The 244746-nt window shown below is 41.5% G+C and overlaps 1 protein-coding gene across 4 annotated transcripts; it reads left to right on the plus strand.

The window, feature by feature from the left end:
- Positions 1–629: 629 nt before the first annotated feature.
- Positions 630–168505, plus strand: MAPRE2 (microtubule associated protein RP/EB family member 2). Of its 4 annotated transcripts, none has more exons than XM_047794117.1 (8): positions 630–691; positions 27462–27523; positions 96522–96649; positions 125893–126038; positions 129445–129658; positions 155533–155672; positions 158825–158983; positions 166990–168505. In XM_047794117.1, the coding sequence occupies exons 3-8, from the start codon at positions 96529–96531 to the stop codon at positions 167062–167064; spliced, it is 855 nt and encodes a 284-aa protein (XP_047650073.1). In that variant the 5' UTR covers positions 630–691; positions 27462–27523; positions 96522–96528; the 3' UTR covers positions 167065–168505. The 4 variants fall into 4 exon arrangements, with proteins under 4 accessions (XP_047650073.1, XP_047650072.1, XP_047650070.1 ...); XM_047794116.1 differs by lacking the exon at positions 630–691 and adding an exon at positions 2103–2236; XM_047794114.1 differs by lacking the exons at positions 630–691; positions 27462–27523 and adding an exon at positions 61359–61634.
- The last annotated feature ends 76241 nt before the right edge of the window (positions 168506–244746 follow it).

Raw genomic sequence — 244746 nt, forward strand, 5'->3', positions numbered from 1 at the left:
CACATCAATAATCCAGAGTTAGCTTCTCCAGCCTGGATTCCATTTTCCAAATAGAAGCCAAATATCATCGGCACCAACAAGCAGATTTGAAACTTCAATAGAACTTGCTATTATTTATTACCTTGTTTATCATATTGTTCAGCTTAGAATGGCATGGTTTAATTACTAATGTTCATAACAAAACTCGTTTGCTCCTCAGTATCAACTGTTCCCCAGGTCTGAGTACAAACACTTGGTGTCAAAGGCAGTGATGTGCAGGTCCCCAGTTACCGGTACTTAATTCAGGGTATGGGGTTGCCTCCTCAAGCCACCTTTCTAAGCCGAGCCGGCCTCCTCCCTCTCGGGTGGGGCTCAACAACTCAGCTTCTTTCACTGTCTGGCACTTTAGTCCTTGTCACCAACTCACCCTGGCTTCCCAGGGCCCTAACCAGCGTTCCACCTTCCAACTGACCCTTTGGCGAGTCCCCTCGGACCTGCCCGGGCTCTCGTCGGCTGTTCCCACCTACTCCTTGCACCCCCGGGCAGAGGTTACCCGGGCCCCGCGCTCTCCGGTGGCCCCGCGGAGTAGCAGCGGCGACGGCAGACGGCGAGTCACGTGTGGCAGTGGGGGCGGAGCGCAGCAGGCCGGGTGGGTGGAGAAAACAAAGCCCCCAGCTGTCAGTAGTGGAAGGAGGCGGCAGCGCCGGAGCAGGTGAGTCAAGTGCATTTAAAGCGGTACCGCCCTGGCGCACCCCGACCCCCCAGCCCTGGCGCAGTACTTCCCAGGCCCCGCTCTGGCCGCGCCTCCTCCCGCCGCCTGGGGGTGCAGTCCGCCGATGGCGGAGCCCGCGGGATCGGGGGTCTCCGAGCCCCGCAAGAAGTTGTGCAGGGGTTGGCCCCGCGGCCCCCGGGTGTGCACCCGCCGCCCTCCTGCAGGCTGCATCGCCTCTTTGGGGCCTCAGTACTGCGCACCCCAGGAAAAGGGAGGGAATCAGGGCTGCCACGCTGGCAAAGGCAAAGTGGACTGGCTGGGGCCGGGGTGTGTGTGTGTGTGTGTGGCGGGGTGGGGGTGGTGGTGGTCAGGGCTGAGCTGGCCAGGACAGGGACACGGCGCTGGTGAAAGAGGGGGTCTTGAGAGTGGGCGCCCGCAGCGCGCGGACCTGGCGGCGCCAGAGTTGGGGCCCCGGGACTGGGAACTGGGGGCGCTAGCAGGGGCTGCGAGCTTCGGGACGGATCAGGAAGTGCGGCGCGTCGGAGCCCGCCGGCTGGGGATCAAACCTTGGACCTCTGCGGCGCGCCCCGGGCTTCTCCTCCAGCCTCACCTCTACCCACTTGGACTCCGGCTCTGGCTCGTGCTCCCGGCGCCCGGGACGCTGAAGCTGGCTGGGGTGGGAAAGAAAGCAGATTATTCTGAGCTGAAGTGGTTCTTCTTCAGGGAGCACCCTGAGTGCAGGGAGAGGGCTACTTAGCGACTCCCCACTCTTGTTTCCGTAAGAAAATCTTCAACCCCCCCTTAGAAGGGCTGGACAGTGACCAGATATTTCATAAAGGGCATGCAGGAGGGGTGGGCACAGAAAAGACCCTCCCCTCCGAACCAGGAGCTCTCGGTAATGCAGATTTATCAGACCTCGAAAGGGCCAGTAGAGTTGGTCATCCCTTGAATCACTTTGCCAGTTCCGTACCAAGGGCCGCCCAGTCAGGGGGCAGAGCTGTAACCTCGATGGCAGGGGCGCTGCAGCCATTTGATCGGGAGGAGCCTTTGTCTTAACCCCCAGCCCCCTTCTGTTAAGTCCTCGGCCGGGTCAGTAGCGCGTGGAGTAATTAATATTCTGAACATTAGCCGTCCCTTCACGCCAGCACCAGCCAACACTGCTGTCCCCTCCTGCGGGCTTTCTTCAGCACTTGCGCACGTCCTCTCCTTGGCCAAAACCATGGAACGTGGTCCAGAGCCTCCAGGCAAGAGGAGGTCACTAGACGCACTATAGCGCAGTCGCGTAAAATCAAGGGTTAAGTGTTCAAACCTGCACCCGCCCGCTCGCGAGGAGACGGAAGAACTTTCTTGATTAGCATAGTATCTGCCCTGGGGCCGCATCGCCAGGCGGCAGCTTGGTCCCAGCGAGGTGAAGCGTGCAATTCTGTCTCGATTGAGCTTTGACACAGCAGCTTTGACACAGCAGCACCTGCTTCAGTCTGAAGGTCCTGAGCCTTACAGATTTGCCGGAGACACTGTGGAATGAAACAGAACAGAGATCAAAAGGTAACCGGAAGAATAGCAATGTTTGAGACACTTAGTTTAAGCACTAAATTTAGCTAAGTTTTTAGCAAGCAAGGGAGGAGGGGGACGGGGGTCCTTGTCTAGCCAGTGTCCCTTCTGGAAATGTCCCTTGCCTTGCTAGTATTCTGTACTGTCAAATTAATTAAGATATGACTTAGGGTTTGCAGGTAGATCTTCAAGAAAGGAGGTTTGCGAGCACACATGGTGGTCCTAGGTAAGCTTAACTGGCAGATTTCACTTGCATGGGAAGACAATGCTTCTTCAGTGCAAAGGTGCCTAAATTTTGCTGCCTGGCGAACTTCGAAAAATCCTGACATCCATGTCTCATCCCAACTATTTTAAATTACACTGTTTTGAGATGACAGCAAGACAATGGTTGGGGTTTTAGCTGTTAGGGTGGTAGTGCGGGGGAGGGGGGTGTGTGTGTGTGAGAGAGAGTTTCCAGGTGATTCCACTGTGCAGCCAAATTTGAAAACTAGTGAGGCAAGGGCAGAATTCAGTGACCAGCAGCTGCAAGCATTGCAAGACAAAATGCCAGTTTAACTACCTGGGTGGGTAGAGGAAACCACCCTGAAACTGGGGTGCCTCTGACAAATCCCTTTGGTAGTGGGGAGACTGTCCTCAGGCAGCTTGGCAGGCGGTGGTCCCTGCCACATCAGTTTTCATCCTCTCACCCTTCTGGTTCTTATTGGAAAGTTCCCTGTCAGTGCTGGTTTCTGCATGGTCGTTAAGGAGATTGGTAGAAACTTCATTCCAGTGGTGACTCACGTGTAGCAGGCAGTGGGGAAACCCAGTAGAAACTAACTTGGAGCAGCTGGGTGAGTCAGCAGGCTACACTCCAAGGCGGATCCCAGGAATAGGAAGTAATTACATGGAGTAACTTATTGACACGCGTTATTCCACTCCTTTGAAAGGATATTTGAATGTCTGATCAGGATCTGTTTGCTTGTATGAACCACTCTCTTTTCCAACACCCTGTTCTACCTCCTTCCTATAAAGCTCTCTCTTGTTAGAAGAGGAAACAAGCCGACTAGCTAGACGTCTTGCAATTTCCTTGGTGGGAGGCATATAATGCAAACTGTTGGAAAAGAATGAACTGCTTTGGGTTATGTCAGTTATGCCAAGTAGAGGAGATGAATTTGCAGTACGTTAATTTTTTTTGGAGTACATCAATTTTGAATACAAAAAAGCGAAATAACTGATGACACATTCGGGTAGATTAAAGGATTTATTTAAATAGAAATGGTTACAGATAACATTTTAAGAGAAATTTTGTTTGCTTTTAACCAAAGTTTTCTTGCTTTAAAAAAAAAGTCATACTCAAGGCATGATCCCAATAAGATGGCCTGTTTAAAGAGGTGCACAGCTTATGAAGTATTTATTTTTATTACTATTAACATTAATTTTTATACCTCTTTCCTCATTTTTCTTTTTTTTTCTTTTTTTTTTTTTCTTTTTGGTCTTTTTAGGGCCTCACGTGCAGCATATGGAAGTTCCCAGGCTAGGGGTCTAATCAAAGCTATAGCTGCCGTCCTACACCACAGCCACAGCAACGTCTCCAACCTACACCACAGCTCACGGCAAATCCAGATCCTTAACCCACTGAGCAAGATCAGGGATCGAACCCGCAACCTTGTGGTTCCTAGTTGGATTCATTTCCACTGCACCAGTACGGGAACTCCTCATCAGCCGTCGAACTTGATTTGAAACTTTCGTAACACCTATGTACCCTGCTTGGTGTTCTGTTATTGCAAAAGGGCCTTTATGTCTATAGCCCTTCTAACATGTAGTACCGGCCTTTTGTGTTTGTATTGAACATTATCAGAAGGTAGGGGGAATATTTGCAAGCAAAGCATTCTTGTGAAATTCACAAATATGTTCACTCTCTACCCATTATTATGTAAAAAACATATTTAATCATGTGGATGCCAAAAGGAATTAATTAAGCTAGATGAGTTATTACAGAGTAGGACAATTGGCAGGTTAATAACTTTTAGTGTCTGCCTACATTTAAAATAGCACACATACTTTTAAATAGCCAGCATATCTCAAAATGGGAATTTGTATATATTCCTTGCTGGAGACCAGCAAAAATAAATATTAATAAGAATTTCCAAAGGCCAAAATTACATAAATGAACCCATTCTCATTTCTGTGTAGCTGGAAAAAGTCACTGGGAATGCCCTTCTGAAATCTCAGCTCCTTTTGGGGGAGGCATAAGATACTGATAAGCTAAAATACAATCTAGAAAAATGGGACTAATCCAGATTAATCAGAAACTGCTGGAGTTCCTGTCGAGGCTCAGTGGTAACTAACCTGACTAGTATCCAGGAGGACAAGGGTTCCGTCCCTGGCCTCACTCAGTGGGTTAAGGATCCAGCTTTGCCTTGAACTGTGGTGGTGTAGGTTGCAGATATGGCTTGGATCTGGGTTGCTGCTTGGCAAGGCTTTGATACCTGGCCCAGGGACTTCCACCTGCCATGGGTATGGCCAAAAAAAGGAAAACATCTTAGTCTTTTTTCAAAGTTTTCAGAGAAGGGGAAAAAAGAAATGTTTCCAAACAGAGGTCAACTAATCAGTAAAGACAGTTTTGTTTCATGTTCCCCTTTTGTGTGTATTTATTTCCCTATTGAGTATATTTGCAAAAACAGTACATTTTTAATAATAACATGAATTTTAGTGATATGGCCAACTTCTGGGCCCAAACACTGCAATACTTATTTACATTGAGATACATCATAGTTCCCAGAGCTCTAGAAAATGCAAAAACACACCCTGGACCGCAAGCCCATGGTCACACTTGCCTCAACTCATTAGCAGTAGAAAGTTCCTTTTCCTCCACCCTACAGGGGCATTTGTCTGCATATTTGTTTTGATATATGAATGCATAACTTGAGGATCTCTTCAGATCTAGACATTTTCTATTGACTGTCACTTCATAGACTTAAAACATGATGTGGAAATTTGTTACTTTGGGAAATAGCACTCCTCTTCCAAAGTATGCATTTAGGGTAAATTGCTTGCTGTTTACCAAGGCAGCGATGGTTAAATAAGAAGCAGATATACATATTAGTCACTGATATCATTAAAGGCTGACAATATGCCATGGACAATTTAGTTAGAAGTTTTGAATTCAAAAATAGATCAGGAGTTCCCATTGTGGCTCAGCAGTAAAAAACCCAACTAGTATCCATGAGGATGTGGTTTGATCCCTGGCCCTGCTCAGTGGGTTAAGGATCTGGCATTTGCCATGAGCTGTGGTGTAGGTCACAGGTGTGACTCAGATCCTGCATTGCTGGGGCTGTGGCGTAGGCCAGCAGTTTGTAGCTCTGATTCGGTCCCTAGCCTGGGAACTTCGATGTGCTGAGGGTGCAGCCCTAAAAAGAAAAAATAAAATAATAAATAAAAGTAGATCAGATTATGATCCAGAAATTCAAATTATTTGCCTTCTGCCCAAGGCTGAACAGATTACTATTAAGATTCTAGAAAGAGTATTTGAAAGAAGGACAACTACCTTGATAGGAACTTTGTCTTAATTTAGGGTTGCCTCTCAAAGTTTTCTTCAGTTAAGAGAGCTTCCTCTTTTTTGATGACTTGTTAATGCCACAGACCGTTTGCAAATGAGTTCTATTTTGATTCATAGAGCAACTTTAAGGGTTATATATAATTTGTGTCTTCTTCATCCCTGCCAGAATCAGTACACCTGCAATTTAGAGACCATTGCATGAACATTGCACAATAAGTAATGTAAATTTTGAAGTGCCTGGGATCAGCTAAATCATTTCTAAAAACGAAAACAAGCTATTGTATATAGAACGAATAAACAAGGTCCTACTATATTGCACAGGGAACTAAATTCAATATCCCAAGATAAAACATAATGAACAAGAATATAAAAGGAATATATATATATATATATATATATATATATATACACACAACCGAATCACTTTGTCGTACGGTAGAAATTAACACAACATTGTAAATCAACTATAACTTTTTAAATGTAAGTGTATTTAATCTCATCCTAGGACTGTTGGTAGTAATGGCATGTAGATAACTAACTTCCAAGGTAACTTAACCCATGAGTGTTCCTGATGGGGTAATTTGGGAAGGGGAGGAAGGGGACAACTGAAGACAGATTGCATAACTCCTATGTTGACTTGGAACTAGTCCAAGTGAAATTAACTTTCTTCCCTTATCGTAATTTAGATTCCACTAAATTTTTGTTCCTAAATACCTTTTGTTTGATAGAGTGTCTGCAGTACATATATCACTTGTAGTTCTCTCCCAAGTAGTTACTAAAGTTAGGAATTAATTAGATTTACTGTGTATTTAACCAGAATAGGGAATTCATATTTGTCAATTGCTTCGGCAGGGGCAAAACACTCAAAAGCATTTTGCTAACAGACAAACCTTGGTTCTAACTTAGGCTAATTATAAACATCATGTCAGGAATGACTATTGGTATTTGAAGTCAGTATAAGGGAAATTAAGCAAAAAAACAAACAACAAAACAAAAAAAAATGGCTGCTGGGAAATGAGGCAATTCCTGTGTTTTTTTGCTAAATTATCTAAAACTTTTTATTGGCTGTCATATGTAAAAGTGCAATCAGACGACTAGATTCCCCTCTTTAAAAGCTGTAGTGCTGGAGCTCCTACTATCGAGAAATGAGATCTATCATGTCTTGGGAACCCTGGGACACAGGTTTGATCACTGGCCCAGCACAGTGAGTTAAGGATCAGCATTTCTGCAACTTTGGCTTAGGTTGAGACTGCAGCTCTGATCTGACCCCTGGCCCATGAGCAACACACACCTCGGGGTGGAAAAAAAAAAAAAAAAACCTACAGTACTATTTACAATAGCTAAGACATGGAGGCAACCCAAAGGTCTATTGACAGATGAATGGGTAAAGAAGATTTGGTACTTATATACAATGGAATATTACTCAGCTATAAAAAAGAATGACATAATGCCATTTTCAGCAACATGAATGGACCTGGAGATTATCATACTAAGTGAAGTAAGCCAGATAAAGCCAGACACTTATATGTGGAATCTAAAAAAAAATGATACAAATGAACTTATAAAACAGAAATAGGCTCACAGACTTATAAATTTATGGTTACCAAAGGGTGAAGGGGGAGGGATAAATTAGGAGTTTAGGATTAGCATATATACACAACCATATATAAAATAGCCAGAGTTCCCATTGTTATTCAGTAGAAATTAATCTGACTAGCATCCATGAGGATGCAGGTTCTCTATCCCTGGCCTTGCCTGGTGGTTGGGGATCGGGCATTGCCATGATGTATGGTGTAGGTCGTAGACACGGCTTGGATCCTGTATTGCTGTGGCTGTGGTGTAGGCTAGCAGCTACAGCTCCAATTTGTCCCCTAGCCTGGGAACCTCCATATGCTGTGGGTGCGGCCATAAAAAGTCAAAAAAAGACAAAAAATAATAATGATAATAAAATAGATAACCAAAAAGGACCTACTGTATAGCACAAGGAAATACACTTGATATTTTATAGTAACCTATAAAGGAAGAAAATCTGAAATATATATATATATATGTATGACTGAATTGCTTTGCTGTACACTTGAAACTAATACAGCATTGTATATCAGCTATACCTCAATTTAAAAAATTGGAGTTCCCGTCGTGGTTCAGTGGTTAACGAATCCAACTAGGAACCATGAGGTCACGGGTTTGATCCCTGGGCCTTGTTGAGTGGGTTAAGGATCTGGCGTTGCCGTGAGTTGTGGTGTAGGTCACAGACGTAGCTCAGAGCCCACTTTGCTGTGGCTGTGGTGTAGGCTGGCCGCTACAGCTCCGATTAGACCCCTAGCCTGGGAACCTCCATGTGCCACAAGTGTGGCCCTAAAATGGCAAACAATAATAATAATTTTTTTTTCTTTTTAGGGCCACACCCATGGCATATGGAGGTTCCCAAGCTAGCAGTCTAATCAGAGCTATGGCTGCTGGCCTGCACCACAGCCACAGCAATGCCAGATCCAAGCCAAGTCTTCAACCTACACCACAGCTCACAGCAATGCTGGCTCCTTAACCCACTGAACAAGGCCATGGATCCAACCTGCAACCTCATGGTTCCTAGTTGGATTCGTTACTGCCCTGCCATGATGGGAAATCCTAAAAAATATTTTTTTTTTAAGCTGGTAAAGTTGGCTTTCAAAAACTGATAAACAAGAAGGGAGAGAATGCCTGCAACAACCTTAGACTTTCCTTCCTTCCTTCCAAAATAATCTTAAATCCAGTCAACCCGCCAAACTGTGATGTATTAAGAACTTCTCATGAGTCTAACAAAGAAATCACTATCTCCATGCTCCCACTGAGCATCTTCAGTTCTCCAAAAGTGAAAAAGACAGGGAACTAGAAGAAAAACCTTCCTGCTTCAAGCCACCTGGTCCTTCCCCAGAAAGGATGCTATTATACATGACTTCTGGTAGCTTCACTTCCTGCCTGCCCTCTATCATGATTTTCTTTGAGTGCAGTCTTCTGGGTACAAATCTCCCAAAAGGAGTTTCCATGAATCAATAGCAGTAATAGCCAAGTGCTCCGTGTGGTATTGGCAAGTCCAGAAAGCAATTCCATGTGCCATTGGAATGTTTAAACAACACTGACGTTGGGTCTGTTAATTCTCCATGCCAGAATCAACTCTCTTAGGACTTAAATGCAAGTTAGAATCTAGGGAATGTTTTTAACAATGGTTGCCAGATAAAATACAGGATGCCCAGTTAAACGTAAATTTCAGGTAAACAATGATTTTTTTTTTTTTTTTTTAGTTTAAGTATGTCCTATATATTGCCTGGGGTATATCAATACTGAGAAAGTAATCTTTTATCTAAAATTCAAATTTAGCTGGGCACCCCATCTTTTTTGGTGGTGGTCGATTGAAGTTTTATTTTTGTTTTCTCTTTTTGTTTTTGCTGAGTTTCCCAACCTTTTATCCCATAATCTCAACATGACTAGCTTTCCTGGTCTGCAGAATATCTGATCTCAGACTCTATTTATTGGATAATAAAATATCTTAGCTGCCTTTGCCTAATAAAGAGAAAAATCATGCATTATTGGAAGTTTTCTGCACACTTTGCTTAAGAAGGGAAATAAAAAGTAAAGCCAGATCAAGAAAATTAGCAATTTTATTTCGTGAACTCCCTTAAGATACTTCCTATTATTTCACAGGCCTTTTAATAAGATAGATACATCAATAGGTAAATTGCTAGCTCAAGTGATACCAGCCTGAGAGACCCATCAACCTTGTCCACAAGATTTAGTTGATCGAAGTTCAACCTCAGGTGACTCCACTGATGTCTCACTGGTCAAGTGAGGTCCCAGGACCTGTAGCATCAGCATTACCTGGAATGCCTTGATATGTAGAATTTGGGGCTCCACCCAGACCTTCTCAATCAGAATCTTCAGTTTAACAAAATCATAGGTGATTCGTATATACATTAAAGTTTGAGTTGGCCTGAACTAGAGGATCCACTTTTTCACCATAAATTTTTTTTTATGTTTAATACCATGTTGAAATAATCCTTAACAACTGTCTGTTTTAACACATATGAAGTAGTTTCTTCAAGATCTGAAACTATTGTATTCTGTTTTATTCAGATGAAAATTCTGAATGACCATTTCTAATATTCTTTTATAATGAATATATGCAACAAAATAGACAAATGTAAGTTTAAAAATGTCATTGCTAGAACTGATTCAACAGCCTATTATGACTTTCTGGCTTGTCCTTGATTGAGAACCGACAAATATTTCCTGGTCCTCAAATCACCAGCAAATCTTTTTCATGTTTGTGTACTTTCTATATTGTAACTTACAGGATATTTATATGCCAACACCATATGCCCATATGTTTGCATCCCTAGATTCTTTTAAAACTGAACGACAGACATGCAGTTGGGGCCTGTGGCAAATTCCAAACTACTTTTATGAAATTTTAACGTTTTAAAAAGCAATTTAAAAGGCTCCATAGATCCTCATTCCTTTTGAGTTCAAAAACTTTTTTTTTTTTAGGGCCACACCCATGGCATATGGAAGTTGCCAGGCTAGGGGTCGAATTGGAGCTACAGCTGCCAGCCTACTCCACAGCCACAGCAATGTGGGATCAGAGCTGCATCTACGACTTGCACCACAGCTCATGGCAATGCCAGATCCTTAACCCACTGAGCAAGGCCAGGGATCGAACCCACATCCTCATGGATCCTGGTCAGGTTTGTTAACCGCCAAGCCATGAAGGGAACTCCAAAAAGCCCCTTCTTTATGCTTGCCTGCTTGTTTTTTTAAGAGGTTATAGGGTTGTGTTGTAGAAAGGATTCTCGAATTGGGCCAAGAGTATCAGAAGGCCTGACGTTTACAACTAGTTCTGGGTGGTTTTGGGACCTTACTATCCTTCATCAACATGCCTGAAATTGGGTTTTCTCATCTGTCAAATACAGACAGTGGAGTCTGGCATTATCTCACAAGATTCTTGTAAGGATCAAATTAGATAATGTGTGTGTGGGTCTTTGTGATGACTGTGTTGTGTATAGTGATGTGGTCATAAGATTAGTTTAGTGACCTGCTTCAGATAGGGCTGGCAGTTGACTAAACATTCAGTGATGTAGAGTTCCTGCTGTGGTACAGTGGGGGTTAAGAATTTGACTGCAGCGGCTTGGGTCCCTGTGGAGACACGGGTTCCATACCTGGCCCAGCACAGTGGGTTAAAGGCTCTGGCATAGGTTGCAGCTGCGGCTTGGATTCAGTCCCTGGCCTGGGAACTGCCATGTGCTGAGGGTTCAGCCATAAAAAAAAAAAAAAAAAAAATTATATGATGTGGTCTCTTGTAGCACACCTAATTCAGAAGAAAGGTGATGATAATTTTATTTTACTTTGTTTGTTTGTTTGTTTTGATTTTTAAGGCCGCACCTGAGGCATATGGAGGTTCCTAGGCTAGAGGTCTAATCGAAGCTACAGCTGCCAGCCTACACCACAGCCACAGCAACGTGGGCTCTGAGCCATATCTGCGACCTACACCACAGCTCACGGCAACACCGGATCCTTAACCCACTGAGTGAGTCCAGGGATCAAACCAGCAACCTCATGCTTCCTAGTTGGATTTGTTTCTGCTGCACCACGATAGGAACTCCAGGTGATGATAATTTTAACACTTCCATCTATGCACTGGGAATGGAACCATCAAGCATAAATCTAGTAGACCTGCAGCTTGTGGCTCTACGTCCACTGCAGCCACAACTCTGCCTTCTGTTCCTCAGAAATTTAAAGTTCTCCTCCTGGCTTGGGACAGTGGTATGCTCTGGGGCACCAAGCAATGAATTCTTCATCAGGGTACCACTCATGGCTCTATGAAGTCAAAAGGCGCAAGGATTTTTATCCTGCCAGAATTCTATACAATTCCTTCAGCATTTTTTTCCCCAGGAAAAATTGACTAATGGGTTATAAAAAACATGCTTCAATATTTTAAATTAATTTTTAAAATAAAATATTATTCCTTCAAACACGTTTTTATGTCACCATCATAATTAATTGTCATCATCAGTTATTAAGCAGCTTAGTGTCTTCAACATAATCCCAGATTGGAAGATGCTGCATGGTCATTTTGTTAAAAGACACCCCAGTGCAGAATTTAACTCCCAAGCCCATGGAGGAGAAACTCATTTTTTTGTTGTTGTTTTGATAAACACAACATAAAATCATTAGTGAAAAGCCTGGAAAAGATGAGAGGGGCATGAGATGAAGCACTCCTAATTTCACCACCTTCATGCAACTATCACAAATCTATTTTTGTTTTTGTGTGAAATTCTCATTGTCTATGTACACGGTCAACAATATTTCACATAAAAATTTTTGTTAGCATGTTGAATGTTGTCTTCACATTCAACATAGTGTTTTAGCTGTGGTGTCTGCATGTTCTTCTTCCTGGGCTGTCTTTCCTTGGTCATTCATGCTCAAACTTTGATTGATCACAGGTGTTAATCCTTCCAGGGCCTCGCCACTTGGTGCGCTCCGTGGACCACAGAGCATCTTAGGAATGCCCAAACTCAGGCTCCACCCCAGACATTCTTAATCAGAATTTGTCCCTTAATAAGATCCACCATGGGGGTCTGTTGTTATGAGTTAACACTGGAGAAACCTTGTTTTGGAAAGTCTTTCCTAACCTCTTAACCATTGCTTCCCGCCCCTTGCCACCACTCCCCCCCACCCACCGCTGCCCCCAGGATAGGTTAGGTAGTTCATTGTTGTTGCCCTTTAAGTCCCCCCACGTGGGTCTGCCCAGCACATACATTGGTTGGAGATGGTGATGAACTCGTGTAGTCATCTCCACAGTCCCAGGTCCTGGCCTGGCGCTTGACATGTAAGAGGTTTTATATTTGGAATTGTTTCAGCATTTTCCAGCACCACTGCTTTGTAGACAAAGAAATGCAGAAGAAGGGATTTTTTTTCCCACTGGGAAGTGGGGTACTCAGGTAGGGCTCTCCCAGTTGTTGGCCTGCAGTTTCCAGTTCCTTTTGTTGCAGTCTTTATTATAGAAAAGTTGGGGGTGCTTTTCTCTGCAAATTTCTGAAATGGCACTGCTGGAACTTCATTCCTCTTGCTTAAAATATTAATTTTTGGGAGTTCTCTTGTGCAGCGGGTTAAGGATCCCGTTGTCACTGCATTGGCTCAGGTTGCTGCTGTGGCGCCAGTTTTGTCCCTGGCCTGGGAACTTCCGCATGCAGTGGGTGCAACAAAAAAAAATAATATCTATTAAACACCAACACATCAGAGGAATTGCAATCTTCAGTTGGTATAAAGGTAGAGCTGCTGCCAGGGTGTTTAGGAGAAGTAGATAGTGGCTATCTGACAGGAGAAAATACAACTCTAGTAGGTGGTAGAAAAGGTAAATAGGGGAATGCTGCAAAAAGACTTCTAGTTCTGACATGTTATACTATTTTTGTCTTGAATCATTATTGGTCACTTTTCCAGTTTAAAATAAATGACATTTTTCATCTATAAAAACTCAGGATGGGACATTTCTTCCCCATCCTGCATCTCACAAGTTTCATCCACCCCCTACATTCAGAGCAAAACTGATACTCTGGGGATTTTTTTTTTTTCCTGATGTTTATTTTATTTTTTATTTTTTATTTATTTATTTATTTTTGTCTTTTTGCTATTTCTTGGGCCGCTCCCGTGGCATATGGAGGTTCCCAGGCTAGGAGTCCAATTGGAGCTGTAGCCACCGGCCTACACCAGAGCCACAGCAATGCGGGATCCGAGCCACATCTGCAACCTACACCACAGCTCACGGCAATGCCGGATTGTTAACCCACTGGATTGTTAACCCACTGAGCAAGGGCAGGGATCGAACCCGAAACCTCATGGTTCCTAGTCAGATTCGTTTCCACTGCACCATGATGGGAACGCCGAGATGTTTGTTTTTAAATTGTAGACCAAGTGCTGTAACTGATGTTGCTAAATTTGGGTGAGCAGCCCCCGAACCATGGGGAATTTTCACCAGATTCACAAACCACTAAGTCTTTTCATTGTGGAAGGAATGTTTTGTGAACTCAGAGATGGATAATCTGACGAGGAAGGCTCAGCCCTGGAGGCTGCTGTTCTGAAGTAGCAGGAGACTGATTAGGGCTTTGGAATCAAGTTGTACCCAGAAACAAGAAGCATCTCTGTCCCGCAGGGCCATTGTTTTGTCTTCTTTGAAAGGGACAAGAGGCTCCTGGTACTGCTTATCAACAGCTCTCACAATTAGCCACACAGACCACAAGGAGTATATTCAAGAATGTGTAGCTCCCCCCACCCCCACCTTGGAAGTCTATGGCTGTACTTACCCATCACCATGGACACCACCTCCGGTGGAATCATGAATCTGAGTTAGGTTTATCCCTTGTGGAAAAGTGTACAAGGTTGTCTTTCTGCCCTAAACTGCTTATCCAAGTGTCTGTGATGATATTATTCATGGCAGTTTGCCCAGACTGTGCACCTTGGGTGGGGTTTGTAAGTCATTTGACAGCCTCAGAGCGTACCTGTTGAGCAATCTGACTCAGATGAGCCATGCAAGATAGGTAGAACAATTGTGTTCTATACATTGTAACATTCAGCCTAAGTCCATTTGAGTCATATTTTCCCCTGGGGATTGTGGCCCATCCCAATGGAAAGCGATATTTAGCAACATATTCTTGTGGGGCTTAGTGGTGTTTTAAGGGTTGCTCTTGGAATCTGAAAGCTGTATGCATTTTTTTTCATTTGTGTAATTCCATTTATTGATGATGGCTGTATGTGTTTTTGTTTTTCACATGTTGGGGGTTTGTTTTGAAATGTTAAATAACCTTGTTACTAGCATTGGACTGTGTTACTGTGTTAATAATTTTATATGAATTTGGTTGATAGAGTTTTACACCTTGATTTCTCTATTTGAAAAACTTCCCCAATGTTCATTACTAATGTTCATGAGCTCTAGAGATTTAAAAGCAAAAAGAACAAAGTTATCCCAGATATGACGAACTTGAAAGATGGTCAACAAAGAGCAGCCACAACATCTACTAAAATATTCAAGAGAAAAGAAAGACAAAAACGGTTGTCTCTAATTAACCTCTTTATTCAAACGATCATCTCTTAAAAATCTTTGCACTTTAGGCACAATATCATCCTATTGTTTTTATTATTAACTATCATTTTAAGCTGATTGTCAAGGGACTTGGTTCTCTTCCAGTTCTGCTTAAAGACCCATCCCAGCTAACTCACCTGGGGCCCCTATGCTCCTTAGTAAAGAGGGGGATCTTATCTTTAAAGCATCCTTTTCCCACAAGATATCCCAGTGCTCTGAAAGGTGGTTGTTTGTCCAACTTTCTTAGAATAAAATAGAGTAGAAAATGCACTGAGAACTGTATTCCCCCCCACCACCCCCGGAGAGAAATTCGCACGTTTTTCAACAACTGAGGAAAAACGTATAGTTTTGATTGTCCCCTAGCACCTCAAATTTTTTAGTTAAATTGTAATAGAAGCAGTGATAAGATTCAAACTTCCATGTAACATATGGAGAATACCATTGCAGCTCATCAAAATATGAAGGCAGTGGGGTTTCTAGCAGAGTAGACACATTTTTAAAAGCATCCTCTGGGAGAGCCTCCTGTGCTCCCCATTCCCTGTGCATCCTGTGTGTGTGGTGGCGGGCAGTGAGCCTCTCTCCACCAGTCAGCCTGCACTGGGATACAGAGATGTCACATATCACATCCAGTTAAAGGGAAGGAAAATCCGTGATAAAAGCAGACCTACCAACCCAGTCTAGCAGTGAGTTGTATTGTATAGCAGTGAGTTGTATTGTGCTGCGCCCGCAATATAGGCAAAGAAATGAAAGGCTGCATCAAAAAGGCATACAAAGGGCAGTCTCTCTTATAATATTGCAGTTGAATGCTAGAAAATGTGGAAAGGCCAAATGTCAGTAGTTGTGGCCAGAGGTAAGAATCATTCCTGATTTTATCTTATGGCCCTGGGACCATCACTGATGCAGGATGGTGCTTGAGGAAAAAGCCTTCCCCTGACTGGGCTGCAGTGTCACTGTACTCTGGACTCTAGAAATGTGACCCCAAGATGTTCTTGTGTGACCAAATGGTGCAGGTGCGGAGGTCTAGCATAACTGGTGAGTCCCGACAGAGGTGGTCTCACTAAATCGGTACCTAACTCTGTATTCCTGTCATTATGCAAGGTAGGACCATAGTACAGTCGGCCCTTGAACAGCAGGGATTTGAACTGCACGGATCCATTTATGCTCGGACATTTTTCATTAGTAACAACTACGGTACAACATGGTCCCTGGCTTGTTAAATCCTCAGACACAGAGGAACCTTGGATATGAAGGACTTAATGATTCTAGGTTATGCTTGAATTAACCTCCCCCGCTGCTCAAGGGTCAGCTGGATATTTAGAGCCAGAGGGAGCCTTGGAAATCATCTCATTTAATCCATTGTTTTTCTAGATGAAAAACTGAGGCATGGAGACTTTCCCTACCAAAAACTTAGTAATTTCAGAGTCTTAAAGGTGTTCTGGCTTTTTTCTCATTGTTTGCTTTTGACAGTGTTTGATGGATCAGCCAGGCATCCTCCTGGCTCTCAAGCACGTGGTACTCTGCTAACAGCTCAGTGTTGGCTGTCCCCTCAGGGAGCAGAAAGGAAGGAGTTTGTGGGATGGGGAGGAACAAGAAAGCAGAAAAATTAGGCTCTCTGGGGTCCAAAAGATGTGAAAGAAATCAGACTATTAAACACTGCATTAAATGAAGTGATTATCTACAAAGCCTGAAATCCCCACAACAATCTTATAAGTCAGAATTCTACATAAAGCCAACAGGAAAAATTCCACTTGGGGCCACAAGAAAGTTTTTGTGTTTTGCTCTTTGTTCTTGACTGCCAACTTTAGAGGGATGGTGGTCAAAATGTGGGGTTTGCTGAGTCACAGACTGCAGAAAAGGCAGTATCAAAATAGGCTGCCAAAGGGCCAGTGAAGGTCCTACTTAAAGAGTTCCTTGGGGTCCCTTTCATCGAGGCCACATCTACAAGGTCCCTTTAGACAGGCATTCTCTCCCATTCTAAGCTTGTATGTTTCCCTAGAGTCAATTTTATTTTGATATTTCCTGACCATCTAATTAATAGTCAGACAGTTGATGAGAGATATGCGTTCAAATTCAGTTATTTACCAGTGATAATTATAAACATAAGTGTTTTCCACTTACCTAGACATTTACAGTTGTTAAATAATTTTTACACCTAGCAGTGAACTCTAAGTGGCTGTACTTTACAGAAAACCATAAAAATTAGGGCCAAGAGGTTTTCGTGGGGTTTTTAAAAATTTTTTATTGTAGTTGATTTACAATGTTCTGTTAATTTCTGCTGTATAGCAAAATGACCCAGTTATATATATACACACACACACACACACACACTTTTTTTCTCATATTATCTTCTGTCATGTTCTGTCACAAGTGATTGGATATAGTTCCCTGTGTTATACAATAGGGCCTCATTGCTTATCCATTCTAAATGTAATAGTTTGCATCTACTAACCCCAATCTCCTAGTCCATCCCACTCCCTCTCTCTTCCCCTTGATAACCAGAGGTCTGCTCTCCACGTCTGTGAGTCTGTTTCTGTTCTATAGGTTCATCTGTGCCATATTTTGGATTCCACATATAAGTGATATCATATGGTATTTGTCTTTCTCTTTCTGACTTACTTAGTATGAGAATCTCCACTTCCATCCATGTTGCTGCAAATGGTATTATTTTGTTCTTCTTTGTGGCTGAGTAGTATTCCATTGTGTGTATGTACCACATCTTCTTAATCCATTAATCTGTCGATGGACATTTAGGTTGTTTCTATGTCTTGGTTATTGTGAATAGTGCTGCAATGAACACAGGGTGTATGTATTTTTTGAATGAAATTTTTGTCTGGATACATGCCCAGCAGTGGGATTGCTGAATCATACAATAGTTCTTTATTTAGTTTTCTGAGGCACCTCCATACTGTTTTCCGTAGTGGTTGTACCAATTTACATTCCCACCAACAGTGTAGGAGAGTTCTCTTTTCTCACATCCTCTCCAGCATTTGTTATTTGTTGACTTGTTAATCATGGCCATTCTGACAGGTGTGAGGTGGTACCTCATTGTAGTTTTGATTTGCATTTCTCTAATAATTACTGATGTTGAACATTTTTTTCATGTGCCTATTGGCCATTCATATCTCTTCTTTGGAGAAATATCTATTTAGGTCTTCTTAAGTAGACACCTACAGCATATGGAATTTCCCAGGCTACAGGTGAATTGGACCTGCAGCTGCCAACCTATGCCACAGCCACAGCAACGCCAGATCTGAGCCGCATTTGTGTGCGATCCATGCTTATGGCAACGCCAGATCATTAACCCACTGAACAAGTCTAGGGATTGAACCCACATCCTCATGGACACTGTGTCAGGTTCTTAACCCAGTGAGCCACAGCAGGAACTCTGGGGCCCAGAGTTGAAATGCCGTGCCCAAGGCCACATAATTGGGAAAAACCTCAAGCTCGGGGAATGTTACTCCAGGTCCCATGTTCCTTATTCCAGGCATGTTTACAAATGATATTTGGACCCTCTGAGTAGCCCTCAATTGTCCCTTTAACCCTTAAAGATACTGAATTACAACACTATCTTAACATCTAACTAACTTGTATTTCCCGGGGAAAGATGCATAAGGTTTCTTATCGATCACAGATGAGGCTTCTGATCTTCAGCCCTTGATGTTCATTTGTTTTTCCATAGTTTGAAAATGCAAGGGCAGCTTGTGAGGCCATGTTGATGTGTCTAGGAGTATTATTAGAAAGTGATGGCAATCTCAAAAGTCACTTTGAACCTGATGCTTTGAGACAGAATGATGGTCCAAGTATACTATAGTGTATGCAGATTTTAAGTATTTGCAAGGTTAAATTTTTAGCCCCATGTTTGCTTTTGACAGACAGGGTTTGGCGGATCCTCGGAGCACTGTCCTGACTCTCTCTCCAGCACACTAGATGTAGGTGTGGTGGCTTCATCTGAATCAGTTGTCTACAGAAGGGAAAAGTGACTTTATTGGAGGTGTTCATGTAACAAGATTCAGAATCAACCATACAGATTGGCAGAGAAGAAATAAAGATGTATGTTACTATCATACTCTAACATGTTTACATAGATTCATTATTCAGTTAAGCATATATCATTTTGGAAAGGAGAGCACTTTCTCTAAGGACGTAAAACTCTGGATGAGTGCATGACCACTGAGAGGTTAGGGATATAAAGAGAGAGGAGAAGCAAGAGGAAAACGGTGGGGTACTCCAAGGATGGATTTAGCCTCCTTAAATTTGTGGTGACTTAGCCTTGATAATAAGGTCTGAGCTCTAAGTTAGTCTCTTTCAGTTGGGATCATCTGAGTGAGTGGCCCATCTAACTAAGCTGGATGGTTAAGGTTACCATCCAGCAGATCATGGAAAGAGCTCTGATGGGGAGAGACCACCTTACTGGCAACTCAAAAGTGTGGTCCCCAGATCAGCAGCAGAGACATCAACTAGAAGTTTTTATAAAGGGAGACTCTGACCCCACCCCCAATCTATCGAAACATCCTCTGAATTTTAACAAGATTCCCAGGTGACTCTTAAATATGAAATGGCTTTCAAACTTTACCTGCTATCCAAGAGGATAGCAGGCAAAAGTTTTTCCCCTGGGTTCTATTCCCCCTGTCAATATCATTGCATTCACAGCTCCATGATGGAATCATTAATGCATGTGTGTCTGTAAGCTCCTTGGTGGCTGCACAGTGTATTAGAGCTCCAGCACCTAGCATGATGCTTGGGATAAAATACGTGTGTAAGGCAGCACTCAAGAGCTCCAGCTCTTATGTCCAAAAACGTGAGTGTGAATCCCAGCCCTGCCACAAGCCTCAGTTCATGTATCTATAAGATAGGAATTTTTTTAAAAAGACATAGGAATAAAAAGAGCACCCCTCAGAGGGTTATTGGGAGTAAGTGAGCTGATGCATGTAACATACTTAGCCCAGCACCTGCTGCACACTTGCCATGTGTAAATAGTAGCTGTTATGTGCTCGATAAATGTTGAACAAATGAATTGATAGGAACTTCATGTTAAAAAAAAAAGTTACAAAGATCAAAACTTGGTGCCCTATTCCTTCAAATATATGTTCTTATGCTTCTGTTTCTTTTTAGTGCAGCATATGGAAATTTCCAGGCTGGGGATCATATTGGAGCTGCATTTGCTGGCCTACAGCACAGCCACAGCAGCTCGGGACCCCAGCCATATCTGTGACCTATACCACAGTTCACAGCAATGCCAGATCCCTAACCCACTGAGTGAGGCCAGGGATCAAACCCACATCTTCATGGATACTAGTCAGGTTCATAACCACTGAGCCACAATGGGAACTCCCCCTTCTTATGCTTTTAATGTTGCTTCTTTGGGTGGTCAAAGGAATAACCAACTACAGGCAGGACACAGGTAAAGCAAGGTTCTAGTTTCCTCTATGACCTGAGCAACAAATTTGAACCCTGGACTCTAAGACAATCTGATACTGTTTTCTGTGTTGCTTTCCTGCTTCATGAACATGCTGCTACATTTTATTATCAATTACACTTGTGAGCAGAGGAGCTGTTCTATTAAATGACTCTCTTTTCAAGGGTATTAGATTTTCAATGAACAAAAGAAGTGAAAAATTATTATCAAAAATATTTCACAGGAATACAATGCATGTAGCATTTCTCAAAGGTAGTTTGTCTTGTGTCATTTTTTAAATTTATTTTTTACATTAGCACTAGGAATGTTCTAGAATAGAAAGGGCAGTCTAACTACTTCTACAGCTAGGAGCAGATGGATGAAGGAGGAGCCTAGAAGAGGGAGTTAGGCTCATTTTGTAAGAAAAGGACTGAATTTTAATTTAATTATAGTTATCACTTTAGATAGTCTCTCGGGATGATCTTTTATTTTTATAGAAACCCAAATCACACGACCAAAAGACGTTTATAACATCATTACCATTCTTCATAGATCCCACCAAAATCCCTTTATCAGCCAGCTGTCATTTTCCAAAAGCCCTTTAATATACAAGATGGGTCATGTGCAGCCTGCCTTTTCTAAGGAGAGGAATGCCTGGTACCGTATTCCCCACCCAAGATTCAGTGTCGTTTGACCTTTGCTTGCCGGATAACCTCCCTGGTTTGGTTTCCCTGCTGGGTGCTCAGCTCTTTGCTTCCCGGCAGTCATGCCTCTGGTCCCCTGGGGGAGTTGAACTGGGCAGGCTCTTGGCCTTTCTCTGGAGCCCCTTGGAAGAGCCCTGAGGTCAACCAGAGACCACTAATTGGGGCATCTCATGGTGGAGGCAGGGCCTCTCTGGAAGGCTGGTATCGGTCTAAGGATTCATCTTTTGTGACCTTCTGCTCAGGCATCAAGTTGCTTTATTCCTAGAAAGTCATGGACCTCCCACACAAAAAGATGTGGTCTACAACTGCCGTGATTCAGTCCCTCTGAGCAGCTACAGGGAGTTTGGAATTCAACACACTGCTCAATATGAAGATCCAAAGATAGCAGAGTCAACTCCTGGGAGGGAAACTGGGATTCAGGTCCCAGTGGTGTCCTCTTCCCAGAAAAGCTGGGAACAGCTGGGGAGGCAGTGATTCCTGCCTCTTTGCCAGTAGAATGCTTTAACCTTTGGTTGATCAGAAGTCTCATTGGCCAGATACGTAGCAGTCAAAGAAGAGAGAACTCTTCCCTTCCAGGGTGAGGCATGACTGGCAATATTTTCACAACCCTTTTTTTCATTCTATTGTATCTTGTATGCTGGTGCTTTTTTGGCCAGACAAGGAGACAGTCTTTCAGGGGGCTTTTTTTTTTTTTTTTTTGTCTTTTGTCTTTTGTCTTTTCAGGGCTGTACCCACAGCATATGGAGGTTCCTAGGCTAGGGATCTAATCAGAGCTACAGCTGCCAGTCTACACCACAGCCACAGCAACATGGGATCCGAGCCTCGTCTGTGACCTACAACCACAGCTCACGGCAACACCAGATCCTTTACCCCATGAGCAGGGCCAGGGATCAAACCTGTGTTCTCATTGATACTAGTGGGGTTCATTACCCCTGAGCCAGGACAGAACTGCAAGAGTTTGATTCTTATGTTAACAATGATATTTGGTCTTTTCAAGTGAAACATATCCAACAGACAAGCCAGGAGAGGGCAGCTGGCTTTCGGTGCTCATATTTGAGGGGCTGCCTAGGGCTCAAAAAGAAGAGTACAAGTCAACAGCATCTCTCCTAAGGCGGGGCAGGGGCTGGGGAGGAAGTCTGCCAGCTCCTCTTTGTGGGGTGATTATGATTAGGCCCTCAATAGTCTGTGTCCCAGGTTAGAATACAGAATACCTGCCTCGTCATCAATGAACCACATAGGATGACATTCTATTCCTGTGCAAATAAGACATGGGAATTTTGGAAATTTGTGGAAAGCATGAACTCAAAAGTATAAGAGAGTGTTTTCAAAATGCAGTGTGTATCAAACTGCTGTTGAGAAGTCACTTCCAGCTTGGGGTGTGTATATTTGTATCTGTATTTTGAATTTTAAGGCCAGGAAGGTAAATGGAGGAGAGAGAGGGAATAACGGCAGAGAAAATTCCAAGACAGGCAAGATTGGACAGAAAATGCTGGCAGTGAGTTCTGAATGCTAAAATCGTGGGTGAGAGATTATTTTTCTTGGATCTGCCTAAGATGGAGCAAATTCCTGACCCCATCTGGCCCACTGCCTTGGGGCTTTTGTTCTTCTCTGAAAAGGTTAAAAAAGGGGGGGGGGATATCTTGCTCAATTCCGGTTGCTTTCTAATCTGATTTTTTTTTAAATTAACTTTTATTTTGAGACGATTTACATTAACATGTAATTGTAAGAAATACAGAGAGGAGTTCCCTTCGTGGCTCAGTGGTTAACGAATCCGACTAGGAACCAGGAGGTTGCGGGTTTGATCCCTGGCCTTGCTCAGTGGGTTAACGATCCAGCATTGCCGTGAGCTGTGGTGTAGGTTGCAGATGTGGCTCGGATCCCGCATTGCTGTGGCTCTGGTGTAGGCCGGTGGCTACAGCTCCAATTGGACCCCTAGCCTGGGAATCTCCATATGCCACGGGAGCGGCCCAAGAAATGGCAAAAAGACAAAAAGAAAAAAAAAAAGACAAAAAAAAAAGAAAAGAAATACAGAGAGATCACTGTACTCTCCACTCAGTTTCCCCCTTGATGGTAACATCTTGCAAATATATGTACAATGTCACAGTAAATAGGTTGACACTGACACATGTTCAAGGTACAGAACACTTCTCGCACCAAAAGGATACCTCCTGTTGCCCTTTTATAATCATACCCTTTTCCTTCCAGCCCTCACTCTTTCTTCAGCCTCTGGCAGCCACTCATCCATGTGCCCTTCCTGTGGTTTTCTAATTCAAGAACCATAGATAAATGGAACCATACAGTATCTAACCTATGGATTGGCTTTTTTCACTCAGCATAATTCTCTGGAGATTGAGCCAGGATTTTTTTTTTTTTTTTTTTTAGGTATCAATAGTTGTTTCTTTGTTGTTTTTTATTGGTGAGTAACATTCTGTAGGATGGAGGTACCAGTTTGTTTAAGTATTAACCTGTCAAAGGACATCTGAGATATCTCAATTTTGGCTACTGTGAATAAACCTAATAAGGATAAGTTTTAACTTTTATGGGAAAATGCCAGGAGTACAGTTGGTGGGTTACATGGTAGTCATATGTTTCATTCAGGGTTTTGTTTATTTTTTTCAATAGTCAAATGTTTTCTAGAGTAGCTGAACCATTTTACAATTTCATAAGCAATTTATGAATGATCCAGTTTCTTCTCATCCTCATCAGAATTTCAGGTTGTCACTATTTCTTATTTTAGCTGTGCTGACAAGTGTCTAGTGATATCTCATGGGTTGTTTTTTTTTTTTCTTCTCTCCACTTACCTAATGGCTAATGAGGTTGAATGTCATTCCATGCGCTCATCTATCATTTATCCTTCTCAGCTAAATGTCTATCAGTGTCTTCTGACCCTTTTCTAATTGATTTTAACTGAATTTTGAGAGTTCCTAATTTATCCTAGATACCAGTCCTTTGTCAGGTATGTGGACAACAAATATTTCCATCTACTTCACATGGACAGCAGTTCTTAATTTTGAGGAGGTCTGGTTGACCAGTTGTCCCTCATATGGACTGTGTTTTTGGTGTCATGGCTTAGAAACTCTTTGCCAAGCCCTAGATCCTAAAGATTTTTCTCCTGTGTTTTTTTGTTATTGTTTGTTTTGGTTTTGTTTTTTGTCTTTTTAGGGCCACACCCATGGCATATGGAGGTGACCAGGCTAGGAGTCCAATAGGAGCTATGCCTACCGCCCTATGCCACAGCCCCAGCAAATTGGAATCTGAGCTGCATACTGCAGCTCATGGCAACGCTGGATCCTTAACCCACTGAGTGAGGCCAGGGATCAAACCCGAGTCCTCATGGATGCTAGTTGGGTTTGTTAACTGCTGAGCTATGATGGAACTCCTTTCCTGTGTTTTAATTTTTCCTAAAAGTTTCATAGTTCTGCATTTAAATGCATTTAAATAGTGATCCCTTTTGAGTTAATCTTTTTAAAAAGTGTGCAACTCATAGACATTAGACCTCCCCCCTCACCAGGCTGTGCCTTATTGAGCACCCACTATAGCCAAGGAGTGGCCTGAGTGTTCTCCAGGTGTTTGAAATCAATAGCAAAGGCCTGGCTTTTACAGTGGTGCGGTGTGATGGAAGAGCAGAGTCGGACAGACTCAATTAGAACTTGTCACTCAAGCTGCCTGGTATTGGGAAAACTGGTCCACTGCTCTGAGCCTCTATTTTTTCATTTGTAATATGATGGTTTTGAGGGTTCAACTAGATAAAATATGTGAAATGACTTGTGGAGGGATGTTCAATAAATGGTCTTATTCTTCTCCAAACTGATCCATTGCAGCTGTTGAAAAATTACCAAGGCGCTGTTGTCAGAACTGAAAAAGGCCAGTTGTATTCAGGCCAATCCTGACTTTTCTAAGGGCTAATTATTTGGTAGATAGATAAACCAGGAACCTCATGCTCTTTCTTCCTAGCTTGGTAGCCAACACTTTGCCTGGATACGTAGCTACTGGTTACTAGTTAAATAAAGAGCAACTGAAATTTTTATTCTCATTCAGTTAAAATTTCTAGAAGATTGGAGGACTTACGAAAAGAAACAGATGTGGATGGGAACAGCTTTTTTTTTTTGTCTTTTTGCCATTTCTTGGGCCGCTCCCGTGGCATATGGAGATTCCCAGGCTAGGGGTCCAATTGGAGCTGTAGCCACCAGCCTACACCAGAGCCACAGCAACTTGGGATCTGAGCCGCTTCTGCAACCTACACCACAGCTCACGGCAATGCTGGATCCCTAACCCACTGAGCAAGGCCAGGGATCAAACCTGCAACCTCCTGGTTCCTAGTCGGATTCGTTAACCACTGCGCCACGACGGGAACTCCGGAAACAGCTTTTAAAAAAACAGTTTTTTTAACTTTTAACTTTTTTTAACTCATTAAATTATGGGAAAATGTGAAATATTCATCAAATTAAATTCTGAAGAAATTCTACCTGTTGTATCTGAAGAAAAAAAATTATCGGCTTACCTGGGTCCAGTTCTTGAAACCACTCACATTAAATTTTCTGATTTTTTTTTTTTTTTGTCTTTTTGGGGCTACACTTCTGGCATATGGAGGTTCCCAGGCTAGGAGTAGAATTGGAGCTGGAGCTGTGAGCCACAGTCACAACACCACCAGATCCGGGCCGCGTCCATGACCTACACCACAGCTCATAGCAACGAGGGATCCTTAACCCGCTGAGCGAGGCCAGGGATCAAACCTGCGTCCTCATGGATACCAGTCAGATTCGTTTCTGCTGAGCCACAATGGAACTCCTAAATTTTCTGATTTTTTCATAAGCCAGATTCTATTATTTGCTCTCGAACTCCCTTATTGAATGGTGTAACATTGAAAATTCAACTATTACCTTTATTTGCTCTCACAGCATTTTTCGTTTTGTTATTTGCTTTTTTTTTTTCTTATACCATCTCCTCTTTCCTTTATAGAAAAAGCATAAAATACCTCTGTCTTCCCTTTCTAAAAATCCTTTTCCCATGTTCCCATTGGACTTAGTGGATTAAGAATCGAACGTAGTATCCATGAGGATGCGGGTTCAATCCCTGGCCTTGCACAGTGGGTTAAGGATTCTGCATGCCCCAAGCTGCAGCTTAGGTAGAGGATATGGCTCAGATCCTGCATTGCTGTGGCTGTGGCATAGGCCTGCAGCTGCAGCTCCACTTCAACCCCTAGCCTGGGATTTTCCATATATAGCAGGTGCAGCCATAATAAGAAAAAAAAAATATTTCTCCCAGTGACATCTCCAGGACTATGTCTGGGATTAATCATGTGGTTTTGGATATGCCACAAATATTTTATTTTTATACAATTGATTTTAAGCTAAACAGGCACCAAAGGCATTTCTGAAATGGCCATATGGAGCAATATGCAGGGTGGGGCTTAGGTGACTGGTGGGAAGAGGTCATTTCCATCTGTTTCTTGGGTTGTGGGAACCTTAGTAAATGTTCATGCACATCTGCATCTCGGGTCCTTTTTAGCTGCATCCATTGGAGCCACAAGCAGCCTCCCCAGGCTACCGTCCACCCCACCCCAACCTGGGACCCTCAAAACCTGAAGTTCTCACGCATTTCTCAGCCTCTGGAACTGGATCTGACCTTCATCAATTTCCTGTCTTATCGTTTAGTCAGCATGTTTTGAAGATAAATAGCAAATTCATATAAAGTAAATAATTACTTGAGGGTGTATATATTTTGAAGTTTGATCCTGGCATTGTTTATAGTGCTTAGTCAGTTAAAATTAAATACCTCTTTTAACCAGAAAAATAAGCCTGTGTTGATACTAGATATAAAAAATGGAAATTTGATGCTTTGTTTGATGTTGGCATTTGAAACCCACTGAGGAGTTCCCGTTGTGGTGCAGCAGAAACAAATCTGACTAGGAACTATGAGGTTGTGGGTTCGATCCCTGGCCTCGCTCAGTGGGTTAAGGATCCGGCATTGCTTTGAGCAGTGGTGTAGGTTGCAGACGCGGCTCAGATCTGACATTGCCGTGGCTGTGGGGTATGCCAGCAGCTGTAATTCTGATTAGACCCCTAGCCTGGGAACCTCAATTTGCTGAGGGTGCGGCCCTAGAAAGCAAAAAAAAAAAAAAAAAACGAAAAAACCTGAAACCCCTTTGAAGTCACTGCTTCCATCTCATCAGGCTATCAAAGGGAGAAGGGCAACTGTTCTCTTTATAGGACTGGCATTATATAAATATTCACAAACTGTAATTAACCCAAGAATTGATATAATAACAGAGATTAAGACCCTATTGTTTGGCTGACTTACTCTCTCTCAAATGGTAAAATCAACTAAATTTGGATATCACGTGCATTTTAATTATCTCTTCCATTCCTGGCCACAGCCAGAAAACTAAATTATAACTCTTTCACCCCTATGTTTTCATTATATTAAATGGTCTCTCTCTCTTTTTTTTTTTTTTTCATTTTTTGCCATCACAGTATCCCATTTCTCAGAGGAATATTTCATCTCGACAGCCAGGGAGAGAGCCTGGATGCTCGAGGTAAGGTTTCAAAGTAAATTATGTTGCATGACTCCTTATTTACAGATTAAATTGGAGTGTGTATTATTAATGCCTTTGTGACAAATTTATTTTCAAAAATTTGTTACGCAATTAAGGCAAATATTCAAATAAACATGCTTCATTAAAACATTATTTTTTAAAGTAATTCCATTTCCTTTGTGTTCTGAGGGCTAACTACCTGTTATCAGCAATTTCTCTCAAACTGCTCAAGCCAGTGAAAGTTTAATTTTGGAGATCTTATTAGTGACAAGTGAAGTAAGAGAATGTCAACATATAATCAGATGACCTCATGACATTCCTAACTGTGAATCAGTGATTATTCCATCTTGTTAAAAATCAAGGCCACTGCTCTGTTGACTTTGCAATAGAGAATGATGGGCATCTTAAAGGAGACGAAGGTTCAGAAAGCCTCACTCTTTTCAGTTTGGGATTTGTGTTTAAGATACAGTCATTAGAGAGATCCCGTTGTGGCTCAATGGTAATGAACCTGACTAGCATCCATGAGGGTGCAGGTTCAATCCCTGGCCTCACTCAGTGGGTTAAGAATCCAATGTTGTCATGAGCTGTGGTGTAGGGCTTGGATCCCACGTTGCTATAGCTATGGCATAGGCTGACAGCTGCAGCTCCAATTAGACCCCTAGCCTGGGAACTTCCATATGCCACGTGTTAAGCCCTAAAAAGCAAAAATAAAAAAAATATATATATATATACACACATATATATATATATGTAATCATTTGACCTTCTGTTATTTCCCACTGGTGCTCTGAGCCTCTACCTAATATTCCAGGAGCCCACTAGAACAAAGAAACAATTAACTGAAATTCCACCAGGTGGCAATATTCGGAAAGCCATCCAGAGAGGTTTCAAAGCTATGAGCTATTATTGTTCACACAGAGAATAGTCCCACAAACTATAAATTCCTAGATTTCATTAAAGGTATTCTAAACATCTTTTATTTTACTTTTTGACACAGCATTGAAATTTTTACGAGGGGGAAAATAGGGCTGTGTATTGGGGGGTGGGGAGATATATGCTTGCTTTTTTTTTTTTTTTTTTATTCTGGAAGGCTAAAATTAGAAACTTCATTCTTTAGTAATTCTCAAAATGGTGTTGGCGAGTAGTTAAAAGCTCAAATCAGTGGGTAATAGACCATATTTGTCTTAGGGTCTCTTTGTGATAAATGCTATGGTTGATCATTTTTAACCGAATTATTTGAGAAGAGAAACCTAAAATGCTTAGAGAAGAGTAGAATTCTAAGGAGTTGCCTGGGATAATTAAAACAAATGAAATTGACAGGTACAAACCTTATTCATAATGATTTGAAGTAAGTAAGGTTTATTTCAATAGAATGAGTAAACTTTGCCCCTTTTGCTCTCATGAAAGTCGAGATTATATGTGTACCCTGAGTGGTATCCAAACAGCTGGACTCTTCAAGGACCAGAGCTGGCCCCAGGGCGGAGTTGGGATGGAGAGAAGGAAGTAGAAAGGCGTCTGAGGGCAATTGAGATCGGAACAACCAATAAGAGGAGCCGCCGTAGCTTTCCGAGTGCATGTAAAAGCAGCCCTTGAACAGACCCTGTGTGCCCTTGGAAACCTGTTCTTGTGCCAGCAGCCCTTGTGGGAGGGGGTCCCTAGATCTGGTGTCCAGGGCATTCCTACTTAATTTCTATTGTTCTGGAATATTGTCTAATTAATACCCTTTTCACCCTCATCGTAGTGTGAAAACATCATGAACATAAATGAATGGGCTTGGCTGTGTTCCAGTAAAACTTTGCATAGAAAATGGGGTTCCCTTTGTGGGGACAAACCCGACTAGGACCCATGAGGATGCTGGTTTGATCCCTGTCCTCACTCAGAGCTGTGGTGTAGGTCGCAGACAGGGCTCGGATCCCGAGCTGCTGTGGCTGTAGGCCAGTGGCTACAGCTCCAATTTGGACCCCTGGCCTGGGAGCCTCCATATGCTGAGGGTGCGGCCCTAAAAAGCAAAACAAACAAACAAACAAAAACAAAAACCAAAAAAACTTTACGTACAAAAGCAGGCAGCCAGCGCCATTTGGCTGGCAGAGTTAATAGACTTGTTTGAGGTAATAGGTGGTAAGAGAGGACCTCCTCAATATTCTATAATACACTACATGGGAAAAGAATTTGAAAAAAGAGTGGGTATGTGTATATGTGTAACTGAGTCACTTGGCTGTACACCTGAAACTAACAACTATGTAAATCAAAATAAATGTTTTAATTGTAAAATGTAATTAATTTTAATATGAAATGTAAATTATATATAAATATGTTTTATATAAATATATAACTATATTTGCATAAACATTTTATATAAAATATAAAATTAATATAAAATTTAAGACATTGTAAATCAACTATACTCCAATATAAAATTTCAAAAAAATTTTTTAAACTACCTAAAAAAATTGAACAGGGACAGGAGTTGGTGGAGAACCAGGAATACATCCATCCTTCGTTCCTCTCTCTTCTTTGCATAGTGCAGCCTCCTCATTTAACCCTCTCAGAAACTGGTATTAATAGTTTCCTTGAGTGAGTCTCACCATCAATCGTGTAGTCCCTGAGATTCCTTTGCTGGGTCTAACTACTTACTTCTCTTCCAAATCTGTTTCTGCACCTGCACATCGTGCCTGTGCTCTGTAACTCCTGACCCAGAATACCCTCCCTATTCAGGCATCACCTGAATCCTAGAGTTAAATACTGGAGCAATAGCTATGAACGGGCATTTTAATTTATACTTTGGTCCTCACTGAATATCTGTCTATGGGAAATGCAGTCACATTAAGGAAAGATTAATGTTGACTATCCCAAGCTTTTCATTATAAAAAATAATAAATTTTGAAATTCCCTTGTGGTGCAGCAGGTTTAGGATCTGGCATTGTCACTGCAGCAGCTCAAGTCACTGTTGGGGTGTGGATTTGATCCCTGGCCTGGAAACTTCCACATGCCACGGTTGCAGCCAAAAATAATAATAATAATACTAAATTTGAAGGAAACTTTGGGGGAAAAAGAAAATCACCCATAACAACACCATCCCAAAATAACTATTTTTCTTTTTCTTTTTTGGCATATTTGCTGTTCCCATTAAGTATTTCTGTCTTATCATAATGGATAGCATAGTGCATGTGAACTTTGTATTTTATTTAGCATTAATCACAAGCATCTTTCATGAGTCATCAGAACTATGATTAGAATAGTATTATGTTGTATCAGTATGCCATCATATCTTCTAACTTTTCACTTAAAAGTCCTATAGTACATTTTTGTAGACTTTATTATTGTTTGGTTGTTTTGGTTTGGTTTAGTTTGGGTTTTTGGTTTTTGTTTCTTAGGACAAAATCCCAGAAGAGAGATTATTATCCAAAGATATGACCGTTTTTGACTTTTACTCTAGCTTACCATATCTTTTCTTAAAAGTTTTGGAGTATTTTATAAGCATATGCAGTTTGAGGGGACTAGCCTCACCACAACTTTATGAGAAATAGTAATTTACTCAGTAATATTTATTGAATGTCTTCCATATGTAAAGAGCAGTGCTAATTACTGTGCTGTGTGTGTGTGTTTGTAAATATATGTATAAATATACACATGAATGATGTGCTCCTTCCACAAACATTTATTGAATGCCAACTATGAACTATGTATTGTAGGGTTCGGGGTTTTTTTTTTTTTCTTTTTTGGCCACCCTGTTGCATATGGAAGTTCCCAGGCCAGGGGTCAGATCCGTGCTTCATTTGGGACCTGCGCTGCAGGTATGGCAATGCCAGATCCTTAACCCACTGTGCAAGGCTGGGGATCAAACCTGTGTCCCAGCGCTCCAGAGATACCACCAGTGCAGTTGTGCCACAGTGGGAACTCCTGTGTTGCAGGGTTTTAAAGATGAGCAGAACATAGCTTCTGAGTTTTATTTTACTGAGGAGTTAAGATGCATACATAAATAACTAGGATAAAATATACAAAATGAAACACACCATAGGAGATACAGAGTTAAAATATGAAGGGAGTTTGAGTGGGAGAGTAGAAATGGCATCTGAGCCAAACTTTGAAGGTAAATTGGATTGAGATGCTCAGAAGTAGCAAGATTTACCCTTCATTCCATAAACATATCTCTTTTTTTCTATTTTTATGGCTACACCTGCAGCATATGGAAGTTCCCTGGGCCAGGGATTGAATTCAAGCCAAAGCTGCAACCTATACCACAGCTGCATCAATGCTGGATCCTTTAACTCGAACCCATGCCTCCACAGCAGCTAGAGCTGCTGCAGTCAGATTCTTAACCCACTGTGGCATGGTGGGAGCTCCCCATCAACATATCCTAATTGCCAACCACATGCCAGGTCCTCTGCTTCAAGCTAGGGATATAAAGGTGGACAGACAGAGCTCTTAAAACTTTCTCTCTAGTGGAAGAGATAGTCTTTAAAAAAAAAAAAAATTGTAACTGTGATAAATGGAATGGCTCGTCCAGCAGAGGATACATGGAGGTAGGGATGAAACCCAGGTTTTCTTTGAAGAGGAACTTTTTCCTGGCTCCTCTTTTGGCCTCAGATTGTGTCAGAATGTGTGGGAGATCTGCTTTCTGGAAGTTTGATGGTTATTCTAGCAATAGTGATCAGCATTCCAGTTAAAATTGGCCTACGTTAGAGTTTTTGCCATGGCTCAACAGTTAACGAATCTGACTAGGATTCATGAGGATGCAGGTTCGATCCCTGGCCTTGCGCAGTGGGTTAAGGATCTGGCATTACCGTGAGCTGCAGTGTAGGTCCCCAGACCAGCTCAGATCTGGCATTGCTGTGGCTGTGGGCTGTGGCACAGGCTGGCAGCTATAGCTCAGATTCGACTCCTAGCCTGAAAACCTCCACATGCCACAGATGTGGCCCTAAAAAAACAAAAAACAAACAAAAACAAAAACAAAAACAGCCTACATTTGCAGTTGGGCCCTGCAGAAGGCGTGTTTGCGGAGAATACATAGAGCCTGAGTCTGGGAGCAGCAAGACCTGCTTCCTGGCCCTAGCCAGCTGATGATTGAAGCAAACCACTAAGGATTACAGGCTTTCATTTGTGTTTCTGTTACATAACAGCTGGAAGGAACCAGAGTAATAATCTAACCCAACTCGCTCATTTTATAGATGAACATTCTTGGGTAAAGAGAGTTGGGGGACTCTAGTATCAGACGTTTGGTGACAAAGCCACAACACTAGAGCCCTGAAGTTTTCCTTGTGTCTGTAGAGGCAATAATATGAGCTTTACCTATCTCAGAGCACAGGAAAAAAGAATTGTAATTTAAATTTATTTTTAAATTTTAACTTAAATAATAATGAAGAGTAGTAGAAAGAGAGGGAAACTTGGAACAAATTCCTTCATCTGGAGTTCCTGTCATGGCTCAATGGATTAAGAACCTGACTAGTATCCACAAGGATGCAGGTTTGATCCCTGGCCTCACTCAGTGGGTTGAGGATCTGGCTTTGCATGACCTGTGGTGTAGGTCACAGATGCGGCTCAGATCCTGTATTGCTGTGGCTATAGTGTAGGCTGGCAGCTACAGCTCAGATTTGACCCCAAACCTGGGACCTTCCATATGCCACGGTATGTCCATAAAAAAATAATAAAATAAAGCAAATAAAAAATCCTACATCTATAGCATTTACCTCCCTTAGGATCTGGACACATACCTTGACCTCACCGGGGTTTTACATCTTGAGTTTGCTGTGAGAATCATTTGCAGTAACGTAAGTGCTGGACACATCATGGGCATCCGGCAAATGTTTCTCCTTCCCTCCCAGAGCTACAGGTTCTTGACAGTGTTCTGTGTGCTTATTAATGAGATTACTTTGTAAGGCTCATGAGAATTGAATGTTGGAGGGGGAGTACATTTATAAAAGTGTCCGGTGCAAAGCTTTGATGTTCTCATTTCTGAATTTCTAAACTACAGTTAAGAAGAGATTTAATGGCTTTTGTTCTTGGTTCTTTATCATTTTCTTATAGTTTGTTTTATATGGTCTGTGGACATGTCAGCGAGGTTTAAGAATTTATTCATTCTCTCTGTGATTTACTTTAAAATGATTTGTCAGGGAGAGATGATTAGGTGAAGAAAATACAGCTAAATATTACTACAACATGTAGCTAATGGGTATGGAGTGCATTATGCTATTATATAATTTTGTTGTTGTTGTTCTTTTCTGAATGTTTGAAATTTCCCAGGCCAAATTATTTTTTGGAGAATTATGTATTGAATTCTCTTTTTTTTTTTTAGGGCCAAAGTAAGTTCCCAGGCTAGAGGTAGAATCAGAGCTGCAGCTGTAGGCCTACACCATAGCCACAGCAACACTGGATCTGAGCCACATCTGTGACCTACACTGAAGCCTGAGGCACCATCAAATCCTTAACCCACTGAGCAAGGCCAGGGATCAAACCCTTATCCTCAGAGACACTATGTCAGATTCTTAACCCGCTAAGCCACAACAGGAACTCCCTACATATTGAATTCTAAGCCTCTGTTATGGCCCCATCACTGTAAAAAGTGAAGAGGGTATGTTTTGGGCAAGAAAGTCAGGGTCTCAGCCCTAATGGAGCTATGGCCCACTGTTGGGGATGCTAATAAAGCAGGCAATTCTTCTACAGAGTGCTGAGTGCAATGGCGGTAGGGTCACAGAATGCCATGGGAGCTGCCTGCAGGAACAGCAAAGCCACAACTGGTGCAGAGAGGTCAGACAAGGCGCCCAAGGGGCTATGACATCTCAGCTAAGACCGAAGGATGGAGTTCCCATTGTGGCTCAGCAGAAATGAATCTGACAATATCCATGAGGACACAGGTTCGATCCCTGGCCTTGCTCAATGGGTTAAGGATCTGGTGTTGCCATGAGCTGTGGTGTAGGTTGTAGACGTGGCTTGGATCTGGCATTGCTGTGGCTGTGGCGTAGGCTGGCAGCTACAGCTCCAGTTAGACCCCTACCCTGGGAACCACCATTTGCCGCAGATGTGGCCCTTAAAAGACAAAAAAAAAAAAGAAGAATACCTGAAGGAAAAGGAAGAGCTAGCAGGTATTAGGGAGAGGGGTACTGCAGAGAATGAGGAATTGTTTGGGTAGAAAGAGTAGCATCTTCAAAGACCTGGGAAGAAAATAAGAGAGGTATATGGCTTATTAGCAAAATTGAAAGGTCAGTAATGAGTCTCAGCATCTAGGTAGTCGTGAGAGATAGGGCTGGATGGACATGCAGATCAGGAAAGGCTTTGGGTTGTATCTTGAAAGTGATCGTTGATGTTTAAGGAGAGAAGTAAAACTTCTATAGCAAGTGTTAAATCTTGGGATGTTCACTCTGGCAGCTCTGTGGGAAAATGATCAGGAGGCGATAGGTTAGAAGTAGAGAGACAAAGTGAGAGATGCTGATGAGCATCAGGCTGAGGTGATAGCAGCAAGAGAAGTGGGTGGGTTCAAGTACAGTTCGTAAAGGCAAAATTGACAGGATTGGGTAAGAGAGAGGTCAAGGTCTTATTCATTCATTCCATATGTGTATCGAATGCTGGCTGGGTGGTAAGCCTGTCTCAGTGCTGAGAAGAACAGCACAGGTAATGGCTCTAGGGAATACAGGGTAAGTACAGAGAGGACTAATGGAGAGGAGCCTTTCACAGGAACACACATCGATCCTTGAGGACCCCCGTCAGGGATGCCAAAGTAAGAAGTGGTCACCTGGTGATGGAGTTCAATGGACTTTCTTGGGAGCTCTGCCAGTGACAGTGCTGTGGTTGGCAGAGGATGATGTCTGGGTGCCTGATATAAATAAGTGGGAGGTCCAGTGGTATTATTTACTGAGACAGAAAATAGGATTGAGGGAACATTGCAAGTTTGATGGCGAGAATCAGGAGCTCAGTATTGAATATGTTGAACTGAGGATGCCTGTGACATCCAGGAGGGTTGTACGTGCTCTTTGGGATCTGAATCCCCAAAGAGAGAGAGTGAAGCACAAGTATAGTTTTGGGAGTCATTAGCATATAAGCAGTAAGCCATTGAATGTAGGTAAAACTGCCCAAGGGGAATAGAACCTTGAAGATCACCAATTGTTAAGCAGTAGATTAAGAAAAAGAGAGAGGGAGTTTCTGCTATGGTGCAGTGGGTTGCCACAGCAGTAGGTTGCAGCTGTGGCTCAGTTCAGTCCCTGGCCTGGGAACTTCCATATGCCACACGTGCAGCCATAAAAAATAATAGTGATGAAAAATAATAGAGCACACTCATGTTTATAATAGCATTGTTTACAATACCAAGGGCAACCAAAGTGTCCATCAACAGATGAGTGGATAAACAATATAAAGTATAGACATACAATGAAATTTTATTCAGCCTTAAAAAAGGAAGGTATTATTACATGCTACAATATGAATGAACTTTTGAGGACATTATGTTTAGTGAAATGTCAGTCACAAAAGAAAAACAATGGGGTACCTAGAGTAGTCAAATTCATAAAGACAGAAAGTAGCATGGTGGTAATCAGGGCTAGGATAGAAAGATATGGAGACATTGTTTAATAGGTATAGAGTTTTGTGAAATGAAAACAGTTCTGGAGATGGATGCTGATGATGGTTGCACAACAGTGGGAATGTACTTCATACCATTCAACTCTATATTTAAATGGTTCATATGGTAAGCTCTGTCTTATATGTATTTTATTACAATGAGAGAGAGAGAATGATGATGATTAGCCAGAAACATGGCAGAAAGACATGTATATGCTCTCAGTTGTATATGCTCTCATGGAAAAGAAGGGAAAATAGCCTTTTAAGAAGAAGCAAAGAGCAAGAGGTTGACAAGCCCTCATGGTCCACAGGGGTTAAGTAAGACAATGACTAAAAAGTGTCTATTGAGTTAGCAACAAAAAGGTCGTTAGTGATCTTGGTGAGGATAATTTCCATCTCATGGTCACAGAGGAACCCAGTGTGCAAGTTGAGGAGTGACGGAGAAATGGAGGAATGGATAGGGCAGCTTTGTTTTTATTTATTATCTATTAATCAATTGATCAATCAATTGATAGATATATCTATTTAACTTTTTTATGGCCACACCTACGGCATATGAAGTTCCCAGGCTAGGGGTTGAATCAGAGCTGCAGCAGCCAGCCTACGCCATGGTAACACAAGATCTGAGCAGCATCTGTGGCCTACACTGCATCTTGCAGCAAAGCTGGATCCTTAACCCACTGGGCAAGAGCAGGGATCAAACCCATAACCTCAGAGAGACTATGAGTTCTTAACCCCCTGAGCCACAGTGGAAACTCCCAGGGCAGCTTTAGATGAGTTCTGAGGTATTTGGCTCTAAGGATGAAAGAAGAGGGACCTGTAAGGAAGAAGAGTCATAATGTGTCAGTTTGGGGGCAGGACACTTGAATTATTGTCTAACCACTTCAGTTACCCTCTGAAGTCAGGGACAAGGGGTCATCTGCTGAGGGATGGAAGGTGGAAAGGTCAGAAATCTAAAAAACTGAGAAATTATCAAGACAGCTGGTTTTTGGATAATGACAGGTGCTGACTAGGGAAGCAAAGGACGATCTGGAACTGACTCAGATTTGGAGGTCATGAACTTGTAGTTGTGCTGATTTTTTTTTTTTAAGTTTTATTGAAGTATAGTTGATTTACAAGTTTGTGATCATTTCTGCTGTACAACAGTGATTTATTCATACATATACACACATCCATTGTCTTTCAGATTCTTTTCTCCCATAGATTATCACAGCATGTTGGGTAGAGTTCCCTGTGCAATATAGCAGGTCCCTGTTGGCCAATCATTCCATATACCTCAGTGTGCCTATGCCAATCCCAAACTCCCAGTCCCTCCCACCCACTCACTCCCACTTTTCCCCTTTGGTAACCGTAAGTTTTTCCGTCTGTGCGTCTGTTTCTATTCTGCAAATAAGTTCACTTGTATCCCTTTTGTAGATTCCACGTACTAGTGATAGTTGTGCTGATCTTCTAGGTGGGGTGCCTTTTCTTCCCCTAGCAGGGTTCTGCAGTTCAAATGAGGCATCTGTACCTGGTAAATGAGAATTTTATAAGAGCTCCATCTGGGGGAAACATGGAATTTTTAAAATGATTTTTATTTTTTCCATTATAGTTGATTTATAGTGTTCTGTCAATTTCTACTGTACAGGAAACATGAAATTGAGCTCAAGGATAATACATTTACCTTAAAGTGTGCAAAGGCTTTATTCTCTTTTGAAACGTTGCAGGAGCCGAACGATTGGGTTAAGGGCTGTTGCTTGTTTGGTTTATGAGTTTGATATCTGTGCAGGGGGATTGTAACTAACTCATGAGGGCCCCCTGTTGATAGAATAGATTATTGGGGACCAGCTTTTTTTTAAATTTACAATGTTCTGTCAATTTCTGCTGTACAGCAAAATGATCCAGTTATATATAAATACGTATATTCTTTTTTTCTCATTATCCTCCATCATGTTCTATCACAAGTGATTAGATATAGTTCCCTGTGCTATACAGCAGAATCTCATTGCTTATCCATTCCAAATGCAATAATTTGTATCTACTAGCCCCGAAGTCCCAGTTCCTCCCACTCCCTTCCCCTGCCTCTTGGCAACCACAAGTCTGTTCTCCATGTCCATGAGTTTGTTTCTTTTCTGTATATAGGTTTGTCTATGCTGTATATTAGATTCCAGATATAAGTGATATCATATGGTGTTTGTCTTTCTCCTTCTGACTTACTTCATTTAGTATGAGAACCTTGGACCAGCTTTAATTCACAGTTGATTTGATTGACTCAGAGTGACACTTTGAAGAGTTGATGGAGGCGTTTGGTGTCACATCTCCATCCACAAACTCGTGTTGCCTGTCTCAGGTACTTGGGGCACCAGAGGCAACTATTGCTTTCTGTGAAGAAATAAAACTGCCCAACTTCTTGACAAATTTTTAATAAGTCTTATGTCCCTATAGGAGATTGCTGCCTTTTGCCTGGAGTACTGGGATCTGGTTAAGAAAGGGTCATTTTGCCAGCAAAAATGTCCCTCAGATTACTCTGAGGTTGACCTATCTTATCAAAAGTTTTTTTACAAATGGGTTGTGGTATGTGGAAAGAATGCCATTGATGTCTCTTAGGCTGGTGCCCGGAATGCTTGTTTATACTGAGGCCCCTTGAGAAATGTTCCTTCTACCCGGCTTTCACTATCTGAGTTTATTTTCCTGGTCTGAAAGTCACTTAAAAATAAAAATAATTAATGAACAAAGGTGATGGGTACTAAGCCTATGACCTTTCTTATTCCCACTGATACCCCAGAACTTTAGAGCAGAGTTCTAATGTTCTCAGTGATAACATGTTCTATCTGTGCCAGCTAATTGGGTAGGCACTGGCCATACATGCCCACCGAGTATTGGAGATGTGGCTATGTGATTGAGGAACAATTTTATTAGGTGTTTTTAATTTTATTTAATTTTTTTTCCTTTTTATGGCCACACCTGTGGCCTCTGGGAGTTCCTGGGCTAAGGGTCAAATCAGAGCTGCAGCTGCCGGCCTGTACCATAGCCATGGCAATGCTGGATCTGAGCTGAATCTTCAACCTATGCTGCAGTTTGTGGCAACACTGGATCGTTAACCAGGGATGCCAGGGATCAAACCAGCATCCTCGCGGCCACCATGTCGGGTTCTGAACTCACTGAGCCACAATGAGAACTCCAATTTTATTTAATTTTAATTCAGTGTAAATAGCCACATGTGGCCAGTGGCTACTGTATTGGACAGCTAGTTCTACAAACCGGATTAGACAGAACTTAAATTTTAAAAACATCTTAACAAATAGAGTCAACCCAGGAAACTCTTTGACGTCCAATCGAATCTGGCCTGGCCTCATCCTGCCATTAAGTTGGTTATAGCCTGGAGATGTTGGCCCATGTGAGGGTATGTGTTGGGGAGGGAGAAAGGTCTGAAAAAAACTTACAGCTAAGAGGGAGTCACCTTCACTTCTACTTAAATTTTGTCTCTGATACCTGGGTACGGAGGAAAATCTAGGAGAGAGAACAAACTTTATTTAATGTCTATTGTGTTACACATCCTCTGTTAGTAACTTCATATACATTAACATTCTGTGAACCTTTATATGTTTGATGTGAACCTTGTTCATGCTTTTTAGAAATGAGGAAATGAGGAAGTTGAGCTGCAGAGAGATGATTAGCTCATTCAAGGCATAGCACTAGTAAGAGGTAGAGGCAAGATAAGAACCAAAGCAGGTGCGAATCCAGAATTATTTCCACAAACAGGACTCAGAGCCAGAAGCACATGTTTGGAGTTACTCGGGAAGCAGAAAAACTTCGGGTAGGATTGGAGGTAGAGTGGAGGTAATCGGAGGCAAATGACTTTGTGTGTGTGTGTGTCTGTGTGTGTACGTGTGTGCGTTTAATCTAGTTCTCAGAAGTTGTACCTGGATTCTTCTTCTTCCTGCCCTCCATACCTACCCCCCACCACTTCAGTTATGTTGATCGTGGTTTCCCCTCCCTGGAAATACAACTGTTCATGTCACAGGTGTACAAACACTCATTTGGATTCAAATGACTCAAGAGGAGCTCCCATTGTGGCTCAGCTACAGTTCGACCCCTAGCCTGGGAGTATGCTGAAGATGTGGCTGTAAAAAAATAAATAAAAAATAAATAAATAAAAATAAAATTCAAGAAACAAAGACATGTCACAACATCTTAGTTACCATCTAGGCCAAGTCTCAAGCTTCTTGGGACTTAAATATACTTAGGATATATCTTGTGAGAGGTATATTAGATTATCTACAATCAATCTAATCAAACATCTCCCAGAGTTCAGATGTTACCTGCTTTATCATATGTCTCTTAGGTGTATGATATTTTCTTCTACTTCTGTACCATTTCCAAAGTTTCCATTGTCAAAAATAATAGTGCAAGTCATGAAAAGCAAACACCTATAATCCAGCTGTGTTATTTTTTTCCCCTTCTAGCCCTCCTTCATAAAATTTGACACAGTTGTAAGCACATCTTATGCATACTGTAGGATACTGATTTTTATTTTCACGTTTTAGTTTCCATGCTACCACACATATTCATGATTGTACTGTTAATGTCTATAAGATAGTCTTTTGAGTTGACTTGCCACTATCATCCCAACCTTCCACTGTTTAATGTGTTGAGTCTATTTCAAAACGAAGCTTGATAGGTTTTAAACTTATAGATCATAACTGGTTGGTTAAAACCCCTGACTAGAAGTCTCATACCCGTCTGTTTCCATATCCCCTGTTAATAGTTATTATACAATGGAATTCCTGATTGGATATTACCTTGGGCTTTTGTTTTTGGTTTTCTTTTTGCTTTTTAAAGCCACATGTACAGCATATGAAACTTCCCAGGCTAGGGGTCCAATCAGAGCTGCAGTTGCTGGCCTAAGCCACAGCCACATCAGCACCATATCTGAGCCATGTCTGCAGCCTACACCACAGCTCACAACAACACCGGATCCTTAACCCAATGAGCAAAGCCAGGGATCAAACCCACATCCTTGTGGATACTAGTTGGATTCTCAACCTGATGAGCCACTACAGGAATGCCTTACCTTGGGCTTTAAATGAGTTTTTCACACATGCAGTTTTTTCTTTTTCTTTCTTTTTTGGCCGCCCCTCGGCATATGGCATCCCATGCCAGGGATCATATCTGAGGCACAGCTGTGACCTACATGGCAGCTGTGGCAATGCGGGATCCTTAATTCACTGTGCTACACTGGGGATTGAACCTGCATCCCATCACTCCAGAAACACCACCGAGCCCATTGAGCCATAGAGGGAACTGCCACATATGTAATTTTTAACTTCTAAAACAAGGTATTCTCCAGAGCAGTGGATGTTGCATTCTATTTTAATCATCCCCCCCCACACACACACACCCCACCAGATATTAAGCACTTAATGTATGCTTCTTGAATTCTGTATAGTCTACAAAACTGGCTTGCGATCAGGTTACCCAGTGACTTGAGAGATTTCAGCATCTCATACCTCAGGTATCATTCTGCTTAAAATGCATGCACCAATGTGTTTGCCTCTGTTCCAAAGTCATGTCTGAGTTTTCAAGAAAGCCATTCAAATGAATCAGATTATCAGGTTGGTATCAAACTATATTAGGGAACATGAAAAGTCAAGGTTAAGATAAAACTCAGGATGCCTCCCTAGAGGACTGAATTCTAGCCCAAGGGAATTTTTGTTTTCCATACTTCATACTTCTGCTTTGGAATATGGTGTCAAGCCTTTTCTGGACCATGATGTTTCAAAATGCTGATGTGTTGTTCTGTTATTTCTCAAGGCAATGACTAGGCTATATAATATCTGCCTGGTAGAGTTTCTCTCATGAGATTCTTCTGTCTCTATTTTTGCTCTTGAGGGAGATATGTTTCAGATCTGTGTGAGGTAATGCCACTCATGCAATATTACTTTGGCTTCTAAACTGGACTGAACCATTAGTATCTTTTTCTGGTGCCTGGCTTGGAAACTTTGCTTGGTCTGTCAAAAAATAGGAATTGAGTGCTTGGAACATTGTGTGATGACACTGTTGCCTTCAACTAGGAGTAACAATTCTATACAAGTGTCTTTAAAAGAAGAATATCCATCCATTCTTGCCTCTTGATCAAGAAAACAATATATAATAAAAATTGCCTAAAAGTTCCCTTGTGGTACAGCAGGTTAAGGTGAGCCAGTATTGTCACTGCAGTGGCTTGGGTCATTGCTGTGGTGCAGGTTCGATTCCTGACCCAGGAACTTCCACATGCTGCAGGTGTGGCCAAAAAAAAGAAAAAAAATGTCTAGCTTAGGCATATTATTTTTTAAGCTGCATCTCATCAAAATGTTGATAGTATGTATTGCATAGTAAGATATCAAAACATGAAATATTTGCCTTTAAAAATTAATCCCACTCAGGGAAAATGATTTTGGATTTCAGGGCAAGAAATAGATAAAATTTTGGTTGCAAAAATTAACATTGCTGGCTCAAAGACCAGTCATTTACTTGGATAGAACTCAATCAATGTCTTTAAATGATATAGACTTTTAGCTATCTTAAGATACTCATAAAGGCTTCAGAAGAGGCAGACTTTAAGCTGAGCCTTCCTTTGTAAAGTATGGGTAGGTTAAAAAGAGGGAAAAAGACATTGCAGGCACCAGTCAGAAGGTACAGGGAACAAAGCATAACCCCTCTCAGTGGGGTAGGGGGATAACTGATTCTTTACTGTGATAAACAGAGGATTACAAAGAAAGAGAAGCTGGGGTCAAACTTTGCAAGTCCCAAATACCAGACTAAGTTTTTTACGTTTTAAATAGGAAATATTGAACATGATGCAAGTACTCTATAGAAATATCAGTGAGTTTTGGATTTCCCATTGTGGCTCAGCAGTAACCAACCTGACTAATATCCATGATGATGCAGGTTCAATCCCTGGTCCCGCTCAGTGGGTTAATAATCCAGCATTGCCATGAGCTGTGGTGCAGGTCACAGACGAAGCTTGGTCTGACATTGCTGTGGCTGTGGTGTAGGCCAGCAGCTGCAGCTCTGATTCGACTCCTAGCCTAGGAACTTCCATGTGCCACTGATGCAGCCCTAAAAAAAAAAAAAAAAACAGGAATAAGAGGAAAAAATAGTGAGTTTTAAGATGGTAGTAGACATAGTTGTTTTCCTTCTTCAGATCTTCAGTTGAAATAACAACATTTAAAAAGAATAAATGCATGGCAGTTCTGGAAACATGAATAAGGACCAGAAATTGACAAACATCTGGAAGACGGAAAAAAGGGATAGGCTTATATGGCTAGCTATTTTTTTAAAAAATCGAAAGAAAAATGAAAAAAGGAACAGATGAAATAATTCAGAGAATTATAATCCAAATAAAATAATCTTGAGAATAGACGAAAACAAAAAAAATCTAGTCTCCTTAGAAAGCATGAAAAGTATTGCATCCATTAAACTTCATTACCCCCTTTTCAAAAGAAGAGTAGCTATAGATAAGAACCAGTTAGAAAACGCAAGTTCTTGAAAACTGAAATTCAAGAGAAAGACTTGAGTAATTCTACAGTATAAAGCAAAAGAGAGGCCACTGACTGTTGAGTAAAATAAATATTAAAACCCAAAACCCATGTTGGTGAAATTTCAGGATAAAAGAGATTTAGAGGTTCTGGGATGAAAAATCAAACAATGAGAGGATTACCCACAGAAGAGTGATCATCTGAATTGCATATACTTTGATAGGTAACACTGGAGTCTGGGAGAGCATGCAACTGTGCTTTCAGAATTTGAAAGGGATTGATTTTGGAACTATGGTTCTGTATTCCCCCCAACTATGAATAAAGTATGAGAGCAAATATACATTCTGACAGGAAAAAGCTTGAAAACTTCTCTCAGCTTCTCAAAAAACAACTTGAAGATGTAGTTGAGGAAAATGCAAGGGGATAAAATAAATGATAAATTAACATCCAGAAAACTTTGGAAGTAATAGAAGGGTCCAATTATAAGAAATATCAGGATGCCGGCAGTCATATCAAAGTAATTGGTCCAAGTTGAGTGGCAGCTTCCATGATGAATGTCTTGCAGAAGAAAAAAATCATTCTAGGGAGTTCCTACTGTGGTACAGTGGGTTAAGAATTTGGCTACAGAGGCTTGGGTCTCTGTAGAGGCATGGGTTCGATTCCTGGCCTGGTTCAGTGGGTTAAAAGATCTGGCGTTGCTGCACCTGCAGCTCAGATTCAATCCCTGGCCCAGGAACTACTATATGCTGCAGGTGTGGCCATAAAAAATTTTTTTTAATAAAATAAAAAAAATTTTTTAAAGAAAAGTGAATTTTAAAAAAAGAATAAATTAGCATTATTTGGGGGGCAAAACTTTCATGCAAACAACCAAGAATTGATGTTTCAGGCTAACAGTGTATACTGGCTCTATCAGATTTCTTTTAGTGATTTGATTTGCAGCAGAAAGAAAGTGATCGCATTTTATTACATTAGAAGCGTTCAAAGTCCTAGGACTCTGAATATCTACTGAGTTTTCAGTGAGCTTCTAATCCTGCTCTGCTACTATGAGCTGAGATTTTAGCAACTTCTGGTGCTTGATCCTATTTACTAAAAGTTTTTAAACTCTTAAAGCTGGGAAGGCCAGAGATTTTTTTTCAGATTACTTCATAAATTACCAATTATCTGGCTCCCTCTTCCTTTCATTCACACCCTGACCCCATCTCTCACTCATGGAGTATCTGTTGCAATTATTTGCCAAAAGCTTGTGACTATAAATGCCACTTTCTTTTCAGTCTGCAGTAGAACAAAGCATTTTATATAAATAAACATATTTCAGTTCTACTGATGATGTAACTTGCTTTTCTTTAGCAAATGGAAATAAGACTGTGAGATTAAGGAAATTTACTAAGATTTGTGGAACTGGATCCAAAAGTTCACTTAACCTCCATTTCCCGTGTTGGAGAGAATTATAATCATATGTAAAACCATGCAGAAAACTTGGCTCTTACATTTGCCTGACTGACATTAGAAAGGAATCAAGAAAAGGTCTTTTCAGAAGATTTAGTGTCTTTCCTTACACCATGGACAATCCTGTGGACCACAGCATCTCTCATCACTATAAATGAGAGGATGTCTTTTGCCAGATAAAGTCAGTGTGAAGAATCTCAGAGTTTGGACAGATTCTTTTTGGTTTCGGTCGTGGTTGGGTTTTTTCCCCTCCATGTTGTTGTGAGCGGCTAGGGTGATGGATTTAAAGGATGGAAGTAAATGATGCTTTGGCTCGGAGGAGAGGAAGTAGAGAAAATAAAATATAATAGACGTTCACGATACCTTTTAGAACTGCATATTTAGGAAACATTGGAAGTTACTCTTAAGCCTTCTTAGGGAAATCAAGCGTCTTGCTTCAACACTAGCAAAGCCATATTTCTCCTCTTGATCTGAATGTGTCCTTTATATAGTATGTGTACAACGCATGACATAAGCCTGGATTTGCAGCTGTTTCATAACCACTGTGAAGTTTATTGGCTCAGTTCCCTAGCACTGTGTCCAAACTTCAGGAACCCTCCTCAAGTACTGCGAACTTGGGGGGGAGGCCATTTGTGGGATGATTTACTTTACCCAGAGCTGAGGGTTCTGCGTGCAGAATGTGAGGCTGCTGTTCAACAGGTTGTGTCCAAATGAAAGTGACCGGCCGGAGAGACTTTCTTTGGACCTGTCATCCAGCCTCAGAACTTACCCTCTGAGGAGCTTTCAGTGTTCTCAGCAGCATTCGGAAATAGCAAGGCTCTGGTCCTTTATTTCTTTTGAGCAATAATTGCCTTATGAATTTTTAAGCTGACATTTTCATTTGCTGAAAACACAGTGATTCGGGGAATCAGCTTCGTCAGAGCAATTGCGAGGGTGAGATGGCAGTAGCTGAATGTTCCTGGCTCTCTCCCCTTGGCCCTGGACGGACAGGGACTCCAAGAGGACAGTTCAGATACTGTTACATTTTCATCAGAATTAATTTGACCAAGTAGCTCTCCTCTTCCCAGCTTTGTGATGAAGCAAGCCAAGTTATTTTAGAGAGCGAGCATAGATGTCTCACAGTCCCACTGAACCTAATCCAGTCCCATCATCAGATGGAAGAATGTATTTCCACAAGAGCATCTGTAAAGATCCAAAATAGGAGTGTTTATGTGCTTCTCTCTACTAACTACATATGGAGGAAGACTGCTGCTGATACCAGGAGGCAGAACTAGCATTCCAGGTTAAGCGTTAACCAGGTTGAGGTCCTGCTGTATGGCACAGGGAACTATGTCCAATCACTTGTGATAGAACATGATGAAAGATAATATGAGAAAGAGTGTATATAGATGTATCACTGGGTCACTTTGCTGTACAGCAGAAATTGACAGAACGATGTAACTCAACTGTAATAAAAAAGTTTTTTTTTTGTCTTTTTAGGGCCACGCCCTTGGCATTTGGAGGATCCCAGGCTACGGGTTGAATTGGAGCTATGGCTGCCAGCCTACACCACAGCCACAGCAATGAGGGATCCCAGCCAAGTCTATGACCTACACCACAGCTCACATGCAATGCTGGATCCTTAACCCACTTGAGTGAGGCCAGGGATTGAACCCACATCCTCATGAATACTAATCAGGTTTGTAACCCACTGAGCCACAATAGGAACTCCAAAAAAATTTTTTAAAAAGAATTAACCAGGAGTTCCCATTGTGGCTCAGTGGTTAACGAACCCAACTGGTATCCATGAGGATGCGGGTTCTATTCCTGGCCTCATTCAGTGGGTTAAGGATCCAGCATTGCCGTGAGCTGTGGTGTAGTTCACAGACAGTTCGGATGCCGCATTCCTGTGACTGTGGCATAGGCTGGCAGATACAGCTCCAATTCGACCCCTAGCCTGGGAACCTCCAAAGGCTGCAGGTGCAGCCCTAAAAAGACAGAAAAAAAAAGTTAACCAGGTTAAATTCCACTCCTTACTATAGGCAGTGGGGGGACACATTTCTAAAGGTAGTTAGATTGTGTAGAGCTATACATGCCACAAGGAAAACATGGAATTTTCATCCTAAGAGCGATAGGGAGCCATTGAAGACTCTTGAAAAAGAAGGGAGGGCCTGCTGTTTAGCACAGGGAAATCTACTCAATATTCTGTGATAATCTACATGGGAAAAGAGTCTGAAAAAACAATGGATATGTGTATAACTATAACTGAATCACTTGGCCGTATAGCAAAAATTAACACAACATTAGAAATCAACCATACTTCAAAAAAATTTTTAAAAATGGGGAGTTCCGTGAGGATGCGGGTTCAATCCCTGGCCTGTTCAGTGGGTTAAGGATCCGGCATTGCTGCAAGCTGCAGCGTAGGTCACAGATGTGGCTCGGATTCCACTTTGATGTGGCTTTTGCATAGATCAGCAGCTATAGCTCCAATTCCATCCCTAGCCCAGAAACTTCCACATGCCATAGGTGCAGTGGTAAAAAGGAAAAAAAATTTTTTTTAATGAAAAATAAAACGAAGGGAGGAAGGATAGATTTCACAGTGATGATGTCAGAAGCACTGAGAAGAGCATCAGGAGGCAGGAACCCCGCCAGCCTCTGAAGCCAGGCATGATGTCCACACTTGGTGTCCGGGATGGGGTGGGGGGAAGTGCCTACATGTCACAGGGTGAAATGAGCAGGTAGGTGACTGAACCAGAGAGAGGGTGAGGGAAGGTGGGCAGAGATTCTGAGGATTCAGAATGGAGCTCTGGATTTGGGTCCCACTGAAGCAGAAGAAGCAGAAAGAGAGAAACCAAGGAGGAGAGAATCTTCCTCATTCAATGCACTGTGAATTGTCCAAACCAGTGGCGCCAACCTCATTTCTGCTTCTGCCTCTGCTCTGCTCCTTCGGTAAGTGAGAGAATGAGCCGATGACCGTAGACTCTACACCATATTTTTACAAGGTTCTTCTGGAAACCTGAGTGGAGATTTGATTTTTTTCAGTGGCTCTCATGGCAACTCTCCCTCAAGAAAACTGGCTCCTCAGCAGACAGGCCTGTTTTTCTCTGCTGTTTCTGTCCCTGCCACATGGGATCAGGTGTGTTCTCCCCTCCTCCCTAGAAATATCTGGCAGCTCTGCAGAAAAATCAGTGTCACCCGAAACCTGTCACCAGCATCTGCCCCCTCCTGTTCCTGTGCTCTGGTGAGTCGGGGACCTCTGTGTGGCTTTGCCATCCATCCCTCAGCGCTCCAGATACAAAAAAGGATAGGTTTCTACCATTTGCAAATCTCCAGGCCAGCTTGGGGTGTGGCTCAGGATAGGAGAGCTGGCAGGACTCCTCCAGGGCTCCTCAACAGCCTCCACCTCTGCTGTCTCCATCTAGTCCAGAAGTTTTATGGCTCTGAATCATTCAAGGGTCTTAGGCTTTTAATACTTGAAAAGCAGACTTTTGAGGCTCAGAAACTTCTTCAGGTTATCCTCTCTGATTTAAAAAGTGTGATTTAAAAAAAAAATCTGTTTTGAAATTTAGTACTTGAGCTCTGATTCTTTTCTTCTCTTGCATTCCTGCTGTGAGAACCCCATGCTGAGGTTCCCATTGTGGCTCAGTGGGTTAAGGACCTGTCTCTGTGAGGATGTGGGTTTGATCCCTGGCCTTGCTCAGTAGGTTAAGGATCTGGCATTGCTGCAAGCTGCTATGCTGTGGGTGTGGCCTTAAAAAAAAAATAGAACACCGTGCTGAGGAGCAGGATGTGCGTGGCAGGGTGCACCACCCAAAGCTGGCTACCACAATCCAACCACGTGTTTTCATTATGGTGCGATGTAGACATTCTTTCCATCCAGCCCATCAGTGGAGTCACTATCCCTCCCTTTTAAATCTTGATGGACTTTAAGTGGTTGCCTTGATCATCTAAGTATGACAGAAGTGATGGTCTGTGACCTCTGAGACTAGATTTTAAAACTGCCCTTCAGCCCACTCTTTAGGGACCATAGTGCTGGGACCAGCCACCATGCGGTGAGGGAGCCCAGGCCACATGGAGAGGTCTCTGCCAGAGCCCCAGATGAGGTCCCAACCAAGACGCAACATCAACCACCAGTTTTGAGATGAAAGAAGCATTAAAATGACCTCAGAAGTCACCCAGCTTTTAATTGCAACTGTGTGAGAGATAAGTGACAACCACCTATCTCAGCCCAGCCAGCTCTGAAATAAGGAGAGATGATAAAATAATTACTATCGTTTTAACCTTCTGAGTTTCGGGGTGATTCATTGTGCAGAAATAGAGAATCAACAAGGTGATGTTATCCACTACTGCATAACAGACCACCCCCAAAACTCATTAACTTAATCATTTTTGGTATAGCTTATGGTTTTATGACTCAGGAATTCAGATAGGCCTTGGCTGGGCAGTTGGTCTCTGATCCACATGTGGATCACCCTTAGCTGTGGTGGCTGGATCACGAGGATGCTTCTTTAGTCACATGTTTGGAGGCTTGGAATCTACAGGTTAACTACCTCTCTGTCACTCCTCTCTCCCCTCCTCCCTTCCTCTGTGAGGTCTCATCCTCTGGCTTGTACTTCCCACATGGCTTGGGCTTTCCTCAGCCCGGTGGTCCCAGGGTAGCTGAACTTCTTACAGGGCAGCTGGCTTCCAATAGACCAAGAGAAAAGCTGCCAGTCACTGTAAGGTCTAGGCTAGAACTGAGTGGCATAATTTTTACCAAAATCTATTGCTGAAAGCTGCCACAAGGGGCCTGTCCAGATTGAAGGGGAAAAGAAAAAGATGCAACCTCTGGAAGGGAAGAATGTCAAAAATTACAGCCCCAGTGGACAAAATGGGAACCTGGCTCTGTATCTCAAAATATGACCTTGTAAATCTTAGTACTTCTTCATTTTATGGATGATGATGCTGAGGCTAGAAGTAATTGTTCAGGTTTACTCAGTCTGGTTTCAAATCCAAGTCTGTATTAATCCAAACCATGACTTTTCTCCACTTCTCCTCTGAGCAAAATATAGTAAATATACAATTTATATAACCCTTAATTTTTTAAATTGAGATATGGTTGACAAAACATATTGGTTTCAGGTGTATAACATAGTGATTCAATATTTGTATATATTGTGACATGAGCACCACAGTGAGTCTAGTTAACAGCTATCACCACACAGTTCCAATTTTTTTTTTCCTGTAATCAGAACTTTAAAGATTTACTCTTGTAACTACTTTCAAATATACAACACAGTTTTATTAACTGTAGGCACCACGCTGCGTGTTATATCCCCAGGACTTACTTTATAACTGGAAGTTTGTATCTTTTGACTCCCTTCACCAATTTCACCCACCTCTCACCCCCCACCTCTGGCAACTACCAATCTGTTCTCTGTGTCTATGAGTTTGGATTTATTTAGGGTTTTTCTGATTCCATACATAATTGAAAATTTATGGTATTTGTCTTTGCCTATCTGATTTATTTCACAAAGCGTAATGTCCACAAGGTCCATCCCTGTTGTTGCAATTGATAAAGTTTACTTCTTTATGACTGAATAATATTCGTGTGTGTGTGTGTTTACACACCACATTTCTTTATTCACCTTTTGGTGAGCACTACTAGTAGTAGTTGGCTTCTACTTTTTAAAATTAAAAATTTTTTTTTTTTTTGCTTTTTAGGACTGCACTCACGGCATATGGAGGTTCCCAGGCTAGGGATGGAATTGGAGCTGTAGCCGCCAGCCACAGCCACAGCCACAGCCACAACAATGCAGGATCCGAGCCTTGTCTGCAACCTACACCACAGCTCCTGGCAACGCCAGATCCTTAACCCACTGAGCAAGGCCAGGGATTGAACCCACATCCTCATGGATACAGTCGGATTCATTTCTGCTGAGCCACGATGGGAACTCCTGCTTCCATGTTTTGACTATGTAAATAATGCTGATATAAACATGGATGTGCACATATCTTTTTGAGTTCGTGTTTTTGTTTCCTTCAGGTAAATATCCAGAGTGTAATTTCTGGATCATATGGTAGTTCTGTTTTTAATTTTGGGGGGACACTCCATACTGTTTTTCGTAGTAGCTGCACCAATTTTACCTTCCCCGGCAGTGCATGAGAGTTCCCGTCTCTCCAAATTCTCACCAATATTTATTTATTTTTATAACAGCCATTCTAGCAGATGTGAAATTATATCACGTTGTGGTTTTGATTTGCAGTTTCCTGCTGATTAGTGACGTTAAGCATCTTTTCATGTACCTGCTGGTCATCTGTATGTCTTCTTTAGAAAAATGTCTGTTCAGGAGTTACCTTCGTGGCTCAGTGGAAACAAATCCGACTAGTATCCATGAGGACGCAGGTTCGATCCTTGGCCTCACTCAGTGGGTTAAGGATCTGGTGTTGCCATGAGCTGTGGTGTAGGTCGCAGACGCAGCTCAGATATGGTGTTGCTGTGGCTGTGGTGTAGGCCAGCAGCTACAGCTCTAATTCCATCCCTAGCCTGGGAACCTCCATAAGCAGTGCCTGCAGCCCTAAAAAGACAAAAAGAAAAAAAATGTCTATTCAGATCCTCTACCTATTTTTTAAAATCTTATTGCTTGCTTTTTCTGCTATTGGGTTCTAGATAGATAGATAGATAGATAGATAGATAGATAGATAGATAGATATTAACTGCCATCAGATGCATGATTTGCAAGTATTTTCTCCCATTTAGTAGGTTACTCTTCCATTTTGTTGATGGTTTCCCTTCCCGTGTAGGAAGCTTTTTAGTCTGATGCAGTCCCACTTGTTTGTGCTTTTGTTGCCTTTGCTTTTGGAGTCAAATCCAAAAAATCATTGCCAAGACTGATGTCAAAGAGCTTACTGCCTATGTTCCCTTCTAGGAGTTTTATAGTTTCAGGTCTTAGGTCCAAATATTTAATTCATTTTAAATTAAGTTATGTTTATAGCATAAGACAGTGGTCCAGTTTCATTCTTTGGTATGTAGCTATCCAGTTTTCCCACCACCATTTATTGAGAGACTTCCCGTGTTATGCATTCTTGGCTCTTTTGCGTAAAGTTATCGACCATATATGTGTGGGTTTATTTCTGGCCTGTCAATTCTGTTCCATTGATCTTTGAATCTGTTTATATATATATTTTATATTTTTTCCATTATAGCTGGTTTACAGTGTTCTGTCAATTTTCTACTGTACAGCAAGGTTTTTATGACTACTGTTGCTTCATAATATTGTTTGAAATTGGGAAGCATCATGCCTCCAGCTTTGTTCTTCTTTCTTGGTTATTTGGGGTCTTTTGTGGTTCCACACACATTTTAGGATTGTTTGTTTATTTCTGTGAACAATGCCTTGGGATTTTAATAGGAATTGAATTTCATCTATAGATTGCTTTGGATAGTATGGACATTTTAACAATATCAATTCTTCCAATCCAGGAGCATGGAATATCCTTAGGGTTTTCTATGTATCAAGTCATCTTCAGATTGTTTTCTTAATAGTTCATTATTAGTTTATAGAAATGCAACAGGTTTCTGTATGTTGATTTTGTATCCTTCAACTTTGCTGGATATATTCTAAAAATTTTTTGGTAGAATATTCGGATTCAATGCTCTTTGCAAAAGGTGACAGTTTTAATTCTTCCTTTTTGATTTAGATGCCTGTTGTTTATTTTTATTACCTCACAATTTATACTCCATTAATTCTAAAGTGCTATCTTCATTAAGGGAGATACCATCTCCCCAACTCCCATGAAAAAACTCATACATTGCATCTCTAAATTTTAAAAATCCTAGAGATATATTCGATGGCCTGGCTTAGGTCACAGGCCTAACTCTGAACTAATCTTTAAGTCCAGGAAGATGGAATATTATAATTGGCAAGCTCTACCAAAATCACAAGGTTTGAAGGAGTAGTTCCCAGAAGAAGGAGGGGAAGACAAAAATAACTTTTAAAAATCACTAGACATGGTTTTTGTACTACATGCTATTAGTTCTCATTCATACTGATTTCATTGCTGCCTCTCTGAGTGCTAACGGCATCCTCATTGAAGAGACTGGAGATGGAGCTTTGGGGAGAATGTGATAGGCAGGCTGTGTGAGGAGCTAATCCCAAGAATTGGTCTAGCTCTTTCAACTGACTGTTAACTGATTGTGGTTCCCTCTGTATTCTTAAGACTAAGATAACTTTGGCTTTCCAAGGCGTCTGATTCCATCACATAGAAATTAAATGGAAGCTATGTGAAGGTGACACTTTATGTTTTTGTGTGCTATACTCTGTCATTGGATCCCTCATGTTCATGCTCTGTAGTGAATGTAAATTGAGGACATGAAGATACCTGGCATTATAACCTCTTGAGTAAACAAACATTTCTGATGGAAACTTAAGTTTTATTTAATGATTTCCAGTTGCATTTGTTCTCACTCTCTCTTTCTCTAATGAAGTAAGCTTTTTAAATTTTCTTTTTAAAAATTTTATTTGGATGAGATCACAAATTGGGGAATTTCTCTTCCATTACTCACACTGCTTCCCAGCTGCCGGCCTCATGTTCCCTTGACATGCTGTTGAGGAGCCATTCATGAGCCATAGTTCTTCCCCCATGCACGCCAGTCTTGACAGAGAAACCCCGCCCTCCCAGTGTCCCTGGTTGCCATTGGTGGCCTAGGTTCTGAGTGGCTCTGAAACTCCAGAGGGTACTGGCACCTGTGGGAACTACTGTCTTCTCATCCCTCCATTTCGGCTTTGTGTTTCTATTAAAGAGTCTCTTCACTCAGTATGGACTTTTTAATGTTAGAGTCAGAAATAAAGCATTATGGTTGATGGTTTAGTTGACTTTTGAGAGCCCTAAGGAAATCATCTCTTAAAAGCTCGTGAGCCTTCTTGAAGATAGTTTACTAGTTTGATGGCACCTAGAGTCTCTTCCATTCCTTTGTCATTCCACTGAGCCCAAGATGCCTTTTATTCTTTTTCAGTTGTTTTACCCAGTCATTTCAACAAGATGTGTTCTGCTTACACATGGGAATAAAATAGAGGAAGGAAATAAAGGAATTTCATGAACTTGGGCATGGATACATTTCAGTGAGAACATTCAAAAAGGCGTGGCTATAGTTAGATGGTTGAATTACAGTCTTAGCATAGTGAAAATGAAAGCAGATTTTAGCTTTGAAAACAAATACTAAGAAATGCCTGTGATCTCTTCTCCCCTCCAGAAGATATCAAAGAAATGGATATTGATAGATGAGGCTTACTCAGTAAAAGAAAAGAGTTAATTGCTATAAATAAGGCTAAGAAAATTCATTTTCCTCATGAATCACATAGACTGCTAGTCCCCAATCCTGGTATCTCTTCCTCTCCCTCCCTTCTCCTTAGCCATAATTTATAATGCCTATCTCTCCACGTCTCCCATCCCTTACTCCCACAAATACTGCTGTCCTGTCTGGTCCCTCATCGCCTCCTCATTCTCTTGGCCTCCAGCCTTTTCTTGGCTTTACTTCCCTGCTCCCTAGACTGAACTGCCTTCAAGGAAGCAATACACATGCTCTTGTATCTGTATTTTCTGCTGTTTCATGCCTGCTACCTCACAGCCCTAGATTCTGCATTCTTGCACCCAGGTTTTATCAGAACCTAGTGGAAGATAGCCTGAGATAGTGAATGAGAAGGACGACTTTGCCACCTGGCAGGCATGTTCATGCCGAGCTTCACCACTTCCTGGCTGGTGATTTGGGTAAGTTCTTTAACTACTTGCCTCCTCTGACCGTTGGGATTTAAAATCGTTCCTTTCTCACAAGTTTCTGGGAGGATTAAGATACCTACCCAATTCAGACATAGCACTTGGCTCATAAAAAGTACTCAATAGATATTAGGGGTTGTGATTATAGTTGTTATTGTTGGAGAGAATTCCATATCTGGAGCAACAGATACTGAGAACCCTGCTACAAAGCGGTGGCTTCTACCATTGGTTTTAAGCCAAAGTCTTCTTGATGGCCATTCAAAGCTCTACACATTCTGGACCCTCTGTGATCTTTCTGACCTCATCTCCTTCAAATACCCTCCTACCCTGCAACACAAACACTCAGACACTCAAGTGTAAGATTCCTGAGAACAGAGAATTTTTGTCTGTTTTGTTCATTTATGTATCTCCAGGATCTGTTATTCCTAGCACATAGTAGGTTTTCACTAAATATTTGTTGAGTGAATGAATGAGCTCCAACACAAATATCACTGCCTTGGTGAAGTCTTTCCTGTCCCCCCGGCATGGTTACTTTTTTATATTCCTGTGGCACTTCATACATTTTTCAATTATAACATTTATCACATTGTATTTTTATGGAAAACATTTTTAAAATTCTTAAATTTAAGCAGATGGTATAATTCAAAAGCACATTTTTATTTAATAGACTGAAACCTCACATCGCACAAATTTGATTGATTGATTACAGAAATCATAATGTTCTGCAAGTTTGTAAATTACATTCCCATCATGTTCTATGAGTTATTCCACAAAATTAAGTCCAACCTTGAGGAAATCCAAGAAAAAGCAAATTAGAAAACAAATTCCAACACACAGAGGAATCTTCTCTTAAGCAATGGCACGTAATGTGTTTTGACATTACAGAAACCTTGCTATTTTACTAGCAAATAGGAAGGTGGCTTGCAAAATTCATGCTTTGTGCTGGAGTTCTCTTGTGGCTTAGCGGGTGAAGGATCCAGTGTTGTCACTGCAGCAGCTTGGGCCACTGCTGTGGCGCAGCTTCAGTTCCTGGCCTGGGAACTTCTGTATGCCATGAGTGTGGCCATAAAAGAAAAAAAAAATTCCTGCCTTGTGAACCTATCAGCATAGCTATTAAATGTGGCTGATAAATAATATGCAAAGACAAGTAATCTCAAAAGTCAGTCCTGGAGGAGCACACCTGCTCAGGGTGGCTTTGAAGGAGAGCTTTTTTCATATGGGGGAAAACATTCCTTATCTTTCTTAAATTAAACACTATTTCTAAAAGCCAGGAGGCATATACATATTATAGAATTCTCATCAGAGCTAAAGAAAGAACTAATAAAATCTTCTATGCTTCAGGGTTAAAGAGAGCAAAGGACCACTTTCATGTACATTTCTATGCCACCAATGTGATTTCAGGGCCAGCACCACTGGCTAGCCCATCATATGTTTATTTACTGCTACTCCATTTCGGGTGTGGAGCATATTTTAAGCCATTGATTGATAACCGGCCCCTGCCATTCCCCACTGGAAAATATCCTAGAACATACACTTGAGAGAAATTACTTGTCCCAGGGCAGCAATGGTGACTGCTAAGTGGAATCTTCTGTCTGCATTCGGAGGCGATAACAATCGAAATAAGCCCCCATCGAAGGTGGCAAGACAGCTGTGAATGCCTTTGACAGCAGTGATTATCAGCTTCAGTGAACACATTCTTAACCTGGAAAAGGCATCTGTGATGAGTAGGTACTGCTGGGACAGAATCAAGATTAACATCCATTCCTGGCTAATGATTTCCTATCTTCTCTGCTGCTGTAGTTCTGGATTTCTCAAATCCAAGGCAATGCAAAAATCCCTGTTTTAGGTGAGTCTCACATGTTGGAGAAGGAGAGAGGCAATGATTTCTGCCAAGATGCAATTATCAGTGCTTGCTGGCTGAAATCTCAAGAGAAACAGGACTGTGCTATAACCTAGGAACCCTGAAAATTAAAATCTGGGTCAGTGCCCAGTTCCATCTTCCTTGATAGGGCCTGTGTACTGGGATGGTTGCTGGTGTTTGTTTGTTTGCTTTTTGTGTGTGTGGTTTTTGTCTTTTTTTTTTTAAACTTCCTCTGGCTCTGTGTCTGCTGCTTAGTAATCCTGCTCTCCAAACACGCATTTTAAATATTTGTCTGACCTTTTTGGGGGAGGGGGTCTTGACCCCACTAGAATGGGGGCACTAGGCAGGATCTAGAGGTAGGATCAGTTCATCTGGTACCTAACAAATGCTTGTTAATTAACACAGTCACCCCTTCAATATGGCTGAGAGCTTTTCAGTGCAAATACTTGTTTATGCTAGTTCTTGCTGACTCTATATGCATGACCCTTAATTGAATGCGACTTCATTCCTTCAATTTCTCTTTTAGGTCAGAATATTCGTGGTCTTGCTAAGAATTAGAGTTTCCCTACTTGTTGAAGTTTCCTTTATTTTCTTCAGTAATCATTGATGGGTCTGATGGAAAATTCAACCTCCTAGAAAATACCTTTGAGAGCACCTTATCAAATCCAGTCAACATTTCTCCGCCTTTATCTGATTCAAATTTTCTGTGATGTTTGGCCCTAGAGATACCTCTCCTCCTCTCTGATACTTGCTTCTCCCCAGGCCCAGTAAAAGCAGTCCCTATAAGGAGTTGCCGTATCAGGAAAATCCTTTGCAGTTTCTTTGCAGGCTTTTTATTTTGGAGTGGGGAGGGTGCTACACCCACAGCATATGGAAGTTCCCAGGCCAGGGATTGAACCTGTGCCACAGCTGTAACCTGAGCCACAGCAGGGACAATGGGCAGGCTTCTTCTTCTTCTTCTTTTTTTTTGCTTTTTTTTAGGGCCACACCCATAGCACATGGAGGTTCCCAGACTAGGAGTCCTATCAGAGCTACAGCTACCAGCCTATGCCACAGCCACAGCAACCACAGCAGCCACAGCAACAACAGATCGGAGCCACGTCTGCAACCTGCACCACAGCTCATGGCAATGCCGGGTCCCCAGCCCACTGAGCAAGGCCAGGGATTGAACCCACAACCTCATGGTTCCTAGTCAGATTCATTTCTGCTGCACCAGGATGGGAACTCCCTTCTTCTTCTTTTTACACATTTTTTTATATAAAAATAACTCTTCTTTAAAAGAAGAGTTCCATCCTAGGCCTTCTCTTTCAGCTTCAATGAGAGTATGGATCATCCATGAGATAATTCCTCCAAATCATAATCTCCAAATCAAAGATATAGAACTTATTCCCTTATTCAGCAAATACGTAATGAACATCCACTGTCTGGGTAAAGCCTGGTGACCTCTCATGGTCACCACTAGAATATCCTATTAGGTACGTATCTGTGACTATGAGAATCTTTCCTCCAGAAGGACAATTCAATCTGTATTTCCTACCTTGATAAATGATACCATTATCCACTTGGTCACCCAAGCCGTAAACTTAGAATTCAATTGAAATATCTTTCTCCTTCTCTGCCCACCCTTAATCCCCATTGAGTCTGTGCCCACATCCAGTTAGTCCAGCAACTGAATAGTTCAGTTACATCCTCTGAATAGCTCAAATCTGTGCTTTCCTCTGCAACCGCTTGGCATTTGAGTTTTGGCCTTCATCACTGCTTGACTCATTTTCATCTTCTGCAACTTGTCTTACATCTTCCTGACATGCAAGTCTCACCATTAATTTCCCTCCCTAAGGCACTTCCTATTCCAAAATACTTTCCCAAGGAAGGTTGCACTTCTTAGCTTGGCTCCAGCACCTTCCTGCACCTGGTCCTGGCCCCATCCCCTGCCACCGTCTACTCTGTTCTCAGTCCATACTAAACAACTTGCTCTGACACCTTTTCCAACCTCTGTACCTAAGTATCTCCACTTGAGAATCTCTTTGATTCTCCTCCATACTACCATTCCTCTTTTAAAAGATGGATAAGTATGCCAACTTTGGGGGAGACAATGGGTAAGGCCATCTTCGCAGAGTCTCAAATGGGACTTTTGCCTCATTAGGCAAAGGAAAGTCCCTTAGGCTAAGACCAAAGCCAAAACCTCTCTAACACCTCCCTTTAGGGACCTGGAAATGGGAGAGCCTGCTTCTTCCCGCCTTTACCCCCTTCTTCCTACACTCAGCTGGGGTTGGAAAGGGTACTCCCCCCACCCCACCCCCAGCCTGTTCCACACCTTCCCTAGGTCCTAGCATCCTCCTTCCCAAATGGAATTTGCCCCCCTCCCCTTCTTCCTAGTGCTAAACTGGAGAATGGCTGCCAGGTCACCTGACTGATGGGGAGAGGAATGAAAACACATCTGTTTAATATTTTCAAATTATTCCCCCTGTTACCCTTGCATCTTGGAGGGTAATCACAAGTCTCCAGGGGCTGGCTCTCTGGGTCCCTCCTTAGTGGTGTGGTGCAGAGCAGTCCTGGGGGGAGATTTACAAGGGCTCTAAGGTACCTCCTCCACCTGCCTCAATACCCTGCCCCTCCCCTTTCAGCCCATCAACCCTAATTCCTGGTCACAGACCTCTCCTTCATGAACAGCCTAGAAACACTGAGAGCATTCTCTCCACAAAATTAGCTGGTAAAATCAATAAGCTCTGATACATCCAAATTCTGACAAATTTAGTTCCTATGATAATACTAATTATGTCACCTAGTACTTAAGTATGGGGTCACGGAAAAGTAAGTTATATACTACAGAGTCCCAAATGAGAGGGCGTGTGCTGAAAACATTGATTTGTAGACTGTGCCGTTTAACTTCAGACTGTCCTGAGAGAAAGGGGAAGCTTTTGTGAAAGAGAACAAATTAGTAAGGAAACTGACAGAGGCAGGTCAAGTAACAGAAATAGTAAGAGGAACTGTTGATCTTTGCAGCAGTCGGTACACTCTCCTCCCTTTTGTGCAATGTGAGGCGTGCGGTGTATCTCCTGTACTTAGTTATCTGTGTACCTCATTAAGTCTTAGGTCAGAATTGGGTCTTTATTGTATGAAAAAAAAACTTCTCATGTAAGCTGAGCTATGGCTGAAGGAATCAACTTGTGCACTGTGAATCCACTGGAGAAAGGAGAAAATAAAAGTATTAAAATATAGTTCAAGAGGAGAACGTAGATTGGGGGGGGATACCCCCTTATTTGAGATTATCATTACCATCTGGGTTGTAAACCATTTGATTCTAATTCTAGAAGCTTGATGCCAGAAATAGCTTATTACCAGGGAAATTTGCTGGAGAATTGTCAGAAATGACAAAGTTTTTGTTTGTTTTAATATGTGTCACAAAATGATAAAGATGGTAAGCCATACCATGATGTGAAGGCATGAGCCTAGTACTTTCTAATACATATATTTATTCTGTCTTCTACATCCCAATTCTTCCTTTTCCACCCCCACAGAAGGTTGGAGACCACTTTTGATAAGCAGAGAATCCTTCAAACTCTTTTCTTCTCTTGAAGGAAAACACTGAACACATCTGGAATCTATTCAGAATTTATAATCTAATCCATAGATTTTGCACAGTACTAGCAATTCTATTCACAGCTCCTCTTTTCACAGTGGTCATGTTGCGAGTACATAAAGTACTTGATTCTAACCTTGATCTGTAACATTTATGAGTTCACATTAAACACAGATCACTGCTGTCCAATCACATTGATAAAAGCATATCATTTTGAAGTTCCAGTACACCACTTCCTGGCTGTGTGACCTGCAGCATGTTACCTAATCTCACTTGTTTACTCCTCTTTAAAATAGGGATGATAATAATAATAGTACCTGTCTCAAAGCCAATGTATTTGAAAGCTGCCATTGCAGTGATACAGAACAGTCTGAATATTGAGAGCTTCCAGATACTAAATTGGATGTTCACTAGTTTAAAGAAAGTAAAATATACAACAAGGATTTAATTATCTGTAACAGGAGGCAATATAAGAATTTGAATTGGGAGGTTTTGGGTAACCATAATGTTTCTAAAATGGTGGTCATCTTTTTTTAAAAAAGACTCCCTTTGGGGAGTCTTCTGTGCAGCAAATCTCCTAATTTGCAATCTTTGATCTTATTCTTAACGTAAAGGTACACTGATTAGAAGGAAATCCAGCTTCCTCTTAGGTCTTCAGGTTTGGGGCTACTTTGGGGGTGGAGGTTGCTGCTGTTTGGAGAATGGGGAAGGAAGATGGAAATTTTAACCCCTTAGTCTGATATACTTTCTAGAAGCAGGCCACCAGGTCGACTTATATTTTCAGAAACCAGACCGGGTTTAATTTCCATAGCACAAGAACTTGGTATTGAAGGAGTTAAAGGGTCTCCCACACCCCTCTGCCAGAATCCTTCTTTTGTGTACACAGCTGCAGTGGGAGCTCGGGTTGGAAAGGAAATGGTTAGAGGAAGAGCTGGTTTTCAGACCCAGGCGCGTCTGCGAGGGGGGCCGGGGGTGGCCTGGGGTTTTACATGCCAGATGTGGGCCTGCCTGTGTGCCTGCCTGGAGCCGCTGGCGTGGTCACGCCGAGGCCCTGTGCGAATCCAGGCGAGGTGATGAGTTAGCGGGTTGCTATGGGAACGGGCCTGGCCACGTGATCAGAGTGCTGCTGCCTGCGCTTTGACGTCAGCAGCCGGGAGGGCGGGCCGCGAGAGGGCGGGGCGGGAGCCGAGCGGGGAGAAGGGAGCCGCGAGCAGCACGCAGGCGGCAGGCACGGTCTGCGCGAGGAGCAGGCGAGCGGGAAGGCGAGACGCAGCCACCTTCCTCACCAGCCAGCCCACAGAGGTTTGTTCCCATCCTCGGGAGTGCGCCAATGCCCGGGCCGACCCAAACCCTGTCCCCAAATGGCGAGAACAACAACGACATCATCCAGGATAACGGGACCATCATCCCTTTCCGGAAGCACACAGTGCGCGGGGAGCGTTCCTACAGGTAATGGGGCTGGCACGGGAGCGGCGCCAGGCGGGGGACCGCGGCGGGCGCGCGGAAATCCGCCCGTTATATAATGGAGCAGACGCTGCCCCCAGACCGGGCTGCAGACGTGCGTTTGTAAAGGCGGTAGTGATTATTTGCTATCTGTTTCCATGTGTCATGTTGGGTGTGCACGGAGGCTTTCCGATTGCAGATTGAAAGCATTTCATGAATAGGTTTGCCGCCTGCAAGGGGTCTCCCTCCATCGCTTTCCTTCCACATTGATGAAAAATGCAAGCAGTTTTCCCCCTTTCTCCAAAGGGAGATAGCCTGGAGCACTTCCTTTCCTCCTTCCTTTTTAGATTTTAAAGGAACCATGAGGTAGGCTGTGCCTGAAGACAGGGAACCAGGAGGATGGCGAGGAAAAGGTTTGCGCTTGCCCTGGTGTGTGTATGCAGGAAAGATGGAATCCTCTAGATTAAGCTGCAGTCTGTGATGTTGAACCGCCAGATTGATGGAGCTTTGTAAGAATTCTGCTCGCTGATTGGTGCAAGGATTGACAGCAGAGGTCACGGTGTCAGACATTGACCAAAATTTTCTTCATAGAACCCCAGGTTTATTAGAAAGAGACTGGACTGCAATGGACCTGAAAAGAACTGGATGCTGTTAAGCATTTTCTTAGGAGTTTATGGCCTCTGCATGGGTGGGGGCGCCCGCCCTTCTTATTTACAGTAGGAAGGTGATTCCTGGTATTTTGCTGAGATCTGATTTGAGGATGGGACTCATCTTGGTCATTGTATTGTGAGCCTTTTGATTAATGATCAGCCTGTATGTTGGCATCATTTTTACATTAGCATATCTGGCAATATGTTCTAGCAGATAAGCTCATTAAAATTGTTTGCATTGTTTGATAAGGATAACAATGTAATGGAGAATGCAGTTAGAGTCTAATGCAGCTCAAGGCCAGACTTGAAGGGAGACTGATAGCTATGCTCATATTTCCTCTGAAGTTCTTTTGTACTGGGGTAGTTATTTTTAAATGTTACCTTGATAACCGCTAACAATGCTTTTAGTTGGAGGCAGAGCACACAAACCTCTAAAACGCATCCTCTCAGCTAGTGAGCAACAGGAAATCACTCTTTAAAAAAAAAAAAAATGCCTTCAACCAAACATTCAGATGGTAGGATAGGCAGAATAGTCTGTGTCTAAATGTTGCGTAGTCATAAAATATGACCAAGAGTACCCCACTTCCTCCCTCTTTCACCAAAGAAACACTATTAGCTGACTCAAAAAAAAAAATTATAAGCAACCTTTGCCCTGTCATCTCTGGCAGTTACATAAATACTGAGAGTTAATTTTGGCTGTGCCCATGAGGTCACCAAAATCTCATGCCTATGGTTCCAACTAATATGTTGACATGATATCCTTACAGATTCCAAGTGCTTGTTATTCTCTTAATATAAACCAGAATTGGTCCACAGGCTCTGGGACTCTCCTTTTGGAGACCCATGTGATTGGAAAGTTGGGTCCCTTCTCTCCTTTACTCCTCCATCTTTCTCTGTGAACATTCCAAAGCTTAAAATAGAATTTAAAAACAAAAACAAAAACCCCAAGTTGCTTTTAATCCTCACTCACTTAAACTGTTCTTGTAGATAATAAATTTGAAGCCCTTATTTCTTAAATGATTTCATCTCTACCATGTAGGTAGCAGTTGCTTTTAAGACAGAGTGCGAATTTTACCACATGGGCCAAAGGCAGTTGCTTGGTTGGGTTTTATTAGTCATATGAATGAACTTGCAAGGGCAGTGGGAAATTGCTTGATGGAAAGGTTAAATGCTACCTTTGGTTGATGAATTCTTGCTTTCAAATAAAAATTTATTGTACAGAAGAAATTGGCACAGCATTGTAAATCAGGTATGCTTTAATTTAAAAAAAAAAAAGCATTCCACCCACTAAAAAAAAAAAAAATATGTATTTATCTTTTAAATTCAATCGAAGTTGTTATTTTGGTTTCCCGAATTATTTCCAATTTGTTCTGAGTCCTCCTGCTTGGTACCTGAAATTATGTGGAAAAACAAAACCGAATTTGTATAAAGATCTGACTGAGCAAAATCTTAAGTCACTAAGAGCATCATTGCATTTGTATTTTGCTTAATAGGATTATTGGACAGTAGAGTGAGAGATGTCATAGGTTAAAAGAAGAAAGAAGACTCCCCAATTGCATTTGTATTGTATTATACAAAGGGTGCACATGGCGACAGATGCACTTGATGTTTTCCTTGGTCCGCTTTTCTGTCAAAGTGGACAGCCAGAGTAGTGTAACTCCCACTTATTTTTTTGGAGGGGTGGAGGGGAAGGAAAAATATGACACATTTTTCTCTCCAGGAAGTGCTCCATAATTATGTTGGCATCCCGAGGCTGGAATAATATTGCCATTTAATTGCTGAGGAAACTTGGAAGACAATTTGCAATCCAGAGTAGAGATTTGACCATTTAAGTTTTGCTTTGGCTGTAGGTTCAGTATGGCCCCAAACAATGAGGTGTGCTTGACCGTGCCATAGGAATGCCATGGAAGGGTCAGGGTAAACCCAGAGCCTGGGGATGGTCAGAGGGAATCCTCCTTCCTGTTCTTTTCCTGACTTCTTGGTAGCTCCCCAGCAGGTCCTTCATCTTTGGCTTTATTGTGTGCATTTGCTCATTACATATAATCTGTCTCATTGCATTCTTATCAGTTTTTGTGAGGTTAACTTCACACGTTTAAAACAAAACCCATCTTAAAAGAGGTGTGTAAATACAAGAAGGATGCTGACAAGGGACTCTTTCAAGTGCTCCAGGACCAGAACACCCCTCACCTGGCTGGGAGCACAGAGAACAAGACCATTCTTTCCAGCCCCATTGAGGGGCAAGTGGTCACTCTTCCCAGCAGGAGACGTGGCTGTCATAACATTGACACCAGATTGTTTATAAATACGGATTGAATATGGTTCGTCACCCAGATATCTTAATCCAGGTGTCTCTTGCCATAAACAGAGCCTGTTTGTACAGCCTGGATGAGAAGGAGTGGGAAGTCATTATTGAAACAGAGTGCCCCTCAATAAGAAGAGCACGTTTCCTTTAGAAAATTACGCTTCCATTAGTAATTTCAACTGAAAAGAGCAAGTGCAAAAATGGTTCAGCAGAGCCGAGTGGATGTGTTCGCACGGCTCAGGTCCACTACTGAGTGATCGCCTTTTTGGCCCCAGCTTCCTCGTTGCATTCATGAGCACTAGAAATCATGTTTTAAGAGCTGCTTAAAAAATAAATGTGGTGTGGGCCTTGGAGGTGATGCTGTTTAATTCACAGAGCGAACAAATCAGGCTCTGGCTCTCCCGAGAGAGGTGACTCCCTATAGCTCTGTTTCTTGCAGATGCTCGTAGGAAATGAGATTTATTAACTGGCCCTCTGCCCACCGCATCTTTGTTTGCATACTCCAGGCTTTTAAGAGTGAATGTATAAGTCCAGAGGACTGGTTCCACATGGGTGTTTGAACATGCAACTACAGTAGCGTATGTTCTGAATACTTGAAAAAAAAAATACCAACCAGGATCAACTGTATATCAGGGAACTATACTCTGTATTTTGTAATAACCTATAAGGGAAAAGAATCTGAAAAAATACATACGTTCTTTTTTAATATATATACTCTTTTTCAGATTATTTTCCTTTATAGGTTAATGCAAAATATTGAATGTATATATGTGTGTATATATATATATAAGTGTATATATATATATATATATATATATATATATATATATATATATCTGAATCACTTTGCTGTTTACCTGAAGCTAATACAACATTGTAAATCAACTATACTTCAATTGAAAAAAAAAATTATTTGGCCCAGGAAACAGACTATAAAGAAAAGCAAAATGAAAACTTAATCCTAAAATATTGGCTCTGGTACCCAGCTATGCCAGTTTTGAAAAATGAATTTGTGGTCAGGAAAACTAAAAGAAATTGTGTGTCTGTGTGTCTTTGTGTTTGCACGCCAAAGATAGTTGTGAAGGTGTCTTCCATTTAATAGAAGCTGCTGTAACATGCGTTGCTTTAACCAGAATGTTGATTTCAGATCGTAGTCCCCCAAACAGCAGCTGCAGACAGCAGAAGTCTCTTTCATGCATCTCCATTGTGTATATATTAGTATCATCTGGATTTACTACTGTCATAGGAGGTTTTTTAAAGTAGTGATTTTTGTCTTCAATATTTTTCTTAGTTTTTTTAAAGGGTTCCTTGATTATTAGGTGCCCAATTTTGGGACTTCTTTTCAGGGTCCCCTGTCAGAGCATCAGTTAAGGGGATGGTCTTCAGGGTGCCCTTGGTGAGAGGCTCACCCCTGCTCAGCGGTGTTTATCACTGGTCTCATGTGTTTCCAGTGCGTTATCTTAGCAGAACAGTGGTTTGAGATGGTCCTCTGAATTTAGGAGGGCAATTTCCATAGGCATTATCTTTGCTGCATATATAAGAGACTTCTGAAGCTCCAATGAATAACCCCTTAAATTAGTGGGGGAATTTTGGAACTCTTCTAAATATTCCATTCAGTTTGGAGAATTAATTTGGACAAAAACATGAACATCTTACTCTGGCCAAGCTCTTTGCTAGAACCTTGAGTTCTAGCAAAGTCAGATGTGTGAGCAGTTGTTTCGTAACTGGTTGACTGTTGTGAATATTTGGCTTGGTATGATAGCAAAAGTGGTTTGCATTTCCTGAGCCCATAATGACTCAAAGTAGAAAAAGATACCCTCAAAGCTCATATGATGTAGGAAGCTAAAAATCACTGTTCGAGACCTAATGTTTGGGTGAAAAGACTGGAGACTTTAGAATCAGAATTTTCACTGGCCTGGCAGGGTGTGTGTTGGGCAGTAGTGGGGAAAGGAATGTAGGGGCATTGGAAGGCAGGCAGGGTGACCAGAACCTGAAAAGAGAAAGCCACTGAAAGACAGCATGATAAAAACAGAAACGCAGGCTGAAATTGATCTGTTTTTCAGTGAGAGTTGAAAGGAAGATGGAATCTTCCATTGCCCCGCCCTGAAGTGTCCATAATTCTAGAGAATGCTTAATTTGCTCAAAGAGAGAACTCTCCAGCTCTAATGCAGGGCTTAGGACAAGGTTGGTAGGTATTCCTGGCTTTAGTCATCTTTCCCTCAGTAGAAGCAATCAATGCAGCTTCATCCCATAACAGGACTGGTATTTAGGTCAGATGGCATCTCCTGTATTTGCAGATGCTCACTGCATAGCGGTCTTAGAGGACTGGCTGTTGTATAGAGTTTAAACTTTTTTTTTTTTTTTTTTGGCCGTCCCACAGTATGCAGAGTTCCTGGGCCAGGGATTGAACTTGAGCTATAGCAGGGATCTGAGCCACAGCAATGACAATGTGAGATCCTTAACCCGCTAAGCCACCAGGGAACTCCAAGTTTACACTGTTTTGATCCTCCCAAACCCAGAAGCAAGGTATCTGGTATTTTACCCTATGAAGGATCCTTCTGAGTCATTTTACACTAGAAAACATGCAGATGTGACTGATGAAACTTCTCAGAATGCCCCGCATGGCCCTGGGGGCCAGTTCTTCCTACAGCTCGAAGGTGATCACCTTGATGGCAAGCTCTGGAGTGGACTGAGAGTTCAGTCTGGATGGTGTGGATTTGTTTACTTTAGAATTTTGTCAGTTTCTATGGAAAGGAATTGATTTGCCCCTCTCCCTAGAAAAGCATCTTTTTCCACAATAAAATTTGTCAGACTATTCATGTTAGAATAGTTTTATTCCTTGAATTTAGACTGTCTTTCAGCTATTAGCTTTTGTAATACTGAACTGGATGTGTCATGGTCTATTAGTTTCTTTTTTTGATTGAAGTATAGTTGCTGTGCAATCTTATATAAATTATAGGTATACAATATAGTGATTCATAATCTGAGGTTGTACTCCATTTATGGTTATTATAAAATATTGGCTATCTTCCCTGTGTTGTACAGTATATCCTTGCAGCTTATTTTGTACCTAATAGTTTGTGCCTTTCTCCCTTCCCCCTATATTGCCCCCTCTCCTTCCCTCTCCGTACTGGTAACCACCAGTTTCTTCTCTGTGAGTGCTTCTTTTCTGTTATATTCACTAGTTTGTTGTGGGGCTTTTTTTTTTTTTTTGGTCTTTTTGCCTTTTCTAGGGCTGCTCCCTCGGCATATGGAGGTTCCCAGGCTAGGGGTCTAATCAGCGCTGTAGCCGCCGGCTTGCAGCGCAGCCACAGCAAAGCAGGATCCGAGCTGCGTCTGCAACCTACACTGCAACACCGGATCCTGAACCCACTGAGCAAGGCCAGGGATCGAACTCCCAACCTCATGGTTCCCAGTCAGATTCGTTAGCCACCACAGGAACTCCTGTTGTGTTTTATAAGTGGTATCATAGTGTTTGTCTTTCTCTGACTTACTTCACTTAGCATAGTACCTTCAAATTTCATCCATATGCTGCAAATGGCTAAATTTTATTCTTTTTTATGATTGAATAGTGTTCCATTGCATGTATATGTGTGTGCATGTATATATATATATATATAGAGAGAGAGAGAGAGAGAGACATCTGGTTTTATTTATATATATATATGTATGCATGTATGTGTATATATAGACACATTTTTATCCATTCATCTATTGATGAACACTTAGGTTGCTGCCATATATTGCCTATTGTAAATAACGCTGCTATGAACATTAGAGTGCGTGTACCTTTTCAAATTAGTGGTTTTGTTTCACATGTTTACCCAGGAGTGGAATTGCTGACTCCTATGGTAGGTCTCATCCAGTATCTTAAGCACTATTCCAGCAGCCCTTTTCCTTGGAACATTCCACACGTATCCCATTGGGATCACTGGAACCTTGTTTCTTAGCTCATGTAAAAATTCTCATTGTTTGGGAATTCCCAGGTGACGCAGCGGGTTAAGGATCTGGTGTCACTGCTATGGCTCGAGTAGCTGCTATGGCGCAGATTTCAATCCCTGGCCTAGGAACTTTCATATGCCACGGGTGTGGCCAAAAAGAAAAAAAAAAATTCTGATTGTTTTATCTTGGCGTTTTTGACCCTTGGAATTTATATGGTGTTGAGATAATTCTTTCAAAATGGAAACCTACTATTTGCATAGTCAAAAACTAAAATTATGTGACTTTCACCTTGCAGCACAAATCAAAGCCATTTCTCCTAAATATGTTTTTGTTGGATGCCTCCCCAGAGATGATCGTTTATTTTCATGGAAATAAATCATTAGTATGGTAAAGATTAAACAGAGTTTTATAGGCCACTAAGAAATAATTTCTTAGTAGGTTACTAACTAAAAAAAAAAAAAAAACGCTTGTGCATTTTCAGTGTCAAATCTCCCCAGGCTAATTAGGACTTTATTCAGTTGAACCAGGACAAACTCATTTAAAGATGTATGTTGTTTTTTTCTAAAGGAGCAGAAGGTGGTGATAGATTCTTAGGATGGTCAAGTTGATGGCTGATTTTAGTGATGGATGCTTTTGTGTAATTCATCAAGTAAAGGAAATGTAATATGTCATAGAGAGCCCAATCTTTGTTACTTCCAGACCTCATTTGGTTCGGGCAGGTAAAATGTGCCGAAAGAGCAAGATTTGGGCCATGACTTGGAACAGAAGAGGAATAGGGCCAGAGACTTGAGCATGAAGAGTATGTCTTGTAAATATATATTGTGCATTTGTGGAAATCTGTCAAACTCGTGACCTTGTGTAGAGGATTGGCCCCGAGGTTTATGGCCAACGTTTCATCAGCCTTTAAATGACAGTGCCCTTCCTGTGAGGGACACCTTAGATTTTTGTGATCACCTTTTGCTTTTCCTAGAAGTAGTGCTTGTTATTGTTCCATAACACATTAACTCTTTGTTCTTGACAGTCAGCCTACTCTGGCAAAGCCCTGAGAGGTAATTTGTCAAAAAATGCCAGAGGCATTGACATCTCAGGGGGGCTTCTTTGGCTCACAGTTCTTCTTGGGTTACACAGTACTGTCCCCCGATTAAGAGCCCCTTGTGGTTCCCTGCAAGGTTTGCATTGGGTGCTCAGCACATCAGGAGAAAACGAAGCCCCTGAAGTGGGCTCCTCTCCCCTGCCTCAATCTTCTTCCTTTGTCATTTTGGAAGACCAAAAGGTGTTTTCAGATGGCTAATAATAAAATCTTTAAAATTTCCACTCTTGAAATAATTTAACAATTACCATTTTATTAAAATTTAAGGCATAGCAGATGTAACATAACATTGTAAATATCTATCCTTTGATAAAAGTTAAAATGAAATAAAATTTAGAAAACAGTTAAGCCTAGAAACAATGAAAATCTTACCAAAAAAATACAAAATTTAAGAAAAAAAGAAGCATTGCAGACAAACAACTACTGTGAGAAATGAGAAGTGACAGTGGATTTAATTCCTTGCATTGCATTTGTAGACAGAAATCTGCATCTCGGATGAGTAAAAAGTGATGGAATACAAATAATAATAATAATAAAGCCAAAATTCCAACAGTCTTCAGCAACCTTACCAGGATCCTTCTATATGCTCCGCTCTGTGTTGGGCCATCGAATTCAAAGATAAATCATGCACAGCCCCTCCTTGAAAAGCCCCCAGTATTGGGAACAACAGGCAGGGAGGCAGTGCTTGATGGCAGAAATCTCAGGTGAGAGGCACGTCTGACCCCAAGAAAGTAAATCTGTGATTATTGTACTAATACTTGGCAAGGGCAAAATTACCACTGCTGTAACTTTTAAAAGCTTTCCGAAATAGTGCATGGAATTTAAAACTGTGTTAGAGTGCTATGTCCTCTGCTGTGACCTCTGTGAATAAGTTTTAATCTGGCCCTGAGGTATAGGTTTGAGCCCTGTTGAGTGATGGGAGGGTGGGAAGTAGGAAGATGCTGGGAAGGTTACATCTCCCTTATGAAAAGTCACTTGAGGAAGAGTCTAAGGCTTATTACCTCTTTGGATCCCCAAGTGTTTATGAGATTTGTAATGACTATCACTACATTAAAAATAGTTCAGTATATTGGAGTTCCCATCGTGACTCGGCAGAAACAAATCTGACTAACATCCATAAGGACACAGGTTCAATCCCTGGCCTCGATCAGTGGGTTAAGAATCTGGCATTGCCATGAGCCGTGGTGTAGGTCACAGGCACGGCTCATATCTGACGTTGCTGTGGCTGTGGTGTAGGCCAGTGGCTACAGCTCTGATTCGACGCCTAGCCTGGGAACCTCCATATGCCGTGGACCAAAAAAAAAAAAAAATAGTATACTAAATTTTATGTTAAAAATATATATTCATATTTCTTTGATGTGCATGGAGAAACTGAAAGAATATAAGCTAATCACAGTGGAACTGGACATACAGGTCCCTGTGTGCCTTTCCATGTTTGAAAACGAATTGAAACTCTATAAATGCGCTACCTAATCAATCAGTGGTGTTTCACCTGACCCCTTAGTAGCATTTTAAAAATTAAATGAGTTTTGGTTTTTAACAGTTTTACGTGCTGCAGTATTTTGGGAAGCATCTCAAAACGTCCGTGAACTTGGAGTCACAGGGATGATGTTAAAAGATTTGCCTAACCGCAAGTACCACTCTTACCTTGAAACAGCATCACGAATCCCAAATGAGACGTGCTCCTACAGCATCCATCCCTCCGGGTTTGACATGTAGCTTTCACACAGAGTCCATGTTTTGTTTCATTTTCTCTGGAGTCCATGGAAGCTACGGTCAGTGTTGTTTTGTGATTCGGCCAGCCTGCTTAGTATGCTCTGTGAATCTTGCACGAACTGCAGAATAATCCTCAGTGACGATTCTTCGTCGGTACCCTCTTTGGATGTTTGTTTTCTTATTTATTGAGCACCTGGTGTGTGTCAGATATTGTATAGGGGCCCTGAAAATGTGAGATTGCAGGTTATGGCCGTTTTTCAGCCACTCTGCTACTGTCCTCTGCTCCCCCTCACCCCACCCCCCACTCTGAGTCTGACGGCCCTGCTTATGAAAGTTATTGAGCAATATCTGGCCTCGATGTGACCCCCGCGATCGTGCTAGACTCCAGCCAGGAAACAAGCCATCTGCGTTTTCGGCCCTCGCTGTTCCTGCCCCTCACACGCCAGTCGGGGTGCAGGCGGAGTGGACCCCGTGGAGACTGACCAATTACAAATAAACAAAAGGAAAGCTTTGAATCCGTTATCCTAGCTATAGGGCCCTGCTACTCACTGCCAATAAGCGTGAAATAGAAAGCTTGTGGAGCTCGAGAGCCAGTGTCGTGCCAGAGGAAGGGGAGAAGAGAGAGTGATGGGTGGGTGCTGGCCAAGGGGGGCCAGCCCAGTGCAGGTGAGGGCTTCTTGGGGTGGATGTGCCAGCCCCTCCCACCTCCCTGTTTCTGGGGCCTAGTAAATCTGTCCCTCTAAGATGTATTCTCCAGAGAGAAGGAAAAAGAGATGAGCATCATCAGCTGGCTAGGCAGGGGCTTGAGGACAAGAGGGCATAGCGACCTGGTTAGTCTTTCCAGCATCCCTAGAGGGGCTCCAGTAAATGGGAAAGCAGGTTTGGTATTTGGGCAGACAGCTTTTCCCTCCCTGGAATTTCTGACAGGCCGATAGCACTGTCATAAGATTGACTTTAACCTGTCAGCGTGAGTAACAGTGAAGTACCTTCAGCCAGCATGGTGAGTGTCATTGCTACCTCAACTCCAGTTCAAAACTTGGTCTGCCACTGCCCTGCCCCCCAACCCCTTAAGACTAGATGGGTCTCTCAATGTCCCGGATTGCTGATTGCTGCTTCGAGAGGTGGGGGGTGGGGGTGGGGTAGCAGGCAAAGCTTGGGCTCTGGTGAGAGACTTATTTTCTATCCAGATCCACCTGTCTCTGACTCTTTCATCTAGGGCAAATTTTGTAGCCTCTCTAAGCCTTACTTTCTTAATGTGCAAATGGAAATGATAATAGCATCAACCTTACAGAGTTCTTAATGAAGATTTAAATGAGATGTGGAATATAAAATATACCAAGCAGTGAATCATACAAAGTAAATGCCTTTAAAATTGTTAGCTTGTATGGTTGCTTATTATTTCAATGTACTCTTTTACTCTGTCTTTGTAATTAGCTGTGATCTCTGAGTCCTCGGTACCTGCTATAGTACCTGGCACATAGTAGATGTTCATTAAACATCCAAATTGAGTCTGGAAAAATTCAAACAAGTTATACTGTGGTTTCCCTTACCTTGTCAACTTTATCGAGTATCAATTTTATATACAGTAAACTACATCCTTTTAAAGTGTAAGATTCACTGTGTACTGGCAGGCTGCATGCCCTTGAAGCCATTACTCCCAAAAGATTGATGGTACTGTTCGTAGGTCATTTCTCCTCTGTCCACAGCCCCAGGCAACCACTTCTCAGCTATCTATCACCATAGGTTAGACTACATTTTATGTAAATGGAATCCCACAGCTTGTACCCTTTAGTGTCCGACTTCTTTTGTTTGGCATAATGCCTTTGAGATTCACCCATACTGGGCTTGTCAGCAACTTATTCCTCTTTGTGGCCCAGTAGTATTCCATGGTATGGCTCTGCTATGTTGTTATCAGTTACCATCTGGTGAATATTTGGGTTGTTTCCAATTCTCCACAATGATGAATAAAACTTCTATGGTTATTCGTGTACAAGTCTTTATGGAGCAAATGTTTTTTCATTTCTCTGAGGTAAATACCTAGGAATGGAATGGTTGTGTAATGTAATTAGTTTTCAGAAACGTAAGAAACTGCAAATAGTTGCCCAAAGTGGTTATACCATTTTCACATTCCTACCAAAAGAGTAGGAGAGTTCCATTTGCTTCACATCCTTGTCAACACTTGGTATTGTCAGTCTTTTAAATTTGGCCGCCCTTGGAGTTCCTGTCTTGGCTCAGTGGTTAACGAATCTGACCAGCATCCATGAGGATGCAGGTTCGACCCCTGGCCTCACTCAGTGGGTTAAGGATCTGGCATTGCCGTGAGCTGTGGTGTAGGTTGCAGATGTGGCTCGGATCCCACATTGCTGTGGCTCTGGTGTAGGCTGGCAGCTGTAGCTCCAATTAGACCCCTAGCCTGGGAAACTCCATATGCCACGGGTGCAGCCCTGAAAAGACAAAAAGATAAAAAAATAAATAAATTTGGCCACCTTTATGAATGTGTGCAAATATCCTGTCGAGATTTTAATTTGTTTTCTTAATGATTAATGATGTTCAGTGATTTTTTTTTTACATGTTTTTTGGTCGTTTATATATATTTTTTGGTGGTATATATTCTGATCGCTTGCCCTTTAAAAAATATGTGGTTTATTATTACATGAAGATTGTAAACAGTATAATCTGGATAATATGATATAGTATTGACTTAGATTTTAATGGATTTGAGTCTTGTGTTCTTAACCTAACTATAAGCCTCTCAAGAAAAAGAAAAGTTGTTTCTACTTGCTCTGTATCCATAATACCTTTTCTAGAAATTAGGTCCAGCTCTCAGTGAGTACATATTAAATGATCATATTAAAATAGACTGCAAAATAATAACGGGAGCATTATTTTAACTCTGGGAAAAGCCACTAAAAATCCACTTTAAAAGTTTATATGAAAGGGTTAAATTTAGGTGCTGTGTTTTCTCTGGGGCCTTGATGGATACGAGGCACTCTTTTAATTTTGTGGAGAATAACCCTAATTTGGTAGGTATTCTTTTCTTTGTATTGAGGGTCCACTTAACAATGAATCAAACTTACCACTATAGGAGTTCCCTTGTGGCTCGGTGGGTTAAGGATCCAGTGTTGTCACTGCAGTGGCTCTGGTTCAGCTGTGGCGAGGGTTCTATCCCTGGCCCAGGAACTTGTGTGTGCCACAAGTGGGGCTAAAAACAACAAAAAACTTTACACTATAAAATGTAAAAGGAAGAGTTCCCTTCATGGCTTAGTGGTTAACGAGCCTGACTAGCATCCATGAGGATGTGGGTTTGATCCCTGGCCTCTCTCAGTGGGTTAAGGATCTGGCATTGCTGTGCGCTGTGGTGTAGGTTGCAGACGCAGCTCAGATCTGGCGTTGCTGTGGCTCTGGCGTGGGCCAGCAGCTACAGCTCTGATTCGACCGCTAGCCTGGGAACCTCCATATGCCATGGGTGCAGCCCTAAAAAGACAAAAAAAAAAAAAAAAGAAAAAAAATGTAAAAGGAAAACGTGTAGAAATGTTACAACAAGGGACCATTTTCATACCTCGAAATTTGGCCCAGGATAATCAAAGCATTACATGCCTTCTCCCTTCTGCCTTTTTTTTTTTTTAAATTCTAGGGCAAACATCCTCTAACTCTTGCTCACTCCTTCTCATTCTGTCTAATATGGCATTTTTGTTGTTGCCAGTTTGGCTCCTGGCTTCTCAAAACCCCTAAGGAGAAAGTGCCTCAAGTAGACTTTAGAAACTGGGGGAGTTCCCATTGTGGCTCTGTGGTAACGAACCCAACTAGTATCCATGAAGACACAGGTTCAATCCCTGGCCCTGCTCAGTGGGTTAAGGATCCGGTGTTGCTGTGAGCTGTGATGTAGGTCACAGATGCAGCTCAGATCCCGAGTTGCTATGGCTGTGGTGTAGGCTGGCAACTACAGACCCGATTTGACCCCTAGTCTGGGAACTTCCCCATGCTTGCAGGTGCAGCCCTAAAAAGACCAAAAAAAAAAAAAAAAAAGGATTTAGAAACTGGGAAGGAAAAGCTCTTTAAGGACTTAGGTTTACCTAAAAGGATCTGCTGAGGGCCCTTGTGATTTTCGAAAGGGTAGGAATGCTTGGCTTCCAGAATCTTTTCAGCTGAAAACCAAATTTCCTAACCACATGTGTTTCAACATCCAATGATATTATAAAATACAAGATCACTTAGGATTTCACAAATGCCCTAGTCTACTAGTAGATTTTGAGTGAAATTTATTTCATCAATTGCTTAACTCATTTTATTGCAAAACCTTGAGGCCCGCTTTCAGATGTTCCTGCATCCATGATGGCAGTAACCTCTTGCTGTCTCTGTCATAGATGATTATTTTCTGTGTTCTGTTTAGGACAGTGGGTCACAGCCACTTGGGTATCAGTTGAGAGTTGAAAGTGTTCTTTTTGCCTTAATTGAGGTTTTTCCACGAAGGGAAGCCAAACACTACTTGACAGGACATCCGGTGACTCCCTTAGTTTTCGATGGCCAAGGACATAACTTTTTTTTTTTTTTTTTTTTAAGTAAAATGATTGCTTGCTTCCTTTCCTGTTAACAAGGGAGCCTGGAAGTGATGATGGCCCTTTGGCTTTAAGGATTGTAACTAGCAAACAACTAAACCTCGCTTCAAAATCACCTAAAGAATTATAGGACATAGCAGAATGTCCAGGTCTTGGTCTGTGAGCCAGCAGTGGTTTGGTCATTGTTCGTATTTAAGTGACTGCCAGTTCAGTATTTAACTGACTGCCAGTTCTCTTCTCCTGAAATTATACTTAACTGAAAAAGAGAGGAAACAACCAAACTAGAAGCTGTCGGAATTAAATCTGTTAACATAAAATCTGGAATCAAGCATATTAGATTATATCTGAACAATGAATGTAGTGCAGATACTACACGTGGAGAAGATATGGAAAATATAGTATGTTGAGAGAAGCAAGCTGATTAGTACAAAAGTGTACCTGCAGCTGGTTTCCTGCAGCGGCCACAACAAATTGCCACAAGCTAGGTGGCTTAAAATGGATTCACTCACAGTTGTGGAGTCTAGAAGTCTGAAATGAAGGGCTTAGCAGGGCTCTATATATACTCCTTCTGAAGGTCCCAGAGGACATCCTTCTTTGCCTCCTTTCTGCCTGGTGGCCCTGAGAGCTCCTTGGCTTGTAGCCGCATCTCTTCAATTTCTGCCTCTGTTATCACTTGACCTCATTCCCTGTGTGTCTGTGACTCTCTGTCTCCAAACAGCCTTCTCATATAAGGGCACTAGTTGTTGAATCTAGGGCCCTATCATCCTCTTAACTAATTACAGCTTCAAAGGCCCTATTTCCTGCTAAGATCACATTTTGAGGTTTCAAAGGGATGTGAATCCTGGGAAACACTGTCATTCTAGTGTATGTGAATATATGTGTGTATGTATGTGTGTATAGCCATTTCTTAAAATGTATATGCAGAAAGGACAGACTCAGATAAAAGGTCTTTAATTTTATTTTTATCTTTATTTTTTATTTTTTTTCTGTAGTAAAAATGTACTGATTTTTTAATATAAAAATCTTTTTATAAATAAAAAATACTATTTTGACATCCATTTTTTAAAAAGTTTTGTGTTTTATGTATCTATATGCACCAGTGGCATATGGAGGTTCCCAGGCTAGGGGTTGAATCAGAGCTGTAGCCTCTGGCCTACACCACAGCCACAGAATACCAGATCCGAGCCTCGTCTGCAGCCTACACCACAGCTCATGGCAATGCTGGATCCTTAACCCACTGAGCGAGGCCAGGAATCAAACCTGTGTCCTCCTGGGTACTAGTCGAATTTCTTTCCACTGAGCCATGACGGGAACTCCAAAGACAGTAATTTTTTAAACTAGCCTTTTTCCTTAAATTTGTTTTCTTTATCTCATCAACTATTATGAGATCTTGTTAACCTTAAGTTAAAATAAGAATTAATCCTTTGTAGCATATATACACACACAAAATATATAGAATCAATATTTTATGGTGTTGTGTTCACTATGCTTATTATAACAATAGCTGAAACTGAAGTTATGTCAACTAGGTCTTTGAGACATTGGGTCAACCAGTGTGATAGCAGGTCTTTGTTTTAAGTCTGGGGAGCCAAAAAAAAAAAAAAAAGTTACTAGTTCTACTCAGTTGCTGAATTTAAAATATGTTTTCAAATCTCTCAGTTAAATTAATCCTAGGAACCTAGAACCCAGTCATGAGGGTGAGAGGGGGAGGCATTTTGCCAAAGTTCATCTGTTCAAATTGGCTCAAATACTGGGTAACTTTTAACACACAGATTCACTCTTTTTTTTTTTTTTTGGTCTTTTTAGGGCCGCACTTATGGTATATGGAGATTCCCAGGCTAGGGGTCTAATCGGAGCTGTAACTCCCGGCCTACACCAGAGCCACAACAACACCAGATCCAAGCCGAGTCTGCAACCTACACCACAGCTCATGGCAATGCCGGATCCTTAACCCACTGAGCGAGGCCAGGGATTGAACCCACAGCCTCATGGTTCCTAGTCGTATTCGTTTCCGTTGCACCATGATGGAAACGCCCAGATTCACTCTTGAACTAACTTCATTTACTCATCAAATGCCTCTAGACTTTCCCGTCTGTAATAACATCTCTAGTTATTTAGTCAAGTAGTTTATAGGTCTTCTCATAAGTAATTTCCTTTCCCTTCATTTTTTTCTGAATGCTCATTAATCAACTGTTACTTTTTTGTCTTTATCACCAAGTTTAACAAAACATTCTGAATTCAGCAGAGACTACAGCTACCCCCCCCAACACACATACACTTGTTAAATTGCAACAGAGTAAATTTTGTCCTTTGTCCCTGTGAATCCTCATACTGCAGAATCAAAAAGGGGATCTTCAGTGCTAGAAACTTATGTGTCTCCCCTCTTTCCCAAACCCATGTGTCTGCCGCTCTGGTGTTTCTGAACCTGGCTTACTGTGAAATGGCACTGTTCTTACTCATCTTTTACCAAGATTCTCAGTATCTGCCCTTCCTTCCGAGAATTGTAGTGTTCTTACACTGATGCTGGAAATGTTTTACCTTTGACCTGTGTCAAGGCAGCAGATAGAAGAGCCCAGAGGTGCTGCAAGTGTGTGTGTGTATATTTTGATGCAAGTCTATGAGCCTTTTCTTCATTCCAGTAAAGGCACAGAAATGAGTTCATTTGCTTAAAAAAAGTATCTCTTCTCCTTCAGTATACAAGGCAAATAGGACTGGTGTCTGGTTGCCCAAGCAAGAGTAGCAGGAAAGTTGGGAAGAGGAGATAAGGATGGATTCCGACCTGGGATGGAATTGTAGACACATGGGGGAGACCTAGTCTCTGGCCTAAATGAATCATTTCACCTGAGAGAGGAAGTTTCGGGAATGATGGCCTGGGGAACTGGTGATGACATCGTGCTTGTAGTTGTAATAGAATTTCCCTGCTGCTACATGAGTGTGGCTGACTATTACTAATTGTAGCTCAAATGACTGTAGTTTCCATTTCCTGTTCTCCTAACAGGCAGCGGTCTTGTATGTTAATTCACAGGATGTGCTCTGGGGTTGGGAAGTGGGTTTGAGGTAGAGGCTGATCAGTACCTTGTCAACTCAAGATAATATTTAAGAAGCTTAATGTTACCCTGTTTCCCAGTTTGAAATTGGCCCTTTTTTTTTTTTTGCTTTTTTAGGGCCGCACCTGCAGCTTATGGAAGTTCCCAGGCTAGGGGTCGAATTGGAGCTACAGCTGCCAGCCTCCACCACAACCACAGCAAAGCCAGAGCCAAGCTGTGTCTGCAACTTAACACCACAGCTCTCGGCAATACTAGATCCTTAACCCGCTGAGCAAGGCCAGGGATCGAACCCACATCCTCATGGATACTAGTCAGATTTGTTTCCACTGAGTCATGACGGGAACTCCAAAACTGACCATTTTGGTTCTGTGTTGGAGTCTTCTACAGAACGAATTAAGAAGGGTAGATGGTACAAGCAGGGCAGGGGTGAATGTACATCACCCATTTTAGAGTTAAATTCACAGGGATATATTTTTTCCTTTTTTTAGTATTTTTTAAAATTAAGGTATAATTAATTTACAATATTATGCCAATTTCTGCTGTACAGCAAAGTGACCCAGTCATACATATATATATACACATTCCTTTTCTTATTATCTCCCATCATGATCTACCACTGTATTTTTATTTATTTATTTGTCTTTTCTAGGGCTACACCTTGGCTTATGAAGGTTCCCAGGCTAGGGGTTGAGTCAGAGCTGTAGCCACCAGCCTACACCACAGCCACAGCAACACAGGATCCTTAACCCACTGAGCGAGGCCAGAGATCGAACCCGCAACCCATGGCTCCTCGTCAGATTCATTAACCACTGAGCCATGACGGGAACTCCTGTAACTGTATTCTAACACTGGCATGTACTGTCTGCCTTCTTTTAGGCTTAATTTTATCGGTACTTCGCTTTCCGTTTCAGAACGTTCTCATGAGTCAAAAAACGAATTTTGCCGTCACATAAATACAGACCTTTGGATAGGCACCAGTCTCTGAGAGTGAGGTATCAAGAGATCCGTTTTTTATTTTTGTAGAGAAATTTATTTTTCTGAACACATAATCAAGACACCAAGCTGAAGACTTTTATTAGTTGGAAAAAAATTATAAATGGTAATGTACACGGTCTCTGTCCATTTTGACTAAGCTACCACAGAAAGCAAATTGACAGACTTGAGTCCAAGATCTGTGGTAACTGGAAATGTAAAATGTGATCCCTAAGATATTAGCATGGCTTGTGTGTAACAGCTGGCAGGTTTTTGAGCCAAAAATCCTTCCTGGTGTAATGAAATGAATAACTAGTCACTCAGATCTCTCCACTTCAGGCTCTTCTTCGGGGAAACTTATGTTAAAAAAAAATCATCTTCATTAAAGGGAAAATGTACAACGAGGCTTTGGTAGAACTAAAAAAGGAAAAATGGTTTTTATTCAAGACCACGGTTGTGTCCTCATTTGGAGGTCTGTCTTCTTCCCATGTACTCCATGACATAATAAAACCCAAGAGGAGCTCCCTGGTGGCTTGGTGGGTTAAGGGTCTGGCATTGTTACCACTGCAGCTTGGGCTGCAGCTATGGCATGTGTTCCATCCCAGGCCCGGAACTTCTACATGCCGCAGGTGTGGCCAAAAAAACAAAACAAAACAAAGAAACAAACAAAAAAAACTCCGAAGAGCAGAAAAGGACTTGGTTGAGGGCCAGACTCCTAGAATCAGCCCTACATTCAAATCCCAGCTCTTCCATCTCGTTATTATCACTGGGCGAGTCACTAAACTTCCCCAATTCTGTGTACCGTTTCCTGCATAATAGCATAAATGTAGTAGCTGTCACATAGCATTATTGTGAAGACAAAATAAGAAAATGAGTGTTAACTGTTTACTCCTGTGCAGGAATGGAGAGATCCAGAGAGATGAAGCATTTGTGCCCAAGTTCACCTATGTTGGTGGCAGCTCTGGAATTGGAAGCCAGTGCCCTTGACTTCTGGATCAGTGCATATTTCATACCAGTGTTAGAGACATGAAGAATAGCGCATTTCTCTACTCCCTCCTATTAGGGGACACACTCCCTTAATCCACTCAACCCTAGTTTATTCTCTCCCAGCTGTCTTGCATAGCACCAGAGATGCATATTGACAGTTGGCTTACTTGGTATGATTTCAGAAACCCTGTGACTTCCCCTCCCCATGAAATTCTCCCTCACATGCATCCATTTGGCTTTTATTTACTGTGCACCTACTATGTGACAGGCACTGCTCTAGACACAGGAGACACACAGTACAAAATATGTTCTGTAAAGAACCTGCTTTCAGTGGGGTGTATACACACACACACACACTCACACACACACACACAATGGAATACTATGCAGCCATATAAAAAGAGTGAAATAGTGCCATTTGCAGCAGCATACATGAATTTAGAGATTCTCATACTAAATGAAGTCAAAAAGAGAAAAAAATACCATGTGATATCATTTATATGTGGAATCTAAAATATGACACAAATGAACCTATCTACAGAACAGAAACAGACTCACAGACATAGAGAACAGTCATGGTTGCCAAGGAGTGGGGGAAGGGGTGGACTGAGAGTTTGGGGTTAATAGGTGCAAACTATTATATACAGACAGGATAAACAGCAAGGCCCTACTATATAGCACAGGGAACTATATAGATACTCAATATCCTCTGATAAACCATAATGGAAGAGAATATTTAAAAGAATGTATACATGTGTATAACCAAATCTTTTTTCTGCACAGCAGAAACTAATACAACATGGTGAATCAACTATACATCAATTAAAAAAATTAAAAATAAAAAAGAACCTGCCTTCATAGAACTAACATTATGGGGGCAAGAAGTATTAAACAGATAATCAATCAGCAAGATAATTACAGATTGTGTTAGTGTCACAGAGGAAAGAACGGCCTGGTGCAGGAGTATCTGAAGGAGAGGCCATTTCAGAGGTGATCAGGGAAGGCTTGCTAAGGGGGTGACATTTGAGCTGAGCCTGAAGCATGAGATACAACCAGTGGTGCTCATTGCTAGGAATGGCCTCTTCCTTCACGTAAGGCTCTGAGCCCCAGTGTCAAATCACTAAGGATTAACATGGAAGCTGTCATTGCTCATTTTTTTTTTTTTTATCATGAGAAGGTGTAGGGAAGTCAGACAGCTAAGGATGCCCAGTACCTGAGGAGGACCCAGCACAACCAAGAGCACAAAATTGTTTAGAACAAGGAGGTGGGGCACTTCTAACAAAATTTGCCCGCCACCCAGCTTTTCTTATTAGTGGTGGCATGTTCTTGCGGTGGCCACATGCTCTTCCACTGTGTATTATGCACTTGTATGCAGGGGGGGTGTTAACACCTAAGCATGACCACCCACCATGGTGACAGCAGTACCCGGGGCCTTAAGGGTTGACCCAGGGTCTCCTGGATGGGAAGGCTTGGGACCTGGCTGGAAATGACTTAAGATCCTGGGAGAGAGCTACGATCAGGGTGAGAAGGAACTGGGCCAAGTAGGGCTGGGAAAGTAAACAGAAGGCATATGGTCAAGACCGAGTGAATGTACCAAGAGCCAAGTTGAGGGGGAGGGATTGGGCAAAAGTTGGTGCCCCGAGGAGGCCAGCCAAGCTTGTGGCATGGGAATGAGCTCTGGGTCATTGAAATTATTTTCAGAGCATGGACTGAGCCACCCACTGTTTGAAACAGATGGACATTTAGGCAAATGTCATCCGTTATAAGCAGTTGCATTTCTGACCATATGAAGAAATATAGGCCATGTGTGTGGGTGTGTGTGTACGGCCTAGCCTTTTCCTTCCGTTATACGCAGTTGAGTTTTTATTCGTCAGTGGTTGTTATGAATGCCACAAAGAACTTTTTTAGAATTCCCAAATTTCTTCATTCCTTGGTTAAGAGCTGTTCCCAAGTCATTTCAGGGCCGTAGCTATTGGCTGTTTTAACTATGAATTTAAAAAAAATAAAAACCAACCTGTATATGCTGTTTTGAAAGTTGCATTTCTGTTTTATTTCCTTACAATATCAGGGGAAGCCAAGCTAAGGAGTCACCCACAGAATAGTACCTGATGGGACGAATGCAGATGACGAGGAAGCTGTTAAAATGGAGCTTGATTTCCAAGGCTAGTTGGAGAATCTCCTTTTGCAGCCGGTTGGAGAAATTGTGTGTGTTTTAATCCTGTTCTATTTTTTTTTAACAGTACTTGGAATACTTGGTGATATGTCAGGAAGGAGCTTAATCTCTGTTTTAGAAAGAAACAGTTAGGAGTTCCTACTATGGCAGAGTGGGTTGAGGATCCAGCATTGCCTAAGCTGTGGTGTAGACCCCAGCTTGTGGCTCCTATTTGATCCCTGGCCTGGGAACTTCCATAGGGCTCAGGAATGGCTTAAAAAAAAAAAAAAAAAAAAGGCAGGGGTAGGAGGTGGAATTCCCATTGTGGTACAGCAGAAACAAATCTGACCAGGAACCATGAGGTTGCAGGTTCAATCCCTGGCCTCGCTCAGTGGGTTGAGGATCCAGCGTTGCTGTGAGCTGTGGTGTAGGTCAAAGATGTGGCTCGGATCTGGCGTTGCTGCGGCTCTGGCATAGGCCGGCAGCTGTAGCTCCAATTAGACCCCAAGCCTGGGAACCAACATATGCTTCGGGTGCAGCCCTAAAAAGACAAAAAAAAAAAAAAAAAGGAACAATTAATGGTAAGTGGGGTGGACACCCTGAAAAGGAGTTTTATTTTCTGTTCATTCTCTCTGGGAGATGGCAGTTATTAGCTGGATTTAGGAGTTCTGATTATGAGACAAATGTAGCTTTGTGCCCAGGTGAAAAGCAGTGTCGTCAAGCAGTAAATGATAATGACGGACACATTAATAATCACAATGGTAGGCCATCTAGAAGAGCCCAGAATAAAGAGCCGACTACTCTGCCCTCTGATAAAAAACTCGGGTTTTATCCAGTGTTTCTCCAAGCAGCTCAGTATTAAAGTTCTTAACATGGGTTTTCTTCTCTTAGCTCTTAAGTTGTGAATAGCCTGATTTCAAGGGAGGAGACAGATAATATATTTCAGTATCTGTGTATTAATAAGATATATGCAGTGTGTAGTTGCGGGCATGTTTTGATGTTTCTCACTGCCCTTGTCTGAGGTCGGTCCTGCACTCAGGCCTCTGCCCCCCCCCGCCCCCTCCCACCCACCCCCGGCACAAGGAGGCTCTCCAGGGAGGGTGGGTGCTTTGGAGGAGTGAGTCTTGGTTGTCTGTCTAACCCCACAAGAGAGTCCTAGAGCCCCAGAAAAAGAAAACGATGCATATCTGCCCACGGTGGCTGGAATGTGTTGTTATTACCTGAAGACAATAAAGGACCTCTTCAGTTCCCCTCCCAGTGCTTGAATCCACGCAGGCATCTGTGATTCCACAAGTTCCATGGGAGCTTTAATACCCGATTTTCAAGGAAACTCAACACAGTTTCCAGAAGGTCTCTCCAGAGAGATGTCATCTTGTCAAGGTTTGTCTTTCAAAGATCCTCTGTGACTCCAGCCTCCCTCTACCCTGATCTCCCTCCGCAACCAGAGACTGTCGTCCCCCCTACCCCGCCCCACGTTTCAGATCACAAATAAAGAGCAAGGGATGAATTGAGAATTATCTGGAGATAATTCCTTCCTTGGTGAAATGTTTAAATCCTCCCCCTCGGCAGCATTGAATCTGGAGAGTGAATCATGCACAGCTGAAAAGCGGGGACGTTTCTGGTTCAAGGGACACATTTACAAGTCACTCCCGAAGGATGCCCAGTTCATTATTAGGGACAGCCACAGGGATTTCACATCAGCCTTTTGTTAGGAGGGAGCCAGGAAGGAGGCACTCAGGCAGAATCCATTTCTGTTGTTACAAGGCTTTTCAGAGGAGAATTCACACATTTAAGTGAATGTCACTCTCCAAGGCTGATGAACAACTTTTGGAGCTTCCTCCTTTGTCTGAGTATTTAATTGGTGGGTATAAATATACACTTCTTTTCTTCAGAATATTTACAGGTTATTTTGGAAAGATGACACTTGTAAGAGAAGATGCATTTTTATATCAGTGATTGCCTCCCCCACTTTTTAAACTCTTATCATATTTGTTGGGTATGTTGAAGTGTTTGCAAAATGGCCATTTCTCATAGGATCGACACCCCCCCCCCAATTCTTTGTGAGTAAAAAGCCATGTTTATACGTGTATTTGAAATAATTCACCTCACTTTACCTGGTATGTGGGAACCGGCCATCCTTGACAATCCTAAAAGTGTGAACCAAATAGCACCCTGTAAGATAGGAATCAAAGGTGAGGCCCTGACCTGGACCAAGTGTAAGTCCAGTGATGGGTGAAGAGTGTGTTCTTGTGACTCCCAGGTGCTTCTCCCACCTTGGCCTATGTGCAGACTTCAGAGCCATTGAAAGGAGCTCTAACACCTGGTTAGCAGGACATGGCTTCCCATGAAGCATTGATACCACTAGACATTAGTTAAGAAACCACTTGGGTTATAGGTCATTATACGGACCTCAGAAATCCTTATGTGCCCAAGCTCTAGAAATAAGTTTCCCAGGTTAAAAAAATATGTGTGTGTGTCTTTGTACCTCTTTTCCAGCCTGCTTTGTTTCCATTTACGTGGAACTGGTGAAGGGAGGATTGCATGCAGTGGTGGGGGAGGTGGATTTCTCCCAGTGATGGGGGAACATGTTGAAAATACAGATTGTTATGAGAGAGAAGAAAGACGGTCACAAACATGAGTACAGTTGTCAGTTGTCAGTGCTCAATTGTGTGAACAGAGTATATTGCCATGGGTGGGATGGCGAGTGCGGGTGAGTTGACAGAATGTCTTCTATTGAACGTGAAGTTTCCAGTTGTGTATAGACTCCTTTAGGGGGTGAAATAAAGTAACTTGAGTTGGGCCGGGAGGTAGGTGGGGAGTGGCTTTTAAAGGTTCAGCTTCACAATGCATTTGGGATAAATCGCAGCCAAACGGGGCCTCCTTACAGAGCCGCAGACAGTAGTCAAGTGCTTATGGAAGGCAGTTCATCTGCAGATGGTCGTGTCTAAATTTGGGAAGCCTGGCAAACTCGGATGGTAGTTGTGAAAAAAAAAAAAAATCAAAAATCAAAATAGGTTCCACATGTCTCATTCCCAAAATGAATTTCTCAAACTCCTCTTCTTACATCCACATACCCCAAACAGCACCAGAGCCAGGACTTCAAGACACCTGGCCTATTGTGAGACTTGCTGAAAAAACATGGCATTTTCCTCCAGAGGGAGGGAGCTACCACTTTTCCCCCCAGATGTATGCAAGTGTGGCTATGGTCTATTTGTGAGGGTAGGGCAGAGACGAAATGAATTACATAGGAAATAATTCCAGTGAAAGGCCACACATGATGCTCGCTATGACATTTTAGATGTTTGCTGCATTTTGAAAAGATGCGCCTCTGGAATAATTCACAAACCTTGCCCAATTTGTGCTTGGCCAAGATTGTGGATTATCTTGTAATTAGGTTCTCATGATTGGTAAGGTGGTAGGATCCATGCTTTGGTTTCCGCAGCTGGGGGCTTGCCAAGTCTTTATTCAGGCTTTGTTCAATAGGTGAACTCAAGTCTCATTAGTCACATAAAATTCTTTTTGTTTCAGTAAGCAGAAATGCAGTTTCTCATTTCTCTAGATGATTAACTGCTACAGAGCAAACATTGGTGTATGCCACCGCCACCAAATGCTGAATACAGAGTGAAATGGGACAAAATGCACACTCCTGCCCTCAGCCTGAGGCTGGCCTTTTTCTGAGGTCACATGTATCATTTAGTGGTCACTATCTAGGGACAGGCCAGAAATGTAACTCCACCTGCTGGAGGTTTGAAGGGACTCTCATTTTTCTGTGCAGTTTTTTCTCCCATTTGCAAAATATATGTGTATATATAGCGGCGGCCTCTCGGAAATGCATTCAGACATTTACAAAAACAGTGTATAAAATATGCAGTGATTACTTGTTTATTTCTAAGAAAGAGCAATGGATGCAAATTCATTTACAAATACAATTTCCATGCCATAGCAAAGGTTGTGACCCAAAAGCCGTCATGCTAGAGAATTAAACTTAACCTCCTGCTCTCAGCACTGTTGGGCTTGCCAAGTTTTAAACACATAGTGATCTGATCAGAATTCTAACTGGTAGCCACAACTTAGAGGCCAAGGCTTTGACTTCTTTATTTGCTTTTTGCTTTTTAGGGCCACACCCACAGCATATGGAGGTTCCCAGTCTAGGGGTTGAATCGGAGCTACAGCTGCCGGCCTATACCACAGTCACAGCAATGCCAGATCTGAGCCACATCTTCGACCTACCCCACAGCTCATGGCAACGCTGTATCCTTAACCCACTAAATGGGGCCAGGGACCAATCCTGTGTCCTCATGGATACTAGTCAGGTTCGTTACCACTGAGCCATGACAGGAACTACTGACTTCCTTTTTTTTTATAAGGATGGCACAGAAAGAGATGCTTGTCCTGGAGACCAGATGTCAGGTCATTGAAGCGTAAACTGTTATCTCTGTGTAACAGTCATGCTGAAGATCCAAACAGAATAAACCTTGCACAGTGTGTTGGTTCTTTACTCTGTAGCATTCGGTATTAGTTCATTTTTCATAGCTTGGCTGTCTGAGTCTTTGGAAATGACTCCGGAGGTTTTAGAAATTAATATTTTGAATTGTCTTAATTCGTACTTACAAAGGGACTAGGAATCCATGTTTGTCAGGAAAGAATACAGTTCCCGCTCTGTTCCCCTTACAGGATTTTCTCAAGAATCAATATGGGAGCATCAAATCACTTTAACTCTAAAATGATGGCAAAATGCTTTTTGTTATCCATACAGTATTTCTGAAGAATAAGCAGGGAGGTACTTTCACTTTTATATGAAAGTATGGCTTGACATCCAAGAAATTACAATGAAATTGTCTTTTTTTTTTTACTTATTTTCTTAAAAAAAGATTTAATACTTTATGCCTGTCATAAAATTGGTACATTTCATTGTTCAAAAAAAAATTTCCAGGTACAAGAAATCTTCAGATTCTGATGATTATCTACAGAAGAGCTAAGACTATTAAATGAAACTCACCCAGCCCTGAGTTTAACATTGAGAAATAAAAAAATGGAATTCCCGTCATGGCTCAGTGGTTAACAAATCTGGCTAGGAACTATGAGGTTGTGGGTTCCATCCCTGGTCTCGCTCAGTGGGTTGAGGATCCCGTGTTGCCTTGGGCTGTGGTATAGGTTGAAGATGCGGCTCGGATCCCGAGTTGCTGTGGCTCCGGCGTAGGCCCGTGTCTATAGCTCCGATTCAGCCCCTAGCCTGGGAACCTCCATATGCTGTGGGTGCAGCCCTAGAAAAGACAAAAAATAAAATAAATAAATAAAATATCTTCTATAAACTGTTGAATCAGCTGAATAATTTAGGCTTGAATGTATTAAAGTTGCACTTGTAGAAAAAAATGAGAGCCAAAAGAATTAGAGGGAGAAGAGAATGGATGGCAGAATCACCCATATGTGGAATCTGATAAAAAAGATACAAATGAACTTATTTATAAAACATAAATAGACCCACAACATAGGAGGATGGGATTAACATACACACACTACTACTGTATAACACAGGGAGCTATACTCAATATTTTATAATAATATAAGGGAAAATAATCTGAAAAAGGATATATTATATGCATATATGTCTATGTGTAATTGAATCACTGTGCTGTACACCTGAAATTAATACATTGTCAATCAACTATAATTTAAAAAAAAAAAAAGAGTTGATGACAGAGCAGAAGTATAATTCTTTTTCCACTTTTGCTGCCCCCTGACTTACCTGAGGTTGGGAAGAGCACAGAAGGGGACTCTGGACCCAGAGCTCTCCCTCGTAAAATCTGAAGGGGTTGCACATTTGGATGAGCATCATAATAAAGGGAATGAGAGGTACCCACACTGTGAAATGAATTGGAAGTATCGTGGTGAAATTTGGAGGAAGATAGATTAGAAGAATATTCTAATCGACATGGATGGTAAATAGAAATGAACCATGTTGATTCTATTACTATGAATTTGAAGTAAGTATGGAAATCTATTTAGTATGTTGTTACTGTTCTGTTTTAGAAAATGTAAGGAAATATTCCTAACCTTGACTGATACACCCTTACTCTTGGAATTAGTTTTCCCAGGACTCTTAACACGTGGTTGTTCTCGCTGAAAGGGTTCTGGGGACTGCAGCTGTGTTGGATGGAGATGGGGATGGAGATGGGGTTAGAGTGGTCAGCCTGGTAACTAATTAACTAGAAAAAGCACAAGTCAAGTGCTATTCCATTGTTTACCTGGTCATCCTAATGAACTCCTCGAAGACAGATAATGCTTTACTTGCAGTCATGAGCCAAGTATCTTGATATGGAAGATTATTGGCCTTTGGTGAATGTTATCCGTAAACACACAGAAGAGTGTGATTCATTGACAGACTCTCCAGCAAATGACTTGCCTTCCTGTTCATATGAATTTTTAAAAAGCTTTTATAACTCTCCTCCCTGTCCTTTGGTTATACATGTCTTTCTCTTATGTAACCACAGAACATCTTTACTCACTATATATGGATTATCTTTCTAAAAGGCAGATCTGACCATGTCTGTCCCGCTTGGCATTTAGTTGCGTTTTAAAATCATCTGGAGCAAAAATTTCATCCCAATTTGGCTTGATGCCATCTGGCATAACTCTGAGCCTTGGTGCCTCATCTTCCATCAGTACATTGCCTGGTAAAGCTTTCCACTACTGCCTGTAGGCAAAGCCATTAGAAAAGTATGTGAACTGCCAAAAATGATGCTGGTATATGAAAATTATACCAGACAATCCAAAACATTTTAAGTTTCGAATTATCTTGACTGAGAGTTTATGTACTTTACATAGTTGATTTTAAAAATTGACTAGTAATTAAAAGCAAGTGGTTTTGTTTACTAAATGATAAAGAAAACAGTGGATGTTACCAACCAAAAAATGAAAAGGCTTTTAATAATGTTGTGGAAAAGTAGTAACTATGGTCACATTTCCTGGGATGCCAGTGCCATGAGTCTTTTCACATCTTCAGGAGAAGATAATTTAGAGATGAGGGTGCTTCTAGGGATGGATGGATATTTATTTTTATACTTTATTTATAAGTAAATAAAATTTTCATTTAGCACTTTAAGGAGAAAGCAGGTTTTTTTTTTTGTTGTTGTTGTTAGAGTTAATAAGAATTCCAAGCACAACTATTTCATAAATGTATAGATTTTTGTACAAAGCCTGTAAGGCTAGATTTTTCTGTCCTATGTAGTCATGCTTAAAAATATTATCTCTAAATATCACTTGTGACTAAAGGAATAAGGAACTCTTGGAGAAATGACTGGTTTTAAGTCTAAGGCAGCAAATGTACAAGCCTGCAGCATTTTATCATGCCAGAAGGCACGAAAGTCATCAAAGACTACTAGGACCTTGTCAAAAAGACTCAGAAACCAGTTTGAAGAAAGATTTAAACCGCATTGGTTTGGAACATATCAAATATGTTAAATCCATGAGTTCATAATTATACTTCAAAAATAAAAACCTCATTGATCATGTTTGGAGAATATTAGAGAACTCACCTTATTTTTTTTTTTTGAACATCTGTAGATAAAGGGTAAGAATCAGACATCTGTTTTGCCTTTCTTATATGCCCAGTATCTCAGAGGGAAATTTTCTCTTTGTAGAATTATTCTAGCTAATATATCAAGAATGAATAGAAGAAAAGAGAGAGGAACCATATAAAACAAGAAATGAAAGAGGAGAAATAACTAATACCACAGAAATACAAAAAATCATAAGACAGTTCTATGGACAGTTATATGCCAACAAAGTGGACAGCCTAGAAGAAATGGACAAGTTTCTAGAAATAGATAGTTCACCAAAACTGAATCAACAAGAAATAGATAAATTGAATAGACCAGTCAGGTGAAGTGAAATAGAATCTATTAAAAAGAAGAAGAAAAAAAAAAGAAACTCCCTGCAAACAAATGTCCAGAGCTGGATGGCTTCACTGGGGAATTCTACCAAATGTACAAAGAAGACCTCTTCCAAAAGACTGAAGAGGGGAGAAGACTCCCAGAGTCATTCAGTGAAGCTACCATCTCCCTGATAATAAAACCAAAGATGCTACCAAAAAAGAAAATTATAGGCCAGTATCTTTTATGAATATAGATGTAAAAATCCTCAACAAAATATTAGCACACTGGATCCAGCAACACATTAAAAGGATCATACACCATGATCAAGTTGGATTCATCCTGGGGTCACAAATTCAGCTTGCACAAATCAATCAATGTGGTACACTGCATCAACAAAAGAAAAGACAAAACCATATGAGCATCTCAGTAGATGCAGAAAAAGCATTTGATAAAATTCAACATCCATTCATAATGAAAACTCTCATCAAAATGGGTATAAAAGGAACATATCTCAACATAATAAAAGCTATTTATGACAAACCCACAGCCAACATAATACTCAATAATGAAGCTGAAAGCCTTCTTGTCAAATTCAAGGATGCCCATGCTTGAACACTTCTATTCAACACAGTATTAGAAGTCCTGGCCAAGCACTCAGACAAGAAGAAGAAATCAAAGTTATCCAAATCGGAAGGGAAGTGGTGAAATTGTCATTATATGCAAATGACATGATACTCTCTGTAGAAAGCCCTAAATACTCCACACAAAAACTATTAGAACTGATAAATTCAGCAAGGTGGCAGGATACAAGATTAACTGTGTTGATTAAATGTCTGTTGCATTTCTTTACACTAACAAGGAAATATCAGAAAGAGAAAGTTTTAAAGAAAAAATCACTTTTGTAATCAAGTTAAAAAATTATTTAAGAATAAACCAGACTGAGGAGGTAAAAGACTTATATACTGAGAACTATAAAACATTAATAAAATTGAAGATGATTCGAAAGAATAGAAAGTATCTCATGTTTTTGAATTGGAACTACCCAAAGCAGTCTGCATATTTAATGTGATATCTGTCAATTTACCCATGATGTTTTTCACAGAACTAGAACAAATCATAAAACTTACATTGATCCACAGAAGACCCAGAATTACCAGAGCAATCTTGAGGAAAAAAGAACAAAGCTGGAGGCATGCCCCTTGCAGACTTCAGACAGTACAACAAAGCTACAGTAATCAAAATGGCGTGGTATTGTCACAATAAACAGACATATGATCAATGGAACAGACTAGAAAGCCCAGAAATAAACCCACGCACCTATAGTTGATTAATCTTTGGCAAAAGAGGCAAGAATATACAATGGAAAAAGACAGTTTATTTGACAAGTGGTGTTGGGAAAGCTGGACAGCCACATGTAAGTCGGTGAAGTTAGAACACTCTGTCACAGCATACACAAAAATAAACTCAAAATGGCTTAAAGCCTTAAAAATAAGACATGACATCTTAACGCTCATAGAAGAGAATGTAGACAAAACATTCTCTGACATAAATTGTAGTGGTACTTTCTTAGATCGATCTCCGAAGGCAATAGGAATAAAAGCAAGAATAAACAAATGAGACCTAAACAAACATATAAGCTTTTGCACAGCAAAAGGAACCATAAACAAAAACAACCTACAGAATGGGAGAAAACATTTGCAAATGATGCAACCAACATGAGATTAATCTCTAAAATATACAAACAGCTCATACAGCTCAATATGAGAAAAACAAACAACCCAGTTCCTGCTATAGCACATGATGGGTTTGATGATCTGACTTGTCTCTGTGACATTGCTGGTGCGACCCCCAGCCTGGCATAGTAGGTTAAGGATCTGACATTGCCACAACTGTGGTGTAGGTTGCAGATGCAGGTGGATTTGATCTTTGATCCAGTAACTTCCATATGTTGCAGGTGCAGCCAAAAAAGGGAAAAAAAATCTACAAATAATAAATGCTGGAGGGAATGTGGAAGAAAGGGAACCCTCCTGCACTGTTGGTAGAAATGTAAATTGGTGCAGCCACTATGGAAAACAGTATGGAGAGTCCTGAAAAAAACTAAACATTAAGTTACCATATGACCCAGCAAACCCAATCCTGGGCATATATTCAGAAAGGCAAAAACTCTAATTTGAAAAGGTTGCATGCATCCTAATGTTCATAGTAATATTACTCACAGTAGCCGAGATATGGAATCAACCTAACTGTCCATCAGTAGATGAATGGATAAAAAAGGAGTGGTTGATATATATAGATACATATATGTATGTATATGTAGAGATAGACAGATATAATGGAATGTTACTCAGCTATAAAAAGTGAAATATTGCCATTTGAAGCAACATAGATAGACTTAGAAATTATCAAACTAAGTGAAGTTACGTCAGGCAGAGACAGACAGATACCATATGATATCATTTATATATGGAATCTAAAAAAACTGTACAAAATAGAAACAGATTCACAAACATAAAAAACTTATGAAAGGGGAGAAGGAGGAGTAAAGTAGGACTTTGAAATTAATAGATATACACTACTGTATATAAAATAAATAACAAGGACCTGCTGTATAGCACAGGGAAACTATATTCAATATCTTGTAATAACCTATAATGGAAAAAAATCTGAAAAGAATATATGTATGTGTGTGTGTGTGTGTGTGTATAAAACTAAATCACTTTGCTTAAGTCTCCTGATGGAAACTTAAGTAGTCTTGTCTTCCTCCTCTATTAGAACTTGAATCAAATCAAGCTGCAGGGTCAAATTACCAGTTTAGAGGAATACAAGGGACAGAGGAATATTTTAAAAGACACTAATGGGATTCAGTCAGCAACATCCAGATTGTGGAAATTTTACAAGAAAAAGAACCCATTCCTTCAACAGCAGTTGTTTTTTTTCTTCTTTAAATGAAAGAGAAAATACTAGAAATGGAGAAGAAACCTATAGATAAAAGTACATATGGAAGAATCACAGTGTATGTACCTTATTTGAATTCAGAATCAAACAAATTGAAACAGAATTGCAATACGTAGTTGATGATATTAAGAAATTCTTATTTTTAGGTGTGATAATACTATTGTGGTTTTTAAATGTCCTTATCTTTTAGAAATGCATATTAAAACAGAGGCAAGATCATATTATGCTTGGCCTTTACTTCAAAATAACCTGGTTTGAGGGACAAGGGCGGGAGGAAGGAGTGCTGATGGGAGTATAAATGAAACAAAATTGGCCAAGTATAGGTAATTGTTGAAATCAAGAAGTAAACACAGCTGGTTTTTTTCCTCTGTTCTCTCTCCATTTGCATTTATCAAAATTTTCCAGAATAAAAGTTTATACACACATACTTTCTATAAAGTCATATGGGTGACATATTGCACAAAATGAGTAAAATTACAAAATTTCAACCAGGTTTAAATATTAAAAAGATTTTTTTTACCACTTTATTAAGAGGCCCAAAATCCAAAATACAGCACCAAGTGTTGGTGAGGATATGGAGCAATGAATTTCATTCATTGATGTTGGGATGGTACAGCCACTTTGCAAGACAGTTTGGCAGTTTCTTATAAAATTAAACATACTCTTTCCATACCACCCATCCATTGTCCTCTTTGGTATCAACCCAAATGAATGAAAACTTGGAAAACCCACACACAGATATTTATAACAGCCTTACTCCTAATTGCCAACACTTGGAAGCAACCAAGATTTCCCTTCAGTAGGTGAGCAGTATATTCAGACAGTGCGATGTTATTCGGTGCTAAAAAGAGTGAGCTGTCAAGACATGGAGGAACCTTCAGTGTGCATTACCCATTGAAAGAAGTCAATCTGAAAAGGCCACGTACTGTTTGGGTCCACCTCTGTGACATTCTGGAAAAGGTGAAACTGTGGAGACAGTAAAAGGGATCAGTGGTTGCCAGGAGTGGTGGGAGGGAGGGGTGAATCAGGGGAGCACAGAGTATTTTTGAGGACAGTTGAAACTTCTCTGTCCTCATGTTGTTGTACATTTGTCACAGCCAAGAGAATGCACAATACCTAGAGTGAACCTAGTGTAAACTGGAATTTGGGTGATGATAATGCATCAGCACATATTCACCAATTGTCAACAAATGTACCAGCCAGTGGGGGATGCTCTTGGAGGTTGTATGTGGGGAGGGGGTTGGGGATGGGGAGAGACAGGAGGTATATGGGAAAGCTTTGTCCTTTCCACTCAATTTTGCTATGAACCTAAAACTGCTCCCCCCCCCCTTTGTCTTTTTTAGGGCTGTACCCATGGCATATGGAAGTTCCCAGGCTATGGGTCGAATCAGAGCTACAGCTGCTGGCCTACGCCACAGTCACAGCAACGCTGGATCCTTAACCCACTGAGCAAGGCCCGGATCGAACCTGCGTCATCATGTATACTAGTCAGATTCGTTTCCCATCTGAGCCATGATGGGAACTCCTAAAGCTGCTCTTAAAAATAAAATTCATTAGTTATAAACAGGAAACCAATTACACTGAACTATAGCTATCAAATTATTTAAAACAAAACAACATTTTCTTCTACTGATGGTTAGTGTATCCCCCTCCAGTGAAAAGTTGGGGGAAGTAGCAAGTGTCGTGAAATGGGTAGAAGGGTTACATTAACAATCTGAGATGAAAAGACTCATATAGTCAGGCAGTACTTCCAAATTATCCAAATACTCTTTTTATAGTTTTTTTTTTAATGGCCACACCCATGACACATGGAAGTTTGCTGGGCCAGGGACTGAATCCAAGCCAAAGCTGCAGCAGCTCCAGATCCTTTAACCCACTGTGCCTGTTGGGGGATCGAACCTGTTGGGGACCCAAGCCACTGCAGTCAGATTCTTTTTTTTTTTTTTTTTTGTCTTTTGAGGGCCACACCTGCAGCACATGGAGGTTCCCAGGCTAGGGGTCGAATCGGAGCTGTAGCCGCCGGCCTACACCACAGCCACAACAACTCAGGATCGAGCCACATCTGCAACCTACACCACAACTCATAGCAACACCGGATCCTCAACCCACTGAGCAAGGCCAGGAATCCAACCTACGTCTTCATGGATACCAGTTGGGTTTGTTAACCCCTGAGCCATGATGGGAACTCCTATACTCTTTTTTTTTTTTTTTTTCCAAGGCTTTGTCCAAAACTTTTAGGGAAAAGACTATCAGATGAGGATTTTTTTTTCTAATGAGATGTATATGTAACCTGTTTCTAAAGTGAATTTCCTTTTCTTTAAAGCTGATAAAAAAAAATACATTCCCAACTCCCCTTCGAAGTGAGACACTAAGTCGTGAGAGTTTAGGAGCCTCAGAACCTGAGGAATATTTGAGTCAAGTTACAAGAGATATAAAGTGATACCACATGAACAGTATATGAGATTTAACGGTATTATAGCGAACATGTGGAATAAAGACAAAGGGATGAGAAAGGGCTTAGCCAAAGCAGGACTGTTACATGCTTTGTAGTTCTTCCAGGGATCCAGACCTTGAGTAGAAGTCTTTCGTCTTCCTGAGTTAATTTTTTCCTTGTAGGTAAATAAACTTGTTTGTTTGTTTATTTTTCTAGCTGGGGAATGGCGGTCAATGTGTATTCTACCTCGATAACCCAAGAGACTATGAGCAGACATGACATCATTGCATGGGTTAATGACATAGTATCTTTAAACTACACGAAGGTGGAGCAGCTTTGTTCAGGTAAGAGATTCTTTTAAGTATTCCTATAAATGTTGACTATCAGGTGGAGTGTGATTTTTTGAATCACAGATGATGTATTGAGTTGGGAAAAAATATATATCAGTATCGATACATAATTAAAGGGAGAAAATTCAAGTATAACTAAAGAACATATGGAGGAAAATGCTTATGGCCACCTAAGAGCATAGTGTTAGGAATGGTCTCGCTTAAGCTAGGAAATGCCTTCTAACTGGCCTTCCAGCCTCTTCTCTATCATCCCCTGTTATCTCCTAAAATGCAGATTGGGTCTTGCAATATCCTTCCTTAAAAACCTTTACGACTCCACGTTGTCCCTTGGGATAAAATTCACTCTTTTACATGGTGGATAAGGGCCTTTCTGTTCTGGCTACAACATATCCCCTCAATTTCATCATCCACGTCTCTTTCCCCTATGCCTCCATCCCCAGAATACTCTTTGTTCCCTAAGACTCCTTCCCTTTTCCCATGGCTTTTTTTCATGCTCCTCTGCTGAGAATGTCTTTCCTCTTCTTTTCATTTGCAGTAAAATCTTGTTCACACTTTAAAAGCCAACTCAGTTGTCACTCCCTCTGAAGGGGAAGTTCCTCACATCTCTCAGATCTCTGCAGTGTTTCCAAAATACTGTGCCCACTCTTCCAGAATAATGTTGCCACCCTGTGCTAGAAGATCCAGCTCTTGTTCCCCTGAAGGTTCCCAGAGCCCTTGAGGACGAGGACTACGTTTCATCCTTTGTCAAGTGTCTGAAGTGGCACCTTGCCTGCTGTCAAGTAGATCTGCTGGGAATGCATGTAGATCTAGATTTGGTCTTGTTTTTTTTTTGTTTTTGTTTTTTTTTAAAAAAAGGAGTTTCCGTCCTGGCTCAGTGGTAATGAGCCCGACTAGTATCCATGAGGACCCCACGGTTCAGTCCCTGGCCTCGCTCAGTGGGTTAAGGATAAAGTATTGCTGTGAGCTGTGGTGTAAGTCACAGACGTGGCTTGGATCCTGCATTGCTGTGGCTGTGGCGTAGGCTGGCAGCTGTAGCTCCCATTCGACCCCTCACCTGGGAACTTCCATACACTGCAGGTGCAGCCCTAAAAAAAAAAAAATTTGACCTCAGTGATAAAGTAGGAGCTTGGTATAAGAACATGCCATTAGTAAAGTGATTTGTTCTTAGGTTAGAGCATTTATCAAAGAAATAGTCTTCCTTTGGGAACAGAAAGTATTTTCTTCTGGTGAAGTAAAAGGTAATAAGAGATTTCCTCTCTGCCTCTGGCTCTAATACCTGAAATGGTATTAGAAACTAGAAAATATTACTGAAATGTATTTACGTAAAATCCCATGAGACACGAGAGATGCAGAAGAGTCACCAGGTGTAGTTGGTGCAGTGGTGTTGGTGCAGCAGAAAGACGTTCTGCCACCTTTCCTGGTGGGTTATGTGTGGAAAGATTTTATGTGGTGCTGTTAGAGTTTGGAAGCCCCCACTAGTCACTGTCAGATACGCCTGAGTCCAAGGCCACCAGTGAATACATTACTCTCCCTTCTCCACATCTGGATTGAATCAGGATAGACTTGCGGACAAACTTCTCATCTATTGACATCTCTTCTCCCATGATGGTTTTGTCATGAAGAAGACAGCGAGGTGGGCCAGAACCCAAGTATTGCCTCACCCACCCTCTCTGTGCCCAGGCCTCCAGCATATATCCTGTGCTTCGTGAGGTCAGTAATGGATGGTCGCAGCGATGACCAGTTCTTCACCCTTTGATACGAGCTAGAGAAAAGCTGACTTAGACTGTGATGACATACCACGTACATGTTGTTGGCTACTTGAAATGACTAACAATTACTGTCCGAAACAACCCCTGTTGCATCTTAGTCAACTGCACCTCTCCATTCAGTCAGGTTTTATGGTGCTATTCTTTGCTCTATGTTCTGTAGCTTCTTTTATTTTTAACTTGCTAGTGAAAATTAAAAAATAGCATTTTCTATTAGCAATCCCTTTTTTGGCTAATAGCAAATACCACTTTATATTGTAACTGTGGGTCCATTTCCTACACAGGGCCTGACACATACTCTTCCTTCAGAAATGCTCATATTGGAAGGAATGAAAATCCTAATTTGAAACTGCTGTGTAGCCAAGACAAATTTGTGTATCTTTCCCAGAAAGTGAGGGTGTGGATGTGTGGATAAGAGTGACGGGTTGGTTATCCAGAAAGAAAGAGACGGGGAGAAAGGAGATAAGAAGAAGAGTCATAGAGAAAATTCCCAGTCATGGACCTAAAGTGTGGAAGGGGCCCAAGAGGAGCTTCCCGTGTCATGCATTTGGCAACTGAAATGAGAAGCAACTCAGAATTTTTAGTTACGATAGTAATAAGCACTTGAGCGTGTGTGTGTGTGTGTGTGTATCTATTCTTTGTATGTATAAATACGTATAATTTCTTTGGCAAATCGCTCGCTTTTCTTGTAACGCAAATACAACAACATTCTAAGCAGCGTTTGTGAATGTTTCTTGTAAGGTTACCTTAAAGAAAGCATCCGTGTTCATCTTAACAACCCTGGGCCGCTCCGTTGCTATCCACTGTGGCTTGATGAAACCTGTAGAAGCCATTTTGTTCCCAAGAATAGATCATTTCCATTAGGGTAACTCTCTTACTACCTAAGGTTACAAAGTTGCTGATGGTTCAGAAGAATAAAATATATTTAGAGGTTCCTTTCTGCCTTTTTTTGTTGTTGTTGTCAAAAAATAAAAAAGTTAATCTCCATAATAGACAGGTCTTTTATTTTAGGTAGTAGTTTCATCAAAGTGTGAACTGCAGACTATATGCATTTACAATCTGAGAAGCTGCTTATGAATGCAGAGTCTTGGGATTCTTGACCTTCTAAATCAGTATCTGTGGATGTGCGAAGCCTAAAGTCTGCATTTTTACAAGCACCCCCAAGTGCTTCTGTGCTGCAGCCAAGAGTGTGCAGTGCATTTTAGAGAAAGCCCAAACCACTGAAAGTGAAGTTAAAGCATCCAAATTTTATCTGGCACAGTCTCCTCATTCATAATTTAGTCTGTGAATGATGCCATTTAGCAGGAAGTGCCATCTTTTTGTCTTCAATGATGGCATTTAGCAGGAAGTGCTGTCTTCTTATGAATTTTTTTTATACCCTTTCTTGTTCTAGAAAACATTGACGGCAGCTAGGACAGTGCTCTTAGGATAAGAACAAAACCAATTAATGGTGACCTAACTGATTTATCCTCATCATACTTTTAAGTAGTTAAATTTCTTGGATAATATATTTTTCTTCAACTTTCATTTTAATTATTTTAGTTTACTGTGTGTGATTTTATTTCGGTAATATGCTTTTGGAAAAACAGACCCAAAATACCTTCACATATTTAACTGACTTTTTTTTTCTTGTTCAATAAAACTGTTCCTTACTGTTTTTCCTCAAGGCTTGTGCTCCAGTCCTGACAGTCCCCCCTTTTGGCATTTTTTCCTCATTTGCATTATTTTCTACTTCTTCTTTTTTTTTTTTTTTTAATTTCCAGCTAAGAGATTTCCCTCCAGCTAACATTAAAACTCACATCAGCTTTTCTTTAGCTCATAAAGAACTGACACATTGCTTTGCCTGTGTGTTCCTCTTTCTGCAGAATTTTCTGCCTTTTTATCTCATTTGTTTCCACCTAAGCATTTTAAAAGCTTTTTAAAGAAAAGATGGTGTGAGAAGACTTAACACTTGGAAATGAGTTGCAATAAGTTGCAACAATGAAGATGACTCACTCTTTTCTCCTGTTATTTTATCCCAAGGATGTAGCCTTATGAAATTATCTTTGGGCATGTCTGTTGTGGGTGATCGGTTTAAGAACCCAACTGGTATCCATAAGGATGTGTGTTCGATCCCTGGCCTCACTCAGTGGGTTAAGGATCTGGCATTGCCGTGAGCTGTGGTGTAGGTCACAGACGCAGCTCAGATCCCGCTTTGCTGTGGCTGTGGTGTAGGCCAGCAGCTGCAGCTCCAATTGGACCCCTAGCTGGGGAACTTCCATACGCCAAATGCAGGGCCCTAAAAAAAAAAAAAAAAAAAAAAAAGGAAATTTTCTTCGTACATGAAGTCTGGGTCATGAAATCATGCGCATATTTAGTTTGCATTCATTTCTTATCAATAGCAACCTTTAAGTTTCAAGTGAAAAATGGGACCGTATAAATGAAGAACAGGCTATCAGTGGATGTGAATATTTCCTATAACAATACAACAGTATGTCGGTCATTTATATTTGATTTGAAAATGAATATTTGTAGATTTACCACTTTGGGACGGGAAATTGAACCACATGAAATACCAGATTCATTCGGCTTAAAAAATGTCTTAGGTTTTAGTTACTTTGCTTTGTGAAATTTATAAGGCTTTTTTGTGGGGTGACATGTTTTGGTTTTACTTTAGTACCGGCTCTAACCAGTTTCCTAGATATTTTATAAGTGATTCAAGAGAGAGGATGGGCAGTATGGTGCTAAGAATCCCTATAAATCGCCTGAGTGAGGTATCATGTTAGAGATGATAAAAAAGACAGTGCACTGTCTGGAGCAGGAGCACCAAGAAAAAGGGCGGAGAGTTGGATGGGAGTGGAAGGAATGTATTTTCCTGTCCCTCTTCGCCTCTCATCCTCTGCTCTAACATTCACATTTCCTTTGAAACTTTTCTCTGACATCCATTTTTATGTGTCCCAGTCCTACCCCTTCAACTGGGATGCAAGCAGCCGAGTCATTGGGTCCATCACTGGGTCATGGCTAGCGCTTGGCCAGTGAGCACCTGACCAGTGCCTCTCTCCCCACCGCCTTCGCTTCCTCCTCCACACTCCCTCCACAGGACCAGCAAACCATTGACTTCTTACAGATGCTGAGATGCAGCCCACATGTCAGGTTTAATAGCTCAGTCATTTTCCTGAGCATTTTAGTCTTTGTATAAAATGTAGTTTGAATTAAACCATTTTTGAGAATGGAAAATTTTAGGTTTTTCCTTGACTAGCATTAAAAAAAAAAAAGACAGAAAAATGATTAGGATTTGATTCAGCTTCACGGTGTACGTCTCCAGATTGTTTTAAGCTTTGTCTTGGATCAGGTGTTTGGTGTTTTCTTCTTCCAGGAAAGCTTCTGAATCCAGCTGGTCATGTGTAGGCACATTGACAATTCTGAGTTCTTGCTGGCTCCTGCAAGGAGCTTGGCTTTACAGGGATAGTGGGGGAGTCACGGAGGTGTGGCTGTCCCCTGTGCCTGGCTGTGGTACAGGTGCTCTGAGCCCAGCAGAGTGTTCTTTGTGACCATTTTTGGCTGCAGTCTGTGCCTGTTAAGTAGGTTGGTTCCACCCTAGTATGGTGTCCCCTGTGCCTGCCTTCCGTCCTCTGAGACCTCTGTCAGGAAGACAGGTTCGTGATGAAATCAGCTCAGAGGCTAAATTTAGTAGACCTGCTCTTGTTGGCTTTCTTGAACTGAAACCAAGTAAGGCTATTTTGTCAGCGTCTGTTAGCTCCAGAGCTTACTTCGCTTTATAAAATCATAGCCTGTTGTTTGCTTTAAGAAAGCCAAGTCCTCTTGGATTGTGTTACTGTTGTTACAGATGTAATTGTATTGTAATGGAACATCGTTCATATTTGTGATTTAACATGTAGAGAGGCAGGGGTTTTTTGGTTTGAATTGGTTTGGTTTTTGCTGTTTTTGCTTTTTACTGACAGTTTTTCTCTAATTTTATTTGGCTGAAGTTAATTTCAAAATCTGTGTATTTGGTCTTAGCAAACCAACTAATTGAAGAGCAAGGGGGCAAAAAGTGAGTTGGCTGCTGGGGGGAGGGAGGTCCAGGCTGAGGTATAGTCGCTACAATGGGCAGCATACTTGTGTGTCTCAGCTAATGTGCCCAATTGAAAAGTTTTTGTTTTTGTTTTTTGGGTTTTTTTTTTTTTCTTGAGCAGAATATGGAATACAGGAGTGTTTTTTTCCCCCTCTAAATGTGTTCATTTATATATTTTTGATGTTTTATTACCAAAAATAAGCATAAGTTGGGGCTTTTGTTTTTATTGGGGTTTTTCTGTTTACTGCATTTTGTAATGCTAAATACCATAATGATAAGTAGTGTGAATATACTCACCTTTGTTTATCAAACTGCCCCATAAAGTTTGTTTTTTTTACATAGATGGATGGTATATGTATTGAGAGAGACACACGCATATATATGTATACGTATTGATATTGAAAGCAATCAGCCATCTCCTCATCTGTCTCATTACTATATTTGGTTCTATCAGTTTCGTTTTATTTGACATGTTTGGAGCCCTCCTTTGGCTTAGGCCCTTTGGACCTGATAGATAAGACTGAGGTCATTGTCCTCTAAGAGTTCAGTACAGCAGGGCTCTGTCCTGCAAAAAACTAGAGAACACTCTGCGGTCAGTGCTGTTTTGGAAGAGCTTTGAGCTTATGAAGGGGAAGTGGGGGGACACAGCGAGTCTTTGGAGAAACACCTTCCTTCAGATTCTTGGGGAGTGGGCAGGTGCTGCCTGGCTGACTTGGAGCAGCCAAAGTTTGGGGAACACCTCAGAAATCCTCCCTCTTGGAGTTCCCCTCAGGGGTTAACGAATCCAACTAGGAACCATGAGGGTGCGGGTTCGATCCCTGGCCTCGCTCACTGGGTTAAGGATCCGGTGTTGCCATGAGCTGTGGTGTGGGTTGCAGACGTGGCTCGCATCTGGTGTTGCTGTGGCTCTGGCATTGGTGGATGGCTATAGCTCTGATTAGACCCCTAGCCTGGGAACCTCCATATGCTGTGGGTACAGCCCTAGAAAAGACGAAAAGACCAAAAAAAAAAAAAAAGAAAGAAAGAAAGAAAGAAATCTTCCCTCTTGAGTCATGTGGGTGACCAGGACACAGGATAAAACATGTGTTTTATTAGGTCCAGCCCTTCAATTCATGAAGCATGTTGTTTTCTCTAAGAGAAATGGAGAGTTTTTTCTGATGCTGTCATATGAGTATGTGAAAATTGTTTTTACCATATTTCTTTGAAGCAACTGTGCTTGCATCTGGGATAGTCTCAGCAAACTGTATAATTGCTCATTTTGGAGGAGACAGGCAGCAAATATTGTATTGCTAAATACCATAGTGGAAAGTCATGTGAATATATTCACCTTCATTTATCAGTTTCGTAAAGCAGTCCTCAGGGTTAACTGCTCAGGCCTCTTAACTGGATAGATATCAGGGAGCTCCATTAGTATTTCCCAGAGGGACAGGCCCACAGATGTGTCCTTTCTGCTCTTATCCGTTTCTACTGGAGCCCCTCCTAGGCAGTGATGAACGCCATAAATGAACGGAAGTAAAACAGCAAGGGAAGATCACCTGGAGTGATGGCTGGCAGTGTATATACAAACCAAAAAAATCAAGGGATATATAGTCACAATGAACTTAATATAGTGCCCTAGCAGGAACAAAGCAAATTGGTGACAACGTATTAGAGATTTTAACTAATGATTGCCTTTGAGAATTCTCAATAAAATCACAAAATTTAATCATTGTAGGAATTGGTACAAAGCAGTACCCTTAATTAAATCCTAGACCTTCGTCTTTTCCCTTCTCTGGGAAAGTCCCCAGATGTCATAGATGAATGTGATCTTCAGGGATCTTAGTAAGTATATCACTTATTCATAAACTCTTTATCATGCAGTCTCTCCTTGGGTTCAGATTCTTTTTCTTCTAACCTACTGTAGGAAGACTCTGCAGGGTTTTACCTGCTCAAAAACTATGAATGGGTCTATGGTTAGGAGTCTAGAGGTGAGAACTGTTGTATGGTGGGCAGGTCATCAGAAATATGGGATGGGTCCAGGTGATGAAGGGGATACTGATGAGAGTATAGAGCTTAGACCAAGAAATGAATCTCTGAATGCCCAGCATTGATTCCATTATCTTTGTGCCTGGAGCCCTGACTCCATGGCCCCAGGAATCTCAGTGAAGGGTTTCAGGATCATAGGGCTGGAGCCTAAAATTGTGGGTTTTGTAATTCATAATTCTAATTTCAGAAACTTTTAGAACCCCTTCTCCTCTGATTTTGTCTTTGCTTTATGATAAGATGCTTAGCATATGATGATATGTTTATTCTCAAATGATTCACTAAGATCCATACAACCAAGTATCTTAAGAAAAAAAAGTATGTTCCAACATATTGTAAGTTATTTTGATTTTCCTAAAGATGTCAATTACTTTACGTGATGGATGTATTCTTTATGCAACATTATTTTGTATTTACCTTGCTATTTTCTTCTTTCTCTTTTCTCTTCTTCAGACTAAGTCATCTAAAGACTTTAACAGGAAGAGTGGAAAACTGGGGGAAAGTAGTCATTTCCTTTCATGAATGAATTTGTGATTAGTTAAGCACCTCACATGCTTCTCTGGAGAAAGACTTAAGGACAGGAGAAACCCTCAGATGATTTTCAATAGATAAAATGGAGAATCTTAGGGATGTGTTCATACCCTTTCTATGTTCATGGGAGGCAAACACCTCATTTTGTTCTTTGCCCTCTGAATCTAAAACATGCACTTCAGAGATTCATATTTCATATCTGAAACAATCCCATTCCATCCTATTCGTTTTTCTAGCTCTGATTGTTTTAACCGGCCACATAATACATGGTTTTATACTTTAGGGGCAAAATGATGTCATAAGGCCTCAAGTCTTGTGTATTGATCTTTAGCACTTTCACTGTGCTTTTATATGTATTCTTTATTTTAACTCTTCATAACAACTGTGTGTGGAAGAAGACCAGGACTTTTTTATTCCTCTTTTATATGAGAGGAGAAGGGCCCAGCAAAGCCAGGTTTTCACAGCCGATGCTACCTGGGGCCTCCTTGGACCACAGCCTTATGCCTTTCTTGCTGTGTGTGTGGCAGCCATGGATGTGACAGAGGGTCACCCTTTGTGCATGTGCGTGCATGTTTCTGATGTTTTGCATGTTCATTTATCAGGAGCTCATTGAACATCTTCGGAAACAGAGGAATTAGAAATCTATATCCCAACCTTTAAATTGCTGATTGAGGAAATGAGAGACATCTGGTAAATCTGCTGATTACACACTGTGGCCTAGTGGTATCATCTCAAGGACTTTCTTATCAGAGGTAGCGAGATGCTTGTAGAAATACACATGTGTTTGTTCCCGGTCTAACACAACTGTTTTTTACTTTCCCCACTGAGAGCAGGATGGGGAAAGGGGCTCCCTTTCTCTCCACCTCTTCTCCTGGCTTCGCTCTTCTAAACTCCCTTGCCCTCCAAGCAAGACGAGGGAGCTCTGAAATTTTGCCACCAGCAGCTATTCATTTCTCTCAGGATGATCCCTGGCCAGAAGAACAGTAACCAGGCTAATGGCTCCTTAGAGACACACACGTGCACCATTGGAAGCCCAAGACTGTGGCCCTTCCCTCGTGTTGAACCCAGGTTGCTTTAAGAAGCTTGTACCAGAGAGGACACTTAACATTCTCATTTACTCCATTTCTGTGCTGTTGAGAAAAAGAGCATCTTCTAGAATAAAGTTGTCACAAGTTTGGTCTCCCAAAGGATTTCTGACTCAAGGAATCACTGTTTTCCACGTGTTTCGTTCAGTTCAGTGACACTGTATTGCTATAGCAAAGCTAAGAGCTTCTGTCAGTACTTTTCCTACTCCTTTAATGTAAGTTGATGTTTTCTCAGTCTTGTACAAAGGGACAACATTTAAGAATAGTCATCCAGGAGTTCCTGCTGTGACATGGTGGGTTAAGAATCTGACTGCAGCAGCTTGGGTCACTGAGGAGGCATGGGTTCAATCCCTGGCCCAGCACACCAGGTTCAAGGGGATCCAGCATTGCCACGGCTGCAACTCAGATTCAGTCCCTGGCCCAGGAACTGCCATATGCTGTGGGTGCAGCCATAAAAAATAGATAAGTAAATAAGAGCAGTTGTCCATTTCCCATCCAGTTCTTTCCTCTTATTGCTGCATCTGCTTGCTAGCTTCAGCCAGGCTGCACGGAGAAACCTTTTCCATAGAGAAACTGTAGGGCTGCCAGTGGCTTGTGGTCATAGTAGACCCTGTGCCAGCACAGTAGGAAGATGAATTGGACACCATCCCCAGTCTTAGTTACCCCCAGCCAGCTGTGAGAGATAGCTCATTAAAAGGCAAGTCTAGGAGTTCCCATTGTGGTGCAGTGGAAACGAATCCGATTAGTAACCATGAGGTTGCAGGTTCAATCCCTGGCCTCGCTCAGTGAGTTAAGGATCTGGCGTTGCCATGAGATGTGGTGTAGTTCACAGATGCAGCTCTGATCCCACGTTGCTATGGCTGTGGTGTGGGCTGGCAGCTATAGCTCCAATTTGACCCCTAGCCTGGGAACTTCCATATGCTATGGGTGTGGCCCTAAAAAGAAAAAGGAAAAAAAAAATGCAGTCCAAATGCTGTTGGGCTTCCATGGCTGTTATAGCAAAAGAGTTGATTTTGCACTGGGAACAGAAAAACTCCACAGAGGAGGTGATGTTTGGGCTAAATTTAAGGAATGAGAAATTTCTGCTCAAATGCAAAAGGTGAGAAAAGGACATTTTAGGCAGAAAATGTTTAATCAAGGCAGAGAAAAGATCCAGTATCCTACACATGTCTCAGCCCGCAGAAGACTCTGAAACATAAGTTAGGATTTAAGGCAGCAGCAGAGGGGGGCAGTAAAGTTGCAGGTAATAAATGCTGTAATGTTCAAAGAAAGGGAAGATTATGTCAGTCTAGAAATGCTTCTTGGGTCTTTGGCCAAACAGACATGTAAATTTAGTGGATCATTATTAAATACTTGTGAAATGGAGTTCAGTTGAAATGTTCTTTCCAAACTAGGTTTTTAATGTGGATAAGATTCAGGGGATTTTCCCTTGTAGCTCAGCAATAGCGAACCCAACTAGTATCCATGAGGATGTGGGTTTGATCCCTAGCCTCTGTCAGTGGGTTAAGGATTCAGGTTGCTGTGAGCTATGGTGTAGGTCTCAGATGCAGCTCGGATCCTGGGTTGCTGCGGCTGTGGCTGGCAGCTGCAGTTCCGATTCAATACCTGGCCTGGGAATTTCCATATGCTGCAGGTGTGACCCTAAAAAGAAAAGGAAAAAAAAAAAAAGATTCTGGCTGACAAAAGAAAGTTGGAGGTTTTTTGTTTTTGTTTTTTTTGTCTTTTGTCTTGTTGTTGTTGCTATTTCAGGCTAGGGGTCGAATCGGAGCTGTAGCCGCCGGCCTACGCCAGAGCCACAGCAACGCGGGATCCGAGCCGCGTCTGCAACCTACACCACAGCTCTCGGCAACGCCGGATCGTTAACCCACTGAGCAAGGGCAGGGACCGAACCCGCAACCTCATGGTTTCTAGTCGGATTCGTTAACCACTGCGCCACGACGGGAACTCCAGAAAGTTGGAGGTTTTAAGTAAACGTACTGTTTAGATTTTTTTCTTGATGTTCTTACATACCACTTTATGTATTCCTGATGTCAGCATATATTGAGTGCCTACAGTGTGTCAGAAGCTGGGCCAGGCTCTATCTAGGGTTACAGCTAAATACAAAAAGCAATGCAGTTTGCACCTAATTAGCACCCATTCTTTTACTATCAGAGTTCTTGACACATTTGTGTCCAGAGCTGTCAAGTTCCTTTTCCTCAGCTTTACTCAGAGTACAAAGCAAAGGTAGAACAAGGTCCTTGGACAAAGTAGTGGTCATCCAGCCCATCTCTCCATCAGATGGTTTTATAACACAGATGGGCAGTCTGGGCTCTGAATATCTGACACAGTAGTAAACCATCCAGTTTCTGCACACCTAAGATGATCAAGCCAGGCATCTTCAAGTTCTGCTGTTTTCCAAAGGAAAATATTTTCTAGGAGTTCCCGTTATGGCTCAGTGGTTAACGAACCCCACCAGGACTCATGAGGACTTGGGTTCAATCCCTGGCCTTGCTCAATCCTGGTTAAGGATCTGGCGTTGCCGTGAGGTGTAGGTCGAAGACTAGGCTTGGATCTGGCGTTGCTGTGGCTGTGGCGTAGGCCAGTAGCTGCAGCTCCAATTTGACCCCTAGCCTGGGAACCTCCGTATGCTGAGGGTGTGGCCCTAAAAAAAAAGACAAAAGAAAAAAATTTTTTTTTCCTACCCTATCTTTTCTGAATTGTGTTTTTTAAATTTTCAGTTTATCAGCCATGTAGACACTATTACCAAAAAAAAAAAAAAAGGAGTGTCAAAACTGTTAAATGTTTGGGCATGTTAGAGGTACATATCTGGAAACAATAATTGAGTTGCTTGGCACCTCTTAAAATAACCATCACTCTGCCGATTGGGGTTTTTTCCCACCCTGTAACCATTACGTAATTCAGGTAGATTGCACGTTACCTCTCTTTATTTGTCCCCTCCCTCGCAAGGGTTTGTTCTCATCCAAGTATTAACACTCATAAGCTTGTATGACGAAATTATTTGACAATAAAAGCGTGTAAATGTGAAATTCATGACAGCACAATTTCCTGCAATTTCTTTTAATATACTCCATAAGGAGGAGCTTTTTCTCCACTTTCTTTTAGATTACGTTTGTGTGACAATTCATGGTGTTTGTCAACTTTAAAATTACACATAATTGTGTTTAATATCAGTGATTTAAAAAAAAAACACAAAAATTCCTTTTATGCTTTTTTTTTCTTTGTTTTTAAACTAAAAATTCCATTCTTTCTATTTTTTCTGTGGTTGTATGACTGAATCTCAGAGGTAAATACTTGTACATTCCTCATATTAATTTAGGTTTCTCCTAATCCTAGAATTGTGCTTAGAAAAACAGAGTACTCTGGGATTAACCTGTGAAATATAAGGAAAGCAATTTATATTATTTGTTTCATTTATTGTAGAAAAATACTGCCTTATGCATCACAGTCTGAGTGTTATGCAGTCTCTGCAATTTCTGGAGGCTTCTTTTGGTACCACTCCCGGCCTTCTAGGGCTTTCTCTGGCCTCTGGGCCTCTTCTCAGGGAGCTGTGGAGATGAGAGAGCTCACCTCTGGAAAGTAGGCGATGGTATTGGTATTGGTGAGAGCTGGTGGACTGGATTTGGGGGGAGTGGCAATAAGGAAGGAACCCTCACCTGCAGGCCTTGGAGAGCAGGTAGCATGGCTGAGATGTGGGGAGAACCCTGCAGCTCCCAGTCCCAAGGACAATGAGGATCAGGTGGTCCATGGCATAGAAACACATTGTGGGTTTGTGCTGGTCGGTTCATTCCACTATCTCTTCCACTCTGCTAAAAGCCTCTTCAGGGAGTTCCCATTGTGGCTCAGCAGTAATGAGCCCGAGTAGTGTCCATTGGGACATGGGTTTGATCCCTGATCTCCCTTAGTGGGTTGAAGATCTGGTGTTGCCATGAACTGTGGTGTAGGTTGCAGACGCAGCTCAGATCTTGTGTTGCTGAAGCTGGGGTAGGCCGGGGGCTACAGCTCCGATTCAACCCCTAGCCTGGGAACTTTCATATGCCATGAGTACAGTCTTAAAAAGACAAAAAAAAAAAAGTGCCTCTTCATCAGCTGCCTCAATACCTGGCGTTCACACAGTGGCGTAGCATATAGAACTGTTGACAGAATGATATAAGCTGGAGTTCCCTGGTGGCCAAGTGGCTAAGGATCCAGCATTGTCACTGCTGTGACTCAGGTCCCTGCTGTGGCACAGGGTCAATCCCTGGGAACTTCTGCATGCCCTGGGTGAGGATACACACACACACACACACACACAATACTATGAGCAATATTCAATAAGAATTCCCTGAAAAATTGGGAGAAGTTCATAAGCTTTAGGTTTCTTGTCCTTAGTCTCATTTGCAATAGATATGTTCTTAAAATTGGACATTAAAAATGGCACAATTTAGGGACTCTTCTCTAAAGACACTCATGCCTAGAAATAAGCGCTGGTTCCTGACTCCCTACCAAATTAAATGAAGCTACTGCTGGAGTTCCTGCTATGGCACATTGGGTTAAGGATCCGACTGCATCACTGCGGAGGCACAGGTTCAGTCCTCAGCCCAGAGCTTCCATGTGCTGCAGGTATGGCTGAAAAAGGAAAATAATTAATTATTTAAGCTGCTACTTTTTAACCCACTGCAACGGGCCAGGAGTCAAACCCAGGCCTCTGCAACAACCCGAGCCACATTTGTCAGACTCTTAACCCACTGTGTGACAGTTGGAACTCTTAAGCTGCGCTTTTAAAGCTTTGAGCAGTCTGGCTGCAACCCATCTTTCCAGCGTCGACCTCTGTTACTCCCCTACCCCTAGCCTATGTTTGTCCAAACTCATCTTTTACTAGATGTTTTATTCCCTGTTTTTGTTTGGAATGCCTCCTTCGAGAGCCATCTCCAATGCTTCTTTCCACCCTATGCTTCCTCATCACTTTCAACAAGATGTGCGCACTCCCCCTTCAGTGTTCAGAGCTTTACACAGTCTTAGGGTTTTTGAGTACCTATAATCTCAACATTAGAGGTCAAGGTCCTTGAGGACCGGAAATGGCCATGCAAGTTCAACTTGACTTTATCTATCCGACAATGTTGATTACTTTTTTGGGGCTTTTCTCTGGCAGAATTTTTTTTTTCATTTTTTTTTTATTACTCAAATGAATTTATCACATCTGTAGTTGTATAATGATCATAACAATATGATTTCACAGGATTTCCATCCCACAGCCCAAGCACATCCCCCCACCCCCCAAACTGTCTCCTCCGGAGACCATAAGTTTTTCAATGTCTGTGAGTCAGCATCTGTTCTGCGAAGAAGTTCTGTCTGTCCTTTTTTCATATTCAACATTGTCAGTGAAAGCATTTGATGTTGGTGTCTCATTGTATGGCTGACTTCACTTAGCATAATAGTTTCTAGGTCCGTCCATGTTGCTAAAAATGCTGGTATTTCGTTCTTTTGATGGCTGAGTAATATTCCATTGTGTATATGTACCACATCTTCTGGATCCACTCCTCTGTCGATGGACATTTAGGTTGTTTCCATGTCTTTGCTATTGTAGATAGTGCTGCAATGAACATTGGAGTACATATGTCTTCGGGCAGACTTTTTGAACTAACTCCTTTAGTGTTTCTTCCACATAGTTTAACAGAGTTGTTTTGTACTCTTGCTAGTTTTTCCAAGTGTGTTTCTCTGGTCTCTCAAAACTAAATCCCTTGGTTCTTTAAGAGTAAAATCATATTCCTTGATAAGTATTTGTCGGCTTATTGGGGGGTTTGTTTGGTTGCTTGGTTTTGGCCACGCCCAAACCATACAGATGTTCCCAGGCTAAGGATCTAACCCATGCCACAGTGGTGACAATGCCAAATCCTTAACCTCTAAGCCACCAGAGAACACCAAGTTTATCGGTTTTTCATTGATTAATAAACAAAGTCACACCCCTCTGTGCCGCCTACAGATGGGCATTTCTTCAGCCTATAACCACAAAAATTAGATAGGAAGTCAGTCTTTTCAGATTCTTAACCTCCCCTTCAAGCTTTTCCTAATTTTAATCTTTCCTTTTTACATAATCATATAATTTAAGTACTTTAGAAAAATATATTTTTTGTCCATTAAAGTAGAGGAGGTAAAACAAATGTATGAAAATACATGAGTGCAGATGGAGAGAAACCATAGCCCCTGAGAGTTTAGCTTTATAGAACTTTCTGTTGTGATGACCCTAATAAGAAAACTAGTAATAAATAATCAGCATGGGATATGAAACCTTTCTACCTTCTTTTTTGTTTGTAATGAAGCCTTTTGTGCCTCTTCTCTCTCTGGAATGCCAAATTCTAACCTTAGCTCTGTTCTCGGACTTCAGCCCTGGGGACACCTCGCTGCCAGTTTCAGTATCTGAGTCCCTGGAAGTCAGTAACATTTTGTCCTGCACACTATTCCTGCCTATGCTGTCCCACTTCCTTCATTCTTGATTCCCATGTACAAGCCAAATCTTAGAGTTCTTATTGTGGTTCAGCGGGTTAAAAACCTGACTAGTTTCCAGAAGGATGCGGTTTCAATCCCTGGCCTCACTTGGTGGGTTAAAGGATCTGGCGTTGCCGTGAGCTATGGTATAGGTCATAGACGCAGCTCGGATCTGGTATTGCTGTGGCTGTGGTGTAGGCTGGCATCTGCAGCTCTGATTCGACCCCTAGCCTGGGAATTTACATGTGCTGCAGGTGCAGCCCTTAAAAAAAAAAGAAGAAGAAGAAGAAGAAAAGAAGCAAAATCTTACAGTACAAAGCTGCTGTATGTCAGACAGCTTGTTTTGGTAAAATTTGATGAGCACATTACGCTAAAGGAAATCACTGGTGTTAGAAACTAGAAGCGAAACCAAGTACCCAGCTCTGGGTCATTAGGTAACAGGAAATCTCTCAAACCAACAAGATAATTCTTCACCTGCCATTTATGTGTTATTTCCATTGGCTGAATCTTTTTTTTTTATTACTCGAATTTATCACACCTGTAGTTGTATAATGATCATAACAATCGAATCTATGTATCAGCAGTCAGGTTTGGAGTTTTGTATTTTTCCCTAAGGCATTAAAACACAAGATGGTAAGTTACAGGGTAATTATAATTTCATCGAATGAAACAACCCTAAACAGCCCAATTACACTTTAATGTTCTTTGCATTCTAGTTTTCAACTCAGAGTTACAGTTAATTTCTATGAAAATTATTTTCACAAATACCACTCATAAAATACCAGCTCTCTGATGAGGATTATGTATTTCTGTTATAGTCAAATTATGTCTCTAAAATTTATTCATTTGGCCACACCTGCAGTGTGTGGAAGTTCCTGGGCCAGGGATTGAACAGGTGCCACAGTTGCGACCTGCACCACGGCTGAGGCAACACTGGATCTGTAATCTACTGTGCCACAAGGGAACTTCTTAAAATTCATTCGCTTCTTAATAATAATACTGGTGCCTAAATCCTAACCAAAGGCTGCTTGGTATGTAGGTTGTTACTACACTGACATTTCCTTTTGAAAGACAGAGGAAAACAGTTCTCATTCTTTCAAGATTTTTTGCTGAAGATGCTCTTTTAAATCAACTCAGTACATTGATTTCAGTATCTAATCAGCTTTATCTATGGTGGATCTCACTTTTAACATTGTTCTGCAAGTTTCTTCATAAACATCTGATTTAAAGGTCACGTTACTTTTTAAAAAGTACTCTTGGTTCTTAAAGGCAGGTTGTGAACAGAGAATGTTGGTATCTTTAACTGCAATTTACTGCAGCCTTATAAGATTCTTTAAGAAGTTTTATGTCATATGAATCAGTAAAAAGTCCAGGGCGTGTATCAGGCAAAAGCCCAGCCACATGGTTTGACAAGGCTTTTTAATATAACTGCCGATTCTCTTAAATATCCATGTGCCTGAATAATGATTGCCGGCTTGTTTCTTTTTCTGTAAAAGAGAGGAGATGAAAATGTCCTTTGACAGCTTCCTTTGAGTCTGGAGAAGGGCAAGGATGGCGTGCCTTCAGCACTCAGCCTAAGTCACACAAGCCTCTCTGTCTGTGTCTGCAGGAGTTGAAATCTTCCTGCTGGTTCTTATTTCTTCTCCTCTTCATGGGATCAGTTTGAAAGCTCTTTGTCTTGGAGACTCATTTAAAATATGAATCAAAAGTTTCTGACATAGCTCCAAGCAGTGGGAAGAAGCCGGAAGCTCAGCTGAGGACCGTGGGAATTACAGGGAATAAGCTCAGCTGAGACCAGATTTCTGAATTCCAGATCTTTATTTTTGCATTTGTGACTCCGAGGCAGGTGAAGTAGACAGTTCCCTAAGTTCACTTTCACGGAGCTAAATAATACTGTGGTAACTGAAGCTCTCAGGCTGCTGTTCCTGCCAGGAATGTGAAAGATGCCTATGAAAACAGCACATAGTTGCTACTAATTTCAGCGTATTTTTGTTGGATTAGAAAAATGCAGTTGAAGTTTGGGGTTTTAAATTCCTTTAAAATGTTAATGTTTCAAAGCTTTATTTCACAGTTGCCATTAAGCTCTTCAAACCTTGTTTTTGTGGAGGTAGGGAGATTTCTGCTGATGTCTTGGAAATATGTAACCCTATATTTAGCAGCCTCACTCCCCTCGTTAGGAAGCCCTGATTTCCCAAAGGGCAGTACTGCCTTCAGCATGAGGTTCAGGCTTTGGTAACAGACGCGGTTCTGCAGTAAGATCAGTTCCAGGAAAGACAGGGCTGAATGTGAAAACAGAGCCGGAGTGATTTTGTGATTCTTGCCTAAAAGCAACATTCTAACAGGAAAGATATTTAATAGTCAACTGCTGAAGATAACAGAAAATATGGGGATGTTGCTAAATATATCGATATCAAGAGCTGGAAGAGGAATACCTGAGAGAGGCTGTGGAGGGCATGAGCAGGTGCTTCCTGGGAGTATCCGACCAGACGCAGCAGTGTCCTTGTGTCTCCCGGGGCAACTGCAACCAAAGATGGAGATGGCGCTGGCAGACCTCTTAGTCATATGAGGATGAAGCACATTGTTGTCTCCTAATTAGCAGAAATATCAAGTATCCCTTAAAAGACAAGCTGGTGACGGACCGCAAATTACAGAATCGTCTAATTTTAGAGCTCAGAGGTCTGTCCAGACCAGACGTTTTGCAGATAGGAATACTGTAGCCTTAGCAGGGCGTGATGACATGTCCCAGTCTGTTCAAGACGACTGAGGCTTAGATCCAAGGACTAACAGTCCAGCCCTCTACCCTTCCTCGCCCCGCCCCCAAGAGCCTCATAGATATTAGTTTGAGAGAATAAGCTTTTTTAAAAATTGGTTACCTGTAATGATTTCTGTAATTACAGGTATAATTGCATTGATGTGTCCAGTAGATTGGAGTTGTCGTTCTTTTCTTCTGACCCTTTTATTGGTACCAAATGAGACTGTGGAAAGTGGTCACTAACTACTTCAGTGACATAGGCTTTTGTGTAGTATGGCTCCCTGGCCTGTGAGAAAATCAGCTGGGTAATTTGACTAGCTGTTGGTGGCAGAACCCAGTGTAGCTTGATGTCTTCTCCGCAGATTGTGTCCCATTTCCAGGAGAGAACTTTTTTTTTTTTTTTTTTTAAGGGCTGCACTCACGACATATGGCGGTTCCCAGGCTAGCGGTTGAATTGGACCTGTAGCCGCCACCAGCCTACACCACAGCCACAGCAACGCCAGAACCAAGTCTGCCACCTACACCGAAGCTTATGTCCACACCAGATCCTTAACGCACTGAGCAAGGCCAGGGATCGAACCTGCGTCCTCATGGATACTAGCCAGATTCATTTCCGCTGAGCCACGATGGGAACTCCCAGCAGAGAGATCTTGACAGCAATAATATATTATTGAGAGAAGAAATGTATATTATATTTATATATATACAGTGTAAATGTAAAGTAGAATTATTATGAGTATAGATATGAAAATAGAAAATCATGACATAGGGGCAGATTAATGAGCTATTTGTCCAGCCCAAGATTCTTGCATGAGTAGAAAACATATGCCTCAGAGCCCTTCCTTCAGTCTGAAGGGTTCATATGTTCCCTTGTGACTCCTGATACAACTATAATCGAGGATATATTCTAAACCCTCTTTGAACTTCTAAATTTTATAATTCCTAGAAGCAGCATACCGAAGAAGTAAAAAAAAATCAAAGTTCAGAACGGATTGTAAAATTTTGTTACTTTTATTAGTTGAGTGATTTATCTGAGCCTTCTTCCCAAATCTGTAAAATAGGGTGATGATAATTAAAAATACTTCATCTCTGTGGTGTTCAGAATATAAAAAATAGATATGAAAGCTTTAACAGATTTTACGCAAATGGAGGTGTTTTCATTTCTTATATTTCTTGGCAAAATACAGTCCATAAATGTATTGAGTAATGGTTCCCTTTTTTTATCTGAAATTTTCCTTTTAAAAATGTCAGTTTTATCATGATAGTCTTCTGTTGAGGTCCTGGGCTCTGTGATTGGCTTTTCATGCTTTTCATGATTTCATAGACTTAGAGCATATATCCTCCAATCTTCTGAGTGCAGGTATTATTTTTTTTTCCCCACTGTACAGCAAGGGGATCAAGTTATCCTTACATGTGTACATTACAATTACATTTTTTTTCCCCACCCTTTGTTCTGTTGCAACATGAGTATCTAGACAAAGTTCTCAATGCTATTCAGCAGGATCTCCTTGTAAATCTATTCTAAGTTGTGTCTGATAAGCCCAAGCTCCCGATCCCTCCCACTCCCTCCCCCTCCCATCAGGCAGCCACAAGTCTATTCTCCACATCCATGATTTTCTTTTCTAAGGAGATGTTCATTTGTGCTGGATGTTAGATTCCAGTTATAAGTGATATCATATGGTATTTGTCTTTGTCTTTCTGGCTCATTTCACTCAGTATGAGATTCTCTAGTTCCATCCATGTAGCTGCAAATGGCATTATGTCATTCTTTTTTATGGCTGAGTAGTATTCCATTGTGTGTATATACCACATCTTCCTAATCCAATCATCTGTTGATGGACATTTGGGTTGTTTCCATGTCCTGGCTATTGTGAATAGAGCTGCAATGACCATGCGGGTGCATGTGTCTCTTTTAAGTAGAGTTTTGTCTGGATAGATGCCCAAGAGTGGGATTGCGGGGTCATATGGAAGTTCTATGGATAGATTTCTAAGGTATCTCCATGAGTGCAGATATTCTTATCTGACTTGTGCCTTCAGTGCCCGCTGTTCATTTTGGATTCGGGTCCCCCAATTTTTCAGCTCCGTGATGTCACTCGACATATAACAACTGAAACCATTCTTAGGGCTATGGCGCAGGCATAGCATAGCACTGTACAGAGACAGAATGTTGTCCCTTTTCCGGCTTATTTCCTGATTATCTCCAGACTCTTGTGAACCTTCCTAACTGCAGTAGTAGTAGAGCTGATGGACTTAGAGCATAGCCCATCATAATTAATCTCTTAAGCATAGCCCATCACAAGTAATTTGGATTTTCCAATTTGGAGTGCTTTTACCTTGGTGTGATATCTAATATTTAGCCTTTTGAAGCTGATCTTTCACTTCTCTGCAATTGATTGCTCTGATTTGTAGGCTGATTGCTTGTTGTGATTAGGTTTGGTTTGGCTTTTAATTTTATTTATACCCCATCAATTCTTAAAAAAATATTTAGCAACTCTTCCAGTAATACCTCTTATTTGGGACATTGAGAACCTTAGAATTTTATTATTTATCAGCTGCTGTAACCTGGAGACCTTCATTCATTAACCAGCTACTTATTGAAGCCCGCAGTGTGCCAGGTACTGCATTAAAGGCTTGGGTACAGAAGGGACCAAGACGGATAAAGTGCAGACTGTCTTGGAACCTACATTCCAGTGAGGGGGATGGTCAGCCACACACCAGCTTATGCGTGAACAATAACATAGCAGACATACAGAATGGGGTGTAGAGTGACCGGAGGGTCACTTCAGATGGCGTGGATAGGGAGGGCCTCTCTGAAGAGGTGACTTCTAAGCCTTGATCTGAAGAACAAGAACGTAAAGTGACAAGGAAGCCTGTGTGAAAGGGGCTGCCTAAAGGGAAATCAGGCCAGGGAGAGGTAGACAGAGACTTGGTCACAAGACACTGCAGGCCAGGAAAGGAGTTTTGTAGGTTTCCTAGGAGTGACTGTAGTATTCTTAGCAAGGGGTGGTATGTGATCTGAGTACAGGTGATCTTGACATCATTTGATAAAAGTGGGATCTCTGCAAATTGTAGGCCATGTTATTGAGAGATTAATATAGTGACCTCAAAATCGCTATACCTTCCAATGAGGAGCATTCAAATGTGTGGCTAGCTAGACTTCCAGGACAATGACAGTGATTCTTGAGTTTTCAAGTTAGTTGGTACCCATTTTGTCTAATGAAAGAATAAAATGCAGAATTTCAAGAAGAAGGGAATAGTCATGGGAGCCAAATATTGTTCAGAGGTGGAGTTGGATGAAGAAAGTATGTTAGATTCAGTAACAGAGAAGCTATTGATGGCCTTGACCAGAACATGGTAAGACTGGAAGACAGTTGAATGGGTTCGAATGGTAGATGAAACAACAGAAATACACAATTTTGTCAAGTTTTGCTGTGTAGAGGAGGAGATAAATGGCAGGGTAGCTAATGGGTCATGTGGAATTAAGAAAGTTTTTTTTTAATCTTAGTTTGTTAAAGTCAGAGGATACTAGAGCTAGACCATGTTTGTGCCCTTTAATAACAGACCATATGGAGTTGTTGTAGTGCAGCAGAAACAAATCCGTCTGGTATCCATGAGGATGTAGGTTTGATCCCTGGCCTCGCTCAGTGGGTCGGGGATCTAGCATGAGCCGTGGTGTAGGTCACAGATGTGGCTCAGATCCCACATTGCTGTGGCTGTGGTGTAGGCCTGCAACTACAGCTCCAGTTCAACCCCTAGCCTGGGAACTTCCATATGCTGCGGGTGTGGCCCTAAAAAGGCAAAAAAAAAGAGAAAAGAATAGATTATAGGGAGAGAAATTGACATTGCAGGGGGGAGTGAGGACAGTTGCAAGAGTGACATCATTGAGAATTGGGAGGGAGGTGTGATTCAGAGTATAAGGGGAGGGCTGACCTTTGACAGGAATCAGAATACAAGCCATGGAGTCCCATTGTGGCTCAGTGACTTAAGAACCTGACATAATGTCTGAGTTCGATCCCTGGCCTCCCTCAGTGAGTTAAGGGTCTCGTGTTGCCTCAAGCTGTGGCATAGGTCACAGAAGTGTCTCGGATCCTGCAATGCTATGGCTGTGGCATAGGCTGGCAGCTATAGCTCTGATTTGACCCCTAGCCTGGGAACTTCCATATGTTGCAGGTTCGGCCCTAAAAAGGAAAAACAGAAAAAAAAGAACATAATAGCCTGTTCAGGTTATGCCTTAGTGTGGTTTCCTGTCCCACGAAAACCCCTGATGATGTAACAACAATTAAGGTCAAGGCATCCTTTTCATGATGTCTCCTAAGCACTAGAGATTTAGGGGGAAGAAGGTTGAAAATAGCCAAATGGAGAGGCAATGGCCACAAATCCTTAGCATAGTTCCCAAGTCAATAAAATATTTCTTACAAATTCTCCGGGGCTCCTCTGACTCTAAAAAATATGACATATGCTTTTATGCCTAAATGACCATGTAAGATACCATTTACCAAAAATGCTAATGTGATCTGCCCTTTCTTCATTGTTTACTGAAAAAAAATTGGTCACCTGATTTGATGCTCATGTGGCTCTGAAATGCATAGGGAAGGTGTGAAAAGCCCAGACATAACAGGTAGCAAATGAAGCAGTTAGGATTCTAACCAGATTTTTTTTTTTTTGTCTTTTCGTCTTTTCTAGGGCCACACCTGCGGCATATGGAGGTTCCCAGGCTAGGGGTCTAATCGGAGCTATAGCCACCCGCCTATGCCAGAGCCACAGCAACACTGGATCCTTAATGCACTGAGCAAGGCCAGGGATAGAACCCGAGACCTCATGGTTCCTAGTCAGATTCGTTAACCACTGAGCCACGACGGGTACACCTTTTTTTTTTTTTTTTTTTTTAACTTTAGTGCTCAAGCTTTTAGACCCTCAAAAAATGTGGGAAGTTTCCCATATTATACATTTATTTTTTAGATGTAAAAGAACCATAAGAAAATAAAACAAGCACAGAAAAAAAATGTTGCACACAATCTCACTTATGAGTTTGTGAATCTAAACCAGAACTGTGATGAAAACTTAGTAAACATCACCAAGTAGGAGTCAATTAGGAATGCGAAGATGATTGATTCAACATGTGGAAATCAATGATAATGATTGATTATGTTAGTCAAAGAAGGAAAACATTTTTATTATCTCCCTTGAAAAGGTGGTTTTTTGTATACCTTATGTATATACACATACGTATGGTATATAAAATGTATATATAATATATAACTACGTATAAGTATATAAATGTATACATGTATATATGGCATATGTATGTATTAAGGTATATGATATGGTATATATAAAAAGGTAGTTCTTATATACATTATGTATATGTACATATATATGGTACAACAAATGCATTATTTTATGAATTTATCCCTATAAAACCATAAAGAAGTAGCTGAAAATTTATTAAACTTATTTTCAGTAATCTAGATAAAATGGATAAATACCTAAAATGACATAAACTACTGAAACTTTAGAAATTCTGAGTAGACCTATTTAACAGGAGATTTATTAGTAATTTAGAAAAAAAAAATTTCCACAAAGAAAAGCCCAGGCCAAAAAAAAAAAAAAAAAAAAATGGAGTTCCCGTAGTGGCACAGTGGTTAACGAATCTGACTAGGAACCATGAGGTTTCGGGTTCGGTCCCTGCCCTTGCTCAGTGGGTTAACGATCCGGCGTTGCCGAGAGCTGTGGTGTAGGTTGCAGACGCGGCTCAGATCCCGCGTTGCTGTGGCTCTGGAGTAGGCCAGTGGCTACAGCTCCAATTCGACCCCTAGCCTGGGAACCTCCATATGCCGAGGGAGCGGCCCAAAGAAATAGCAAAAAGACAAAAAAAAAAAAAAAATCCCAGGCCCAAATAACTTAATGGTGAATTCTACCAAATGGTAGAAAAACTAATACCAGTTTTTTAGAATAGAGAGGGGAACAGTTCATTTATAATTCATTCTGTGAGGCCAGTATTACCATGATACCAAAATCAAACAAAGACATCACAAGAAAACTACAGATCAGTATCTCTTGTGAACACAGACACAAAAATCCTCAACAAAATAGCAGCAACAATATAAAAAGAATTATACCCCATGATCAAATGGAACTAATGCAAGGTTGTCTTCACATATGAAAAACAATCAATGTTACAGGCCATGATAAGAAAAAGCAAAAACCACATGATAGTCTCAGATCTTATTATTTAAAAAATTGACAAAATTCACTACCCTTTCATGATAAAAACACTCCAACTCTTCTTCAGTCTGATACTGCTATCTGTGAAAAACCCATAGCTATTATCATACCTCGACAGTGAATGACTAGATACTCCCCCTCTGAGATCAGGAACAAGAGAGAATGTCCACTCTTAGCACTTCAACATTTTACTAGAAGTTCTAGCCAGGACAGTTGGGCAAGGAAAAGAAATGAGGTACTCAGCTTAGAAAGGAAGAAGTAAAACTGTCTCTGCATAGTCATGATCTTATATATAGAAATTCTAAGGGACCAACAACAACAAAAAAAACCGTTATAACTAAGAAGTGAGTTAAACAAGGTTGGGGAATATAAGATTAATATCCAAAAATCAACCTTATTAATTGATAATGAACTATCAAAAATAAAATTAAGGATACAGTTCCACTTTAAAATAGCCATAAAGAGAATACAATAGGAATAAATTTAACAAAGACGTATAAGACTTATATACTAAAAACTTTAAAACGTCATTGGAGGAACTTAAGCAGAGAAATGTCTCGTGTTCATGGACTGGAAAATTAATACTGTTAAGATGGCAGTATTCCCCCAATTAATCTCTAGATTCAGTTCAGTACCTGTCAAAATCTCAACTGTGTTTTTACACAAATCAACAAGCTAATTCTAAAACTAATGGATAAAGACTTCCCATTGTGGTTATAGCAGAAACGAATCCAACTAGTATCCATGAGGATGCAGGTTCGATCCTTGGCCTTGCTTAGTGAGTTAAGGATCCTGTGTTGCTATGAGCTATGATGTAGGTCACAGATGTGGCTCAGATCCCATGTTGTTGTGGCTGTGGCATAGGCTAGCAGTTATGGCTCTGATTTGACCCCCTAGCCTGAGAATTTCCATATGCCTTGGGTATGGCCCTAAAAATCAAAAAAAAAAAAAGACTAATAGTTAAATTCATAGGGCTTGAAATAGCTGAACAATCTTGCAAAGGAAGAACAAAAGTTACAGGACTTCTCTTTTTTTTTTTTTTTTTAAGGGCTGCACCCGCAGCGTATGGAGGTTCCCAGGCTAGGGGTCAAATCGGAGCTACAGCTGCCAGCCTACACCACAGCCACAATAACATCAGATCTGAGTAGCGTCCACAACCTACATTACAGCTCATGGCAACACCAGATCCCTAACCCACTGATCGAGGCCAGAGATCAAACCTGAAACCTCAGTCAGATTCGTTTCCACTGTGCCATGACGAGAACTCCACCAAAAAAGTCTTTATGGTGCAATGGGTTAAGAATCCGACTGCAGTAGTTGAGGTCACTGAAGAGGTATGGGTTTGATCTCTGGTCCAGGAATTTCCATGTGACATGGGTGCAGCCATTAAATAATAATAATAACAATAATAATAATAACAACAACAACTTATGGAGTTCCATGGCTCAGCAGGTGGGAACACCACACAGTGTCTGTGAGGATGAAGGTTGGATCCCTGGCCTTGCCCGGTGAATTAAGGATCTGGTGTTGCCACAAACTGTAGTGTAGGTCGCAGATGCTGCTCGGATATGGTATTGCTGTGGCTGTGGTGTAGGCCAGCAGTTGCAGCTCTGATTTAACTCCTAGCCCAGGAACTTCCATTTGCTGCGGGAGCAGCCCTGAAAAAAGAAAAAAAAAAAAAGAGAGAGAGAGAGAGAGACTTTAAGTACATGTATTGGGAAGGTCATAAATAGTAAAAGATAGTGATTCCCCAGTGGAAAAAGTGTAGATTATTTATGAAATGATGGTGTTCACCTAACTTTATCAGTCAGCAGTTTGGATTGAAAACAGCAGAAAAGAATTCTAGCAAGTTTAAGCAGAGACAGATTTACAGAAAGGATATTGGGCAGCTCAGAGTCAATAGGGAACCAGGCTCAGAAGATAACAGCAATCAAAAGATGCTAAGAGGCTGGGAAGAAAGCCACTAGGATGACTAGAATGGTTAGGATGCTGCTCTGCTGTTGAAGCATCTCCAGGACCCCAAACCCTAATGGTCCCTGCTTGCTTCAGTCACTCCCTTAAGACTCTGAGACCCAGGCAGGAGCATCCAAAAGCAGAGCCCAAGTCACAGGCTGCATCTTTATGGCTGGGTGTGGGGAAAGGGGTGTCTGCCCACCTTGGGTACTGTGGGGGAAGGCAGGGCACTGTAGCATCAAGTTAGATCAGGAAGGTGTCCAAATGCTAGCGAGCCAAAAATGACATCTCTGTGAACATTTGGAATAACTAAAATTAGAACCATCCTTTATGTCATAGACCAAAATAAATTCCACATGCACTCAGAATGTAAATGTAAAACTTGAGACCATAAAAGTACTTAAAGAAAATACACATGAATATTTATGTAATCTTGCTTGGGGCAAGTTGCTAAGCATGATATAAAAATCAGAAGGCCATTAAAAATGTCAGTAGAGAAGAGTTAATGATCCGGAAAGGGAATCATAGTCTGTTAAATTAAAAAAAAAATAGCGTGAAATATACCAAAATATTAACAGTGGCTTTCTCTGGATGATGAGACCAGAGATGATTTTTCATCACTGTCTAAATTCAAGTTTGGTTTTTTTGTTTTTTGTTTTGTTTTGTTTTTTCTTCAAAAGCTGTTTTATTACTTTTTAAATTTGGAAGGTGAGTGATTTGGTTGGTGGGTTTATAAGGCTATATTGATACTGGTGTCTCCATAAGTACATTTTATGCTAAAACACTGCAAAAGTGAAAATAGCTCTTTAAAGAGGAAGTAATGAAGCAGTTGTGTTTAGACACCTCCATTTCTATAAAAATCATGTTGAGTGGCTGTTGGAATTGGCTCCATCTGGTGGCACTTCAAAAGGAGGACCTGAATAATTGGAGAACGACTGTAAGAATGCCCCCCCAAGATCATGGTGTTTCTCTTACTTCCTCCTGTGTTGTTGTTTTTTTTATTTCATTTTTAAGAGAACCCATCTGCTTGACTACGAAAGTACCAGTTTGTACTCAGGATATGGGCATCTAAAGGAAGCATGACAGATGTAAAGATTGTGGAGGTGATGTTTATTGTACCCTGTATTTCTTCACTTTATGCTCTTACCTGCAAATAATGAGTTGCCCACCATCTCCCATTCTAGCAGCCCTGAGACCTTGGATCTCTTGTTCCCTCTCTTCTTGGATCCCTATCTCAGTAGAGGATCTGTTTGACATAAGCGGTGAAGTGGGTTCTTCCTATAAAAAGGTGGGTTGCCCAAACAGAATGAAAGGCTTCTCGAAGAAACTTTGATACCAAAGGAAGGAGGGGAGACCTTTGTGTTGAGAAAGGCGTATCCCTGGCACATGGTAGAAACAGACCAAGAGATCTGGGAAAGCAAAGAAGGAAAGAGGACGCAAAAATGACTGTTTGTTCCCATTCTCACCACTCAATTCCTTTTCCTACTTGTAGAAGAAAAATAGTCAATCTGGCTTTGAATTTCTAAATGCCCTTAGCCTTTACTGGTAAGAAGATATGAATCAGTATGTGTGATTTTTCTGGGATTTTTCTAGTTGAAATTGATTTAAGAGTTCTCCATTATATATGTATGATATATATAATACCTATATATAATAGATACATAATATATATAAAGACTTACTAATAAACTCCTTTTTCTATGACCATTTCCTCAAGGGACTCATTGAACAGTTCTGCTATTTCTATTTCTCAGTCATAAACAGCATGACTGTGAACTTCTATAAGTTTCAGGGTCTCCATGTCTCCATCTTTCATGTTAATTCAGGGAACCCCATTGCTCTGGACTGGAATTTAAATGGTATACAACTGTTTTTGGAATTAGATGGCTTAAATAGTTTCACCTCAGCCCTTCTACAAAATGGATATAAAACAGCTTGGACGGCAAAGTGTATGTTTGTTGAGCTCAATATTTCATGAGAACTTCTGTAGTGTTCTCAAGCTGAAATGTTCTGCTACTTTTCTCTTGTATATTTTAATGTTTTGGAGCACGTAGCAGCTAGATAGAAGGAAAATAAGTATTCCTTTTTTTTCCTAATAGAAGCTAAGAGGAGTTGTTCTTACCCCGATTTCCTTGGTGTTAAAGAATGAAGTTCTGTTCATTGTTCATGGAATCTGGTGATGCTTTGGTGAACAGTGTGGGTACCACAGTGGTCATGGATGGGGAAGGCACATCTCAGGCCCCAGGCCCTGGTAGATGAGGAGTTGTGAGTGCAGTGAGCAGAGGAGCACACGTAGCGGGAGGCCCCATGCTCCCTCCCACCCTGCAACCCTCATTTGCATGTGGTACCCTCACACTAACACCAGTCCTTTTCTTGTCTCTTTCCAGGAGCAGCCTACTGCCAGTTCATGGACATGCTGTTTCCAGGCTGCATTAGTTTGAAGAAAGTAAAATTTCAAGCAAAGCTGGAGCATGAGTATATTCACAATTTCAAACTTCTGCAAGCATCATTTAAGCGCATGAATGTTGATAAGGTAGGAGACAAACTTGTAGCTCCATAAGATCCATTGTCTTTGCTTAAAATTGTTTTCGTGAAGAAATGCAAAAACGGGAGTTCCCGTCGTGGCGCAGTGGTTAACGAATCCGACTAGAAACCATGAGGTTGCGGGTTCGGTCCCTGCCCTTGCTCAGTGGGTTAACGATCCGGCGTTGCCGAGAGCTGTGGTGTAGGTTGCAGACGCGGCTCGGATCCCGCGTTGCTGTGGCTCTGGCGTAGGCCGGTGGCTATGGCTCCGATTCGACCCCTGGCCTGGGAACCTCCATATGCCGAGGGAGCGGCCCAAAGAAATAGCAAAAAGACAAAAAAAAAAAAAGAAATGCAAAAACGCAACAACGTATCAATGGAAGGGCTATATGTTGATATCACCACAGAAGGTTGTGTTCTGTGTGTTGCATAAACCATCAACCCTCACTTCCCATATTTTGGGTAAGGTTTTTATTTAAGGAGATTTTTAAATTTGGAGCCATTAGACTCAAAACTCTAACAGGAATTACAAAAGCTAAAATGTGTTATTCTTTATTAGCATTGCAGATGAGAATTTTTATGTTTGCCAGATGCCACTGTGGTTCTGTGTGTGTTTTGTTTCTTTGGAAAAACAGTGTATTACGGTAGAAATGGCACAAGGTTGAATCCTACTACCATGACTTTGAACAAGTTATTTAAATTATTTTGAGCCTGTATTTACCCAGGTAAAATGGGACCAAAACCCCCTTCCCTGTGGTTATGAAGTTAAAGTGAAGGACTGCATGTCGAAGTGCCTAGCGAATACACTCAGATTCTCATTCAGTGTCTGTAAATTGTTCTTTTACCCCCTTTGAACTTTACGGTTTTGTCCTAGAGTGATACAGATGGAGTTTGACTAGAGTTATTTTCCCCCCTGTAAAGGACTATGGCTAAAGCCATTCAGTCCCTGCATGTTTCCTGCTATTCAAATACATATTATAAATTCATAGTCTTTATTTGGGATATAGCTCTTGGAGGGCATAGGTTGGACAGAAATGAGTGTTGAATAAAGGAAAAGAGAAAAACCTGCAGGGGAGAAATGAAAAGTTTATAGGCTATGGAAATAAAAAATTAGATATTGGCTTATAAGAGATAGAGGTCAAAGGAAAACAAAAGTTTGCTGAACTATCTGTATCTTCAAATGTAGTACAATTCATATCTCCCTAAATCAAAGCATTCTTATCAAAATACTAAGAAAATCTTGGCTTCTCATTTTCTTAGAATTTTTATTTCAAAACATATGTTCTCTTTAACATTTTAACCTTTTTAATCATGTTCATCTTTGTGGCCTTTGCTGTAGTTAATTTCCAATTCGATCCTCCCGTATTTATTTAAAACCGGAGCTGTTCTCCTTCCTTTTAGCAGTGTCACATCTCTGTACATTTCTCTACCACTTCTCTACACATGCTTCTAGATCAGAAAGAAGAGAAACACCCATTCATAGGTTTACTGATGGAACCTGCTATAGAGCCAACGTTGGGGCTCCATAACTCCCTAGAAGGGTACACGCAGAGAATGGGTTAGCCACCGTTAAGAACGTTGAAGATAAAATTTTTGTGCTGGAGGGACCCTGACCTCGATGACCTTTGTTGGCCTCTCTGGCTTAATGTGCTGTGATTCTATCTAAAGGTCCTTGGATTGAAACAGGGGTCCCTCTTCATGTTTGTCAGAGCCTGTGACAGTATGTGGGAAGCATCTGTACAAATATTTGCTTGCCGCCTCAGATTTTGAACTTATGACCCCAGAACTTTCATTTGGATAGGAAATGCAGAATTAAGTCAACGGAAGCGCCTGCTTTGAATAGCCAATGCAGCAGTATCATCTAAAACTGTTTACAAATGTCCATGTTTGGCAGAAAGCAAAGTATAGGAGTGTGTTAATTAAAAGGCCTCATATGCTCCAAAAAGACACTTTCTAAAATAATATCAACATAAACAATACTTATAAGTCAGAAGACATGAAAATTTCTTTTTTATTTTTTCAGGAAATTAAATTTCTTTAATTTTTTCTTTCTTTTTTTGTCTTTTTAGGGCTGTACCCTTGGCATATGGAGATTCCCAGGCTAGGGGTCCAGTCGGAGCTATAGCCACTGGCCTACGCCACAGCCACAGCCAACATGGGATCCGAGCCAAGGCTGCGACCTACACCACAGCTCATGGCGACACCGGATCCTTAACCCACAGAGCAAGGCCAGGGATTGAACCAACGCCCTCATGGATCCTAGTTGGGTTCGTTAACCACTGAGCCACGACGGGAACTCCTACATGAAAATATTTAAATAGTACAATGGAAAGATCTCTAAAGGAATGCTTGTTGGCTCCTTTGGTTGCCAGCAGGAAAGGTTACTCCATGAAAAGCTGAGATTTGTCTCAGAAATGGACATAAATGCTGAGCACCTCCTCCAAGGTGCCTTCTGTGACTGCCCTAGTCAGACTCCCATTCTCTGTTCCCCTACATCCCCATAGTTCATTAGCTGTGCTCCTGTGTAGCCCGTGAATTCCTGGACCCTGTATTGTGTGTGGTTAGTTGTTTCCATGCTTATCTCTCTGCATTGTTAATAAGCTCTAGAAAGCTCATTTTGTCTCACAGGAACCGTTAGATCAGTGTGTGTTTTCATTAATTTGAGTCTTACTCATTCATACTCTCTAGTAACTACAGTCCTTTTAAGAGCCTATTCCAGTACAACTGGACCAAAGCTGACCAAGAAATAAAGAGAAGCCATCAATCTTGAAACAGCACAACATCTCAGACCCATGTTTTGGGTAGGGGGTTGCTTTGGCAATAAATATTCTGTGAAGAGGATCAGCCCCTCTTGATGGCTAAGGGTATTCCTTGTTTTTGTTATTGTTGTTGGGTAGGGTTTTTTGTTGTTGTTGTTGTTTTTTTTTTGGGGGGGGGGGTCTTTTTAGGGCCTCACCCAAGGCATGTGAGGTTCCCAGGCTAGGGGTCGAATCCGAGCTGTAGCTGCTGGCCTACACCACAGCCACAGCAATGCCAGATCCAAGCCGCATTTGTGACCTACAGCACAGCTCACGACAATGCTGGATCCTTAACCCACTGAGCGAGGCCAGGGATTGAACCCACGTCCTCATGAATACTAGTCGGGTTTGTTAACTGCTCCGGGTATTCCTCGTTTTGTATGTTTTGTTCAGATGTGTTAAATATTCCAGGAGAACCAACTACAACATTTTAATTTTGCTTTAATATTGTGAAAAATTATATGAATTCTAGAATACCAGGGGCCAAGACGCTGGGGGAAAGGCCAGTAGATGTGAGTTGCAAACGAGTAGGAAATAATTCTGTTTAGGGAGCTCTTCATTGTATTAAATACAAGCAAGGCTGAGGATTGTGACTCACAAGGTGATTTTCCATTGCAGGTGATTCCAGTGGAGAAGCTAGTGAAAGGGCGTTTCCAGGACAACCTGGATTTTATTCAGTGGTTTAAGAAATTCTATGATGCTAACTATGATGGGAAGGAGTATGATCCCGTAGAAGCACGACAAGGGCAAGATGCAATTCCTCCTCCTGACCCTGGCGAACAGATCTTCAACCTGCCCAAGAAGTCTCACCATGCAAACTCCCCTACCGCAGGTAACAGCGAAATCCTAGGACCGCTTTCATTTTAGAAGATGGCTCAGGCCCTCCTTTGCTTTACCATGTTTGCTTGACTTTTCCCAGCAGTCGGTATTTTAACACCTCTGGATGATTTCGTTTGTTTGTTTTGTCTTTTTAGGGCTGCGCCAGTGGAAATATGGAGGTTCCCAGGCTAGGGGTATATCTAATCAGGGTTGTAGCTGCCGGCCTCTGCCACTACCACAGCAACACAGGATCCAGGCTACATCTGCAACCTACACCACAGCTCACAGCAGCGCCAGATCCTTAACCCAGTGAGCCGGGCCAGGGATCAAACCCACGTCCTCATGGATGCTAGTTGGGTTCATTACTGCTGAGCCACAACAGAAACTCCCTGGTGATTTTTATTGCTATCTGTTTAACCACATTTATCTTCTGAGCAGTGACCCACCTAGAGTAAGTCTGATGATCAGGATTTAAACTATTAAAAAAGTAGACCTATTCACTTTATATCACTGAGGCTGTATGTTAAAGTAACACTAAAAGGATAGAGTCATTTTCCTTGTCTTTTTTTCTGAGAAATTTCAAGTAATCTGGTCAGATTTTGACTGAAATATTTTTACTGCTTCAATTGCTGGCAGCACAGACTACAATGTGAACTGATTTACATTTTTTTAATTTTTAATTTTTTTCTTTTTTTTTTTTTTTTTTTTTGCTTTTTAGGGCCTCACTCATGGCATATGGAGGTTTCCAGGCTAGGGGTCAAATCAGAGCTGTAGTCGCCAGCCTACACCACAGCCATAGCAATGTCACATCTGAGCTGCATCTGCAACCTTAACCCACTAAGTGAGGCCAGGGATCAGACCTGTGTCCTCGTGGATGCTGGTCAGATTTGTTTCCACTGAGCCAACGATGGGAACTCCCAATTTACATTTTTAAATGTGGATTATCAGACCACAAAAAAAAAAAGAGTTCCTGTCATGCCACAGCAGAAACGAATCCGACTAGGAACCATGAGATTGCAGGTTCGGTCCCTGGCCTCGCTCAGTGGGTTAAGGATCTGGCATTGCCTTGAGCTGTGGTTTAGGTCACAGATGTGGCTCGGATCTGACATTGCTGTGGCTGTGGCATAGGCCAGCAGCTACAACTCTGATTCGACCCCTAGCCTGGGAACCTCCACATGTCGCAAGTGTGGCCCTAAAAAGACCCAAAAAATTTTTTAAATTAAAAAAAAAATGTGGATCATCATCTATAATCTTTCAGAGGAAATTCATGAAATATCCATCCTGTCTCCTGTGTGGGCAGTACCAGTTTTTATGTGACAACACTCAGCAAGACCTCACCTGTCCAACTTTGTCGCAGAGTGAAGTCACTGAGGATAAATACCTGGGACTTTTAAAAATGTGTTAACTTTTTCTTTGGAGAAAAAGCATCCTAAAATACCTTATAAACATCCTTGCCGTTAAAAAAACAGACTTTATCAAGCAGAATGTGTTCTTGTAAAAGGAGGGTCATTGTCACAAACACCAGCTGCAGTGCTGGAGGGTAAAACAGTGAAATCCTCAGAAATCATGTTTCCATCCTGAACACCCGTGTTCATGCTTCTTAAGTCAATAGCCTTAATTTTGTAAAGAGTGCAAATTCCTTATTTATGCTCAGCCTCCAATCAGAATGATTAGGAAGGGTTATAACAAGACTGGTCCTGAACAGTGTGTCTATGTGTCTGGAACGCAAAAGATGTGTCGGCTAGAGGTCAACGTTTGTGAGTTTCCACATCCAGCTGCTTGAAGCTACAAGTGAGCCCCGAGTGAGAAGCAGAGAGTGTCTGAAATCTCGAACACTTAATTAATGTTTGGGTAGAAAAGGAAGCAGGGGAGATGCCAGAAGGATTGAAAGAAATGAGGGAAGGATGTGTCAAGGAAACGAAAGGGAACAGAACGGTTGACACTGTCTAAATCTGCTGAGGAGTGACATGAGGACTGGAAGGGTCCTTTGGATTTTTCAACTTGGGGTCACTCGGTAGAATGATGGGTCCGGGAGGGAGTTGAAGAATTGGAGGAAGGAAATGGAACCAGCATAAAAATACAGCTTTGAAGCCATAGAATAAAAAAGCTTAAACAAAATAAACTAATAAGCACAGGTCTTTGGGAATACGGACATGTAAGGGGCAAGGGGAAAAAGAGGAAGCTGAGAGGAGGAGGAACATCAGGGGGGGAAAAATAAAAAAAAAAAAAAACAGAAAAGCTCAAGATCAGAGAACAAACAGTAGGGCATTTCTAGAAAGAAAGATCACCAAAAGTGTCAAATGTTAATTGTGGGGAGATCCAAAAGGAGGAAGCCTGAAAATAAGCCAAAGAAATCTGGCTTCTCAGAGATGATTATTGATCCTTTAGAGTGTTGGTCTGTTGAAATTCCCTGGATCCATGTCCCTGGATCGCAGTGGCTTGACACAGGGAAGGCATGGCAGATGGGAACGTGATGAGGTGAGAGCCAGTTCCACCTTCCCCAAGTCGGTCAGGAAAAAAAGTGGAGGAAAATAAAAGTATTTTGTTGGTGTCGGGGAAGAGCTGATGGTAGCTTTGGGAAATCAGATGCGGCGGGGATCTGGTACTGTCCTTGGCTGGATTTGGTTTGCTTTTAGGACAGGGCACAAGGAGGAGGTTTCTAAGATGGGAGAGGGTTGGGTGAGACGGAGTCCCTGAAAATAGGGAAAAGGAGGGGAAACTGGAGGAGCGTGACCCCGAGGCTGGAGGGGGACCGGGGTCAAGGGCATCAGAAGAGGTCTGGAAAGGGGAAAGGGCATAATTACTTTCATGGGGACAGAAATGCTGGGAGGAGCCTGGGTAAAAATGAAGCCACAGGGGTTCAGTAAACAAAAATTTACTGCAATTCAAATTGGCCTCAACTTGTGTCAGAAACTGTCATTATTCTAGGACTAGGATAGAGAAGGTGCAGTCACAGGCAGATGGACACGAAGGTGGGAAAACCCAGGGTGGCTGGGAGTCTTCACCTTCAGTTCTTTTTTACAGCTGGTCATAGTGCAGAGTCATCTTGAAACTTGGCTGCTACTTTTTTCAAATTTTTAGCAGTGAAACTGGACAGGCCTCAGGACATTTTTCTTCCAGAATCGTAACGAGTCCTTAAATCGCCAACACCTTTTTTCTTTCTTTTTCTTTCTCCATTCTTCTTTTGGGCCGCACTTGTGGCATGTGGAAGTTCTGGGCCAGGGATCAAACCTGCTGCACAGCAGCAACCCCAGCCGCCACAGTGACAACGCCAGATCCTTAACCTGCTGCACCACCGGAAACCCCAGCACCAACACTCTTAACCCCCAGCAGAACTGTCATTGTGTTGCCTTGGCCTCGTTTTTGAGAAATTCCCCCCATCTGCTGTTCACAAAAGCCCCAGAGAAACTTGTGCCATTTTGATAGAAAGAACATCCATGAACTGGAAGAGCAATATATTGTTTCCAGAGCTTAACCTCTCAAGTGTCAAAGCTCAGGAAATGCATGAAAGTTAACAGATAGTAAATTTGATTTTTAATGTTCTTACTTAATTGATTTTACCAAGGAGAAAGGCTATTTTCAGAGGTCAAACCAGTCATACCCTTTTTTTATTAAATATGTTCTGACTCCTGGACATGGTCCGGTAGTAAAACTATACTGTGGAAAAACTTAGAGCAAGGTGTATATCACATGTAGAACATTGCTTATAAAGCTGTAATAGGAGAAAGGCTCCCGTAAATACAGTGAGACCTCATTTTTTTTCTAGAGGTCATATATCCAGCTCTTGGGAATACAGCCAATAAAATAAGCCAAAATGTCTTCTAAGAGTCAGAATAGGTGTTGTAAAAACCTGTGCTATAAAATTCATAAGTTTTACTCTTTCCACAAGGGAGAGTTCCAAGAATACTTATCTGGAGTCTTTTTGCTCTTACTATATTTTTTAATTGGCATCTAATTGACATATAATATTATGTGATTTTCAGGTGTACAGCTTAGTGATTCAGCATTTATATACACTGCAAAATGATCACCACAGTAAGTTCAGGAACCATCTGCATCATGCAAAGTTAATACAAAATTATTGATGCTATTCCCTATGTCATACTTTATATCTCTAAGACTTACTTTTTTTATAACTGGAAATATTTGCTTCTTGACCCTTTTTTTTCACTCTTTCTTAATTTGGGCATAATTATGAAAAACACAGGGGAGTTCCCACTGTGGTCCAGTGGGATTGGCAGCATCTCTGCAGCTCCAGGACGCTGATTCGATTCCTGGCCCAGCACAGTGGGTTAAAGGATCTGGCATTGCTGCAGTTGTGGCGTAGGTCACAACTGCGGCTCACTTCTGACCCCTGGCCCAGGAACTCTGTCTGCCACAGGGTGGCCCCTCCAAAAAACAAAAACAAAACAACAAACAAACAAAAAAACCACTTGGGGATGTGGTTTCTTAGCACGTACTTTATTATAGCAAGGAGAGTACACTGATAGCAATAGAAAGTAGTGGGTAAAAGAAGAGCCAAAAAACTTAACAAAACTTTATAAATGGGGGGATAAATTAGGCATTTGAGATTAAGAAATATACACTATTATATATAGAATAGATAACCAACAAGGACCTACTGTATAGCACAAGGAACTCAACGCAATACTTTGTAATAACCTATGAGGAAAAAGACTCTGAAAAAGGGTAGATACGTAAATCTGAGTCACTTGGCTATACACTTGAAACTAATGCAATACTATACATCAGCTAGCAATAGAAAAAGAAAAAAAAAAACCTTCTAAATAGGCCAGCAGCCTGAGACCATTATTACTGAATCAAATAGCTCCATGCCTCTTAGTGGCCCTCAGGATCTGTGTGGCACCGCTGTGTACTAAGTGATACAGAGTTCCCTTCTCATTCCTAAGATTTTGTTTCATTTTCTGCTTATCATCATCTCCCCATGGCCTATTTTACAGTCTCTAAACTAGCCTCTCTGCCTGGGGTCTGAAACCATTGGAGGCCATCCTCGTCATACTTAAGCCTAATTTTTGCCCATCCAAAATTTAAGACAGAGTGCTCAGTGAGGTGAGGGTCAGCTCTCTGGCCCTCACTCATTCACGTATCTACACCCGTTATCTCACAGTGATGCCAGGTCAGTACCACTCAGCAGTAATTTCTGTTCCCACCTCTAAGGCTTGGTCATTTCTTAATCAGCCAAATTGGAAACAAGCAATGTCTGGTATAATCAAAACTAGGAGAATGTCTTTAATTATTTTCTCATTTTGGCTTTGGGATATTTGGTTCATTTTGCATGGCTTTTTCAATATTTCCTTGAGCTGAAATTAAAACTAATTTGCATGTCTTGACTGTAATACATGAAAAACAGTTTAAGTGGGAGCTCCAGTCTCTCCAGCCACAGAGCACCATGTGGCAAAGAGGCCATATTAGAATAGAATAAGTGATTGTGGGATGGGTTATCCACATTGACGCTTAAGAAAGGAGTGTCTGGCATTTCCGCCGTGGCGCAGTGGGTTAAGAATCTGACTGCAGTGGCTTGGGTCGCTATGAAGGCGTAGATTTGACTCCTGGCCCAGGAGCTTCCATATGCCACGGGTACAGCCATTTAAAAAGAAAAAGAAATAAGAATAAGAAAGGACTCTCTACATTGGCAAGAAAAAAAAATGCGTTTTTACATCATACAGACTACATATATAGCCATGCACCATAGGTTATTTACTGGTATACAAAATAGATGCTTGGTGCATTCAGTCTTTGTGAGAACGTGCCAGATTTTTCTGCCACATTTCAGTACAGGCACGAGATATTCTGTGGATTCAGAGAAGCCATAGAGCTCGTGGTGTCTGTGAGTATTTGGGTGGCTTACCTGGGCTGGAACAAGCTTCAGCATGAGCAGAGCCTGTATGCTGAAGGTGGCTGGCTGCCTGGCGAGTCTTATTCTTTCTACATCCTGAGGAATTGCATCTTGAATTACTGTTGATCTACCAACAAGGAGCATGTATTAAAATGAACATTTTCATAATGACAGGTATCTATTAAGTGCATGTATCATCGTGCATCATGATGTTTGTAAATTTACTGCTTTGAGCCATATCTGCATAGCCATCAAGGCGGGATTAGTTTTTATGTGTGAGCACTTACTAAACTTAAAAGGAAATCTGAACTTGCGGTTCCTATAGCAACCACAGCTTAGACATGTTGCAAATCCATATAGATTAATGTATTTAAATCAAACTCCCATATACAAATATAGTGTGATGGATTTAGAGTTGCTATGGAAATTGATTCTGAGCTTTCTTTTTCCTTAGGGACTTTAGCATTCTGGCCTCAAAATGAGATTACTAGAAATATTAGAAAAATGATTTCAAAAAGGAAGCAACCTAAGAAATAGAATAGAATAAAGTACTTGAATGATCATAATTAAATTCCTTTTTTTTTTTTTTTTGGTCTTTTTAGGGCCACACACGCAGCATATGGTAGTTCCCAGGCTAGGGTTCTAATCAGAGCTACAGCTGCCGGCCTACACCAGAGTCACAGCAACACCAGATCCAAGCCTCGTCTGCAACCTACACCACAGCTCACAGCAACGCCAGATCCTTAACCCACTGAGCAAGGCCAGGGATCGAACCCGAAACCTGATGGTTCCTAGTTGGATTCGTTAATGCTGCGCCATGACGAGAACCCCCATAATTAAATTCTTAAGTGTAGATTTAAATAAATCCTCACAGCATTTTTCAGAAACTGTATCAAATATTTGAATACTCACACTCTCAATTATCTTTAATACTGGGTTCTCTAAGGCTGTTCATACAACCTTAATAAGGTGACCATGTTTATTGATTTTATATGTTTAGCATTCGTTTGCTCATGTAATCTACATAAGCATCACCTGTCACCTTTGGGGAAAGAAGAGTTGCTTTTACTTTCTCAGAAAAGTCAGTTTTGCTTTGTGGTTTTTAGGAGAAGCAGTGAAATATACCCATTTATAATGGTTTCTTTTACCCTTGTTCTGCTCTTGATTTTCGGAGCCAGAATATGGTCTTAGTTAGTGTCCCTTGAAAAGAATATGCATTCTGCAGTCTGTTGGCTTTATGGTGGTTTAGAAATGTCAGTTAGGTCAAGGTGTTACTCAGATCATCTGTGTTTTTACTGATTTTTGTTGTACTAACAGTTGCTGCAAAGAGAGTATTGATATTGTGGAATTATCTATTTCTCCCTTTACTTCTCTTAATTTTGGTTTCCTGCATTTAGGGCTCTAATGCTAGGTGCATACACACTTAGGATTGTTGAGCCATCCTGATGAATTGACCTTTAAATTTTATGGGTGCCCCTCTTTATCTTTGGTAGTACTCTTTGTCTTGAAATCTGTATTATCTAATATTAATACAGCCGATCCAGTTTTCTTATGCTTACTGTTTGCGTGGTATATCTTTCTCCATGATGGGTAAATTTCTGCCTGTCTTTGTCTTTAAAGTGTGTCTCATAATCAGCATGTGATTGGGTCTTGCATTTTTTTATTCATTCTGCTAATCTCTATACATTGGCATGTCCAGCCCATTGTTAAGGTAATTATTTATTTGGTTAGACTTCGATCTACCATATTATCATTTTTTTCTACTGGCCCCTCTGTTTTTGTTTCTCTATCTCTCTTTTCCTGTTGTCTTCTGGATATTTGAAATATTTTTAGCACTTCATCTTAATTTACCTATTGCCTTTTTAGTGGTTGCTCCAAGGATTACCAGATATATTCTTACCTTTTCACAGTATACTTAATATTATTCCACTTAAGGTAAAATGTGGAACCCTGGCAGCCCTTCTTTCCACTATCCTTTGTTACAGCTGTCATATGTATTACATTATAAATATGTATATATGAAGTTCCCACTGTGGTGTAGTGGGTTAAGAATCCAACTGCAGTGGCTTGGGTCACTGCGGAGGTACAGGTTCAATCCCTGGCACAGCACAGTGGGTTAAAGGATCTAGGTTGCAGCTGCAGCTTGGATTCAATCCCTGGGCCAGGAACTTCAATATGCCTAAGGTGATCAATCAGTCAATCAAGAAATATACTAACAAACATACATCATAAAGCCCACAAGACCGTGTTATAACTTATATATTAAACCAACCTAATATGGTAGGTTCTGAGCACTTGAAATGTGCTTACTCTGCATTGAAATGTGCTGTATGTATAAAATGCATGCTGGATTTAGAAAACTTGGTATGGGAAAAAATATACAACCAGTTAATAATTTCATATTGATTACATGAAGAAATTATAATTTGGATATATTGCATATATTTTGCATATGTTAAAATTAATATCTTAAGATTTTTTTAATATGGCTACTAGAAAATGTTTACTTTCATGGCTCCCATTATATTTCTGTTAAGCAGTGTGCTGCTTTAAATCACCATATGGATTTTAAAGAGATTAAGAGAAAAATGTTTATTTTTCATATTTTTAACCGTTTTCAGTGTTCTTCATTTGTTCCTAAACATCTGCGTTCCCTGCTCTTTTCATTCCTCTTCAGACTGAAGAATTTTTTTCAGTATTTCTTGTAGAGCAGGCACAGTGGCAACACATTTTCATTTTTCTTTTTCTGTGAATATTTTTCTTTGCCCTTCCTTTTTGAAGAATATTTCCATAAAGAATTCAGGCTGATCTTTTATTCCTCCCTCCCTTCCTCTAAAGATGTCTTTCCACTGTCTGTGGTCTCCAAAGATTAAAAAATCAGGCTAATTCTAATCACCTAGACATGTTATGTTGTTTTTCTCTGGATACAGCTAAGACTCTGTGGCTTTCAGTGATGTGGCTGTGATGTGCCTAATCGTGTTTCTCTTTGAATTTATCTTGTTTGGGAGTTCATTAAACCTCTTAAATCCATAAGTTTATGTCTTTTACCATCTTGGGGAGATTCTCAGCCACTACTATTTCAAATATTTTTTCAGCTCTATTCTCTCTATCCTGTTTTTCTGAGACTTCATTTCTCCATATGTTAGAGCTTTTGAAATTAGCCCACAGGTCCCTGAGGCTCTGTTCCTTTTTTCCCCAGTATTCTCTCTATTCTTTTGATGGTTTCTATTAATGTGTCTTCAAATTTACCCTCTTTTTTCCTCTGTCACCTCCATTCTACTGGTGAACATTTTTTAACTTCAACTATTTTTTCAGTTTTAATTTTTTTTTCTTTGTCGAGATGGCCTACCTTTAATTTATTATAAGCATGCTTACTTCACTGGGAATGGTTATGATAACTGCTCTAAGGTTCCTGTCTGCTATTTCCACCATTCTGACATCTCATAGTTGGCATCTCCTGATTATCTTTTCCTTTGAGCATATGTTACATTTTCCTGATTCTTCGTATGTTAGCTTTTTATGGGACCTCCTTTTCCTTATTATTGCCAAGATACAAGTCTTCATTTTCCTTTTGAGGAATTCTACCCTTTAAATAAAAATGTTGATTTCACCCCAAAGCCATCATTTACTCCAAGAGATGCATATTTTTTCCATGTCTGCTCTTTAGACTAAAACAGTGCATAATGGCATTTGACTTCCCAGAACCTTGTTAGGATAGGCACAGGCACCGCCCTTTCACATCCCTTCATGGTTTCTCCATCGAGAGGAGTCATGCCCCCTATTTATTCTTTTTTTTTTTTTTTGTCTTCTTAGGGCCGCACCCTCGGCATATGAAGGTTCCCAGGCTAGGGGTCGAATCGGAGCCAGCCACAGCCAAAGCAACACCAGATCCAAGCCGCATCTGCAGCCTACGCCACAGCTCACGGCAACGCCGGATCCTTAACCCACTGAACAAGGCCAGGGATCGAACCTGCAACCTCATGGTTCCTAGTTGGATTCGTTTCCACTGCACCACTACAGGAACTCCATGCCTGTTTATTCTTACAACTCCCAGCCATCTCACAGTCTCCAGTCACCTAACCACATACTGTACTCTCCGTACACCTACTTACTTCCAAGATCAAGTGTTAATTTTAAAAGATCACGCAGTCTCAACTCATAACGAGGAAGAGATGCATTTTTCTAACCAGTCCCATAGTTAGCAAGACTTCTTTTTAAATAGGGGTAAGCTTTTCTCCTTATTATATGAACAGTGTATCTTTTGCTCAATCCCTGCCCTGTGTCAGCATTGCATGTCCTTGACCTGGTCATATTGAGAAATCTCCCATTGCTTGGCTGTATACCAGTTAAAGCCTGCTCCCTTAGCTACGTTTAGGCCTGAAGAAAATGGGGAAAAAATTATAATGGCCCAATTAATTAAATTCTTAGAGGACATTCCCTACTCCCTGGAATGAGAGGGATACTGGTGGTTTCGTTCCTCCAGTTACGCATCTATCATATGTGAAATGTATAAGCACTGAGATACTTTTCTCCTCAAAGACTAATTGAAACTCCGTTTCCCTCCCTTAATACTGGTAAAACCACAGCATCAGATATGAGCAGTGCTCTCTACCTTACCAGGATACCAACCAGCTGTGAGTTTGAAACATCGGACATAGAGAGCAAAGAGTCATGAAGAATTCAGGAGCTTCAGATAGCAATCTTCTGGCACTGCCTGTGGAAGAGGCCAAGGGCTTCTTGCAAGGAAGAGCCATGAATTCTTCTTTTCCATCCCAATTTGTTCGCTTAAGGAGACATTGCCATCAACAGAGGATTTACTAATTCAGTTTATAATTTTTAAATTATGTTGGCTTTTTGGAATCAAAGTATGTCATGGTTTGGTTTGGTTTTTTTAAAACCAGAATTTTTTAAAGCTTAGAGATCAAAACCTACAAAATGTTATGCTATTATTGTGTAACTTTTAAAATCTAGATCTAATATGAAGAGAACTTCTAAAGAAAGTTAGGGAAAGGGAAATTTAAAATCTAGAGGGAGTCATCAAATATAGAGGGAATTAGCAAGAATCTGTTGAATACATTAAATGCCAGTTATGGTTCTAAACGCTTGATGCTCAGTTTAGCTTCACAACAATCCTAAATGATGGACAGATCCCATCATACCCCTGTTTTAGAACTGAGGAAACTGACACGCAGGGAGGTCCTGTAACTCATCAGCATCCCACTCCAGAAATAGGGTCCAGAGCCCAGTGCTCTTTAGCCACTGTATTACCTCTTTAAATAGAATGGCTGTGGTCTTGTGTTATGTTCTTATCTCCTCCCCACACTATACTGAACCGCAGTAAATGTTCACAAATCAAATTCAAATTGCACAGTGAATGGAGGAAATAAAAGGCCCTCCAGTGTTATAAAGGCTTGAAACAGAGTACATGCGATTCTGTTCCAAGGGCATTTATTTTTTAAAAGACCAGTAATTTTTAAATGTTCATAAACATTCCCATTCACCCTTGCGACAGGCTCCTGGGTAACAGTCGCTATATTTTATATACATTTGTAAATGCAAGAAACATTAAACCACTTGTCAGACCTCAAAAGGCAGTGACTTAGCATTCATTTCTGTTTCCACGAGCAGAGTATCACAAACCCACCAGTGAACCCTTTTCTTCTTTATTACTGGTGCCTTTCTTTGTACCTTGGTGTGGCATAGAAAACAGTTTTGACCTAAAGAATTTTCTAGACTCCCTTTGAATTGTGTGAACCACACTGTCAGCCAGTTCTGTCTTGTTCAATCACTGTTTCGCCATTGCCTGACACATAGAAGTTTCTCAGTTAGTACTTGTTGAATTGATTTGAATTGAGTCACTGCCATGTCTATCTGGATCAAGGAAAAGGCAGCACATAAGCCAGTCATGGCTGTTTTTGATGTTTTCTCCAGTCATCTCCATCACCCGAGGAACCTCTTGCACTGTAGCTTAGAAAACAGCCACACAGTAGCTCAGAAAATACTTCTTAAACAGTAGTTCCTATTTATTGGATTCCTTGCCCTTTCATGAAAGCTTTACTTGAATTCTCATCCTCTCAGTCTTTCAACAGATATTTGTTAAGGCACTGTAGGAGATTCTAGAGAATCGCAAGGATTCAAGGAAGTTACAGCCTAGTGAAGAAATCTGGCACTAAATACACAATAACATTAACATGGAAAAAAAAAAAAAAACATTAAAATGAGGTAGGTGCCATCAGGATATGTAGGAAGACCACATGAGCTGCCTTTGTGTTTTCTAGAAAGGCTTCTTAGAAAACAGTGAGGTTTGACTGAGATTTAAGGAATGCATGGAACTTAGCCAGATGAAGGGTATGGAAAACAGCATTGTAGGCAGAGAGAACAGAATGTGGCCTTCAAGGAGTTCCCATCATGGCTCAGTGGTAATGAATCTGACTAGAATCCATGAGAATGCAGGCTCGATCCCTGACCTCACTCAGTGGGTTAAGGATCCAGTGTTGCCCTGAGCTGCAGTGTAGGTCTCAGATGCAGCTTAGATCTGGCGTTGCTGTGGCTGTGGTATAGGCTGGCAGCTGCAGCTCTGATTCAACCCCTAGCCCGGGAACTTCCATATGCCACAGATGCAGCCTTAAAAAAAAAAAAAAAAAGTGTGACAGTCAAGAGAGAGCAAGCTCTATATATTCGGTGAAGTACATGTTATTGCATGTGGACATTGAGCTGTGAGGCTGCAGAGGTGAGGCCAGGCCCTTGTATGATGGGTTCAGAGGTGGTATTCATGTTCTGTTGCTGCAAAATAACTACTACAAAGTTAGCAGCCTAAAACACACATGTATTGTGTCACAGATTCTAAAGTCCAGGCACAGCTTAGCTATGTTCTCTGCTTAGGGTCTCACCAGGCTGCGGTCTAGGTATCTGCTAGGGCTATGGTCTAATCAGAGGCTCAACTGGGGAAGACTCTCTTGAGTTGTTGGCAGCTTCCTTGAGGCTGCAGGACACAGGCTTCAGTTTCTTGCTGGCAGCTGCTCTTTGTTCCCAGAGGCCACCTGCAGTTCCTTGCCATGGGGAGCTTCTCCAACATGGGTGCTTGCGGTGGCAGGTACTTCATCAAGGACAGTGATGGGGTTTGGGGGAATCTCTCTAGTATGTCTGGCAACAAAGCAGAGTCAGAGAGAGTGTCCCATGGGATTACACGTGATGGGAGTGACATCCCTTCATCTTTGCCATATTTTGTTGGTTAGAAGCAAGTCACAGGTCCCACCCACACTCTAGGGGAGAAGATTAGACAAAGGTGGGAACACCAGGAAGTGAAGGTCACTATGGGGCAGTCACCTTGAGTTCTCTAGTCACAGAGGCTTATGCTTTATTATGGGGACTCTGGGGAGTCATCAAAATGTTTTAAGTACAAAAAGATAAGCCGTTACAGCCAACCGTGTAGGAGAGGAGGGTGGCCCGAACAAAGGTCACAGTCATGTGGGTTTTCTGGAGGTTTATTAGCAAAACTTGATGATGACAGGATATGAGAAGCAAAGGGCAGGGAAAGCCAAGGATAAATGATGCACAAGTTTCCAGCTTGGCCATTGGTTGGTGGAAGCAGAAAACCTGGAGCGAGAGCCAATTGGAGTAGAGGAGAGTGGATGACTCCAGTGGGGCTCAGCTCTGGTTCTCACCTCCCTGAGCTCCAGCTGTTCTGCGGCCTCAGACTGTGTCTCTCTTTGCCAGGGAGTCTGGGTAAGAGTGTGTTCATGGAGCATAGCAGACTTCCCCACCATCAGCAAAATAGCCTCAAACACCTAGTCTTGCCAGTGGAGTTAGTAGGGCCCTGAACATCATAAAGGAACTAAGTAGCTGTGTTCCCCCAAAATGGCCATCTTAGGTTGTAAGGTTTTTGCTTAAATGACTGCTGTGTGCCGGGAGCACGTGACACCGTGATGTTGTCATGGTGACGCCTGTGTGTCTTTATTCTCAGTGGGCTGGCTCAGTTCTTTGGGCTTTTTCAACCACCAGCTTTCTTTATTGCTGCAGTAAACAGGCAAGGGTGTGTTCCCCTCAATTATTGTTGGGATTCTGGGGCATGTTGTTTTCATGGGGGTGAGAAGTTGCTCTGAGAACAATATAAAAACAAGAATTTTGAACTAAGGTAGTAATTGGTTGGCACCTAATGTGTTTCAAAGCACACCTAACTTTCTACCAGGGTGTGAGCGGTGTGAGAAGTCAGTTTATCCAAAGAAACATATACCACATTCAAATAACTACTTCAGAGTCAGAATTTTTAATATTTGAGCCATTTCAGGGTGAGGAGTTCTTTCCTGCATTTTTTCCCCCCTCTGAAAAATTCTCCGAAACCAGAGTGACTCAAACAGAGCCTGGAAAATACTGGAGAATCACATGATGGCTAAAAATAAGCACAGCATCTCCAGCGGGGACAGTAACCAGGGCAGAAGTAACTCTGTTCTTAAATGCTCACACTTGGCTGGATGTGCTCAGTGGATCGGGCCCCCTTGCTCACCTCAGGGGTAGGCTTTGTGACCACTGGCCCCAGATGCCTCAGGCCCTGGCTCTCAGCCTGGCTCCCTGGCCCGCTCCCCCAGGGCAGGGCTGGTTAACACTCTGTGTAATGACCGGGGGCAGTGGGCTCAGAGGAACACGGACTGACTCACAGCTCTTGTCACTGCTGCCTCCTCCTTCAGCCCTCCCCTTGGAACTAATAGCAGATGCCGCTGATCCCAGAATGTCTTTTGGCTGCTGTCAGTGTTACAAAACCTGAGTTGTGCTAAGTGGCCAGATACTGGTATCTGTTCTGTAGGGTGTATCATAGCATTCTCTAAACTGTGGCATTGTAAACGCTTTACCCAAAAGAAAACTCATCTTGGGCACTCACTGCTTGCACCCAGCGGGAGTGACTGCAGTAGCCTTTCAATAGGCAGAGTGAGCCTCCTAAAAGCCAAGTCGGGGCAGGTCACTCCTCTGCCCAGGACCCTAGAGCGGCTTCCCTCTCCCACCAGAATGAAAGGCGACGTCCTAGCAGGAGTTCCAGCACCTTACAGACCTTCTCTCCTCTGGCAGCGCCCTCGCGCACTGCTCTAGCCTCCGGCCCAGCTGCTGAGCAGACAAGGCAGGGCCTTTGCACTGATGCTAGGCCTTTCCTCTGCCTGGAACGCTCTGCTCCCTGGAAGGCCAGCCTCATCTCTCTCAGGTCGTTGCTGAAGACTGACTTTCCCAGTGAGGCCTTGGACAAGTCAGAGGGACTCCTGCCACTGGCTCGTGCTTTGCGGGGATCTTGGAAATGGCAGCCGTGGAGCTGTTATAAGAGATGCTGGCTTCCGTGAGAAGGAGGCTTTGAGCTGGGTGATCCCCACGCCTGGCTCTGGTCTCCTTGTGTCCATGCTGGGCAGCTGTGTGACTGCCACCAAGGGGACTCGACTCAGGGTGTTTGACCCTTCTGCTTCTGGGTGGACTCATGGAAGTCCTGTGGGTCTGAGTGAGGGGCTGAGACCAGAGGGGATCACGATGGATGCTCAGGCTTTTCCCTGAAGTTCCTCTTTAAAGCTGCCTCTTGCCCACCTCTGCCCAGCACGCCTCACCCCTGCCCTGCCTCACTCTTCCCCCTGGCATCTACTTTTCAGTTTATTATATCACTTACTAATGTATTAATGTTATCATTATCTAATTCCCCTGTTAGAACGTAAATTCCACAAGGACTGGCATCTTTTGTGTCTCAGTTGTTTTATCCCAAGTGCCTGTAGCTTGCCAGGTACACGTTAGGGGTTCAGTAAATGTTTGCTGCAGGAATGAGTGGATCAGGGCAATTTCAGAAGGTACACTGATTTTCACAGCGTGCACCAAATGGTAGAACCCATACTTGGGAGCCCACCGCTGGGTTATCAGTTAACCAGTTATTACGAAGATGTTCTTTAAATCGCAAGAGTCCTTATTATTTCAGCGGTTTGGTTTTTATTTCGCTCCTGTCTAGAAATGGGAAACCTGTGTGCTTTCTCATCGTCATTTGAATCAGGCCTTATTTGCTGAGCAATAATAATAAGCTATACTTACTTAACTGCGTGCCGGGCTCTTGTGTAGGAACTTTCCATGTATTAACTCACGCACTCTTCCCAGCTCTGGGGAGGAGGCATTGCTGCTATTTATGGGGAACATAAAGAAATTCAGGTGGCAATGAAAGTCACACAACTCAGCAAGTAGCAGAGCCAGGATTCCTACGAAGGCTGCCTGGCTGCCGGCTCCCCGCTCTTAACCACCGCCTCCCTCCCTCGGGGAAGACGAAGGACACCCAGTTCCTTACCAGGGCTTCATGCCCACAAGACTGATGTGGTTCTGCCCGCCCTGTGGAGCCGCACCCCCCAGCTGCTCAGAAGAGGAGCCACCCACTTTTATAAGCTGACACTGAGGCAGCCAAAAGGAAGAGCCCAGTTTTGTCCCTGGGCTGCACTGCTGGGATGGAAGCCATAAGGGCTCTGAACTACTAATTTGGGAGTTAAAAAACCAACCTCTTGATGATCTCATGAATCAGGGCATCCTAAAACCCCTGTTAAAAGGTCCATGTGGACAGAATGTTGGCCACTGAGGTGCTTTTATTTTGCCCTCAGGGCAGAGCAGATTACAGAACCTACGAGGTGAGGGTAGGGAGGCCTTGTCAAAGGAAAGTGTTAGACCTTGAATTTGCAGTGGTCAGAGTTGTGTGGGAGTTGTCAGTCATTCTGTGTTATGACTGCTCTGGTGTCAGTTTGGTCACTTAGGAAACCCTCTTTGGGAATTCTCTTGTTTTGTTTTGTTTTTATATCTTTTTAGGGCCGCACCCTCCACCTATGGAGGTTCCCAGGCTAGGGATCGAATTGGAGCTGCAGCTGCGACCTACACCACAGCTCACGGCAACGCTGGATCCTTAACCCACTGGGCGAAGTCAAGGATCAAACCTGTGTCCTCACAGTTACAAGTCGGTTTAGGTTGGTTAACCATTGAGCCACAACGAGAACTCCAGAATTCTCTCTTTTCATCGGTCCAGCCCCATTCTCTCTCCCCCAGCAGTGGCCTAATTCACTGATTTATTTTAACCAGGCTCATTGCTCATTGTCTCAGTTAAAAATAAAAACCTGTTTGCCAATGGGAATAAGGAAGCGAGGTCGGGTCCATCCACAAATGGTTAATCAGGGTAGGTATGAAGTATCTTCTGTCATGTTTTGGTTTTGTGGGATTTGGTTTGGTTTTTTATTGAGACGTAATTGACGTAGAACATTAGTTTCAGGTGTATATGATGTGACATTTGCATATATTGTGAAATGATCATCACAGTAAGTCTAGTTAACAACCATCACCACACATAATTAGAAGTTGGTTTTTTCCTTGTGATGAGAACTTTTAAGCTCTGCTCTCTTAGCAACTTTCAAATATGCAATACACCATTATTCCCTCTGGGCACCGTGCTGTACAGTACATCCCGGGGACTTAATTTATACCTGGAAGCTTGCACCTTTTGACCCCCCTTCACCCATTTTCATTCCCCCCCCCCATGGTGTTTTTAATTGAATAGGGGGCAGGGGGGGTGGGAAATACACTCTCAAATAGGGAAGAAGTCAGGGATGCCCAGAAGAGTGGTTGCCTCCTGTGTGTGTGTTTTTAATGTCTCCGTGGTTCTTTTTTTTTTTTTTTTTTTTGTCTTTTTGCCATTTCTTGGGCCGCTCCCACAGCATATGGAGGTTCCCAGGCTAGGGGTCCAATCAGAGCTGTAGTCCCCGGCCTATGCCAGAGCCACAGCAGCTCTGGATCCGAGCCACGTCTGCAGCCTACACCACAGCTCACGGCAACGCCGGATCGTTAACCCACTGAGCAAGGGCAGGGACCAAACCTGCAATGGATTCGTTAACCACGGCACCACGACGGGAACTCCATGTCCCTGTGGTTCTTGTCAGCAGTGTTAATGTCATATTTTTAAGCTCCTCTGTTTATGATTTGGGCAGAAAGAACACAGCAGATTATGTGAGAAGAATTTCCAAATTCCATCAGAGCCCCGACCGTGAAGGATAAAAGTCAAGTATAAAAAAAGGACAAAGTGCTTTTATTTGCTTCATCATTGTGAATTCATTGGGCCTCATAGGCACCAAATGTTGCAGCACTTTCCGTAAACATTAAGCAAGCTACTAATTATTGACATTGGACATAGCAGTGCTCCGGCTTCACTAAGGCAGTGAATGAGGCTACTCTTTGCTTCTTGCAACTATAGTTTAAAATGCCCTAGAACATATTTATACCCCAAATCCTGAAGGCATTAATTAAGACACAACTGCTCAAAGACTAGCATTGTAAATCATGTCCGCATCCAGTGGGTAAAGTCAGAGAATTACAGGGACTTGTACAGTATTTATGTCTCTTTTCCTCTGTTTCTGAAACTCCTTTTTATTTTGAAAGGGGAAATGAGGGCGAAAGAGAAAAACTTGAGAGAAAAATGATTCTTGTAAAACAGGGCTACCACTAATTATGTTTTCTGGACATCATCAAATGCAGCTTGACCAAAAAAAAAAAAAATATTGAAATGTGTGATAGCTGCAAAAAGAAAAATTTATATCTGTATTATAGCCAAAGTAGCTGTACTCTTTTTTTTTTTTCTTGGTTTTTCTTTTTAGGGCTGCCCACAGCACATACAAGTTCGCAAGCTAGGGGTAGAATTGGAGCTGCAGCTGCTTGCCTACACCACAGCCCCAGCAACACAGGATCCAGGCTGCATCTGCAACCTACACCATAGCTCTTGGCAATGCCAGATCCTTAACCCATTGAGCAAGGCCAGGGATCAAACCCAAATCCTCATGGAAACTAGTTGAGTTTGTTTCCACTGAGCCCAACAGGAACTCCATGTACTCTCTTTTAAAGCCATTATGTGGAGTTCCTGTCGTGACTCAGTGGTTAATGAATCTGACCAGGAACCATGAGGTTGTGGGTTCAATCCCTGGCCTTGCTCAGTGGGTTAAGGATCCGGCGTTGCCATGAGCTGTGGTGTAGGTCGCAGACGCAGCTCGGATTCCGTGATGCTGTGGCTCTGGCGTAGGCTGGTGGCTACAACTCCAATTCGACCCCTAGCCTGGGAACCTCCATATGCTGCAGGAACGGCCCAAGAAATGGCAAAAAGACAAAAGAAAAAAAAAAGCCATTATGTAAATGTTTTCCATGTGAGCATCAGTGCGCAGAGAGGCGCAAGAAGGCCCAGAATCGGACTTGGGGGCATCTGGGGAGGCATGGAGGCCACTTTGAGAACCCCAGTGTTAAAAGCCAGGATTAGATGCTATCAAGGACATCATTGGGTCACTTCACAAAACTGGAGTACAAATTTAGCTTATGGGAAAATATTACATCAGTGTTCAGTTTACTGACATTGGTAATAGTACCACTTTTTATTATAGCAGCCCAGGTAAGTGATGAAAAAATATCTGGCACCCCAAGCCTGGTTCACCTCAGGGTCTGGTTTTTTGAAAAAATGTAGACTTTTAGAACAAATCAACAAAAACCCAGTTCGTAACTGTCTAATGCTTAACGGTCTGTCTGTCTAAACTGATATAATCCAGGATTATTGTACAAAGTTAAACCATGAAATCATTAAATATAATGAGTAAAAGATTTCATTTTCATCTTTATGAATTTTAGTATTTTAGCATTTCCTATTTCTCAATGTGGGTTAATCCTGTGATAGCTGTGAGGGGTAAATTACTTCCATAGCAAATTGCAATTTGTGAGGATTTCAAGAGCTCCAGTCACATTCTTTTGAAAATGAGCGTTAGGTGTGTGGTTAATTTTTTTACAGTGATATTTATTAGCAGTTTATTTTTGCCAACATTTTCATTAGGATGGTGATTGCTAGGGGTGACTACACAGGTTTTGAGGATATGTGATTGTGTGGTTTTTAAAAACTTCGAACCCCCAGTGATACTAAGATCTTCCCTAAGAGAGGTGCTTCCTGTTCCTTCTCTGCATTTGTTCATTAGAAGGTAACCTGTGCTGACCTGTCATATCCTCATTCATCAGACAGTATTTCCCTCTATTTTCAGTTTCTTTGCAAACAACTTAATAAGAATTTCAAAACTCCTTTCTTTTAATTTTGAATTTCGAATACTAGTTACTTAACTGAGCTAGTAACATTTTTTGCAGTTTTCCATTCTTTACTTCGTCTAGCGAGTGAGTGACTGTTGGGATGGTGAGCGGATAGGAGGTGGGGCAGAAGCGTTTCTTTCAAAGATATATATATAGGTGGTGGGGCATGGACCAAACCCCCCTTCTCCACTATGCCCACCCCACCCTGCAGCAGGCAATGCCAGGTCTGATTCTCACTGCCTTCATCTTTCTCCTCTCAGAGGCCCTGGGGCTTCATGCACGTGTCAGGGTGAAGGATGCGGGGCCCTGCGCCCCAGCTGCCCTTTAGAGGATCTGGGCAACAGAGATGCCACTTTAATGCCAAGACCCTACAAAGTTGGGCTTTGTAAGTAGCCAGGGATGTGTTTCCTCAGGAAAAAGCTGGAACTGGGACAGCGTCAGTGACTGCAGTGGCTCTGGCCTCTGCTGTGAGCCACCCAGTATCTCCCGTGACCCCATTTCCCTTGCAGCCAGCTTCCTCTGCTTATTTTTAGTTTTGCTTCCCTGATAACTTGGCCTTTCATGGGCCTTTGGCTTGCCATGACCCCTTCTACTTTCATTTCATATCAAACACTTCAGATTTTTTCCAAGTTGCATTTGATATCTTGGAAATATAATTAATGGTAATGGTGTTTTGTAAGCAGTCAGCTTCTTTTCCTTCTATGTTTTTAAGATTTACGTGAGACTGGAAAAGGCAGAGTGTAAGAACATGAGTGTCAGCTCCTGCAACCAGGTCTGTCAGAACTGCCTTCCTGCTTAGGAAGGCCTGCCTGGAGGAGTGGGTGAGTCAGTTACTCTCTAGAGAAGGGCATGGACGTGAACATGGCAGAGGCTTGGGCAGCCTGGCACAAACCACCTTGCTCCTCCCTGCTAAGAGTTAACCATTTAGGGACTGATTTTACCCACATGAACTGTCTTGAGTCCATCTATATAGGGCCTAAGTAATGATGGAAAGTGAATTTGAAAGCAAGTACGAGCTCTCTTTCTGGGAGCCTGGTGGGTTTTGTTCAGTTTCCTTCAGATATTGCGGGCCCTCGCTATTGGTGACTTTGAGGTTGGCATCAGCTCCTCAAGCTTTTCCTGTGATCTTTACCCTGGATCCATGCCTCTCTGGGTTCTTTCGTGAGTTATAAAAACTTACTGGGAGTTCCCATCTTGGCTCAGTGGTAACGAACCCAACTAGTATCCATGAGGATGCGCGTTCAATCCCTGGCCTCACTCAGTGAGTTAAGGATCCAGTGTTGCCGTGAGCTGTGGTGTAGGTCTCAGGCATGGCATGGAACCTGCGTTGCTGTGGCTGTGGTGTAGGCTGGCAGCTGTAGCTCTCATTCAACCTGTAGCCTGGGAACTTCCATATGCTGCAAGTGTGGCCCTTAAAAAACAAACGAACAAACAAAAAAAACTTACTATTGTATGTCTTCTCTGGATCAGGCGTTGTGATTGGCCTTGAGAACATAGACTGGTAAACAAAACAGATGCAACTTCTACCTCATTAGCGTTTAAGTCTAATGGGAGAAGCGGGCATTAAATAAACCGCTGTACCCATTAACTGTTGATGGGTCTGTGTGGAGGTGTTTGTTTGGGTGCAGTGGCCTCCCTGAGCAGCCTCCTTTAAGCTGAGACCCAAAAGATGTTAGACTTTGTCACCTGAGGAGGGGAGGATTTCAGTTTCAGGCAGAGGGAATGCAGCCAGAATCATACTCTCTGGAGTGTGTTCAGAGTAGTCGGTCTTGTTGCTGAGAATGTCGAGTGTGGCCATGCCCAGGCTTTTTTTTTTTTTTTTTTTTTAATGTACATTCATTTGCTTTATTTTTTAGATCCCTCTTGTCAGTGATAACACAGAGTATTTGTCTTTCTGTGTGGGCATTCTTTTTTTTTTTTTAATTTTGAGTTAATGTTTCCCCTTTAAATGTTTTCTTAATTTTTAAAAATTTTTTATTAAGAGTATAGTTGAAAAAAAAAAAAAAAGGAGTTCCCGTCGTGGTGCAGTGGTTAACGAATCCAACGAGGAACCATGAGGTTGCGGGTTCGGTCCCTGCCCTTGCTCAGTGGGTTAACGATCCGGCGTTGCAGTGAGCTGTGGTGTAGGTTGCAGACGCGGATCGGGTCCTGAGTTGCTGTGGCTCTGGCGTAGGCCGGTGGCTACAGCTCCGATTCGACCCCTAGCCTGGGAACCTCCATATGCCGCAGAAGCGGCCCAAGAAATAGCGCAAAAAAAAAAAAAAAAAAAAAAGACAAAAAAAAGTATAGTTGATTTACAGTATTGAGCCAATTTCTGCTAGACAGCAGAATGACTCAGTCATACATATTTATATACATTCCCTCTCTTATATTATCTTCCCTCATGGTCTATCCCAAGAGACTGGATATAGTTCCCTGTGCTATATAGTAGGACTTCATTGCTTGTCCAGTCTACATGTAATAGTTTGCATTGACCAACCCCAAACTCCCAGTCCATCCCACTCCCTTTCCTCCTCCCCCTTGGCAACCACAAGTCTGTTCTTTATGTCTCTGAGTCTGTTTGTTTTGTAGATAGATTCACTTGTGCCATATTTTAGATTCTGCATATATGCATGTCTTTCTCTTTCTTACCTCACTTAGTATGAGAATCACTAGTTGTATCCATGTTGCAAATGGCATTATTATTTTTTAGGGCTGAGTAGTATTCCATTGTATATATGTACCACATCTTCTGTATCCATCTGTCGATGGACATTTAGGTTGTTTCCATATCTTGGCTATTGGGAATAGTGCTACTATGAACATGTGGGTGCATGTATCTTTTTGAATTATAGTTTCGTCCAGATACATGCCCAGGAGTGGGATTGCTGGATCACATGGTAGTTCTACATTTAGTTTTCTGAGGAACCTCCATACTGTTTCACTTAGTGGTTGTACCAGTTTACAGTCTGTGGGCATTCTTTCTTTTGCTGCACCCACAGCATGAGGAAGTTCCCAGGCCAGTGATCAAACTGCCATAGCAGTGACAACACCAGATCCTTAACTATTAGGACACCAGGGAACTGCTGTGGGTATTCTTAAATGATCATGAGCTCCTGTAGAGCAGGGACCTCTGGTACAGGGCTCATGGGAGACACTAAGTAACTATGTATTTGTGGGAGTTTCCTCATAGGTCAATGGGTTAAGGATCCAGTGTCGTCACTGCTGTGGCTCTGGTTAGAGCTGTGGCACAATTACAATCCCAGGAACTTCTGCATGCCATGGGTGTGTCCAGAAAAATAATAAAAAAAATTTTTCAAAGATACTGTTTATTTGGTAAGTAAGAAGGGTTGGTCATTGATAGTCTTTGAGCTGCTTTTAGACTTGCTTTATATTAAAATATGACACATTAACCTATGAAAAGGTCTGAAGTAACTTGATTTTTCAAAAGCTGTTTTCCCAGCAAAGCTGGCTGGTAGCTGCACTTGGAGAAGGAGCTCTGCCGGGTCAGCATGTCCTTGCTCTGCCTCCTGGGCACTTCTCTACGCTGTGTTCTTTACCCTGTTGGCTTGGCCTGGAGTTAGAGGACCTGGCTAGTGGGACACGGAAGCCGTGTCCAGGAGAGTTTTATCTGGACTCTTACAGAGATGAAGCAGCTGTTGATGAATCACAAAGCAAAGTATCATCAGCTCTGCAGACAACCTGGGAAGTTCTGCATAGGTGAGGTTTCCAGGTGACTGAAGAGTTGAATTCTCAAACTTTTAAAGTCATTCCTAATTTAAGCATTCTCCGTTCTAGATATATTAGGCATTCCTCTGTATTTTTAGAAGAAAAAGAATTTTTTCCCTTTATAACAGGCCTGTATTTTAAAGGGTGTTGTTGCTATCCATGCTTCCTGAGGGCGTGTGACTCTGCATCTCTCACTAAGGACCAGAGGCTCCTGAAAACACACAGATAGGAATTTTACAGTCTTCCCATTTGCTACTTCATAATTAGGAGATTGGTTGAAACTTGTAACTGCTGTCAGTGCTTTTGCCTTTTTGTCCCCTTGGCTCTTTCTAATCAGTTGGTAGCAATAAACTATGAAGTTGGAAATAAACTGTACAACTGGAAACCATATAACCAGGTTTTATTTACTTTGTGTATTTATTTAAACATTTATATGTGTGTTCACAATACATGTAAGGCCAGGTATTGTACTAAGCACTGAAATATTGTACAAAGCTCAGTTCCCTGCCCTCCAAGAGCTTTCTAGAGAAGCAGGGGGGACTGTGGGATAAATTGGGCCAGTGGGAGCACCTCTACCAGACTGAACTGTTCAGAGGAAGAGGGGCGTGCCTAGGCCCCAGTAATGACCTTGAATTTCTAAATCCGTGAAGTATATAAACTTTGTGGCTTCTGTTTTGGCTGCAGAGGCCATTTCCTATGTCTGTCAGGTTTTAGATGGTGAGGGCCTGCCGTGGGCCTAGCTCCAGGTAGATGAAGTCTTACCTGACATCAATGGTATTTTTTTCTTTTTTTTTTTTTTGCCAATTTCTACCATTATTAGTGATGCCATCGAATAACTTGGTTAAGGTGCCAATCCCCAGATATTCCTGTTGTAAAGGCATATTTTTTCCCCTTCATATGTAATTTATAGGGTAATACCTTGACACGTGTGAACATCTTGTTCCCCAAAAAACTCTCGGTGTTTAAGAGTCAGTTGATGAAACTTTCCTGAATTAGTTGTGCGTGTTGCCAAAGTGTGATTTTTCTAGTTCTAACATGTCTTCTGCATTTACTGGTGGTCAGATACACCTTCCCCTCTCCCCTTCATTACGGACTAGATTTTTTTTTGTTCAGTGCATTGTAATACATTACAGCCATTATTCTTTCGGGTCTGCAAAGGGTCCAAGTGTGGCTAGCTGGGAGCCCCTTCAGGCTGGCCCCCAGTATCCTTTGACATTAATCCTTGCTTTGGGGGGGAGTCGGGGGAGGCATGCCGTGGCTTACGGAAGTTCCGAGGCTGGGGATCGAACCTGCACAGCAGCTGGCCCAAGCCACAGCAGTGACAATGCTGGATCCTTAGCCACTAGGCTGCCAGGGAACCCCACATCCTTGCTTTCTGACACAAGATGTCCCGGGCCCACCTGTCCTTTCCCTCCTCACCCCCAAAATAAGCCATAGCTCAAGAAGCTCTGTTATTGCAGAACAACATTTAGAAACCAGGAGTGCCTGATGCTAGAGACGACATGGCTCTAGACTGTTTCAATGGCTAAAACTAGGAAATATATTAAAAAGGTAAAATTAGGAGTTCCCGTCGTGGTGCAGTGGTTAACGAATCCAACTAGGAACTATGAGGTTGCGGGTTCGATCCCTGGCCTTGTTCAGTGGGTTAAGGACCCGGCGCTGCCGTGAGCTATGGTGTAGGTTGCAAACGAGGCTCGGATCCTGCGTTGCTGTGGTTGTGGTGTAGGCTGGCGGCTACAGCTCCGATAGGACCCCTAGTCTGGGAACCTCCATATGTCATGAGTGTGGCCACAGAAAAGACCAAAAAAAAAAAAGGAAAAAACAGACATTTGTATTGATATTTCTCCTAAAGTGTTAATCTGTGATAAGGTCTTTGTTAGAAATTATGGTGATGCTCTGAGCTTATCAAAGAACCTTTCCTCTTTAAAAAAAAAAAAAAACCTTAAAATCTCTTTATATCTGTTATTCTCGTCTCTTCAGAAAGAGAAGGGACAACTGCATTTATCTCGTATTACTTGAGGGCAAAAAACAGTGCTCAGAGAAGTTATGTAAGTGGCCAGGAAGGACTCTATCATTTTATCAAGTGCAGTCTTTCTGCTGCTTCTGTTTTGAAAAGGGATTGCTGGCAGTTATCTCTTATGTGTTTTAGTAAATTCCTTTTATATCATACTCTTGCTACGTACCTGAAAACCATTTTGATCTCGCCAATATTCATAATTTATTCTGGTTACTTTCAGGTGCAGCTAAATCAAGTCCGGCATCTAAACCAGGATCCACACCTTCTCGTCCCTCATCAGCCAAAAGGGCTTCATCTAGCAGCTCAGCATCCAAATCTGATAAAGATTTAGAAACACAAGTCATACAGCTTAATGAACAGGTAACTGTCATCTGCAGCCCTGGGAGCAGTGACAGGTGTAAGGGACAAGAAACAAACCCCCATGGGCCTGGGATTTGGGGGTGAGGTGTGATGGGGAGAGATTTCAGTGGTTCCAAGCAAGTAAGAATAAAAGCCACTGTTGGGACAGATAAAACGAGTAACCCATTATGAATAAAAGATGTTAAGTCACAAATCTCAAAGCCGTCCATTGACAGCAAAGGACAAATGACTCAGCCTCAAGTAAATGCAGGTGTGTAGGCCAACCCCCCACCCCCACCCCCTTTCCACCTCAGTGCCTGTCTTAAGCTCCAGGCTAGACCACTGGTGCTTCTAGCCAATCTAGATTGTGTAAAAGGCATCAGGGGTTAGTGTCCCTCCCTCCTTCCTTTCAGCAGCTATTTGTTGAGCCTGTTCCATGCAACAGACACTGTGCTTGATGCTGATAATGTAATGGCAGCAGGAGAGCTAGCTTCTCTCCCCTCGTAGAACTTACAGACAGCAGTTGCTCACCTTGGGCCATGACACAAGCAAAAGCGCAACACCGAATGCTTCCCACAAGAGTGAAAGTACACAGAAGTACTGAGCCCAAGAATGGGGGGATCACAAAGACCACCACTAAACCGTCTAATAATCCTTAGGATTGCGTTAAATCTAACTTCTCTGAAATTTTCAATATAAAAGTTTAGGTACACTTTTTGGAGTTCCCTGGTGGCTCAGCAGGTTAACGAGCCAGTGTTGTCACTTCAGAGGCCCAGGTCACTGCTATGGCAGGAGCTCAACCCCTGGCCCCAGAACTTCCACATGCCATGGGTGCAGCCGCCCTCCCAAAAAAAAGTGCTGGAAAAAAAGCTCAGGTAGCCTTTCTTACTAACAATAGCTAATTTTACCTAAGATTATACATAGTCTAAAAGTAATAAAGCAGTTGGTAGCATAGGGCTCACTGCAGAAAGCTTCCACCTTCGCCCAGAGCTGGGAGGAGTCTTTATCCTGGCTCCCCCCACCCCTGGGATAGGAGTCTTTATTCCAGGTCCTCAGGCTGTTCCCAGCCACTCACTGGGCCCATCCCGGTGATTAATCTGATTCTTGATGAGCCAGCAAGAGTCTGGAAACAGTTTTTAAGATAATTGTATATTTGCAAACAAGAGTCTGGTTTAAAAGCAAGCAGTTGCTTAACTAGGGTGTTTCTTTCCAATTCTGAACACTTTAATGACAAAGGTAAAACCTTAAGTCATCCGGTGGGTAGGACTTTGATTTAGAAACTGTGGAATGTTCTAATTACCTGCTGATTCTCAGTTTAAACCCTTATACAATTTGCAGTAATGAGTTCCTCTAAGATAAAAGGCAGTTAGGATAGCCGTAATTAGCCTTGGGGCCCCAGGCCTGAGGCTCTAAGCAAATTGGAATGGACCTAAAGAGAGCCAGGCATAGGTCTGTGATACTTGAGATTTATAACCCCTTTCTCCTTAAGAACGCAAATTCTTTTGATATCCTTATTTATCACATGTTTCTTCATCTTCAGCTACCTCTACCAACCCTCCAACCCAAAGCAGAACGCATGGGATCCTCAAGATTCTTCCTGACCCTCTCTCCCTACACCCTCCACCCCACTTCTCCTGGGGCCTGGCTCTGGGCTCCCATTAGGCCTCCAGTCACACAGCCATGGTATTATCAGAAGTAAGAGTTAAAAGTTAGTGGCTGGGGAGTTCCTGTCGTGGTGCAGTGGAAACGAATCTGACTAGGAAGCATGTGGTTGCAGGTTCGATCCCTGGCCTCGCTCAGTGGGTTAAAGATCCAGTGTTGTGTGAGCTGTGGTGTAGGTCGAAGACGAGGCTCGGATCTGGTGTTGCTGTGTCTCTGGCTACAGCTCCAATTAGACCCCTAGCCTGGAAACCTCCATATGCCGAGGGTGTGGCCCTAAAAAAGGACAAAAGACCAGGGGAAAAAAAAAAAAAAATGTTAGTGGCTGGTCCTCCTCCGCTATGTCAGCAGCTCCAAATGAGGCTGACTTGGCAAGAACTGCACCCTTGAGTCCTGCTGGCTGGATATGAGTGTGCCAGGTGTACAAGGAGAGGGACACCGCATGTGCTCAGTATGTTTGAATAAATCATAATTGCAGGCAGATGAATAGCCTGTACAAAGGCCCACAGTTACTGGAAAGAGAGAGAAGAAAATTTTCATTGCAAATGTAATCTTTGGCAATCTGTTAAGATTGACTTTTCATACACTGAAAGGGAGATTTTACCTGAGGAGGGAGGCCATGAAAGACCTAATTTACCTCCTGAAGATATTCTCCGCCTAAGTATAAATGCTCAAAGGGTTAAAAAAAATTGCCGGATTCTCTGAGAGCAGGAAGGGGATGACAGTGTGGAGCTGCTGGGCCTGCAGCCTGGGATCTGAAACCAGATCTGCCTCCACACTCTTCCTTATGTCTTCAGTCCAGGTGACAGCTCTGTCAGGTTCGGCCTCACGGCTGCTGCCTTCCCTGCACCTGCACCATCTCTGTAACCACAGGGAGAGCTGCACGGCCCTGGGAGGCCCGGAGCCAGCATCAAGGGAGAAAAGAGAGGGGGAGGGCTGTTCTGCTGAGGGAATGGGGCTCCCCATCTTCCAGCCTTGCCTCTGATCAACTCGGAGCCAGAATTAGAAGAATTAAGAGCCATCCACTCAGCCTGCCCTTGGTGTCGCCCAGCTGTCCTGTGCAGAAGCATCTGTCTAGTTTGGCTCGGGACCATTTATAAAGGGGTCTGAGGTCGAGGGTGGCTCTCAGTGCAAGTCATGTGAAGAGAGAAGGGTCCTCAGAGTGCACCTAAGGGACCACAGTGCCCACCTCTCCCCTCTGCTCCTCCCGTGTGCTTTTCCCCTCCCTGAGGAGCACGACCCGGCTCAAAAGCTGCAGCAGGAGAGGAAAGCTGCCCCAGAGCTCGGGTGGACCGGTGTCAGCTGACGACAGCGGACTAGTGTGCTGCTGAAGTTGGGCACTTGGCCCAGGCCCCGGCTCCCCAGCAGCCCCCGTTTCTCCCCAGACCTGCATGTCAGTGATTTGTACACGTCTGTCTTTTCATGTTTTGGGTCCTTATATGCAGGCACGGTTGGTCACTTTTTTCTTAGGCTGTATTTTGAGAGTTTTCTCTTCCGCCTCTGCTCCCTTGCAGGTACATTCGTTAAAACTTGCCCTTGAAGGCGTGGAAAAGGAAAGGGATTTCTACTTTGGAAAGCTGAGAGAGATTGAGCTGCTCTGCCAGGAGCACGGGCAGGAAAACGATGACCTCGTGCAACGACTAATGGAAGTCCTGTATGCTTCGGAAGAACACGTAAGTGTTCTAAGGTGCTGCTCGTGGGCAGCGTGCCTTCAGATACTGCCCTGGGACCTCTGTGAGAATGACAAATGCCAGTGCATTTGATGTGCTCAGAGGAGTAAACATCATGATCCTTGTGATCCACTGCCCCATGCGTATGGGACTTGTGTTCGTAAATCTGGGAAGAGATGGGTGGATCTCTTTTGGGGGTGGGGGGCTTCAGTCAAGAAAAATAGGCTTATGCAGCCAAATCTCAAATGATGTGCAGTTCTCTGAGCAAACGAACAGTAAGAACGTGTGTAAGGGTTCTTCTCTCTTCATGACAGATCAGAGTGTGGTTAAAGGAAAACTTAATCTAGATGCCATAAGCCCCACAACTGTCTGTTTTTACTTCACAGCTGGTTGTCCTGGTTACTCACTGCCAGTACAGAGCAGCACTGTGGGACAGCCTTTTGTTGGAAAATACTTCTAGAAGGCCTCCTCTGTGGGGAGGGCCTGCCCACCAGGGTTGCTCCCTGTGAGTGAATGTGGGGGTGGGGGGAAGGCAGGATGTGGCTCCATCTGGGGATGGAAAGCAGATGTGAGGAGCAGTGGAGGAATATGAGTCTCAAGAAGGGGCTCGGAGCCCGAGGCAGCTCACCCCAAGTCCACCCAGATGGGCCCTGGCAGCTGCGGTGGGAGAGGCAGCCCAGCGTGCTTCCTTCTCCTTCTCAAGGGCCGAGCTGTGGGAGGCAAGGGAGGACAGGCTGGGGCTGCAGGCGTGTCCTGCCAGGTTGAGGCCATGGAAGCGTCTGGGTCTGTTTGACCAGGCAGCCTGCAGGTGCTCTGTGGACTCTGTGGTCGAGCTGCATGTGTTGGTGTTGCCACAGAATGTAAGCCACCGGCAAGTTTATCTTATTCCAGCTGAATACCAGGCAAACGTTGATGCCGTAGACGATGAAAATCCTAGCTCTGAGATTTTCCTGAACTGTATGTAACAAGCTGTCTGGAGGTTGGGGACTCTCCACCACTTTTCTCACTTCCCCCATATATACATGCATTTTAAACCTTTCTTGGTGAGCGCAGATCATAGCTCACAAAGCTCTGGTCGGGTCCCAGAGACTTTGATGGCTTTACACAGTCTCATTCTCAGTATTTTCAGGTCTGATGGAAGAAACCCCAGGTTGGTTTGTAGTGTGTGTGCACCACCCAGGGTGCTGTATTTCTATGAGGTGCTGTATGGAAAGAGTGCTTTGTCGTCTGTCAAGCGCTACATGAATGTGGTTATGCTCTTCACAAGCTTTATGAGGTCTGTGCAGCACTGCACACAGGAGTGAGCTGGGACAGTGCCACTCATGGGAGCAAGACAGCTTGCAGGGTGGGAGGAAAAGCCTTCTGATTCTAACCCGAGCCTGACTTGTCCAAAGGAGGTGTCCTTTGTATGGGAGCACTGTCAGGGGAACTCCAAATTGAGGGTTGGCAGGGCCACTGACTTTCTGGCTAATAGCAGGCAGGGTTGGCCTCAGGCAAGCGCTTCCCTCCTGGGTGAGATTGCAGGGGTGTCTTCCTGGGTGACTACGCTCAGCTTCCGTAGGGCCATCTCTGTCTCCACCACTACCAGCACACACACACCAGCACCAGCTTGCTGCGGTCTGGATTCAGAGCCCCCATCCTTGAAGTGTTTAGAAAATTAACCCAAACACTCCTAAAAGTAATAACTTCACAGCATCATCAGTCATGAGGACTGAGCAATGGGTATAACAGGTCCTTTCATCAAACTCTTGGGAGATGAGGGGGGAGAGCCAAGAGCTTTACATTAATCAGTTCCTTTAATTCTCTGGAGAATCCTAGCAGGTAGAGAGGAGTGTTATCCGATTTTACAGATGAGAGAAGCTGAGGCAGCAGGGGGGGTCAAATGACAACCTTAAGTTCCTGGGGGGGGCAAGCAACATAATTTGCATTTGAACTATAGTCCTGAGTTCATTCCCTCCCTTCTCCAAGCCTGAGCACCTTCTAAATGGGGAACATGAGGGTAGTAATAGCTAACATTTCTTGAACCTTTAGCTATGTGTTAGGTTTTATAGTCATGTTCCATATACACTTCTCGCCATATCCCTGTGTGGTGTACTATTACTTATCCCCATTTTATAGGTAAAATTACTTGCCCAATGACCCATCCTTAATAAGCTCCATCACTACCCAGGTTTCTCTAACTCAGAGCCCTTAGGGGCTGTGCTCCCTGCTTGTCAGTATATTGGGTGCCATGGGGAAGGGGAAAAATAAAGGCAGTACCCCTTGGGGGAAATTGCAGGACAGACTTTGTCTAATGGACAGTATTGAGTTGTATGTGTTCTGTATGTGGAGAAGGAAGTACTCACAGGCCTACCTGGACTCCCTTCAAAAGTACCGTCCTAGCCTCTTTGTCTGGGTACTCAGTTTAATTCAGTCTCTGCCAAGAACCTCCATTTTCCTCTGGCTGGTAGCATTTCTATAACCACCTCTGTGGCCCTGGCTGGCACTGTGCTTACGTCATCAAAGAGAGAGAAACATGATAGGGAGAAGCAAGCGAGACAGTGGCATTGCTGTTGAGCGTGTGATAAGGAGTATCCAGAATCCAAGAGGAGACTCAGAGGCAGTAACCAGGCAATTGGAATCTAGAAAATTGACAACACCACAAACTAAATGTGTGGGTTGCCAGAGCAGAATCTTCAAACACAGTTACTGCCTTAATTTTTCTCACTCCAGCTTATCCAGGTTCTACCATTGAAGGAATGAGCCTTTAAAAAGCTTCACTTCGCCCAAGAAAGGCCTCACTTTGGAAAAAATGTGCTCAGAGGTTGCTTGTTCACTGCCCCCACCCTGCGGGCTCTGGGGGCCTCCTTTTTCCCTACTGGGCCTGACCCTCACACTGTGTCCTGTTTTCAGGCCATTTACCCATTTCAGTGCTAGGTGGACTGCAGCCATGAGGTGCAAGGTGTCTGGGAAAAAACACCAATACTTTATTCATGATGTCATTGCTATGATTTCTCTGCACATCTGAGAGGCAGAGATTTCTGGTTGCCTCCCTCCTGGAGATGGGAGGGGTGCTGAGAAACCTTCAGCTGAAGGCTGAATAGCCTGCTCTCCAATTACTCACAGATGAGCCTTGCATTGACACTTTAGGTGGAGGTATTTGCTGGAGAGGCCTCCTCCCTCAGTCTGTATTTAGTGATGGCTGGCCTCTGATGCTCATAGTCAAGCAATCCTAGAATAACATGTTTGGAAGAGGCAGAAATCCAGATGAAAGTTTTGAGTATGGAAGTAAACACAGGCAGCTGATGGAAATGGCCAGCTAGCTGCCCAGTGCACCTCTTTGTGAGTCTCATTAACTTTTTTTGTTGTTGTTGTTGGCCACACCCAAGGCATATGGAAGTTCCCCAGGCCGAGGATCAAATCCAGGTGGAGCCGTAGCCTTAACCTGCTGTGCTACAGCGGGAACTCCTCGTTATCTTTTATTTAATACTTGAAGACACAGGTGACTGGACTTAATGGTTGGTTCACTGCTGCCCTGTGAATTTGTTGGCCGAGGGCCACCTGCTAAAACATAGGCACTTGTTTCCTGAGGTCCTGTCACGGAAGCCACTGTCAAATGACCTAAAAATACTTCCCCCTCAGCCCACACCTTTTGGATACAGCCTGTGTTTCTGTCCTTGAACCAGCATTGCATCCACAGAAAGCAGACACAGCCCCTGCCTCAGAAGAGCTTGAAGTCCCAGTGAGAGAGAGAGAGAGACGGGGACACCACCAACTGGAATCTGTCAGGTTGTGATAAATGCGGTAATGGAGACATAAATAAACTTGTCTGGGGAGCACATAAAGACAGCCTGGAGGGACAGGCAAGGACTTCACAGAGAAGATGACATTTGCGTTGGACGATGAAAGATGACTAGGAATGTCAGCGATTGCTGAGCTAAGACTAGGGGAGTTATTTTTTTCAAGCAGAGGAAAGAGCACCAACAAAGCAGAGAGGAAAGAAAGAACAGCCGGATGTATTGGTGTGAATGATGGAAGATGAGTGCTGTGCGCCGCCTCCTAAGTCTAGGAAAGTGGGAGCCGTGCCGCCCCCTCCCCAGCTTCTTAATGAACCCCCCCCCCTCCTCCTCCCACAGTAGCCTAGAGCCATCTTCAGACCTGTGTTCCAACTTGCGGCTCCTTCTAATGATTATCATAATAAGGAACTCCAGAGCAGTCCCTCACAGCTAACCATTAAGGAAGCTGGGAGGGACTGATCTGCAAATATTAGACTGAATTAAGTAGGCAGAGCCCCAGTGCATCAGTCACATATTTGGCATAGGTTTCGCCTGGCCTCCTCCCTGCCTGTGTGTTGAAGTTCACTCTTGCTGGTGGCATAAGGGAAAGATCATTTCTGTGTGTGAGAACCTCCAGGGCACACACAGAAATGATGTGGGCTGGGAGCTCCCCGTGGTGATGTGTAACAGCTGCCTCAGAGGCACAGGTGCATCCTGCCTGACTTTCAGAGCCCCTTAGCTCTCACCCCAAGCATTAGCAATGCATTGGTAACCACAGGTTTGCTCTTATATCCATGTTACCCAATAAAAGAGCTATGGGGTCTGCAGTTCCTGCAGATGAGATGTATGACATCACAGCCATGCCCCAGGAATGAGGGAGCTGCCCTTGGCCAGCTGGAGACCAGAGCCATGGACAAGGCATGGCTCCCACCCCCTTGCACAATTACCATGGAAAGGAGACTGGAGGAGGAGCCTAATCTAGTGGGTTCCTGGTCCCGTGGCTGGTTTTACAGGCCCACAGTTACTTGAATCCAAGTCTTCCAACTTTCAGTCCTGGATTAAGTCAAGCATCCCGCAGTTAACTCCCATTAGTAATATGAGCAAACAAGATTTTTTATAAAATGTCAGATCCTCATTTTTGAGATCTTCAGCAACCTAACATTCACAAAAACAGTTATATGAGAAAAGCGCACTTTAGACAGCTGAATTCTGAGTGACGTGAGTCGGAAGGCGCCTGACTGGACAGACAGTTCTGTAGCCAGCCGGTGTGTGCATGCACACACCCACACACAGCATCAACGGTGTAAGCTTAGAGGAGCAGTCAGCTCTGGGGAAAAGGCAGTGAGAGAGGCCTGGGGAGGTACATGTGGCAGAGCAGACACCTAGGAGTTCCTGACCCACCACAAGTTCCTGGTTCCAGGGCCCATTAACTCCCATTAGTGATATAAGCAAACAAGATTTTCTATAAAATGTGAGATCCTTGTTTCTGAGATCTTCAGGAACCTGGCCCACCACAGGTTCCTGATTCCAGGTCACCTCCCACAAAATGTCCTTTGCTCCTGGACTAGAATGAGGCCGGTGGCTTTTCCTCTCTTGTGCTATCCCATCAAGAAATGCTCTCCTGCTCCCATGAGGGCACCTCTGTCAGTGAGGCACTAACTCTGAGCCGAGAGGACCACCCTCGCGTGTCCTGAGTGGTGGGCAGGAAGGCTTGCAGAGGACGCTGCAGGGACGGCCCAGGCCGAGCTGGCAGGGCCTGGAGTAAAGGAGGGCTTGGAGCTCTGAAGTCAAAGGCCATTATGGTTGAATTTAGGAGTGAGGGGTCCAGAAGGATGTGGCAGAGAGAGTAGGAACTGTGCCTTCACATTGCAGAGGTGGAGCAGTTCTAGGTGTGACGACAACAGGCGGCCATGGGTACGGGGAGCACTAAGACAATGTGCTTCTGGACACCAAGCCAGTAAGGGACAGTGCTAGATTTGAAGCCGAGTCTTCGGCGTCATTTTTCTACTCTTGTCATAGAAAAGATTACTTTTTTAAAAAATTCTATATTCTAAAATATATTCCATCACAGCTCACACTGTTTATTCTGTACCATATTATGTTCTAGGCATTTTACCTATTTTAAACCAGAGGCCTCTGTTAAATTCAGTGACTCCACTGATTCCTTGATCAGTGACACTCATTGAAAACTTGTCAAATGGGCACTTTTGTTCTCTCCCCCATTTCACATGTGAGAAAACTGAGGCACAAAACAGTCAAGTTACCTGCCCAAAGTTACCCAGCTGGGGAATAACAGCTGGGATAGGAACTCCAGGTCCATGCTTATAACCTTGACATCATGCTGCCTCTCAGAAGATAAGTGACACGTGACCTTGGCTGATAGTCGAGGTCATCCATTCTCTCACCCTCTGGGGTCCTCTTGACCCACGTGCATTGAGTTGTAGAATAAGCGAGGTATGACACGGATGAGGCCCCGTCTCGGCTTCAGTAACCTCAGGATCCAGTGGATGATGCTGCAAGGTTCAAGACAAACAGGATTACAAGTCGGGGTCTTATAGCCAAGAAAGAAGCAAAGTGCTGCAGGAGATGCATGTGAGAGAGAATCCTGGCTCGGAGACCTGGGCAGGTGATCCTGCCGTATTTGAGCTGGATCTTAACAGGTGTGTCTAGGCTCATGTAAATAGGGGCCAGACAGGAGTGGGTGTGCAAAGTGAGGGAGGACATGAGCATTTCTCTAAGTTCCAGCTGACTGCATCGAGAAAGCACTGCAGTCTGGAGGGATCAGTTAGCTCTACTGATAAGCTCACTCCCTCTGCTTGAGTAATAAACTGATTATTCTTTGTGAGATTAAAAAAAAATATTTTGCTGAAGGTCCCATTGTGGCTCAGTAGAAACGAATCTGACTAGCAGCCATGAGGATGCAGGTTTGATCCCTGGTCTTGATCAGTGGGTTAAGGATCCAGCATGAGCTGTGGTGTAGGTCATAGACATGGCTCAGATCCCGTGTGGCTGTGGCTGTGGCATAGGCCAGCAGCTACAGCTCCAGTGTGACCCCTAGGAACCTCCATGTGCCACGGGTGTGGCCCTGAAAAGACAAAAATAATAATAATTTGCAGGTATGGCTGATCAGGATTGGTTCCCTGGAGTTGGTGTTCATGATGTGGGTTACAGGTAGAGGAACACCTCAACCATCAGAAAGTAGGCCAAAAATGGGTTGAGAATCTGACTGCAGAGGTTTGGGTCACTGCAGAGGGGTGGGTTTGATTCCTGGCCCAGTGCAGTGGATTAAAGGATCCAGCATTGCTGTAACTGCAGCTGCAGCTCGGATTCAGTCCCTGGCCCGGGAACTTCCATGTGCTATGGGTGCAATCATAAAAAATAAAAATCATCTTTTGGAGTTCCCGTCATGGCTAAGCGGTAACAAGCCTGACTAGTATCCGTAAGGACACGGGTTTGATCCCTGACCTTGCTCAGGGATCAAACCCATTAAGGATCTGGCTTTGCCATGAGCTGTGGTGTAGGTTGCAGACACGGCTCAGATCTGGTGTGGTGGTGGCCATGGCTGTGGCATAGGCCCACAGCTATACCTCCAATTTGACCCCTAGCCTAGGAACTTCCATATGCTGAGTGCAGCCCTAAAAAGCCAAAAAAAAATTTTTTTTAAGTAGGCGAAAAAGGCCTCATGTACCCAAAACTGATGTCCCAAAGTCTCTGAGCTCCTACGTTGGAGAAGCCACTTTGTGGAGGGGGCAGCCGGGAAACGGCTTTCCTTACCTGACATGCTAACGAGTTGCTTCTCTGCATCACAGAGATTATAGCAAAGGGGCTCCTAAGCAGACATGCTCCCACGTGAGGAAGAGGACAGCAGGGGAAGAAACAGGAAGCCACTGGACACCCTGCAGGGCCGCAGGGCTGTGCTGTGCCACAGCAGGCTCGCTGGTAGTTAGCATGACACTCTCGAGTCCTCATGTTTTGTTTACCCTTTACAGAAGGTGGGAAAGAATGTGTTCTGTGAGGATTAGAAGGAAAATGTGCATAAAGTCTGCTGGCTGTGTTCTGGAATGATCCATTCTTTGATGGAGCAGGGAAGCGAAGGCCTCTGTGTGCCTTGGCTCCTGGGAGCAGGGAAGCGCTTGTGTGGCTAAAGCCGTGCTCTCCCAGGCCTGGAGACGCTGTGCTGTGTGGTGACAGTGGGGCGGGGGACACTGCAGGGCAGTAGACTGTTGGAGCTGAACCTTCTCCCCTGCCCCTCAGGAGGGCCACCCGGAGGAGCCGGAAGCAGAGGAACAAGTCCACGAACAGCAGCCCCCGCAGCAGGAAGAGTACTGAACCGTCTCGGCAGCTCTCCACACTTCCGTTTTGGTGGGAACTTTTCTTCTGGAGAATTGGAACACGTGTGGCCTCAAGCTCATCAGAAACCAATTGTTCCCAGTCTGCTGTTCCATCGACGCGCCAGCGCCCGCGCCAACCACCGCGCTCGGTTCCCATTTCCTTTGCCAAGACACACTAGCAGCGGCCGTGGGCGGCCTCCCTGAGACATCACGGGGTCACATACCTTCAACTTCACCACTTGGCTGCTTGAGATTGGTTCTGTTCTTTGCGTTTCTTTCCAGAACAACTCTCCCCACCCCCGCCACCACCCCCACCACCCCCTTTTTATCCTGGTGTGAAACATTGGTAATTTGATATATGGTATTTATATTGGCATTTCTCAACCCAGTGTCACTAGATGTCACACACATTTGTGGTGCTTTGATGTTTGCAAGTCTAACCTCTGAACATAAATTTGGTCAAATAATAAATTGGAACAAAGGGAAAGAGATACTTGATATGAAAGCCATAATGACAGTGACTTGTTTCATGGGGAAAACACAAAGTCAGTTTCTCCCTCTACTCACAAAAAGGGAAAAAAAAAGGAATCGAAACTAGGACTTCAGGGCCCGGCAGTGTCCACACATCAGCATGTTAGACAACCACACATTTCGTTGTTAGGTTTGAAAGACACTCACTGAAGAAAAACACCATCTCCACTTGGCCCTCTAACTGCCTGCCCTTTCTGTCCCCTCCCCCACCCAGGTTCTGTTTTCTTTCTCAGGGTCCTCTTTGGTGGGCAGCCATTCTTCCAAAAGCTGTCATCAGTTGTCTGCAGTTAGAGGGGGTCTGCATGGGCACAGGTCCTGCCACCTCCTTGTGTGGGTTTCAGCCCAAATCCTGCCATCCACACTGGGAGATTCCTACCAAGAATGACTTCAGGGTGTGCAGCCCCGAGCAGCAGGGCTGTGCATCGAGCCACACACCTGCTGGAAGGCTAGAACTGAAGACCTTACCAATAGGAGCCTAAGCCCAAGGGAGAATCCTGGTTCTAAAGTCTGGTATTGACACTGGAATGACAGCACAGAAAAATCTCTCACTCCCAATGCCTTCTGAAATAAGGAACTTACCTTTTTAATACCATGACCCTCCTAGTCATTGACCTTTGCTAAACCGTGGCAAGTCATAAATAGAGGAATCAATGAATTAAAAGCATTCCTTATTTTTTTTAACTAATATTTGCACATTTTCTTAGTATCTTTCCAAATCTTTGCCTCTTTTTTTCCCCCTTTGACAGAAGGTTTCCCTTCCTGGATCATTCATTTCACTTGGTTTCTAACTTTAGGTTTTCTTTCACTTGTTATTTGACTTAGCAGGTGCAACAAAAACAAAGTGTGCCCACCCCACTTTCCTCTTAACTGAAAAGCTTAAAATAAATTTCTGAATTATGTATCATAAAGCTTTGACATTTCTTTATTAACTGATGAAATACTAGTTCTGAAGTCTAGCATTGAAGCTTTCCACCAAAAGAAGTCTTCTCAATATAAGTTTTTTGCGGCAAAGTGGTATTTATTGAGTTACATGTGAAAGAGACTGCTTGTATTTTTGAGGTTATTACAAACACACTGTGCAGAATTGGACAGATATTCCGTGGTGTTTGGTTTCCCTTTCTTCTCTCTCCTGCTTGCTCTGTGCTACAGCGGCAGCTTGTTTCTCTCAGGCTGGAAAGCCTGGCTCTCCGCAGTGACATCCTCCCACACCTGGTTGCAGGGAGTGGTCGTGGCTATATGCAGCATCATGCTTAAGAGTGTGTTTCCCCCAAGCCTGCTGCACTCACTGAGTTTCCATCTTTATACATTGCTCTTGTTAAGAGGTACAATAAATAATTCTATGCAGGTGATCCTTCTAATGGTTCCCAGGCAGTTCTTTGCTGGCCCCGTACATGTCAGTAATACCTAGTGCCAGGTGGATCTTGACCCCCAACTCCCATCATGTGGTGCACGTGGTTACTGCGTAATGTGCATAAGCCTTACCAGTGACACTCAGCCACTCCGTTCCTCCACCAGATCCCCAACTTTCTCGGCTATAAACATACTGGCCAGATATCTTGCAGAATTAACCCTCCCCAGTCATCATACTCTCTTCTCCTTCCTGGAATCTGGGGCAGACTATTCGTTTCCCTAGAAAAGCTAGATATTTCTCTTCCTGTTCCCATCTGAAACCTCTCCCATTGTGCTTCACCACGCGGGACACACTGATGCTCGAGGGAATCTCTGACAGCTAAGCTTCTCAGTCCTCTTGGGCTGCACCCCAGCTTCTGTGCAGACCACCTCTCATTTCCCAGGGCTGCTCCTTTCTCCCTGATGGCTACACCCCATCTCTCATCTCGACATCCAGCACGCGCTTTCCCCATGCCCCCACCCCCATCCCATGTTGTCGTGCTGGGCCAAGAAGCATCCCTTGGTGTGTGCTCTGCTCTGCCCTTCAGAAGCCGGACTTCAGTCTTAGTGTCCCTTCCCACCCGCCACGGCTGGTTATAGCACTTCCACTGCTTGTATCAGGTAGGAAGTGATTGAAGCAGGGGGTAAAGAGAGCTCGTCGTCTTTCTAAGCAGAAAAGCAGAAAAAGACAAGACATACCCTGTTGACCCGAGAGAAGTAAACTCCAGAAGGGAACCAAGAACTCCTCTCTTCCCTGGTGAGTATTTCCATTATTCCGTTAAGGTTTAATATGCATTCAGATTACTTTTACTAAATAGTACACCATAAAGCTTTTGTTATATATTAAATGTAAACTGAGAGGAATGTAAACTTATGTATTGTTAATTATAAATATAGATAAGTAATGACATAATAGATGAAAAAGTCTTATTCAGATGTATCGCATTCATTTTACATTACCCACCCCTTGTCGCATGGTAGAATAGTTTTTTTTGTCTCTGAATATGTGAATAACTTGACTTGCGTTTATCTTTTTACATATTTAATAAAAAAAAGTATATGTTAAAATTGACCTGGATCTATAGATTCTTAAATTTTTATGCTAAGGGTTTCCTTTTGAGTGAGCACGTATATGTGAATAGGCTATTTATATAAATTCACACATCTAGCCCACATTATGATTTGCACTGGCAGGGGCAGGGGAGGTGGGGCTTGTTTTTATTGATGGCACATGTTTTAATAGGAACTACAGGTTAGTATTTGGTATAAAATATAATAGCTGTAATACCTTTTAAACACTCTACCAAAAAAGATATTTTTACCAAAAATAAGTAAAAAATAAACCATTCCCTTAGGAAACATTCCACCAGCAGGCAAACACAGGCCTTACTCCTGCAGGTCCTCCTGGGCCATCTGGACAAGACAACGGCTGGGCACATACAGGAAACTGGGAGACCCAGGCAGATGTTTTGAAGTAAAGCTTTGGGGCAAAATGACCTGTGATTAGCAAAAGCTCCCTGATTAAGTGTACTTCTCCCCTAGAGTTTGCTGACTTGAACTAACAGTAATGATTTATAGACAGTTACAGGAGTAGCTGATGAAATATATTCGTACTGGCCCAGCAGCCTGGAGGGTACTGAGGTTCGGCCAACACCTGTTCACCCTAAAGGATGCCAGCCTTCCTGAAGCACCACCTAGAGGCCAGTTTTGTTTCTTTACTGTCCTTTGGCAACTGTTTTCCATTCACTTGCCTTTAGGCCCTTTTCTTTCAAAAGCAGAGAAGCAAAAAACTAACCAAGCCATTCCTCTCCATTTACACATTGTATTTCTCCACAGAGTACTTTTGTGAGGGAAGTCTGAGCTGTCCCCTGAAAGCTCAGGCTCAAAGCCTGCCTCAGTTTCCACTGAATTCACCAGCTCTAGGATTTTGAACACTAGATTTTAGACATTTGTTCACAAACAGGCAAGAATACATGTGCTTCATTTTAAAAGGCACACTGGTGGACTCAAAATTATCACGAACAGTTGAAAGTGGTGAAATAACATGTTTGCTCCATTTTATTAAATCTTCGATCATTATAAAAAATGGAGGTGTTCCTCCTGGGTACTATGGGTAGGCTCCTGAGTCCAGAGGGAGGGGGAAAATTTAATGTACTTCCACTAAGTTTGAGTTAACAGGATGCCAGTTCTCTAAAACTGAACACACATCTTCATTTCTGCCTTTCTTATTTCTCTTCATAATGGCTAGAACACATCATTTAGGCTGCTATTACTAGTATTCTCTAAGCCGGCCTCTCAGCGCTAACAGTGTCACCAGAGAGCACCAGCAAGAGAGCAGAGCACCTCCATGGATGTCTAGCAAGTCCTGTTTTGCTGAACTGGGAACTCATAAGACATTCTCCATTCACTGGAGAATTCACTTTACTGCCCAAGGGAAGGCCAAGCTTAAGATCCACTGACCCCGGAGGACCCTCACACGCAGGGAATTCAGGTGACAAGACTGCCCCTCCCCCCGCCCCCCCCCCCCCCCCCCGGGCAGACCTCTCCCCCAAGCCCCGTCCCCCGTCTGGCCCCCAACGCAGTGTATCCCGCCTCCTATCAGAGGGGCTCACACCCAACATGCATTTGCTCATGCCCTGCCTCCTCCTATGTTGGGTTTAGGGTTGTAACAAAAATGGAAGGCCCAACTGGAGCTAATTTGTTGAATGCCCTTTTCTCTCTTCCCACTGACAGAAAATGTATGGCCTTTTTTAGCCTGCCAAGTTTTAATTTCTGAAACAGGTTTCTTGTGGTATTTTGTAATTATTTTATCAAGACTGGGCGTAAATTGAGTGTTTGTAAAGGACAACAGCATATTAATGTATCTTTGGATTTATGCTGCTCGTGAGAAACTAGCCTAGTACCTAAATGGTATTCTTTTTCAGAAAATAAAGTACACATTTCTTTCTACAGAGCAAGTGTACCTCATGTTTTTACACTATGACATTCCTTCCAGTCTTGAAGCTTATTTGTATATTGTAACTTTACAAAAAATGTAAAATATGTTTATCTTATTCATGAAAATCTTTGGTGGAATCTGACCATTTAAGTAAGCCTTTAGAAATTAGAGAAGTAATGAAAAGTTCCCATAAATGAATTCAGAATTTTAGTCTAGAAGTTCCTGTCGTGGCGCAGCAGAAATGAATTTGACTAGCATCCATGAGGTTGAGGGTTCGATCCCCAGCCTTGCTCAGTGGGTTTAGGATCCAGCATTGCTGTGAGCTGTGGTGTAGGCCACAGACATGGCTCGGATCTGATGTTGCTGTGGCTATGATGTAGGCCAGCAGCTGTGGCTCCGATTGGACACCTAGCCTGGGAACCTCTATATCCCAAGAGTGCAGCCCTTAAAAGCAAAGAAAAAAATAATAATTTTAGTCTAATCCAAATTCACAGCTTACTATAAGGATACTCTCTTCCAATCTGATATATTTATTATATGGATGAAATGTGACCTCCTACCAATGGAACAGTTTTTTACCAGCATGAAAGTTTTGCAGAGAAAAACCACAGCCAGTGAGTTTAAATGTTGGTCTCTTATAAACGGCTAAGCTACCTCAAAACACGTTCAGGGACCTTCCTGTCCTGCAAACACAGACACTGTCCAGTCGCCTGAGCTAAAAGTAAACAATAAAATGATAAAAACCTGAGAAAGCTCCTCCCACTCCGTGAGGACACAGCAAGAAGGCACCGCATCAGCTATGAAATGAGAAGGGGAACTTCACCAGAAAAGTGACCATGATAGAGCCTTGATTTTGGACTTAGCCTCCAGAACTGTGAGAAATAAATTTGTCACTTATAAGCTTAAAAAAAAAAAAAAGAGCATCTAAAGGCCTTTGATCATTTAGCTCATTAACATTGCTCCTTGGGAGAAACCATGCCGTGGAAGCCAGAGAAGGAAGTGGAGGCTGCTTCGCAGAATGAATGTTTTATTCCCGGTCACATTTTTTTTTTTTTTTTACTGTAGAGGTTTATATGTTCAAATAACTGACTCAACTGTCTCCCAAAGAGAAATAGAGGGAAAATTACCTAACCCAGTCACTCTCTGAATGTAAAATATATAACCAAGAAAGCTACTAATACTACCTCCAAAATACCTGAAAGAAATTTTTAAGCTAAAAAAAGGCAGGGTGGGGGTGGGAGGGAAATTACCTGTATTGCCACTGCTGGGGCTCAGGTTTGATCCCTGGCCCAGGAACTTCTACATGCTGTGAGCATGGTCAAAAACAATTTTTACAGGCGGGGGTCGGGGGAGAAGAGTGTTTTTATTTTCTCCTCCAATTTAATGGTTTTCAAAAACTGAGCACCAACCATGGGCAAAACGCAGCAGTCAGTAGTGAGATTTTACTCCTAAAATATCACGTCACTGTCCCTCAATTACTCTAAAGAAAGAACTATTCTAAGTCTATACCTGCCTCATTCCAAAAAAAAAAAAAAAATGAAGCAGTTTCAAAGCAGTATGTTACACATAAGTGAGGAAATCAGAGGGAAGGAAGGAAGGAGGGAACACTGAAGCCTGTAGTACCTCAGTAGCCTCACATGTGCCCAGTGGTGTTCTAGACTTTACTAGGATCAAGGGGAAAAAATTACCTCTGAGCTTCCTAGTTGCCAACACAGAAAGGAATTAATCATTACTCAATCTAAAGGGGTCCGTAAGCACTGAACAAATCAGTTGCTTAGGAGTAAAGATACTTAGGCCTGAGAGAAATTTCTCCTTGGCTCCCCCTCCTAGGAAATTAAATGATTCAGGGAACCTGACCTTCACAGCATCTCACAGCAAGTACAGTAACAGTCTAACTGGCCCGTCCCTGTTAGTCATCAGGATTGTCCCTGATGACATAATGCTGAGGCGCAGCTCAGTAACAACTAGTCTACCAGGGACCAAAACTGCATGCAAAGAACTCCCGGAGCTTTGGCCTTCATCCCAGGATGATACGTAGTGTCCAGAGGGGCAGCAGGAGGGCTATGACAGGTTCCTCTCCTCGTGGTGGAGGCTGATGTGGACACTGAGGGGCAGAGTGTGACCTCTCACGACCTGACCAGTGCTGGGGCAGCTCTAGTACTGAACACTGCTGATTAAGACCCAGTGCCCTTCCTAAGGGTCAGCTGACTTGGGTGTGGGGCAGCTCTCAGGCTGGAAGAAGGGGAGGCTGCCCCATCCCTGGTAGAGAAGGGAGGAGGCTCAAGGCAGGGTCACGGTTTTCCCCAGAAGCATTCTAGGATCTGACTTCTGAGTTTCTGTTTATTCAAATATCCTTGGTAATTTACTGATAGGGCAATTCGCAGTGTACATTACAAATATGAAGCTATTGGCTCTAACGCACTCCCCTAACCCTCAGAAGTATCCTGGGGATAAAAAACATACCACCTGTCAGTGGACTAATTCCAAACATAATCCGGCAGGGGAAAAGGGATAAAATTTTAATGAAAATCTTAACTTTATCTGTAAAACCCTTTATAGGTTGCAAAAGAGTTTCACAAATAACCATGCAAAGGAGGAAGAGCAGGCTTTGAAAATGTTCTGACCTGGAGTCAAATCCCAGGCACGCCATTTCTAGCTGTGTGATTTTAAACAGACTACACATCATTTCTTAGGCTCCATTTCCTCATCTGAATGTTTGCCAACTACCTGGCAAAGTTGTTTTAAAAAATAAATGAGGATAACATGTATAAAATACCTTACACCACAGTAGATATTTAATAAACAGTAACCACTGTTACTAATTTGGGTTCTGATAGCGCTGTGGGGAATATAATAAAGACATTATACTACTACTACCCTGGCACTAAACATCTCACTACGGCCCGCTGTACCCATCACCCCTGCAGGAGCACCCTAGCAGCCTTATGTTACTCCACGGAATCCTGGCCCTCCCCGCCACAGCTGATGGTCCAGAGTGGACCTCTAACCTACGGTTGCCAGAAACCACACGGCCTGTGAGCTGGGCCAATCAGTCCCTGGCCCTCCCCTCCTTCTCACTTGTACTAAGGACTGAGGACCTTAGCAGTGAGAACTAGAATTTAAATGGAGGTACAGGAGGTCGTGGTGCAGCAGAAATGAATCTGACTAGGAACCATGAGGTTGTGGGTTCAATCCCTGGCCTTGCTCAGCAGGTTTAGCATCCGGCATTACTGTGAGCTGTGGTGTAGGTGGAAGATGAGGCTTGGATCTCATGTTGCTACAGGCCAGCGACTACAGTTCCAATTAGACCCCTAGCCTGGAAACCTCCATATGCTGTGGGAATGGCCCTAAAAAGACAAAGAGACAAAAACAGGAAAAAAATAAACAAAATAAAAGGAGGTACGGGGAGTCCCCATCATAGCTCAGTCGTAAAGAACCTGACTAGTAACCATTAGGAAGTAGGTTCGATCCCTGGCCTTGCTCAATGGGTTAGGGATCTGGCATTGCTGTGAGCTGTGGCATAGGTCACAGATGTGGCTCAGATCCTTGGTTGTTGTGGCTGTGGCACAGGCCAGCAGCTGCAGCTCCATTTCTACCCCTAATCTGGTAACTTCTATATGCCACAAGGGCAGCCCTACAAAGCAAAGATAAGTAACATAAATAAAAAATAGAGTTTAAAAGGAGGTATAATGAAGGCAGCCTTGAGGAAGAATATTGCAAACTGATGTTATGCAGAAGCAGTTGCTCTGAAACAAAAAGAAGATGGAAGGAGCAAAAGGAGAAGAAAGCAGATACACAGGAAAGAACTAAGGAACATTTTAGCTAAGATCCATAAACATCTACTTCCTTAAATCCAGAACTACCCACAAGGTTTTTTTTTTCCCCTGAAATCTGGTTGGTCAGTTTTATTGACATCATGTAAGTGTAATATTAAAATAAGTCAGAGGTAACGTGTTACACAGCAAAAGATAATGGGAGCAATGCAGATGGCAGTGAAGGACAAATTTTATTTTGTTACATCATGCAGACATGATGCAAAGGTAATAGGATTTCAGTCACATTTCAGCTGTAAAAGTAATCTGGCACATGACTTTACTTTGTTGAGCTTCATAAAATGAAAATGTAAAATGAGAGAATTAGATAACATGATTTTTGAGATTCCTTCTGGTTCTTAAAAATTCTGATTCCCAACAATAACACAATCAACCCCACCCCCTGCAAAGGGATAGTTCCCTTAGCTAGCCATATCCTTCCTATGGGGTTGGGGGGGTGGGCAGGGGCTCAAATGTGAAATAACCCTGCTTTTAGAGGCTGCTACCCTCTACCCATAGTTGATGATCAAAATATGCTGTTTGCATTGAAATGTCACGTTCATGAGTACTTAATTTGTTTTTTTCTTGCTTATTTGCTCTGCGGTCACTTCCTTGAGCAAATGAAATGAGGAAGAGGAAACGCATACAGGTTCAAAGTGGATTTTGAACACGAGGTAGTTAAACAATGATCTCCCATCACTCTCCTCCACTTGACCAGAGTTCCCAAGGTTTTCCAATCAATGGGCACGTCTACCCAACCTGATGTCACTCAGGGGGTCCCTCCCAGGGCCAATAAGCAGCTGCAGGCCACAGCAAAGTCCCCTTCCACATACCACACTCAACTACCATAAAACCCTCTCTCAACAATAAGGACTTGGCCTTACCCACCTCCACCTCATTTCTGGCACATTTTTCACTCCTCAAAAGAAAGAAACGATCGTATACACATCCCACCCTCTACAGTGGACAGGACACTTTTTGACACCATGAAGAGGACAAGTGTCAATTCCTCTAGGCTTTCCAGAAGCCCTATAACTGCAGAGAGGACAATGGGCCCAGGAAAAAGAGAGCCAGTGAAAGGGCTCTGATGTGATGATCACGCTGCACTATGGAAATAACAAACCAGCACACATCCAGCTAACCAGGGAGGCAGTTACGGCTAAAAGAAGCATATTAGAAGTCAACATTTATCCATAAAAGTTTCCTGTTCTTCTGCACTGCTCTCTCCCCCAAACTTCCTTTTCCTGAAACTGCCTTCTTTATGATAAAACCCATGTTATTTCCAAAGGAAAGTTTATGAGAAATGCTTCCTTTGGATACATATAACAGCTCAAAGAGTTTTAAAAACATATCTTACTGGACTTGCTCCTCACTTTCAACATAGAGATTACACTATGTAACTTTCTCCTCATGCCCGACCTCTGAATGTTCCAGGGAGAACACCTAGCCTTGCCACGTCCTTCAGGATCTTAGCTCCCTGAACTAACTGCCTGATGAGACCTACTAGCACGTTGTGCTTTAGGCACCTCCGATGACAACCACAACAAAGACAGCGACAGCACAGGTAGCCCACACCCCCAGCCCATATACTCAGTGACTCATCTGCCATCACAAGGACCCACCTCTGAAGCCTGGCAAGTTATTCAGATATTTACTGAAACTTACTCAGTTTGCTTATTTGGAACAGAGATAATCACAGTAGCCTTATTTCAGCCTAAAGCCCAAAACATCATAGGCACACCATAAATAATATGGGAGTATTCAGCATAGTACATAACCATCTATGTATATTTATCAGTGTAATTATTTGGCTAATTTCTAACCTCATCACTACTAAACTCCATACTCCATAATCACATAAACTACATCTGTATGGCTCAATATCCCAGCCCTAGCACCTAACCCTCTGAACTGACACACAGAAGGTATATGATACACTTACCAGTGAATGAGAACTGTCTCTACATAGTGTTGTTATGAAGATTTAATGAGAGAATGCAGGCAAAAAGCTTAGCATTGTGCCTGGCACACAGTCAGTACAGGTATACCTTGATTTATTGTTCTTCATTATACTGACAGCACTTTCCAGATAGTTGTGTGTTTTTTACAAATTGAAGGTTTTTGACAACCCTTTCAGATGATAGTTAGCATTTTTAGCAATAAAATATTTTAAATTAAAGTTGATGCATTTTTTAAAAGATATAATGCTATTGCATTCTTAATAGACTACAGTGTAGTGTAAGTACAACGTTTATATGCACTGGGAAACCAAAAACCACCTGTGTGACTCCTTTTATTGCTGTATCTGGTGGTGGTCTGGAAGCAAACGTGCAATGTCTTTACAGTGCCTGTCCTCGGTTCATTGTTGACTGCAATTAGCAGTAGTAGTAATAGTAATAAGAGTAGGTGTGGTGGTGGTGGTATTATTTCAATCCATGCCTGAATTGTGTGAAAAGGAGATACTCTCTCTCCTCTCCAGAAAGGGAGGCAGCCATCCAGAGACAGTACCTTACCTTACTGCCTCCTTTTTATATTCCCATCACCACCATTGTCATTTCTAGCTCTAAGTTCCCATCTCCCCTCTCCACAATCCACCCACCACTATGTACTCTAGCGGCTTATGTTCAGTCTCCAGAAAAATAAAAGTTTCTACAGTTAATTGGTAGATGATAAGCTTTCTGCTCAACACTAAAAACTGGAAACCTTTGGATCTACATGCACCAAATGGCCTCCTTTGACAGAAAGGCGATGAGAGACCACTGCTCCTCTAGCAGCGTCTTAGAAGAGAGAAGGATCTTGTTCTGTGTCACCACAGGTTTCTCTTGAAGGAGTTAGGTCTCCTCTCTTAACACATTATATTGTGATTTCTGGTGTTTAAGTCTGTGTTCACACCAAGGTATGAAATCAGGGACGGGGCCATTGTGTCTATAAATTTAATATCCCAGCATTTAGCAGTTTGAGCACAGAGCAAAATTCAGTGTATGATTACCAATTACAAAAGGGGAAAGGTGCAGTGATAGAGTTTTAGAGTTATTTCCTTACACCCGTTTTGCTCTCCATTAACACGAACAGTGAAAATGTAGATGTATATTAAGGAAAATTATAATCCAGGTGGTTAGAAGACCTAGAGATATGAACACAGAATTGGAGAAAACAATGAAGTGTGGCCTCTTTGTCATGAGCATGGCAATTTAACACAGTCATTTTTTAAAAGCTACACATTTTGATGTATATTCAAGCTTTAGAGACTGAATTCCTCAATATGTTAGATTCTGACTGCATGAATGTGTTTGATTTTGAACTTCAAAAAATTTTTATTATAGTTGATTTACAATGTTCTGTCAATTTCTGCTATACAGCAAAGTGACCTGTTATACATATATATACATACTTTTTCTCACACTATCCTCCACCATGTTCCATCACAAGTGATTGGATATAGTTCCCTGTGCTTACAGCAGGATCTCATTGCTTATCCACTCCAAATGCAAAGGTCATGAAAAAGAACAAGAAAATGTTGAGTCAGAAAAAGACTTAGCAACCCTCTGGGCCAGTGATTCTCGAAATGTGGTCCTGGGACACTTGGAAATCCCCAAGATGCTTTCGAAGAGTCCTCAAAATCAAAATGATTTCCATCATGATATTAAGATGTTATAACTCCTGTTCTTTCACCAGTAACTGTAGAGTGGGTCTTTCCTGGGGTCAGAAGATACATGATATCACAGCAGGAGCAGATTTTTTTTTCTTTTTTTTTTTCTTTTTTTGGTCTTTTCAGGGCTGCACCCATAGCATATGCAAGTTCCCAGGCTAGGGGTTGAATGGGCGCTACCTATAGCTGCCAGCCACAGCCACAGCCACAGCCACAGTAACGCCAGATCCGAGCAGCTTCTGCAACCTACACCACAGCTCATGGCAACGCCAGATCCTTAACCCACTGATCAAACCCGAATCCTCACGGCCACTAGCAGGGTTTGACACCACTGAACCACAATGGCAACTCCCTAGAAGAAGATTTAACAATCCAACTGTTTTGTATGAAGCCAGACCTTAAGTAAATTTGCAAAAATGTAAAATAATACCACTTTTCTCACTGTTTTTGTTTTGAAAAAAAATTTTTTCATAAAAACATGCTGTGTTCGTATATAATGAGTTTATTACAGCTTTTAAAAAAATTAGTATTGTTAACTTCCCAGTTTTAGTTTTTAATGTAATAAATATCCATAAACTATAACCCATATAAATAAAAACTCTTTGGAGTCTTCAATAATTTTTGAGTCTAGGAGTTCCCATCGTGGCACAGTGGTTAACGAATCCGACTAGGAACCATGAGGTTGCGGGTTCGATCCCTGCCCTTGCTCAGTGGGTTAAGGATCTGGCGTTGCCGTGAGCTCTGGCGTAGGTTGCAGACGCGGCTCAGATCTGGCATTGCTGTGGCTCTGGCGTAAGCTGGCAGCTACAGCTCCAATTAGACCCCTAGCCCCAAGAAATGGCAAAAAGACAAAAAAGGCAAAAAAAATTTAAAAAAAAATTTGAGTCTAAATAGGGTCTGAGACCATTAATTGTGAGAACCATTGTTCTAGACCTACGTTTTTTAACCAGGGATTTGCATTTGAATCAGGTCCTGGCTTTTCTTTGTGGTAACTCATAAAGGGCAAAGAAGCACTCTAAGTCCTCTGGCCTCGCCTGTAATATTAGAAAGTGACAGAAAAAATATCAGGCCGGAATGGGAAAAGTGTTATGAAGTAATTAGCAGCGACCATTCATATGAAACTGGACATAGAAAATGAAAAAAAGAGTCCAAGATTTCGAGGTTTTTAGGCTAGGCAACTGGCAGGAGAGTAGAGCCTCTGATAGTTAAGAATAGCCAGGGTGAAAAGGTATTGGGGGAGAAGGTATGAACCCAGTGTGAGATGGCAGGTCCTGAAAGTGGAGATGTCTGCACTGCACTTTGGAGACAGGACTGAAGAGGATGTCAGTGGTCATAACCAGTGATACATATTTAAGGATTAGCCCTCTCTAATGACAGGTGACATCCAGAGGGTAAATAAGCCCATCCAGGAAGTGAATGTGGAACATAGTGCTGTTCACCCAGGAAGTGAATGTGGAACATAGTGCTGTTCACCCAGGAAGTGAATGTGGAACATGGAGCTGTTTTAGGGCAGAAGCTAGTATAAAGGGCTCCTTTTTGGAGCGGGAACTAAAGAAGAGCCTAGGAGATGTTAGGAAAGGCCCATCCAGATATAAGAACAATGCAGGACCCTGAATGGTATCTTGCTATGATAGAGTCAATGGATGGGTGGGAAGATAGACAAAAAAGAGAAAGAAAAAAAAAACAGAAGGGGCAGCTTCAAGGAGGATTGACTGGTCAACAATATCAAAGCCACAGAAAAGATATAAATGGTAAATTATGAGAAGCTAATGAATATGACAAGACTTGGGTCATTGCCACTTCAAACAAAACTTTTCAGTAGAAAAATTTTAGTGAGGTCAAAACAGTACTGAAAACTGCGTGGAAAAAAATCTAAAAGGATAAGGAAGAAAATAAAAAGGATGGGGGAAAAAAAAGGAACAAAATCCAACAAAGACTTTCAGTATTTAAGCCAGGACCACCTGTGCTGAACCATGATAGAAATACCCAATGACCTCAGCGCCACTGAAGATGCGAAAGGCAAAGGGAAGAATGGAGGGTACAGACTCACAGACTTTCATTGTTTTCAAACTACCCTATTCATGGGACTATTTCCCACTTCATCAAAGGAGAATCCTAAGAAATCCTATATTTCAAAGGTCAAAAGACATTAAGGGTAATGAGGTGAAGGTTAAAAGATCTAATCTAGTCATTTAAAACATTTAGATTTGAATAGATCTGGACTTGCTATGAGGTACAAATAGTAAAAATATCAGAGTTCATGTAGAAAAAAGGAATTGCTATGACAACCACAACTGGGCCTCTACAGAAAATATAAATAGGAATCAGAATGAGAAAATAATAGAGAAAAGTGACTTTTTCTGATTTGGAAACCATCTGAACTAGTGCTTTTAATGTTTTGCTCATTTGGCTCTGATGTGAGAACATGAAAACATTCCTCCACTTCAATAGCTCCTTTGTAATACAAATTACAATGCAAAGACCATCATTTAAATGAAATGAAACTGGAAACCAAGACTATCTAATGACTTACTCCACTAAAATGCCCCCCCCCACATCCCCCTCTTTGCTAACTTCTAATATGTATAGGGCCACACCAAGATTCAAGAGTAGCCATGCATTAAATGCATTGTATTGCAGGCCAACTAGTAAAAGCAGATAACAGGGAGTGTAGACCCAGTACATCTTTAGCTGCCAGATTGTAAAGCTTCAAACCAGTTGTAAAGGAGCAAAACTTCCTACCTCTTCTCCAGCATTTTCCTTTAACCAAGACAATTCCTGAGACCTGCTAATGAAGTTTGCTATTTATTTGAATGGTAAGGGAAGGAAGAGTAGGGGAGGGTCAGATTTCCCCAGCTTCTCTTGGGATAACCTAGTCACTTTCCAGAACTCACTCTCCCATAACTCAAAGATCTGCAATCCAGGGATCCTAAGGATTCAAGGTTAGGGTACCAGTGATTTGGTTTTTTGCACAGTGTGTTTATTTGCCTAAGACATATTCACTGCCCAGTAAGTAAGCTGGTTACAAATAGCTCTCCAATTAGCTAGGTTCCCTACCAGGGGCCTTGCAGTGTTCTGCCTCCTGTCTGCTCTGTAGCCTCACTTCCTTTATCTAGTATCCTCAGATACCTTGCTATGGCCTCATGCCAAGTTGTTCTCTCCCTGCTCTGGCTTGCTACTTCATCTCGTGGGACCCCACTCAAACTTTGGTCTGGAGGCTGGTCAATCTCCTAAGGCTCTGTGGCCTATAGTCCAAGGGCCAGGCCAGCCCTGCCCTTCCTTGGAAGCTCTAGGTGTAAGCAAGCAACAGTTAGTACACGACTTTTAGTGGTCCTGCTCAGTCACTGGACAGCATTGTAGTAAGCACCTCCCCCAAGCAAGTGGCTTAGTGAGGGACTGCTGGCCCCTCCCCTCCTTCTGTATAAAAAGAGCCTGAATTCAGACCGAAGCAAGATAGTTTTTTGAGACATTAATCTGCCATCTTCTTGGTCTGCTAGCTTTCCGATTTAAAGTCATTATTCCTTGCCCCAACGAATTTACTGGCCTGTAGTGTGGTGAGCAGAGCAAATTTGGATTTAGTACCATAGGAATCCCAGCCTGTTGCAACTCTAAGCCACTTGCCTGTCAAGTGGAACGGTTTAGACACAGATCACTTTTTTTTTTTTCTTTTTTGGCTGCCCGTGGCATGTGGAGGTCCCAGGCCAGGGATTAGATCCGAGCTGTAGTTGTGACCTAAGCTTCAACTGCAGCAACACTAGATTCTTAACCCATTGGGCCAGGCCGGGGGTCAAACCTGCATCCCAACGCTTCCAAGACACGACCAATCCTGTTGTGCCACAGTGGGAACTCTTATTTTAATAATTTATTTTTTTATTTACTTTTTTAAAAAGACAGGCGGTTACTAAACGTGCAATTCACATACTAGCTGGATTTGTCAGAGCAAGCTTGGTTTCAAGAACTCACACCTCTACTTTAGAAGAGACTTTTCCAGGGAGACAACACTAGTGAGGCCTTGAGAGTCTACAGAAACATCGGAGAAAGTAACACCAGAAGTGAATATAAGCAGTCTGGGTGGCCTGGTCAAAACATCACATAGAGTAAGGCTGCCCATAGCATGAGGCAGCGAAACAGGGCAGGAGACACCAAAAAGAGCAAACCTTCAAAACACCATCTTTCTTTGTTTTCTTCAGATATGCCCTAAAAGAAAAATAACTACTCGAAGCCTTTCTGGTCATCACAAAAACTCTTGGAATTCTAATATGCTTTCATCTTTGCCACACAGAAGTATTGCAGGGGAAAATGTCCTGACAAAAAGGTAGAAAGGAGACACCCCGGCCATGATGACTAAGCAAAATATGGCCAACTACCCCTAACTCCCGCCCCCAACATCTGCTTCTGTAAACTTGCTCCCGCATCTATTACTTTGCCAGTTCTCACTCTGGTCTACCAAGCACGCACCGGGAAGAACTAGCCCATAAAAGCCTTGTGAAACCCCTCTTCGGGGCTCAGACTCTGGAAAGCGATCTCCTCTGAGCCTGCCGGCGTAATAAACCTGAGTTCTCAGGGTGCTCACTTGGTTTCACACCGGATAATAGAGCTGCTGGAGCTGGTACACTGCGGTCACAGAGCTGCTGGAGCTGGTACACTGCGGTCATAGGGCTGCCACCAGAGCTGATACACTCCAGCCTTGGGCTGCTGACAGCCACCGCAACAGTATTTGGGCTAAATACTCTCTTTTGAGAACATAAAGTTCCTTGTTGTTGAGCATACCCTGGTTTCCCTTCCACCTCTGATCTCCTACCAACCACTGAACAAGGGGCAAGCCAATAACACAAACAACAAACTTCATGCCTGCTAATGTCTCAGACGCAGCAAGGAACAGTGGTCCCTCTTATGAATGATGTCTCCTTGGACACAGGACCTGCATCAAGCAAAATTTCATGAAGCCCAGAGTCTTTTTCCAAATAATCTAAGAAGTTGGCAACTGTGCAATACAGTTAAAAAGCTTCACAGTGGTGTTTCGAACCCAGAACCATTTGAACCAACAGCTCTACTCTTTCCTCTACTGTCTTCTTGTTTACCTTTTTAGGTTTAAACTTACATGTAAATGTTATACAAAGTCTATGAAAAGAAAGGAACAGGGAGTTCCCATTGTGGCACAGTGGAAACGAATCTGACTAGCATCCGTGAGGATACGGGTTTGATCCCTGGCCTCACTCAGTGGGCATTGCCATGAGCTGTGGTGTAGGTTGCAGACGTGGCTCAGATCCTGAGTTGCTGTGGCGTAGGCCTGCAGCTACAACTCCAATTTGACCCCTAGCTTGGGAACTTCAGTATGCCATGAGTGCAGCCCTAAGGAAAAAAAAAGAATCATAAGGCAGGGTTGAGAGGAAGGAAGAGACATTTAGTCAAGAAGACCTGTTATAATTCCACAATGATAAGGTGTACCATAGTTAACAATAGAAATACTGTACTGTCTTTCTAGAAAATAATATAGTTCTTGACTAGATACACCAAACTGCATTCTGCCACAGTAGTGTTATTATCACTGACATAATAATTAGTTTTGTCATCATAATCATTTTTACATAAATATATATTACTTTAGAACCGCTGGCTAACTCAGGTTGTTTGGGTTTTTGTTTTTTGATTTTTTTTCTTTTAGGGCTGCAGGTGCAGCATATGGAAGTCCCCAGGCTAGGGGTCAAATCAGAGCTGTAGCTGCTGGCCTACACCACAGCAACACAGGATCCACGCAGTGTCTGCGACCTACACCACAGCTCATGGCAATGCCAGATCCCAGATCCACTGTGCGAGGCCAGGGATCAAACCCACATCCTCATGGATACTAGTTGGGTTCATTACTGCTGAGCTACAACAGGAACTCTGGGTTTTTTGGGTTCTTTTTAAACCAGATGCCCAGCATTTGTAATGAGCACATGAGCGAAAATTTAAATTTCAAATAAAATGTCAATGCCAAAACAAAAATGATTTTAAATGTTCTTCCCACAGAATGCTGATTCTACATACCATGGCCAAGTGGACATATGTAATTATTTAGCTGGTTCACTGGCACACAACGGACCAGATGTAAATGTGACTCCAAACTGTTCATTTAATAACCAAGCCCTCCAGATCCCGTCAGTCCTGGTAAGACTGAACCAGCTGCACCGATCAAAGCACCGAGGAGTGAGAAGCAGATGGACCGTGAAAGTCATCTAGACCAACTACTCCTTCAGCCATGACTCTCTTTCTAAGACCCTGCCAGGTAGACACCTGGCTACATGCCAGAGTCATGTCGGTCACCTGGCTTCACTGACCGAGAGCTCACTATGTGAGCCTGGGAGAGGCCACCACTGCACCTTTGGACAGCTCTGTTCCATGATTACTTGTAGCTGTCAGAGTAAACAAATCAGTGGTTGGTCTGAGGACAAGGATATGTGCTTATTTTCCTCTGTAACACAGGTCAACAAGAAGGTCTGTAATTAAGTAAATTGAAAGAGGGTACAAACACAATTGTGACACATGTTTAGACTAGCTGAAGCAGATCAGGTCACTGGGCCACTGAAGAAATCATATCTAACCCATATAAATAAGCTTACATTATACATCCACGTTATGAAATTTTTTTTTCCCCTTAAATACATTAGCCACCAACCTGAAAAAGAAATTCAGATTGTTGAATCAATGCTGATAGGCAAATGTAGCTGGACACGTGGGGCCTCCTCTGACCAGCTGACCTAGAGAGGGTATGTGCCGCAGGGAACTGAAACAGCAGTCTCACAGGGGCCGAAGTATTCAGATGGTCTGTACAATTCTCTGAAATAGCACAGTTTAGAGCTAGCTTTGTATACAGAAAACACAGTGATTGTAAAGTTAGAATACAGAATGTTAAATGACATCTCACCATATTACAGACTGCCCAGGTAATCTAGTCAAAAAATGAGCATTTTGGAGGGCCGTTTTTTTTTTTTTTAAACTAATACTATTTTAATCTTTAATGTTTTTCTTTGTTTCTCAGTGTCTCTTTTTTGGACAGATTTTTTTTCCCCCAAATAGTGAAGCAGTTTAAGGCTTTGTAATCAAAGTAGATATCCTAAATATATCTTCTCTCCATGTACATTCTCAAGATTACAACTTGGATTCTCTGAGTTTAATGAGGACTACAGTTAGACTGTTTCCCATTAGCAAGAGAAAGGAGTAAGGCAGAAATTCAATAAGTGCTTCAAGTAAAATACGGCCATCCTAACATCTGTATTATATTAGAGGAGACACAAGACAAAACATTGACTCTTGAGGTTAAATCTAAATTTCCTGCTTCAGTTCTGAAAGGGTTTGAGAGTTTAGATCAAAAAAGCAACAAAGAAATGGGACAAAAAAAATGCTTAAAAACAAGTTTCAAAGGCTATTAAATGCCAACGCTTAGTTACTTCTTTGAAGTACCAATTAAGTCAGCAATTACTGAATGGCCTCAAGCAAAACCAGTGAAAATTCTACACCAGGCTTAAGTCTTTTCCCATGTTAGGGATGACCACCTAGGAACTGTATGGCATAGGAGGTGCCAAACCACCACCTCTGATTCTTCATCTCTCTTGTGGGATGCTGCTGAATTTCCATGTCTTCCTCTCCAATATACTGTTACATCACACTTGAATTTCCGAAGATATTATATTGGTCTCCTTTGGAATCTAGTGGTCTTTAATTTCATTAATTTCATACTACAAAAAGAAAACCCAAAATTCCCAAGTCAAAAGTCAACAAGGAAAACAAATTATCTCAACAAAAACAAAAGCATGAGACCAGTAACAGGATTCTGGAAACTCCTCAGGTCTGGAAACTTTCTAGCCTAGAATCTCTCCTTTATCAAGCTTGTGAGTAAAGCTATGTTTGAAGACAGTAACTCCGACCTATTAGCTTTGGTGGCTTCATAGAAGCTTCTCTACAATACCACTGAGTAGCAATACACACACACAAAGCAGACGAAGGATGTGTTATATTGAACAACCCAGGATTAAACAGCTTTTCCTATCAAATTCCACGGGAGAGTGAGACGCATAGCTCTAAAACTTGCACATTAGGAAATTTTTCTCAACCATGAAAAGATGCTGATTGAATCAAGGCACAGGGATTAGAAGGAGAGATTTATCATGAAGTCATTTTAGACAAATCTTTGATCAAACTACACCTCAGTTTCAGCATCTAAAAAATCTAGGTTCTGTGTTTGGTCTTTAAGACCTTTCCCAACTTAGTCCTTGTCCTGTCTCAATGGATTATTAACCCTCAACTAGTCAAATAAATCCTATTGCTGCTCCTTCTACCTCACTAGTTACTCCTTCTCAGTCTCTTTTTCTGCTTTCTCCTTCGAACGCTGGAAAGTCCCAGGGCTCAATCCTTGGATGTCTTTTCTATTATCACTCACATCCTTGGAGAGCCCTTCCAATCTATATACTCCAGGGACTCCCAAATTTATATTTTCAGCTCAAACCTCTCTGCTGAACTCCAGACTTATATACACAACTGCCTGTTTAACACCTCCATTTGGATGTCTCATACTTCGATGTCCAAACTTGAGGCCCCAGTTTCTCCCTACCCATCCCGCAGACATCCTGCCCCTACAAGGCTTCCTGTTCTCAGCTAATGACAACTCCACCCTTCCACTAAGACAAGCTTTAGTGTCACACTTGACTTTCACTCTCCACATTCAATCTGTCAGAAACCCCTAGTGGCTCTAAGAAAGCTATCAAGACAACAGTATATTCAGAATCCACAATCCAGTCTGTTCCTCAGCTACAACCCTGCTCCAGGCTCCATGATTTCTTACCTGGCTTAGCCTCCTAAATTTCTCTGCTTCTAACCTTGCCTCCTTGAGAGCCAGGGAGATCCTCTTCCAATGTCAGTCACATCATTTCATTCCTCCACTTCAGCTCTATAACCACTATCCAGACTACCGGTTTCACTCAGATAAAAACAAAAGTCCTCAGGACTTCTCTATGGCATAGCAGGTTAAGGATCCAGCGTTGTCACTGCAGCAGTGCAGGTTGCTGCTGTAGTGCAGGTTTGATCCCTGGCCTGGAGACTTCCACATGCTTCAGGCATGGCTTTAAAAAATAAATACATAAATAAAAAGTCCTCACAATGGACTGGTCTCCATCTTCTCTCTCTCTTCCTCTACCTGCTCTATCACAATGGCCACCTGGCTTTTTCTTAAACATTTCAAACACATTCCTGCCTCAGGTCCTTTGCACTGATGCTTCTCTCTTTCTAGAATGCTCTTCCCTCAGAAAGCCACAGGATCCCCTCACCTTCAAGTGTTTGCTCAATGGTTCCCTTCTAAGTGAGGCCTGCTCTGAATGCCTGTTTAAAATTGCCCCTGCCTTCCTTCCTGTATTCCCAAGCCTCTTGCCCCTACCATAATTTTTTTTCTTTTTCTAAAGTACTGATGACCTTCTAATATTAACTTTTTTATTTTCTGTTTCCTCCCACAACACACACACACCCTCACACACCCACACCAAGAACATAAGCTCTGTAAGGGCAGTGATTTTCATATTTTGTTCACTGAGATATTCCAAGTGCCTAGAATATAAACACACGGGGTGAATATTTATTGACTAAAGTCCACCACTCTTAACAACTTGCACGTTCTATTCTCTGAAGTTTTATTTGTGTTATGTTTTCCTTTTTAGATTGACTCTCTTCAACCTCTCTAGCAATCTAAATACCTCTTTTCCTCACTGAAAGCTCCACTTTAGGTCCTCCTCCTCTTAAATTTTTTTTCTACCTTAGCTCTGCTCTATTGACCATGGATTTTTATGCACTTAAGTCAACAAAGAAAATTTGCATTAGCATCCTTGTTTGCGAACTCTGAAAACTTTAAGTCATGCACGCACACAACTAAACTCTCAGTTCCTTATCTTACAATAAATTCATGTGAATGTTTCATGCCTTTAAAAGATGCATCTGATGGGGAGTTCCCGTCATGGCGCAGCAGAAACAAATCCAATTAGGAACCATGAGGTTGCAGGTTCGATCCCTGCCCTTGCTCAGTGGGTTAACGATCCGGCGTTGCTTTGAGCTGTGGTGTAGATCACAGACAAGGCTCAGATCTGGTGTTGCTGTGGCTCTGGCATAGACCAGCGGCTACAGCTCCGATTGGACCACTAGCCTTGGAACTCCATAGCGGGTGTGGCACCCCCCCCCCAAAAAAAAGATGCATCTGATGAACAGAAAGAGAGACTATCAGAGAGTCCCTGAGAGCAAGGGTAAATTCTGTAAAGCTCACAAGCCTTCTTTGGTGAGAAACCCAAACCCATTGTTATGGGTTGAACTGTGTCCCCCAAGAAAGACCTAATCCCTAGTACCTCGGAATGTTTCCTTTTTTAGAAACAGGGTCTTTCAGAGGTAATCAAATTAAAACAAGGTCATTAGGGTGGGCCTTAATCCAAAGTGAATGGTGTTCTTATAAAAAGGGGAAATTTGGACATAGAAACAGATGTACACCGAAGAAAAATGCCATGAAGACACAGGGAAGACACCATACGAAGACAGAGGGTTGGGGTGAAGATGTCTGAGCCAAGGGATGCCTGAGGCTACCAGAAGTGGAGAGACAGGCCTGAAATAAGTCCTTCCCTAACGCCTTCAGAGGGAACATGGTCTGAACATGGTACTGCCAGCACTTTGCTTTTTGTCCTCCAGGACTCTGGGGCAATAAATTTCTGTTGTTTTAAGCCACCCAGTTGATAATATGTTCTTCCAGCAGCCCTAGGAATCCAAGGTACCCATTATTTGGGTGCTATAAATTGAGCTGAGACCTGGCTAGATAGCCACACTGCCAAATTATTCAAGTTGTGAGAATGAGCCCTGACATAAGTTTTTTAACTGATTGTCTTGTTTCCAGAGCAACTTTGTAATTATTACTTTTCAATCATTTCACTGATAACATACACAACTGGGGATAAGGGAACTGTCTTTCTACTCTGGTATCAAAAAGATCCTCTAAGACCACGCACTGGCCTTATAATTTCCAGAGGCAAACTGGCCTACAAAGCTGAAAGTCAGAAAACATTCCACACTATTAACTGGCAATTATATGTTTGAATTGGATCTACACAGGGTGAAAAACATTAAAATCAGATGAACAAATTCAATCTCATTGGTTCAGATTTTAGAAAAATATCTAGTTTGAGTTACTTGGACAAACTGTCTACAGTGCCATGCTTTCTGGTTCAATATACAATTAACCATTTAGCTCTGGCATCAGGTTCCAAACCATATTTTAAAAGGGAAAAAAATCAGAGCCACGGTTTTAAAGTTTATACTTCAGGTATATAAACACAGCTTCATCACCTTGTAGGCTGAGAGACTCAGGTTATTAGACCTTTCCTAGGTGTGAGGGTGAGAACAGAGCCCATAATCACCTGAGCCTGAAAAACTGTGAATTGTTTTCCCCCTAATGTGCTTTCAGATCAAAGCCCATCTGCCCAGCCTCATTTCTTCCTTGAGCTAAATGTCAAGAACTCACGTTTTCCATTGTTGCAACGCCCACAGATCTCGAAAAAGAATAAAGTTTAAACATCCATGTCAGTTATTGGTTATTTTCCAGGAAACAAAGAATCAAAATTAGCAACTCAGACTCCAGGGATTTACTAATACTGTGTATTGCAATAATAATCCTAGCATCTATTAAGCAGCTTTACCAAAGCACCAGACATTTTTTTATACATCTCTAATCAAAAACTATGCAAGGAAGATGTTATCTCCATTTTTCAAAGCAAAAAATGAAGTTCAAAGAGGCTAAGTGGCAGAATTAGGTGTTTAAACTCAGGTTCTTCTGGCTGCAAACAGCCACTGTGCAAGCAGCATTATGAAGAGCCAGTTCCCTCTACTTTCCAGAACTTTAATTCTATAATCTTTAATTTTCAGAATAAACCTCGTAGACAAGGACTGCTGCGATTACCTTGTCACATCTGAGTGGACTGGCACTCAGGAAAGTTAAAGTGGCTTGCCCACTAGCTTATAGCTGGATTCAAAAATGCAAAAGCCTTCCCTTCTAATCATAATTAAAAAACAAAACAAAACAAAACAAACTTCCCTGCATTGAGTACTTCGTAAGCTATTTATAACCATTATGAACCACCCTAAAAAGCAGAGGGGTACTACCCTCACTTTGCATGTGAGGAAGGTGAGATTCAGACAGGTCACTTGACTTTTCATGTCACAAAGCTATCAAGCGGCAGAGCCAGGATTCAGTCAGGTCTGAGGATTCCAAGCCTGTGCTCCTGCCACTGTGCCAGGCCACTTTTTCAAGGTAATTAAGTCAGTGTCACTGAAACTCGAAGCTAACTTTTAAGGGCTTATTGTAACAATAAGGGCTTATTATTACTATTAATCCAGCTATAAGCTACTGGGCAAGCCACTTAACCTTCCTGAGTACGAGTCTACTCCAATGTGACAAGGAGATCACAGCAGTCCTTGTCTTACTATAGCACTTGGGATAAAAGTAAAACAACTTTATAACATAGTACAGGAAGACAAAAACATGGTCTGGGGTTGCAATAGCCAAGTGTGCCTGGTCAATGCCCAGAGCAGCAAGAATTCTCTATTTTCCAAATAATGATACTCTGCTTTGACTTATATAAATAGAAACAAAGAAATTTACATAAACGGAAACCCCCGAAGGAGGAGGGAGGTAAACATGCCTTGCCAGGAATGACCTAAGTAAGTATCAAATGAAAAAGGACAAAACAGGGAATTTCTGTGTGTTTTATTCATTTCACTTCATTTTTAAAGGCTTGTCCCTGCCAGTCCTCTCCCCACTGCTTTCAGTGATAGGACTCTCCTGCTTCTACCCTAAATGTTGCTTTGGCAGGAAAAGAGAAGGAGGAGGCCCCTTTTGAATGCAGCCTATTACCCTGTGATTAACTCTTCTCCCTTGGATTTAAACCCAGGTTCTTTTGCCAAAAAAGCAAAGAACATATCACTTCTATGATATGTTAGAGTGCGAGAAAATGCTTCCACATAGATTCCCTCATTTGATCTTCACAACAGCCCTGGGAGACAAAGTCTACATCATAATCCTCATTTTACTGACAATAAAAAATAAATCTGATTAAATGACTTGTTCAAGATCACACAACCAGTAAAACTCAGGCTGGAAGCCAGGTATTCTGTTACTGAATCTCAGGTTCTTTCCACAACAGCATCATGTTCTAAATTATTTGAGAAATATCTATTTTACTGTACAGTGAAGATTTCTAAAGCTACTATTGCAGTTACCGTGTCATCATAATTTTTTATGACTTTTTGATAGACTATTTTTTAAGAGCAGTTTAGGTTCACAGCAAAACTGAGCAAAAAGTACAGAGATTTCCCATATAAATGTCCCCACACATGTGTAGCCTACCCCATTATCAACACCCCCACAAGAGTAACATCTTTGTTACAGTCCATTATCATTTTTTTAATTATAAAGAATTTCAGGGAGTTCCCATTGTGGCTCAGCAGTAATGAATCTGACTAGTATCCATGAGGACACGGGTTTGATCACTGGCCTTGCTCAGTGGGTCAAGAATCTGGCGTTACTGTGAGCTGTGGTGTAGGTTGCAGACGCAGCTCAGATCCCATGTTGCTGCGGCTGTGGTGTAGGCTGGCAGCAGTAGCTCCAATGTGACCCCTAGCCTGGGAACTTCCATGTGCTACGGGTGCAGTCCTGAAAAGGCAAAAAATAAAAAATAAAAAACTTCGAATGAAGATTCTATGAATGTGTTCTTACTAGATAAAACTAAGAAAACATACAGCTAACATAGCTACTTTTTATGGGACACATGCTATGCATTGGAGAATATACTAGGTGTTTGCACATTTTTAGACTTTAACTCTCACAACTCTTTTTTTTTTGTCTTTTATCTTTTTGTTGTTGTTGTTGTTGTTGCTATTTCTTGGGCCGCTCCCACGGCATATGGAGGTTCCCAGGCTAGGGGTCGAATTGGAGCTGTAGCCACCGGCCTACGCCAGAGCCACAGCAACGCAGGATCCGAGCCGCGTCTGCAACCTACACCACAGCTCACGGCAACGCCAGATCGTTAACCCACTGAGCAAGGGCAGGGACCGAACCCGCAACCTCATGGTTCCTAGTCGGATTCGTTAACCACTGCGCCACGACGGGAACTCCACCACAACTCTTTTTATATCTCATGAAACTCAGGCTCAGAGAGGCTAAATGACTTGCACACACTTACAGATGAGGAGGCAGGATTCAAAATACTCCAAAGTCTATGATATTTCTGAGGTACTCGGTCTTAGGGTAGAGACTTCATAAACCATCTTACCCTCCAATTAAGGCAAGATGACTCTTTTTAGAGTAATTGCAACTCTAACAGTTTCCTCAGGAACTCACCCCAACCTAACAACCCCCAAGTCAGTCAGTTGTTCATTACCTAAACCCTGGAAAGAAGAGCAAAACCAGGTGCTGCCAAACCAGTGAACGACGGGAACGTAACTAGGAAGCTGTGTCAGGATTAATACGCAGAAGCAGTTTGACCATCGACTTCCCCCAGCAGGCAATAATGAATGCACTCTTGACCCTCAGAGGATCAGAAACCCTTTGCTGGCTTCCAACATCCACAGGAGAACCTCAGCCTCTAGTCCATGCCTTAAATAATTTCCTTTGTCTCATGAGATGACAGTCATAAGACTGAGTACCAAAAAAGGAGGAGAAGGAGAAGGGAAAAAGGATGGAGGAGGAGAAGAAAAGCTGTTCCCAGTATTTGGGGACCCAAGACTACCCAGGACTCTACTCACCAGCCTCTCCATCTCAGCCCCCAGTGAACATACGAAAGACCTCAAAGAATGGGCCTCCCAGTCCTTTTATTTCTATCTACACCCTCCCTAAAACATCATCTGTAGTTTCAAACTGGCCTCAACAATCTGGGAAATTGGGTACCATTTCTAACAGGACTTTCCTTTTACAGTCTTGAAATAATTACTACTACTACTACCCTATTGAAACATTATCCTACTAATAATATTAATGCAATGAATAACAATGGTAGGAATTTTCCATTGTGGCTCAGTGGTAATGCACCAATTAGTATCCATGAGGACTTGGGTTCAATCCCTGGCCCCTGCGCAGTGGGTTAAAGATCCAGCGTGGCAGTGTGCTGTGGTGTAGGTCACAGAGGTGGCTCGGATCGGGTGTGGCTGTGGTGTTAATGTGGGCCATCAGCTTGCAGCTTCGATTCAATGCCTAGCCTGGGAAGCATATGCCATGGGTGTGGCCCTAAAAAAAATGTTAATAATAATTTATTGAGTTCCTATCATATTCCAGGTGCTTTACATATATAATCTTCCCCCAAATCTTATGATAAAAGGTCCACAATTCTAAAATTAAAAAGTTCTGAAACCACAAGTGTTTTTTCCTATCTATACAGGAAACTCTTTTGGTGGCAAAACCTAATCTGAATCAAAACTGGATTTTTTTTAGAGTCTTTATTTATCCACTCAGTGTGAATATTCATATATTTGGCTGAAAAATGAAATTAATTTATTAAGGTTGGATTTGAGGGCACTATCCCAGGCTCTACTGGGATGTAACACACTATGTAATATAGAATAACTATGGACCTTTTTCTTTCTAAAATCTAAAAATATCTGAATTCCAAAATATACCAGGACATAAAGATTTCAGATATCTCCACTTTTCTGATAAGAAATGGGGAGTCACAAAGAAGGCAATTTTGTTACATACTTCCTCTAGGTCACCAGAGCCCTTTTACTAATTTAATAGTCAATGCTCAATTTTTTTTTTAATTCAGAAAAGGATAGCTATTATGTCTGCATATAATTTAATGTTCATACTTAAGTGGATAATTCCAAGGTATACCCGATCCTAACTGTATTAAGAGCTACTGGCTTGTGGCTGACCTGAGAGCCGAGCTTGCGTTTATCACCTCCTGTTACCTGTCCAATCTCTAATGAGGAATATTCAGTTACATCTCAAGGAATAATGACTTACTTTATTTCAGGCACTGGTCTAAGTGCTGTACATAACACATTTAATTCTCACAACAACACACTGAGATGGGCACTATTATTCCCACTTGATAAATGATGAATCTGAGGCAGAATTAAGTACCTTGTATTGCTAGTTAAAGCAGCGAAGGTAGGATCTGACTCTCAGTAGAAATCAAACAGACTTAAATTCTTTTCTTCACAGCACTCATTGGGAGGGGAAGGGACAGGAAGTAAATAAACAACCAAATTACATAGTATATTAGAAGGCTGATAAATCCTATGAAGAGGAATAAAGTCTGAGCTTTTAACTACTATACTATCGCTTAGTGAAAGCAGTGTCAGGTCTGGTGTCTGAAGAGTGAAAGAGAAGATAAATTTTAGGATAAGTAAACTAAACTCTTCATTCATCAAAATGAAGCTTGTAAATGAAATTTTTAAAGCATGCATAAGAACTTCCACTTCCAAACATCATGGAGTAACAAGGATTAGATTTACCTTTCTATATGAAAGTTTCAAAAATAAAAGCAAAAAACAGATAAAACATATGAAAAAAATGGTTTCCAAGAAAATGGATCCCAGACAGTGGAGGTCAGTGATTCCTGAAAAACAGGAAACAAATGTGGTGAGCCCTATCATTTGCCTAGCTTACTGACCCAAGAGAAATTCCAGGCCATGGTGCAGGAAGGGGGAACTAGAGCAGAACTCATTTGTGGGATGCCCCAGGAGATTCTGGCCAGTTTAATACAGCAAGAAAAGAAATAAAAGACATCTGGCTTTGAAGATCCCACTGTGACTCAGTGGTAACGAACCTGACTAGTATCATGAGGATGCGGGTACAATCCCTGGCCCTGCCCAGTAGGTTAAGGCATTAACTCATGAGCTGTGGTGTAAGTCGAAGATGCAGCTCAGATCTGGCATGGCTGTGGTGTAGGCCAGCAGCTGCAGCTCCACTTGGACCCCTAGCCTGGGAACTCCACATGCCACAGGTATGACCTAAAAAGTAAAAATTTAAAAAAAAAAGATGTCTGGCTCAAAAAGTAAAACTGTCTTCATTTGCATAAGACATAATTTTCTATGTAGAAAACCCTACAGAATATTTTTTAAAGCTCCTAGAATTAGTAAGTGAATTTAACAACATTGAAGGATATAAGCAGTACACAGAATTAATTGTATTTTATACACCTATATACTAGTGATGAATAATTAGAAATTGAAATATCATTTACAATAGCATAAAAATATAACAAATATAGAAAAAGATATAAGATATATACACTGAAACTATAAAACATTGCTGGAAAAAATTAACACAAATAATTAGAGATCTGCTAATTGTTTATGGGTCAAAACACTCAATAGTATTTTTTTTAACATTCAAATAAAATATTTTTTCTGGTTATAAGCAATTGACTTTTTTCATTTTTTAAAGTTTTACTGAAGTATAGTTGATTTACAATATTGTGACAATTTTTGCTGTATAGCAAAGTGATTTGTTTTATATACACATACATACACACACACACACACACACATCCATTCTTTTTCAGATTCTTTTCCCATAGAGATATCACAGGATATTGGGTAGAGTTCCCTGTGCTATACAGCAGGTCCTCATTGGCCAGTCATTCCATATACTACACTAAAATATGCCAATCCTAACCCCCTCCAGTCCACCAATACTATTTTTTGTCCACCACCCTTGGCATGCAGAAATTTCCAAGCCAGAAATCAAACCCATGCCACAACTGTAACCAGAGCCACAGCAGTGACAACACTGGATCCTTAACCTGCTGCACCATGAGAGAACTCCCTGGCAAGTAAATACATGAAAGGATATGCAACATCATTAGTAATTAGGAAAATACAAATTAAAATAGCAATGAGGGAGTCCCCTGGTGGCCTAGCAGTTAAGATTTCGGCATTGCCACTGCTGTGGCTTGGGTTCAATCCCTGGCCCAGGAACTTCCACATGCCAAGGGTGTGGCCAAAAATAAAATAAAATAAAAAATTTTAAATGCATTAAATAAAAAATTAAATAGCAATGAGACACCATACATGCCTATTATTCAAATAGTTAAATTTACAAAGACTGATAGCAGCAAGTGTTGGTGATGCTAAAGTGAGCAACTTTACCTCTCACACACTATGGTGAGAATGCATAATGATATATCCACTTTGGAAAACAGTTAAATAAATCTTAAAAAGTAGGGGTGATCCGCCATATAATCCATCGCATTCCACACCAAGATTTGTATACATATGTTCACTACAGTTCTATTTGTAATAACCAAAAACTGGAAACAATCCAGATGCCCATTCACAGGTGAATGGTTAAACAAACTGTGATACATCTATATGATGGGATATTTCTGAGCAATAAAAAGAATGAAGTAATGATACACGTACTACAAGGAAGAACCTTAAAATAATTATGCTGAACGAAAAAAATCAAAAAAGAATATTATAGGATTCCATTTATACGAAACCCTAGAAAATGCAAACAAATCTACAGTGATAGAAAGCAGATCAACATGGTTGCCTCAGATCTTTCAGGAGGGAGAGACTACAAAGGGTCACTAGGAAACTTCTGGGAGGTGATAAATATGTTCATTATCTTGATTGTAATGGTGTAAACCAATGTGCATGTATGTCAAAATGTATCAATACTATCTGCACATACTTTAAACATGTACAGTTTCTTGAATGTCAATTATACCTCAATAAACCTATTTTTAAAAAATAATAACATGGAGTTCCCATCATGACTCAGTGGCAATGAATACACCTAGTATCCATGAGGACTCGGGGTTCAATCCCTGGCCTCACTCATTGGGTTAAGGATCCGGTGCTGCCGTGAGCTGTGGTGTAGGTTGCAGACGTGGCTCGGATCTGGCGTTGCTGTGGCTGTGGTGTAGGTTGGAAACTGTAGCTCTGATTTGACCCCTAGCCTGGGAGCTTCCATATGCCATGGGTATGGCCCTAAAAATCTAAAAAATAAAAATAAAAAATAACAACACATAAGAAACTGGAAATTGACTTCCTCCTGCTCAAATCTACTGAAATTATATCACTTTTACAGATAGGCATAACTAACTGCAAATAGACAAGTCAGTCATGTACAAAAGCTGAGAAGGATTTAGTTCCTCCAAAGAATGCTATAAATGTGTATGATTCAGAGATGATCAATAAATTCTAGTCCAAGAAGGAATTGTTTTCCTATCTTTTATTGCCTTCCTTATGAAAAATCAAGGTTTCAAATCACCTTACAAATGACTTTTAATATGATCAGTAATTTTGTTTATTATGTGTTCTGATGATCTACTGCTACAACAAAAACTTCTGCAGAAGCTAGTATTTTAAATGCAGTTTGGTCAGAGCTTAAGATGAACTTCTCGTTTCTGCTTTACTCAGAGCCATCTCAGCACAAAGGCTGAGAGCTGCAAGCATCTGAAGGCTCACTGATCACAAGTCCAGCAGTTGAAGTTAGTTGTCAGTTGGGACCTTAGCTGGGCTAGGGCCACAACGCAAAGCCCCTCTGTGTGGCCTGGGCTTCCTCATAACATGGTATCCCACATACTAACATCTCAAGAAAGGGCCAGCTATAAGCTCTGTCACCTCTTCTAACCTAACCTTTTAAGCCATACACTGTCATTCTGCCACATTCTATTCTCTAAAATCAAATAACAAAGATTTTACCTTTTGATGGGAGCAATGTCAAAGATTTTGCAGATGTGTTTTGCATTTTTTTTTTTTAGGGCCACACCTGCAGCATATGGAAGTTCCCAGGCTAGGGGTCAAATCAGAGCCACAGCTGCCAGCCTACACCACAGCAACGCAAGATCCTTAACCCACTGAGTGAGGCCAGGGATCAAACCCACATCCTCATGGATCCTAGTCAGTTTCGGTAATCACTGAGCCACGAAGGATGTGTTTTAAAACCGCCTTATATGTTAATAAAAAATGCTGATTCCTTGCCATCCTTTCAAATACATAGCCATGAACCTTCATGGAAGGAGCACTGTCTTAGGGCTCTAAGACACTGGATTCAAATTCTGATACAGATTTGAGACTCTTAAATGGGCTAATTTTCCATGTTAAGAATGGGGACTAGGATTTAGTATACAGTTGAGGTCAAAGTGAGACAAGAGAGGGCACAGAGAGAAGAGACTCAGGCTTCACAGTTTGGGTATTTAATAGAGAAAGGCAATAGAAGCACTAGGCAAAACATAGAATCGAGACTCCCAAAAGAATGCTTTAGAGCCACTGACGATAAGTTTTGCAAAAGCAGAGGGAAGAATAGTGGGCAGGCCAGCAGCACCACAGAGAAATCCTGCAGCAGGTACAGGTGGCTTTGAGGTCAGGATTGGGTTTTGGAAATCCGGACAGCAAACATTCCGCTATTATTTTATCAAATCATACAGAATCATCATTGCAAGCTTATGTAACCAACTGTCCTACTAGACTTATATGCTCCACAAAGACAGGGAACATGTTTAATTCATTTTTGAGCCTCAGCACCTTGCATGGTGCCTTTGGTGCCTGAGACTCAGCAGGTGCTCAGGAATAAATGGGACTGAATGATCAAGGTCAAAGCAGGGAACCAGTCTTAAGGGATAAGAGTCTCAGGCTGGGGGGGATAAGAGTCTCAGGCTGGGTATTAGAACAGGATTTAGATTCCAGGAAAATAAAGGCCCAGTTATTACATTGTGTGGTGGTCAAGGTCCTAGGCAGATAATGGATGTGGAGGTTCTGAGCATGACTGGCCACAAGGGTGACCTACCTGAGCTCTTAATCAAGGTTTCCTTTATTTCTCCCAAAGTTTAGTCCTAAATCCTGGGGTGGAGGAAGGGAACAAGTGGCAAGGACAGATCTGTGCCTGGTCCGTATATAAGAGTGCATGGGGCAGTTTCTGAGAGCCCTTTCTGCTTCTAAGTCATACTGCACAGAAGGAAGCTATGCCTATGGGCATGATGCATTCTGGACAACACACCAGGACTCCCCCACTGAATCATGTGGCTTCTCTGAGCCCAACTTCTCTGCTGTGAGCTCATCTAATCTACTACCCCAGAATCCCACAGCCACCAAACAGAGCTCATCACCATGCCCCAAACCAACATGTTCCTCCTGCATTCCCTGACTCCAAGAAATAGAACCACCACCACCCAGCTGGTCATGCCAAGACCAAGCCTTGTCCTGGACACGTCACCTCAGTTACCCCGAATCTGTAGTCATGCCTATCAATTCCAACTCTTTGTTATCACTTAACACTGTCTCTGAGATGCAGATCAAAACTACAATGAGGTATTACCTCACACCAGTAAGAATGGCCTTCATCAAAAGTCTACAGATAATAAATGCTGAAGAGAGTGTGAAGAAAAAGGAATCCTCCTACACTGCTGGTGGAGATGTAAATTGGTACAGCCACTATGGAGAATAGTATGGAGGTTCCTTAAAAAACCAAAAGTAGAGAGAGTTACCACATGATCCAGCAATCCTACTCCTGGGCATATATCCAGAAAAAACAAAAACTCTAATTTGAAAAGGTACATGTACCCAAATGTTCATAGTGGCACTATTTACAATAGCTAAGACATGGAAGCAACATAAATGTCCATCAATAGATGAATGGATAAAGAAGGTATGATATATCACATGCACACATACAAATACACACACAATGGAATATTACTCAGCCATAGAAAAGAATTAAATATTGTCATCTGCAGCAATATGGATGGACCTACAGATTATCATACTAAGTGAAGTCAAAGACAGACAAATATCATATGACATCATTTATATGTGTAATCTAAAAAAATGATACAAATGAACTTATTTACAAAACAGAAACAGACTCACAGACATAGAAAACAAACCTGTGGTTACAAAAGGGGAAAAGAGGGAAGGGATAAATTGGGAATTTGGCATTAACATGTACACACTACTATATATAAAATAATAGATGGACAACAAGGACCTCCTGTATAGCACAGGGAACTATATTCAATACCCTGTAATAACCTATAATGGAAAAGAATTTGAAAAAGAATATATATACACATATACACACACATTATATATATGCAAATGAATCACTTTGCTATACACCTAAATAACTGTAAATCAACTATATACGTCAATTTAAAAAAAAGGAAAAAAAATTTAAAAAAAAACAACTATTTCCTCTTCCAAGAAACCCTCTCTGACCATAACAATTTGAAATGCCTTAAGTAACTTCTGATCCTGGAATGTCTTGCTATACTTCCCAGATGACCCAGGCGGCATGATTACTCAACAAATGTTTGTTCGAAGTTCCCGTTGTAGCTCAGTGGTTTAAGAACCTGACTAGTATCCATGAGGACACAGGTTCAATCCCTGGCTTTGTTCAGTGGGTAAAGGATCCAGCATTGGAATGAGCTGTGGTATAGGTCACAGATGCAGCTCGAATCCTGCCCGTGGCTCAGATCCTGCCTGCATTGCTGTGGCTATGGCATAGCCCAACAGCTGCAGCTCCAATTCTTCCCTTAACCTGGGAACTTCCATATGTTGCAGGTGTGGCCCTTAAAAAAAAAAAAATGTTGAGTTCCCCTGTGTTACAGAGGGTTAAGGATCTGGAGTTGTCACTGCAGAGCTTGGGTCACTGATGTGCTGTGGGTTTGATCCCTAGCCCAGGAACTTCCACATGCTATGGGTGCAGCCCCCCCCAAAAGTTTGTAGAATAAATGAATGAACAAATTTTAAAAAGCAATACCCATTGCAAACCCCACCCCACCCAGCCCTTCCTAACCCCTTCACCTCTTTTTCCCCCCTACATAGCACTTACTGTCTCTACTATGATATAACTTTACTTATTTCTTTATTATCTCTTAGTCTTCATACCCCCTCCAAATTTAACCTTCATGACAAAAGGGATTTTTGACTCTTGGCTCATCTCTGAATCCCAAGTGCATAGAACAGCACCTGGATTCCCTAGGCACTTAATAAATACAAATGAATGACAAGCTTCTAGTGTTTAGCTAGGTTCAAAAGGCCATGATCCTCCTAGGTTCCCTGGCAATCATGCCTCCCTGATGTACCACCTTCTTCCCACCTAGCACACACTTTCCTCATTTGCCTGGACAACAGCTTATTTTAGGGCAGCAGCTGATGCAAGAGAACCAACTACCAAAAGAAACACTTCCCATATCAACATCTGGAAAACTCACTTGAAAGCCTTTGAATCCTCATGTGCCAGGAAAAGTGACTTTCTCACTTTTTACAAAGTAGCCAAGTAACTAAAAATATTATTTTTCAAAATGCATTTATGAGAAACTTAAAATGCAAATGCTTATGAAATTTTAGCATTTAAAAGACTAAGACTCAGGAAACTAGGACTAAATTTGAGGTTATTTTTCTAAATCAGTGGTTGAGAAAATCATCTTTATTTCTATAATAACAAAATCAAGGATAGGGCTACCTAGAGCCAGGAAAATTATCTGTTTTAAAAAAATCCATATGGAGTTTTTAAAAGGCCACTAAAGTGATTTATTCATGATTGTCTACATAAGAATGAGAAAGTTTTTAAGCACTTAAAATACGGCAGCCACTTTAGGTTATGTCACGCTGTTTAATTCTCATGACTCTGGGATATAAACATAATTAGATCCATTTCAGAACAGAAGAAACTCCAAATCAGAGCAACTAAGTAATTGCTATACCGTTTTTTATTTCTTAACAAAAAGAAAAAGATCTGAAATTAACATGGCAAAAAGATCTGACAAAGTTACAATGGTGGCTAAACATGTTATTGTTTGTACATCTTTGTGAGCTTCAGATATTTCACAATAAAAAAATCAATAATGAGAGAGTTCCCATTGTCGTTCAGTGGGTTAAAAGATCCAGTAGAGCCACAGCTGTGGCTCAGATTTGATCCCTGGCCCAGCAACTTCTATGTGCCATGGGTGCAGCCAAAAAAAAAAAAAAAATTAATGATGGTAATAATTTGCCCATGTTACAGTGCTAATTAAGGGCAGAACCAAATTTAAATTCACATCTGCTTCATTCAAAAGTCCATGTTTCTTTCCCACAATACTGTGCTGCCTTGCCTCTCCAAAATGGAAACTAAGACATTTGCTTGAACTAGTATATAACCAAGTTGGAAGACCTGCAAAAAGTATGTGGATGTAACTCATTAAATAGTTATTATTAACAGGAATAATAATACAAGTGTGGCAACTATGTTGGATTCATATACTACCTTTTTTCCAATGTCTTTTTTTTTTTTTTTGGCCACACCCATGACATGTGGAAGTTCCTGGGCCAGGGATAGAGCCTGGGCCACAGATGTAACCAGGGCCACAGCAGTGACAACACCAGACTCAACCCACTGAGCCACAAGGGAACTCCTCAATGTCTTTGAGATGGTTCAGTAATCCTAGACCAGGAGAGTGTGAAAATGATCCCTATTCTCAAATGGCATCTCAGGACATAGCCCATAAGCTTAGAACCAGCCTCTCTTATAGTCCAAGCCAAAATTAAAAATAAGGAGCACTATTATGAACAAAGAAAGAAAAATGAGTAAACCAAAGACAGTTAAGTGGGTAGGGGGTAACCGTGAGTGAGTTCTGGAGGAGAATGGGAAAGAATCCTGAGACTCAAAAATAAGATGAGAAGAGTGGGGAACAGAGGATTATACATGAAGGAGTCGTAAAAAGAACTAGGAGATGGAGAAAGACAAGGGCTAGAGAAAGTAAAAGGAGCACAGAACAAGAAAAAAAAAATAGAGAAAAGACTGGGATAAATAAATGAGGGATAAATGAATGATACAAAAGAGAGGGCAGATGGAGCCTTCCAATCACGCCATAAATTAGCTTCATATCCTGCCATGTGGGTTTTCCCCTCCCTTTCCTGACATTAACAGGATCAGCAACTTTGAGTGATACATTTTGCAACAGCAGGGTAATAAATTGAAAGCATCAGGAAGCAAACAGACCCTCACAATGAAAATTAAGCACTGAGAAATGAAAATTAAATTCCAACACGACATAATACTTAGAAATACGGCACGTGGCACTGAAACTTGATGTTGTTCTGGAACCATTTTCAGTACTATAGTGAGCCTCCAGACTGCAGGTTGCTATTACAGATTTCATTTCTTCCCCTCTTAGTCCACCACTGTAGACTGGAATCTGACTTCATCTTTACTAACAAACAAGCAGGAGGAATATTCATGAACACACCCTCCAACCACACCCACACCTGGCAAAAAGTTTACCCAGAAGACTAAAGGCTGAGCAGTGAATAGTAGTGACACACAGCAGGGATTAGGCACACCCTTTGAAGGGAGTGTGTTTTCTCGCTCCCTCCCTTTCAAGGAATTTTAAAAATCACATTCATAGTGCACAAAAATGTTAGAGCCTTTTAAAATGTGTAGCTGTAATCAGTTTTTCTTTCAGATTCACTAGGAGGTTCTTTTTTTCTTTTTGTCTTTTTTTGTCTTTTCTAGGGCAGCACCCATAGCATATGGAAGTTCCCAGGCTAGGGGTCTAATTGGAGCTGAGCTACAGAGCTACAGTAATGCGGGATCCGAGCTGCATCTAAGACCTACACCACAGCTCAGAGCAACACGAGATCCTAAACCCACTGAGCAAGGCCAGGGATGGAACCCGCAACCTCATGGTTCCTAGTAGGATTCATTAACCACTGAGCCACGACGAGAACTCCCTTTTTTTTCTTTTTTAAGGCCACACCCAAGGCATATGGAAGTTCCCAGGCTAGGAGTCACATCAGAGCTGTAGCTGCCAGCTTGCATCTCAGCCATGGCAACAGCAATGCTAGATCCGAGCCATACCTGCAATGTATGCTGCAACTTATGTCAACACCGGATACTTAAAACACTGAGCAAAGCCAGGGATGGAACCCATATCCTCATAGATACTAGTTGGGTTCTTAACCAGCTGAGCCACAATGAGATCTCCTCATAAGGTTCATTTTTACAGGTAAATATTTCTTTCTGAAAAGGTATAATTTGGGAATTCCCTGGAGGCCTAATGGATTAAGGATCTGGCATGTTGCTGCTGGGGCGTGGGTCACTGCTATGGCATGGGATCAATCCTTGACTCATTAACTTCCACATACCTTGGGCAAGGCCAAAAAATTAAGTCAAATAAATATAAATAGGAGACGGGATTAAGATGGCAAAGTAGAAGGATTGGAGCTCACCTTCTAAAACCAACAAAATTACAATGAACTGCTAAACAACCTTCATCCAAATAGACTGCAAACTATCAAAAAAGATATCCTACTCCAGAAGACAAAGAAGAGACAACATCAAGATAGTAGGAGGGGCGATTATACAATATAAACCACCCCATATCTGTCACGTGGTCAGCCACAGACTGGAAAGTAACTCTATCACAGAGGCTCACCCACAGGAGTGAGAGTTCTGACCACATGTGAGGACCCCAAGCCTGGGATTCTGGCACTGGGAGAAGCCCCTGGAGCATTTAGCATTGACGGCCAGTGGGGCTTGTGTGAGTAGCTCCTTAGGACTGGAGGAAACAGAGACTCCACTCTTGAAAGGCACACACAGGCTTTCATGTGTATTAGGTCCCAGGGCAAAGCAGAGACTCCATGGGAATCTGGGTCAGACCTGCCTCTGGTTCGCAGAGGATCTCCTGGGAAAATAGGGAGTGACTGTGGCTCATTGTGGGAGAGGGACACTGGAGGCAGAGGTATCAGGAATAATCAGCACGAACTCTAGAAGTGGCCATTTTGGAAAAATCTGACCCCACCCATCAGGGCTGAGAAGGCCCAGGCCAAAGAATAAACTGGGTGGGAACACACCCCACCCATCAGCAAACAGGCTGACTTAAGACCCTCCAGGCACACAGCCACATCTAATCACACCCAGAGACAAAGCACAATCCACCAGAGAGATAAGATTCCGCTCCACCTACCAGTGGGCAGGCACCAGTCCCTCCCATCAGGAAGCCTGCAGCAAGCCCCCATACCAAGGTCAGCCACAAGGGGGGCAGACATCAGAATGAAAAAAGGCTACAACCCTAGGTCTACAAAAAAGGAGACCACACCAAAAATCTACAAAGTGAAAGGGCAGGGAATTATGATTCAGATAAGGAAACAAGGGGAAAAAAAAACAAGAAAAACAGCTAAGTGATCTGGAGATTACCAAGTTCCATGAAAAAGACTTTAGACTAATGGTAGAAAAGATGATTCAAGATCTTGGAAATAAATGGGAGGCAAAGAATGATAAATTACAAGAAATGTTGAGCAGCAAAATACAAGATTTAAGGATTAAGCAAGCAGAGATGCAAAATATAATAACTGAAATAAAAGTTTCACTAGAAGCAACCAACAGCAGAATACTGGAGTCAGAAGAACAAATAAGCAAGGTGGAAGACAGACTAGTTGAAATCACTGATGCAGAACAGAAAAGAGAAAAATGAAAAGAAATGAAGACAATCTTAGAGAACTCTTGGACAATGTTAAACACACCAACATCCATAGCATAGGGGTGCCAGAAGGAGAAGAGAGAAAGAGATGGCCAGAGAAAATATTTGAAGAGATAATATCTGAAAATGTTCCTAACATGGGAAAGGAATCACTCACTCAAATCCAGGAAGCACAATGAGTACTATACAAAATAAATCCAAGGAGGAGCACCGTGAGAAACACATTCAACAAACTCACCAAAATTAAAGACGAACAGAAAATGTTGAAAGGAGCTTGGGAAAAGAAACAAATAACATACAGGGGAACACTGATAAGGTTATCAGCAGATTTTTCAGCAGAAAACTCTGCAGGCCAGAAGGGAGTGGCATGATATACTTAAAATGATGAAAGGAAAAAACCTCCAACCAAGATTACTCTACCCAGCAAGGCTCTCATTCAGATTTGAAGGAGAAATCAAAAGCATTATAGACAAGCAAAAGCTAAGAGAATTCAGCAACACTAAACCAGCTTTACGACAATACTAAAGGAACTTTACTAGGTGGAAAAGAAAAGAAAAAGAAAAATATTATAAATGCCAAGGCTCACCAACAAAGGCATACATATAGTACAGGTAGGAAATCATCCACTGACAAATATGCTACCAAAACCAGAAATTGTGAGGAGGGTACAAATGCAGGATACTGGAGATGCACTTGCAATTAAGAGACCAACAACTTAAAACAATCTTGTATATGTAGAGACTCCTATATCAAAACTTCATGGTAGCTGAAAACCAAAAACCTACAATAGACACACAAATGAGAAAAAGCAATCCAAATACAACACTAAAGACAGTCATCAAACCACAAAAGAAGAGAACAAGAACCAAAGGGAAGAATAAAAAAACCAACAAAAACAAATCCCAAAGTTAATAAAATGGCAATAAGAACATACATATCAATAATTACCTTGAATGTAAATGGACTAAATGCCCCAACCAAAACTGGCAGAATGGATACAAAAACAAGACCCATATATATGTTGTCTTCAAGAGACCCACTTCAGTTCTAGAGGAACATACAAATTGAAAGTGAGAGGATGGAAGAAAATATTCCAGGCAAATGGAAATCAGAAGAAAGCTGGAGAACCAATACTCATATCAGACAAAATAGACCTTAAAGAATATTATGAGATAAAGGAGAACATTACATAATGATCAAAGGATCAGTCCAAGAAGAAGACACAACAATTGTAAACATACATGCAGCCAACACAGGATCACCTCAATATATAAGGAAACTGCTAACAATTTCAAAAGGAGAAACTGACAATAACAATAATAGCAGAGGACTTTTAACATGCAACTTACAGCAATGGACAGATCATCCAGACAGAAAATCAATAAGGAAACACAGGCCCTGAATGAAGCATTAGACCAGATGAACTTGATAATTATTTATAGAACATTCCATCCAAAAGCAGCAGAATACATGTTCTTCTCAAGTGTACAGGGAACATTCTCTAGGATAGATCACATTCTGGATCACAAATCAAGCCTTGGTTAATTTAAGAAAACTGAAATCACATCAAGCATCTTTTCCAACCACAATGCTATAAGACTGGAAATCAATAACAAGAATAAAGCTGCAAAAAACACAAACACGTGGAGACTAGACAACATGCTACTAAACAACCAATGGAAGACTGACAAAATCAAAGAGGAAACTAAAAAAAAATACCTAGAAGCAAATGACAACAGACACAACAATCCAAAACCCACGGGATGCAGCAAAAATGGTTCTAAGAGGGAAGTTTACAGCAATACAAGCCTACCTCAGGAAACAAGAAATAACTCAAATAAAAAACCTAACTGTACACCTAAAGCAACACAGAAAGAAAAACTGACAAAACCCAAAGTAAGCAGAAGGAAAAAAAATCATAATATCAGAGCAGAAATTAATGAAATAGAAATGAAGAAAACCATAGAAAAAAATCAATGAAACTAAAATCTGATTCTTTGAAAAGATCAACAAAATTAATAAACCCTTAGCCAGACTCATCAAGAAAAAGAGAAGATTCAAATCAATAAAATTAGAAGTGAAAAAGGGAAGTTATAACGGACACCACAGAAATACAAAGGATCATAAGAACCTACTGCAAGCAACTATATGCCAATAAAATAGACAATTTAGAAGAAATGGACAAATTTTTTCTTAAAAGTACAATATTCCAAGACTTAAAAAAGATGAAATAGAAAAGATGAAAGGACCAATCACAAGTACTGAAATTGAAACTGTGATTTTAACACTTCCAATAAACAAAAATCCAGGACCAGATGGCTTCACAGGTGAATTCCATTAAAAATTTAGAGAAGAGCTAATGCCCATCCTTCTGAAACTATTCCAAAAAAATTAGAGAGGAAGGAACATTTCAAAGATATTCTATGAGGTCACCATCACCCTGATACCAAAACCATACAAAGATAGCACAAAAGAAAGAAAACTACAGGCCAATATCACTGATGAACATAGATGCAAAAATCCTCAACAAAATTCTAGCAAACTGAATCCAACAATATATTAAAAGGATTGTATATCATAATCAAGTGGGATTTGTCCCAAGGATGCAAGGATTTTTCAATATCCACAAATCAATCATTCTGATACACCACATTAACTGAAGAATAAAAACCATGACATCTCAATTGATGCACAAAAACTTTTGACAAAATCAAACACCCATTTCTGATAAAAAACCCTCCAGAAAGTGGGCAACCCTCCAGAAAGGGAAACTACCTCAACATAATAAAGGCCATATATGACAAACCCACAGCTAACATCATTCTCAATGGTAAAAAGCTGAAAGATTTCCCACTGAGATCAGGAACAAGACAAGGATGTCTGCTCTCACCACTAAGATTCAACATAGTTTTGGAAGTCCTAGACACAGCAATCACAGAAGAAAAAGAAATAAAAGGAATCCAAATTAGAAAGGAAAAAGTAAAACTATCACAGCAGATGACATGATACTATACCTAGAAAGATGCTACCAGAAAACTCTTAGAGCTCATCAGTGAATTTGGTAAAGTTGCAGGATACAAAATTAATACACAAAAATTGACTGCATTTCTATATACTAACAATTAAAGATCAGAAAGAGAAATTAGGGAAGCAATCTCATTCACCATCACATCAAAAAGAATTAAATGCCTAGGAACGAACCTACCTAAAGTGACAAAAGACCTATACTGTGAAAACTATAAGATACTGATGAAAGAAATCAAAGATGACACAAAGAGATGGAAAGATCTACCATGTTCTTGGACTGGAAGAATCAATATTGTCAAAATGACTATACTATCCAAGGCAATGTACAGATTCAATGCAATCCCTATCAAATTACCAAGGACATTTTTCAAAGAACTAGAACGTAATATTTTATTTTACTTTATTTTACTATTTTATTTTATTTTATTTCATTTTATTTTATGTCTTTTGTCTCTTTAGGGCCGTGCTTGCAGTATATGGAAGTTCCCAGGCTAGGGACTGAATTGGAGCTGTTGCTGCTGGCCTATGCCACAGCCACAGCAATGCAGGATCCAAGCTGCATCTGTGACCTACACTACATCTCTCAGCAACACCAGATCCTTAACCCACTGAGTGAGGCCATGGATCAAACCCGCATCCTCATGGATACTAGTTGGGTTCATTAACCACTTAGCCATGACAGGAACTCCTAGAACAAAATATTTTAATGTTTTTTGTTGAAGCACAAAATACCCAGAATAGCCAAAGACATCCTGAGAAAGAAAAATGGAGCTGGAGGAATCAGGCTCCCTGACTTGAGACTATACTACAAAGCTACAGTCATCAAAAATGTATGGTACTGACACAAAAACATACAGATCAGTAGAACAGGATAGAAGGCCCAGAATTAAACCCACATGCCTATGGTCAACTAATCTATGACACAGGAGGCAAGGATATACAATGGAGAGAAGACAATCCTTTCCATAAGTGGTGCTGGGAAAACTAGACAGCTACATGTAAAAGAATGAAATTAGAACACTCCCTAACACCACACACAAAAATAAACTCAAAATGGATTAAAGACCTAAACATAAGACCAGATACTATAAAACTCTTAGAGGAAAACATAGGCTGAACACTCTCCGACATAAACCACAGCAATGTCTTCTCAGATCCGCCTCTTAGAGTAATGATAATATATAAACAAAGATAAACAAATGGGACCTAATTAAATTTAAAAGTTTTTGCACAGCAAAGGAAACCCTAAACAAAACAAAAAGACAAACCACATAATGGAAGAAAATATTTGCAAGTGAAGTGACTGAACAAGGGATTAATCTCCAAAATATATAACACTTCTTGCAGCTGAATACCAAAAAAACAAACAACCCCATCAAAAAATAAGCAGAAGATCAAACAGACAATTCTCCAAAGAAGACATACAGGCAGCCAAAAAACACATGAAAAGATGTCCAACATCTTTTTTGTTGTTGTTGTTGTTGTTGCTATTTCTTGGGCCGCTCCCGCGGCATATGGAGGTTCCCAGGCTAGGGGTTGAATTGGAGCTGTAGCCACCGGCCTACGCCAGAGCCACAGCAACGTGGGATCCGAGCCGCGTCTGCAACCTACACCACAGCTCACGGCAACGCCGGATCATTAACCCACTGAGCAAGGACAGGGACCAAACCCGCAACCTCATGGTTCCTAGTCGGATTCGTTAACCACTGCGCCACGACGGGAACTCCAACAACATCTTTAATTATTAGAGAAATGCAAATCAAAACCACTAAGAGGAAGCACCTTACACTAGCCAGAAAGGCCATCATCAAAAAGCCTACATACAGTAAATGCTGGAGAGGGTGTGGAGAAAATGGAACCCTCTTACACTGTTGGTGGGAATATAAATTGGTTCAACCACTATGGAAAACAGTATGGAGATTCCTCAGAAAACTAAAAATAGAATTACCATTTGATTCAGCAACCCCACTCCTGGGCATCTATCCAGAGAAAACCATAACTTGAAAAGATACATCTATCCCAATGTTCATTGCAGCACTATATAAAATAGCTAAGACGTGGAAGCAACCTAAATGTCCACTGACAGAGGAGTGGACTAAAGAAGATGTGGTACACATACACAATGGAATATTACTCAGCCATAAAAAGGAATGAAATAATGTCATTTTCAGCAACATGGATGAACCTAGAAATTATCATGCTAAGTGAAGTTGGTCAGACAGAGAGACACAAATGTCATGTGCTATCACTTCTATGGGAAATCTAAAAAAAAAAGATATGAAATTCCCATAGTAGCACAGCGGAAACGAATCCTACTAGGAACCATGAGGTTACAGGTTCAATCCCTGGCCTCACTCAGTGGTTTAAGGATCCAGTGTTGCTGTGAGCTGTGGTGTGGGTTGCAGATGCGGGTCCGTTCCAGCGTTGCTGTGGCTCTGGCATAGGCCTGGGAACCTCCATATGCCACAGTTGCGGCCCTAAAAAGACAAAAGACAAAAAAAAAAGATTTAAAAAATTTTTAAAAAGGATACAATGGACTTCTTTGCAGAACAGAAATGAACTCACGAACTTTGAAAAATTTATGATTACCAAAAGGAGACAGGTTGGGATGGGGGATGAGCTGAGAGGTTGGGATGGGGGATGAGCTGAGGGTTTGGGATGAAAATGTAAAGCTGGGTTGTGATGATGGTTGTACAATTAATTAATTAAATGGTAAAATCCACACAGCTGTAGAGGAAATTTACTAAAAGTATTATATGCCCAGTTAAGCACTTAATGTTCTTCAAATGAGGATGAGCTTTTGTTTTTGTTTTTAAAAACTATTTTGGAAGTATCCATGGTGGCGCAGTGGTTAACAAATCCGACTAGGAACCATGAGGTTGCGGGTTAGATCCCTGGCCTTGCTCAGTGGATTAAGGATCCAGCATTGCCGTGAGCTGTGGTGTAGGTTGCAGACGCGGCTCAGATCTAGCGTTGTTGTGGCTGTGGTATAGGCTGCCGGCTACAGCTCCGATTCAACACCTAGCCTAGGAACCTCCATATGCCGTGGGAGCGGCCCAAGAAATGGCAAAACAAACAAAAAAGTATTTTGTAGCCATTTCATCTGCTTATAGAGAAGCTTTAGTTTTCTCCCGTTAGGTCAATTCAATATAATTTATGTTAAACCTTTAACAAGTGCCTACTTATATCAAGGTACTGTGGCCTAATCCACACAACCTTAACAAATTAAGACATCAACATATGCTAGATGATACATTAAAATAAAGGTCACCTTTACATATAGGCAGTTCCTATGGAAGAGTAGCATGAACAGATCAACAAGCACAACACACCCACCCATTCAACCTCCTACCACTGAGGAACTATCCTAAGCTATACAATCACCAGAGCCCTCAATCTCCCCTCCCATCCTGTCCTCCTCTCTGCTGACCAATCAGCTCAGCAGCCTCAGCTGGCAGGTGTCCCTCAGCTCCAGGTTGACCCAGTCTTCCATTCCCTGCTTGGGACATGTAGTATGCAAGCAAACCCCAGGTTGCACTCCTGTCAAATGTCAGTGGAGGAGTGGATGCTGGCCTCAGACTCCAAGAGCTGGGTTTGAATCCCAAGTCCTCCACTTCCTAACTGTGTGTTGATGGACAATTTATTTACCCTCTTTGAGCTTCCATGTCTTTACCCTTCGAATGGGAAGACAATCTGCTCTACTATCTTCAGAGAATTATTGTGAAGAAAGATTGTGTGAGCCGACTATATAGGAAAGCATTTTCTAAGTGCTTATTTAGAAGTAACCTACTTAACCTATTTAGAGATACAAGGTGGTAAACAGTGGTCCAATTTTGTAAATTAAAACACTGGAAAAATCATAGCCTCCAAGTCAGATGCAGATCCAGTCCTGGCTCTGTTGGCTAACCCTAAACAAGTCATTGCCTCTCCCATTCTTTGAATGAGTTAATGTTTTTACTCAACTTGGAGACCTCTGAATATCCTTCAGGTACTAATTATCTGTGAGGCTAGAGCAGCAATGGTCAACTGCACACTTGTTGAAGAGGCTTTCAGGAACCAGTCTGGAAATCGAACTAATAGTACAACGTTGCGTATATGTAAAAATGAGTTCTGAGCGATGACAACTGCCTTCCAAGTGAGCTTTTGGAACAAGATCAATTTGCAATTTGGAGACTGTTTGAATCACTACTCTAGATTTCCATTACAAAGAATCTTAGGTGAAGTAAGGAAATATCTCCCATGCTCTTCTGGAGTTGATTTTCCACATCTGATTTTTGACATTGCATGACTTCTGAGATATAAGCAAGTCTGTAGTTAACCAAACCACTAGTAGTTCTAAGAACAATGGCTGATTTCCCTTTCTGGCACATCGTGTGCATGCATGTATGTGTGTATGGTTTGAGGAATGAGGGAAGGGGACTGACATGGATTTTATTTAAAACCTGATATTAGCAGTTCCCGTCGTGGCACAGCAGAAACAAATCCAACTAGTATCCATGAGGACGCAGGTTCGATCCCTGGCCTCGCTCAGTGGGTTCAGGCTCCGGCGTTGCCATGAGCTGTGGTGTAGGTCGCAGACGCGGCTCGGATCCCGCATGGCTATGGCTGTGGCATACGGCAGCTGCAGCTCTGATTCGACCCTTAGCCTGGGAGCCTCCCTATGTCAAGGGTGAGGCCCTAAAAAGCAAAAAAAAAAAAAAAAAAAGGAATAAAATCTGATATTATGTGAAATTATTGTACATTATGAAAAGTATTCTGAATTCTTTAAAAAAGAAATATACAATACTGACATACACTTTCATTTTGAAACTTTTTCTTCCTTACATCATTCTGACATCAACTATTTAAAGTAAAAAAGGAAAGGGCAGCGATCTCCATTGTGGCACAGTGAAAATGAATCCGACTAGGAACCATGAGGTTGCGGGTTCAATCCCTGACCTCATTCATTGGGTTAAGGATCCAGCATTGCCGTGAGCTGTGGTATATGTCACAGAGGCAGTTTGGATCCTGTGTTGCTGTGGCTGTGGTGTAGGCCGGCAGCTACAGCTCCGATTAGACCCCTAGCCTGGGAATTTCCATATGTCGAGGGTGCAGCCCTAAAAAAGAAAAAAAAAAAAAAAAAGGAAAGGGCAGTATATCCCTTAAGCAGTTCTTTAAAAAGGCAATAGGATAACTAGCATGCTCTGAAATTAATAAAATGAAGTGAAAAGACTTTCTTCTCAATTGATCTCCCCAAAGCAGGGATATCTCAGACACAAACAAAGCCTTAGGTCCCAAGTGCAGCATGTTACAGCATCCTGCCACAAGCTATGGTGAAGGTCACAGATGCAGCTCAGATCCAGTGTTGCTGTGGCTGTGGTGTAGGCCAGCAGCTGCAGCTCTGATTTGACCCCTGGCCTGAGAACTTCCATATGCCACAGGGGCAGCCATAAAAAAGACACAAATAAATAAAATTTAAAAATTGTTTAATGTTCTCATCATAAGAAAAAAATTCTTTGTAACTAAAATATCAGGTCATTTCTACAATAAATCTGTTACCCTGGCTTGAGAGGAAATAAAAATCTTTGTTCATCAAAGTGTTTTATGTACTATGCCAGGAGTCATAAAAATCTCCTCTTTCTAATCATTTTTAAAAATGTGAGAAATACCAATTTGTGATGGGGTCATGTGATAATCAGACTTCTGACAATAATCAAATTGGGATTCCAAAATCTAGCTGACTGGGACAATGCTGGTCCAAGTGACGGCGCCAAGACGCTGCTTTTCCTCTGCACAGGATAAAAACAGCCCCTAAGACATCCTTGTCTTAGTCAATGGATCCTTGAAAGCAAACCCAGGGTAGTCATGCATTAAAAACATGATCTTTGGAGGAGAGGGAGGACAAGGGATGACAATGAAATAGCTGGCACTTATTGCTCATCTCTAGAAGTGAAGCATCACACCAAGAACACTGTCTAAATGAGCTAATTTAATCCTTTAACTGTGGGACAGTATTACCATCCCATTTTACATATAAGAAATAAGCTTTTGAAGACTGAATAACTTGCCCAATATTCTACAGCTAAGAAAAACTAAGCCTTCAACTCAAACTCAGATGGGTCCTTGTACTGGACCTCTTTAGCTGCCCCTCCAGATCTGCCTTCCACCCTAATCTCTGCCCCAATTTTACACCCAAGTGGTTGACCTCTATGAATTGTGCCAATGGGCTTCCTTGCCTTCTGGTTGGCAGTTGTGTTGGCCACAGGAGCCGAGGCAGGAGGTCAGAGGGAGGAAGAAGACTAAGCCTGGGGTGCTTATTCCCTGGGCTCCCTCCCTGTAGAGCCACTTTAAGATTCTGTGTCCCTCAAGTGAAATCACTGCTCCAGGAACCAGCTGCCCTCACCCCTTTATACCCTTCAAACCAGAGCTGGGAACAGCTACAATGTTACTAACTCCAATGTACACACTATCCAGTGTGATTTCTCTCTGTCCTTGAAAATCATCCCTGAATTAAATCCTCCATAAATTAACCTAATTTGAACATACAGTTTGATTCTTATTGGGACCCCTAACTATTTCAGTCTGACTCCAGAAATCATGCTCTCAACCACCATGTTAAACGATCTCCTAAATTATTTGATAATCTCAGATTTTTACTAAGATTTAAATGTAAATGTAAATGAACTCCAGCATTACCTTAAAATATTTCTGACCTTGTGGGGCTGGAATCCAAGTCTGTTAAATAGTTTTCTTACACCTTCCCCTCACTACTTGATTCCTTTCTATAGCATATTACATATATTATGGTATGGAATTATCAGTTTAAATACTTAAGAAATTAATCGTTTCCAATGAAATCTGATCTCTCAAAAATTGCATGCTTTTTCTTTCTAAGTCTCAACTCTCTAGGATTTAGTCTTTTATGAGAATCTAAGCAGTAAAGACTCTATGAATATTTCTGTTCAAGTTCTTTAGAATACTGAAAGGCAAAAATGATGAGAAGAAAAAAGACCACCTGTATTTCTGAAGTCACTATTCCTAGAGTATCATCTAACACTTTGGAATGCTCTGACACATCATAATCATCATCATGGGATTTCATGAGACCCAACAGCCAATTTATTTTTACTTTTATTGGAGTATAGTTGACTTACAATGTTGTATGAGTTTCAGATGTATGGCGAAGTGGATCAGGTTACACATATATATATTCATTCTTTTTTTCCCATGTAGGTTATTACATAATATTGAATAGATTTCCCTGTGCTGTATAGCAGGTCCTTGCCAGTTACCTATTCCATAGAGTGTAGTCTGTATATGCCAATCCCATGTCCCCAATGTATCCTTCCTGCCCACTGTCTCCCCTTTAGTAACCATAAGTTTGATTCTGAAATCTGTGAGTTTGTTTCTGTTTTATAAATATATTCTTTCGTATCATTACTACTAGATTTCACATACAAGCAATGTCATATGATATTTGTCTTTCTCTGGCTTACTTCACTTAGTATGATAATCTCTAGGTCCATCCATTGTTGCTGCAAATCCAACAGCCAATTTTTCACTAGGCATATTAGTATAAAGGCAATTATATTCTGCTAGACAAAGAATAGAAAAGAGCTTTACATATGCACGCGCATGCATTTACATGCACAAGCTGTCCTGAAAGAGGCCCTGGTCCCTGCGTCAGTGCAGGAAGAACTGTCACTGCACTCAAGGGACTTGTAATGTGACTCCAACAGTGCAGTTTGGAATGCAATTCCCCTTGAAAATAATCGTATAGAATCATGAAGTTTAAGCTAGAAGAGATCTTAATGATAAGAAATCAAGAGGTCCAGGAGTTCCCGTCGTGGCACAGTGGTTAACGAATCTAAGAAGCATGAGGTTGCAGGTTCAGTCCCTGCCCTTGCTCAGTGGGTTAAAGATCTGGCATTGCTGTGAGCTGTGGTGTAGGTTGCAGACGCGGCTCGGATCCTGCGTTGCTGTGGCTCTGGTGTAGGCCGGAGGCTACAGCTCCGATTAGACCCCTAGCTTGGGAACCTCCATATGCCACGGGAGCAGCCCAAAGAAATAGCAAAAAGACAAAAAAAAAAAAAACAAGAGGTCCAGTCCCTTCATTTTTCAGATGAGTCAGTGCATCACAGCAAGAAGTGACCTCTGTAATTTCCAGACCAAGAGTTTGATATCATTAACCAAACTCTTGGAGTACAGGAGGCTTTCTGCTGTTCTTCCAGGTATTGCTTTCTGTATTCATTTATTTCTCAAAACCACTCAGAGATTGATAGATGACACAATGACTCAGTGTTTACTGTCATGCTTGATATATTATAAGCAGTTTTGCATATTATTAAATATTTTATAAGATTTTTAATGACTATAACACTTTGGCTTTTGGATGTACTGTAATTTAATTCACCAATCCCATGTTTTATTCACTTTCCCTTCACCTCATTGGTGAGGGAGGGATTCCCCCTATGGTTATAGGGATGGCCAGATATATGATATCTGACACTGAAAAGATGAGATCAACAGCCACTTATCAGTCTCATATATTCAAAGTCTAAGGGAGGACAGTGCACACAACATGGAGCCACATGGGGACAGCCCCCTGGGAAAAGAGTGAACACGTAGGGTCTGTGGCAGTCAAGCCTTGTAGATACAAGAGGGTGAGGTGACCCCTGGTTCCTGCTGGAGGGTGTGATTGGCTTATTTGAATAATTCTGCAGACTGGCAGGGAACTGAAGCCTGCTACTCAGGGATAAGCAGAACTGTGTCCAGTATGCACGGTAAAGAGGAGTTATGGCCAGGGAGCGGAAATGGGTAAGGACACTTGCAGTTAGGCCATTTGAGCCTCTCCATGCACCCGGTTTCAGATGTCAAGGCAGCACAGAATCTTGAACCTTAATTCTAAGTCTGACACTACACTCTGTTGTTTCATTCTCATAAACAAAGCTGCAGCAGGCACCTTTAAACATCTATTATTTTACCTACCTCTGGTTGTTTCCTTAGGATAAATTCCTCAATGCTGAACTTAAATGGAATAAAGCAACAATAAAACAAATACTATCCTATAAATATATATTTTTGTGGGGGCTATACTCCATCTCCTATCTGTCAAATAATATTTATATTCTAGACAGAATTTTATTTTGATTTTATTTATTTTAACCAGATACTTTATACCTATAAAATCTAATTTCTTATAAAAAACATTCAAACAATATAAAATAGTATATAATGAAAAATAAAAGCCTCCTTCACCTACTCCCAAGTCCCACTAGAAGGTCTCTCCTCCCAGACAACTACAAAATGTTTATGGATATATAAGCATACCACAGTATATCTTAAAAAAAAAAAAAAACTTTTTAAAATCCAATAAATGGGAGGATAAACTGGGATGCTGTAATAATTTGCTAGGCCTGCCATAATAAAACACCATAGACTGGGTGGCTTAAAACAACAGAAATTTATTTTCTCACAGTTCTAGAGGCTAGAAGTCAAAGATCAAGGTGTCAGTAGGTCTGCTTTCTCCTGAGGCCTCTTTTCTTGCCTTCTCACATGGCCTGTCCTCTGTGTGCATGACCCCTGGTCCCTTTCTCTTCTTATAAGAACATCAGTCATACTGAATTAGGGCCCCATCCTTATGATCTCACTTCAATTTAATCACCTATTTAAGACCCTATTTACAATCCGCAAATGATGCAACCAACAAGTATTTAATTTCCAAAATACACAAACAGCTCATACAACTCAACAAAAACAAACAAACAAAAAAAAAAACAGATAACCCAATCAAAAAATGGGCATAAGACCTAAACAGACATTTCTCCAAAGAAGAAATAAGAATGGCCAACAGGAACATGAAGACATGCTCAACATCACTAATTATGAGAGAAATGTAAATCAAAACTCTACAGTGAGGTACTACTTCACATTGGTCAGAATGGCCATTATTAAGAAGCCTACAAATAACAAATGCCAGAGAGGATGTGGAGAAAAGGGAACCCTCCTACATTGTTGGTGGGAATGTAATTTGGTACAGCCACTACGGAAACAGTATGGAGGTTCCTCAGAAAACTAAAAATATAGTTAGCATAAGATCCAGCAATCCCACTCCTGGGCATACATCCAAACATTGAAAAAGATACATGCACCCCTAAGTACACTGCAGCACTATTCACAATAGCCAAGGCATGGAAACAAGCTAAATGTCTACCAACAGACAAATAGATACAGAAGATGTGGTATGCTGGAGTTCCCGTCATGGCACAGTGGTTAACAAATCTGACTAAGAAGCATGAGGTTGCGGGTTCAGTCCCTGCCCTTGCTCAGTGGGTTAAGGATCCGGCATTGCCGTGAGCTGTGGTGTAGGTTGCAGACGCAGCTCGGATCCCGCGTTGCTGTGGCTCTGGCGTAGGCCAGTGGCCACAGCTCCAATTCGACCCCTAGCCTGGGAACCTCCATTTGCCACGGGAGCAGCCCAAAGAAATAGCAAAAAGACAAAAAAAAAAAAAAAGATGTGGTATGTACTTACAATGTAATACTACTCAGCCCTAAAAAAGAATGAACCATGCCACTTGCAGCAATGTCGATACAACTAGAGATTATCATACTAAGTGAAGTCAGAAAAGGAAAGATAAATACTATACGATATCACTTACGTGTGGAATTTAAAATATGACACAAATGAACCTATCCACAAAACAAAAAGAGACTCACAGACATGAGGAACAAACTTATGATTGCCACCAGGGAGGGATTTCAGGGAGGGATAGAGTGGGAGGTTGGGGTTAACAAATGTAAACTATGATACACGGTGGGGATAATTAACAATATCCCCTTGAATAGCATAGAGAGCTATATTCAACGACCTGTGATAAACCATAATGGAAAAGAATATTTTTTAAGTGTATATATGTATGTGTGTGTGTATGTATGTATGTATGTATGTATGTAAAACTGAATCACTTTGCTCTACAGCAGAAATTAACACAACATTGTAAATCAACAATACTTCAATTTTAGAAAAGGCCCTATTTCCAAATATAGTCACATTCTAAGATATTGAGAGTTAGGACTTCACTATATAAATTTTGGGGACTACAATTCAGTCCATAAGAGATGCATTATAAATTTTTTTATATTCAGCTTTTTACTATTATAGCAATGCTGCAATGAATATCATTGCACATATATCTTTGAACATGTGGGAGTATATCCATAGAATAAACTCCTAGAAGTAGAACTGCTAGTCAAAGGAATAAATGTTTTATATCTATTGCCAAAGTGCCCTTCAAAAAGGTTTTTAAAATTTAAACTTCCACCAACTGTGTATGTGAGTAAGTCTTTTTCCCTCACATCCAACATATGACATATTATCAAACATTTTTTCTCCTTGCCAATCTGGAGGCAAAAAATGACATATTTAGGTCTTCTTCCTTTAATTATCATGAGGCTTTATATGGTATGCATTTTTCATTTTTCATACATGCTATTATATTTACAGTGATTAAATGCTTATATTAAATACATTACTTTAGGAAATCAAAATTGTTAAAATTGTCTTTTTTTTTTTCATGGCTGTACCTGTGGCATATGGAAGTTCCCAGGCTAGAGGTCGAATCAGAGCTGCAGCTGCCGGCCACAGCAACGCCAGATCCAAGCTGCATCTGCAACCTACACCACAGCTCATGGCAACCTCAGATCCTTAACCCACTGAGCAGGGCAAGGGATCAAACCCACATCCTCATGGATAATAGTCGGATTTGTTACCAATAAGCCACAATAGGAAATCCACAAAGATGTCTTTATTGGAATCTACAGTCAGGTAACTGGAACATTGTTTCCAGTATAACTAATCCAATTTAAAGAAGTATGGCCACACATGCTTTGCATGGAATCTGTTCTAAATAAGTACTTGCTGAATGAACTGATCACTGGTGGACTTAGCTGTCCATCAACAAAGGTAATAAAACCGGCCCCTAGTTATCACTGCATTGCTCAGTGGTTGTATATCTCTCAATGACACTGAATTAATTTCAAGACATTTTCCTCTACCAATTCTTTTCCAGTTGACACACAGGCACGACTTAGCCTGGTGTCTTCAAATTGAACTGAAAGAAAAAAAGGTTGTTTTTAATTTTAAGGTTACCTGAAAAGTTTGGTAAATAAAACAAATCTAATTTTTAACCTAGGACCAGTATAGACAACTTTTCTTGTATACTGCTGTGCTTCTGAAGCCTCTGGAAGACATGGAAGACAGGGCAGTTTCAAGACAGGAGTTCCTACCAGAATGAGCAGGCAGTGTAAGCAAGGCCAGGTACAAATGAATAGGCAAGATGCTGAGAAAAGAGGAGTATGCTTGTGACGGAACATAAAAGTTTAAAAAGAAAAACTGTCTGCAGGACTTAGGTGAGAGTACATTTGTTGGGAGCAGACCCCCACAGTGAGGAAGGAAATCATTTTTGTATTGAATAAAATGACCCAGGTCTCCTAAGCACCTTCTCATAGCAGCAAGAATATTTATGAACAGATGCACTACTGAATTCTGTCTGCCACATGTAAATCTAAAAGTGCACTTTAAGTTTGCCATGTTTCAGGATTTCATCATGTTTTTGGCAAGACTATGTACACATAAGGAGAGCTTTTGTTAAACCACATAACTCTGATCTTGTTTATGAGTTCTAAAATTAAATTATCTCACATAAATACTCAGAAGGTAATTGTCATATTAGTCTCAATGGCCCACAGTACCACCACAAAAGATCCAGTCACAATTCATTCTGTGACATGGGCGGCCTGTCGGCTTGGTACAATGTGCTGCTTCGTGGGAGTTTCATGACCTACAGACTCTCACGCATTTTGAGAGGGAAAGAGTAGCTGGAAGCACTTTCGCTGCATCTGTGGCAAAAGCATTTACCATTGAATAAAGGGAATACACTAATGTAAAAGAAGAAAGACTATAGCTCAGAGCCTGTAGACTTTCTCTGTGAAGGGCCAAATAGTAAATATTTTAGATTTTGCAAGCCATTAGGTCTCTGTCACAACTACTAAATGCCCCTGCTGTTATCACGAAACCAGCCACAGACAACACAGAAATGAATATGTGTACCAGTGTTCCAATAAAACTTTATTTACAAAAGAAAAGAGCAGCAAGCCAAATTTGGCCTGTGGGTCAGAAGTTGCGTTGCCACCTCCTGCTCTAGACTATGTTGATCCCCTTCTCTGATATCTTCTTCCCTAAACATGCAAAGTTACCATGTCCCAGGCCTTATCTGGCTTTTTAAAAATAATTTTATTTAATCCTCAAAACAATTCTGCTATTTTTATCTTCCCATTTTACAGATGAAAAAATACAGAGAAGTTGAGTAACTTTCCCAGGGTTGTACAACTGGTAAATCGCAGAACTAGAACTTAGAACCTGGCAACCAGACCACAGAGACCACAGCTTGCCACCCACTCCCATCAGGGTTTAACTGTGCAAGAGCTGTCAAAGGAATTGCCTGGTGACCCAGGAGTTAAGAATTCAGCATTGTACCTGTTGTACTCAGGTTCACTCCCTGGCCTAAGAGCTTCCGAATGCCACAGGTGTGGCCAAAAGAAAAAAAAAATCCATCCACCCTGTCAGGGACTCCTGACACTGGCCAAGTCTGGCTGGTACCCAGAGCAGATGATTTTTGCTTCTATTTATCCAAGTGGATTCCAGGTTCATTCTAGTTCCATGTGAGACTTCTAACAAGGGAAACGTAGGGAGATGCTGAGGGTCCCAAATCTACCCTGACATTATTTGGAGGTTCTCAGACGCCTTATATTAAATAAGGTTTCTAGATCTTTATCCAGCATCTTTTCCCAATTTGCTATAAGCCTAGAAGTTACTGTGTCCCCTGAGGAATAATCTGGGACAATACTGTGCTACCAAAATATGCTGTTTAAAAAAACAAAACGCTAGAAAATTATCATATTTCATATAAAATTAATGACTATAGAAATAAAAATTTAGCCCAGAATTCTCTTAGAACACAAAATTATGGGTCATGTGGATGAAAAGTGATGATGTTTGTCACTCTAAGTAACAGGATACTATTATGAGGCTTGGAATTTATCTCTTTAAGTCTGAATAAAGTAAATAAACTCTGATTCTTGGTGTTCTGATAGTACCAAGGACAGGAGTTCAATTTTAATTTGCTGCTTGCCAAACATTCCTCAGGATTTGATTCTCCTTCACCATTTCATCATGTTATCTAGATTTCCTTTCAATCAAAGGTTACCTAATTTAGGTAGGGTTAAAACCACATAATAGAGAAGAAAAGTAAACTGAACATTACCCTTTGGAACACGGAAACTTCCTGTGGTTGCCAGAAAGAACTTGAAATGCTTCAAGATTGAGATTATACATTCAGTCAAATCAGCAAATATAAATTAATAGCTTTGTGCAAAGATTTAGAATATAAATAGAATGAGGAAAGAGGTTTTCTCTGAACAACCTCTGGGAAAGAGAAGTGGGTGTTTGCACATCCCATTCATAAAAGCCATAAACTTTTCTATGGCCTTTAGTGCAAAGAAAAGAAAATCCCATTTCTATTTGTTGAAAAAGTCTTCCGCTTTCATGTCCTGGGAGAACAGAGAATGTTTGGCTCTGAAGGGGCACACAAATCTTAATCAGGATATATTTGTAAGTTTAAAAAAAAAAAAAAGATAGTTTTTACATAGACGTGTCTTGTCAATTCATTAGAAAACACCCTTCTGACCAGGGTCCCTAATGAGTTCTGAGGGGAAAGACATGAAAGGACGGAGGAGAAAAAAAACACATGAAGCCTGCTATGTGCCAAGCTCCATGTTAGGAAATTTAATATAAGTTATTACATTAAGGAAATAGCTAATTTAAAATGTTGGGAGTTCCCTTGTGGCATAGTGGGTTAACGAACCAGTGTTATCACTGCAGTGGCTCTGGTTGCGGCCATGGCATGGGTTCAATCCCTGGCCTGGGAACTTCGCTATGCTATTGGCTTGGCCAAAATTAATTAAAATAAAATAAAATGTTAGTTCCTGTCTTCAAGTTCTGAAAAATCACTGGTTGTCATTAAAAATATTTTCTCATTTCAATTTGCTTGGAAATTTATTTTATTGTGAAAGCACTTTTCTTTTACACTAACACCTTCTTTTAAAAGCAGGCTAAGAAAGACTGACCTGTGAGGTATTGTACCTGCCCATCTTATAACTATTGTAAGAGGAATGGAAGCTCTGGAGCATTTTTGGCTATCAAAGCCTTCCTTTCCATCTCTCACTACCCCCAATTATAAACTAATATATTTTTCAATATGAAGACTCTTGTGTGTTCACAACTATAATAAATGAGGCATTGCTTTACAAGTAGCTCATGTGTCCCCTCAAGAAGTCATTTACATAATTAAAATATTGAAGCATCTGAACATGGTAACTATGGTTTGTGAACCACTTTTGCATCTGAGGTAACTTCAAAGTATCACCACATCCTTCCAGGAATGGCTCAAACGTCACTCCTAAACCCTCACTCTTCCACCCAGCCTTCCCATGGTAACTTGGAGATTTGCTCTAAGCACAACAAACTAGCTTATACTTCTTGCCTCTAATTTGTTGAAAACTAACTTTCCTTGACTTAAACAAGTTTACTCCGTTGTTTTCTGTTGCCCTGGATATTGGCTAGATTTGCTGTTTTGTTCTGGGGGTTTTTGTTTTTCTTTTTTGCTGTTTAGGGCCACACTCAAGGCCTATGGAGGTTCCCAGGCTAGGGGTCCAATTGGAGTTACAGCTGCCAGCCTACTCCAGAGCCACAGCAACATCAGATCTGAGCTGAGTCTGTGACCTACACCACAGCTCATAGCAACACCAGATCCTTAACCCACTGAGCAAAGCCAGGGATCAAACCTGCAACCTCGTGGTTCCTAGTATGATTCTTTTTCCACTGGGCCACAACAGGAACTCCTCACATACTGTTTTAAGTTCTAAAATAAAGGCTTTGAGGTTCTGACTATAATTATTTATGAATACCTGTGAATTCTATGAATACCTATGAATTATTTATGAATACCTATCATACTGTTTGTTGTATTTAGATATTTCGTATCTTTTTTTGCACAAACAATTCAAATTTCTTCATATAATCCATAACAACCCACTAAAGTATATACTACTATTCCCATTATACAGATAAGAAAGTTGAGCCTCAGAAGTTGTTAGAAATGGGTAGGAGAATGATAATGATATAAACTCATTCACTGATTTCCAAAATTTACTGCTCTTAAACACTGAGCAATATTGCCCATAAAGTTCTCTTTATCTGGAGTGGTTAACATAAAACCATATATAATTATATCTTCAGGAAGTATGTTCAACTGTAACTTTAAAGTGTATCTTTTTTTTTCTTTCTTTTTAGGATGGAACCTGTGGCATAAGGAAGTTCCCAGGCTAGGGGTTGAATCGCAGCTGCGGCTGCCAGCCCACGCCACAGCAACACCAGCTTAGAGCCACATGTGAGACCTACACCACAGCACATGGCAGACCAAATCCTCATCCCACCGAGATAGGCCAGGAATCGAACCCACATCCTCATGGGTATTAATCGGGTTCTTAACCTGCTGAGTCATGACAGGAACTCCTAAACTCTTATCTTTTTAAAAATCACCTTTTCAAGACTAAATTCAGATGAGCTCATTCTTAACAGTATTTAGGTTATGAATACCACAGGGAATTTGACAATCCTGCTGGACCCTCTGCCCAGAAGAAAACACATACCACACAGTCTAGACAGCTGCCAACTTTAAAGGTGTCTCCACTGACAGATTAGAATCCTCAGCTACAGGCTAATGTTGCCAGGTCATCTCTCTGCAGATATTACCAGCAAGCCCTCCCATTCTTTGATTTTATTTTCTCTGAAGTGAAATGTACCATTTCCATTACCACACCCTGGTCATGACATATGGAAATGACTCACAATGGACTTTCCACACTGTTGAATCCCCAAGTCTTCAACAATGTTAAAGAAGGTGTGACCTTTCTACCCCATCTGCCTTAGAGATGTGGCAGTGTTTTGCTACTTGCCAGTACATTTTCCCTCCTTTCAAATAGTCTTGACTTGTATATCAGAACACATAATGGTAAGACACAATTCATTTTCCTAGCATAGAATCATTTCAAGAGAAAAGGTGTAATCACAGAACATAAGAAAAATATTTAAGGAGTTCCCATCGTGTTGCAGGCAGAAACGAATCCAACTAATATCCATGAGGATGTGGGTTCAATCCCAGGCCTCGCTCAGTGGGTTAGGGATCCAGCGTTGCTGTGAACTGTAGTATAGGTCGCAGATGCGGCTCAGATCTGCTGTTGCTGTGGCTGTGGTGTAGGCTGATGGCAGCTGCAGCTCCAATTGGACCTCTAGCCTGGGAACGTCCACATGCCATGAGTGTGGCCCCAAAAAGACAAAAAAAGACCAAAAAAAAAAAAAAGATATACTTAGGAGAAGCCAGTTATAAAAGGTAGTCTAGAATTCCATGGAGGTTAAGAACCCAAGCTTTAGAGTAAGGTGGCTAAGTAAGATAGCTATAGGCTCAAATCTGTGTTCTGCACTCACTTTCTGTGTGACCTTGAAGAATTTATTTAAACTCTCCAACTTCCTTAATCTGTGAGGTTGGGAACACACTATACATCCTGCATGGTTCAAGTTAATGTTAAGATTAGATGTTGAGATGAGAAATACACAAGAGTTTGGCACATAGTAAGCACTGGATAATGGGTGGTATTTATATTATTCTTTGCAGTTTTCAATTTCAAATTCTTAGTAATTTTCATTGAAAATGCCAATAGAATTCAACAGAATTCTATTCTAGTCAATAGACAGTTTTCATATATATATTTACTACCATTAAAAATAATATGTGGTATTAAACCATGAACTTTTTGCCTGTACCCAAAAGGAAACCCAATCAATTGGATTACTGATTCTTAAGGAATTAGAACATAATAAAAAATGCTTAAAGAGGAGTTCCTGTCGTGGCGCAGTGGTTAACGAATCTGACTAGGAACCATGAGGTTGCGGCTTCGATCCCTGGCCTTGCTCAGTGGGTTAACGATCCAGCATTGCCGTGAGCTGTGGCGTAGGTTGCAGATGCAGCTCGGATCCCGCGTTGCTGTGGCTCTGGCGTAGGCCGGTGGCTACAGCTCCGATTCAACACCTAGCCTGGGAACCTCCATATGCCGCGGAAGTGGCCCAAAGAAATAGCAAAAAGACAAAAAAAAAATGCTTAAAGAGGAAATCATATGAATTACCCTGTTTTTAATCATCTGGGAGGATCCTCTGGGCTCAGGGTTATGCTCATAAATTTTAATCATCATTATTATGTAATAGATATGCAGAAATACAGAATAAGAGAGGTTTCCAGATAAACTATCAATTATTCTTTTACTAGAGCATAATATTCTGTGATGTACTCCTTTATAAAGAGATCATCAAGAAGATTTGAGATATTGAGAATGTAGTAGTATTCAATGAATATTTGCTGAATTGAAGGTCAAACTGAAAATCATAGATGCCAGAGCTTTATATAATCTATTATATCTCACAACTTCTCAGCAGGACAAAGATTACATGACTACTTTATATTTAAAGCAATTATGTGTTAGAAAGCTTAAGTTGCCAATGTACACAATCTAGTAACTTGCGTGGAAGTTAACTAGTAATTAATTAGTACATTAGCAATCCAACCTTGGCCTAACTTCAAACCCATGTTGTTGTTTTTTAACCATGCTCTACTGCCTGCCAAATTTTACAAGGGAAAATATATAATTTTCAAACCAGTCAGGAACTCTACTTATAAAATTCTTACTCTGCATTATCAATCTGATAACCTCCTGAAGGAAAAAAACAGCAAAGTTTATGGAATAAATATATAGAACATGCTGTCTCTTGAATAGAGAAATCTCAAATTCAAAGAATAGAAGATTAAAAAATGCGACAGAATTAAGATCTGAGACAATAATTCAATCACAAAAATAACACCCTTTAGGCTTATTATGTGTGTTCATATGAATGAGCTGCCATCCCAAACTAATTAGAACACAGGTTGTAAGCATAACTTGGCAATTTGATTACTTACCAATTTGAATGAAGCATTGCAAAGGGCACATGAAAACTGAATGCATAAATCAAGAAATTTTCTCCAATTTTAATGAATCATACCTTTTAGTAGATAAGGCACAGTTAAAAGTTAGTTTATGTGCCAATTAAGGAAGCTATAATCATAAACAATTTGCCTGTGCCTGGAATAAAATTTAATTAATCTATGATCATTTCCTTTTCATCTGTGCATTATGTAATTATTACCAAGGATTTTGGGGGAAAAAGTATTGGAATGCAAGAACTAGGATAGAAATTGAACTAATAAGTTAGGTACTCCCATACATGCTGCTAATAAGAAAGAGGTACCAGGTTAGCCCTTGAAATGTCACCTGTATAGCCAAGCAGGCCAATGAGAGGTACTAATGAGTTTGCTTCATCTCACAGAAGAGTGAATGAAGAAACTTAGCAGATTTATTTTATCACCTCAATACCCCAAGCTTTTCAAAATAGTACCAGATCTTCTTATTATGGATGTTATCTGCCTTCATTTTTCTATTAGGACCAAACAGTTATCAGGAGTCAGAAGTGTAGGCATAAAAGGAAGCAAAATATCTCAAGTAAAATAATGCAAGTTAAGCCTCAGTTAGAAAAGCCAAAAAAAGCATGCAGGTGCCTTATTTTATTCCTGAGACTTTGCCAGAAATCATTAACAGAAATGAATCATTTGGGGAATCTTAGCCAAAGCCAGAGATTTCTCTAGAATTCAGTCTTCTCTCTTGAGTGTAGCTATATCATGCAACCCAATAATGAGGTTTAGAAACCATATTTTTCATCATTTTATAATGCTCAGACATATTCAATGTTTAAATGACTATATTAGGAGAAGCCAAATCAGTGTTCTGCCTCTGAATGGAACAGGGTAATGAAGACACAATATGAACAAGTGTGCTGAAATTCAAGTAGTGCTGGGATTCAACAGCACAGGAAGAGGTGATTAGAGCTTATGAAACCTCCTTCATGGTTGCTCAAGCATTCACTTTTCCTTAATATTCCTCCTCAAGCTTACAAAGGCACTAAAGAATGTTTGAAAAATAAAAAATCATCACCCACATCCCTGTCATCTTTAAACTATTGTCATTTGTATTATTCCTATCAAATCTCTTTTTTCATGTATACAAGATCCTTTATTTTACACCAATAAGAATATATTATATGTACTTTGCTTCTTTTTCATCTAAAATATTTCTTGAAGATACATTTGAATTGGTATTTAAAGCTGTCTCATTCTTTTTAATGGCTGCATGTTACTTCGATGAATGGATGTAGCAAAGTTTATTTACCCAGTCCCTACAAAATAGCAAATCACTTGTTTGCAATTTTTTATTGTAACCAACAGTGCCACAACAAGCATCCTGGTACTCATGTTTTTACCCAGATATGCAAATATATTGGTGGGATAAAGTCCTTGAAGTGGATCTTCCTTAGTTTAGGTTTTAAGTCCTTAAAGTCATACTGTCCATTCAATTTTATAGTCTAGATACTTCACATTGAATATTATACACAATAAGTATTTTCCACATTGCCATATAGACTCCAAAATTAAAGTTTTCAGCAGTTTATGGTTTCATATTAAGGGATACATTCAACTTTTCCTCTCTCATTAGGCAGTTCAACATTCCTAATTACTTGCTACAATAAATAATGCAATGCCCTTCCTCAGGCACTGAATCTTGCCCTAAGCCCCGACTCTGGGCCTCCTCTCACTGCACTCCTCTTTACACAAAGGCAACCCCATAAACATGTTCCAGGGCCCTGTGACCCTGGAACTCCTTGCCTAAATGACATGATATATGCTCCAATATGGATGGATCTTAAAAACATTATGCACAGAGAAATAAACATTCAACTGTTTGGGAATTATAAAACAACTTCCCAAACTGGTTATCATCTTCATAAAATTCAACTTTTAATGTAGTTCAAATCTGACTTTAAGCTTCCAAGTTTTCCATCTTGCCTAAGAAGCGAGTGCCCCTCCCTCACTCCCACTTTTTACCTCACCATATTATAGAAATATTCTCCAATAGCTTTATTTGCTACATTTAAATACTGGTTTATCTCACCCTCATGTTTGTATAAACATAGCAAAAGAATGCATGCCAAACTGTTGGCACCAGTGACTTAAACTTTGTCTCTATACCATAATAACTGGACGCTTTGCAATATATATGCACTACTTAATAAACAACAAAGAATACTGTCTAGTTAAAAAAAAACTGTAAATATAAACATTATCACTTTCATTGCCAAATTGAGAAAAGGAATAAAATAGAACATTTCATTTGGAAGTATTCAAAAGTGAAATATCGACCAAGATTCTAAAAAAAGAAAACAGTCCTTATAAACTTCAAAAAATATTTTAAAATTTTCCCTCAAATGATTAAACCAAAATGGAAGAATAAATAAACCCATATTCCATTCAGTAGGAAATGAACCTGTGGTTCACCTAAAGATCAAGCTTTGGCTAATTAGTAAAAAAGGGCCAGACCAGAAGATGATAACCAGCCCAAAGAAAAAATAGAAGCACATGATTAAGTGAGCAGATGGCCACTTGCAATTTACTGTTTGATTTGGATTGATGGTCCAACTAGGGAAGCTCTTTAGCTTAAGCTCTTCCCTTGAGAGCCCTGGATGGCTGGACTCCAGTGATTTGTTCAGGTTAGAGCTCCTCTCCTCCCAGAAGTGCTTCCATAATTCATAAAAAGTCTAATGTGTGTATCAAAAAAGCACAGACCAGGGGTCTACACTCCTTCAAGATGGCATGCTAACTAACTCTTTCCTTTTGGCCTCAGACAGACAGGGTAGAAAAGGGAAAGCATCTTTTTATCATCCAAATATCCAGTTTAAAAAGCAAAAAAAAAAAAAAGATAGGGAGGAACCATGCCTTATTTAAATCATTTTGTGTATAAACCTTAAGCTAATGTTAGCAAAAAAATTCTATTGATGGCCATGTGAAAGTAGAATTAGGCCCCAGGACAGGACTCAAAGTAGAAATGGGTGAACTCAGGAAAGAAAAACAGAGTATTGATTTAAGAAGGAGCCAAAAGCATGCTTCTGTGCATTTCTCGAGTTTGCTTAGAAAGAGCACATCCTATACCTTCATGATCAGCTCTAAAAGTCCTTCCCTAATGTGAACTGTCCAATCAATTAAAAACTATATGTTAATTAAGATGCAAGTGGTTACTGAATAAACAGAAAGAGATCCCAAACAAAACCAAAGATATTTCTGATAAGGTATAAGTAGAACATATACATCATTAAGTAGTTTCTTTTGCATATAAACATCTGTTTTTAAAAAGGAAGAGTTTCCTGGTGGTCTAGCAGTTAAGGATTAGGCATCGTCACTCCTTGACTCGGGTTCGATCCCTGGCCCAGGAACAACTTCTGTGCATGCCATGGGCATGGCCCAAAAAACTGGGGGGAAAGGGTGAAGAACCCAGATTTGGAAGGGAGTGGGGGTGCAGTGGGGAATTATGGTTTAGTCCAGCTATGAGTTTTTCAGCTCAAAATATTTTTAAATAAGATGGCTCTGTGGTACAATAGATAGTGCATTGAACTTCAAAAAATATTTAAATAAATAAAAACTGGAGGTTTTTAATGTCAGTCTGAGGTTACTGCCTTTATCTCTTGGGTTTTGTTTTTGTTTTGTGTTTTCTTTTTCTAACTAAAAAAATAAATAAATAGATACGGATATCTGTAATAATCTCTTTGTAAGCCAGAGTTTTCCAATTACTATTTCTCCCAGTTTCAGTACCCTTTTCACTAGCAGAAAGTTATCTTGCACTCAATTGAAGATTTACAAGTTAAAACAAATCTTTTCTTTCCTAAAAAACTTCACAAACATGTTAAACAGGAAAAGGAAGTTGGAGTTAGGAACTGGGAGGCTATAAGAATTTTTTGTTTCTAACGGATTGGATGCGACTGCCAACAATTCCGTGGTTTTAGCTGCTTTCAAAAGGAAGAATGTGATAATAGCTCCTGGGTGGAATAATTTTGGCTGGACTTGATTAAATCTAAGCTTAAAACTTACAGAGAACAGCTTGGACGGCATTTTTTTTTTTTTTTTTAAGAAACAACTATGCATTTCATCTTACTGTGGCCTTGCCAAATTCAGGGCCTTTGGGAATCTGGCACTAGATTAGACACTAACAAAGCAAGCTAAATACCCTGGGTAATATGAGTTACATAACTCCAATCAACACTAATGAGTGTGTGTCTCACTAAAACCCTGCACGCGTAATTTTGGAAAGCAGTCCTTTGCTTTCACAAAGGGCCATTTCATTAAGCTCCCAAAAAGTAATCAAATGAGTGACAAATACTAGATACATTCACTTGGCATTTTTATTTATAATATCTTTTTCTTTTGGTAAATAAATTATTTTACACTTCCTAGAAATGCATCTAGATTTTGCTTCCAATATCATAAGGCTTTGTTCTTGACATTATTTTCCAGTGGCTTCAGGATATGTGATTTTAGTACCATTGATGATAATTCTATAATACTTGAAAAATATCAACTATATGTTAGCTAACTCCTGGAGCCTCCATTTTCCAAATGTGAATACAAATAATATTACATAGTAAAAATCATCGGGAGTTCCCATCATGGCTCAGTGGTTAACAAATCCAACTAGGAACCATGAGGTTGCAGGTTCGATCCCTGGCCTTGCTCATGGGTTAAGTATCCAGCGTTGCCGTGAGCTGTGGTGTAAGTCACAGATGTGGCTCAGATCTGGCATTGCTGTGGCTGTGGTGTAGGCTGGGGGCTACAGCTCTGATAGACTCTTAGCCTGGGAACCTCCATATGCCACAGGTGCAGCCCTAGAAAAGACAAAAAAACGCAAACAAAAACAAAAATCATCCCATGCACAAGACAGCATAAATGTACCTCTTCCTATTCTTCAAGTACTGCTAAAATCCTAGGATATTATATATACAATACATACATATACAATATATATTACATACATATACAATAAGAAGACTCTGAATATTTTTAAGTACTAAGAGAAAAGAACTCTATATCCAAGAAAATATCCTTCAAGAATGAAGGGAGGAGTTCCCGTCGTGGCTCAGTGGTTAATGAAACCGACCAGGAACCATGAGGTTTTGGGTTTCAATCCCTGGCCTTGCTCAGTGGGTTAAGGATCCAGCGTTGCCATGAGCTGTGGTGTAGGTTGCAGACGCAGCTTGGATCCCGAGTTGCTGTGCCTGTGGCGTAGTCCGGCGGCTGCAGCTCCAATTCGACCCTTAGTCTGGGAACCTCCATATGCCGTGGGAGCAGCTCAAGAAAAAGGCAAAAAGACAAAAAAAAAAAGAATGAAGGGAAAATCAGATATTCTCAGATGAAAGAAAAGAGACTGTGTTGCCAGCAAACCTGCCTCAGAGAATGGCTAAAAGAAGTTCTTGAATCAGAAAGGAAATCATAAAAGTAGGAAATGTGGAACATCAGGAAGGAAGAAAGAACAAAAAGAGTAAAAGTTTATGTAAATACAATAGGCATTTCTCTTAAAAATACATTAAGAGAAAATCTCTTGAGTTTTCTAAATTGCCTTTAATGGATGAAGCAAAAAAATTATAATATCACTTGATATTAATGTAATTAATGTGGTTCTTAATGTAAGTAGAGGAAATAAGATGGAGGATGTAAGCCTTCTATACTTTATTCGAAATGGCAAATGCCAACGCTACTAGCTCTGATAAGTTACATATATGTAATAAAACACCTAGAATAACCACTCAGAAAGCTATACAAAGACTTACACTCAAAACATAGATGAATCTAAACGGAATTCTAAAAAACTTTTGTTTTGTTTTTAGGACCTCACCTTCAGCACCCTGGCTAGGAGTTCAATCAGAGCTGTGGCTGCCACCCTATGCCACAGCCACAGCCAAGCAATGTGGAATCCGAGCACATCTCCAACCTATACCACAGCCACAGCAACACCAGATCTGAGCCAGGTCTGCGACCTATGCCACAACTTATGGCAACACCAGATCATTAACCCACTGAGCAAGGCCAGGGATCAAACCCACATCCTCATGGATACTAGTTGGGTTCATTTCCGCTGAGCCACAACAGGAACTCCCCTAAAAAACATTTTAGAATTTTGCCACAGGAAGTCAAAATAGAGAAACAGTGAGAAGAGAAAATGAAAAATAAAATGGAATACTTAAGCTCTAACATAGCAATAATTACATGAAATGAAAATAGTCTAAATTTACTGATTAAACATAGACTGGCAGAATGGACAGCCATGGGACCGATTATAGGTTGTCTATAGCAAACTGCATACAACTTGGATGGCACCTAAGGTTATGGCGCTGAGTGAATAAAGGCCCCCGCCCCCAAAGGTCACATGCTACATTTTTCCATCTATATAACATTCTCAAAATAATAAACTTAAAAATATGGAGAATAGGAGTTCCCACCATGGCTCAGCAGGTTAAGAACCTGAGAAGTATCCATGAGGATGCCGGTTCCATCCCTGGCTCTGCTCAGTGAGTTAAAGGATCCAGCATTGCACTGAGCTGTGGTGTAGGTTGTAGATGTGGCTCGGATCTCGAGTTGCTTCGGTGTAGGCTGGTAGCTATAGCTCCAATTTAACCCCTATCCTGGGAACTTACATATGCTACAGATATGGCCCTAAAAAAAAAAAAAATTGCATATATAATGGAGAGAGAGAGAAAGAGAAAGAGAGAGAGAACAGATTAGCAGTTACCAGGATAGGGTTGGGGTGGATGTGACTGTGAAGGGATAACATGAGGGAAGTCTTTGTGGTAAAGGAACAGTTCCGTACTTAATTGCAGTGGTGTATACACTAAACTACACTTAGAGAATGACATAAAACTATACACACACAGTGCACCAATGACAGTTTTTAATACTGCACTATGGTTACATAGGATGTAATCCTTTATAGGCATACTTCAGAGATAGCGCAGGGTCAGTTCCAGACCACCACAACAAAGCAAATACTGCAACAAAAGGAGCCACAAATTTTTTAGTTTCCCAGTGCGTATAAATACTGTTGTCTATTAAGTGTGCAGTAACATTATTTTTTAGAAGGTACCCCTTAATATAAAAAATTTTTATTGCTTAAAAATACTAACCATCATCTGAGCCTTCAGCAAGTCAAAGTTTTTTTTCCACAGTAACACCAAAGATCAATGATCACAGAGACCTATAACAAATACAACAATAATGAAAAAGTTTGAAGTATTTCGAGAATTACCAAAATGTGACACAGAGCCACCAAGTGAAAAAATACTATTGGGAAAATGGCACTGATAGACTTGCTCAACACAGGGTTGCCACAAACCCTCAATTTTTTAAAAAAAATAGTTATCTACAAAACCTAATGAATATACGCCTTTATCTGGTTTCCCCAATGGCTATGTTACATCTTATATAACCACTGGGGAAAACCGGGTCAAGTGTACTATTTTGCAGCTTCCTGTGAATCTCTACTTATCTCAAAAACAAACAAAACAAAGAAAAGAAAAAACACTAAGTTCAAATCTAGGCGCCCTGTGTGAACCATTTAACCATTCTCTGCCTTATGGTTTTGTGACCCATAAAACACAGTTAACTGTACCTACCAAGTTATGGCAAGAAATAACTGAAAAAAATACATTAAGAGAAGAGCCATTCTATGAGAATTAAGTGATTACTCACATATTTCTGACTTTCCCTTGCTGTAGAGCTGGGCAAGATCAAATCCTCTTTTTATCACTGATTATGTGATCCAGTTCATGTCCAAATTGTACAGCTATTATCTGGGGGCCTACATAGCTAATAAAATGTTTTAAGCATCTCTCCAACACACCTAAGAAAATACTGGCCTGAAGGATGAAAACAAGAGAACTAGACACTGAGCAAAGCAAGGGTAGGCATAGGCAGCTCTGTCCTCTGACTCTATTCACACCCTACCTTGAGAATCAAAATATGCCTCCAAGTGCAAAATGTTTATTATTCATGTTATTCACTGAACAAAAGCAAACAAAATCATACTAATGTTCAATTAAATCAAAGGCCAATTAGAAAAACTGACGCATATATAGCAAAACAAACTCAGAGGAACAGAACAGGAAGCCAAGAAATAAGTCAAATACATATGGAAATTTAGTATATGAAAAGGGTATTATCTGAAATTGGTCAGGGAAAGATAGATTACTCAAAAAACTGTGTTGTAACAACTGGATAGCCACCTGGAGAAAAATGTTAGACCCACACTTTACATCAGGATAAATTCTAAATGGATCAAAGATTTATGTGTGAAAATAAGGCAGTAAAAGGACTAGAAGAGAACAGAAGCTTCTTCTACAACCTTGAAGCAAGGAAGTCTTTTCTAACCATGATACAAAGTGAAGAAGCCATAGAAAAAACAATTGACAAAACTGACCACATAAAATTAAAAAATTCTTCATGGCAAAAAAAAAAAAAAAAGGCAAAAAAGCATAGAATGAGGAAAAATATTCACAGAAAACAGTAAGATCAATAATCCTATCAAAAGACGCATGTGGCTATTCCTGTAGCAATGTTTATAACAGCAAAAAAAAATTGGGGCATTCCTATCGTGGCTCAGCGGTTAATGAACCCAACTAGGATCCATAGGACGTAGGTTTGATCCTTCGCCTTGCTCAGTGGATTAAAGATCCAGCGTTGCTGTGAGCTGTGGTGTGGGTTGCAGACACGGCTTAGATCCTGCATTGCTGTGGCTGTGGAGTAGGCTGGCAGCTATAGCTCTGATTTGACCCCTAGCCTGGGAACCTCCATACGCTGCGGGTGCGGCCCTGAAAAGACAAAAGACAAAAAAAAAAAATGAAAACAATCTAAATGTCCATCAGTAGGAAGCTGATTAAGTTATGGTTTAACAAATTTGACATGATAGAATATTCATAGCAGTTAAGAAAAAATGAAAAAGCTCTTTAAACAATACAGAAAAATCTCTATTATTAAAACTATTTTTAGTTTTTTAAAAAGTAAAGTGAAAACAGAATGCATGGTAAACCTCCTTTTGAGTAAGAGAGGTAAAATAAGAAAATGTATTTGATTTTCTCATATATGTATAAAGAAACTCTGTAACGATATATAACAAACCACTTATACTGGCTATCCTGAAGAGATAAGGAAATTTTTCATTTTATACTTTTTGCTATATTTTTTAATCAGTCAAAAGTCATCTTTCAAAACACTAGATTAAAAACAACTTTAAAGCAGATTAGGAAAAGATCACTTTGTTCATTTTAACCTTCATTAAAGGGTATCCCAGGCAATTTTTATAGACTGAAAATATTCTGATAAACACCTAATCGGAGACTGGGAGTCTTAAGATGCTACCAAGAACCCCTGGATCAAGATGCTGAAAGATGACTTCCCACTCACCAGTCAAAGAAATTAGTTTAAACTTGCTTTAAAATAGAACAATAATAAAAATAATAAAAATATTTTAGCAAATTTGAAATTCTGAAGTCGAGAAATGTCACACTATTTTAAAGAGACAATTTTTTTTTTTAAGACAACAAGGTAGGTGAGCAATCGACAGGGAAGAGAAAGTAGCTTTTGCAGTAGGAAGATGACTAGCAGGAAATACCAAAGATCTACTGTTTATCACAGCAGCAACCTAAAGTTCGAGAGAAATATTCTAACAGCTTATTGCCCAAGTACGTGTGTAGTGAGTGTGTTTCTTCATCTATTTATTCACTTGCTTGTTTGTTCATTTACTTAGTTATTTTAGTCAATCACTCACTCATTTATTTATTCCAGACTGGCAACTTGTCCTTTCATTTTAAACAAAATAAATTTAAAAGCTAAAGGGAATTAGACCCTCAAAGCTTACAGACCTACATAGCTAAAAAGTGACTTATAGTTAAAGAGGCAATTCTTTACAGAACATTAGCCAAAATTATAAAATTGATGGGGGTAGCATGACTACAGCATTGGTAAGTGATCATTAAAAAAAAGTAAAAGTGATCGTTCCTAAGACATTGAATAGTAACTGAATATTAAACCCAGAGAGATTATTTAATTACACACATTTTCGAAGCCTCTAGTCATTTCTGTCTAAGCTTTAGTTATTATATGATTTATATCTCAATCTGGGAAAGAGTATACAATTTTTTCAAACTTAAATATTTTCCCTTGAGAGAAGAAAAATAAGGAAAATTTGCAATAAAAGATACACACTTCTGACAGAAACCTAATAATATAAAACTTGGACTTATGTTTCCATTATGAGAGACATAAATTTAAGTCTGCATTTGTCAGGTGCAAACTGGCATGTCTATTAAAAATATTTACACTAATCTGCTATTTTCCACAGGCCAAGTTGGGGTTTGTACTTCCTCGCAAAGTATTCTATATACACTGCACCTTACTCTGTTCTAGAATTCTGTTGATGTCTTCCTGTCACCCTTTAACGGGTCTCCAAAAGGCAGGACCAAATGTCTTCTCTTCACTGCAGTCATCACAGAACCTAGTAGAGTGCTTGGCTCGATGATGATTAATAAGCATTTACTCTAAGATGAGGAACAAGACAATGATGCCCACTCTCACCACTTTTATTCAACATAATTTGGATGTCCTAGCCACAGAAGTAGAGAAGAAAAAGGAATACAAATTGGAAAAGAAGTTAAACTGTCACTGTTTGCAGATGACAAGATACAATACATAGAAAATCCTAAAGACACTACTGGAAAACACTAGAGCTCATCAATGAATTTGGTAAAGTTGCAGGATACAAAATTAACACAGAGAAATCTGGTATTTCTTTTTCTTTTTTTCTTTTTACAGCCACATCTGCGGCACATAGTTCTTTGACTAGGGGTCAAATCTGAGCTGCACCTGCCGGCCTATGCCACAGCTTGTGGCAATGCCAGATCCTTAACCCACTGACTGAGACCAGAGATCGAACCCACATCTTCATGGATACTAGTTGGGTTCTTAACCCACTGCATCACAACAGGAATTCCAGCACTGAAACCTCTTGCATTTCTATATACCAACAACGAAAGATAGGAAAGAGAAATTAAGGAAACAATCCCATTTACAATCATATCAAAAAGAATAAAATACCGAGGAATAAACCTATCTAAGGAGGCAAAAAACTTGTACTCTGAAAACTATGAGACGCTCACTAAAGAAAACGAAGATACCACAAATGGAAAGCTATACCATGCTCTTGGACTGGAAAAATCAATATTGTCAAAATGACTATACTACCCAAGGCAATCTACAGATTCACTGTAATCCCTATCAAATTACCAATGGCATTATTCACAGAACTAGAACAAAAAAGTTTAAGCTTTTCATGGAAACATGAAAGATCTCAAATTGCCAAAGCGATTTTGAGAAAGAAAAGCAGAGCAGGAAGAATCAGGTTCCCTGACTTCAGATTATACTACAAAGCTATAGTAATTAAATAGTATGATACTGACAAAAAAACAGAAATATAGATCAATGGAACAGTATAGAAAGCCCATGCACCTACGGTCAATCTTCTGACAAAGGAGGCAAGAATATACAATGGAGAAAAGATAGTCTCTTCAATAAGTGGTGCTGGGAAAACTGGACAGCTACAAGTAAAAGAATGAAATCAGAACATTCTCTAACACCATACACAAAAATAAGCTCAAAATGGATTAAAGACCTACATGTTAGACTGGATACTATAAAACTCCTAGAGGCATAGAAAGAATACCCTTTGACGGAGTTCCCACCGTGGCGCAATTAACGAATCCGACTAGGAACCATGAGGTTGCGTGTTCGATCCCTGCCCTTGCTCAGTGGGTTAATGATCCGGCGTTGCCGTGAGCTGTGGTGTATGCACTTGGATCCTGCGTTGCTGTGGCTCTGGTGTAGGCCGGTGGCTACAGCTCCGATTAGACCCCTAGCCTGGGAACCTCCATATGCTGCGGGAGCAGCCCAAGAAACGGCAAAAAGATAGAGGAAAGGAAAAAAAAAAGAATACCCTTTGACATAAATTGGAGCAATATCTTTTTGGATCCATCTCCTAGAGTAATGGAAATAAAAACAAAAATAAACAAATGGGACCCAAGCAAACATATAAGCTTTTGCACAGCAAAGGAAACCATGAGCAAAATGAAAAGACAACCAACAAAATGGGAGACAATCTTTGCAAATGATATGACAAGGGCTTAATCTCCAAAATATAAAATACATACAGATCAATATCAAAAAAATAAACAACCTAATCAAAAAATAGGGATAAGATCTAAATAGACATTTCTCTAAAGAAGACATCTAGATGGCCAAAAGGCACATGAAAAAATGCTTAACATCAATAATAAATGCAAATCAAAACCACAAGGAGGTATCATCTCATACTGGTCAGAATGGCCATCATCAAAAAGTCCACAAATAATAAATTTTGGAAAGGGTATGGAGAAAAGGGAACCCTTCTACACTGCTGGTGGGAATGTAAATTGGTACAGTCACTATGGAGAATAGCATGGAGGTTCCTTCAAAAACTAAAAACAGAACTACCATCAATCCAACTCCTTGGCATATATCCAGAGAGAACCCTAATTCAAAAAGATACACAGGAGTTCCTGTCGTGGCGCAGTGGTTAACGAATCCGACTAGGAACCATGAGGTTTCAGGTTCGGTCCCTGCCCTTGCTCAGTGGGTTAACGATCCGGCGTTGCAGTGAGCTGTGGTGTAGGTTGCAGACGCGGCTCGGATCCCGAGTTGCTGTGGCTCTGGCGTAGGCCAGTGGCTACAGCTCCAATTCGACCCGTGGCCTGGGAACCTCCATAGGCCACGGGAGCAGCCCAAGGAAATAGCAAAAAGACAAAAAAAAAAAAAGAAAAAAAAAGATGCATGCACCCCAGTGTTCACTGCAGCACTATTTACAAAAGCCAAGACACGGAAGCAACTTAAATCTCCATGGACAAATGAATGGATAAAGAAGATGTGGTACATATATACAATGGAATATCAGTCAGCCATAAAAATGAATGAAATAATGCCATTTGCAGCAACATGGAGTGACCTAGAGATTATCATCTGAGTAAGCCAAAGATAAGTATCATATAATATTGCTATACGTGGAATCTAAAAAAAAAATGATACAAATGGCTTATATACAAAACAGAAATAGACCCACAGACATAGAAAGCAAACTTATGGTTACTAAAGGGGGAGGGGGGAGGAATAATTAGGCATCTGGGATTAACATATACACACTACTATAAATAATAGGAACAACCAACAAGGACCTACTATATAGCACAGGAAACTATACTCAATATTTTGTAATAACCTGTAAATGGAAAAGAATCTGAATATATATATATGTATGTATAAGTGAACCATTTTGCTGTGCACCTGAAACACAACATTGTAAGTCAACTATACCTCAATAAAAAAATTTTAAATGATTAATAAATGTTGATTTAATTAAATATCAAAAATTTAGGTGTTGCAGCACATATTTACTATATTAATATTTTAAATATCCAAATTTTTCATTTAGGCCATTTCATTTAGTTTTTATTTATGCCATCACCTTTAAAAAAGAGGACAGGAATTCCCATCGTGGCTCAGCGGTAATTAATTCAAATAGTATCCATAAGGACATGGGTTCGATCCCTGGCCTCACCCAGTGGGTTAAGGATCTGGCGTTGCCGTGAACTGAGGTGTAGGTCACGGACTCAGCTTGGATTCCACATTGCTGTGACTGTGGTGTAGGCCAGCAGCTACAGCTCCAATTTGACCCCTTGCCTGGAAACTTCCATACGCTGTGGGTGCAGCCCTAAAAAAGACGAAAAGAGAGAGAGAGAGCAAATAAATTCACAAGACTAAATAAACATAAGAGAAATTGAACCCTAAGAATTTCACTCTAAAATTCTCCAAGGCTAATTTTCTTTTCGTTTCTACAACTTGAAGGTAGGTGTAATAGTTCATTCTTACAGCATCTTTGTATTCACATAACTCTGCATAAAGTATTTCGGATTGTTTGGTTCCTTTGGCTGTTATATGATTTTTCTTTATAATTCAAATATTTGATGAATCTTTTAGATGTTGAAAATCCAAATGATTATGTTCAGAAAGTGTTAAATGTTACTAGGAAGGAATTATACTGCAGACTCCACTATGATCCTATGAAAGCTGCCCTGCTTTATCTGGCCAAAAGGTGGCAGCAAGCTCCAGGAAAATGACTCAAGAATATAGTGGCCCTTTCTTGTGTTTATTTAAAACCCCCAAAGACAAAACACTCTCTGACATCAACATCATGAATATTTTCTCAGGTCAGTCTCCCAAAGCAATAGAAATAAGAGCAAAAATAAACCCATGGGACCTCATCAAACAAAGCTTTTGCACTGCAAAGGAAACCCAAAAGAAAACAAAAAGACAACTTAACAGAATGGGAGAAAATAGTTTCAAATGATGCAATGGACAAGGGCTTAATCTCTAGAATTTATAAGTAGCTTATACAACTCAACAGCAAAAAAGCCAATCAACCAATGGAAAAATGGGCAAAAGACCTGAATAGACTGTTCTCCAAGGAAGATAAACAGATGGCCAGCAAACACATGAAAAAATGCTCAACATCACTGATTATAAGAGAAATGCAAATTAAAGCTACCATGAGATACCACCTCACACCAGTCAGAATGGCCATCATTAATAAATCCACAAATAACAAGTGCTGGAGGGGCTGTGGAGAAAAGGGAACCCTCCTGCACTGTTGGTGGGAATGGAAACTAGTACAGCCACTATGGAGAACAGTTTGGAGGTACCTTAGAAGTCTATACATAGAACTTCCATATGACCCCACAATCCCACTCTTGGGCATATATTCGGACAAAACTCTACTTAAAAGAGACACATGCACCCGCATGGTCATTGCAGCTCTATTCACAATAGCCAGGACATGGAAACAACCCAAATGTCCATCAACAGATGATTGGATTAGGAAGATGTGGTATATATACGCAATGGAATACTACTCAGCCATAAAAAAGAGTAACATAATGCCATTTGCAGCAACATGGATGGAACCAGAGACTCTCATACTGAGTGAAATGAGCCAGAAAGACAAAGACAAATACCATATGATATCACTTATAACTGGAATCTAATATCCAGCACAAATGAACATCTCCACAGAAAAGAAAATCATGGACTTGGAGAATAGACTTGTGGCTGCCTGATGGGAGCAGGAGGGAGTGGGAGGGATCGGGAGCTTGGGGTTATCAGATACAACTTAGAATAGATTTACAAGCAGATCCTGCTGAGTAGTATTAAGAACTATGTCTAGATACTCATATTGCAACATAACAAAGGGTGGGGGGAAAAATGTATACATGTAAGAATAACTTGATCCCCATGCTGTACAGCAGGAAAAAAAAAAGAAAAAAGAAAAAAAAAAAGAAAGGCTGTATGGTAACAGATACAGAGTAAACAAAAATTTCACCAAACTGTATTTCCAAAGAGGTAGAGGTCACTGTATGGTTTCAACCATTTTATAGCTAGATCCAGTGTCACCACTATTGCAAATTATCACCTGTTTGTTAATTCACAACAGATGTCACACAACCAAGAGAAGAGAGAAGTAAAGGAATGAGGGGAGCTTGGAAAAATAAGAAATTGAAAAATGCCTGAGTGCTCTGGAACACCTCTCATCATACTCACATTTGAAGACCTTTCAATGTAATAAACATGATTAATACATGATTTATTTTTACTATTTATATTAGCCCTTTATATGTGACTATATTATT

The sequence above is a fragment of the Phacochoerus africanus genome, chromosome 8 (genome assembly GCF_016906955.1).
Source record: "Phacochoerus africanus isolate WHEZ1 chromosome 8, ROS_Pafr_v1, whole genome shotgun sequence".
NCBI classification, from domain to species: domain Eukaryota; kingdom Metazoa; phylum Chordata; class Mammalia; order Artiodactyla; family Suidae; genus Phacochoerus; species Phacochoerus africanus.

What these genes read in the sequence shown, in the direction of transcription:
- MAPRE2 (XM_047794114.1), top strand. Translation starts at nt 61,516, where the DNA reads ATGCCCGGGCCGACCCAAACCCTGTCCCCAAATGGCGAGAACAACAAC. An exon ending in TGCAAACTCCCCTACCGCAG is followed by an intron (nt 129,659 to 155,532) that starts GTAACAGCGAAA and finishes GGTTACTTTCAG; the next exon opens with GTGCAGCTAAATCAAGTCCG. An exon ending in TCATACAGCTTAATGAACAG is followed by an intron (nt 155,673 to 158,824) that starts GTAACTGTCATC and finishes GCTCCCTTGCAG; the next exon opens with GTACATTCGTTAAAACTTGC.